Here is a 246,280-nt window from a genome sequence, read left to right on the forward strand (position 1 = left end):
TATTTGCCTAAAATGGCTCTTTTGATAGTAAAGGTTGCCGACCCTGACCTATACTCTCCCAGAAATAAGGCCCACTACCCTGTTGCATGAATAATTCCTATGAAAACTTGGATCGTATAATGAATGATCATGATGGTCACTCTTGCCCTGCCCTGTTGCTGTAACATTACATTTATGTGTTAATGGTATCTTTTATATCTCTATTATTGTTTTTATAATTTTTGTATACCTTAACCTCTACCTGTGTTTCACTCTGTTTGCTGATGTTTGCTGATGTTGCCGCTTTGACACCTGAATTTCACTCCGGGGATTAATAAAGGTTAATTTTTATCTTATCTTATCTTATCTTATCTTAAAGGAGACATTGTTAACCAGCACTCCTATGTGTTTTAGCCACTATACTCAGCCCACCACCCTGTTGCATGTATAAGTCAAATGAAAACTTGGATCACATAATGAATGATCATGATGGTCCCACTGCCCTGTTCGCTGTAACATTACATTTATGTTTTAATGTTTATACCACTATAGTTTTCAGTGTAAAGGGTCTTTCTGTGCACCCTCGGTTAAGTGAAGCCTTCTTGGTCACACCCTTCCCCAGCTTCCCCCTCCCTCTGCCCGCCATGTTCCTGAGGAGGAGGAGGAGATACGTGTAGCCTGTTGGCTTTAGCTGGCTTAGCATTAGCAACACACAGCTAAGAGGCGGAGGAGGCGCAACAAGCAGCTCCTCTGAACGCCCAAATAAGAAGTACCCTTCTCTCTCTGATTTGTTTCCTCCTTGGAGTAACTGGTTTATGGGTTTATTACATCCCTGGACTACCTGTTGAACCGGACGTATCCCTAACAGACGATGGTAAGTTCAGCGTTTGAAGACGAGTGGAGTTGTTTTGTGTCTCCTCCAGGCTTGTGTCCTGTAATCCAGTTCGCTCTGGCGATGTCTCCACCGAGCACCCGTCTCTTAGCCGCTAGCTTCAAGGAATGCTAACTAGCTTAGCACGCTAGCTGGCTTGTCTTAGCACAGAAAGCACAGTTAGGGAGCTGCTATCTAACCGTGAGTGTGAATCCAATAAATGGTGTCGTGTTGTGTTAAGATGATAAAGTGAGCAACAGTTTGATGTATTTAAAGCCGAGCTGCGTTAGAGAGGAGCAGGCTAACCTCACACAAGCTCGGCTAGCTCTCATCCAACTTTTTCTTTCTAAGCCAAGTTTCTGTGTGGTGAACGTTAGTCAGTGTTTCTGTCTGCGAGGGCAACTATTAAAGTCAGTGGCACATAAATGTGCAGTAAAACAAACTTTAGTTGGGTTATACTCTTTATTCAACCACCTGAGTCAAACTAACTGAATAACAAGTTAACGTTAGCTTAGTCTGTTGCTAACGACAACTAGCGTCACTCGCGCAAGTTTGCACTCCGCTAACGTTAGCGCTGAGTGTAGCTCAAACTTTGATATCTGCTGCACCCAGCTTTATGTCGCAACTCAAAACCGGTCACTTGAAATAGCTTATTGTGAAATCTCATTGAACCTTTACTAATGTTAGCTTCTTTAGCTCGTGTGCTATCAATCACATGAGTTCAGTGAATCGCAGTGATTTGTTATTTTTCCCCTTTTTGTTTGTCTTCTTTTTTTTAAGGAGCGGCTTTATTATGTGTATTTCCTCTACTTGATGCACAATACTTCGATAAGAGAGGATGTGCTGAATTAGATCACACTATTTGTGAGTCATCAAGGCAAAAACTTGACGTAATACTTGTTGAGATTTCTAGGGGAGATTCTTCACGGTGTGTTTACTCGCAACGTTTCCAATCCGCCAACCCAGCTGGTAGGTAGGCATACACTCTTTTGCTGAAAGACACTAAACAGTGGCAGGGTTTATTTATTTTATTGGGTATATAGTGGGAGATGCTGGTGTTTAGGATGTGAGCTTTGTATTCCTGAGCTGCACTGAGCCCATATAAACGTGGCCTGAGAGAGAGGGGCAGGGCTTTGTCTATTGTCAGGATGATCAGTCAGTCACAGTGGGTGACAGATGCATCATCACTGTCCTCCTCCTCCTCCTCCCTTCCCCTGACTTGGCTTTGTCTCCCAGCCGGTCAGTGTGGACAAAAGGCGGGGTGACATGCTCGATCAGAAGGTGGCTTCTTCTTCTCAGTCTTTTCCCCACTGCTCATCACAGCTCATATCTTGTTGTGCAGGCATTTCTCGCAAAACCACAAATTTGAACTTCATGGTGCAGCTATAGGAAAAATCAGATGGTCACCAAAGTCATTAGGATTTATTGTCTGGTAACCATGAATGTCTGCACCTAATTTGGTGCCAATCTATCTAGTAGAAGTTGAGATATTTTACACGATAAGTAGTAAAACCTGCTTGAATTACAGCACTACAGGAAATGTCAGGGAATTAGTTACTGCTATTTAGGTTGCTCAAATGGAGCTCTGAAGAAGTAAATGGATGGTGAATGAACTTGGCTGAATAACAAAGATATTGTAACGCTCAGGCACCCGGTTGTGCAAGCCTTCTATCTCCAGATCAGCTTTACTCTTGTTGTGTGGGCCTGGCAAGGTAGACCTGTTCTCAACCCTTAATGCTAATCACAGTTTACCCAGGTTTTGCCAAGACACACCCAGACACTGGCGCATGCGTACGCAGAAACGGTTTGGCTTCATGGGTTCTTGCGTCGGACAGTACAATCACATTTTTTCTGTCCCCTCAGAGTCTTTTGATATTGAGTATTTAGCAACACAGACCCTGATATGAATAGTTTTTGACATTGTCATATCATCAAACTGTTTATGTGCTCTGCAGTTCATGTGTAGGTCATTCATTCACCACGCTGTGAGGTTCCATTGCTTTAACCGAGTACGATCAGGCATTTTTCAGAGCTGACATACTGGTATCACAAACAGAACTGGAAAGTGATCAAACTTTATGTTGTTGATGCCATCAAATATTCAGTGATCAGCTCAATAACGATCCTCCAGATTGGGTCTTGATGTCCCCCGTTGAAAATGCATCTGCCAAAGGACTTGATTTATAGTTCAGCAAATGATTTCACCTGTTGATAAGCACCACCACAACATTAGATAGACAGTCTGTTCCATGATGCATTGATTATATACTCGAAATAAGACTCTTTTATTCACGTTCTGATAGACTATTGCTGCTATAAGGTTTGCACAGGAAATGCCTTTGCTAGATCATCATTCATGTACAGTAACATTTTCCACAGACATATAGCAATGATTGCCCATAAGCTTTTTTCTGCAGCTACTTTTTATATTCCTTTTCTAAAATGTAAACATCACAATCGATAGCAATTATTTTTTGTCACGGTTAAAAGCCATTCCAAGTAAGGCACGGATCTGATAATAATGTTATCAGTATCTTATTTGGTTAGGGGGATAGGGCTTTATTTGAATTTTCTGACTTTGCATGTAACGGTGTACGCTACTGTATAGTCCTAGTCCACTGTAGAGATAATGTGGTTAATGTTTTGCAATGATGTATATCTACGAGGTAGTTTCTCGTCTCTCACCCTTTCAAAAAACTCTGGCTGACTTTAGACTGAGCCCAACTTTTTTGCGTAGTTGCAGCCGAGGCACTGTCAGTTTTCTGCTGATGCTACAGTTGTGTCCATCTCTAAGTTTTGATAGTCAGGCATTTCTACATGAACTTGACAGCTCGGTGGCAGAAGAGACAGCCAAATGTGTCAAAGTCATCATGACTAATATGAGGAAATAAAAAAATGTAATTAGGGGTAGAGGATGTAGAGAGAATCCATAATGTGAAATGAAATCCAATGTAAATCCACTTTTGCCACTAAACAGGCAGTCTGTATTGCAAAATATCGACCAGTATATCCAATCCAGGAGCAGGACCGCCTAATGAATTATAAAGAGTATTATTTTACATGAGTAGATGCTAGTAGCAGTTACCTCATTTTCTTAATTTCTGCTCAAATTTCCTCAACCTCGATGTGTGTTAGTGAGATACAGACGCACAGACAGACAGACAGAGAGAGGAAGGGGAGACCTAAAGGCAGGATCTGAAATTAGAACCCGCCACCCTCCAAATGCGGGTAAATTGTTGGCAGTGGTCGGTCAAATTGTCAGGCCCTCCGCCACTTTGGCAGGCAGGGAAAACGCTAGTGAGGGGAACAGAGAATCGGTTCCGATTGCGAACCGGTTCCTAGTTGTCTGATTCCTTGGCATCTCATGCCTCCGTGACAGTCAGTTCCTTTGTATTGATGCTTTCCGACAGATACGCATGCACAATGTCACAACGGCATGCGCACGCTGTATCATGTTTCGGAGCCATGGCGGAGAGAAAAAAAGCGCTCAAAAGCACAGCGCTAATGCTACTAAACTTGAGGGGAGGCACCCTATTTTTTTCCCCCAGATAATGCAACACTGTGAACAACAAATCCATGTTGAAATCAACAGGAGGAGAGTTAGTAACGTTACCTGTTGGCAGCCGGTGGGCAGCACAGTCCTGCTTGGTTAAATAACGGAGCTACTAATGTTAACGGAGGTTTCAATGAGTTACATTATAGTGTGTTCAAGCTCTCTTCAGTAAAAATTACTATTAGGTGAAGGTAAACTCTAACTTTATCATGATGTGTTCAAATGTAATCTCGTAAAATGTAGTTTTTGGTTAAAATCATTAATAAATCCAGTTGTTTGTAGGAGATGTTTTCACAGCAAATATAAAATTCATAATAGAGAGGGAATTATGACCTGTTTAACTCTAAGCAGCTTATAATACATTATTGAAACTACTGACGCCAAGATTTTTTAAAATCAAAGCAAATATTTAAATAGAAATATAATTATTTCCTAATAATTTGAACTGTTTTTATGCAAATAACCACTACAGATGACAATAACAGTACAATACAGTAATTCTAACACTGTAATTTACCATGCATATTAAGTTTCTTGCGAAAAATATATCGAGCATTGAATGACATCAGATCTAAAAATGTTATTCTTTCATTTAGCGCATAGATATCAAAAGTTGCAGATAACATTTCTGAGTGGCAGACAAAAAAATACTTGCCTGCCGTAGTTGCAGGCAGTGAAAAAAGTAAACTTCAGACCGTGCTTAAAGGGTGGCCGCAGATGTGCAAGTTCACCTGAAGCTGCAAGAAGTAGACCCCGGACTAAATGATTGTTATGGTTATTTTCATATTCTAGCAACAATGAGGCATAATGGCAATTTGACAAGAATGACAGGCTCAGTCATTCAGACATAATGAACCTGCATTGACACATGAATATGTATTTCTACACACACAGTCTTGTGTGCGGTCTCTTGTGGGCCTCGGGGCTCGAGTGATCCAAGCACAGAAGGGCTGAAGGAAGGCGGGCCAGCGGTGTCTTGTGGTGGGGGTTGTTCCGGGGTGTGAAGGAGGTTTTTTGGGGGGGCTGGGATGGACAAGACAGACTCTCCTCTCTTCCCCCTGTCTGCCATGGGTGAATAGGTGATTATAGCAGCAGATGTGTCATTAGGTCTGAGCTGTATTCATGCGGATGCAGGGTGAGGAGGGAACGTTTGGGGGGCACAGGAATCACATTTCACTGGCGTTTAGTAAATTTAGGGGATGTGCCAAGTGGTTTTCTTACCCCCCCAACACATACACTCACACTCCTCGTTTCCTCACCCTCTCGTCCCCGTCCCCCCAGCTGTCTTTCCATGGCATTGCTAGACAGGAAGCTCCCTAAAACAAATGCATACACATACGTACGTAACCCCTTGCTACTTTCTTTTTAAATTGAAAATTTCCAACTGTTGCATTTAACACAGAGTCTGCAGAGACTGCTAATCACTTTTAACAGTCTTGCTCTGTTCAGGTTGTGGGGCATGTCGGTGCACGCTCGGTGCAGGGATCAGATTACTGAATAGGATAAGTCATCATGGGTCTCCCTAGATCGTAGTCAGAGAAATAGTGGGCACGAAAAGTTCTCAGAAGACCCAAGCTGCTATTTATTACAGAGAGAGCAATTATTTAAATAAGATTAGGTAAGTTTGCAGTTGATGTGAATGTGGTGCATGACAGAAGTGGGGGATAAGAGTGTGTGTACGCTCAAGAAATGTTCTCTGGATAAATTAAAAGTCCAGTCTATGTACTAATCTGGCCAAATGATCATGCCAAGGAGATCCTGCTGTGGCGTGTTTGCATCTGAGCTCAGACCGTATTACAATATCGTGTTTCATTGGAATCGACTTTTCTCTGCAAGCAGCTCATATCACATAAACATAAGGACACTACATGGTAAAACAGAAGGCGCATAATCGGTAAATGTGCGTTTGATAACTTAACGTTACATACTAAAGTGACGCTTAAGAGTTTGCATATGGAAATTAGATGTGTAGGTTCCACAGCTGTGAGTTTCCACACACTTTCCATAGTTGTGTGTGTGTCAGGAAGTGATTAGTAGCAGGGCTGCTGATTTGTTAGAAACAGGACAGAGTCAGTCATCAGTCACTCCTGTAGTCATCATCAGACTGGAAATGCTTTATCTCCCCTGCCACCCACCAAAGGGTGGAAACATTGTTGTCACTCATTGTTCTGGCGTCTCTCCTAGCAATATACTGAAAGTTAATACTGTGGTGATGGTGAAAGAGCATAGATAAAGGCTGATTAAGATAGAAATTGTTTGAGAATGATGCTCTGAAATGAAATTAGCAAATCTTTGAATCCAGCTCTGCTAAAATTAGCTATTGCTTTTGTGCTACTTTAGTACTTAACATATCTCTGCAAAATTTGCAAACTGCATTTGCAAAATTTGCTTCACATTTAGGGAAATAAATGCATTAGGAACACCTGCAGACACACTGTGTCTTTCACATGTGAAATAAAACGGCGTTTGCCGACCAATTTTCACACCACTCTCATCCCAGATGGCCATGTCGTTGTGAAAATATTCGTGTATTGGAATGATCAGATGAAGATGAAAAATGAGAAGAGGCTTCTGTGTATGCCCTCGTTGGTTCAGATAGAACAACTTCCGTTTCTCTTCTCGTGCACTGATTTGCTTAAGCTGAACAGCCAATCAGAGTGATTTCTCTCACCGACGGGCTCCGCTGCCGTTTCAACATGCTGAATCGTCCAAAAAGCCTCCAACATGGTGGACTAGTGCCGACGGTGCGGGACACACTGCAAAATCGGTGGCCAATCGATCAGAGCACTCTTGAATTTATGGCATTTATTCACAAAGCAGACAACAAAGAAACATTCTTTGAAGCTAGATATTATTGATTTTTCTCAGTAACTAGACAAAAGCATCATGTAAACTATCTAGGTAGAATATTGTAGACATTTTGATAACAGTGAAACACTGACTAGGATGTTATTATCCTGTGATACACTAGTTGTATCTTCCTAAACTACTTCCCACTAATCTTGTGTTTGCTTTTAATGTCTTGTATTTTCTGCTCCTCCAAGCCCGCCCAATGAGCAACGTTACCGCCACACAGATTGTGCTGAAATTATTAATTTTCAACACCCTGTCTTGTAATTTACAATTGAGTCGGGTTACTGTAAACTCAAGTGAGATTACAGAAGTGAGAACACAATTCTTGGTCATGCCACCCTGACCCCGCATAGTAATAATAAGAAGGAGGAGGAGGCAGGCTCTCTGTGAGTGCAAATTGCCTATCTATGCGTGAAAGTAGGAAACAAATTTGTTTTGTCTCGTTTCAAAAAGGAAGGCACTACAGCTGCTCTTATCAATACAAATTATCTTCACAGTCTTATTGTTTAGGTGTGGAAATCGGGATTACAATGACACATTTTAAGAAAGAAACTCTGATTAAACCCATGACTTTACCAGATGTTTTTGCAGTATGTGTTTTAATTTAAATCTCAAATATTACAGACATCTGTTTTCTTCAGTGTGTCTTTAATGAAAGGTAGGTTGAATATTGTGTGCTTTAAATCTGAAGGAGAATTTGATTAGTTGGGATTGTTGGCATACAATGTGAAGTTTTAGTTTGAGAGAGAGAGAGAGACATGAAGTTAGTGCCAAAACAAATACTAAACAGTTGGCATACTCAGGTGTGGGCAGTCACTCAGAACCGGATAACAACAAGGAAGTGTTGTGATGTTTGCCCTTTTAGTTTGGCTGTACATTTCCATGTTCTCATTCTGTTAGCTTTCCTAAATGTTTTTGTTTTCTTCTCTTCCTTCCACTAACCTGTTGTGTGTCTGTCTGTCCCAGGTGATGGCGTGGTCATGTGTGCAGCCAGCACTGTGTGTGTGGAGATGGTTTTAACAGACGCTGTTCTGGAGGACTCAGGAACACTGCACTGGCCTGGAGAAGCCTCATAAACAAACACAGACGTACACAACACACACACACACGCACGCCTGTACACAAGAAGATTTACACACGCATCACGCCACCGCCGTGCCTTGAGAAAGGACACAGGCGCATGGACACATAACGCAAGCTTCACCTGAAGCACGCACACTCACATTTACACCCTCTGTGTGTGTTAGCCTCTTTACCAGAACATTACTGGATTCCTAGCACCTCTCCTCTGTGAGAGTGTACATTTTATTTCCTTCCCCCGTCTGTCCCATCTCCACCGCCACCATGCCGAGCTCCACCATCCGCCGGCAGATGAAGAACATGGTGAACAACTACTCTGACGCCGAGAAGAAAGTCAGAGAGGCCACCTCCAACGACCCCTGGGGCCCGTCGTCTTCGCTCATGTCCGAGATCGCCGACCTCACCTACAACGTGGTCGCCTTCAGCGAGATCATGAGCATGATCTGGAAACGGCTCAACGACCACGGCAAGAACTGGCGCCACGTCTACAAGGCGCTCACCCTGCTCGACTACCTGATCAAGACGGGCTCGGAGCGCGTGGCGCTGCAGTGCAAAGAGAACATCTTTGCCATCCAGACTCTGAAGGACTTCCAGTACATCGACAGAGACGGCAAAGACCAGGGCATCAACGTCAGGGAGAAGAGCAAGCAGCTAGTGGTCCTATTGAAAGACGAGGAACGCCTCAAAGGAGAGAGGTAAGAGCAGCTTTATGAATCTAATTTGGAACAGATACACAGTCAAAAATCTTTGGGGTCAACTTATGGATGTAATTCAGAATTTACCAAAGCCGAGTTTCCACCAAGAAGTTCTGGGTAATTTTAGTTCCAGGACTATTTTTCAAGGAACTGAAAGGTTGCTTCAGCCCACTCTTATCTGCGTTTCCACCGCTAAAGACCTGCGAAGATTCGTCAAATTAGTCCGCTGACAAAATATGAAAAAGCAAAATGACAACGGATGAGGGCTGCTGGTGGTCACAGCAGTAAACACACTCTGCAGCCTGCAGTTCAGTGTGTCCGCCCATTTCAAACCTAGTATTTACTGTCAGAGTGTGTAATGAATGAAATGCAGTGGAGGGAAAGAGTAGTCTGTCTCCACAGTAAATCATCTATTGAGTGTTTGATGGTTATTTATTTATGCTTTAGAATGTAACCGCTATGAAACAATCGGAAAATAACTTCAAGAGAAATGCTCTCCCCTTGTCCTAAAATGGTCCTAAATCGGTACTAGAGTATTTCCTTCTTTCGTTTATGAATGAAGCGGCACACAAGTTGATTCAGCGGCGTTGTGTGTGTGTGTTTCACCATTCAAGAACGGTCATCCCTGCAAACTCTACCCTGAAAGTTCCTATACTTTCAGAAAGTACTACTCCCTGACCAGGGCCGTTTTTGGGCAGTAAAATGTCCTCAGGAAATGTCCCCGGAACTTTATTTAGGGGGGTTCAAGCCATACCTGATTCAGCAGGGTTAGCTGCTCTCCACTCTGGTGCTGAAAGTTAGCGAGGTTGACGAAACCACTCCCGAACAACACCAGACCCTGGCACTGCTCCTCTGTTAAACAATGACTGGTGCTTTCAATGACTCCAATTTTATTACAGGTGACTGATAAGCTTTAATACAAAGAGTCTCTTTAGTATTTTGGGACTCTGCTCATTAAGTTTCCACACCTGTTGGTTCTAAACAAAGATGGATCCACAGGGGTGTCATGCTACTCCATATCTCTTCTTCTGTTTTGTCATTTACAGTGGATCTTTACTACTAGTAAGAAGTACAAAGTTACCACACATGAAAGATGGCTACAGAGTTGATTATGGGTGTAACCATTCATCTACTACTTCGATGTATCGATTTATATTCATACGATCCAACTACATCGATAGGTACTTGGCAAGTTGTCCTTCACGGGAGACGTAAAATTGATATAAAATCAATTTGAAACTCAAAAATCGATTGTATCGATACTAAGGATTTGCACCTTGTATTTAAGGACGACAAACGTTATATGAAAGTGTTTTTTAGCGCTTTTATCAGTAAAGAAATGTCAAACGTTACTCCGGTTCACTCTCCAGACATGCGCCAGCTCTGCCCTCTGCAGCGCGAGCACACAGGGCGCTATCAATCCACTTGATCGGCTTCACCCACATGCGTTATATCCGTGCGCTGTCGTTTTTTCCATTCAGAGAAAATGACTTTCCTTTCCCCGTCATGATATCTATGTGCAGGCAGCATCAGCCTCACGTATCCATCTGGAGAGCAGATGGTCCGCGAGGCAAGTTATCAAGGGAGTAAAGTAAAAAACAAAACAGAAATTCAACTAACGTTTGTCTAACATAGTTTTAAAATGTTTTTCCAAATGTTTTCATGTATGAAAAAGACCCCAAATGAACACTGTAGGTGGACTACTTGATTACTATAAGCAGACTATTGAACAGCGTTTGTATAGGAATGATTAGTGTCCCAAGCTGTTTGATCACTATCAGCTGTTTGATCTCTGTATTATTGCTCTACCGTTTATATTGAAAATGAGGACAGAAGCAGCAGGTTAAACCACTGTTCATCTAACTTGAATAGAAGTTGGTTTATGATATTTTTTGTTAAATATTGCACTGCCTTGTATCTTGAGAACTGAATCAGCAGGTCCTGCAGTTGCACTTTTTATTATTTTCAAATCAAAGCTGTATGTATTTGCCATTAATCATTGTTTACTTGTTTATATCCAGAATTAATTTATCCATGATTCCCCTTACAAGAAAAGCTTTGAGGAATCCTGACCTGCACTGTCCAGTATTCAGCTATTTATTTCACAGTCACACTGATTGAATTTTTGGCGTATCGTATCGTTGTAAAAACGTATCGTTACACCCCTAGAGTTGATGTCTTTCCCAGCTTAACAGTCTTAAGTAAACACCACTCTGTACATGAGTTGTCTGCTTTGGTGATTCTCTGTGGTTGTACTTGAAAATATCGCTGAATAACTGAATTCATGAAGTGATTAAGATGACACCGGCGCTGGTCTCCTACTTTGATGTCCTTTTTTTTTTTTTTAATTTGTTCATCCATCTGTCTTTTTCTGATCTGATTTTGACAACATTTAGGGCATTGCATCATTTCCCAGAATCATACTAGTTGGATCAAGGGGGTGCTTCATCATTTGTTTGGCAGCGTGTTTAATTCTAATTAATGATTTTGCTGTTGCATTTTCAAATTGGAAAACATTTAAACCCGTGATTCATAGGGTGGTTTTGGCAATACAGTAGACTTCATCTCATTATTTATTTAATAATAATAATGATTATAAGAATCTTGACTTGAGTCAAGATGACTGATCATATGTTTTTTTTTTGTCCTACTAGGTCTCAGGCTCTGAAGACCAAAGAGCGTATGGCCCAGGTGTCCACAGGGAGCAGTCAGATGGGTTTTGGTCGAGGCTCGTCTCAGCCCAACCTCTCCACTTCCTACAGCGAAGAGTACAATAGGTCAGAGGGCTCACCTGCCTCCTACCACGGCTGTGAGTATTAGCTTATAGTTGTCACATAGGCTGTACACCCACCACACACACACACACACACACACACACACACACACACACACAAACACACGGGGCTCATTCCATATGTTTAATACAGAATATTCCATTAAACTGTATTGTGTAACTTTGGCCTACATCCTGAAACCTGCCCCTCCCCCTGTTCTGTCTCTGGCTTGCAGTCCTGCAGTAGGGCCACATTCCTCAGCACACACACACACACACACACACACACACACACACACACACACACACACACACAGACACAGACAGAAGAGGAAGCAGAGTTCACCCCCTCCAGCTTCTATCATCCACATGACAGAGGAATCTGCTTCTCTTTTCAATGATATGCTCACTCCTCCAGAGACACAGTGAGGGAGAGATATAGAAACACACAGCGACAGCAACAAGAGAGGCCTGGATAGATGAGGAGATACATGATGGAAAGAAATAAGTGAATGGAAACCAGACTTGGATAACCTTCGATTAGAAAAAAAGAAAGAAATGTCTGTTTCTTGTTAATGAAGTGTGCAGTGACACTTGTTGGGCTTATTCTGTACAGATGCACATTACTACTGCCCTCAGCAACTAGCATGATATATTGATTAGTCTGATATCTTCACCATGTCATGCTGGGAATAATATCACTTTTATTCCTCTTGAAGTAAACAGTTTAAGGGGTCCTCATACTTTGTGACATATTTGGTGATATGTCATCATTGCTCTTGTGTTTCTGTGCTTGAATTTTTACTAGTACTCATTAGGGATGTCACAAGAACCAATACTTCCATACCAAGTCGATGCCAAAATTCTGAAAATGTGGCGGTACTCATTTACCGCAGGTACCATAGGTACCATCAGGGCTTGAAACTAACAGAGTCCCATCATCCCGGGGACGGTAGAAAATGATTTTGAGACGCAGTAAACTCTCTGTTGAGGCGTCCAGGGGACGAACCCTATTTTTTCCCTGATAATGCTACATTGTGAACAACAGATCCATGTGGAAATCGGCAAGACAGATAGTTAACGTAAGCTGTTAGCAGTGTAGGCCTGCACGGAGCTAACAGCTAACGTTAGCGGGAGGTGCCATTGATTTACATCATGATGTATTCACGTTATATTCAGTAAAAATGTATAGATTTACCTTGGGCGAGGGTAAATTCTAACGTTATCGTGATGTGTTTAAATGTAATCTTGTAAAATCTGGCGAGAAACGTGAATCCAGTTGTTTGAAGAAGATGTTTTCACAGTAATATGAAATAGACAATAGAGAGGGAATTATGACCTGTTTAACTTCCTATCAAAAATCAGCAAACGGTAATAAAGGAGTGTATGTTGAAGTACATGGAATTTATGGTTTTACTATTGTTTTTTACCGAAGTATCGAATTGGTATCGAGACTACTAACTTTCTGGTGTCCTGACATACCTAGTACTCATTTCTTCTAGTTCCATTAGCTCATTCAAACAGAGAATACAAGTTCAAATGGATTGAAAGTGAGTGAGAGAGGGGTAGAGCTGAAAAGAAACAGAAATCCCAGTCAGGAAATGGGGTAACGCGGAGAGGGACAGAGGGGAAAAATGGAGAAGTTGAAATGAAAGAGTTAACCTTGGCCTCTTTTCCTTTCATCCTCTGAACCCCAGTCCTTTGTGCACAGCAGGATGGCGGTGTGTGTGTGTGTGTGTGTGCGCGCCTATTGATGTGTGTTTTTGTCTGTTGCCATGCATGTGGTTTCAGCCCGCGTGGATCATACGTGTTGCATGGAGCGTGCGTTCACCTTTTACTTTGTGGCCCGCATTCCTGCATGTACGTTTATGTTTGAGTGTGTGGCTCAAGAGGCGGAAGCCCCAGCAGCTGAGTCATCAGTTGAGGGAAACTGAAGGAGAGACCGGCCAATAGGAGGAGTGAGCCTGGGCCGTCGCTGTGGGCGTTTCCAGGGGGGATTTTTGGGATTCCAGTCGAACTTTCCGTGTATTGTTGACCAGGCAGGGTGTGAATAAACAGCCTGGCAAGTGTGACTGTTGGTGTTGACCTAGCATATTCCCCATCAGTCCCAAAAGTATCTGAAAGGGTCTGAAATGTGCTTCATCCAAGGAATTAAAATGTTTCCCACCATGTGATTACATTTAGTTATTTGTAAATTGTATGTACCTTGTTATCACACACACACACACACACACACAAACACACACACTTGCGTGTCTATGTGCATTCATTAACGTGCATGTGTGTAAAAGACCCGAAATGTAGTCTTAGGCTGTAGTTTCATTGCTTTTAAAGGTCAGCATGAGTTCATCCAAGTTGACTTGAATGATCAGCAGTTCAGTAACTCCAAATCAACACGTTTAATGCGGTTTTGTGTGTGTGCATGTGTGTGTCTAATCTGAGTCAAGGCTCCAGGTTTTCTCCAAATATTTTCTCTGTTGAACACCAAAGTGTAAATACAGGAGATTTCTCTAGTTTTATTGTCATTCATCGTCTTTGGTTGTCTGTCCTCCTCCTGATGGGTGCTCCCCTGCCTCTCACGCTTCCCACAAAGGTTGGGGGGGAAAATGTACAATGTCTTGAAGGAATAATCTAGAAAACGCATTTAAGGAGCTGCCTCACTCACCAGCTTTCAAACAGCCACTTAATTCCCTTATGTAGAGAGACAAGAGACTGGGTGTCTGCAGATGTTGTGGTAGTTAGTGGTCGACACCCTGGGATAAAAATCCTCTGCACCATTATCACCACATAAATCTGCTACAGCTGACACTAGTGCTCATCAGCCCATTTCACTTTCAACGTTCAGAGAATTGAGTCTTAGCTTTGTTTGAAGGGGTTTGTGATCAAGTTTTTGTTTAATTTCAGTTTTGTTATTTGCGTAGTTATTAAACGTAGCACCACAGAAAATTAAGATGACAAGATAAGAAACAACTGGACACAAACGGTGGTGGCAAACAGTGGAAGAATGAATCTTAGAATTTAAATGCATGTTTCTGCCAGCAGGCAGATCTGTGTCTGTGAGGAATGCCAAGAAATTGTGATTATCCATATATGGTCCATTCCCACAGTGGTGTGGGCAAGAAACTGGTGTGTTTTAGTTGGCTTTGAGTTGTGTTTATTTGTCTTTTCTGACTCGCTACTATCAAGTGTTGTACTGTGTGTTTATTGTGTTGGTAGTGTAGTCTCTCTTTAGGCTTAGTGGTTGAAAATCTGTTGTGTAATCCCTCTTTTGCTTTGCAGTTGATTTTTGGAGAGATTTAAAGAGAGCTCAAGGAAAAATGTCTTTTGATAGAAGAATATAATGCATCTTTCTAACATGTTAATGGAAGATATTGGTGACTGTATCAGAAAGACATCACTTTGTCTCAGGGCTGGCTGATAAAACCATCTTGAAAATGTCCACGATGAAATCTTTCACAGTGACAGTTATTTTCGATAGTTATTTTTTACAAGTTGCCTTCTGGTCAGGGCCGGTTGCCGCCGGCTCGGTGGGTGCAAAAAGTCTTTCTCTGGAGATGAGGGGTTTCTTTGCTGGGTTGTCCTCAGGGCGTGCGCTGGAGGTGTGTATTGTTCGGTGCCCCCGTCAGCCTCTGGCCGCTCTGGCTCACAGCCTTGCCTATCGCTCTTTCCCTTGTGCTTCCATGCGTGGTTTCCCTGAGGCGCGCATGCAGCATCCAACAATCCACCCTGGCAGGTTGGTGGGCCGCCCCTGTGCTGTGGGCACCATCAATATATAAAAAAAAAAAAAAACATATTGTGAAAACATGTCTCTGAGCATCAGTGCATGAATTTACCTTCTGCTGCTAAATGGTACACATTTTGTGCCTTGTGCTAAAGATTAAGGCTTCCGTCTCTTTTTTTGGATTGTTGGATGTCTTCCACAAATTCACACATATTACCATATCATTCCAGCATATTTTTCAGGGTTACTTTGCCTCTGTGTAGGCTTTAGTACCACTGTGTTCACTGTCTATTTAAGGCAGACATGTAGCTGCTGATGTCGAGGCCATGACTCAAGTCCCACCAGCTAACCAAACACACCTTTACCCTCCGGTACTTCTGGTCACTTTCCCCTGAGACACACAGCCTGGAGACAGAGCTTGGGAGAAATGGGTTTGAGGAACAAGTGAGCAAGGAGGGAGGAATGGGTTTGAGGAACAAGTGAGCAAGGAGGGAGGAGAGGAGACAAGGACTCAGATCTGAGGCTGGAGTAGCAAGACAGAACACCGTAACACTGCTATCAACACATAATACGCTTAATATGTTGTCATTTTACGGGAATGTACCCAAATTATTATGAAGTTGGCAAGCCTTTCAAGGAAGGCCAAGCCTTTTAACTGTGAAAGGAAATGTCAGCGCATTCCTTTTATAAAAAATAAATGATTTTTACCATTTCCTCATCATGGAAACATTTGATGTGACAAATTTACTCTGTAATATTTATAGAAAACTGCTGATGTGCAGGCGTCTTGATAGGGCAAGGAGGATGTTTGTCAAAGCGTGAAGTTTCAATGTTAATTGTGTCACATAGTGAAACTAACCATCAGTGTTTCCCCAGATCATATCTGTGTCGGTGTTGTTGTTTTGTCTCTCGAACGAACGCCTTTCACATATCTTTCTGTAACCGTTTGCATTCAGAGAAGCTATCAAAATGATGTAACATCACACAAAAGATCATCATGGTGCGATGAGTATTGAGTGAGTACGTTGTTTTGGGAGTGTCCACATCAGCAGCAGGGCATGTCATGACACGGTCTTGGTTGTTCGGAGCAGCAGAGACGGAGAGCAAAAGATTAGGCAGGCAGAAGGAGAGAGAGAGACGCTGTTCATTATTTAAGTAGGAGAACAAGAACAACATTTAAGTCTGAGAGGAATCATCTGGCCAAAAAATCCCATCAGAACGTTAAGATTTAATTTGCACACCACATTTTGTTCAATACACACTGTTATGAATGGATAAAACAGCTTTGTATGTATAGAATTGCATAGAAAATCCTAAAATAAGCCCAAGAAAACACAGGTTCGGTGTACAAACACCCACAGCATTCACACACACAAACAAACCTACTCTAAACTGGAGAAATGATGACACTGAAATGGTGACATTATATAGAGAGAAAAGTCAAGAATTGCGATTGGTGATGTCACTGTGGCTCGCCATCACCTCCCACGCCATGGTTCCCACGGAAACAGCAAAGCGACTGTTTCCAAACTCAAAGACACATGGTCACACTTTGAACTAAAGAATACACTCCAGGCTACCTTTACTGAACCTCACCTATTGGCATTTGAACTTCTTTCTCCTGGCCTGGTAGTCTCTCTCTCTCTCTCTGTGTGTTTGTGTGTGGGGTGTGTGTGTTGTCACGTGCAGTGTCTGTGTGTTTTTTGGGATGCCACATGGCCTGATCTAATCCAATAAGCTGAATGGAGCTGTCGTCCCTTACAGGCTCACTGAAGGCTGAACATAGAGTTTCCACAGTCCGTTTTCAGTACAGTTATAGCATATACAGTATATGTGATGGAGTCCCGTGTGGCGGTGATGTTAACATGCGTTCTGGATGTGTCTGTTTTAGCCACGTCTCCCAACGCGGGTTCAGAACTGGAGCAGGCCAGACCTCAAACCAGCGGCGAGGAGGAGCTCCAGTTTCAACTGGCTCTGGCCATGAGCAGAGAGGCTGCGGAGCAGGTACATACACAGAAACACATGCTAACATGGCAGAGTATGAACCCAATGCTTGTCATTATCTTTTCTTACTGTGTGGCTCTGTTTGACATTTGCAGATAGTTTACATTACATCTGTGGAAACAAGCTTTTTATTTTAAGAATTCAAGTTGCACATGTGCTGCTTATGCCAACTATGCTCTGGTTGTGTGTGTGTGTGTGTTTAGGAGGATCGCATACGCCGAGGGGATGACCTGAGACTACAGATGGCCTTGGAGGAGAGTAAGAAAGGAGGTCCAGAATCAGCAAAACTGGCCAAGAAGAAGAGAGAGGTAAAATACACACAAACATGGAGACTAGAGTGACTCAGTTATTCTGAGACCTTGACCTTGATCATGAAACAGTCTCGTCTCTCTCCATCATCTTTTTCTGTCCGATACCGTCTGCTGCTTCATGAGCAGTAATGAAACCACTAACAGGCAGCAGACTACCTAGTTTACTCATCATTATTCTGCCTGAATAGCTGGCTGGCTGGAGTTTGAGGTTCACTCGGAGCTAAAGTGAAGAAGCACGGCTTATCTCCGCTTGTAACGACATGACCACCGTTAGTATGTTTGATTAGGATACTGGCTGACCTTCCTAACGTTTATCCTCCTTATCTATTCCCTCTCTATCTAAACTCATCCCATTCTTCTTTTTTCCTCTTTGGTCTGTATTCTTTGTTTATTCTTCCTGTCTCCTGTCTCTTGGTCACTTTCTCTGTCTCTTTCTAGCCACAGTCATCTTTGTTGGATCTGATGGTTGTCCCTGAGCCTGGTGCCTCCGCTGACCCCTGGGGCGCCGGGGCCGGAGCTGGAGCCGTGGCTGGGGCAGCTGCTGCATCAGAAGACCCCTGGCAGTCTTATGGTATGTACACAAAACACCGGAAATTTAGTAGTTAATACCATAACCAGTGAAATCCCTAATTCTATTCCATGGTAAAAAACAAAACAAAACAATACAATAAAGTAGTGCTGTTAAGTTAACGCGATAATAACGCATTCATGTGAATTTGTTTTTATGCCACTCATTTCCTTTAACGCAATCAATCTTTTAGAGGTTGTAGCGGGCTCAGTTTTAAAGCCAGAGTGAAGAGCCTGCTATCATATGAAACTAGAAAACCTCAGGAATCCGCAAAGGAGGCTAAATAATGCTCCAAACTTCTGCTCAATTTTGGCGAGAAGAAACTGTCATGGCCATTTTCAAAGGGGTCCCCTGACCTCTGACCTCAAGATATGTGAATGAAAATGGGTTCTATGGGTACCCACGAGTCTCCCCTTTACAGACATGCCCACTTTATGATAATCACATGCAGTTTGGGGCAAGTCATAGTCAAGTCAGCACACTGACACACTGACAGCTGTTGTTGCCTGTTGGGCTGCAGTTTGCCATGTTATGATTTGAGCATATTGTTTTATGCTAAATGCAGTACCTGTGAGGGTTTCTGGACAATATCTGTCATTGTTTTGTGTTGTTAATTAATTTCCGAAAATAAATATATACATACATTTGCATAAAGCAAGCTTATTCGTCCACTCCCATGTTGATAAGAATATTTAATACTTGACAAATCTCCCTTTAAGGTACATTTTGAACAGATAAAAAATGTTTTATTAATTTGCGATTAATAGTGATTCACTATGGACAATCATGCGATTAAATATTTTAATTGATTGACAGCCCTATTAGGAAGTTAAACAGGTCATGATTCCCTCTCTAATATCTATTTTATATTGCTGTGAAAACATCTCCTTCAAACATCTGGATTTATTCAAGTTTCTCACCAAAAACTACATTTGACAAGATTACATTTGAACACATCAAGATTTCGCCTAATACTTCTTTTTAACCGACTACAGCCTGAATGCATCAAAATAAAACTCAATACAACATCCATTAACGTTAACGCTAACTAGCTCCCCTCCTGCTGATTTCAACACAGATCTGTTGTTCACAATGTAGCATCATCAGGGAAAAAATAGGGTGCGTCCCCTGGATGTGTCGATAGTGAGTTTACTATGTCCTTTCGGATTTTAAACGTCGTCAGTCACGAGCCCTGCAGTACTGTAGGAAAACGAGAACCGTGACATTTTCAGAATTTTGGCATCAACTTGGTACCGAAGAATCGGTTCTCGTGACATCCCTAATACACACTAGTCACTGAATATGGTCACATCAGATGATATCTACACACGGACTGTCGTCGTTGAGAAGTATTTGTGTATAGAGTCAGTTTTTTCTGTGTGTGTCGTCTCTGCTCTCCACCTGCAGCTCGTAGGACTGTGACTCTTTGTTAAATAGGAATGCTGCTCCACTGGCTCGGCAGCATTACTGCACAGAGAGGAGGTGAAAGGGGGAGGATGTTAGCGGAAGATACGATGAAGGAAAGGAGTGTGGAGGAACAGGGAGACGGGGAACGGAGGCTGTGGAGGAGTTTGGATATGTAAATGTTGAAGGGGGGGAATGAAGAAGGATAGATGAACTGTACTTTTAGAATGGGTCAGATCAAATACACGTCTGCTATCAGACGAATGAAACCACTTATCTTATTTCACCTCTTCTCCTGCTCTCTTCCTCTGTCCTTCTTCCTCTTCTCATCCAATTTGCCCCTTACATCTCTCCCCAGGGTCTGCACCTAAGCCAGCAGCCCCAGTGGACCCATGGGGTGTTACTCCTTCTGTCCCACCCATGAAGAGCAGCGATCCCTGGGCATCAAACTCCACTCCTTCCGCTGACCCTTGGAGCTCCGCAGCTACCCGCCCCAAGACTTCCAACACAGGTGACCGTCTGGGGAAAAAAGTAGTGTTTTTCAGTGTTGTCCACAGGCATCAGTTGCTAGGGCATTCACAAAAGTCACCTGTCAACTGTACCTCCAGTTAGTTTGTCTGAAAATTATATATTTGAGTCTAAAAGACATTTTCTAGAATATTTAAGTATTTATAGACGCTTGCATTCTGAGTTCCCTCTATTTTAAGCAATGAAAAAGATGTCTAATATATGGCTGGCTAGTGTCTCCAAACCTTAACAGGTGTGTCAAAAGGGACAGTAACAAATGCTTACGCACATCTGCATGCTTTCACATCCTTATTGTGTTCATTTCTCTCAGTTAATTTACCAAATTATCCATACTCATTCATACTTGTGTTTCCATCTGTCTACGTGTGTGTGTCTGTTTATGTGTGTGTGCTGTTTGTTTATATGATTTCGTCTGTGTGTGTGTTTGTGTGTGTATGTATGCGTTGTCCCCTTTTCAGGTAACTTTGACCTGTTCAATGCATCCAACGGTACGTCTAAAGAGGACTTCTCAGAGTTTGACAGCCTGCGCTCTTCCTCCTCTGTCCCCACTGGTACTCACCCTTGTCTTCGTCTCTCTAATGACACGGAGTCTGTGTTTGTTGTTTTTCCCCTCAGTGTCTGCAGATACACAATGTCTCTGCGGGGCACAGACACACACATGTCTTGTCTTTTTATGTAAATATCACCAGACTGGAGCAAAGACAGCGTTGGCACCACTGGTGTTATGTTTTTTAATCGGTTTCCCCACTGCAAATGCAATCAAATGCTGCAGTAATCGTATCAAATGGTGGAAAAAATAGCTGTTTGCTCTGGTCTGGTCCCATGTCACTGTGGTGTAATGTGATGCAGCTTTTATGTGTTTATGGATAAATGCATTATTAGACCTGGGCCATCCAGTTTATGGGATCCCTTTTAGATCTGCTCCCATTCACAACTCCAGGGCCCCACTGAACAGGTTGGCACAGGTCTTGAGTGTTTTTTTTCCCATGTGGTTTGGCAGTCTCTGAGTGTGGGGAGGGTGACATTGGTGTCTAACTTTTTGCTCCAGCTCAACACAAACACTTCTGATACAGCCAAGGACAAGGTGAGAAGGGAACACAAAAACACCAGGCGTATAAAAGTTACTTTTCCCAGAAGTCACCACACAGCGTGTAGAGGACACAAACTTTCAGTGATGTTAAGGACACAGCCCTCTGTAGGATGAGTTGTAGAAAGGTTACTATTAGAATCAGGCTCTGGCTGAAATCTACAGGATTGATGGGTGTGTTAATACAAGCTAGGCCTGTCTGATCTTATCATGAGCCTTTTTTTTTTTTTTTTGGCTCTGCTGCGTCTCAGTTTCTGTTTCTGAGAAGACAGTTTCCATCTTTGACATTTCCTCTTGCGTATGTTGCTGCTGGCATGCTGCGTTTGTGCGTGTTCATGTGCGAGTGCATTAATGAATGTCTCCACTGCTGCCCGCAAAAAACAACAACAAACAGCCAGACTGTCTGCCTCTGATGTCCTCTCATAAAAGCATCATCTGATCATTTTTATTGCATCAACTCAATTTTTATTTCACGGTAAATGTGAGTGTGCTCAGGTACGTAAGTGGGCGCTGTGTTCGGGTGACAAATGAGAGCAGAAACTGAGGAGTTTATGCACGGCAAGAATAGGCAAAAAATATATTTTTTTAATATCTATTAGACCGTCATAATATAAAATGTGAGCGTACCTATCAGTTCAGTATAAGGGTATATAAACAAGCTTTTCACATGTCAAACTCTTCTTAATTATAGAGTTCTAATGACCTCTGCAGTTCAAGACTAGAAAAGAGATCTTGTCTTAATGATGCCTCAGTGTTATGTGATATATATTTTTGTTTCCTCAAAGAAAAGTTCAGTTTTTCATCAATACATCTGCTCTTTGTTTCCCAGGCGACATGGGCATAGCATCCTCTATCCCCTCCCATTCCAGCCTCGCTAGCAGCGGCAGCATGGACCTCTTCGACCCCCTGCCCACCTCCATGTCCATGTCCTCCGGGAACCCAACTAGAAAGACTCCGGAGTCCTTCCTGGGTCCCAACGCCGCCCTGGTTAACCTGGACTCTCTGGTGACCAAACCAGCCCAGCCTGCGCCAGTCGTCAACCCGTTCTTAGCTTCAACAGGTGGGGAGAAAATATGAGGAAGTTGTTTTCAAAACTTGAAATGTTCTTCTTAACTCTTACCACTTTTTTTAGTGAGCAATGTTAGTTTAGGAAATTCGTGTTTTTTATATGAATGCATGGACAGGCTTTTTTTTTTTTTAAGCAGCTAACTGGTTAATTCAAAGGGATTAGATGACAGAGTGTGCTAGCCAGGAAGTGTAGTCGGTAGGTAAGCCAGGAGACATGGACACGCACGTGCAGGCCTGAACACACACGGGCAGACACACCCATCTGCACATTGAAATGTTGAATCATTGACCCTGCCCTTTCTATACCAGAGAGATGAATCATACCTGGTTGAATTCATAAAATGGCAGTATAGTCGTAGTAATATAGTGTTTAAATAATATGAACAAAATATAAATTATATTAATATAACAAAAATATGAACATTTAGTTCTATTTATCATAATAATATTCACTTAAAGCTGCAGTGGGTAGAAATGGAACAAATATGATTTAAAAAGTTATTTTTATAAAGCGGTCACTATATCCTGACAGTAGTGCATGAGATAGGTAATCTGAAAAATATCATATGCCTCTGTGTCCTCTGGTGCTCCTAATGGCAACTCCAAGATTTCACAGACCGGAGGAAAACAACCAATCAGAGCCGATCTGGAGCCTTGCCGTCTCTGAGCAGCTGTCAATCACTCGTGAACTCCGATCAAACGGTCAAACTAGGCCGCGCTGATCAAATATGAATCAATATTCTGTTACTGTAATGCCTATTTCTCGCCTCAAATGTTGTCAGAATCATCTTGTAGTGTACTGTTTAGCTGTAAAATGAGGAAGTTTGTGACCCGGCAGCCATGTTGAGATCTATTGAGGAAATACCAGCCAGAGCACAGCCAATAGGAACGCTCTCTCTCTGAAATGACCTGTGATTGGTCAAAGTCTTCCGTCAGGGGTTAGATTTTTTTAAAGCCTGAAAACAGAGCCATGAGGAGGAGCAGAAGTCTAGTTATCTCTCAGAACACTTGAATTACAATATGCTGAAAGGTTATTATGGATATTTGCCCAATGATGCTGAAATCTTTCTGCCTACTGAAGCTTTAATTGTGGAGCCCAACTCAACTTGTACTTCTGTCTTTATCCAGGCGGCTCTGCTCCAGGTCTAGGTGGTGCAGCAGCAGCAGCAGCAGCAGCAGCAGCAGCCCATGCTAACCCCTTCCAAGTGAGCCAGCCAGTCCCCCCCACCCTCAACCAGATGCGGGTCAGCCCCATGCCCGCCGGCTTCGGCATGGTCGAGCCCATGGCCATCTCCTCCGGGCTCGTTCAGCCCAACCCCATGGCCCCCATGTCCCGCGGAATGGGGAACACGGGGATCCCGTCCTCCATGTCCATGCCCCAGCCGCTGATGAGCATGCCGCCCCAGGCCGGGTCGCAGCCCGCCGGAACCACCAACCCCTTCCTTTTGTGAGGGGGACAAGTAACCCTTCCTCTCTCCCTCCCTCCCTCCCTCTCTTTCTCTCTCTCTCTCTTCCACTTTGGCTCCTTAAGAAGCTTCAGAATGAACAAGGAGATGTCTTATCCCATTTATCCCTTTATAACCAGCTCCCTAGCCAGGTCGTAGTCCCAGCCCTGGCCTCCTTCCCACCTTAACACACTCCTTTACTCCTCCCTCCTATGTCTCTTTTGTCTCAATGCTACAAGCTGCCTAGTCCTGTGTGTTCCATACTGATCCCACGACGATGATGTTGATGACCACAAAAGAGTTTTGCATCTGTCTACAGACTTTACAGAGTAGCAGCGGTGTTTACAGTTTTTTCCACAGAGGCAAGGACAGTCTCTTCTCCTCTGTCCTCCTCCTCATTCACTCGCCTCCTCTCCCTTGTTCCCCTTAGGACTGCTCTTTTTCTTCTTCTGTGGTGGAGTGACAGGAGAGTCTGACCATACTAACGCCAGGATCTTATCTCTTCACTAGAGCTAATCTTTTATAAGCCCTGTCAGCCGGTGTGTGTGTGTATGTGTGTGAGCGTGTATGTTTGAGCTTGAGTGCACATCTCAGTACTTTTACACTGTGTATATTCCAGTGGGTTTTACTTATACACACTGGAGTACGGATGAGAGATGGTCAGATGTGTTTCTACTCTTGCGTGTGTGTATGTGTGTGTATGTGTGTGTTACTAAGCAGGGATTTTGCACAATTTTTTGTCTTTTTTTTTTTTTTTTTTTCTGTCTGCGACTGTTGGGCTCACCGTTACACCTTAGCTAAGGGAGGGAGGCTAACGGCCGCCGCCGACACACACTGCCTCGGCTTTTCGGTACCACTCAGTCACAACTCTTCGTCTGGTCACTTCCCGTCAACTTGGACCTTTTTTCTCCCCCCAACCCTCCACGTGAACTTTGACCTCCAGGGGTCATGGGATTAACAATGAACACTTATCAAACGGGGGTGAACCCCTTGTCCTAGAGGAGTTGAAAAGATGCGTAAACGCAATTTTTTTTTTTTTTTTTTTTGTCTGTAAGTGTGTGTGCTCACGCGCAGGTGTACTAACAGCCACATGTTGATGTATTTGTCACTAAGCCCCCCCCCCACCCCCCCTCCAGTGTGTGTTTAGAGAAAAAGACTGTGATGGCTTCAGTATTTTGCTATCTGAACATATGGATGCAGCGAGGCATCATGGGACAGTTTTCTTTTTTAGTTTGTTTCTAGGGTCAAAGGGAAGAGGTTGTGTGTGTGTGTGCTCGCGCAGTTTGCATGAGAGATAGCTTCCAAGTGTACTTTAATGAGCAAGTTTTTTTTTTTTCATTTCTCACTCAGTAAAGTGTAAACTGGTTTAGATATAGTTAGTTTCTGAAGTCAAAACGGGGGAGGGGGGGGGGGGTAATGTAGGCATCTGCAGCCCTGAAGTGTCTGTTTGCATGTGTTTGTATGTGTGCAAACCACATATCAAGGAGTGTTACTATGGCGACAGGGTTGCGAAGAAAAAAAAGCTCTGGATTTAAAGAGCACGTCAGCCACTCGAGAAAAAGACCTCCGAGTGGATTTACCGCGGCTAATCTATCTGCAAGAACATTACCCGGTTGACAAACACACACACACACACACACACACACACACTCGCACACACACACACACACTCACACAGGGTTGCTCCAGGATCGGTCTATTGATATATAGCACAGGGAATCCCGCAGCAAACAACAAGCGAGACATGTCATGTAAACAAACAGTTGTTAAGTTTTGTTTTATTTTTGTTGTTATTTGACTCGTTTAGATGTAAATCCATAGCCAAGCCTTTTCAGAGTTTCGGAGCTGTGTACTAGCTAAGCCATGTATCATCTTCATTCTCTTCTTTTTTGTCTATTTTTCTGTCATTGTAGTTTTTTTTTTTTTTCACCCTATGGGTAGGCTATGTAATTCTCTTCTCTTAGAAGCACAACTGTTACCAAAGTCATAGCGACTGTGATTTCTGAGGGTGTCGTACTTTCTTTGAGTAGTTTTGAACAGTAGGGTCACACTTCACTGACTTTTTTTTTTTTTTTTTTTTCTGTTTATGGATCCATTGTTATCATTTTTTTTTTTATATATTTCAGAGCTGTTTTTCAGTTTGTTCAGGAGTTTGTGTAAGAAAGTGTTACTGTTGGCTGAATATCGGCACATTTACTGACAGCAAGCTGAGCGTCTCGGTCTCTTCTATTGGTTGAAAAAAAAAAAAGAAGTGGGTTGATGAAATACAGCTGATGTATTGCGCCCCCGGTGTATAGACCCTTCTTCTTCTCTTTTAGTTCTGTTGATATCACTGCCAACGTTATTACTGTGGAAGGGGTGTTTTTCTTTTTTTTCTTGGTGTGAGTTGGCGCCCTCTCCTGGTCTGCTGTGGTATGATAGCGACACCGCAGGACACTTTGGTATTTCCACTAAACACAGACCTTCATTTCTCTCAGGCAAAAGGAGGGGCAGCTCCAACCGTGTATGATTTTGATGATGATGATGATGAGGGGTGGTGATGATGACTTTTATGCTTGGGGTCCTGAATGAATGGATGTGACACTTAACTTGCAGACCAGCAAACATTTTTAATCTCAACTAAATATATGCAAAAATTTGGAAGTTGGAAAAGTAAAAAAAAAAAAAAAAAAGATAAGACTTGATGTGTTTTTTGCAAAGTTAGATTTGCTAATAAAAAAAGTCTTGTTTATTGAAATGCTACTATGATATTCTAGCTAAGACGTGTCACTTTCTCACTGGCCTTGATTTCACTGCGGCCTGACCTTCAACTTCACTCCAGCGATTGTGAAAAATGTTGTTATGGATGCATTGAAAAAAACACAAACAAAAAAAATACTGTCTTGAGCAAAATTCAGCACTCCCAAACAGTCCGATGTCACTGCAGTTGATGACTTGTTCTTGATCCCTGGCAGCAGTTTCACAGTCGCGGCTACGGTGCAGTGAAAATGTGGCCTGTGTGTAGCGAGCTCCTCTGCGTGTTACTATGTATTCACTATGCTTTTATCAAGAGGACTAACTGACCTGTCTTTATATGCATAAACAGCCTCCTTTAATCTTTTCCACGTCTGTCTATTTACCCTTCTCATAGTACTGGGAGCAGGCTGCTTTTTTTATTGGATACGTGCTCAACCTGTTGGCATTATAACTGTATAATATAATTTATCATTTGTACTATTGTAACATACTGTTCCTCTGTATACCTTATTATTCTGTGTAATGGGTTTTTGTAGGAAAAGTCACCGTGGTATTTTAACGGCATCTAAACAAAACAAAACGAACGCAGCAGGCCGCACCCTGTTGGATGAGGACAACTGTAGCTGCATCGGTTCAAAATAAAATGTGTATCACTTCAGCTCTGTAACTCCAGCGTCTGTGTGTCCTTGTGTTTATTTAACCAAATGTCCAAACTAGGGCTGCAACTAACCATTATTTTCATTGTCGATTACTCTGTTGATTATTTTCTCGATTAGTTGTAGGGTCTATAAAATGTCAAGGTGAAAAATGTCGATCAGTGTTTCCCAAAGCTCAAGATGACGTCCTTAAATGTCTCGTTTTGTCCACAACACAAAATATATTCAGTATACTGTCATAGAGGAGTAAAGAAACCAGAAAATATTCACATTTAAGAAGCTTGAATCAGAGAACGTGGTCTTTTTTTTCTATAAATTACTCAAACCGATTATCAAAATAGTTTTTGATAAATGTAATAGTTGACAACTAATCTATTAATCCTTGCAGCTCTAGTCAAAACACCCACAGTGATGTGACAATATATGCTAAATACATTCAAACACAAACAATTTGAAGGCAAAGTCCATTTATTTAAAAAAGTAAAAAATGTAGTAAAACTGAAAAATTCATCTGAAACTGCTTATATTTGTAAACATCTAATAAAATCATTCATATAATTTCATTTTTACTAAAAAAACATTAGGTATAGGAGTGTTTGTATGTGTGTTCTGATTGATCAGAGTTGTCCCTTGAACTCTTGCAACTTTATTTCTGAAGTGACTGTGGCATTGCAGTATTGTGGATTTAGCACACGAGTCATTTTGTATGTAACCTGAGTCTTGTGATTTTGTTTCGCTGGGGGCCAAACGTCCTTGAGGGCATTCAAATTTTTTTTAAAAATCCACCGATAAGTTCTCTCTAAAACAGTCTCTTATGTTGTCACATGTTGTACGGTTGTTCCTGTGTCGACCAGCCAGATGTGGCAGACGGCGTGTCTGTAGGGCTCGATGGTCCCGTGTCGTAACCCAGTTTCTTCATGTCTTTAGTAATGATGTGAAAGGAGACGGTGACGAAGCCTTGGGAACAAACCCGCGTCACTGTAACACACAAATAAAATAGGACACGTAAAAGAGATGAAAAGATTTTAGACACAATTTTAACCTGAAAATGTACTATTAGAATTAAATGGGGGTTGTGTACCTCATTCAAATTATTCAGGAATTCATTTTAATGACTTATTAATTATTTTCTACCTATGTAGAGGCAATATACATTATTATACATCCACTATACTCATCCACATCTATTTATTGGAGAAAGAACAGCATGTATGTGCTTTCAGACCACCACTCTTCTTCGATCCAGGTAGTTCTGTTATACTGGTCCAGATTGGCTTAAAAGCAACCCACCTACTTATAAGTGACTCATTTTAGAAATGTCATGTTCAAGTAGTTTGCTGTTTTTACACCGTTTTGTTCCACCAAATGTGTTTCAAATGTTTCTGTGAGTAGTGCTGCGTAACTTAACATGTCACTGTTAACAATGTAAAAAGAAATAAAGAAATACAAATGCTCAACAAACCTTCTCTGCCTTCACCCTGGGCCACTACTTTAGGGTCCGTGTACTCAGGCCGCCGTCCCAACAGCCAGCTAAACAAGAGAAGAAAAAAAAAAAATGTTAAAACTACAGAAAATCTTGTCCTGACATTAAAAATGGATTCAACCAATCATAAAATATGATGCTCTTGCTATTTTAAATCATTCCCATGAAAAGTCCTCTCTGGCAGACAGGAAGTGATGCGTTAATGTACGTGTAAGTATAACTAGGAAGAGTGCGTGAGCAAGAAAGCGCCACCTACTTGTACCACTTTCCCAGATCAAGTGGAAAAACAAAATATGCTCCCAATGTCGCTGTCTGAATTGCAAAACCAAAAGGTCCAGATGTGCACCTTTTGCATCTCTGATAGCCTACTGTGAATACCTTTGTGTGCGTGTGAGAGAGTGTGTGTTTGCATACACTGATAACAGCAGCTGGCAAACAATACATACTGATGTGGAGACTGTATCCTCAGTGAGACTCTCAGGAGCAGTAAATATTTGTTAACGCTCAGATATCGGTTGCTTCCCCCCCAGCAGGCACGACTCATCAGCTGCAGCACAGCAGCTGCCGGGACAGAAAACTGAACACAAAAAACAACGACGGTTCACACGTCACGCACCTCGTGAATTTCTGAAGTCTCCACGTGGGCTCGGGAACAAACATGGGGATGGTTCGTGTATGTCTGGGAAATAAAAAAATAAATAACATTATTTTCAAACAGACAATAAACAAGAACTTAAAAATAATAAAATCAATCAAATGATAGGTAGTACTGACTGTCCAGCTGTGAAGGGGATGTGTGTTGCTCCATAGCCTCTGACCACATCGTTGCCAAACACATCTGGACCGTACACGCTCACCACGAGCTGAGGCCCTGGGAAATGAAAATTAAGTCTTCATTTTGTACTTTTCATCGTGTAATTTCTATGTTTTATGATCTCTAAAGGGCCCTTTAGAAGATGAATGAAGGAAACAGCTACCAAACAACATTGTGTGGTATGTATGTATGTATGTATGTGTGTGTGTGTGTAATGCTCACATCCGGAGGGGTTTGTGCTCTTAAATGTTGTCTCCAGTGGGAAGTTCCATATTAATTTGTGTGAAGACTGACTGCCTTTACAGGTTATTTGAGTGATGCCTTCCTCCAACCCCTACAGAGAAACAGAGAAACAGGAAACGGGCACAAAGACTTGCTGGTAAGATCATAACCAGCCACGATTTTAACTGCTCTATACTTTATTTTGCAAAGATTGTGTACATGTGAAAAAGTTCTATATTGTCTGGACAAAAATGGGAAGTATTTAATAGTTTACTTCAATTCCAATTTCTTATAATTCAGAGGTAATAGCTTCTACATGCACACATGTAGATAGTTAATGTAGAGTAGTTCACGTATACCGTAACATTAAAATACTATTTTAACACTGAACATAAGACTGAGATTTTATGTTGATCACAATAACTGCAACTTTTGTGAGACTGAGACTGAAACTACTGATCATCTGTTTTTCCACTGTATATATATTCTGCGGCATACTGGGAAGATTTGCAGGACTGGCTGTCAACCAAAATCCAACTACTTGCTCCTCTCAAAAGAGAAAATATTGTGTTTGGTGTTAACATGAAGGACATTAAGAGTGACTTGATATTAAACAATCTGATATTGCTGGCACATTTTTTTCATCCATGCATTCAAATGGAGGAAAATGAAACCCCTTTTTCCCGTTTTCAAAAGGGACCTTGTGGACAATCATCTCATTGCTTTAAGACTAATGAAAGGACAACATGCAAAGTGTCTCCTCAGAGCTTATGAAGAACTGAACATAGCCTCCTGAGACCCACATGTCCACATGCATATCCTCTTACTCTTTTGACCTACCGTATTAACCCCTGGTGTATTGTAAAGAGGACATCCTAGCCTTTCCAATGATATGGCATGTGTTTTTTTTAAATCAATTTGAATGTATTCTTGGTTTAATATCACTACAGACATGATCTGTTCATTTTTGTAGTCTTTTCACACTGAAATAGTCCTGTAGTCCACTACAGTGGACAATACAATTAAAGTTTAAAAAGCCTAAATTGTTAAGATTTTCTTTTAACCCTAAATAGGAAAAGCTACAATGGAAGAGTGCAGTCTTATTATTTATTTATTTATGTATTTTTTGTTCCTATAATTATTTTCTACCCTCTTTTATTTTTGTTATATTATTTTTTATAATTTAAGTTATCTTTCCTATCCAACTGTGCCTTGTATGTTAGAAGTATTGAGTTTAGATTACAATGCCTTCATGTAATGTAATAATCCTTGCTCATAATAAAGCAGCAGATACTCACCGAGGTGGGAGCCCAGTCGTGGCCGTAGACAAAACAGTATTTGCAGTACAAGTTGTCATACTCTGGAAACTGAAAGACAACACAGATAGATCACCTTTAGACCTAACAGGAGGTAAAGAAACACAAACTCTGAACTGAGACTAATAGGTAATAACGTTAGCTGCTAGGCTAGGCTAGGCTAAAACTCACGTTTGCTCCCTCAATCTGTCCGTTCACCGTGAGCAGAAACACAGACGGGGTGCTTGTAGCCATCACGGCTTCACTTAATAACCTGGGGATTCAAGGCGTCTTTGTTTTATGAGAGATTCAACCCAGTTTAGGAGAATCCTGCTGCTACTCATTGATCCTAACTCTATCCGTTGCTAAGGCGACGTTTCCTCCTCTACGGCTACCTGCTAGGGCCAAACTGAACGGAAAGCGAAGAAGAAGCAGTGCTGGAATACTCCACAGGATGGCGGCAGTGGAGCAAACACAACAACCCACGTGCTTCAAGAGAGTACCTGAAGCAAAGGCTGCAGCCACCTGCGCCCCCGAGGAAGACCAAGAGATGTGGTTGAAAGCAGAGACACAAAGTAAGTGGCCCTTGTGTTGAGATATGTCGTCAAGTAAACGACAAAATGACAGAGAAAATGCTCTGTAGCATGAGTTTCTCCAATTCTAATGTAAATTGTGTTCCAACAATTAGCTAACTTAGCTAACACTGTGAAAAAAGACACATTGTTTACTTTCTTTACCCTCCCTTAAGATAATAACGTCACAGCAAAATAACATACGTATACACGTTGTTGTCACAGTCTCTTTGCTACTTCTGTAACATACAAAATGTATCTGTAAAAGATGAAAATGTATCTGTATGTTATCATATGAAGTTCTTAATTTAAAGGTCCCATATTGTAAAAAGTGAGATTTTCAGGTCTTTTATATTATAAAACAGGTTTAAGTGATATATAAATACTGTGAAAGTATCGTAGCACTCAATATACGGAGAAATACACACAGCCCGTATTCATAAATTGTGCTTTTGAAACAAGACATTAGGATTTCTGTCCATTTGTGATGTCACGAATATTCAATATTTAGACCATTACACGGTTTTACATGTAAACATTCTAAATGTGTCCCAGTTTATTTCCTGTTGCAGTGGATGTAAATTACATCAGCTGACAGGAAGTAAACATGGACCCAAACTGTTGCCTAGCAACGCAATTCTGTTTCAATTCCGTTGAAATGCACTAAAACGGAGCGTTTCAGACATGGGGGTAAATACAGGTATATTCAGGCAGACAGTATGAGAAAAATAAAAGTTTTTTTGAACATTAAAGCATGTAAACATGTTCTAGTAGAAACACAAAATACAAGTATGAACCTGAAAATGAGCATGATATGGGACCTTTAAGCTAACATCCTTTTTTTTGGCGAGTAATATTTGCAAGTGCTCTTGAGCACACCCCAACTAACCAGAGTCGGTTATTAGAGTTACATATTTTTTCCATTAAACACAAACAAAATAGCAACTTTCCAGTAGATAACTGTGTCCTCTGCTGTGTACCACTGAGCATAACCGAGGTTATTGTTCTCAGAAAGATGATTTATATCTCAATATTCTTAAATTTGATTTAAAAGAAATAGTAGGCTTATTACAGTAGTGTTTTATATTTGTTATAGCCACATTATCTGGAATTGCAGAGAAGGCTCTTCGACACAGCTTTTATACCAGTGCTGCAGCAAACAACAATTACAGTCGGCCATCATGATGCATCCCACAAGGCACAACACCAGTGGCCTATTAGAAAGGACTGCTGAAAATAGCATATACTTAAGGGTAATTATGAGGCTACGTATCCATTTGCTGCCTTTGTTCAGATAATTAGCTATGTTTTAGGTTTAGTATGGGAAATCAACTGTTTCTACACACACACACCAATAATGTCCCCCTCTGTCTGTCTCTCTATCTGCCTGCTCCCCCCACCTCTCTGGTTGCTGTGTGTCCTGCTGTCAGACAGCAGAGAGCCCCCCCCCAGTCTATGACCTTTTATTACTGTCCAAACAGCACCTCTCTTTCCATCCTCAATCTTTTTACTACGCAGTCCGTTTGCCGTCCTCAAAGCTTGTGACGTATTTGCCCCGTCTCTCCCATCTAAACCATTCCCTCTCTCTCTCTTTCTCCTTCCACAATAACATCAGGGAAGCAATAACTTTTCATTAGTAAACAGGCCACCATTACACTGTCAGCAGACAGACATCAGCCATTCCTAATGTCTTTCTGAGACAGTCGAGTAAATACTCTGTAATACCCATATGATGTCACTATATGACGCACCTCTCCTCCTCCTATCGTTCCCGCTTTGACTCCCTTGAGTCTCCTCCCTCTGTTTCCTTGCTGTATCCCCTCTCTTCCTCCAATCCTTCTTTTTTTTTCTGCCTGCATATTTCCCCTTAGCCTCCCACTACCACCCTATCGCGTTTCATCTCCTTCCCAGCATCTCCCAATCCCTCCTTCACCTCATCCCAGTGCTTCACTGGCCCTCCTCCCTCTCCACCTGCCAATTTTGTGTCTATTTGTTTCTCCACCTTCTGCAATCCCTCTGTTCCGTTTAAATCTTCAGTCATCTCCCTGGAGCCTTTTCTCCTCTTGCCAACATCTCCCGCCTCTTTCTCCCCAATGTCCAGCCTGTTTTCTCCTTCTTCTTATCCTCTTCCCCACATATGACTCCCCGTCTTTCTCCTCGATTTAATATTGTAACATTCCTCCCTTCTTTGATCTCTTCTGGGGCGGCTGTGGCTCAGAGGGTAGAGCAGGTTGTCCACCAATCGGAAGGTCGGTGGTTCGATCCCTGGCTGCTCCGGGTCACATGTCGATGTGTCCTTGAGCAAGACACTTAACCCCAAATTGCTCCCGAAGGCATAGCCATCGGTGTGTGGATGAGTATCTAGATTAGATCCTGATGGGCAAAGTTGGCACCTTAGTAGCCTCTGCCATCAGTGTATGAATATGTGTGTGAATGGGTGAATGCTGACATGTAGTGTAAAGCGCTTTGAGTGGTTGGAAGACTAGAAAAACGCTATATAAGTCCAAGTCCATTTACCATCCATCTTCTTCTCATTCACCTGTCTCATCTCCTCCTCTCTCCACTTCCTCCCTGTCCCTCTTTTCTCCTCATCCCCCATTTCTCTGACCCCGTTTTGTTCCTCTTCCCATCTCTGTGGTCCTCCTTCTCCCTGCCAAATTCCTGATTTAGAGTCAGACAGCCTCACGACTCACGGCCCATTTACAGTCGCTGTAGAGCGGCCTGTCCAAAGCAGGCGGAAACCTCCGAGTCTGAATAGTGAAGCCAATGCCAAAGTGCCTTAAATTGGCATTCTTTGTAACAGCCAGCAGGGGGCGACTCCTCTGGTTGCAAAAAGAAGTCAGATTGTATGGAAGTCTATGAGAAAATGAGCCTACTTCTCACTTGATTTATTACCTCAGTAAACATTGTAAACATGAGTTTATGGTCTCAATCACTAGTTTCAAGTCTTCATCAATACAGCATGATGTTCATTTAGTAAATTATGGTCCCATTTAGAGTCAAATAGACCATAAAGCAGGGTATACTTTAAGGCGTGGCTACCCTGGGATTGACAGGTTGCTACCACAGCGGTCTGGGAGTTGTCCGTGTTTTCGTCTTACAACTTTAACCCTTTCACAGTGTGTTTTCAGTTCATGAAAGCCAATTTTATTCTTTCTGGTCACCTAAAAATGTCTATATTCAGCGTTCGGTTGTACTTAACTCCAACCTCTTGTGTCACTTCTGGTTGCAAAGAACTAAGAGGCTGAACCTGAGGCTTCAAAACGGCAGTCCACAAACCAAAGGGTGACATCACGGTGAGTACGTCCACTTCTTACACAACTTGCATATGTGCATTTCCAAACACACGCCCACAAATCAGGCTTCATCCTATTGCACTGACTTCACAGCTTAGATGTATTTTTACTGAACATTTGCCTGGAAGCTTCTACAAGAGGCAAGAGCACTTAATGGGACTGTTTTATAATCACTGAACATGAGAACACACACTTCATTGGTCAACTAGCCCTTCACTGGTCCCCCTGTGATTGTAAGAGACACTACATGTTTCCTATATTATGTATTCCTTATGGAGATTCTTTTCCCGTCACAGAGCGCACAATGATCTCATGCCCAGGGGCTGCAGCGTCTTGGAGAAAATGTGTCGCTGAAGTGCCCTTCACAGGTGTCGACCGGGTGAGTGATTCATCAAGAGGAAGCAGGGGTGAAAAATAACTAAATAGATTGAGAGATAGAGAGGTTTACAGAGAAAGACCGCTTTCCTATTTTAGCTTAAACACACATACACTCACCGTACAGAGAGTCTTCACTAACAGACTGTCACAAAGTATTATGTATGACAAGCATAATTCAGTGAGTCATATTTATCTAATTTTCAAACGGCTGCACAGACACACAAGCACACACACACACACACACACACACACACACACACACACACACACACACACACAAGTCTTACAGAATTGAGAGATGCTGATGGAAGTTAATGTTTCAAACTCTGTGTGACTAATGGTCCATGACCACTGGATCACAGACTTTGCTCCGAGGAGGAGGCCCCGGCACTTAACCTGCCTACTAGAGGAGCTGAGGAAGTGATCTGACCAATAAAAGATGGCATTAAGAACACTGAAGAAGTGAGAGAGGATTGATAAAGTATGGAAAGAGTATTTCATGATACTATTAGTCGATTAGTAAACTGGCAGAAAATGTTATAAGACAAGGATTTTGATGATTATTAGGGCGATTTCACAAGCCAACATTTAGTCCGTTTTAATCGAACTCTGGTGCGGTTCAGTTTGGAACGCAGTAATGATACTCGGGTGCTGACAAAAACAACCAAGACCGCTTGTGAGAGGTGTTCTCGGACCGGAGTACGATCACCAAAAAAAGCCCTAGTGCGGTTCAATTGCAGTGAGAACATAATCCGACCCAATTGCAGGAAGTGAACCAAAACGCAGGGGATTACAGGCTGCCTGCGCGAGCATTCATTGAAATGGACACAGATAAACGACTGGTCGACATGAGTGGGAGAGAAGCCAGTGACTTGGACTTCTGCAGAAGTCTGATGTTTGATGTCCAAAGTGAACACACAGAGCCTTAAACAGAGGCGTTTGTTCTAAACGCTTTCCAATTGTGTTTGGTAGGAACGCCAAAGCAGGATTACTACCAGTATCAAACGTATCTGCGGCACGTTCTGCTCCATGTTATGCTCGGTTATGCCTGATTTATACTCCTGCGGCTATAGTGCGCCTATGCGTTCTGTGCCAGCACCTCTCGTGTACGCCAGGCATACATAGTTCTGCGATTTCTGATTTGATTTGGACCTACGGTTTTCAAATCCTTTGTCAGGCAGTCTTTGATTTGTTTGAAAGGCGTGACTCAGTTCTATAACACAACTCCATGACTGGAAAAAAAAATTATAGAAGAGTTGGATGATGAGGAGGAGCTCCTGTGTAAAGAAGTAATAAGGTTGCTGTTGCCGTTGTTGTTGTTGTAGTAACGGATGTGAGGTACTTGTCCGCAGTGCCTGGCGCTTAGTTACATTTTTCAGGAGTTGTGCGGCGCGTCTTTGAGGCTCTCTGTGAGGTCCGAAAGAAGCTCTGTGCAAGCTTTTTCGGCAGAAGAATAAATTAGGCATTAGTGTTTGCTCCGCGCTTGTCGATTTCTGTGTTTACGTTTTCCACCACCACATTTCTAACCAATGAGAAAGACTTCTGCGAGTACATTTCCGGCCCTGCTCCTTTCAGTCAAACAAATCCCACAAATAAAAAACGAACCAAAAAGTATGATTCGGACTAGCCAAACGGACTATGTTTCGTGAAAGCACCCGGCCGAATCAGAGCTCCTCTCAGGACTGTGTGGGCGTGTTCACACTGCCCTTGATTGACATCTTCCTCACTCTCCTGTTAGCTTTGTTGCATCTATTGGGATTGAGACAACTTAATCTTCTATCATTCTTATAGGGCCTTTCTCACAAGACGTTCTGACACGTCGCAGTAGTAAATAGCAAAGGTGTAAATAATAAAATGAATGACGGCTGAATGCCATTTTGCTGCTTCATTTTCATGGTCCTGGTTTTGTGCATGCTGGCTCTCTGTCACACTGGATTACTAAATTGTTTGCAGCCCTAGAAGGAATGAGGGGAAGAAAGAGGGAGGGGACAGATATGGTTTGAAAGGATTAGCAGAAATATTTCCTGAGCATTTCATTGCTACTGATACCAACATGCTGGCATTACAGAGTCATCTTTTTTTTTTCTAGCAGTAGAAATGCAGTTCCTAACTAACCAAACTATATGTCCTCCATACCTAAAGTAACTACCTCCCTAACAAGGCAGAATGTGTTGCGCTATGCCTTTTATTAAAGCTTCATGAGGACAACTGTCTGTGTAATGACACCTGCAACAGTTGAGACATTCAGCCTGTCTAATAAAACCCCACTCAAACTGTCTGTTGCAGCTCTTCACATTCAGTTTAATGAGCTGTTCCTCTGTCTGTCTCCTACTCAGTCGAGCCTCCCCGTCTCTCTGTTTCTGGCTAAACTGTCTGCACTAGTTTCTCGTCCAAGTCGTCTTCTCATCTGCCTAACCTGGACGGCTTTCTAGCTTGGCTCCATTCTACAGTTTGTTTGTGTATGTGTCTGTGTGCTGCATGCATGTAGGTGAGTGTGTGTGTGGTCTTTGGCCCAGTTTGAATCTCTCTATCCCTCTGGGAGAGGCACCAAAACTCCACATCATATTTTTAAACTGCTCGCCTCCACACCGTCCCCCTCCTCTCTCTACCTCTCCCCGAACGTCTTTGTGCCTCAGTCTCAGAGTCCTCTTGGCTCCCAAGGGCCCATCTGTCCAGAATCAGGCTGGTCTTGTTTTGGCCCCGGAGGTTTCTTTTGACTGTTGCGATCATTAGAGCAGGTTTTCCAGTAAAGAACAGACTCAAGTCAACATGTTTTACCCTTAAAGAATTGTGTTCGACATTTGGGAAATTATTACATTACACTTGTTCGCTGTCTCGCTGAGAGTTGTGACACATTGTGGTTTTACAGGGTTATTTCTAACTACCTGTAGAGCTAACTTTGTGTAGTCTGTGTTATTGTTATCACTCCTACCAGCTGCCATTCCTCACAGGAATATGTGTCATGTTCGCTAAGCAGAGCCAGCAGATGTCTATCAGACCGTGGCGTGTGGGGGGAAAAAAGTTTTTAGGAATGCAAGGATGAGTAGGATGATATTTTTTTACTGCAACTTGCTTAGTTTGAAAGTAGGCTGCAGAAAGTCCATATTGTGGTAATTAGTGTCTTACTCTCATCCTTGATTGTTTGTAAACAGGAAACCATCTATAGGCATCATTGCTTTCTGAGTGGATAAAACATGTCCATTTTCTAACCACAAGGCTGCCCCGCTTCGCCACAGATCTCAATATGCATTTAGTTGGCATTAAAATCAGCCATTAAGGGCTCAGTTAGTACACGACTGGTGAGAGAGGCACATCAATTTCCAGGCAGCATCAACCTCATCTTCCTGTTCTCAGAGAGCCTGGTCTGCCCGCAGGCTACCACACCGTTCTGTAACCTCTACCGTCCTTCACCGAGGAGGAGACGAAGAGAGCGAACGGAGGGGGGAGGAAACAAGGTGGTGGGGGAAGTTATGGCGAGCAAAACATGAGGAAGGTTGAAAAGGATAGCTGTTTTATAAATATCATTAGAGTGATAGTTCAGGTGTTTTGAAGTGAGGTTGTATGAGGTACTTATCCGTAGTCAGTGTATTACCTACAGTAGATGATGGTCAGCACGTCCCCAGTTTGGAGAAGAGGACGGCAGTTACTGCACTGGAGCAAAGCAATGTACTGCTGTGGACGGGGACGGCAGTTACATTGATTTGGTTCCGATCGGTTACTCCCGTCTGTTTCTCCAAACTGGGGGCGTGCCGACCGCCATCTACTGTAGGTAATACACTGACTACGGATAAGTACCTCATACAACCCCACTTCAAAACAACCAAACTATCCCTTTTAAGGAGTGGGCGACGGGGATAGAGAAGAAAATCAAGCAGCAGATGAGGGGGAATAGGGAAAGGAGAGATAGATTTGAAGAACTCAAGAGGGGAGGTTATTTAGATATTCATCACTGGAGTGAGTCTTTAAGGTCAGCCTGGCTTACTGAGCTCCCCAGTGGTGGAGTAATAAGTCATGACGCTGTTGGCTATGGTTGGAAAAAAAAAAGGAAAAAACTACCCGTAAGAGCTTTTTATGTATTCAGCTCGTCAGATAGGAGCAGATTTGCTATGCATTATTTTCTTTAATCTACACAATTAAATCTCTCTGACTGATTTGTTTAACCAGCACTGCTCATTTTGTACATCCATACTGTCAAATTAGGTTATTGACCTCTTGTAATGTGGTCAATTTAAGGAATAAAACTTTTTCCTTCAGTGGAAGTATGAGAGAATCAGCTACTGTAAAATACTACTACTAATAATAATAAAGTTTATTTGTATAGCGCTTGTCAAAACCAGCGTTACCAAGTGCTTTACAACATAAGGTCATTAAACTAGATTAATGTGTTCTCCTTTCTTGATTTTTGTTAGGATTCCTGCTGACGCATTTTGCACAACTTGGAGTTTATTAATTGATTTCTGATTCATACCCGTCAAAGACCATTACAATAGTCCAGCCGTGAAGACATAAAAGCATGAATTATAGTTTGAGTTTCATTAAAACTCAGCATTGATCATATCCTAGCAATATTCCTCAGATGGTAGTAGCGTGACTGGATGACCTTGTTACTGTGTTTCTCAAACGTGAAGTTAGTGTCAAAGAGCACGCCCTGGTTCTTGACATTTGGTTTAACAATAATTGCTAATAATAATTGTGACCAAAAGATGACTGGATACTAGGATGCAGATTTTCAGGACCAATGATAAGGATCTCAGATTTATCTGCTAAGAAATTTGCTGAGATATATTTTTAATATCTACAAGACAACTTGTAAGGCTGGAGCGGTCTCGTTGGGCTTAACGGGAGATGCAGCTGAGTATGGTTATTACATCATTAACAATCACTGGAATCACTTTCTAACAAGGGCGTACAATATCCAGCGACTACTGAATTGTCCCTAGCAATAATTTTGATTTAAAAAAGCTGCTCTAATACAGCTGCAAATTAGCAAGAAAATAAGATAAACCAAAAGGCGGAATTCTAGTCTGTCAACTACGAAGGAGTATTAGAGCCACTGTTACGAAAAAATATGAATCAGACATTCAGATAATTAAGTCATAATATTATATGTAATATAATTAGCTATGCTAGCTCAGTCATTATCAGCTTATAGTCATAACTCGAGTATACTTTGGCAGTATTGCATGTATATAAAGATATTCCATAATTGCGTCTTTCATTACTTCAAAACCGCTCAGCAGACCAGAACAATCTTGTAAAGGGGCACATCTAGCCTTTACATTCCTATAGCTACTGTTATTTCAGTTCATTATTTGCAGTAGGAGGGAGAGCTGGAAGGCCAGATAGGTGCTGTGATCTACTAGTATATTTCCACCTGTTAATCTCCCATATCTGCTCCAACACCTGGCTTTTCTCCTGCTAAATTACTGCTTGAACAGTTGTAGACCTGGTAGAGTGGTCAAAAGGAAGAATACTACTTTAACCTGAAAGTAATTAAAGAGCAACACCAGCTTTTGTGGCCCCTTTAGCAGTGATCTAGAAGTGTACCGCAGTGCACTGTGACATCACTGTTGGGTGTGGTCACAGCTGCAGTAGAGTACGGATGTCACAAGAACCGATACTTTGGTATCTAGTCGATGCCCAAATTCTGAAAACGTGACAGTAGTCGTTTTTCTACAGTACCACAGATACCGCCATGGCCCAAGACTAATGGTGTCCCGTCGTCCCGGGGACGATAGAAAATGTGTTTGGGAAGCAGTAAACTCACTATCAACATGTCCAGGGGGCGCACCCCATTGTTTCCCTGATAATGCTACATTGCGAACATCAAATCCACGTTGAAATCGGAAGGACAAGAGCTAGTTAAGGTTAGCTGTTAGCTCCATACAGGACTGAGCTGCATACCGGTATCCTGCCGATTTCAACACGGAAGGTGCCATTGATTATGACGTGTTCAGGCTCTATTCAGTAAAATGAGTGGGGTGAAATTAAATTCTAACGTTATCATGATGTGTTCAATTGTAATCTTGTAAAATGTAGTTTTTGGCGAGAAACCTGAATAAATACGGTTAAAGAGATGTTTTCACAGTAATGTAAAATAGATAATACAGAGGGAATTATGACCTGTTTAACTTACTAACAAAAACCAGTATACAAATGGTAATAAAGGAGTGGATGTTGAAGTAGATGGATTTATTGTTTAACTTTTGTTTTTACCGTGGTATCGCATTGGTATTGAGAATCGTGGAATTTCACTTGTATTGGTATCGATTACTAAATTTCTGGTATCGTGACATCCCTACTTACAACGACATGAGGTTGAATGTCAGATCTCATAAATGACTATTGAATGCTGTAGGCTTCACAATAATTGTATGTCATTGAGGAGCCTTCAGTGTTTAAGCCCAGTGCATACTTTCCTGTGTTTGGCCTCCCAGCCTCCCTCTGACCCTGAACACAGGCAGGTGTGGAAAATGGATGGTGGGATAAATGGCCTGAATGATAATTTTTCACCTTTTCTCCTATATCTGGGCAGATGGAGGAACCCAAAAAATGTCTTCAGCCGTGTGTGTGCTCATCTGTTAGACATGATCTGTAGTTGGTTTGGTGCCATCTTGGGAAACTCATTAGATTACATTATGTTCAGGATAGTTCTGAAACAGCCAAGGACTATAAGAACATTTCACAGTACCAGGTGCAGGTCTGTGCAGGTAAACACAGACTACCTCATGATGGTCCCATATTCTAAGACAATAATTCCATAAAATACACTATTAAACTAATACAAGTGCTTTCAAATGACTGCAGGTGCTTCCCCAGTCACCCGATCTAAACATTATTGGAACTTAATGGGGAATGATGGAGCCTAGAGAGCTGTTGTTGTGTAATTTCTCCATTCCCCTGAACCTCCACTCAGCTCGGGGACTTGGAAGCCCATGTAGGATTTTTAACCTTCATTTAATCAGGCAAGCTGTTTAAAGACCCTTTCTTATTTACAGTAACAGCCTGGAGGGAGTAGTTGTAGAGAGAGGGTGGCTTGCACACATTCAAACACTCATCAGTTACAGTAGCAGTTAAATGCTACAACAGCTTCACAGTTAGAGGTTCAGCAGGCTTTCTCTGAAATGACAGAGATCTGGAGAAGTGCTTGTTTGATATTTTAGGAGACTTTGGTGAGCCAAAGGCTGCGGCGTCTCGCCTGACTATGAATTGAAGACATGATTCTTAAGGCAGATGTATGCTTGAAACAAAGTAGTTTGTACAAGTGGCCACACTGGAAGTCAGGTGAAAAGCCAGACTACACAGAGAGGGGCAGAATGAGATAAAAGCTTCAATGAGGATAACGGCACACACTTTGGAGCAGTTTGTCCTCGTTAAATTTAAAAAAAAAAAAATCACTTTTTGCACTTGTTTCTACATGTGAAACTTGTCAGATGTAGTCACGCGAAGAAAGAAAAAGTAGCGCTTGAAAGAGAAGTTTAAATTCTGCATGCTTTCTCACCTCCGTCCACTTTGCCAATTGCTGTGTGAAGTGAGCGTGATTGTCAGATTTGTCTGTTTCCAAAATTGTTGGATGCTACCCTCCCTATTCCAACACTGGAAAGGTGGGAGTTGGCGGGGGGTTTCAGATGCTGTTTGATGTTCTGACAAAAACTTTGTTTGATATAAGTTTCAACTGTTGGCTTATGCACGTTCATGTCCTAATGGAGTTACCGCAATGACCAGTTTCGGTAATTAGTTTTCATGTCAACATCCGAGTTGTAATTACGAGTATGAAACTCAGGTTTTTCTGAAAGCGATATAGCCAACTTCAATACAGAAGTGCCCGAAAACCTAACAAGTATGGATACTCACCATCCAATAGCATCCATCCTATATAATATGGATGCAACATTAGTTTCTAGTGGAAACCAAGCTATCATCCAATCTGTAACTGTCTGTCACAGCCAGTGGGTAACTCCGGGTCTGAAAAGTGAAGCCAATGAGGAAGTGCCTTAAACTTGCATTCTTTCTAACAGCCAGCAGGGGGCGACTCCTCTGGTTGCAAAAAGAAGTCTGATTGTATAGAAGTCTATGAGAAAATGAGCCTACTTCTTACTTGATTTATTACCTCAGTAAACATTGTAAACATGAGTTCATGGTCTCAATCACTAGTTTCAAGTCTTCTTCAATACAGCATGATGTTCATTTAGTAAATTATGGTCCCATTTAGAGTCAAATAGACCATAAAGCGGGGGATGCTTTAGGGCGTGGCTACCTTGTGATTGACAGGTCGCTACCACGGCGTTGTCCGGTCTGGGAGTTGTCCGTGTTTTTGTCGGCCAGAAACCGAGATGGTGACGGCCAAAATGCTGAACTCGAGGCTTCAAAACAACAGTCCACAAACCAATGGGTGACATCAAGTTGATTACGTTCATTTCTTATATACAGTCTATGGTCACAGTACATATTGAGGTGGTGTACACCTTATCTCAGGGAACTGGTCGGTTGTATATTACAAACAGTATTTAACACTTTTATTCAATCTTTTGGAAGCTTTTTGATGGTGTATTTCTATTTTAATTCAGACATGTGCTGCTGTGTGTTCTTCATTTTCTAGATTGCTGTTCAGGGTCACCAGTATATCACAGACCTAACGCAGTCAAACACATTCACATTAACACATACAGGCAAGTTAGTCTCCTCTTTTTTGAGGGAAGAAACCCCCACACACTGAGACACTACCTGCTGACTAGCTGAACCCATTCACCCACACGCCACATATGAAAAAACACACACATACTCAGCTGCTACATACAGCCAGACAGACTCAAACACAGGCATGTACCCACACTTACAAAAACTTGTACCCGCATACAAGCACAAATATGTGAGCTTGCACCCACACACACACACACACATGCACACCCACACACATGCTGACACTAAATATACAAACACAGTTGCTCTTTACTGTCAGCTTTTTAGCATGCGTCTCTGGTAGCATTTCCCTGACAGACAGAAAATCATGATATGACTGATAATGATTTCCATCTGCTCTGCGTACCGCATGTTTGCCTGTGTGTGTGTGTGTGTGTGTGTGTCACAAATCATCGTCTATTAAAATGACAGACGTCGGCATCTTTTTGTTTACAGATAATAAGTGGCCTCAATGAAACTTTAATCAATAGATGAAATGACTCAGGTAAACAGAGCTGCCGCGTCTGTCTGCGCGATTGTGTCTGAGTGTGCGTCGGCGAAGGAGTAAAAGAAAGGAGGTCAGGTAAAAGTGTCATCGATTTATGGCTGGCGTCTGAGGAATGAGGAAGCCATTTATTATGGAAGTCCATTAGAAATGTATGCATATCTGTATGTGTGTGAGAGGAATAGAAGAGAGAGAGAGAGAGAAAAGGGTGGAGGGACAGCGCATCATCATTTATATGGCTCCTCCATTAGCCTGAGTGCTTCCGTGACAACATAATGGCGGTCGCCCAGACAACAGGGTCACCGTAGTTATGAACACGCCGGGCAACTGCTGATGTCAATGTAGCAAAGTGGGTCCCGAAGTCCCACTTGGCTGTGGCAAACGCTCGTACAGAAACGCACACACATACACTACTCGGCGTGGGCAGGGCATCTCTTTGGGATCTGAGAGGTTTTTGAACTAATCAATAATGAAAGAAGGGATGATGGGAAATGAAAGAAAAGGGCTCAAACGAGTGAGTGAACGAGAAAGACTGGAGGGGAAATGGCGAGTGGTTGAAAACGAGAGAGACGGAGAGCGCTGGAGAGCCCTCCCTTGAGAGTTGTTTTCCAATACAGCGCCGTTACAATGGAGTTATACAGGCCCATTTTCACAAAAAGCATCTCCGTGGTAAGATTATCGGTTCCATTATGAACCGGCGGACTGCGAAGTGCCCAAGATGTGTTTGTGACTTAGCCTGTACTTACTGTAACTCGGGTCAAATGGGTTCTAAAGTAACAGGAACAAGGCGGAAGAGAGGGGGCAGGGACTGACTAACAGATGTAGAAAGAGGAAAAAGTAAAGTAGTGAAGAATTATTGAGTGTTGGAGCACTGAAGTTGTTGTTGTGTATGTAGATGTTCCACACCAACAGCTATCTAGTATGTGGAGAACATGAACACACTCCCTAAAAAAAAAAAAACTAGGTCTTGTTGTTATATTTGATGAAAGATTATGTCTGCCACGAACAATTTTCTGTTTTCTCCCCTCTGCAATTTAAAAATCAGAGAATTTCCAAACCACCATTTGACTAATCAGAAGTAAATGGAGCCTTCCCCAAACCATTATTCCCACTGCTTGAACAGAAGTTGCATCCATCTTGCTCCTTTTGCTGTCTTTTACTGACTGTTCTTGAATTTGTGCTGTCTGTTCGATTGATTCTTGTTGCTCCACTAATTAGCAAAAAGGTCAGTTTTGTTCTTTTTGTTGACAGGTCGAGACATATTGACTTTGGCTTATTGGCAGTGGTCTATAAATGGTCAGAAAGGATTAGCTGTAAATTGGTAGGAGCCCGAAAATGCCTTAGTCACACATTTGTTCTAGGGATGTCAATGTTTGACTGTCGGTCCATCCACCACTTTGGTCCTGACTGAAATATCTCAACAAATATTTGATGGACTGCCATGGAATTTTGTCTGAACAATAAGGGTTCTCAGACCATAAATCAGGGCTCAAACTTAAGGACGTCCGGGAGACGGAAAAAAAAGATCAGGGATGATGAAACATACATTTTGGGACGAAAGGTTTTAGATTTAGCCTAAAAACATTTAAAACTGAGATTAAACCATAACATTAATCTCTGACGAAGTTGTCTATTTAGAATTGTGAGAGAATTCAATTGCTGTCACATATTGTCTGTCACATACACACACACATGCGCACACACAGCAGTCAGGCAGTTACAATGGCGTCCCGAAGTGGTGGTGGGATTTCGCGTTCTCTGGTGTCACTGGCGGCTTAACCGGCAAAACGTATCGCAGAAGAGACAAAGACGGAGACAAACTCCAACCAAGCCCCCTGTCTCTCGCTCTCTTTCTGTCTGTCTGATTTATGAATTGAATGCATGTGATATGAATAAATCAACGAATATACATATGTAACAAATACTTTTTATAAAATCTGATAATAATGTTTAATGTTATAATTTGGACGGCCAGCATTTACTTCGGAGCGTGTTGAATTGGATTTTGGGACGGTTTGGGAAAGTGGTGAAAAAAGTCGTTTTTAGTAGTAAGTTCGAGCTCTGCCATGAATCCTGCTGACTCTGATGATCCATTAGCATTTATCTATAGATCCATCATCAGGTCAACATTTGAATTTGTCTATTAATTTGGCTAATGACCGATATAATGCCTGCAAAACGAATTCCCGTCAACCATAGATGTTTGAAGACGGTAAACATTATACCAAAGTGTATATAAAGAGCAAGCAAAGAGGCGAAACTCTGGTGCCTTTTTTGACAATAGCCGCCATTTTGGACTGAAAACGCCAATGAGTCCATAGCCATTAATGCATAAAGAGACGTCGGTAAATCAGAGTATCGTTTTTTTTTGGGGATAAATCAACTTCCCGATATGAACTCTTAAATAGCCCTCATTTAAATCATTATGTCCTAAACGTTGTAAAATTCACTAATAGCTGAATCTAGAGTTATTTTCCTCAGCATAATAAAGGTGCATCAGACCCACAAGACTGCACCGCCCTGCACGTTCATATGACATATCTGGTTCTGCCAGCTTCCTGCCAGCTGTATACGGGAGTAATAATGGATATATTGGCTGTAATTCATCACTTTTATTATCTTATAATAAACCCATGGGCTGTATGCTGTAAGCCTGTACCGTGGTGGATGTATTAACATCTCTGTTCCCAAACAACCGTCTATCAACCAGTAGCTAGTAGTGCTAGTAGCATGACATAAACAGGATTTAATGTCGTCGTAGGCTATTTACTAACACGCAGGGCAAAAGCATAGCACTTATACATCCATGGACTGTGGTCTATTGGACATCAATTTTGGAGGTCCTTGACATGAAAAAGTTTGAGATTGCTCTCAAAATCTGTGTGCTGGATTTTTCTAACTTCCATATATGTCCATCGCTCACTTTATGCTCCTCTGGGAATCGGCCAAAATAGTTTAATAAATAAATAATTAAATAGTTATGATAGTATGCATATTTATAATATTTGTATTGTTCAACACAGGCCATTTCGATAGAGACATTGAAATTATGACAAAGGAATAGAAATAATTTTGTTATACTTTTGTACGACGGACATTTTACTGGCATCCGGTAGTTGCTTTCAGTCCAAAATGGTGTAAGCGTAGCTCTGCTGCTGGGCGCTGACATTCACTTCATAGCAATTTACATTCTTTGATTATACCTGCTAAACAGTTAGCATGCTGACGTTAGCATTTAGCTCCAAGCACCACTATACCAAAGTGTATCCTCACTGAGCTGCTGACATGGCTGTATAGACTATTATTCTTGTTTGTATTTAGGGAGCCAACAGCTGGTCATCGTGCCGTAGTGTGTAATATAGAGCTCCATATAGAGAAGTGTGGAGGAGGTGAGAAAGATATTAGTAAAGGTTGCAGTTCATTCCTCACTGATCTGATCATAAAGCCCCAACCGCTGCAAGAGTGCAAACTTTATTACAAAAGGACATATGGAGTAACACTGTGAGAGAGTGTGTGCGCAAAAAACGTGCACAGCAACACATACAGCTCTATCACAGTGTGTGTGTTTTTTAGCGGTAGAAATGTACAGAGCAGCAGGCAGGGTCCCACAGGCAATAAAATCTATATTTCAAGAGCTGCAGAGCTGCTGTAGACTCCTGCCTGCCGCTTTGAAGACCAATACTGGAGGGATGGGAGTGAGAGGGGTGAGGGTGGTGGTGGTGGGTGAAGAAGGGGAGGAGGTTGGAAGTAGAGGCCAAGGACTGGAGGGGAAAGAGATGGACTGGGGAATATGACACATTTAATGATGAGAGAAGAAGCATGGGAAAAGAAGGCAGGAAAAAAAATCCGAGCTGATCATAATCACCAGATGCACGCAGCAAGAACAAGTGCTGCTGAAGCAATTCTGCCAGATCCTACGCTGGAGAATAACGCTGCACATGATAGCTCAGCAGTGTTTTTCAAGAGATTAAATGGAAATAATGACTCACCTATCTACCGTCCCTTCTTTGTCATTGTCTACTCGTATACCCCCTCGACACACTTTGAGCATTAGCGAGGGCATAGATTACAGACAGGGGTTACAAAAGATAATTTCCTACATGTCTCTTTGTCCATAACATTGTTTGATACAGTGCTATGAACCCCCTAGTCTCACCATGTGACTCATTCCAAGCAGCACAAATAATCAAATAAGAGCTTATTGAGTTATGAGAACGAACAAACAAACTATTAGGATTAATGTACCCTTTGATGTGGTGTTGTGATTGCTAATTCCTTCCTTTTATGGTTAGTCCTGATGCCTCGTGCCTTAGTCGTTAAATTATACTTCCTACAGTACAGAGGGAGGCTTCTCCATCCTCTGCTTAAAATGCCAGTGTTGATATTTTGAAGCCAACCCTTGACTTCAGTCTGCCAATCAATATGTTGACATAACCTTTTCAAGGACCTACAGTACCTGCCGGAGCAATAATATTGTTTTATGTTTTTGAAATATCTTTTTTTTCTTTGACATATAGTTGATTTTTCTAAATAAAATATTCACTGAAACAATGTTTGCTACAGGTGTTATTGAACTGATACAGTTTTTGGGTGTCTGTGTTCTGTTTTGACAGTATCCGTCTTTGTTAGAATGAGTGTACTTCTAGATTATTTATGAAGAAGTGGTGTTAACCCTTGACAGTCTTTACTGTATTTTAGAGGCCGTTGCAGGTTCAGTTTTAAAGCTAGAGTGAAGGTCAAATGAAACTAGAAAACCTAAGGAATCCATTGGTACCATGTCATGCTAGCTTGTCAGGAAGGAGGCTAAATAACGCTACAAAGTTCCGCAAAATTTTGGCGAGGAAAAACTGGCTTGGCCATTTTCAAAGGGGTTCCTTGACCTCTGACCACAAGATATGTGAATGAAAATGGGTTCTATGGGTACCCACGAGTCTCCCCTTTACAGACATGCCCACTTTATGATAATCACATGCAGCTTTTGAATGCAGTATAATTGTGTTATTTTTGCCTATTCTAAAATGATGTATTGTGACTATTTCTGCATACTGGGGTCCCTAAACAGTCTTGGAATTACATAAATTAGGTATCACTGTAAAGCTGAGACTCTGTTGGATCCAATGAGCCCAACTGTATTCAGGTGTGATGATGTTAGTCCCCATAGGAGCCATTTCATTGTAGTGAGACCATTTTTTTTAACACTTGACATCACTGTATAAAATGACCTGTGGTGACCTCTAGGATAATCACAGCCTCATAAAACTTTACAGCCACAACCTAGAGACCTTGAGGCATTCAGAGGATGGATGGCTTTCCTGGGTAGATTGACAATAAAGGGGTTTCTGGGCAGTTTACACAACAGAAGTGCTCGCCATCCAATCACCACAAAATGCAATTCTTGCAGATATCTCCAAATGTCAAAAGTTTTTGATACCAAATCACAGCATGGCTTTTTCTATGGTGTTCCTCAAGGTCTTGGTGTCTTAATGTGGTATTTTGGAGGGTTTTTTGATCATTTTTATGAATTCCCAAGTAGTAAAAAAATGGTTAAATTTTGTACCAAATCTATGTAACAAATGGTATCAACCGAAAAATTGCTGCAACAACAGAGGTGAAACAGGCTTGAAACTTTTGACCAGAGAGGGCAGCAAAACATTGCTTTGGTGGTGAGCTACTCTTTAAAAGTTTTATAGAGAATTAGTTTTACCCATGTCAATATCAGATTATACATAAGGCTGCGTGTAAAAAGTCCCAGTACAGGATGTGGGAACAGAACTGACCACAAAAACATTCCAAACCCAACTTGATTCGTAGCTTAAAGTTAAACGGTGCGATTCACATCCATGTTGACTAGATGACCTTTTATTTTGTCGGAGTTGAATTTGTTCCATATCGTAGTTCATCTCTGATGTCAAAACATTTCATAGTACCGTATAAATGAATAACTTCATGATGGTAGAACAGGCAGAAACGGCGGCTACAGTAAGTTAGATATGCTAGTGTGGATGTATGAGCTGATGTGCGAGGGCTGTTCAGATGACCTCCCCACTGACAAGGAAACTCTTTGAAACATCTAAATGCAAGGTATTGCAATGCCTGGAAGATAACGCCATGGGACAGTTGTTATAGAAAATGAATAATAAGAGGTATTCATGCATTTGTATGATTTGTCCTGGTGGGTCACAAGAGAGCAGAATGACGCTCTCACTGAATCTACAATATGCTTTAGGTCATTTTATCTGCATAGTTATTCCTGGAGGAAAATTCTATCACGCCAATGAAAGAGTCATTATTCTGAGCGTTTTCAGAAGGGACCCGGTCTCTGAAACCCAATCAGCCAACCAGTCACTGAACGCCGGAACATGCATATGGATTAGAGAGAGAAAGAGAGAGAGAGAGAGAGAAAGAGAGATTCTGACATGACGCGACATGTCAAATATTTTAATGTGTCTGAATGCTCGGTGGGAATCCGCCATGGGAGTGTTTGTGTCTGTCTGTCTGTGCAGATTCCCACCGTTTTCTGCATGTGCGTGGGTGCATGCATGTGTGTGTGTGTGTGTGTGTGCGCAGGCATGCATCAACTCATTGCAGAGTGGATGGTTATGCTCTCAAACGGCACAGTCTGGTTGCATAGCAACAGACTCACTCCACTCCCCTCCGTCTTCTCTTCTTCTTCTTCTTCTTCTTCTTCTTCTCTTCTTCTGTGTGAGCGTTTGAACTACAGAGTAACCCGAAAACATTCTTAAGGCTTTCACACACTCGCCTCAGAGAGCGCGCCGCCTTGCTTAAACGTCACCACATCATGTGTGTGTGTGTGTGTGTGTGTGTGTGTGTGTGTGTGTGTGTGTGTCTGTGTGTGTGTGTGTGTGTTTGTGTGAGTTATTTATGGCTGTTATCTATGGATTCCACAGAGCTGAACACATGAAAGAGGAAGAAGTCCTCCTCCCAGCTCTGCAGTATCACAGTCAGAGAGAGAGACATGGGCAACTCACATCAAGCCTGTAGCCTAATGTGGCTGAATATTGATGTTGTTACTCTGAATATCAGCGAAGGCTTTAAAGTCTGCCCCGCTCTTATACACTAGTTTTTTCATCTTTCTCTTTCATGCTCGCACGCACGTACTCACGAACACACACACACACACACACACACACACACACACACACAGTATCCGCTTGTACAGCAAAGTGGGAATTCTGCGTGTCTTGACAATCACATTACCCCCCCTCCCCAACCGCCCCCTGCTCCCTCCCCACCTTCCCTGTGGCCTAGATAGAGAAATATGCATAACTTCTTCATTTACCCCTGCAGCTAAAGTAGTACACTAGATAATTCACAGTACTAACAGATGCTTCAAAAACGAGTTTTATCATCCACTCGGGTGCTGCAATAGCCTCCTAATGTCGCGCTATCGCCGCGGCTCTCACCGGATAAGCCGCCCGCTCTGATGTATGGATGTGTGTGACACATGCAGCCTCGAGGCATCATCTCCATATTGAACAGTAATCATGACACGGAATATAATCACGGACACCGTTCAGAGCAGCTAACCCACTCGACTACAGCTCCAGATTAGTCTTATCTGCGGTGTAATTGTGTGTTTACAGATGTGGCACTGTGTGTGCAGCTGAAAGTGTGGGAATGCCCCGCGTTTGGCTGTGGCAGTAATGTGAGCAGTTTTTATGCATTCGACAATACGAGAAGATTGGATTTGGATAAGCACGATTGTAATGCGGTATCTAACAGTGCAGCCAGCGGAGAGCTTGTTATGACCCAGTAATCCAAACATTAATAAAAAGTTAAATCCTGCCAGAGGAAGGCAAAACAAAGCAGGATTGGTGAAACGCTAACACTGTCAGCTCTGCATAAAGGCAGGCCATGCACTCTAGATAAAAGGCACTTCACAACATCTATAATAAAATGTTGTTGTTTTAATGACTCAACATATTGCCTGTTGTACGCAAGATGTTGTGTTACGCTTGGGCGCCATGATTATATTTATGATTTATGATATTGAGCCTTTTCCCAACCTGGGAATCATACTGACATTATGATGTTATGTCTCCAAAGTGCTTATTTTGTCTGACAAACTGTCCCAGAGTTCTTCACATGTTCAATCAATGCTGATATAAAATGAAGAAAAGCAAACAGAGCTGCAGATGTTTGGTATTTTTATTAATTTAATGAGTGACTTTGCCATTAAAGCGTCTATAATCTATATTTAAGCAATAGCTCTCGACAGGCCGTGGTATGTTGTGATTATATCACAGCTAAGGGGCGTTGTTCGGCCTGACGCTAACATATCACGGTCTGAAGTGAGCTGTTGCTTTTATAAAATGGTCATCACGTATGGCAATATGAAAGTTATAGATGCATTCCGATTTAAATAGATTTTTATTAATAAATAAAAACGTCAACACTATAATAGGCCCTCCTGCCTGCACACAGCGAGGCGGTTGCTATAGAACGTACACCGGCAGCTAGCATATTTCTTTTTCCATCACAGGCTAGCGTTATATTGATTTCATTATTTGGCTCTTTATTTACATTATTTATATGTTGCCATTTATTGTGCAACCACTGAAAAACTGTCCAGCATCAGTAGGATGACTTTGATAACTGCTTGTACTATAGGCTTGCCTTTTTTTTGTCAGGTGGAGGTGTGTTGCTTGGTGTGGCGAGTTTCGGTTGCCAATCTACTTACGGCCATAATCTCTCTGTGTCGAGACCTGCATGAGATAGTTTCTGAATCGTAGCGCTGTGGAGGCAGCGGTTGTGTGTATTTCTGCCGGGCAACATTGTGGAACTTCCTCTTTGCGTAGCGCTGCATGTCGTTTAGCAGGTGGATTGTTTTCTGGAGATGGGCACTACTCAATCCGCTCCTCAATGGAATAGAAGTTAACCATAAATATTTCCATTTTGTAGCGGGTTTTGGCAGCTGACTTTGCTGTTACTTTGTATCTGTAACCTGGTCTGTGTTGGGAGAAGTGACCCCCCCCCTGTGTCACTAAGCAACTATGACAGCAAATTAGTTTAATATTTTTTTCTCAGACGCAGAGTGATGCAGAAAGTAGAAAGGAATTAGACGTCATAGCAGTAGTGTGTGGGTATTATATCATGACTATGAACCAATCAAATTGCTTGATTTGAGCTTCTCCTTTTATAATTTCATATTAACAAAGGATCACATAACTACTAGCATATGAAAGGTGTCACTCGTAGTGATGAACCCACAGAGATTTTATCACCTGACCCAGTTGCTAAAATTTTACAGAGCTTTATCGTATCTTGTTTGTTTTGGTTTTCTGGCCCACAACTTTACAGTTTTGGTTCACGTACACTGCTGTCATTAAAGCCGTTTCCAGCTGCATCAGGCAGCTGTTTTCAGCAAGAAAGCTCTGAAAACCAACTATACACTACCCGCCCAGCAACAAACAGCAGACAAAGTTGGCAACTAGCTGGTGAACATAGTGGAGCCTTTAGCAGCTAAAGGAGCAGATGTTTTCTTCAGGAGTTGGAAGAGAGCAAAACAGAGCTAAAAGGAGAGATAATATTGTATATAACCTGACTCCAAATGAAGGCTAATGTCGCTCCATATCTGTTGGATGTATACTGTATATAGACAACTTAATAACACGTTTCCCATATCAACTGTATAAGGAGATAATAGTCTTGTGTTTACAGCTTGTTTCCGTTGTCATTGCAGGTTTAATGAATTTTATGTCAATCGATTAATAATTTCGTGCCAAATTTACATTAAATGTAAAATAAATATCCACATATTTAAAATCTTTAAAGCTGCACCATTCATTATTTTTTATAATTAGCTGTGTAACGTGAAAGATGTTGCAAATCCACAGATAATTAACACCCCGCTCTCCAGTTCCCCCCCAGTCCTACGGAGCATTTTAGCATCTTTCAGCTAATTGTTTTGGTTTTAGATCCGCAAATAGGCAACTAATTGGTAACACATTCGCCATATCAACTTTATGAAGTGACGTTATGTCAATGTTGTGTTTACAGCTTCTTTGTGCTCTAAAAATCAATCAATGCAGTTTTAAAGTACTCTACAGTCTTGTTTGTTTTCTGTATATTTTTCAGTATTTGATCAGTTTGGGTTCAATTTGTACAATTACAAACCAACCAGGACTTTGGAGACAAAATTCACATGGACTTCATAGGAGTTCTTACATAATTCTGCTCCAGCGTTAAGACATTTTCACGGTGAGGTTGAGTCAAACTAAATGTGATTCCAGTAGCTTTAAGTGTAGCAAACCATGAAGAAGCTGCCTGTTCACTCCAGTTTTAAACATGGGAAGAAAGCAAATGAGGATCAGTCCAGGTGGAGTTCAGTTTGTTATGCCAGGATTTTGTTTTGGCTTGTAGAAGGCTAACATCTGTCCAAAGCTTGTTTTTGTGGAGGCTGTATACAGAAGGCGGATCAGATCACACTTCCACAGTTAACTAAACTGCATCACAGTGTGATTAGAAGAGGAAGGTGAGAAGGAACCATTCACTAGCCGGGTTAATGACGCTCTACACAACCTCTGTGGAGCTGGAGCTTTATGAGGTGGAGCAGGCCTGTCCGCTGGGATATCAGCACGTTTGATCACATCTAATGTTAGCCTCATATAGTCGACCAGCATTAGCATGAGCACACATCATTTGCTCTCAGTCCCTTCTTGTTCTTCGTTGCTGTAAATCTTTAGATGGCTGTTAAAGTCTCATGTTACTCTTTTATATGAGCAGAGTTTTATCCCCTTCACTGCTGAGGGTGACTTTAAAACACTCCTCGCATCACAAACAGCATCCCTGCTCTGAGGCAGTTCGGTGAAGGAGGGAAGGTGTGGGAAAAGGGGGACAGTGGAAGGAAACAACTATGATGTAACGTGTTAAGGAGGAGGGGAGGGTCACTTCTAAACTTCTCTTAAACGTTGTTGGCCCGGCTGACAGGACAGGGTGTCTCTCGGTGTCCTATCGCTGTCCGCTGTCACAAGAGCCACCTTGCAATCAACCTGCACTTAAGACAGATTCGGGCCTGGAGTGTTTTTCGGCGCTGCACTTTGCAGAGATCATTTGTCAAACGCTGTGTGGAATTGTGACTTGAATCACTGCAGGCAGCAAAGCAAGTTGCTCAATTTGTAATGACACGCTCTGGAGTTGTTGCTGGAAGCTTTTGAGAACAAATTCTAGCAATTAGGTGACCAGTTTTGGCCACAAGGGGGTGTCCCTCTCAGCTGGTGGCACCCCTAGAGAATCAAAGTCCTGATGGAGAGTGGGGCTTGTTCAGATAGAGTGCAGCCAGGTACACATTTACATTCGTGTTAAACTGCAGCTGACTTTCGATGAAAAGTAGAATATAAATGAGCAGATTATGAGAAGATAAAAAGCAAGAGGAGCAGGAAAGGAGAGTCGATGTTGATGACAGGTTTTTATGACGGGTAATAAGTCTGCTGAGTGCAGCGTTGGTGTCTCGCCTACGGCACCACCAAAAAAAAAGTCAGGGAACTGCACTGAACGTTGCTGCCAGAAATAAAAACTGTCTCATTTCCTGGGATGACAGTTTCTCACTGGAACACCCACCTAACACCGGTGAAAAAAAAAAAGAAGGTAAATACTGTCTTGAAAAGTCAATGGGGTAGTTGGTAATACCTGGAGAGTGTAGAAGTGCCTTGATCCATATTCATCAGCTGATCCAGCCACAGTGACGGGGCCTCATGAATTAAACATAACCAAACTGGGGCTCGTTCAAGACAGTTAGCCAGTGTATTAGCTCAGATAATGAACATTAACCACTTCAACTAATTGATATTCAGGCGTCAGGGGTCTTATATTATTATAGGAGTATTTGAAGGATACAAAGAGGATGAGGCTGCACTATTAATGATGACAATGTTTGGCTCAACAGGTGTCAGTTGTCAGTGTCGGATCTGAATATCATGACAACATGAAATCGTTCCATCTCACTCGTCAGCTATAGACAGCGAGGAACAGCTCACTAGTTTCTATCAGTGTCTGCACTGCAGTTTATGGAATTTCCTATTCATTATGTGTTAATATATGAACATATATTTTCAGTTGTGGTCTGTTTTTATAATCAAAACTGTATATGCTCTTACATGTGGCTCATTTTTCGATGACAGAAGCCTATAGCGTCGCAATACTTGTGTACTTGCCGCCAAAAGAAATGTGAGGTCTGGTTATAGAAAACAAGCTGACTAATATTAATATAATGTACTGAGATTAATAGATTCCATTATAATTTTCAATTTGGTGTTTTACTAATAACATACTGTAAGTAAAAAAAAAGAAGCATAACAGCACTTTTATTTAAAACAATACAGGAAACTGTAAACCTGCCACTTGTCTGCTAATGGGTTAATCACCCGGCCTGTCGTATCGATTCTTTCTGCCCTGCAGCTACTTGTTGGTGCAGACACTTATAATCATTCTGCTGTAATGTGTGTGAGTGTGTGTCCCCAATTTATTCAGTTCCAAATTTGAGGCTTACACCTCGTTTTAGTCTTTATTGATTCACCAGTTATTCTTCTAGTTGATTTCATTCAAGATATACGTGTTAAAAAGATTTGAAACCCTATTTTAGAAGTTCGAGTAAACCTGCTTCTGGAATTGGCCGATCTGAAACTCCTGGTGGGGGTATAATGTGACTATATATGTGTCAGGCATCCTGTGCATTATGTGCAAGCGTCTGCATGTTTGCGAGCATGTGTGTGTGTGTGTGTGCTGGGTAAGGAATCATAGCATTCGCAGCTGTTAGACTAAAGAATTCAGGACTGGTCAGAGGGATGGAGATGGGGGGTGACTTAGTATCCATTACTGTGAAAAGCCAAGACAGTTTCACCGCAATGCACTTCTCCTGTGATACGACTGTGTATGTGTGTATTTATATATATATTCAAGGTCCTGTTATAGACATTTTTGCCTGGTTTAAGGTTTAGGTTAAGGGTTAAGAGTAAGATTTAGCTCCGCAGTAGCAAAAGTCTGCATATATTTGACCTCCCATCACGTCTCTGTTCTGTTCAACACTCGAGCAACAGAGCTGCAGAAATAACAAAATATTCATAGAAATAAAGGCAGGTTGTGTATTTGCCTTTAAAACAAACACAAATGACTCCTCGTTTTTCTTTCTCTTTCCCTTCCTCACGCTCTTTACCCCCCTCTCGCATTGTTTTCCCCACCCTCAAAATGATTATTGCATGCAGTATGAATTTCATATAGCCAGCAGCTGGTTATTTACTTTAGGGACATCATCTTTCAGCAAACATATGCTCGCTGTGTGTGTGTATGATTTACAGAGTATAAAAGCAGGAAGGTACGATACACAGAGGATGAGAGGAGTTAATGGATTGATGATCGTAAACAGAGACGTATTGAATGACAATATGTGTATCTAGTGTCCAGAGTATTTTTCATGGGAGACATAATGCTCATCTTTTAGTGCTGCCATATGTAAATGTGGTTATGGTAATTTCTATAAAGTGGCTTAACGCATCCATTCATGTTTTTTCCTAAATCAAGCACAATAGCATGAAATATAATACACACCCTGCTGGGTTTACATGGAGGGATATGCTGACCCGTATTACATATTATTCACTCTCACACACTTGCATAAACACAAACACATTGTTATCTTCACTCTACAGAATGTGCTGTCATTTCAAACCTAAGAGAATGTTCTGTTCCTTTGCGTCCACCTTACACCAACATGTTGTTTCCTCCTCCCTCCCAGCCATTTTGCACCATCACTCACATTTTTTGTTCCTCCCTCCATCACACCCTTCCTCCCTTGCATCTCCACCATTACCTTCCCCCCATCCTCTCTCCCTTCATCGCTCATCTCAGTTCAATTTAGCTCCATTCAGTGCTATAGCACTAAGTACAAATCAGCATGCATTCACCATCGCTGTTGATGATAACATACGTTATAATAATTAACACAAATCAACAATCATAATTCACTTATATATACTCGTGTATGCTCTCTTTGTTTGCTTCCTCATGTGACCACATCTCCTCCCTGCATCAGGTGTTATCTGTTATTAGAGTGAATGTGTGTTCTCCATCATTTTTTCTTTTTTTTAACATCAGCTGTGGTCCCTCTCTCTCACTTCAACTGCAAAACATTGATATTATGCATAACATGAAATGAAAGAAAACTTTTCCACAACACTTGCCATTTAAACTGAATCAGGGAAACAATAAATTGTACGTTATGGTTATGTTTTTGAGCGATAAATTGAGAATGGCAGTGTTTTTCCACATTCAACCCATTATTTCACCGGAGGCAGCTGTCAATCACTCGCAAACTCTGATCAAACCGTCAAACTAGGCAGCGCTGATGAAATATGAATCAATATTCTGTTATTGTAACGCCTATTTCTCTCCTCAAATGTTTTCAGAAACATCTTGTAGTGTACTGTTTAGCTGTAAAATGAGAGAATGTGCTCCGGCTGGTGGGCGGTGCTTAGTATTTCCTCAACTGATCTCAACATGGCTGTCGGGTCACAAACTTTCTCATTTTACAGCTAAACAGTACACTACAAGATGTTTCTGAAAACATTTGAGGCAAGAAATAGGCATTACAGTAACAGAATATTGATTCATATTTGATCAGCACTGTCTAGTTTGACCATTTCTACCTACTTCAGCTTTAAAAGGATAGGTTTCTGATTTTTATCATTTTTCATTTTGCTCTAGCCTCATATTAGCTTTTGCTGGACTTTGAAATACATGTTTCACCAGAATGTGAACTGTGGATTCTGTAGTAGTAGTAATATCATGTAGTATTAAAGGTACAGTGTGTTGGATTTAGTGACATCTAGCGGTGAGGTTGCAGATTGCAACCAACTTAATACCCCTCCCTTTACAAGCATGTCGGAGAACTACCATGGCCTTCAGGTAGCATAAAAACTCAAAAAGCTCTCTCTAGAGCCAGTGTTTGGTTTGTCCGTCCTGTAGGAACATGGTGGAGCAACATGGCGGACTTCGTGAAGAGGACCCGTTCCCTATGTAGGGCTCATTCTAAGCTAACGAAAACACAACGATTCTTAGTTTCACGTGATTATACACTAATGAAAACATAGTTATGAATATTATATTCCATTTCTGCTCATAGATCCCCCGAAATGCTACACTCTGGCTCTTTATCCTGAACTCAGTGTAGTCCTTTAAAGAACGGGATTCTGATTTTATAATTTTTCATTTTGCTCTAGCCTCATATTAGCTTTGGCTGAACTTTAAAATGCATTTTTCACCAGAACGTGAACTGTACATTTTTATAAAAGTTTTGTATCTTGTTAAGATAGACTTTTAAAAAAAAATTAGAACCTAACCTTTAAGTAAAATCAGTAGTGTTTCATTCATATTTGAATGTATGCTAAGCAGAGTAAGGGATCAAGAATGGTCAGCTTGAAACAAGGAAAGAAATATGACCTGAACTGAACCCAGAAGTGAATATTCTGTACCGTTTCCGCATGAACTCCCTGTAAAGCTCTAGTAAAGGATAAAGACAGAGAGAAACAGAGTCTTAAGCCACTCGCACACACAGACATATCCTCATATCCCCTCTTCCTCCTCTCTTCCCCCTGCATCTTTTTGGCTCTGAGGTTAGTAACTGTTCTGTTCCTCAGCTGAGACTTTGTCCCATCACATGAGGCCTTGATGCTCCAGTTAAGATACAAGTAATTTGCATTAACTCTGTTTTCAGTCGGCATGATTGTGCAGAGCAGCCAACGGTCAAAGACGATCCGTTACCTTAACTGACCGAGTGCCCTGATGACATGAATGGGATCCTCGGATCGTGCAACGGAGAAGCGCTACAAATAGAAAATAAGAGGAGATAAGGGGAGTTATCTTTCAGTAAGATATATAGAGGAAGAGATTGACAGTGTGATCAGGACTCACAAATTCACAAATCCCCACTGCGACAGCCCCTCGGAGGGGATTTCTGCTACAGAATTGAGAGTAAGAACTACCAAACCTAACCAAAATGAGAGCAGAGAGCAGATTATTGGGGCTACAGCGACAGATGCTTTTTTTTTCTTTTTCCCCCTGAGAATTGGAACACGCCATTGCAATTTAAGAAACTGTATATAACGGAGGGAATACATTAACTGTATGCGTGCTGAATGTTTTTTTCATATTGTTCAGTTTGAAGTCATTTTTGTACATTAACATATACATTTGCTTTGCCTTGAATTTAATAAATAAGACTCAAAGTTAACCCTGTTCGTCGGGTAAATTCTCCTGAGAGCTCAATTAATGTCATGTGGAAAGAAATGTGAACATTAATATTTGATGTTTGGAGAAAAGATGGTGCAGTAGGCATACAGCGTTTTGCCAGGTCATCTGTTTGAATGAACAGCCTTGCTGTATTCTTACCCTCCTGCCAGGTCGACAGCGTTGTGGCTTTCATTGTAATTGCTACCAGGTTATAGTGTTAGTCACTTTGGGGAGCAGAATGAAATAATTTGACATGAAAATGCAGATTGGCTTGGCCGCACAGTTTTGGCCATGATGTTCTTTGCGCCAGCTGGTCATTTCTAAGCCTTGGCAACGCTGCTGAGAAGTGGCTACTGACTTGTACCGACATGTGGTGTGAAGCTCGCACAATTAGATTTCCTCAGAGGACTATGTAGTCGGCGCTGTCGGTGACCAACAGTATAGAAAATCAGAGCAAATCAGAGTTAAAGAACGGTTTTAATAGGGATCAGCTGATATGTTTTTTTCAGGGCCGATATGAGACCGATTATCACGGAAGCCGATAGTTGTATCTTCACTGCGCTTTATAAACTCTGATAATCAAAAATGCTTTTGTTACTTCAGCCATATCTGGTGCCTTACATTCAACACACCGCTCCGCTCGCTCACCGGAGCAGCTTTGACCGTCTGTGGCACACTATGCTTCAGTGGTGTTGATAGGCTATTACCTGTGATGTGTAATCGATCGGATAGTGACGTGGGTGGGATATTGAAGGAGACTACAGAGTGGTGACTACAGACCACGGATGTATAATAAGACCTGGATACGGTGCTGCCGCTCAGCCTTGCTTCCAGTTCTTTCCAAAAAAGGGAAAAAAATCCCCCTGCATTTGACCCATAAGCCACCATTGTAAAAGGGACATCTGTCAAACTGTTGACAGGACACTTTGAAATGCAAACAAGGTCAATTATGACTCTTTCTGTAATGAATTTTTGATTCACGAGGTTTTATATTTGTAAAACTTTCCTCGAGCCGAGAAAAGCGATATAAAAATCTGTGACGTCATCACAATGTAAAGTCTAGGGGCCGAGCAGGAACTCGCTAGCGGGAGAAACACTACTAGGGTCCGCATACCCTGGAAATAAACCCGGAAGCTAGAAAACTTTTTCTCATTGGAATGAATAGACGCCATCTTAGGGTCCAGTTCTTATTATACATCCATGCCATAGACAGAAAGAGACGACTTCAGAGCCATCGAAGCACATTTTTAAATTAATTAATTATATTTATTTATTATTTATTTTATCTAGGGCTGTCCCGAATATCATTTTTTGGGCTTGGAAGCTTCGGTGAGAAATATTCAAAGGTATTCGAAGCTTTGGGACAGTGCTGCTGCCGCACTACTGTACTCACACGCACCTCTAAACATAACAAACAGTGATATCCATCTGAGAATAACTAATAATAATTAATGTTGAATATGAATAATCAATAATGTTGTGGGATTATTCCTTATCTCATGGGCTATTTGGGGATTTATACATTATTATTACATACTTATATATATATATAAAACAAAACAAAAAAACAAAGCATTCGAATACTGATTTGGAGGTTGATAACCATGGCAACGGTCAAAGCTTCAAAGCTTCTAAGCATTCGGGTCAGCCCTAATCATAAAAATGCTGAGTATTGCAGCCGATGGGGAAAGAAGATATGAAGTTTGATATTCCAATCTTTGAAAATATGATAATTTTGTCTCATAAATGATGTAACCCATTGTATTTTGATAAGTTTGATATGTTTAATTCAATTTTAAATTTGGTCATTATGAATTCAATTCTTCATATAATCTTACGGCATGCATAAAAACACAAACTGACACAAACGTTTCTTTACATTTTTCAAGTTGTAAAGAAGTTTCCCAGCGTTTTATCCCAGTCACATCCAAGTATATTTTGCACAGTGCGGGACATTCTGGCTACAAATAAATAAATAATTGCTGTTTCCGACTGCCGTGCCCTGCTGTGCAAAGATGGTCTCTAGGATTAAAGTATACAAAAGTATCTATGTCAGACCTCTGAATCTAGGCCACCAGGAGTGCATGCCCGATGCTTTTTTAAATGCATTTCAACAGTTTCAACAATTTACTGCTGACAAATGACATTTATGTAAGGGAGGGCCGTGTTATGTAATCACTGTCACAGACAGCAGGAAGAACAAAGAACAGATTTCCTGGGATCCTGTGTTTGGTCCTAATCTGGCTCCTGACAGTTAGATATGGAAGAGTAATGTCATAAAGCTGCTATGTATAGCACTAATGACAGGTCCAACAACAGCTAGAATGCATAGCCACTCAGCTTATAAAACCAATTACCTTACACTTTCTAATAATCGGATCATTGGTTGGATCCTGACCTCAACCAGATGAAGCTCATATGATTCACGCTACAATCTGTGCTAAATACACTCCTGTTATAGTTTACATTTAAGCTCAATGTCATTTCCCTTAGCTGTCCACTTTGATCTTTTTTACTCAAAAGCTTTTCTAAGCAAAATGTCAAACCATTGGGCCATTTGTGTTTTCTGTCAGCATCATCAGCAGAATACAGGCAGGGTCAAATCAGCACTTGCAGCATTGAGAGAATGTCTCCTTCATGCGGTCGTGCACTGATGAGGTTTAGTGAATTGTCAAGGTAACGAGGCCCCTCCTCCATGCTGCAGATTTATGAAGTCATCAATAATCTATACTCAGCCCTGACCTCTCCTTGTGACCCCGCCATGTACACGTAGAGTACACAATACAGTACACAACTGGCAACACCTGCTGTATTGAAGAACTAAGCTCGTCAGCCTGAATAGTTAAGTTGGCAGACATCTCAGCATCTGATACAGTTATTGTTATGGAGGGCAATAATCTGACTCTTGGCCTGATTTTGAATAAGACGATTGGCTGAGTATAAAACTGTACCATTCAAATATACGAGACAGTGCAGAGCTCAAGTAATGACACCCCCATTGGAGTGCATTAAACTGTCACTTTACCTCCAGTCGCGCCAGCAGCTGGTAAACTCAGCTTAGCATAAAGACTGGAAGCAAAGGGGGGAAAGTGCTAGCATGGCTCTGTCCAAAGCACCAATTTACTTGTTCTATCCCATTTGTTCAACCGTGCAAAAACCAAAGTGTTAAAATGACACGTTGCATTGTTAAGAGGCTGGTTGAGTGTCAGACTATTTCTTCAGAGTGCAGGAACTTCCTCGTCATCACCATTTGGTTGACAGGCAACCCAGTGGAGACAATGCAAAGTGTCATTTTTACACTTTTTTTGAACGGATTAATCAAATGAGATAATTTATAACTAGTTAATTAGTCAGCTGTTTCCCTGTTTCCTGCATAGACTGTATATAAGAGGTGGACGTAGTCACCGTGACGTCACCCATTGGTTTGTGGGCTGCCGTTTTGAAGCCTCGAGGTCGACATTTTGTCCGTCGCCATCTTCTTTTTTTGCAACCACAAGTGACACGAGAGGGTGGAGCTACAACCGAACGCGGAATAAGACATTTTTAGGCGACCAAAATGTTGCAATTAACTTTCATGAACTGAAAACACACTGTGAAAGGGTTAAATTTGTAAGACGAAAACACGGATAACTCCCTGTCGAATTATTCCTATGAATATAAAATTAAATGTTGGAATTAAGATGTCTGAAATACTGTTAAATTAATAATAATATAATTATAATTAATGATATTTACTACAACTATGGTCATATTTACTACTTTTATCCCAACTATTGTCCTAATCGCGTTAAATATCGCCATTCCTGTAATCATAGTTATTGAATCAACGTTATTGATCAATGACCCCATCGACCTTTAAGATATATACAGTACAGCGGTATTATCAGTTTATGCTATTGGACAGTAAACACTTCACTGGCCCTATAAGAACAAAATTGTTCCTAGTGAGTACTGACTGCTTGTGCACGCACACACACACATGCGCATAACACTTCCATTAAAGAGATTTAAGTAATCTAGGGAGTGATGTGTGTCGATGAAAGACTTTTCGACGATTTTACAGTCCCACTGTGCTGAGGACTGCTTTACACACGCACAATAAACCTCTCGCTTTAATTACCCCGAGCCTTTAAAACCCACACACACACACACACACACATTTGCACTCACACATACAGCGTCTCCCCCTTCCTGTTGTGCACTTAACTGTATATAACCTGTTTACACACCAACACACACCATTGGTTATAAACTTAATTTATTATTGACAGCTGAGTGACCTCATCTTTCCAGCTCTACTGTAACCAGAGGCCTCGGGGTTCAATGACAGGTCGCCTAGAAACCCTGATGACATCACCCACCTCCGTATCTCGGCGTTGTGTGAAAGTGTGTGTGTGTGTTTTCACAGTCATGCCTGTAGGTGTCTTTACATTGTGTGTGTGTGAGAGAGAGAGAGAGAGAGGGAAGGAGGGAGGAGGAAGGGAGAGCGAGTAAGTGAGTGATTGATTTTATTTGACACTGTGTAAGAAACATAAATAAAAAGACTGCAGGCGGGGAGGCCTGTCAGCGGGAGCAGGGATAGCTGTCAGAACTCCGGTGACTTCACCGTCGCGACTTAAATCCCTTAAATCCTGACGCACAATGCACAACTTTAAAGCTTCACTGTGCTGCTGAGTCTCCCTGTGATGTCATGGTGCTAATTTAATGAAAAGTTAGTGATGGATGTGCCCCACTTTGTAACATAACCTGTTCGTTTTTTAATATCTAAACCAGGTTTCTGTGGGTGTAACAGCACAAGGTATAGTTAGCTCAGACTTTTGCATCACAAATTCTCCAAGTAACCACGACCGCCACCAGTAGATGTCAGTTTGGAGAAACCAGACGATGAAAGATAAAGGAGAAAGTGTCGCTGTAGCACTTGTTTAGTTTACTAGAACGCCATAAACTGTCTGGTCTGTTTCATAACGCTGTCAGTTGTAACTGGAGAGATGCAATGGTCCATTTCAGAGTGATATTTTATTTATATTACCTTATTGCAGTCATTGCCAAACTGGGGAAGTGGGACCTTTAATGGTCCATAGAGCTGTTGTATCCATGACCAGGGGAAAACTATGGAGCCCAAAAGCTTAATGAATCTGATTAATTAGGGAGCTATAAACAAACGAAGGAAGGCTCTGATGCAGGCGAGGCTGCCAAGAGTCAGATTAGCAAGATTTATCAGTAAGCAAAATTGCAAAACATGTACAGTAAAGTATAAAATGGATTAAAAATAGAGAAAAATTGTGGTATATTAAACGCATCAGTTTGGCCTTACAGTGACACGGGTTGAAGCCGTGGGGCTTGTAAGCATCCTGAGTTTGAATCCAGCTGTGACTTCATACCGTCAGTTAAAAGCAAAAATGCCCCCCAAAAATCAATTCATCTTAAAATCTCAAAATGTGATGATGCCCATCTTGCATGACTTCAAATTAACCGCCAGTTTGGGCAACATTTAATGTCCATTCTGTTGAACACGATATCTCAGGAACGCCTGGAGGGAATTTTTTCAAATTTGGCACAAACCGTCCACTTGGACTCAAGGATGAACTGATTAGAATTTGGTGGTCAAAGGTCATTGTGACTTCACAAAACACGTTTTTAGCCATATCTCAAGAATTAAGATACTAATTATGACAATGTCACACAAATGTCTAACTGATGAAGTGATGACATTTTGGACAGACATGAATGTAAACTACAACTTGACTGTTTGGCGGAAGCATACAACTGCGAGGCGGTAATACTAGTTTATTTATTTAACAATTCTTAACAACACTGTATATTAAGTATTAAGATTAAGAGTTGAGAAAGTATCATGAAGTGACAACTGTTTGTTTATTGGCAGGAAACGTGCAACATATTCCACTCTCTCTCTCTCTTAGAGCCCCCTTACAGATATCTGCTGAGAATACTGCTGTAAAGAAGACACCTCATTACAACGGCTCTGCTTTTTTACACGAAACAAACACAGCCGGCATAATGGAGTGCTCCAGAGATGACGTATTTTTGTAGGAGAGCCAGGAAGTTAGCATCGCCCTGGTTCCCTCGACAAAAAGACAATGGGATTTTTCCATTGGATTTTGGATTATTGCAGAAAATAAGCTCTGTGGCAAACAACCGTTCATGGTACGCCGGTACGGTGGCTTACACGTTTTGTTCAGCAAGATAATCTTCACAAATGAACACCACTTTTAGGATTTTTGAAGAGTAAATGCAATCGGCAGAAGTAAAAAGCTTAAGTTAGGCTTTAAACAAACTACACCACAGTCGCATGAACGTGAGTATAAACAACGAGTCTGTAAAGGCGAACAAGTCGGCGTGATGACGTTCAGTAGTCTCATTTAGCAACTTGTTAGCAACTGACACAAAAAGGCTTCAAAATTCATGAGTGGGGTATTTATTGATGTATTTTATGTCGTAGAACAAAATGTTAAAATCTCTTCAGCTTGTGTTAACCACAGACCTTATTTCAGGCATCTAACTAAAAAACCCAAGCTGCCCAAGTTGTGATTTTAGATAGACACAACAGTGTCTAGTGTGTGAGTCCATGTATTCCCATGCTGGCTGACACTTCTACATAGATGGTGGTTCGGCTCTGTGGCTATCTCCGCTGCCGGCTTAGCGGCGGAACAACAATGCCCCCCCCATTTCGTGTCTGTACCTTTTATACAACAGCGAGGTTGAATAACGGCACAACAGTCCCGCCTTGAACAAGCTGTGTAAAAGGGGCTTTAGAGACATGACTCAGAACTCTAGTGAAGCCATTGTAGTGGCGTGTGTTTTGCATGTTCTGCGTCATCTGATCATCTCTTTTGATCGGCCTTTTATAGAGATTCTTATAACGATGTAGAACGAAATTGGCCTATTACGATTGGTGGCCAAACTACCAGAGACACATCAGGTTAGAAGGTCAGAACAAAATGTTTGAGATGTGGTCATAAGCAGGGCGATTAAAGAAAAGACAGTCATTGTGGATAATATATTAAGACTGTAATGATGACTTTATATGGACTAACAACTATGAAAGTCAAAAATGTATCAGATGTAACCATGGCAATGTGCTGCAATCAGCCCCAGTTGATTTTTTTTTCTACATCTCCAGACACAATGGAGTCCACAGGACAAGCAGCAGCCACGCATCACTTTTCTGAATTCTGCTCAGCGGAGCTCGTCACGTCAAAAAAGGCTGATAGTGTCACAGGAGTGGGCCGTTTGAATGGCAGAGATTTGTTTTCCATTGTGGCCGTGTGCAGTGAGGTGTTGCCTCCAGTCTGTCTCCTTTCATTCACTCACACAGTAAATACATTGTGAACACAATAGCGCACACAAACACACCGTGGATAAAAGGAAAACACTCTGGGGCAGGGGATTTACGCGTGAGTATTGAGTTGTGTTTACACATGATTGTGCATTTTTTTACCGTGTGAATGAATTGTGTGTGTGTGTGTGATTTCAAGGAGCATTGTATCAGAGCAGACTGAAGGATACTCCCAGCTGAGAAAGATGCACTTTGCGGATACTAAAGCTGCCGTTAATGCCGCCACCCTTTGCTTAGCACAGCTTGGGGCTTGACTCACCTTCTCACTCACTTTTGTGAAGCGTCTTTAGAGGCTTTCTGTAGTATCACTTGTTATTTTGCTTCATTTTAATGACCTTTTTTTGGTGTCATTGAGTGGAATATAAGGCTCTGAAGGCTCAAGGACCACCAGCAGGCAACATGACTCAGATCCCAGCGGCAGTGCCTCAGGCTTGGATGGGGATCCACTAAACTCAGCTGGTAGTATACAGTGGATGGTTTGAAGGAAGCACGCAATCGTTTCCCTGTTGCTGCACCAGTGATTTGTACTGGTTGGTCAGCGTGTCTGTACAGTGGCGGGGGTGGGATAGAGGGCCTGAGGGAGATAAAGTGTGAACTTGAATATTGTGTCCTGGTTCAACGTACTTGTTGTCCTGAGAAAATACATAATAGAGTTATTATTGCTGCGCTTATTTCTCATAATATATTAAAGTGGCTGCACACCAGAATCTCCTCAGGGCTGAACTGTAGAGGACACTCATGTTTTTATCTCCTGTTTCCATTTTTCCAAGTGTAGACACAATTCATTTTGGAGGGAAATTAATGGGTCTTGAATTTATTAAACGTATACAGCTTTTGCAACCTAAAATGTGGCATTCTCATTTAGAGGAATTAGTATTTTGGGAAAATACGCTTATTCGCTCTCTTGCTGAGAGTCAGATGAGAAGATTGATACCGCTCTGCCAGCGGTCAGTTAGCATAGCTTAGCACAAAGACTGGAAACAGGGGGAACAGCTAGCCTGGCTCTGTCTAAAGATAACAAAATCCGCCTACCAGCACCTCTAATACTCGCTAATTAACACTGCTGGTTGCTTGGCAACCTCACAGAGAGAACCAGACTATAGGAAGTCACTGCACCTAATCAAGAAATAGTCTGGCACATAACCCTCTGCATTTTTACACTTTGGTTTAGGCACAGATTAAACCCACAAGATATAACATTAATTAATGAGCTTTAGAGGTGCTGGTAGAGGATTATGTAATCTTTATTCAGAGCCAGACGGCTGTTTCCCCCTGCTTCCAGACTTTGTGCTAAGCTAAGCTAAGCTAATCAGGTGGTGGGTGTAGCTTCATTACCATTCAGACATGTGTGGTAGCAATATTCTCATCTGTATCTCTCGGCAAGAAAGCAATTACTGTAAGCGCATTTCAAAATGTCAAACTATTCTTTTAAAATACTAAACGGGGAAATTAATCTTTAGCCTCATCTCATACCTCGCCCTATATCCGTCTCCTGACTTCTAAAGTTCATTGTATGTCCCTGTTTTTCAAACATTTTGAGACATTTGACAATTTTAAATAGATTGTTTGCGTCATACCTCAGTGACTACATTTACATGCACTCATTATAAGCTGTTTACATAGCTAGTGAAAATGAATATTCCACTAATATTTATGTTTACATGCAGCCGTGAAACTCTGATTATAATGTTTAAAAGTAGGTGTGTTATTAGGTGTGTCTGCTATAAAGAAATAACAGAACCGTAGAACGACGTGATTGACCAATCAGAATCGAGTATACAACAAAGCCGTGTAATAACGATATATAAAGTATACAAGTTTAACTATTAGGGTTGTCAAAGTTAACGCGATAATAACGCGTTAACGCAAATTCGTTTTAACGCTACTAATTTCTTTAACATATTAATTCAACTTGTGATTTTTAGGTTGTAGAGGGCTCAGTTTTAAAGCAAGAGTGAAGATACTGGTATGATTTGAAACTAGAAAACCTAAAGAATCCACAACCATGTTTCTGGATAATGATTGTTATTGTTTTGTATTAATTGATTTCTAATATAGATATATACATACTTTTGCATAGAGCAAGCATATTTGCCCACTCCCATGTTGATAAGAGTATTATATATTTGACAAATTTCCCTTTAAGGTACATTTTGAACAGATAAAAAATGTGCGATTAATTGCGATTGCCTATGAACAATCATGCGATTAAATATTTTAATTGACAGCCCTGATAACTATATTAGTACACAAGCATGTATGGCGATGGAAATTGCAATTATAAAACAAGAATACTTTTAGTAAATCCGCCACGGTTTGAAATTAGCCAAACAATACTAGCAATGAGTCAAACTGTGTTCATATGAAATGTTTTTAGTAGTAGTTTATAGTAGAAATATTCTTTGAGAAAAACACACCACCACCCTGATTTACATTTTTAATATCGAGTACCACGATGCAATGAGATGTGAACCCAGATGGTTCACGTGAGCGAAAAGCAAATGAACACCAAGACCGTTTGATCCGTGTCTTTCCAGCGCCGCTACATCCCCCCTCTCTGTCGGAGAAATACGATCCTGCGCTGTGCTCTGAATCACAATCACTATATTTAACAGAGTACATTAATATGTTGAAGGAAATTGTGCTAACAGTTTTGGGAGCCAGACAGGAAGAACATGAGCAATAAATTAAAACCACAAGCAATATATGAAAGTACAGTTTCTGCTCTCTGGATGGCAACAACCACCCACCCACCCACACACACACAAACACACACACTCAGTCTCACACACCTGTCAGAGAGCTGTGTTTACCCACAGCGTGGTCTCCCTGAAGGAGTGTTTTTCCTGGTAATTGGACCTGACCGTCAGTTGTCCCGCAGTCCTGCCTCTGTCTGTGTCGCCGCACATGACAGTTTCTGCTTCCCTCGTTTGGTTGCCGTCTCGCACATTACATGACTCACACTCATTTGATGACTTCATCTTATTAGTTCATCTAAATTCGTCTTATTCGCTAAGTATGCCGTCTTTGATATCTTGTTCCTTCTGCTGCACTCTGATAAGAGGTAATTTAAACATGTTCAGACAGTCAAATTGAAATATTTGAGAAGTTACTGTCACAAACTTTACATACTTCACATACTTTTTGATCATTGTCTTAAATAGCATAATGTGATACAGTAAACCCCTCCCCTCAAGTGGTTTAAAATGACTGCCAGGAACTGTTTCCACTCAGTATCTCACCCTGTTGTCTGTAAAACCCTTCCTTCACCCTCCACTACTCTTCACTCCCCACCTCCTCTGACTCATCCTCTTTTCGCTGACCACAAGTCGTCCCACTTCTCGTCTCGACAGTCCTCCTGACACTTGGCACCCGCCTGTTTCCCCCTCATTCCCTCCCTTCCCTCCCCCCTTCTCTTCCCTCTATCCCTCTTTCCAGGATCATCAGTTGTCAAGCGTTGCACTGACACATTCCTATCTGCTCAAATGTTTGTCGCTCTGCTCTGGTGTCTACCCTATCTTGTTTTCTCTACATGATCACTTCCTCGGATATGTTTCAATTCTGTATTACTTCTTTTTTTAATCAGCACATGTGCTCACCCGGGCCCGTCCTCCTCCAGGATTAGTTCCACAAACTGTGCAACTGTTAGGCTTATAATTAAAGCACCATTAACAAAAAGTTGCATGGTGTTAGCTGTTCTTTATCACAATGTAGATGATTTACTTACCAGTTGTAGCCTGGTTGGTAATATGTTTGCTCGAGATTTTACACTGATCATTTTTGTTCCTACTTGTCTTAATTAGCAGTACAAACAATGCGTAGTGGGTGGAGTTGTATTTAGTGTTGTGGGCAAAGTGTTGTATGCGTTAATTGAACTCCTAAACCTACGGTGGCCCTGAGGGTCAAAACACAACATTTCACAAAACACCACAACATTTCTCAAAACAACATTTCACAGAACACATTTCAGAAAACACGACATTTCAAAAAAAGTAAGACATTTCAGTCAACTGAATGCTATCAGCTGACTGTAGTAATGGAGTGGTGTGGAGCAGCTTTGTTCCGAAGTCTCCACGTTGTATCTCATACATCATGAGCAACGGATACAAAGTGACATGAATCTTCAGCTCGATTTGATCGCTGGAGTGGTTTTTCCGTCTTCTGGCCACAAACAGTCAGTGCAGTAGTTCACTGATTGATGTTTGGTGAGGCCACAAGCAGCGACTGTGTGTGACAGCTCAGACAGACTGATAAACCAGACTGCCTGTTTCTCATTTTCCTCCAGACTGACTCCTTTTTTTGTTTTTGTCTCTTTGCATTCATACAACTTGAATTAACCACTGAAGTTGAAACTGTGTTATTGGCCAATTTAACAGCAGGGCCGAGGGGAGAACAGTTGAATGTTAGCCTTTTGTCTAACACTGGCACATTTACAATGATGTTGATCAATGTACATTGTCCCTGAGAATAAATCAATCAAACCGTTTTAACTCAAACAAATATCCTCACATCCATTCACAGCACCTGTGAATGTGCTTCAGTTTGACTCTTTGCCTTTGCTGGCATCATAAAATGCAACTGAACTGCAGCTTTCGACACATTTACTTTGAAAACTGGTATTTTTGGTCGACTAACACCTTCATAACATTTGTTCTATACATTAATAATGACATTCTTATCTTAACATTTTATATTTTTTAGTTTTCATGGAGATAAGGGTGAGCTTGTGATCCAATTTTTATTGATTTGATAGGATATTATTGGCATTTTGCTACAAAAGCTGTTAAAAAACTCTTTTTTAAAAGATTTTTAAGAGTTTTTGTATGGTTTAAAAAAAAAAAAAAGATATTTTTTTGGTCTTAATTGAAAAATTAATTATGAGCTGATTTTAGGATTATTTTCATTGCCGATTTATCTCTCAATGTTGAAAAATGTCCCAGAAGTTTCCCAAAGCCCAAGATGATGTCCTCAAATGTCTTGTTTTGTCAACAACTCAAAGATATTCAAAGAGGAGTAAAGAATCCAGAAAATATTCACATTTAAGAAGCTGGAATCAGAAAATTTTGACTTTTTTTGTTGCAAAATTACTCAAACCGATTAATCGATTATCAAAATAGTTGCAGATTAATTTAATAGTTGACAACTAATCAATTAATCTTTGCTGCTCTAATTGTATTGTTACACCTCAAAAGGCTTGTACATGGTTATACAGTAAGTACACTTTGTTCCATAGCTATTAGCCCAACTGTGAAATAAAGCCGATTTGGATGCTCACACTCAAAGCCACACTCTCTCTGCAGCCCTTTAGAATTAGCCAGAGTGGTTTGGTTATTTTTTTTTATCTCCCTATCAAATAAATGTCAGCTGTCTAGGGAAATAATTTATTTCTGTTCTGGTAAATGTTCCATCTGAAATTATTTACTGTGTATGGGTCAACTCTGGTGTCCCGGGGTGATTTTTACTGCCATCTGGATTGACGTCTGCTGTTTCGCAGAATTAGCGACTGACGCACCAATTGGATTACAAGAGCTGCATAACCAGCAGCAGGGTAGAGCAGCATCAGTCCGTAGATTAGATTAGATCATTAATGATCCTCGTGGAAATAATGGGCTGTTGCAGCGAATATAACTACAAGGAAGGAAAATAACAATAGAATATACAGTCAGTCTATGAGGTACATCTGGCAAAAATAAATACCTGTACATTCTAACAGAACAACACTATTAGAAACTACAGTATATGTCACGCAGGATTGGTTGAAAAAGAGTTCTGCTGTATGATATAAAAAAAAAAAGTTAAATTATCAACTTCCTCTGGCAATACCACTCTAGGGATGGGAATCACCAGGGGGCCCACAATACGATATTATCACGATACTTAAGTCAGGATACGATCTTATTGCAATTTTAAACATTTTGTGATATGAAATGTTGCGATTTATTACCTTTTTTAACTGCAGATTATTCAGTTTGTCAACATCTGTTTTATCTAATAAGATACAGTTGTCACTCTGTTCATCTCAGAGTTTTCATTCACATATCTTGAGGTCAGAGGTCAAGGGACCGCTTTGAAAATGACCATTTTCCTCGCCAAAATTTAGTGTAAGTTTGGAGTGTTATTGGTGATTCCTTAGATTTTCTATGTTTAATATGGTACCAGTATCTTCACTTTAGCTTTAAAACTGAGCCTGCTACAACCTCTGAAAGACAGAATCACGGGCCGTCGGATTGTTAAGAGGTTAATAGTTTATATAATAAAAGATCGATACTTTATGTCCGTATATCGATACAATATTGCCACGCAAAATATTGTGATACTATGTTGTGTTGATTTTTCCCCCCACCCCTAACCAACACAGTCCAGAAGTGGTTGCTGGCCACATTGGCATTTACTAAACCATAAACTATGTTGTCCATAATTATAATATGATAATTTGTCATTAACCTTCATCCAAAGAAATGTATGTTATCACAAGTGCATATTTAACACATTTGTGTGGTCCCAGTGGTTTAACTCTGAGCTGTGACTTTGAGAGCAAGTAGTTGTCACAAACTGATGAGCTAAAGACTGTGAGGTCTGAAGGGTCACTCTCTCGTAGCAGAAACATCTTCTGAGGTTCAGAGACTCAAACCAGCTGACATCAGTGCAGCGAGCTTCATTAAGTTCTCCCCACCCCCACCTCCATCCAGCCTGTCTAGGAATCCCCTTTGATCTGTGGTATGACAGCAGCTGCACCGTGCAGCCTCCCAGAAGCCCGTATATCAACTGACAAGTGCTCTTTCTCTCTCACTAAACACACACACACACACATCTCAAAGGAATGCAGCACGTTTTAGGGAGACCAGCCTGTTGGTCAGTTTACAGCATAAGCGATGAGAACATAAATAACAGTGGAAGTGCATACAAAGTCAGTGGAAAGCTTGGGACGGACATGGATTGGTATTATGTTGAAGAACGGTGATGTCAGGGAGATTTATTACCTGTTTATCCTTGTCCATGTCTAGCTTACACTCCGCGATGCATGGGGCGCCTCTGTGGCTCAGGTGGTAGAGCGGGTTGTGCATTAGTGGTTGGGATGATGCTTTTGAAGTGTCCTTGAGTAAGATGCTGAATCCCAGGAGTGCTTTGTTTTGCTCTCAGGTTAAAAGTGCCATATGAGGACATCCAGTGTGCGAGAGCTGGTTCTGGATGATACTATATCGAAGGTCCTTGTGTAGAAGTTGACGCTTCAGCAACCACACCCTAATCGTTACCCGAGATAACATTACGTTTGCAAAATACATCACTTAGTTGTCATCGTAAAAGCTCCTTTTCTTGCAAGGTTAAACCATAGACTGTATATAAAGATGGATGTACAAAAGTGAAGCCAAAATATCCCAGATACGGGAGCTGCCTTCTTGATATTTTTACCTCATTTGAAGCCGGAGTCTGTGCAGTAGTGATCGGGGAGCTCGAGCCGCGTTTTCGAGGATTGTGACACAATAACTAACCATAATATCTCTATAACTACATTTATGATCAAATTGACACATGTTCTATTACACAAACTCGTGATTCATGTTTCAGAAACGTTATCTGCATGTATGCTGACACTGAGACGAACACATACGACGGTCCGACAGCGCTGTCTAACCTTACGGTCAGTGGTGATGCTGCTAAGCTAGCTGGGAACATGGTCAGTGACTGTATGAAACATAAACTGTATATCAGATCATTATCGGATCATGTTATACAGTTATATAGTAGTTAGTCTGTATATAAAGATCTTTATGTACAGTTTATGTTTGAAACAGAAAATCATGGTTATGGAAAGTTAAAGTTTTATCTCCTCTCGACGTTCCTACTCTACGTATCGTTATACTTCCCGAGTCTCTGGCTGCGTGACTACTTCACTCGAGCAGCTGTCAATCACAGCTGTCAATCATGACGTCTCACCTCCTTTTTATAGCATCAAATAACTCATTAAAACCAAACTTATCAGAAGAATGAACACTTGAACATACATCAGCATGATAAGAACTACTTAAAATTATAGAAACTATCTTTGGGAAACATTTATTTGACGTGTACTTTGCCTTTTTAGTTTAGCCCATGTCCCATACTGGAATTTCTAACTTCAATACAATACCTTGAAAATTATCAATATTCGATACCATTTTTGATACTGCAGAGAAAATTTGACACAACATTGAGGGCATAAAGTTTTTGATTCTTACTAAAAAATAAATAGCGGTGTGTGTGTCAACTCGCTGTCTGAGAGAAGAGAGAGCAGGAAGGGCAGCTGGTACCGGTGTATCAATACTGCAGAAAATGAGTATTGACACCGTTGCTAATATTCATATTAATATATATCGATACTTCAATATTTTTTGACAACACATGGCGGCTAGAAATGACAACCCTGCTTTTGTCAACTGCTGTGTGAAAACAAGGACCCATTAGACTATCAAGTGGTAAATCTGTCCCTGTTATCGTTGTAAACTTTAAGCTGTTGTAAGCTTTACAGGCGTAGCAACAGTAACTAAGGGGAGGCGGGGCTTAGCGAACGTCAGCAAAGCCAGTTGCCTCAAGGGGGTCATGATTACCGCCTTCGATTGTCCACGTTCAGCAAGTTTCTCGTAGTGTTTAAAAATGAATGGCAGCAAATTCCCAAAGACAGCATCCGGAGTCCTGACGTGTCCGTGCATCAGCTACATTTTCTGCAAACGCTCACCCAACAAACATCGTAGATGATTGACACAGATATTCCTTAAGAAAGGCAACATATCAAAGCTCAACATCAAATCATATCCCCAGATTACAGAGTACATGCCATCTGTTCTTGGAAGAAGCGCTCCGATTGGTTAGCTGTACGGGAAGGTGATTATCATTAGGCGATGGTGCGTAGGTCCAGTGACCCAGCACGGTCAACCTCACAACCTCTGTAGGTCAGCAGTGTGTGTGTGTGCATGTGTGTGTGTGTGTGCGCGTGTGTGTGTGTGTGTGTGTGTGTGTGTGTGTGTGTGTGTGTGTGCGTGTGTGTGTGTGTGTGTGTGTGTGTGTGTGTGTGCGTGTGTGCGCGTGTAAAATCACTATCAGCAGGTCATTCTCCATGCAGCGCTTCATTCAGATTAGATCACACCACTGGACAGTAATCCTTCTTTGATGAACATATGTTTAAATCCCCCACCCCACCCCACCACCACCCCTACCACACACACACACTGGATACTGTAAGTGCCAAAACATACTACTTGGACCAAAAAAAAGAACAACAGCAAAGGAAAAAGAATAAAAAAAAGATCAAGCCATCTCTCTAAAAGACGGAGAAAGAGGGAAGTATTTAGAGAGAAATGGATAAAGAGCACTAGGTGCCACAGGGAGAGCGAGAGATGGGGGGGGATTAACCGCGAGAAGCTGCCAGGACATGGACCTTTTGGCCTCACACACTCTCTCTCACACACCACACACTTACAGTCCAGGAAATGGATTAGCGAGTGGGGTTGTTTGGAGACAGATCGGATGAAATGGTGATTCACCGTATCGAGAGTTTCAGAGAGCTGCTCCAGTGTGTGTGGTGTGTGTGTGCGTATGCGTGTGCATGTGCGTGTGCGTGTGCGCGTCACTGTCTCATTAGTGAGAGCAGTCAAGCCAGCTCCATGGAGGCGATGCCGCCACAGACCTCGTTAGAATCCTCTCCTCTAACCTCATGATCCTCCGAGTACACAAACTCGCGTACACACACACATGTGCACGCGCACTCCCTCACGTACACACAAACAACACACCCAAATGCTGTACTTTTGTAACAGAGGGTAATATTTGACTCAGATCTAAAAAGCCGTATTTACTGGATTTTAGGTCCTCCACACGTGTGTGCCTTTGTTTGTGTGTGTGTGTGTGTGTGTGTGTGTGTGTGTGTGTGTGTGTGTGCTCTTCTTCGTGAACAGAAAGTCGGATGATGAAACTTCGCTGAAAGTCTAGTGAAGCAGAAAGATGATAGCAAATTAGAGGGAGCGTTTCCTGTTAGTACACAGTAGCTTCCGACTTTTAGCTCAGTATTGACTTTTTAATTGTCATCTATTATGTGGCTGATAATGTAAAGCTTAAAGCTCGGGTCTGTTATATTTGTTTTTTTTCTGTTTTTTCTATCATTCTGTGGCTTCACAGTGATGTTCCTTATGTTTTCAAATCCGAACATTCAAATTTTGGTCAGCATGTATGTTTTACTTTCAAAATGCTATTTCCCAAGCCCTTCTAAAGACTTTTTCCCATGTGGCCTGACGTAGATGAGAGGTGGGTATGCTCCCTGTTTGAAGAAGCAATGTCCTGCTGTGGACGCCATGTTAGTTTGGGTTCAAAAGCCACACAATAAAACAAAAAAAACGAACCGATCGAGACAGCGGTAGACCAGCAACTCCAGTGTTCTGCAAGGTAAATTTACTGTTTTTGTGAATGGAGTCTGGTCTCGTAGGTTTGAAGACAGCGATATACCTACCAGACCAGACTCCATTCACAAAAACAGTCATTTTACCTCACAGAACGTGGGAGTGAAAATACAACCCACTTTGAAAAATCCAAACTAACCCTTTCAGTTATTTCCAAACTTAACACAGCTAACTTTGGCTCAGCATTCACATTATTCATAACCTTATTGATTAGCTATGATTAGCTCACTTTTCCGTTTTGTTTTTCATCTTTGTTGTAACTGTGGAAGGTAGTCAGAATGGATAGATGGGTGTCACTCTCTCTTTCTCTGTGAGTGGTTTTAATTTTCAGAATTATGTTTTTTGGTTTAGGCCTGCTTGGGGCCGAAAGTTTAATTTTGTTGTCATAATCGTGAAACCTTCAGCAAATATCTATAAAAGTGTTTTTTATCTCTGTGTGGTGCAGAGAATCACGTTTTCAAAAACCTAGTAATCATTTTTATGACCTGCTATTATCACCTATCTTCATCAATCTTAACAGAAAAAGTTACTGCTGCTTTATGCTTATGTTGCTACACACAATACCATGTATAGCTAAAAAAAATTTAACAATTTTGTCCTTGATGTCGCTCTTATCTCAAAAGCTAAAAACAATTGTTGGTGGTGCACTTTTAACATTTTCTCTAAATCTGGTGCTAAACTTTTTTATCAATGCACTTTGGCATTATGCTTTTTCTAAATGCTACCGTAAAAAATATATATTTATCCATCAGTAAAATGCTTTCGAAAACGTGGGGAAAAAATGTTGTTTTAATAGAGGTTTGTTTTGGTTCTAAGTGAAGGTTGAGAGAATATTTGAGGTACATCCTTTAAGTGATATTTTGACTCTGCTTTTTGAAAGTATCGCTCCTACTACCAATTGTATTGTGAATTGACGTCTCAGTCTGTAGCTCATAACCTGTGGGGTAAAGTGTGGCCCAAACAGACAGACACAACAGTAGATTGTATCAGCTGAATGACAGCTACAGCTGCCAGGAGTAGATTTATCCAGTAAACATCTTTTAGTAGATGCTCGGGGCTTTGTGAAGAAAATCCTCTAAAGTGACATCTTAAATCAATAAAAACAATTTTCTCTGCTTTATCATAAAGTGCTATCCTTATTCCTTATCAGCTGTAGGTAGCGGTGGCTGACATAAACCATCTAACTCTTCTTTCTGTGAATCTGAGACACAAGGCTGGAGACAGACCAGTACGCACATGCTGACTGGTAGCAGTGACTGGTCCAGATGGTAGGAAAGCAGAGGGTCTTAGAGGATAACGGTAGGGAGGGGCGAGAGGGTTAAATCTCTCTGATTGGAATGCACAGCTGCACCACTACACACACATAAAATGCACACGCATATCGTTACACAGCTGAGTATGTGAGTCAGCAGTGGAAGTCTGTTTCCTCCTGTCTGTCTGCTCATCTTGTTATTTATCTCTATCCCCCGTTTCACCGTCTCACCTTTATGAGTGCGTCTCTCTTCAGCTCACACTCTCAACACACACACACACACACACACACACACACACTCTTATTTACCGTCTTTGTCTCACGTTATGTCTGTCTCTCCGCAGGAGCTCCTAATGTGACAGACGGTGCAGACTCATCTCACAACTGTTTTCAGACACACTCAATGGAGCGGAAAGTCGAGCCGAAACTCCACAGTGATGGGTTTTAAAAGACAGATGGTGAGTAAGTAAAGGTAAACCCACCTAGAACACATTACCCGCACATCTTTACTTGTTGTTTGATAGTGTTTAATCACCAATTTTAACTGAAATCAACCAACGATCATTTTGAAGCCAAATGACGTAAAAGAAGTAACAGAAAGAAGATAAACGTGTCTAAAATTGACATATAATCAAATCAACTTGTGGTACATTTCTCACGGCATGTTTGCCTATAATATATGTTGGGTTGCTGTGTTTCCCGTTAAAATATAACATTAAGTCCAAAGAGAAAGAGCCATTATTTGCACCAGGTAATTATCTGGACCTAGTGGTTATATTTTTGGCGATAATGACATCAAAACACTTTTACGTAACCATCCCCGTTATGTGTTCTCCTCGGTTTGTTTGTGTCCCCTTATATCACTGAATGTGGTGAAAATGACACATCTTTATCAGGAGTGTTGTGTAAGGACGATGGCGTCATTTCCCAGTTATATAATCCCATTAATACTATAAGTCAGACAGGGAGTTCTGATGTTTAAAGCTGAGGTTGTGACTGATAGAATTTCAATAAACGGACAGTCAGGAAAATGAATTGCTCGCTTGTTGTCCTACGGCGTTGTTCACACCGCAGCTGTCAGAGTCCCAGTTTAGTTTTATTGGCATTGTCGTGAAAAGTAAATCACTGAGCTGATACAGCTGTCATGAAGCTGACACTGTTGTAAACTTGGCTTAGACACCGTTAGCACTGCTAGACAAAACAATGGGAAGGAATTAGAGGTCCTCACGGGTCCATTTGGTTAACCAAGACTCAACTTGGGACATGAGTCGAGACGGGTCCAAATTATTTATTGCATCTATTGCAGAGGGTCTGTGTGTCAATATTTCTAATACCTGCTCCAATCTCATGGGGCATCATATATCCTCAAGGCCCTTTCAGAAGTGGTCTAACTAAGGTTTGTATTTAGGTCGGTTTTCTGAAGGTCTGTTTTACATCAGGTCTAAAATTCTGGGCACATGAAAATCTCTAAAAATAGCTGGCTTGACCGAGATTTAGGGATACTCTTCATTTGAGCCCCAATTTATCAATTGACCCTTCGCAAAGCTCCTCCCTAGAACGGCCACTGTCCTATCCTACGTTAGCAACCATAACTAGTATGGAACCTGCAAGTCCGACAGCAGATATCCTTAAAGATTAGAGGGGAGTGTCGTATTTTTCGCTTTTCCAAAGCCAAAAGCGCAAGAGGGGCAATATCGGCTCTGGGTAATACAGTTTGGAAGACCTCACTCACAGCTGAATCCATAACAGATCAACAAAACTCAAACAAAGACGATTGAATATTAATTATTATTAATTTGTGAGATCCAGTGTTTGGATCAAGCCCACGATGTGCAAGCAATATCATGGTGTGCTTTAAACAAATGGAAAAGCGGGACAGTTTAGTTTTAGATTAGATAATGAAAGCTATAGGGAGTAATAACTAAACGTTAACTTAGCTTAAAAAAACAACATTATATTGACTTACCCTGCTGTGCAGGAACATTGTTGTTCCTGTATGTTTGTCCTTCATGTGAGTTGTCAAGACGTGGGGATTCTGACGCTTGCATTGGGACCGCCGTTGAGCTTTTCCCTCGGTTTTAATGGCCTCTACTCCACCGACAAATTATATTGTGAATGTTGCTTTCAAATGCATATTGTAGTTCTTTCTGTCTACTTCTCTCTGATATTTCAGAACGATTATTCCAGAAATCTGGCATTATTTCCTTTGGAATGTTTCTCACTGATATCGTTGAAAACGCCATATTGACATGCCAGGTGCGAAAGCTTTATAGGCCTAGCAACAGTAACCAAGGGGGGGAGGGGCTTAGCGAAGGGTGAATTAAGTTATTTTGTATAAACACATACCACAATTGAAATATGTTGGGAAAAATTTACATAAATTATGTGATGTTTTGTTATTTTACGATGCATCTGTATGCATCTGTTTTACTTCTAACTGATTTTGCAGTAAAAGTGTAACAGGTTTCATTGCCACTGTGTATTTTCTATGCAGGTATTAGGAGGGTTGATGCGTTGCATCTGATCGTCCATGTGAAAGTGTTAATATAATGTCACGCAGAAGGATGCCAGATGCTGTTGTACAACATCAGATTATAATCCAGATGTTACTTTCATTACTGCTGCTATGACACATCATCAGCTCACTCTCCCTGTGACCGTACAGTACTCTCTCTTTCTCTCCCTCCAGCTCACTTTTCTCTTTGTACTGTATACCTCTCTATTCATTCTCTCCCCTGTTTTGGTCGCAGCCACTCAGTCTCTCTCTCTGAACCGGTTTGAAGTTTACCAGTAGGGGTGTGTGTGGGTGAGGACGCCCTGCAACCTGCAGGTCTTTGTATTGAAAATAAGCTTTATATTTTTCAAGAGGCCAGCAGGCAGTCAGCGCCTGCGTGTGTATATTCCTTTTTTTAAATTGTTTATAGATGAAAGCAGACAGGGTGCAAACACAACAGAATCACACAACAGAGGGCACAGCAGCCAGGAATCAGATGTACATAAAAACATTGATATTCATCACATTCTTAGCTATTCAAATGCCCAGACGCATAAATGATCATGTTCCAATAAACAACCTAAATTATTTATTCATGAGAAAAGTTACTCTCAGCCTGGCAGGATTGCATAAGAGAGATTAATTTCATTTATTTATTTACTTAAGTATTCATTTAACAAGGATAACATAGATAAACATTGTGATGTATATAAGGCGTCTAGCTGATGCTAATTTACAGCCTCTGTCCCTGGTTAGGCGTTTAAATTAAGAATAGAACAACTAAACACATAAATGAGTACAGCAGATTGAGGATAAAAAGAACACATAAAATCGACTGTATGCATGTGCGTATGCATGTGTCTTTGTGTATACGTAGGCGTACATGTGGATCCATTCAAAACTCATTCAACGTTCACATCTTTGTTGTTGTTTAAGCCATTGTTCCAGTTGTGTATTAATAGAGACGGCTCTGGTACAGTTATAGGTATAGACAGCATCATACAGAGGGGATAGTGTATGCACTGCCTCTGTCAGATCTATAGTGTGTATGTTTGTGTTTTCTAAATCTGGGCATGTGTGCACAAGTCCGATTTCCACTCCGAGTATTGTCATGAATGGATGTGCTGCTGATTTTAGGGTTCAGTTCCCTTGTGGCCACCAATTCTTTATGTGTTGCATAATGATCCCCTCTTGAATCAAGCCCATAAGAATTGAAGGTACATGATGTCACCTGCAGACTTCTCTATATTTAGATGCCTCTGCTGTTAATCTCAGTCTCATTTCAAATTTCAAGTGCTGCTATAAACCTACAAAATAAAATCGACCCTTTCACCTGTGGATGGTCTCACACAAGCATTAAAAACAGGAACTTTTTGGAGTGAAATCTATCCATTTCAGTTACCGGATTTGCTCACAATGGCACTTCCGTACAGGAAGTTGTCATATTAGCTGTGTTGCATCATTTTTACTCTGTCTAGGTGTGTCTAGTTGGCAACCAAGTTAGTTTGAAGCTTCTAGGGGTGTTATGACTGGCTAGCACTAACATTCTTCCAGGGTAGATGCTAGAATAAAGTCACTGAACAAACCTGGCATACCGCGCAGGCGTCAACACTTGGGCTTCAACAAGATTCAACAGACGTTTTTTTTAACGCTGCTACAACGCAACGTTGTAGAGAATATATATGAGATCAAATGCAGCAATAATCTACTTTATAATCTATTATACATGCAGACGTGACTCACCTTATAAGAAACAAGATGTAAGATGCAAAATTAGCGAGATCCAAGTTTTTTTTTTTTATTTATAGGCTATACTATTTTAGCCTGGTCTCCTAAAAATTACGTTATCGTTTTCTTAGTTTTTGATGTACACACACATATTTGATCAAAGCCTGCGTATGTTTGTAAAGGGAGGCAGTTTGGGTGGCTGGATGAGTCAAACACGGGACTTTCACCCAGGACACCGGTGCCTGTGTCCCGTGTGACACTAAAAGATGTGAACATACAAATTTGAACCCAAACCACGACCTTTTACTAAAACTAACCAAGTAGTTTTGTTGCCTAAACCTTAATGTAAATTGAGAATACAGTTTAAAAATGACAAAAGCGCCACAAGTGGTTAAAACAGTTTTACGTTGATATGCATATGTTGAAATTAAATGTAGTTTTAGTTCAGAAATGTCGAGATTCAACGTATCCGTGGTTTGCAGAAACGCACAATGCCAACATTTTATTCTGGCGACTGGGTTGACTATTTATACAGGCTACCAACCCAAACACAGCAATAATCTACTTTATAATTCATTATACATGGAGACGTGACTCACCCTTACTGTATAGGTAACGAAATGAAAGGAGCAAAATGTTTTTCTTAGTTATAATCTATACTATTGATACTTTATAATTCATACATGGAGACATCCTCTGAGTTGGCTGCCCCTGCCATATAGTTGTTAGGAAAGAATAATTATATATATTTGTTTCTTTTGAGAGAGAGAATGAAATAACAGTATACCAGTTTTGTTCGGTGACTACATTCTACCATTTACCTGCTCCCGGCTGGCTGGCATGTTACCGTTTAGCTTGCCCTTTAGCCCTTTGGGTAGTCATTATATCACCAAGCCTCCAGCACTGTCCATACGCAGTAGGAACAACAATCATCCAGAGAAATAGGAACTGAACATGACTCAGGATAGACACACACATGCTTAAAGATAACGCATATTTACATGCAAGTGAATGTAGATGAGCCAACAGACGATGCGTGTACACAGGCTGTATGCAGATGAAAGCAGACGTAATGCTCTGTTCTGTTATGCCTCACACTCACACACAGGTGTCTTTCACATGTCAACACGTATAACTGAGCTGCATGGTTGAATGCACTCTGTAGCATGACAGATTTTCATCTAAAGCTGTCTGTGAAGCTCCAAACTGGTGTGTGTGTGTAAAGCGTTTTGCTGGTGTTTGTGTGTGATTATGTAACTGTTTCCTCTGTTACTGTTGTGTTTATGAATGCACAGATATTTTTCCCTCTCCCATACCCCCTAATTAGAATGATTACTTTGCATACAGCGGGGGAGAAGGATTAAAAACACACCATAAAAGTCTCTTTCAACCTCTTCTCTTTTCTCTCTAACCACTCTCTCTTTCACTTTGTTATGTATCTCAGTGTACTTTTCTTAGCTCGATTTCAATAATACATCAAGAATATGCATATTTCAGTGGCTTTGTGCAGCGCACTCACTCGTGAGGCACGCTCGTCCTTGCACATGTATAGTATAGAAGAGCCCGTGCTGCAGCAGAGGGGGAAGCCCTGTGAAAGGGACACTCGCAGGGTCTCCCCCTCCTCACATACGTCAGCCAGGGCTTAATCGGAAGACTCAAGTCCCCAGAGACAGGGGAAGAGAGAAATATGGGTGGGTGGATGGATAGATCCGTCGAGCTGAGATAGATCAGAGGTGCGGTAGAGCGGAGAGAAAAAGAGATAATGCTGAAACCTTTAAGAACCGCTCCTCGACTTTGTTGTTTTTATTCATTACTTTGGAGACGTCGTTTGATGTCTGTTGTGTTTCGGCCCTGCACATCTTGAGAGATCACACGTCAGTCAAACAGTGCATGACATGATTATCCTTGCAGTTTTCCGTCAAAGAAGTTTTTTTTTGTAGGTGCTGTGGTTTTTCTTTGTGTTCAGCCATTTCTGCCCCCGCTGCTCACACTACCCTTTAGCATTATGTAATGCAATATACATTTAATGATGTTAATGAAACTGAAACCCAACGTGATGCACCTAATATAATTAGATAGATTTACTTTTCTGAACTACATAGTGTGCTATATTGAAGATAAAGATTAAGAAAAAGCTGATTTAAATTACTTCTCATCCCGTCAAATTGAACGCGCCTGATTGGATGTCTGGATTTTTTCGATTTATATAGCATTTGAAATGAAAAACCAATCTCTTTGTGTGTGTGTGGGTGTCCAACGGCTATCCTCTGTCCTCCTGTACTTCAAAAATCCCACCTAGTAGGAACGAGTAATGGTCGCTGATGAGAAGGAGATGAAAAAAAGCAGGAAGAAAAAGCTGGATGATGAAAGCGTGGGAGTCAGAGTGGAAGATGGGATGGAGGATGATGGGTTGGGGGGGGATGGGGAAGTGGTTGGGACAGCTAGGGAATGGAAGTCAGAGAGTGCAGGCTGGGGGAGGATTATTGATCATCTGTGGGAAGCACACGCAGTCCTATCGATTTAGACTGGTGGCAATATGTATTGTATAAATGAATTAAATAGGGTGTGTGAAGAGAGATGTTTTCTTCCCTTAAAGATATAACACAGTCTGTTATTTTATCTCCCTTGTGGTATTTGTTACCAAATGTATTGTGTACATAACATTGTCTTGAAATCAGCAGTAAAGTTGCGAGCTCAGGAGGGATTTTGTTGTGTAATAAAAGAGGAGCGAGCAGACAAAATCAGATATTTTGCTTCTCTGAGGCAGAATGTGCCGCTGAGGGTCTGAGCAAATTGAGCAGATTCAAACCAGGCTTTCAGGCTTTTGTACAAACAGCTGAGAGTGATGTGAAACCAGAGCCAACATTATAGCAAAAGCCTCATGGGAGCCATTTTGGGGCCAAGCCTACGGTAATGAGGAGGATATAAGCTCCAACTCTGTATGTGATGGAAAGGTATGGGGGGGAGAGACAGACAGGTGGGAGAGGAAGACAGGTGTCTCGCTTTTGCTCCCAGTTGAGAATAAATGGACACACACACAGATCATTTAACTCCTGTAATGACTTCAGCAGGTCCTCCTGATGGACATTACTTTAGATAATGTAATGTCCCATTCCACACTCAGATAACGGGAAAGCGTGATTCATCGCGGCTGAGGGCTCGTATAAACCCCATCTGTATTAATCACAACACCCCCTTAGGAAGCTCTCGCTTTAGCGATGCTACATGACCGTCAAACTATCCTTCTTTCTAACAACTGCAGATTAAACTTAGTTCACCGCAGAACCCACAAGCGTCTCCTTTTGTCCCTTCAGTTTCACTACTTCAAACGACTCCTTAATTGGCTTTCGGGGACACGGCTCCGCTGCCAAGGGTCTTGAAGGAGAACACCAACCTTTTGGCGAATGATTATTTTTGATCGGCTTAGCCTTGTGCGACGAGAAGGTTGGCAGCGGCCCGGCGTTTGTGTGCCCAGCATTTATTCATTTATTGTTCCAGCGTAGCTGATGCTTTAGAGCGATCTGTGAACTGCATCAGACAGCTCTCGGGCAATGCTGTTCAATAAAAGGCTGAATTACTGGCAGCGTGTTTGCAACAAATCGTATCGCAGCATGTTACATTAATCAAAGAGCACAGTTGCAGACAGGTTGGTTGACTGAACTTTAAACTGCTGAGAGTCCGCCATCCTAAAAATCTTTGTAAACACGACTGCTGCTTTTGTTACGCGGGCTTTCAATGGACTGAGAGTTTTGAGCCATTTGGTGTCTTGACAAGGTGTTTAAGTTCTGGCGTTTCAAATTAGTGAAGATGGATTTGTAGCTTGGGGCGCTAACATTGCTACTTTGCCTTTGTTTTCAGTTGTATACAAGCACTATAAGTTACTGTGTTTGTAGTTTTGCATGTGCCACTGCAGCACACAACTATATAAACTGTATGGGCCTGACTGCTGCATCATTCTGTGGTTCCTTTAGATGGTAAAGCTGAGCTTTCTGATCTCCAGGGGAATGACTTTACTGCAAAACTTCTTTAATTTAGTAATTTACTGCATGTTCAACTTAACATTTTATTTGATTCGTACAATAAAGTTAATCAAAATCACTCACATTATTGACCCAGTTTAATAAATTGCCATAGTTACCAGATAAGATGAGCATCCAAACTAGAAAATACAGTAAGTGGGCCACATACAGACATGAGGGCAAGGACAACAGGATGAGGAACAGTGTGTAGATTATAACTGTAATATCACTCTGTATGTATGCACACAGAGACTAAAGGATTACAGGGACAGACGCTAATATTTTTAAGCACTGGCCCCACGGGCCACCAAGCCCCTATCTGACTCACCGGATGTAGTTTGTGGGTATACAGTAAGTCTGTCATTGACCGCATATCTCACGCGGAATTCTCCTCCTCTTCTTCTATCTGCTCTATTTTGCAAGGTCACTAAAATAAGAATAGCTGGTCCACTTTAAAGGGGACATATCATGAAAAACTCACTTTTTCGGTGCTTGTGCACATACAGTACATAGTAACTGGAGTGCCTACCAACCCACAAACTGTGAAATAAGACAACCCAGTCAGTATTTTGCGCCTAGATCAGAAAACATGTGATTCAACAAGCCATTCAGATTTGGCTCCCCTTCCTATGTCACATGCAGGCTCATCATCGCCCTCAGCTTGGGAATTAGCTTTGCAAAGGTGCACCATATTTTTCTCTCAAGCCAATCAGAGCAGACTGCTAAAATGGAGCGTTTCAGACTGAGAGTGAATACAGGTATATTCAGACAAACAGTATGAGAAAAATAATGTGTTTTTTGAACATTAAAGCAAATAAACAAGTTCTAGTAGAAACCCAAGATACAAGTATGAACCTGAAAATGAGCATGATATGTTCCTTTGAAAGGTCAGTCCGCCTTAAGTGAGCCTGGATCGAAGTTGTTGCAAACTTCAGGGCTAACCCCCTTCACTTTAATCAGCAGGTGGCAGGCAAGACACGGACACTTGGCTTGGGTCTTGAGGAGTTGTAGCATTTATTCACCAACAAATAGCCTAAACTATACACACATTGCACAGCTACTGTACATTCACCGCTATAATGTTACTGCTAACTTCATACTCACTGTCACACACACACACTCTCTTTTTCGACCACGCACTCGCTAACGTTACGCCTTAAAGGGAGTTTGCTACTTGTATAACATATTGTAGTTTAAAAAACATCTTAACAATACATTTTAAACTCTTTTCCCCCGATGCTTAGGCCTGGCAGGGAGTCAATTTAAGCCCGGCGGACCGCTTGGTTTGCAGTACACTGGCGGGTGTTTGTGGAACTGTAACGTTGCGTTGACGAAGGCTCGCAGTGGGGATTTTTTTCATTTTTATTTAACCTTTATTTAGACAGGTAATCTCATTGAGACACGGAGTCTCATTCTCAAGAGAGACCTGGTAACACTTGGTCTCACCTACAGGGGATATTTGGTGGCCACAGAGTAACTTTTTGTGGCCATCGGGCCATGGTTAGTGTCAAACCCTGGATTACGTCAGGCTGTTCGGAGATTGTCTTGCATAACCTTCCCTAAGCATAGTTTATTATGCTAACTATGTCACATGATGTACAGGAATGGGTGAGTAGCATCATCCAAAGTAAAAACGTTAACTTTATAATTAAATTTGTGAGCTGGTTTCAACATACACTACCTCTTAAAACTTGTTGTTTTATATTTTTATTCTTTATTGATACAAATTTAAACAGCTTCTAGCCTTATATAAACTCAGACTAATAGCCATGTTTTCCCACTGTCTGAATGAGTAACTATATAGGTATATATTTGTTCTGTGCAGTGGCTTCTGCTCCCTTTCTTTAGTATCCAGTGGGAACAAAAGAAGCACTGGTAGCTCAAAACACTTTTATTGTTTTTTCTGTGGTGGTATGGAGTGCCGGAGTGAGCGATCCACCAGGTACATCTGCCTTTGTTGCCCTGCCCAAATCTCACCACAAACTCTGTGTGTCTGAACGACATGCCACTTTTTCTGCGACCACGCTTGACTGATGGGATTCCCGTCCAATCAGCTGTCAGATCTAAATGAACCCTGAGGGATTTGATTCCAGAGGAGAGCTTTTGAATCTCTCTCATTCCCTCCATCCAGATATCAATTAGTGTCAAGTTTCTGGCAGGTTCCTCTTATGGGGTTGATGTCAGCAGGGTTTAACAGCATGGGCCCGACAGTGAGGCTGCTCAGGATCCAAATGTACAGCATTAAACTCTGACCCAGCATAAACCTCCGTCCAACACCCTTCTTCTTCGTCTTCTTCACTGCCTCTCTCTCCCTCCATCTCTCCGTTTCGTTTTCTCTCACTAAAACACTCTTCATTAAATATAGTGTATGTATTTGTGATCAATCATCCAGGCAGCATGGGAGTTTAAATTGATTGTCAGGATCAAATTGCCTATAAAGACGTTGACGTGGCACAGAATCAGCAGCAGTTGCCTGATTGAATACAGGTACTGAACCGTGGCGAGTATGCTGAATTAAATATTAAGGATAATGTTGATTATAAGTAAATGCATAAACAAGCACTTTTTAAAAAAGCCAACTTTTCAGTTTCCCAAATGCAAGATTGGGAGCATTTATATTGCCTCCACCCGGCTCTCAACATGGCGACAGCTGAGCCGGCAGTGCTAACAGCGCTAACAGTAAAAACAAAGGCAACACTGCTGTCAGAGCTAACAATGTTAACCTGGGGGGGAACCAGAGGGTGGGTGCTACGCCTCCGCAACAGCGCCGTCGGTCGGGAAGACGTTATCAGTTGTAACCGCCGTATGAGTAAAGTGCAGTGCAGTGGCCATTAGCTAGCCAGTGGGGCATGCTCACATACACGAACATGCACTAAAAGCATGAGCAACTGGCCTGGCAATGTCAACAAAACACGGAGAAGCTCTGATTACAACACACACAGAGGGAGAGCAACTTCATTCTCTGCTCAGGTAGACATTACTCCTCTATATCTTTACATAGCAAATAGTTATAATAATAAATAAGTACATAAACTAAGTAAAACTGGTCTCGAACACAGGCCTTCTGGTTGAAAGTTGATTTTATTCTACGTCACTATCGCTGAGAGTAGCATATTTACACAGATGCATTTACATTGCAGTCAGTACAGACTACATGACGTACAAATGACACGCCAAAAGCAAAAACGGCGTTCTTATTGCATGCAAAATACCTTGTGCATAATTATGTCATTCATACGCCTTTTCGGGCAAACATGTTGTGAGTGTGGCTTTCCTATTTTTTGTTTGTTTGTTGATGTCTGTAAGCCAGCACCTCACTAGAATAGGTGTGCGTTTTCCCTCAGTTTTTTTTTTAGCTTGCTAAAATTAAATTAAATTGTGTAGTTTAACACATGAAGAGTCTCAAGTTGGCTCCCCATTTATGCTGCTCACCGGGCACATATGCCACAAAAAGCTTTTCAGGCTTCTGTGCTTTTTGCACCCATCCAGTACTTTTCTGGCTGAGCCAGGTGACTTCCTGCTGACTCCCCTCACACATTAATCCCAGATAGGATAAACTGACTCTGGACCGGGTCAGCTTCGAAGATATCATAAGCTACTGGAGTCCACTGGCACAGCAGTCTGGCTCCTAAATGGATAAACCCAAATCTGGTGAAATTAAATTAAATGAACTGGATCTCTTTTCAAAGTGGCTCACCCCAATTATATGGATTTATTTGTGTATTTGCATCTGTATATTGTCACTTGTAATGCTTCTGTTTTGGTTACCTGCCTGGGGACTACGGAGGTAAATTAGCATTCTTGCCAACATCTTGTATTTTATACTGATGTTCATTAACATAATCTGTCCCTATCAAACATACAAACAAATGAAATTAATAAAACATATAGCTATATCTCACCAAACTCTAATCAATTCAGCTCAGTCACAATGAAATGATTTACTAATACGGCTCTTTTGAGACTTTTATTTTTATTGCATTGGTAATATAAAGAGTCATTTTGAGCATTTGATTGTATTCTTTTTTTTTGTGTATGGGGGAAAAGTGTTCTGGGGTCAGTGGGCGTCAAGTATCCTGCAGTTACAACTGTGGCCGCCGCTCAAAATCGCCTTTCAGCCCAGTTTGCAGAAATCCTTTTTTAGTTTTTGCCCCTGTCCCCCCCTGAAAAAATCATGTGTCTCTGTGTCCTCCGGTGCTCCTAATGGCATCTGCAAGATTTCACAGACCGGAGGAAAACAACCAATCAGAGCTGATCTGGAGCCTTGCCGTCTCTGAACTCCGATCAAACGGTCAAACCAGGCAGCGCTGATCAAATATTAATCAATATTCTGTTACTGTATTAACTATTTCTCACCTCAAATGTTTTCAGAAACATCTTGTAGTGTACTGTTTAGCTGTAAAATGAGAAAGATTGTGACCCAGGGCAACCATGTTGAGATCTGTTGAGGTAATATATAGCCCCGCCCACCAGCCGGAGCACAGCCAATAGGAACGCTCAATAGAAACGCTCTCTCTGAAATGACCTGTGATCGGCCAAAATCAAACGTCACCGGCTAGATTTTTTAAAGCCTGAAAAACAGAGCCATGAGGAGGTGCAGAAGTCTCTCAGAACACTTGATTTATAATATGCTGAAAGGTTATCATGGAATTTTTGCCCAATGATGCCAAAAATATTCTGCCTACTGAAGCTTTAAGGTGTAGGCGGAAACCCAAAACCATCTATTCAGCCCAACAGTTAAACAATTAACCTCAGGGGGAAATATTTATAATAATACATTTTATTACTCAAAACATAGGAGCTCTAGACGCAATTAATCTCCCTTATTAGCTCCCTATAGTGTTTTCTATACAGAATCCCTTTGTTACTATGGCTACACATTAAAGGAATATAATGGAATAAACTAATAAATGAACTAAAATAATAACAACAATAAGGCTTTCCTTGTGTTTCTCTATTGCTTCCACCCACGGAAGGTATATGATGCTGCCTAATACATTTTTCATCCCATTTCCATTATCTACTGCTGACTGCATGGTGATGCATGAAGCACCGTGTGTGTGTGTGTCTCCCACTGTGTGCGCTACAGTACGTCCCTATTAGCCCGGCATCACGTCACGTGTCAGGACTCCCGAGGTCCTGGGCCAAGTTCCTCCGTGTCAGATCATCCACGGAGCTCCAGCAAACACACACACACACACACACACACGCGCGCACACAGAGCACAGCGACCCTCCTCCTGCGCGCATCTCCGCTCCACGCTGCGTAAAACCAACACCTCGGCGAGGATGGACGGATGGATGGACGCGTGGATGTGGATAGATGGAACCGAATGAAGAATACTTCCAGTGATTTTTTTTCTTTTTTCTTTATTATTATAACGACTCTCTCGGATTAACCTTTTGAATCTGTGAAAAGCAAAAAGAAGTAAAGGATTTGAGGAGAGGGGAAGGAAGAAAGGAAAGGAAAGGAAAGGAAAGCTCCGGGTTGCTGAGGAAAGGCTGGGTGCGTCTGGAAACACGGAAAGTCACGGATCATGCTTATGGGAACTTCCGATTCCGTCTCGATAAGGTATTTTATGAAAAGAATAAAGTTGTTCTGTTTTACTGTGATGTTTTAATTCCCCGTCGAGTCCAGGATGGAGTCCACTTTTTAAATGGCGAGGAAACCAAAACAGGTGACGCTCCATTCTCTCTCGTTTCCTTTGACACCGTTTGAAATGCAGTAAGTGCTTTTTTTTTTTTTAACAACATCTAACCAAGTTAGATCATGTTTTCTATCTTTAATTGTCACACATTCCCTTCATTAACTGTCTGGAGCGTCAGATCAGATGCGCTTTTCTCACATAAGCAGCCAAACGATGGACACACAACAAAGCCCATTAAAAAAAAGCCCTTAAAAGAGAAAAGTCTGTTAGCTGGATTATGATGACTAATGTTTGTTTCTCGATGTTATTGTACTTAAATATAATAATAATCAGGATTAGTGTGGCATTTATTGTGTGTGTTTTTTTTTCTTTCTTTTTGCGCATTCCCTGCCCACCATTGCGTGGTGTGGGCTAAAAAACCTCCAGTATAGACCAGAGACAGAGCAGTCCATCTGTTCAATCACATAGCAACAGGAAGGAAGAGCGAGGGAGAGTACAAAAAAATAAAAAAAATCCCCACTATTTCTCACAATATCACAATATGATTCTGTGGCACTGATTTATAGTTTATTACTTGGATACATATTTGGGTTTATGGTGTCACTGAAACAGCAGATAATTGAAGATAATTGTCTGTCTATGTGTATTGCATTAATTGATCTCTTATATCATAATTCACACAATATGTACTTGATGTTCCAGCAAAGATTTCTTAGTTTTGTGTGATCATTTCCAGTTAATTTTGAACTGGCTAGAGGGACAGAAAGAGGAAATGTTTGATATAAATGCTCATGGACAGCATCAAGCGCTGCCAGGTTAGTAAACGAATATTGATAAACTGTGTCTATAATTGATTGAAAGCAAGTACTTTTGTTGCCGAGGGGATTGTGGAGGAAACCGTCTGAGTGTTTGCTTGGCTCATTATGTGATTTGTCTCCAATTGCTCTTTGCTAAGTTGATCTCTCTCTTCCGCCCTTTTCCTCTCCTCTGTCACCATTTCTCTACATCTTCTTCTCCAAATGTTCTTTCCTCCTCTCCGTCTCTGCATCCTCTTCTCCAAATGTTCTTTTCTCCTCTCCGTCTCTGCCTCTCTCATCGCACCCGTCGTTTCCACACCTCCCACTAACCCGTCTCCCTCTGACCTCCCCCCCCCTAGAGTGGCTCTGCCTGATGCTCTATCATGACTGATGGCGAGGGGAGAGTGCGCTTTCAGTACGCAGAGTGCCCGGAGGGGCAGGAGGAGTCGCGGGAGGAGGTGAGGCTCGCCATACCACCGTCGCCCTACAGGAACAACGCCCCGGGTCACGATGTTGACCCTGGAGGAAGCCATGATGATGAGGAGGAAGAGGAGGAGGAGGAGGTGGAAACAAGGAGAGGGGGGAGTGGTCGGGGCGACGGAGCAGAATGGAGTCCCGAGGTTCAGGAGCACGAAGACCAGGAACCGGAGCTGGAAGTGGAAGTTGGACCGACGTTGGGAGTTCGCATCAGGGCTCCTCTTCGGGATCCAGACTGCGTGTCCGAGGAAGAGGAGCAGCAGCCGTACCCTTTGCTGGCCCCCGTGGCCTTCTTCTGCTTAAAGCAGACGACAAGGCCTCGCAACTGGTGTCTCCGCGTCGTCTGTAACCCATATCCTTTCATATGCTGGAAACCTAAATTCTGTCTGGCGCCTGGTAAGAACCAAATATGTCCTCGCTTCCTGCATGTGTGAGTATTTGCCAAGCTTTACACATGTCTCTTCAATACAAGGTATATGATTCATATGCTTCTAGGTCCAAAACATGATGCTGTTGAGAATGGGTGCAGCTTTCTAAAATGCTATCCATGTAAATGTAGCAACTTGCTGGCTCCTATGAGACTAAAGGAGCACTAGAGGAGCAGGCTCCACACTGTCCAGATTTGACAGGTCATTTGTCCAAACGGTGGGGTTGATTCTCCTCAGGATGCCTTAGTTTGGGCATATGAGACGAGATGAGTAATGAAGTGTATGGCTGTACATGCAGGAATGACCGGTCTTGCTGCAGTTGTCTTGAGCTTGTCTTCATTTGGGGAAAATTTTACTTTTGCTGAGTTTCTCCCTCCTGCGCTGACTTTGAGATTTGGATGGTTTTAAACTTGTGTACTGATCGGTTCTTTTCTGTATGACTATAAAGAGGGTAATAGGCACCAAAATCCAAGTGCAGTAAGTTGCTCATTCTCTTGGCCTAACCACATTGGTGTGACGGGGTTAAAGAGGCAGCGTGACCTCTTTAAGAGCCACTATCAGAGCTTTTTGGCTGCCAAAAGTACACTCACATACACATTAAAGCAAAATTAGCTTTAATTTTACCACTTCAGTGTTTTTTGACAGCATTTTTTAAGACATTTTTCCCGAATGTCTATTCCATTCTGCAGGGAATCCCAACACAGTGGCGCAATGCTCTTTTCTGGTCACATTTAGTAACATCTTTCCACTGATTATGTACCATATGTATCTATTTCAGCTGTCCTACTTTTTACTTGGCATCGTTTCTTTACTTTCATTCTTGTTTTGGTATACTCTACCTGGGTTTATCTTCAGTGTAGATTTGAAGTGCTGGGTAACATCACTCGAGTTTGTTTTTGGATCAAATTCAACTGTAATTCAGAGCTATCTGCTCCGTGTGATTAGAGTTACCCATCATAAATCACACTGTACAGATTAAATACCATCTTTGAGGTGACAGTATCCCTCTGCTTACATTTCCCGGCAGCCATTTTGTGCTAAAAAAATCATTAATTTTAGTGCGGGGATGCCAAATAGTCCAAGCGAAATCAGCTTTTAGCCGCTCACGTCTGTTTTAGCATCTATTATTACCCCTCAGCTGAACATCCTGCCTGGATAATTTTCATCTGTGGGATGTTTTAACACACTGGAGCAAAAAAGAACAGAGTGTGCATCCAAATCCAAACGCCATGAAAAGAATTTGAAGATGAACCACTGCAATATTCTTTCATTCCTGATGCGGTGCAGTGGGGGTGGTGTAAAAACAAAAATCAGGACCTGAGTCGTATTTATTTGCTAAGTGCATTCCTGTGTACCTGGAATCTCCAGGGTAGATATAAAAACAACAACTAAATTATAAAATGCAGACTAGACTTCTTTCATATCTCCCCTTTGTCTTCTAGTGTTGTGGGTAGGTTATCGCTGCTGTAGACTCTGACTGACTGCATCCACACATGATTTTGTAACAGCACTGCATGACAGTTTGGTATCTTGTGTGTGTTTGAACAAGCTTATGGCAGCTTGGAGATGGAAGTGTGTCTTTTGGAGGGGAATCTTGACAAAGTGTTTGATGTTGGAGATAGATGCTGTAGACAGGTAGTTAAACCGTTAGATCCATATTCGCTGTTGTTTCAGGAGTACGTACAGTAGCTGCAGAGCTGCATGTAAACATCTATTTACTTCTGCTCTAGGAAGGGGAGTGTATGATTCATACCCCAATCAGACCGACACTGTGACGCGGGTTTGCCCACGTCGATTGTCTGTCTGAATGGGTCAATGTGCGTTTAGCCAACTCTACTTCAAGACCTTTGAATATGAATATGGATCTGATGCTACAATGCATTGGTGAACTGCTCTTTCTGTCAGGGATGGGAATTGATTTAAAGGTGCTCTATATGATATCCAGAGGATTAATATAGCAGCAAACAACTATTGTCTATGTAAAGATATAGAGGAGTAATGTCTACCTGAGCATAGAATGAAGTCACTCTCCCTCTGTGTGTGATTGTAATCAGAGCTTCTCCGTGCTTTGTTGACATCGACGGGCCGGGTACACTTGTTTTCGGTACATGTTAGTGCATGTGAGCGATCCCGTTGGTTACTGTGCTCATACGGCGGTTACAGCTGATAACCTCGTCCCGACTGACACCATCGTCGCAGAAGCATAGCGCCCACCCTCTTGTTCCCCCTCAGGTAAACACCGTTAGCTCTGTCAGCGCTTTTGCCTTGTTTTCACTGTTAGCGATAGAAAATTACATCATCGCGACTTTCGCGTTATGAGTGAAGGCTCCGCAAGTTGTCGAAGAGCTTGGTCATGTACCTCTGAAGTTTTGCAACTACGCGCCCACTGCGCACACTGCGCCTTTCGTTTCAACATGGACGCCTTCGAGGGGAGACTGGCTGAGCAGACTTCTCTACAACTGTTCATTGAGAGACCACAGGGACAGTCACATGCCATTAAATACTTGGAAATAAACAGGCAACACACTGGAGAAAGAAGTCGCAGGCTGTGAAAGAATACGAGAGATCGTTTTTTGTAAAAGCTAAAAACAGGTCTCATGAAAAGAGCGACGACCCAAGGGGAAGCACCGAGAGACAAAGTAATTTTGACTTGGAGGTAAGCGACAGTAGTAATAACAGTACACAAATGCAATGTTTGGCAGTACGTTCTGTACGTCTGTGTTTAGTGTTTTCTACTGTTGCCAGGCAGCCTGCTTTCCTTTCCGGTAACACTCGTTAACTTCTTGCTTATCCACAGAATATTTTGTTTTTACGCCCCCCCCCCGGCGTTTTGGACCAACGAATAATGCGTTAAGCATAAACGCCTCTGTGTATGTCTGTGTTGCACACGCCATCTACGGAGGCCCGCGCCACAGTGTCTTGTGGGAGTATAAACAAAGCTTTAGTTGTGGCCATGAGAGCTGTGTGGAGGCCAATCTTGCAGTTAGCACTTTTTAATAATACGTGCATCTCCAATATGAAAATAGTATCTGAGTGATCATGTTCTCTCATGGCCTGTGTGAGGTGTTTAAAGGTATAATAATATAATATATAGAATAATAGAGCTTTCATTAGAGCTCCCCTGTCTGTTAAACACCTTTATCTTTCAAACTACATGCCCCCAGTTAATAATGCAGGTTTTCTGTAAAACACTTGAAATCTGTAACTCAAGGTAACCCCGATGACATAATCAGAAACGCTCCCTTCAGAGCCACAGAAGACATTATACGTCTGTTTTCACAGCCTGAATGGAACTCTCCAGGTTGAGTAAATTGGTCTTTATGTGTAAAAATGGTTTAAGGTTTGTTTGGCGTCCTTGAGGAAAGGCCTAGTAATTACACAGACCTTCTTAAAACAGGTGGACCTGGACGCAAAACCGCCTTGTCAACGCGTCATCTCCTCCATCATGCGTCCCTGAGCGATACAAAGCATCTCTACCAGCTCCAAGGTCTCTGTTTTGTGACTAACACCACACTCCCCAACAGGGAATTTCCCTTTTGGGGATTCATATCACAGTGTTACATCTGTACTGCTCACTGTAGACACTGAAGAACCCAGCCATGGAAATGGAAAGACATTTTATATGCTCTCTTGCAGAAACAGAGGTACTTGGTAGAATTAAAATATTGCCCAATTCATGAAGGCTGCTCCTGCAGTATGAGCAGTTTGCATCTCGAGGTTGGTTTGAAAATAATTTAAAGCGAATTGAATTGGCAGGCATTTTGGAAATCATACAAATGCACATCTTGTTGGCTGTTATTAAATGAATACAGCATAAACTGGCAGGGATTCTGGCCAAGTCTATTTCCTTTTTTATGCTGGTGCTTACATGCAAGAACTGAAGGTGTATTTAGATATTTTAAAGCTAAGACCGGCAACTGGCGTTGATGTTTTTTTAAACTTGTTCTGGCATGTTTTATTTGAAGGTATTGTTCCAGAGCAGAGGAACATTAAGGTGCAGACTGTTTGGCAGATGTTAATGTTGCATTACATTATGTCTGTTTTGTTCACAGCACCGTAGCAGGGAATAGTACTGCAGTGTCTGCTGAAGTAGACAGATGCTCCTATGGTCAGCACATGTGCTTTTTTCCCCCCGCTGATGGTATAAGACGCGTTTGTTTTTTAGCAACACGAGGACTGTTTGTACCAAGATTGCGTGGCTAATGAATGAGACACACACCGTCACATGCTTTGGCATTGCATTAGCTGCTCGTTTAAAAGTGGAAGCAGGTTATGTCATAAGAGCCGATCTCACTGGACCGGCTCTCTGTGTTTTATTCCTCAGTGTCTTCGACTGTGTGGGCGTGTGAGTGCAGGACCCACTCTGTAAGCATTGCAGAGTTGGTGGTCCACAGTGGGCTATGTAAATATTATTCACAGCGTAAATGCTCTGCCACTCAACCACACAAAGGCATGCACACTTTGGTTAAAGTGTCTGGAAGGGAGACACAAAGAGATTTTTTTTTACAGCCATACCTTATCTTACATGTTGGATATTGGACAAACCAGAGATCAAACTGCCGTATCGCATAAAATCAACATTCCTAACAGGAATCTAATCCGTATTGGTGAATCTGCTAATCACATGTGACAATAAAAGGTCAAGAGTCGGTCACAATCACCAGAATAGCATTTCAGCTCATTCATCATGTTTATTATGCTCATTATCATTGATCAGCTGACCTGCTCTCTTGCCTGTACTGTAGATAAACATCTTAGGATGTCCAGAAAAAAAAATGCATCTTTGCTCGAGCTGCAATTACAGCAGCGAGCCATTGATTTATTTTATTTACTACTTTGCTCTTGACTCGTCCGCCAAACAATAGAATGAAAAGATGAAACTGCCATAGAGTTTTTATTGGCTCTCACATTAAACAAGACACAAAAACAGATGAGGGAAGACCACTTGACAGTAAGATGAAAGCCACCCTAAAATATTTTCAACAAAGACGTTTTTGTGGGTCCATGTTGAGATACTTTGCTGTTGATGCGTTCGAGCTCTGAGATCATCAGCTGCTGAATAACAAGCTTTTTTTTAGGGTTGGATACATCTTTGCTCCTCTCCCAGATCATAGCATATGTAGTGTTTTTGCATTTTACTGTCAAATATAATTTAACAAAACACAAAAAGGCAGAGAACAAGTGACAACATAACATGGACAACAAAAATAGAGCTGACTTGTTGTTTACTGGAAGGGATTACCTACTTCAAGCAAGTTTTTTTTTGGAACCAGAAGTGACACGAGAGGGTGGAGCTAAGTACAACCGAATGCTGATTAAGACAATTTTTAGGCGACCAAAAAGGTTATAATTAACTTTCATGAACTGAAAACTCACTGTGAAAACGTTAAAGTGTAAGACGAAAACAGGGACAACTCCCAGACTGTGGTAGAGACGCTGTGGTAGCGACCTGTCAAGGTAGCCACGCCCTAAAGCATCCCCTGCTTTATGGTCTATTTGACTCTAAATGGGATCATAATTTACTAAATGAGCATCATGCTGTATTGAAGAAGACTTGAAACTAGCGATTGAGACTATAAACTCATGTTTACAATGTTTACTGAGGTAATAAATCAAGTGAGAAGTAGGCTCATTTTCTCATAGACTTCTATACAATCAGACATCTTATTGCAACCAGAGGAGTCGCCCCCTGCTGGCTGTTAGAAAGAATGAAAGTTTAATGCACTTGGCTTCACTTTTCATAACCGTATGATGCCGCCTGGTTTTGAACTGTTGTTTAGACAAAACAAGCAATTTGAAGACAACACGAACAGCTCTTTGAAGTTGTGATTTTCATTATTTCTTAACATTTTATGTGCGAAACAATGAATTCATTAATAGACAAAGTATTCGGCAGATGCATAAATACTGAAATATTGTTAGTTTACTTCTGACGTCTACTGGAATGATCGATGGCTGCTTGTTTGGCAGTAATGTAAAGCAACTTGAGGTCCACAGGCTGACACCAGCTGTGTGTGGCCCTGACAGAGTATCCCAAGAAGGAATCCATCCAGTAGATAATGTAGTGCAGTCAATTACACCTGAATCGACTTTTTCAGTGCCAATACCTCCTGTGACACTCACCAGACTGAATGTTGAGGCGTCGCTGGTTAGATGGTGGGATAGGATAACAAGCTGATTCAGGCTGATTAGATCACATTCTGGGGGCCAGACAAGGTTAATCCATTACAGATGAGTGGATTCATCATGCTATCTGTCTCCATTAGTCATCCTATACTCTAAACACGTCGAGAGGGCCGCTTGCACTTCCTTCATAAATGAATACAGATGAGGCTGTGCAAAGACACACACACACACACCTCCACAGACACACACCCACACACAGAACAACCTGTTGTGATGGCTCGTTTGAACAATCAGAGGCATTTATTTATGATATTCATCATCGAATACGATTTTTTTAGAATTTTATTTAACCCTTATTTATGCAGGAAAACATTGTAAGGACCATTGGTTAACAATAAAGGTTGTTTCTCACCAGTATAATGCAAAATGCGGTGCGGGAATATGGAAAATGGTTGGAAGTTTTCCACATGGCAACTACACACGGATTGTGGTGTGAATTATCCGCGTTGTCGTGTTCCATTTTCCATCTCAAGTCATATTGTTTTTTATTTGGTAGTTGAGGTAGTTGTGTTTGTCGTACATTATTGGGTGTTGAGAAGGAGATGGAACATTGTTATTACGACAGACCAATAGTCCGAAAATTGTCCCATTGGACCGAAAAAAGCTCATTTGCAGACAGTCTGTTACCCCGAAAACAAATGTTCATTGTTCCGAATGCCTATTGCTCCGAAAACACACACTCTCCATGCAACAAACAGAAGCACGTGGCTAATTATTGTGCAGAATGACGGCAATCAGTTGGAACAACGGATTTCATTGGTCAAACATAGATTTGCGCAGGCAGAAATCTGCTGAAATTGAGGTCCGTCCAAATATTTTTGCCCCTGGCACAAATGTTCCAACAAGCATTCATAAGAACCCACAAAATCAGGTTTTATACATTTTCATGCAAAGTTTTCGTAGGAAAATCTGTGCTTGGTGTGAAACGGCTTTTGATCAAACGCAGGTGATTTCTCTGGCCATTTATGTTTTTTTGACGGATTGAACCAGCTGTGTGAAATTGAAGACAGATTTAAAGCTGTCTGAGACGGGGAGGACAACCAATCGAAGTGAAAATCTTTAAGGATCTCATTAAAATATAGCCTGGGTAAATGTTTAGGATGATAAGAGAGCCTCGCTGGTTTCTGAGGGAGTCGTCTAATGATAAAATGACCGCTAAGCAGCTCTGTCTTCAGGGCAAGAAGTTTGAATTGTCCACTTCCTCTGCAGTAACTCCCTCAGTGATGTCATTTCAAAGGTCTCTTTCTCTGTAGTGTGTGTTTATGTCTTAAAATGACTTCATCGCTGCAGTTTGAGGGATAAAGAGAGTTGGCCTTGATGTCAGCAGGTTGTCCTTCTCTTTCCGCCTGCCACTCAGACAAGCATCCTGAGGTGTGTGTGTGTGTGTTTATACGCACAAAGACAGGCTTCTGTGCATCTCTCCCTCTCCATCAGTTTCAGTGCTCGTCTCGCTGTATTTATATTGAGCAGTGTGTGTATGTGTGTGTATGTGTGTGTGTGTTTGGTGACTCATTATATTTGGCCTATGCTCATGATAACAGCAGATTGGGGTTCATGAGGTGTGCATCGCAGCAGAGACAGAGGGATCCTGTCTCTCTGACGTATAAAGTCCTGGCACACCCTGCACACTCCTCACGATGTGTGTGTGTGTATCTTTGTACTTGTACAGTGTGTAGAGAGTAGTGAGTCTAACTCTGCGTTGTGTTCTAATGAACAAGGAGCAAACTTCCATTTTAGCAAGGCACCAGACATGCCACACTAATGTGGTAAAATACTATGACAGAAACAGCCATCCACAAACCTACATACCTGCATTGGAGAGAAACAAAACATTTCCATGCATGAACACTCATGTGTGCCAGTGTAACACCATGAACAGTCACAAAATGCTCCACGCAACCCAACATGGCGTCAACAGGTCACCAACGGTGCTGGCGTTGCAGAGGTGTGCTGCATGCATGGGTCCACAAACTTCTCTTCTAATTAGCAGATTTATGAATACAAATAAATCTAACTTCAGCTCCAAAACATAAAAAAAATATCTTATATTTTCATTTGCACTTGCTTTAAGTGCGTACCAAAAGTGAATAAAGCGGTAAACATCTGTAACTTCTTAGGGAAAAAATCCACATTGCATAATATGAAGCAAAGCTAGCAGAAGTACAACATATACAGTTCAGTTTTTAAAATAAAAGTATGTGCTAAACATCCTGTTCAGACAGAGTACACATTTTACATCGCAACATATTTTTCTTACATTACATCACCTTAGGACAATATAGAAGAAGTAGAAAATATAACACCTTAAGTGTTATGTGTACCTTTCAAAATAAAAGCATGCACTAAATCCACATTTTACAGGAATTTGTATTTTTATTTACCTTTTTTTAATTTAAATGATTGTTTTACCAATTTCAGACAATCGTGTAAGATCAATTATCGTACACCTGATTGTGTTTGTTAAAGGTACTGTTTGTAACGTCTTACACGTATAAATCGGGTCGGTGTCCCATGCACGCTCGCGTGTGGCTACGCTGTTCCAACACAAACTACACGGAAGCACCAAAACCGCAAAGTTATATCTAGTGAAGCCCGTCTTGCAAAACAGTGTCAACTCTTCCTGCTCCAGCCCCCCGACCGCGGCCAGAAGACACAGGGGAGACCGTAAGTTTCGTCTCCAGGGCCGGAGTCGATGCTGTGTCTGCTCTGCTACCTGCCTGCTTGCCTTAACTCACACACCGCACTCGTTCTAACTCGCTCCACCTCTGTTGTTGAGTCTGAAGCAGGACAACACAGTATCAGCATTGATTCATGGAGACATTTGTCTGGTCAGCTAACATTACGGCCAAGCAGGTGAAATATAGAGTGATATTGTGGTTTTAGCTGACGTGTGTCGCCTCACTGTTTTGAGCGATGCTCGTTCATGTCTATGTAGAGCGAGCGCGAGCAACAGGACGCTGACTTTCGTTGACTTAACAGGTATTAACAGGTGTCGCTGTTAACAACCAATTTCTGATTCTAACATAGAGTCCCTTTAAATGAATCCGGTATCATATTGGCAGTACTACACATACATTTACATTTTGAATGAGTCCCTGCCCTAAGCGCAACATTACTGCTGTTGTTCAGATATGCATTATGTAGCCAAACACAATAAGTACACAAATTACATTTCAGTGTAATACTGTTTGCCGGCCCTCCAGGTGTTTATTAATGTTTATGTCTGTGTGTGCGTCCAAGCCAGTTAATGCATCTTCGTGTTTGTGTGTGTGTGCGTTTTTGTGCACAGGATGTTAAGGTGTGTGTGTGTGTGTGTGTGTTGTGGGATTACTTCCAGTACAGTAGGATCTTTGTTTATCCCCAGGCTCATTGTTTACAGACTGCTTCGCAAAATGATCTGGAACTAATAGCGCTGACTTTCATGTGTGTAAACGCAGGGTGTACACGCGGAGTGTGTATGTCAACTGTGCGTGTGTTTATGTGCATTCACACACACACACACCACGTGTTCAGGCAGTGACCCTCTCCTGCCTCACGCTCTGAGCGTCTGACTCCACGAAGCACTCCAGAGAGTGTGTGTCTCAATTTCAATTTTGGTGACGTGTTTTGTGCTTTCAGCCGGGTGATAGCTGGTGTCTGTGAAATTATGGTCGACATAGTTTGACATTTCGGGAAATATGCTTATTCGCTTTCTTGCTGAGTTAGATGAGAAGATCGATACCACTCATGTCTGTACAGTAAATATATATATATTAGCATAAAGACAGAGTAACAGAGCAACAGGTAAACAGCTAGCCTGTCTGAGGGTAACAGAATCTGCCCTCAACCACCTCTAAAGTTCATTAATTAACACGTTATACCTCGTTTGTTCGACCATACAAAAACAGAATTGTATAAACAACAGTTGTGGTGTTATAGGGGTTATTTGCTGGACTATTTCTTGGCCAGGAGAAGTAACTTCCTTCAAGTTTTCACCATGAGTTTGCCAGGCAACGTGTGGAGGTTATTGGACGATTAAACAAATGATGTATAACGTCTTTATTAATGAGTTTTATATGTTCTTTTTCTCATTGTGTTTCCTTTGGCCAGAGCCAGGCTAGCTATTAGTTTTTTTCTATACTAAACTAACCAGCTACTATGCTGTAGTTACCTACTGTAGGGCCGGACATATGGCCAGAATCTTCTATTACGATATCTCGATAATGATATATATCATGATATAGCACGTTTCTGGTGGGTCAATAAATAAATAGTCTCGATGAAATAATGACATGGTAAAGCCTGTTCTACACCCGTGTGAATTTAATACTTAAAAAATGTAAAGTACTTATAGAGTATTTTCTCATTATAAGAACTTAAAAAAATGAACATACCAGTTTTATTATAGAGAAAAAAATAAATAAATCTAGTCTATATCGCGATATAAACAATATAGAAAAACATGTAAGTTAGACATTTTTATATCGTTTTGACGATATATATCGTCATATTGCCCAGCCCTAATACAGACGTGAGACTAGTATTTATGTACAGTAACTCTCGGCCAGGCAGTCAATAAGCTTATTTCCCTAAACTATTCCTTTAAGGGTAAAAATGTGGTCTCTACTCTTAACTACAGTGGGATGAATAAGAAGACATTGCGTCGACATCAGTGTGTTTCATAGAGCTCTCTGCCAGCAGCCAACAAGGTTGTGGTTTATCAGAGCATACTGATGAGTCTGTTGTCAAAGGTTAGAGATTAAAGGTCAAGCTGAGTGAAGCTGCTGGTGTTCAGGGTCAGAGGGTTAATCTGCTAAGGAGTCTAAAACCGATAAAAGACGTCATTTCTGCCTTGGGGTTTTATTATGTTGTGAAATACCTACTAAATACACGCATTCTGATCTATTAATCTACTCTATTTGTCTCTCAGTTTTGAGCGTCTAATTCCCTACACCCTGCAGGGCTTGTCACTGCTAACTGCCCAGCTGGCCCCGGGGAGAGCTGCAGACAGACATGTGCCACTGCTGTGACACACGGTGCTGCCACACGCTTCTTTTCACCTGCCAGTGTCCTGATACTTTCAGACAATCCAAGAGTAGCCACTTAGCCTTTTTCAGGGTGTATTACTGCTTTTGTCCATAACATTTGATTCCATTAGACAACATTTCTTTAACTGAAAAGCAGTAAAAAAACAAACAGTGAAGACGGGTGGGATTTGATTTATAGTTCCCTTCTGGAGACATGGAGGAGAGGATACATACAGTGTGTCTTTTCACTCAGAGAGCTGTCAGTCAAGTTCCCCGTAGTGGCAGTGCCACGCTGACTGGCGCTCCCTTACAGTGGGAGGGCTCTCTGGCAGCTGTTGCCATGGCTACGCATCGCGTCGATGATGGTCTAGGAGTGTATTCTGCGTTTCCACGGATCAACCCAACATCCAAAACCTGCTCTGTCACTCTCACCATGGAAATCCACACAGAAAATGTGATGCCGTTTTCTCTCACATTAGAGTAGGAATAATGACTGGAAACGAGCGCGAGCGAGTGCAGCAGGTGGTGGGTAGGTGTCAGGCAAAGCTGACACAAGGGGAAGGAATTTAGGAGAGGAGAAAAAGAGACAAAGATGAATGGATGACAGACACTAAAGAAAAAGAAATGGAGGAAGCAAATGAAGCCCGGGGATAGAAAACAGACGGGCGAGGTCAAAGAGAGAGGACAGGAAGTAGAAGAGCAGGATGTTGGAGAAAGGTGGGAGTTAAAAGTTGAGGGAAGGAAAAGCATGACAATCAGGAAAGAGAGAGAGAGGGGTGATGAAAGAGCAGAGCCGCACACGGCGAGCGAGAACACGGCGAGAAGTGAAAAGGGACAGAAATTGGTAATTTAAATCCAATCTATTCTGCATGCCCGTGTGTACTTTACCACGGTGCTCTTGTCTGACAATTGGACACGCCGTTCAGCCAATCACGAGTGTGAGCGATGAGCACGCACCTCTCGAGTGCTTTTTATTGTCTTTCTCTGCCAGTTGACGGTTGCTGCAGTGAAGATGCAGCGACTTTCTCGTCCTCAAGACACAACTACTCTCTCAACCTCCCCCTCCTTCGCCATGTCTCTTTCTCTCTCTCCGAAAAAGCTGCTGCTGAATAATGTGTGCTCTTCCTTTCTTTCTTCCTCCACTCTTTCCTTTGTCTTCTCCTGCTGCTAAAGCATGCGCGTGTCCTGAGTGCAAATGCACTGCAGCACTTGTAGATAGTTTTTTCTCTCTAGTTTAGTGTTTTTTTAGGTTGCTCTATTGGAGATCAGTTATGCACTATAGTATACTGCAGTGTGAAATATGCATTTGCACGCACTCACGCTGGGCAAACGGTTCTTTTTTGATAACGAGACCACTTGCTGGAATTAATTGTCAGGGGTGTTTTTTCTCTCTCTCTCGTCATTCCTCTCAGTGTCTCAGCATTTAACATGGATCGACTACCCAGGCCGTATTGATTTTATAGGAATGAGTGTGTGTTGGCGCGTGGTGTTCTGGCGGTCGAGGGGGTTGATCTGGAGGGGAACAGAGTTCAGAGAAAGTGGATTTATTCAGGCTGAAGGTTATAAAATTGGAGGTTGAGAAGACAGAGAGACGGCATGTGTAATTGAAATACTGAGGCGCCACAGATTCAGAGGGAACCACTGGACCTCATCTCCAAACAACGCACTCGCACACACCCGATAGGATCCTCAAGACGTGTGAAATAACCCGAAAAGGCGATAATGTGTTTCTTTTTCTGGAGGAGGAGCTGGGAGGGGGGGGAGGTCAGCGCGGGGGCTCCCCAGGGACCCCTGCGTCGTGCCGGGGTTGGGATCAGTCAGCGGACCTTCGCGGTCGGCGGGAGTTCCTTCTCTTCATCCCGTCTTCAAATGGCGGTGCTTAGTATTCAGTTATGTTTTTAGGTCATATTGCCTTGTTGCGCTTGCTGTTTAGTAGCTGCACTGCTGTTCGTAATGAGCTTTTTTTTTTTTTGTTCTTGTTGGTGTGTGTTAGCACTGTATGTGTGTGTATGTGAGCGTGTGTTCCCGCTGTTCTTAGCTGTTTCCCCACAGTGGAGCTCCACATGAATAACCCAGCAGTCCTCGTCTTGCCGCTGATCACATTACTGTCTGAAAGATGGGTTGGAATGACAGAAACTCACACACACAGAAAGAGAGAGAGATCATTTGTAATGGCCTACTTTGTATGGACAGCGTTTCATTTCACACGACAATGTTTTTTGCAGGCAACAAAAATCGCTCACCCCCCAATCTGCATAAACACAGACACACATTCCTTCCTGCAGACAGACAACACATTTCTTCTTGCGATACAAACTCTGATGATCAAACCGGCCTGTAAAACGAGGGCTTATGTGTATTAAAAAAGCGGGTGGGAGCGCATGCATGAACGCGCTCATGCGTAAGGATGCACATCTGCGCGTGTGTGTCGTAGTATGAAAGAGTAATGCAGAGATGGATGAATAAATAAAAGATCTGGGAAACCCAACAGCATCTAGCACTGGGTTGTCATGGCAATGCGGACAGCACAGCACAGTGTGTGTGAGTGAGAAAGAGAGATGGAGATCACTGCAATGTTTGAGCCTGTATATGTAACTTTGTGTCAGCCCAGGCCTCCCGTACTACTAACAAAGAAGAGCGATTTTTCTCCCCGTTTTCCGTGTCTGCTGCACACGATGTCGCCCGAATACGCTGCGGAGCAAAGAAAGGGAATATCAAAGAGCAGTTTTGCACTCAGGAAGATAGAAACATACTGAGTGGAATGATTTGGTTGGCATTTTATTTGCATATTTTAGGGCTTTTTATACACAATTTATTTATGAAGTACTCTGTAGTTTGTTTTCACTATTAAATATGAAGAATAAATGTGACCTTGTTTGATTTAAAGCTGCTTTCTTGTGGCAAATGTGTAGCTCCACACTTGTTAGTTGCCCATCTTTGTGTGTATGTGTGTGTGTGTTTGTGTGTGTGTAAGTATGAGAGATGCTTTTACAGCAGCAGCAGCGTATAATGGATATGGCGTGATACTTAACTGCATCTCCGTAGAGACCGGAAAACTGCAGCCTCCTCTCCTCTCCGCTTCTCTTCCTCTCTCGGCTCTGCAGCACGTGTCTCTGCTTTGTCTACGAAAATGGGCCTGTATGCACAGGAGTAAGTGTGTGTGTGTGTGTGTGTGTGTGTGTGTGTGTGTGTGTGTGTGTGTGTGGTCGAGAGAGTGTGTGAGAGACGCTGTGCAGATAAGTGTAGTGTTAGGAATAAGAGTCACAGCAACCTAGTTTTACGGCAGAGTGGTGATTGAAGGTTGATGGCGAAGAAAAGTGCCGTGTGAATTTAAAGTGCATGTGCGGAGTTTAATGAAAGTAGCTTCAAACGGCACGCATGTACGTTGCAACTGTGTGTGAGTGTGTGTGTGTGTGTGAGAGTGGGCGAGAGAGGTAGCGGGAGAAGTCTAGGACAGTGGGATTCTCTCGGCGAAGAGGCTCTTACTAGAAACTCTACCTGGTTACTAGGCAACAGAATGGCACTGCTGCACATTGGAGCATTGGGGAGGGCGATGGTGGTGGGGGGGCGTCGATCTACAATGTGTGTGTGAGTGTCCATGTTTGAGTGCTGAGTCAATAACTACTGTATATTATTTATGAGTATTTTATAGAAAGAGTGTGTTTGTGTGAGACAGAGCTAGGGGGAGGGGAGATGAGGAGTATATTAAGGCAGTGTGTGTGTGTTTTAGTGTGTCTCAGATGTACCATAGAGACTGTATTTGCTGTCATGCAGTGAAGGTAACATTTAAAAAGGATATAGCAGCTTCTGCAGTAGCTAGAAATGCAATAATGATGTTATTGCCTTCAAAGCTTCTGACCGCTGAGGCTGAACTCACTTTGAAACAGTCGCTGTTGGAGATAACAGCGGAGTGATGCAGCACCCGCCCGACCACATAAAACAAAGGAAAAATGAGAGAGGGCTAAGCTGGCCCGGCTCGCGGTCATGCTCAGCGCTGAATTGCTGCTCATATCTGATTTTTTTTGGGTGACTTCATATCCGTCGGAGGATGTAACCCACACCAAATTGAACCGACAGTGAACTCACAAAGAGACGGGCAGACCAGAGAAGACGTCACATCTGCTTGTTTAGCCGCTTGATTGAATTCAGCATCTGAGCAAAGACATGTCAAGTTTGTGTTTCTTTTACTCTGGTCTCGCACTCGCAGCGCGTTGGATCATCCAAGAATGATGTAAGTCGCGGCTCAAAACGCAAGGTGCATGTACGTGCGATGCCTTAAGAAGCATTTTATACTGCCCATTAGTCTCTTCGACACTTTGACAGCTTTTTTTAGCTGCAATGTGAACACAAGGAGAGAGTTTATGAGGGTATGACATCAAAATGTATCACTTTATAATCTTTCAATCGCATTGCAGCTACGCTACCTGCAGTGTCAAAGTTCAACACGCTGACTTGAATATCGATCAGACTGTCATCTGTCATGGGGATTCATACAGCTGTTGTCACAGTGCAGGCCTAAAAAATGTAGCGTTTTCAGTGGTGAACGCAAGTCCGACATGATTCTGTTCTAAATATCATTACTGGAAATTTGAAAAACACAGGACATAATTATCAGCTTCAATTAGATGAGTATTAATATAGATAAATATATGATGTTATTATTCAGCGTTGAAAACAGTTTTCGATTTATTTTGAACTGATATCATTCACATGTTTCAGTGTCTGATGTCACAAACGATGCAGGTAGAAGCTTTCATCTTTAGAGGGGCGGCTGTTGCTCAGAAGTAGAGCGGGTCGTCCACTAATCGGAAGATCGGCGGTTCGATCCCCGGCTCCTCCAGTCTGCATGTCGAAGTGTTCTTGGGCAAGATACTGAAACACAAATTGCTCCTGTGAGTGTGTTTGAATGATTAGATTAGAATCTAAGAGCCTCTGGCATCAGTGTATGTGTGTGTGAATGAGTGAATGTTGACATGTAAAGTGTTTTGAGAGGTCGGAAGTCTAGAAAGACATTATATAAAATGCAAGTCCATTTGCCATTTACCATAGATGTGTCTGAAATCACTCCCTCGTTCACTCGTTCACACTTCACACTTAATAATGAGCAGTACATTGAGATTTCGGACACTAATCAACGCCATTTTACGTCATCACTGACGGGCGTAGAGCCACTAAAAGGCAATTTCTTCATCTATAAAATGCATTGTGCATTGCATTCGGGGATGTTTGCAAAAAGTACATGCCACGGACACTACTTTTTTCGTTCCTTTGTTCCATTTAATTTTTCGGAGGCCTTGTTACACGCTCAGAATTTTGGACACTCAAATAAAATGTCGAACAGTAAGTATGGTGCACTAAATAGGGCAGTAAATAAGGACCCTTTGTTTTAGAGGTAGAATGATAGAGGATTTTAAAAAAACGATATAATAATGATAGTTTGGAGCAGGAAAAAGCTGATAGCTGATTAATCGTCCGATACCCACAGCAGAAAAAAAAATCCACACTGTCTGAAGTGAACAATCTTTGACTTTAATACAAACTATATAACTAACTGACATCTAAGTCAAAGTAATAAATACCTAAACAAATCTGGAACTGAACATCAAACTCAAAGTAATAAAGATCTAAATAAATATGTGATTCAAACAAACAAATATATCAAACCCAAAGTAGGCCTAATTAATAAATAAATCCGGAACTGAAATTCAAACTAACCATAATTCATTTTTTGAAAGAGAAAAGTGAAAGTGAAAGGTTTCCTGACATCACTCAGAGTTTATGACGGGCTTTTCTTACGTCGACTACTTTTTGCATACGTAGTTTATATTAAACCAGCTTTTGTCTGACCTCAGAATTTTAGCATTAGTAAGAGAAGTGTGATTTGGTGGATAACAATGTTGGAATATGTTATGCTATTTTATTTGCAATGGGCGATGCGCTGTTCTGTGGATTATAACTGGCCAGGATTACTTCTGCTGTGCGTCCCGTTACATTATTAAATGACACTCTTATAAACCTTTAATGTTGGTGCATATTCCCGGGGTAAAGAGGATCCTAAAGTGTGCGATTTCATTTCATGAATGGATAGTTACTTGGCTGGATTATCTGGAAGAGTCAATGCCAGATTGGTAAAATAAAGTTGAATGATTTCTTTTCCTCCCTGTCTGCCTGTCTTGTATCTGGGACAAAGAGCTGATAGTGTTGCGTTATATATTCGAGAGATAACTTTTGTGTGGAGAAATGAAGTGAAAACGGGTCAGATATGACATGAATAGCCTACAACTTGTCTGCTCGCTGTAAAGTCAGCTGTTCACCGGGACGGCAAAACCAGCTGTTTCCGGGACGCAACGTTTTTTTTAGAATTGCTTTCAATGCAGATCGTTGTCAGTTCCAATGTCAAATTTCTATTGAAACAAAGGGTTGCATGTGGATGTATTTAGTACACATCTGCTGTGAGGCTAATCCGTGCCGTGACGCTGTCATTGGAGCGCTGAGGGCGAAGAGGCGGGGCTGAGGAACGCTTCATTCAAAGACAGTGGGGATCTGTTGTAAACCAGGAACTAGACTTCTCCCACGTCAGTATGATTAAACCAGAAACAATGAACTGTCCTCCCTGTAAATGATCTATTGTTCTCTGGATCGAACTTTGCATTGTTTGTCTCGACTCATAAAGGTTACACACACACACACACACACACACACACACACTCTCAGAGGCAGTGGGTCAATGCAGGCGGATAAATCTTCCTCAGACAGCTCAGATGATCATTAATTGTCTCTTGGAGGAGAGGCATCCATATCAAAAAGCATTTCTTATTTGCTGCCGTTCGTGTGTGTGTGTGTGTGTGTGTGTATGTGTGTTTGTGTGTGTGAGTGTGTGTGTGAGAGGCTGCTGTTTAATGTCCATTAGGCTGTAATGAAGGAACGCTGCTCTCACTGGCCCTCTTTCTGCCTTCTAATGGGCCTCTATTATCACAGTTCAAAACACACACACATGGATACTGCACCACACATACACAGCATTTTCCTACACACACACACACACACACACCTACACGCACGCACACACACACACACCTACACACACACTGTCTATGTGTGAGATGAAAGGGCATCGTGAAGCAGCTGACCCAGCTGAAGTGCAGGAGGTCTGGTGTGTGTTAAACAGCCTGATTTAAGCTAAAGTGGCTTTATAATGGTGCAGTTATATACTTGTCTGGAGAGGAAAGGGTCGTACGTCGCTGAACAAAACACTGTTACACTGAATATAGAGCCAACAATCAGCCGAGACCTCATAATGCTGCAATTACGACAACAAACTAGAAAATAAGTGTTAACGTTGAGGAACAACACTGCAGAACAGTTTAATGCAAACATATTCAAGTTCTTATCAAACATATGTACAGTATATTTAATGATGCACTGTAGTGGTAAATATCAATGTGGTTGTTTCATAAAGCAAACATCCTCTGATAAAAACACTAATAAGGCACTTCAATTCCATTTCTGCAAAGTGAAACGTGGCGTGACCGTCGTGGCTTTTGCCGTCCTCAATTTACCTACCGATTCTTGTTAACACACGTCTGCAAAATACCAATGAATATATCTGTCACACTTGGCGACACTTTAATTGTGCAGAGAAAAAAAAGATGTAATAAAGGATGATTTCTAAATCAATTTCTGTGCAGAAATATCAAAGGTAGACTTGAGAGTGAGGAAGGATTCTTGGCGACACATCACTTAAAGGTGCAGTGTGTAGGATCTGGCAATATCTAGCGGTGAGGTTGCCAGTTGCAACCAACTGAAACTTTGTGTAACAAGCGTGTAGGAAAACGTGACTGGCCCTATCTAGAGCCAGTGTTTGGTTTGTCCGTTCTTGGCTACTGTAGAAACACGGCGGCCGGCTCCGTGAAGAGGACGCACTCCGTATGCAGATATAAACGGCTCATTCTGAGGTAACAAAAACACAACTGTTCTCATTTTCAGGTGATTACATATACTAAGGAAAATAAGAAAGAAACTAATATTATATTTCATTTCTGCCAATAAATCCCCCTAAATGTTACACACTGTTCCTTTAAAGCTTAATGCTCACAATCTGCTTAGACGGAGCTTAACAACGATTTAAAACTACCTGTGTGTGTGTGAGAGTTTGTCTGCATCTGCACTCTGTACATGTATAGATTATGAATGTGGCGGTGTAATAATTTTTGTATTCACCGCTACTGCCTCTCCGTTCTGTGATAATTGTGCAGGTCAGAGGTCCCTGACATAACAGGGAACAGCATCAGCGATAAAAACTGCACAGCTGGAAGCCTATGGGAAATTAAGCTGTCACACAAAGAACCTGACATGCTCTGTAATATGTTTTAGTACCTTTTTCTTCTTTGTTCACACGTACAGCTCTCTTTTTGTGCTGCTGTAACGACCTAATTCCCTGCTGGGGACCAATAAAGTTAAGGTTACTGTATCATTTTATAATTTAGTGAGTTTTTAAATCATTCTCATGCAAAACGGTGAATATCGAGATTTTACTGTGAACTGTTCTTTTATGTTTGATGCTCTCTGGTGTGCAGGAAAAGTGGGAGGAATCAAGGGGTGGGAATCACCAGAGGCCCGACGATACAATATTATCACGATACTTAAGTCATAATACAGTCTTCTTGCAATTTTAAACATTTTGCGATAGACTGAGTATTGTGATTAGATATATTGCGATATATTACAACTGGTTTACCTTTTCTCAGCTGCAAATTATGCAGTTTGTAAACATCTGTTTTACCTAATAAGATACTGTTTTGTCTTTGCTCATCTCAGAGTTTTCATTCACATATCTTGAGGTGAGAGGTCAAGGGAATAGGGATGTGACGGTGAGGACATTTGCCCACCAGTTAATAAACTTGTGACAACACAGGTGTTACCGATTACACCGGACATTTTACAAGAAAAGATGACGGTCAATATATGTAGAGCTTACTTTGATCTTTAACGTCGGATGGCTGTGTGTCTGGCCTCTCCGGTCCAGATATCACTGCGAGGCCGCAAGTGTGCACACCGGCTGTGACCGCTACGTCCTCTGCACGGCGATTGCCTCATTAATGTCGTGGTTCCCTTATAGCATTGGGTTTAAATCTATCTCCTGCTACTCTGTGCTGAGACTCAGTACGAAGCAATTTTCATGCGTGAAAATTAACTTAATTAATTGTTTATTTCTCTAAAAAAAGCAAAACGACAGTGGGGGCAGTGGGCAAGTTATGTAATCGGTGTATGCCTGTAACACCGACTACCGCGGCAAGCCTACAAGGGACCCTTTTGAAAATGGCCATGCCTAGTTTTGCCTTGCCAAACTTTAACAGAAATTTGGAGCGTTATTGTATGTCCTTACTGACAAGCTAGCATGACAAACCACTACAACCTCTGAAAGACAGAATAGCAGATTGTTAAGAGGTTAGTAGTTTATATAATAAAAGATTGACACTTGACGTCCGTGTATCGATACAATATTGCCACGCAAAATATCGCGATACTATGTATCGATTTTCTTCCCCCACCCTTAGAGGAATCCCACTATGACTGGATTCAGAGCAGGTGATGTGACTAAAAAACAGGCAGACAAAACTCACTGACACTGAATTGGTGCAGTTGCAAAGCACCCCGGTGTATCCATCAAAATGCCTCACTCAACACTGTCGAGCTGTGGGAGCTAAGTGAATGAATGAATGAATATGGTGCGAGTTGTTTCTGCATCCAGGAGGTTCGTTCTTTGCATTCCCCAGGGTAAAAAACTGTCTCACAGTGTGAAGCAGAACGTAGAAACTCTATCTCCAGTGGTAAATGTCTACCGCTTGCAGTCATCTAATTGGGGAATGGCATCATCGGTTTCCCAGCAGCCAGTTAGAGGCACGTCGGACAGACTGAAATGCCAAACTTTCTTGAACAACATCGTTCAGACAGCTTAACCTGCAATTAACCCAGCAAGGAGAACGATTCAGTGTTTCACCTTTTAAGACAAAACCCAAATAAAGATGCAATTAAGAGGCATCAGTCGTACGTCTATGTTGTAATAATGTGTGGTTGTTGGTGTGTGCGTGTACGTCTGTGGGTGTTCATGCATAATGCAGCAGGAAGACGGTTGTCACGAGCCTCCGCGGTGGTTGGCATTTGTGTCCCCATGTGTGTCACCGTGTGTCTGTGGATGTCAATGTGTGTGTCTAACAGCGCTCGTCTAGGAGTTCCAATGGTGTGTATGTGTGTATGTCATAGCGCACTGCAGGCAGAGGAGTGCTAACACGAGTGTGTGCGACGGGCCTCCCACGCACCGAGCCCTGATCTGGTTTGTTCCGGTTGGCGGCCTTGTGTCGGCATGGCGATGGACGCTGGACAGGCCCTCCTTTTGGCTAGCTGAGCGCCAGGGACTTAACGAGATGCTGTGCTAACGAACAGATCAGAGAGCAGCCGACTGAGCGGCGGTGTGTGTGTGTGGGCATGTGTGAGAGAGAGGGTGCTGGTGTGTGTGTGTCTGATGGGAACGTCATCTGTCAGCCCGGCTCAGGACAGCGAAACTGAAGTCCATATTGGCCTGTTATCCTCCACTACATCAGCCGTTGATGCAGAGAAAAAATCTTTCTCAGACCATTCTTTAATTGAAAAGTAAACAAAATGTAGACCCAACATAATATCTCATCCTCAGTGTCCTGAAAAAACACTTCCGTCTCTTTGAAAAAAAAGAACTGGATGACGCACCCGTCGGTGGTGTTATAGGGGCAGTGAAATCAATTTGAGGAAATCAGTGTTTGCTGCGTAGGAGATGGTTAGAGGAACACTGTGTCAGAAATATAAAAAGTCACAGTTTGTTATGCCTTATTGATTTCTCAAAGAGAGTTTTGTCTTTTTGCTATCAGCTACAGATCAGCACCCTTGCAGCTGATGGAAATCAAAGTCTGTAACGGTGGTAAACACGCCAGAAACAGCCCAGTGCAGTGTTTTCACTCATGTGTAACGGAACCTCTTGTTAATACTCCACTTTATGTCCCTGTCTATATCAGTAGGAATTATTTATGAGTTATTCTCTGATGTGGTTCATTGTTTTAAAGAGGACCTATTATGCTTATGTGCTTTTTCCCTTTCCTTTAGTGTGTTATATAGTTTTGTTGTGCATGCAAAAGGTCCGCAAAGTTACAAAGTCCACACCAAAAGGAGTTACTCTCCCCCACAGAATGCACAGACTCTGCTCCTGAACTGCCTGAAACGCCTTGCTTGAAGTCCCGCCTCTTCTTCCATAACGTGGTGATGTCACCAAGTAACAAATTTGATTAATATCTGCCTAGCGGCTAGTTTGGCACTCCCTCAAAGAAAGCTAGTTAGAGACGGGAGCTGGAGCGGAGTCCGAAGAGTTTGGTTCGATTGACCAATCACAACAGAGTGGGCCAGTTGACCAATTAGAGCAGACTGGGCTCAAACAGAGCGTTTCAGACAGAGAGTGAAAAAAGGTATGAGAAACCGGTATGAGAACAATAAACCAAATTTTGAACATTAAAACATGTAAACATGTTCTAGTAGAAACCCAAAATACAAGTATGCACCTGAAAATAAGCATGATAGGTCCTCTTTAAACAAACCGTGCTGAGCTGTCTAGTTCTGTCCCGATTCTGATGCATGTTCCGATAGCCGGCACCATTTCGGATCTGCTTCCTGGGTGGCAGAACACCAGATTCGTTAAGCTGAGAGGCTAACAAATCTGTTATGGACCCTTTTTAATTAGCGAAGGGGAATGTAGAGAACGTCCAGATAGCAGTTCTGTCATTTTTTAGTCTGCCCTCGATTGTCGCTTTTGCCGGTTTCAATGACAAACGCGACAGATTAGATCACGACCTGCTGTAGCCAATTAACGTTTATTCTGTAAAGGCTAAAAACTTTTCTTTTTTTTGGCATGCTGTCTGCAAGCTCAGCTTGCACACATCACACTGTAACACCACAGTACAACTGAGAGTGAACAGTGTTTTCTTTTGTAGTTCAACAAGAGCAACAGAGCGGCAGCTCTTCTCTAGAGAAATGATCAAGGTAATCATGTCAATTTCAGGAGAAAGCTAATTAGTCTTAGACTTGGGATTTGATTCTGTATTGGGATTTGATAAAATGCTATCGAACCATCCTTCCTGAGTCTGCACTCTAACGCTGAACACCTGCTGTAAATACCACCATTTAAAAAAAAGCATCTAATGTAAATGCAAATGATCTACAAATGATTAATTCCGCTCTGCCCAGATTAAATCTTTGTTACACCAGGGGACCCCTAGTATTAGTAGTTTAAGCTGTTTAAGCTGGGAAACACTCACGCCTGATCCTATCATGCTATCGTGCTACCCTTCCTACTCTGTAGAGAGCCACAGTGTGTTATGTAAAACTAGATATGCAGACTGCAGTTGACTAATAAATCAGCTCAGATTTAACAGTTAACTAAATATGTTCGGTATTCTGGAAGCACCAGCCACCTGTATGTGTGTCCCTGTGTGTTTCCCGACAGAGCAGATCATGATGTTTGTGCGACCTTGCATATTATTTCCTAATTTGGTAACTGGAATGGTGAGCTATGTGGTGTGTGTGGGTGTGTGACAGAGAGAGAGAGAGAGAGAATGTGTGTATGCTTACAAGCATCTAATGCTTTTCTGAATGATCGCTATCAGGTAGAGTAGATCCCGTGAATGTGTGTGTGTGCTAACACATCTGAGAGTGTTATTGTTTAGAGGCGACCCTGTTTCCTGTGTTACAGCAGAGAGAGAGAGAGAGAGGTGAAGCAACAAGAAAGCGTAAAAGCCATTTGAGGTTGGGAGAAAGAATCTGGCCCATAAAGAGTCACTCGGTGATATAACTTTAGCGTGCTGGGGATTTTGTGCGAGTAGAAAATGACCTCCAACCTCGAAATGCGTCTGCCTTTGTTCAAGCGTTTGATACTAACCCATTGAGATGGATAAAACAATGTGAGCCGTGGGAGGGAGGGATGTGGCATTAACAGCCCAGTGTGGATAACTGCTAATTTTACACTCATCCTAGCCCACCTAGCTTCGTGTCTGTACTTATTTGAAGTGCACACTTATCTGGAGAGGCAGCTGTCATCCAGGGATCGGACTAGAAGGAGGGATGGATGGACTGAGACATATTTGTGCAGGGACAGATACTTTTACACAAAAAACAAAAAAATGCAGTTAGTGACTATGGAAACATGGTGTTTTTATAGCATAATCACTAGAAATAGCTTAGTATGCACTTGACATGCCATACTCGTACATCAAAGTTAAACTATGTTGCTCAGGGTTACAGTTCAGATGTCTAATGTTTGTTTTGCACACTAAGCGCTATATTTGCATTTGAGAACATTGTTCTGGACTATTTTGTGCGACTCGTGATCCTACTGATTTTGAGGATCCCCTGACTCCTCATCTAACGCCACCAAGAGGTTATGGTTTTGTGATTTTGAGTGAAATGTGTGAATGCGGTACACAGATTCATGCCCCCCTCAAGATACATTTAAATAACTTTGGTGATCCTTTTCCTTAATAATATCCTAATTAGGGATGTCACAATTTTTTGAAATTTAGTCTTCGATACCAACACCAGTTAAATTACAAGATTTACAATACCCAATTTGATACAGAGGGGAAAAAAACAAACAAAAAATCCCATGTACTTCAACATACACTCTTTTTTTAGTGTTTGCATACTGGCTTTAGTAAATTTATTATAAATCCCTAATGATCCGCCTTGCCAAAAACTAAATTTCACAAGACTATAATTGAACACATCATGATAACGTTCTAATTTACCTTCGCCCAATACATATTTTTACTGAATAGAGCTTGAATGCATCATAATGTAACTCAATGCAACGTCCATACGTTAGCCGTTAGCTCCGTTATTTAGCCAAGCAGGACTGTGCTGCCCACTGGCTGCTAACCGCTAACGTTACTAGCTCTCCTACTGCCGATTTCAACACAGATTTGTTGTTCACAACGTAGCATTATCAGGTACATTTTCTGCCGTCCCGGGGACGACTAGGCGCCATTAGTCTCAAGCCCTGATCCCCGGTACCTGTGATACAGCAGGACAAACAAGTACTGTCACATTTTCAGAATTTTGGCATCGACTTGGTGCAGAAGTATCAGTTCTCGTGACATCCTTAATCTTAATATCAGGTGAAAACTTTAATTTTGCCAATACCTTGGTTTATGACCTGAAAAACGAATGATATTCAAATCAGCCTCAGCTGTAATTTGTGTTATTTAGCAATTGTTGGCACATACTAAACTTGTCAACATTATACCTGCTTAACATCAGCGTGTTTGTGAGCATGCTTGCATTAGCAGTTAGCTCAAGCACAGCCTCACAGAGCTGCTAGCGTGGGCGTCTCTTAGTCCTGTTCTGTCATCATCCATCCTGAAGCCAAAGAGACATCAAATGGAGCCATCTTTGAATTTTTAATTAGAATACCTTCAACAAATCGTCACTGGGAGGACTTTTAAAAAAGACCACCGGTGGCAAAGTGCACTTGTAAATGATGCAGCAGTAGAAGAGAGTCACCGAAGAATTTCAAATTGAAATAACCCAATCTCCAAAATTGGCATTTTATTTTAATCTAGGCGGTTGAATAACACATTCTTATTCTATGGGATGTAATCCTCATTAATTAATTAACACAGCTAATAAGAGTTCAGCAGTAGGCGATGCACAGTTGAGGGCAGACCGAGAAGTGTTGTGAAAACAAGAAAGGGGAAAGTGAGAAGAGGAAAAGGACTTCAAACATCACAGGACTTCCGAGTAAACAGCACATACGAAGGGGGAGACGAAGCAGGGAGAAGAAAGAGAATAAAAAAAGGAGGTGACACAAGAGAAAATAGGAGGAAAGAGGTAACAAAAGAAGCGGTAACAAAAGAGAAGCGATTGTGGACACAGAGGAGGAGAGAAGCAATGAAAGGGAAGTAGATGAAAAGAAGATGATAAAACAGGAAGAGTAAAGAGGAAGAGGTCAGGCGGATGGGTGAGAGTTGCCGTAGAGACCGACTGCAATAGAGCACAAAAGCCAAGTTTCACTGTGTGGCTTTAACTGCAAAACAGCTAGGAGATATACTAGTTTTTAAAAATAACTGTGTGTCTCAGCTGTGATGCACCAACAAGCATTGAAACTCATACTTGCATCAGGTGTGTGTGAACCACCAGGGGGGATTCTGCGCGTGTGTTTTTTCTTCTGTCGATGTATCACAGTGGCTATGGTTTCTTGTTCGCGTGTGTTCGGTCGCATAGGTGATTTGCAAAGTGAACAGCTCCTTCCGCTCGGTTTGATCAAGCTGCTAATTGAATCGGAGAGAATGATGAGAGGGTCAGGGAGATTGTTCATTGTTTTTAAAGCCATCTGGAGTCTCGCCTTTGGGGGGGTTACGTGCTCACAGATATACAGAAGCACCCAGGCATGCATAAAGATAAAAATGCCTTCAGCTAATGCAACACAGGCACAGAAAACACAATGTGAAATCAGGGGACAGATATAGAGGAAGGGCGGGGCCAGGCTAGGAATATGAAAGCACAGGACATGAGAAACAATAAAAGACGACTGCAGATAGATGGCTAATAGCCCCTCCAAGCTCTTCTGGATAAAGATAAGATTGCAGAGCGGAATATAAAAGCAGTTCAGGCCCCGGAGTGGGTCACACAGGAGAAGACGACGTACAGTAAAAGTCAGAAATAGGTCGTCGATTTCATCCCCAGGGCGCAGCGCTGCAGGACTGAAGCCATTTGTTATAATGACAAAACACCATCTGTTTTTTTATGTTTAGATGAGAGGTTTACGGTGAAGGCAAAAAAGTGCAACTTGTGTAGCAGCAGCTGCTATCCAGGTTGAGACATTTGTGCCTGCATCCTTTTTACGTCTTCTACTGATTAGGGACGTTTTGCTAATTATTAAGGACACTGGCTGATTCTTAATTGATCCAGTGGCTTCTTTTTAGGGTTAGGATTCACATCAGAACTTGTTGCATTCACCTGTGGGTTATACATAAAGGTTCGAGGAAGCGTGAGTCATGCATGTCACTCAAAACACGGCACATCATGCGTCCGCATTGTATTCTGGTCTCTCCAGGCTACTGTCTGTTCTCATCTGCTTCTTTTGTAGTGGATTTCTGTACGTTGAGTCATCGGTTGTCATCAAAGCTGTGAGTCAAGGAGGAAACTTTTTTTTTCTATTTTTGAAGAGCGCTATAACGTCTTAACCCCCAGATGATCCGCAGGTGGATCAGACATTATACTGTACACTCACACAATGTCGTGCAGCCCAAAGAATGTTCAAAACCCACAGAAAGTTATTTTAAAATTCTAGTTGAGAGCCCACCGTTTCCAAAGATAGCAAATATTTCACAGAGAATTTTGGGGGGGAAATGTGTATAAAATGGTGCATGAGACATTTAGCGTTGTACAACATGTTCTATTTGATAGAGTGGTGCAGCCATAAAAATTGAGTTTGAATAATTCACTCACAGTATGAGCATCATATAGCTTCAATGTAGGGGCTGCCTGGAACAAGTTGATACAGAATATATGATCATGTCAGACAGCGTGGAATAGAATGATTTCTCCAAGCTGCAAGCTACTTCAGAGGAAATAAAAAAGGCAAGTTAAGGAGTCAGAAGCCTTTCTTGTTAGATTATGTGGTAGCCATCATCTTTTTACACTGTACTGTGGTGTGTGTGTGTGTGTATGTGTGTGCACAGTGCCTCTCAGAGTTCAACATCATCAATCACTCATGACCACACCGCAGATCTATATTCCTGTAAACGTAAGCAAGTGTGCACATGCGTGAGCACCAGTCCTATGCATCCTTTGTGTGTGTGTGTGTGTGTGTGTGTGTGTGTGTGTGTGTGTGTGTTCGTGCGTGCATAAGTGCGTGTGTGTGTTCCAGAGAGGGAACGATGCTGATGAGGTTAATGGAATGAAAGAAAGGCCTCTTGCAGCAACTCTCATTAGGAGTAATGGAGGACCTTTGTAAGTGACTCCTGATACACACACACACACACACACACACACACACACACACACACACACACACACACACACACACACACACGAGAGAGAGGAAGCGGGCAGAGTTGTATTTGATAACATTTGATAAAGAGTAAAAGCAGAAATGGACAGATATAAGGGTTAGAAATCCTGCAGGAGAGAAGATGAGTATTAGGGAGAGTCTAGAATAAGCCAATATTTGTAGACTCATTTAAGAGTCTTCCAGCTGGCCTTTAAATCTGTCAGTTTGAACTGAAATACTGTCAGTATAGGATGTAAATCTGGCTCTCTATGGTGCTGTCTGCCCACCTACTGGTATATTATCTTGGCTGATAATTGGCCTTTAAATAAAAATTGAATTCTGTCCAGTCAATTTCATCCGTCTCTAATATAATGGCTGTGATATGCTTTGTATGATTCCATATTTACTGTAATGCTGATCAATGTATGTGTTTGGAAAGTCCCTAATAAGAACTAATCCACTTCTTTAATTGGAGTTGATAGGAATAATTTAGTAGGTTTGTCTTCACCCTTTTAGGTTCAGTCACCAGTTTTAAGTTTCTTTTACTGTGTAATTAGTGGGTAACCTCCGGGGTCTGAGAAGTGAAGCCAATGCTGAAGTGCCTTAAACTTGCATTCTTTCTAACAGCCAGCAGGGGGCGACTCCTCTGGTTGCAAAAAGAAGTCTGATTGTATAGAAGTCTATGAGAAAATTATACTACTTCTCACTTGATTTATTACCTCAGTAAACATTGTAAACATGAGTTTATGATCTCATTCGCTAGTTTCAATCCATCCATCCATCCATCTTCAACCGCTTATCCGGGATCGGGTCGCGGGGGCAACAGCTCCAGCAGGGGACCCCAAACTTCCCTTTCCTGGGCCACATTAACCAGCTCTGACTGGGGGATCCCGAGGCGTTCCCAGGCCAGAGTAGAGATATAATCTCTCCACCTAGTCCTGGGTCTTCCCCGTGGTCTCCTCCCAGCTGGTCGTGCCTGGAACACCTCCCAAGGGAGGCGCCCAGGAGGCATCCGTGCTAGATGCCCGAACCACCTCAACTGGCTCCTTTCGACGCAAAGGAGCAAGGACTCTACTCCGAGTCCCTCACGGATGACTGAGCTTCTTACCCTATCTCTAAGGGAGACGCCAGCCACCCTCCTGAGGAAACCCATTTCGGCCGCTTGCACCCGCGACCTCGTTCTTTCGGTCATGACCCAACCCTCATGACCATAGGTGAGAGTAGGAACGAAGATTGAACGGTAGATCGAGAGCTTTGCCTTCCGGCTCAGCTCTCTTTTCGTCACAACGGTGCGGTAAAGCGAATGCAATACCGCCCCTGCTGCTCCGATTCTCCGACCAATCTCACGTTCCATCGTCCCCTCACTCGCGAACAAGACGCTAGTTTCAAGTCTTCTTCAATACAGCATGATATTCAATTAATAAATTATGGTCCCATTTAGAGTCAAATAGACCATAAAGCAGGGTATGCTTTAGGGCGTGGCTACTTTGTGATTTACAGGTCGCTACCACGCTGTTGTCTTGTCTGGGAGTTGGTTGGGTTTTCGTCTTACAACTTTAACCGTTTCACAGTGTGTTTTCAGTTCATGAAAGTTAATTGTAACATTTTGGTCACATATAAACGTCTTATTCAGCCTTCGGTTGTACTTAACTCCACCCTCTCGTTTCACTTCTGGTTGCCAAAAAACAAGATGGTGACGGCCAAAATGCTGAACTTGAGGCTTCAAAACAGCAGTCCACAAACCAATGGGTGACGTCACGGTGACTACGTCCACTTCTTATATACAGTCTATGGGTATAATGGCTTTTTCACAGACTTTTACAAGGGGGAATCATAAAAAATATCAAGTTGGCATCTATTGGTGGCTGAAATCTTTCTTGTCTTTTGGAAGTTCACCCTTCAGAAGTATCCCAGAACAAGTCAATGACTCCCTACCAGCTACCAGGAGAGAAAGCAAATAAAAAGTGTTTGCCTCCTGGGGTCACTTAAAATATCACAAGACATAAACGTATCAGTATACAGTACAGCGTAAAGGACTGTTTCAGTGTTGCATGTTTCATCCCATTTGCACATTATATCACATATATCTCATATATGTGTTAGCTGGTACAGATTACCAAGCGTCGGGGTTCCATTTCCTATAAGATGATTTTTATACCATACAGACATGAATGGAAACCAGTGGCAGCCTTGATGGTAGGACGGAAGGTTCTTTTAAAGGACTATGTATACTCTGAGACAGTTTTCAATTAACACACTTGCAATTAGTTAGTGCAACACCAATTAATTGCCAGTGTAACGTAGAGCGCCTTTTACTCAAGCTGGTTCTATACCTCTATGTTCCCTATCTTTAGTGCCAAATTACATACTAACTTCCAGGAATTGTCCAAGGACATTTTGAAGAAATTAATGGACCCGTAAAATAACACTTATATAATTAACACTGAAAAACATCAGTGTGCTTTGGAAAATTGTTCAAGGTAATAATTGATAGCCATTAAGATATAACGTTTAAAAGCAGTGGCCCTTTTCGCTATTTCAGTCTAATAACATGAAAAGGAAGGAGAAAGAAGAGAGAAGTGGGGGAAATGGGAAGGAGGAGTCCAGATGTGAAGGAGGAAAGGGAAGCTATAAAAGAGGACAGAAATGAAGGAGAAGAAATAGAAGAAGAGAGAAGCAGAGCAGTTAGGGTGAATACAACAGAGGGAGGGAAGTCATGTTAATTACATCACTGTAAAGGATGAGTTGAGGTTGGGTGAGGAGGACGAGGGAGAGACGACGGAGAGAAAGACGGAGGGAGAGTAGAGAACTAATGGGTTTTGAAGGTTGAATGAGCGCCGCCAGGAGAGAGCATCAATCTGTGCCTCATCTCTTTCTGACCATAAACTACATGTGTGCACATACACACTCACACGCTAATGTAGTGTGGACGCAGCGGGCCATATCTGCTTCTTGTAGTGCTCAGCGAGTCAGAGAGGAGAACATGCTGCCTTCCATTATTCAATCAAAACCACATTAAACCTCTCCATCTCTCTCCGTTTGTCTCTACATATATCTTCGTCTCCTTAACCCTTTTATTCACTCTTTATGGAACGAGGGCGGTATATTGCTGCGACGCTAACCGGCCCCAGTCGGTGCCAAGCGTGTTACGTTTCAAAACGATTCCCCAGCACAAGCTGCAACACAACTTTTAAAGTAATGGGAACGGAGATGATCTTTGGCTCCATAAAACGCAGAGTGTCCTTTATTCTTCACTCTGCGGGGAGAGAGTGATCAACTTTAGAGAGAGAGAGGGAGAGAGGAAAAAAGCAATCCAGTTTATTCAGCAATAAGTGCCTGTGACAGAGAAGATAAATGTGACATTAAAACTCCTTGTACTGCTACAGCTTTAAACAACCAGCTGTGCGAGTGAGTGTGTGTACCTGTGAGCCAGGAAGGTTATGGCGAATGACTCCCTTAATCATGTTCAGTGCGATGTTTCTTGTTTTTATGCTACTCTACAGTGAATGCCACTCCGGTCAAGGTGTGTGTGTGTGTGTGTGTGTGTGTATGTGTGTGTGTGTATGTGTGTGTGTGTGTGTGTGTGTTCTGGTTTAGGAAAAAAAAGATGTACCCACAGTGATGTGATGGGAGCTGATTTATCTCCAAGGCAGAGACAGGTCTGACCTTTAACTTCACTGGGAGGAGAGAAGGAAGGAGGGAAATCGTGGGGAGAGAAACGACAACCTTGCTTCTCTGTCTTTTTATTCTATGCAAAAGGTTGATATTGTTGCTGTAAAACACATCGCTTCCTGTGAAAGAGAGAGAGAGAGAGAGAGAGAGAGAGAGAGAGAGAGAGAGAGAGAGAGAGAGAGAGAGAGAGAGAGAGAGAGAGAGAGCTTGTGGAGAACAGCTTACCTGAGCTGGGTATACACTGATGATATATTAATAATGGAAAGTAGCAAATTATACATGTATTCATGTGGAAATGTCACAAATTACCTTTTTAAACTTCAACTTTGTTATCATACTGAAGTAAATTTGGATGGCAAACAAGTCACAGAAATACACTGAAGCAACTATCAATAGTCAAGGACGTAAAAAAGCAATGTTGAATATATGGTTAAGGACTAGAGCATGGTTGAAATAGTTTGTGCAGTGAACATAAGTGGCACTAATTTGGTGAAGTCACAGTCAAGTGTGCAACAGCCTGGTGCTGTTGGGGCAGGATTCAGTCCAGTAACCACCACGGTGGATGCGACATGCTCGATCGCACCTCGACAATGTGTGCCTCTCAAATTGGAGAGTGCAGATGGAGCAGGTAGACCTGCCGCCTTCAGATGGCTGTAAAGGGAGTTAATCAGCTGAAAATGAAGGCCTTAATACATGCAAGCTGTTGGTGGATGACAGAAGGTGGCAAGAATCAGACGTTAATCTCTGCAACCTGGCTTCCTGGCATCATTATCACAATTAAACTTTGTTCGAAAAATACATAATGAAAGTGAAAGAAACAATGCAAACCTAAATACAATGGTTTTGTTAATGGAAATTACATTTTGAAAAGTGACGACTAGACTAGGGATGTCAAGAGAGCCGATATTTCAGTACCAAGTCGATGCCAAAATTCTGAAAAACGTGACGGTATTTGTTTTCCTAAAGTACTGCAGGTACTATAGTTATCGTCAGGGCTCGAGACTAACAGAGTCCTGTCATCACAGGGGCGATAGAAAATGCGTTTGGGTTGTAGTAAACTCACTATCAAAGCGTCCAGGAGACGCACCCTGTTTTTCCCCTGATAATGCTACATAGTGAACAACAAATCAGTGGATGAGAGCTTGTTAACTTCAGCTGCCGGTTAGCATCACAATCCTGCAGGGGGGGCCAACAGCTATTGTAAACAGGAGGTGCCATTACGATGCATTCAAGCTCTATTCAGTAAAAATGTTTATTGGGTAAGGTAAACTCTACCGTTATCATGATGTGTTCAAATGTAATCATGTAAAATGTAGTTTTTGGTGAGAAATCTAGTTGTTTGAAGATGTTTCCACAGCAATATAAAATAAATGATAGAGAGGGAATTATGACCTGTTTAATTTCCTAACATAAACCAGTATGCAAATGGTAATAAAGGAGTGGATGCTGAAGCACATGGGATTTATTGTTTTACTTTTGTTTTTTTACCGTGGTATGAAATTGGTATCCAGAATCGTTGGATTTCACTGATTTCACTGCTTGACAATTACGTATTCTCAACATCAGATAATCTTTTTGACAGACAGTGTTGCATTGTCGGTTGTTTGTAGCCTTAATGTTGCTATAGGCTAGCGAGTCCGTTTATAGTATGTCTTTTTGTGTTAGTCAGCCCTAAAAGTGTTTGGGAAGCCCAGTTCAACCTGCAGGAGTTTCTGACGGCTCGTGTAATGTGTTCTGTCACCAATTAAAACGAAAACGAATTGAAAACATCTCCAGAACATCTTTACTGCAGAAAATCAGCTACATGATTTATATTTTATTGGACGTTTTTCATGTTTTACGAGCGACAACTCTACAAGGATGAGGATGATCATGTCTTAGGACCAACAGTATCTCGTGGAAAAACAGGAGTCATTTTAATGGGGCTTGGCATGGGAACCGGAGGGTTGGCGGTTCAAGTCCCCGTACGGACCAAATATGGCATGTGGACTGGCACCGAACTTCTTCTTTGCCTTCTCCTTCTTCTTCTTCTTTGGGTTTTGTATAAATTTGGAGAGGTCCATGTGGGTGTGCGTGCGTAGCGAGTTGTTGTCACCAAAACACTGAACAGTCGCTGGCAGAGAAAAACTGCACCCCAGAAAAAAATGCTACTCCTGCATAAAAACAAAGCCAGAGAATTCACTGGTCGCTGCTCCGACTCCTTCAGTGTAGGTTAAATAAAAGAGACTAATTATGTGGATGATGAGTGCTTCAGTTTTTCGACTGTTCGTGTGAGCGAGAGAGTGTGAGGAACAAAGTGAGTGTCTGTGTGTATAAAGGCTTTAGGCTAATCCTGTTGTATTCAACTGGATCAAAGTTGTTTTTTAAGCTCTATTTGTAAAAAGTGTGATCCAGCTAATGGACTCATGTCTCCACACACACACACTCTGCTACTGAAAACACCATATACACACACCTAGAACCACTCTAAATGTTTGTGTGTTTAGGTGTATGTATTCCCATATGACCAAAAAATCGCATAAAGGCATCATGCAGCCTGTGGTTGGAGTGGGGTGGTTGTGTACTGACATGCTCTACTGCACACACCGGCAATAATCTCTCTCTATATACACACACACACACACACACACTTATGCGCATATAGTAGGAGGCTGTCAAGTAGGGCCGTAGCGTTCTGTTCAGTTTCCTCAAGCATGTGACATCTAGACAGGAGGAGGGAGATAAGGAGGGATGGGAGAAAGGAGACGGTGGAGAGGAAGGCTGTCTGGGGAGCAGAGAAAAAGAAAAGAGAACCATAAAAAGGCAAAAAGAGGGGTTAAATAAACAGGAGAGGAAGAGAACAAAGAGTTAAAAGGATGGCTGAAATGTAGAGAATTTGTGTTGTGTTGGCTCCGGCACAATGGACTGGGAGTGAAACCTTGACTGTGAGGTTAAAGGGCTGACTTTCAGCCATAAGGGAGAGAGTGTTCACATCCATGTTGATGTAGCAGAGCAGGATTCCTCTTCTATGCACAGTCCCTCAACTATCAGGCAATGCAGTCGTGCAATGATTCCAAACAGACAGAGAGAGTAAAAATCATATTTTTTTTTTCTCTAGATTTGACACTTCATTCCAAATGAGCATGCGTTTCACTCGCTGAAAACCCAGACTGAAAACAAAAAGACCCTGAAACAATCAAAAAAGTGGAGATGGCCTGGCAGAGGAGCATCACCAGGGAAAATACAGTGTCAGAGTGTCAGCTCATGTTTATCAAACCTCAATACCCATCTGGTACCACGCATAATGCTTCCATAGCAACAACCGAAAACTGATTTACAAAGGATTTTGTAGAAAATACATGTTTATATTATGCAAAGTAGGGTATTGAGAACAGTAGGGCTGGCCGTGACCAAAGAAATTCTTATTTGACCAATGCCTTGTTCAGACTGCACAATATTTCTGTCGGTTACGATGGTCACTATGTCGGATTAGGCGAGTTAGAGTCATAGATTCTTGTCGTGATTTGGCCGAGAGACATCATCGACCCTGACCAATCATCGCTGGTCCTCTTTCATGACATTGGTGATGTCATCAGGAAGGCAGCTGGATGCTAATGGCAGTAGCTTACTCACAGGTTGCTGAAGTGCTATTTCAGGCCAGTTTTTTCCTTTTTTCATTCTGCCGTGGTAGTCCATTCGGGGAAACATCAAAAAGGCTGCGGTGTTGTTGCCATAGCTCCACAAATCTTTCCTCCATTTCACAATTCCACGTCACAGCACCAACATCATTCCTCTTTTGCTTCGCCATCGTTTACAGTTATGCTCGCTTGTGTGGCAAGTCATGACCATCATGGAACACGTCGCAGAAAGCAAAAAAAATCAAACATGCTAGACTTTCTGTCGGGATGTCGTGAGGCGTGGCCAGACGCGGCGTAGGTTGTCCGCTACTATGACACAGGATCAAATTATCTTTTTTTTCGCGCACGACACTCATTGTCGTTCCAACACCCTACGGCGACCGAGTCGGGCTATAATCAGGCTGATATTGTGTAGTGTGAACCAGCCATGATTTGGTCAACTCATAAATTAGTTGATTTAATCGACTGATCTGTAAAACTGAGTTTCTCCATAAAGAATCACACAAAAGCACCACTTTAAATATTGTGTTTATCAGAGATGTGCTCATAACTTTCTAAGATAAGTAATATAAGTATGAAAAAAGCATTAAAAAATGATTAATTGACTAAAGAAATCTTAGTCGACTAAGAACAAAACAACTGATAAGTCGACTAATTGACTAAGAGAGGGCAGCACTAGAAAAAAAATCACTGTTTTGGTAACATTTGTCTCACCACGAAAAGCTCAAATTAGGTGACTATGAATAAAAACGGCTATAATTCCTATATATAGTACAAAGGTTGTTCTGATGTGGATATGAATTCTCAAATTAAAGCTGAAAGTTGGCACTTTAACCTCATAGTGAAGACATTATTTCATATCTAATGTGCCAGAGTACGTAGCCAAAACTGCAGAGAATGTATAACAAAGAAATGTGAGAGAGAGGAGAGAAATACACTGTGGGAGATCTGGAAATGATCTCAAATGTGTCTAAAGTGTCTGTGTGTGTGTGTGTGTGTACTCTCTTACCATATTTATGCCTTTGCAGTGAGTAGAGTTTGTGTGAGGACAGTGAAGCAAAGCAGGGTCAGTTGCATTGGCATTTATTATCTAGTTCGGATTTGAGTTTAAGCAGGAGATCCCAGACTGGATCAAAATTGGCTTAATGTTAATAGGGTGGACTTAAAATCTTGATAGCATGAGGAGGGGGATCACGTATGGGTTAGACTTTTTGAAGACCGCAGCGGAGAGTCGTCACAGTGATGATAAGATAAACACAAGGTGTGTGTGTGCCTGTAAACATCAGGATGACAGGAGAGTGAATCAGTGTTTGAAAAATCATGTCCGCCCACACATTCCCCTGCTGAGCACATCGCAGCGCACAGGTCAAAGATTAATTCAAGTCCTCCGGTCAACACAGCCTTAGTCAAGGGGAGCTTTTATGGTCAATTAGCTTCCCCGAGGGCTGAAATATCCTGCACTGCACCGGGCTGCATACATCTCAGTGTTGGAATAGCACTGTATAGCACTGTATGGCGTCTGGAAGGATTCACATCTTCACACCAACAGTGTGTTTTCTTTTCTTCAACACCGGAGCAGAAGAGTTTACTTTATTGCATTTTGCAGCGGGTTTATTTAGGTTCACGCTGCCAAGCTACAAGCAGGCAAGGTCTCTTCGCCAGAAGTCTCATGGGCTCACAAGTAGCTGGTTTTCTGGAAAACTCGTCATCATGGGGATTTGAATAGTTTATAGATAGATTTATAGATAAGCATGGTGCTACCAATCAGAGAATACATGGAAACATTAGATCACTTACAGCATCACTGCGGTTTGCCCTCGTTTCTTTTTTGTTATGATTCCAAACTGGAGAGCAATTGCTGTCTGTCTGCAGAGTTTCTTGGGAACAGAACCAAGACGTGATTTATTGGTTATATCTGTTCTGCACCACTAGTGTCTATTGAAGGGACTCTTTCTGTTTAAAGAGTTAGTGGAGATGCAGATAAACTTTCTAGAGGCAGCGAGAGGTTCTCCTTTCACTTGAGTGCTGTAAGTGAATCTCTCAATGTCTAATAACCACTTAAAGAAGCATCTCAAGCCAGTGTGCATATGGAAGTTAATGTCATTTAGGCATTGCTGCTTGATTTTAAGTGGCTGATTTTGCTTCTTTAATTAGTCTTTAATAATAATGATAATAATGATAAAAATAAACAATTACATTTTATATCTCCTCAAACAGCAGTGTAATGGTTATAGGAAGCCTTGCTTGGTTCAGACGTAGTTCAGTAGTGAACCCGCCACTACATGTTGTTACTCAGCCCGATCCCACTATGTGGCGTATGACTAACACGGGGATCGCAAGTTATTTCGCGTGCAAGAAGAACGCCATAACTGCGGCCGTGACCGTAGTTTTGATGCGTGAAACGAACGCAGCACGCAAAAAGGCTAAACTGCGACATCACATGACACGCGGAATGTCTTCGTAATGTCGTGCTATTTATACACCCACCCTCCCATGAGATCGGGTTGTGTTACTGAACCAGAGACATAAACATTTAGTCTAAATTAAAGTATGTGACTGGTGTTATTTTATCTTTTTTTTTTATTATTACTTTCAATACATCCCAAAGTAAACAATAACTGTATTCTCCAACTACTAGTAACGACTGATATATATATATATATAACGATCCTAATATATTCGCTCATGCATTTTTAGCTGACCACACAGTACAGGTGCTGTATGTCAGGGGTTCTCAAACTTTTTGGGGCCAGAGACCACTTACAGGGGAGAACATTTTAGGATAGTTACAGTAATCGTAACACCGATTAAGCATATGCTTACTAAAATTTGTACTCTACGGCCGCTGTAGCAAGGACTCATTCTTTAGTACATGTAAATTTGTACTCTTAGATGCCATTGTAACTATTTGTATTTTCAAATTTTTCAACCTAGATACTTCAGACCTGTCTCATAGTAATAAACAGAAATACACGCTCGTTGGGCTCGCTGAGTGAAGTGACTGATTCATGACAGATTGGCGTGATGTGTCATAATCATGTCAGAGTTTCTATTGGCTCAGAGCTAACGTGGGTTGGAGTAATGGACACAATATGCTTGCTGTATTGGCACAAACGGTCCCCATCTGTAGAAATGCACTTTTTAATGATACGGCACCATTTTTGCCAAGGACCCCTGGGGGTACCCGGGCCCCACTTTTAGAATCACTAGTCTATGTGATGTGTCTTTCTGTTGCTGTTGTCTCACATCTACATGAAAAGAGAGTATAGTAACACCAACAGCCTCAGTGAATGACTGAATTGGATCACTCTGTGGAAAGTTAAGAATGTTGTATGATGGTCAAAATGCTGTTTCAATATCCTTTTCCCCCCATTGAAAAGTACAGTATTGTCAGAAAAACACTTCTATTTCTAATCATGAAATAGAAGAACATAAACATACTGAGCGTAGACAGTGAAGGTCTCCTCTCTGCAGCTCGAACCACATACTGAAAAAATAATGTCTTTGGGAAGAATCTGTTCCTGTCGTCTGAAAGCAGCAGGATGCAGACGGAGCTCTGTGCTCCGCTGTGAAAAGACTCCTGCAGTCTGTGGTGCCTGTCCACCCACACCAGTTTGGAGTATTATGGTATGGCTCATTCACACAGATAGAGAGGCTACTGTACATACTTTATCTGTTTCTATGGAAACCTGCAACTTGAGACGCAGTCGGCTACGAAATCAATGACATTTACCTGCCTCTTAGTCACTCTTTCTTTGTCGACCAAACAGCACGTACGTAGATACCGTATGTGTGTGCATGGATGTCAACACATATATAACAGACACAGATATGCATGCAGTAACACTCTCACACTATCAGTGTGTTTCACTGACTGCCAGACAGATTTGGTGCAGCAGTGCAATCTGGTGTTGTCTCCTCTCAGAGGCAGAGCAGTTCACAATATTTAAGCAACCTGCTTCACATGTCTGACATTCATTTGTTTGTATCGGTGCACAAAATTGCCGTAAAAATGAAAGCTTTCATAGACTCTCTATTGTCAAACAAAACAAGCGCGTAGTGAAAACCAAAAAAAAGGTATTTCTTTCAGTTGGTCACCGGGTCATTTCCCACTGACAGCTGAGCGCCATGTCTTCTGCCTTTAATTTAGGGGGAAAACTGCTTTGCTTGTGAATTTCATTTGCATATCTTTTGTTATGCAAAATAGCTCCGTCACTCAACAGCACTTCAGCAGTGCAAGAATCCTTGGTTGCATAACACAGGAGAGAATAAAGAGAGCACCTTTTAAGACTGCCAGAGGAAACACTCATCTGGGGAATTAAGTATAAACTAGAGTCAGATGTGTTTTGGGTCGAATGAGGTCCATGTGAGTCTTTTTTGGTCAAAAAAGTTACATTTACAAATACAGTTTATGAATATGATGCATGTAGATTATATGATGATGTGTTTGCTAATGTCCATTTGGAACCTAAAGACATGGTAGCTGTCAAAACAATGGATGTATAAAGAGGACTGGATACACCGTCGGAGGCGGGTTCCCGTTCATTCCTATGAGAGTTGCTCAGTGGTGCATGAATCAAAAAAACCTTGACTGCCGAGTGATAAAGTACCTGGATCTTCCGGTGATCTTCCGCATCCATTGGGCCCATAGAGCAGGTGCAGTAGCGTTTCCTTTAACTAAGGTCTGGGTCTCATTCACTAGAACTGATTTACAGACGTCTCTTTCCCAATGTAAGTCTATGGGAAAAAGTATATTTGGGCCCAATGGCATCACGTGACGGACACGGAAGCTGTAGTACCGCCGTTTGGCCACTACGAAAATCTGCTTCAATGCCCGGCGCACTTTCTGGGGTCTTGTGGCATGTTGGAAAACACAGGCAGACACTGATTTAGCTCTGCAGTCACACAGTAGTGCAACAAAATAACATTTTGGTGAACCAATCTGGAGTTTGATTGTCCTCCATTTGTTGCCGTGTAGAAGGCTGTCTGTTTGTAAAAGTGGTTTTATGCATAGGCACTCGTGTGATGTCGAAGATTGGTCTTGATTAGGAAACCTGGTAAAATGGTCCACATTTCCCTGCTGCCCTTGATGAAGGAGCTTGTTGACAGTATGTACAAGAGGTGGGCTGTGTGTGTGTCTGTTGGAGCCGGAGTGAGAGGAAAGAAGAGTGTGGGAATAAGTAATGAATGTATTGTCACTTTCTATTTGCCACACCAAAGCTTCACTGCACTCGTCTCTTGCGGGAGGAAACACTATACCTTGCTTGTTTAGCTCTGATGTCGGAGGGGAAGAACTTGGGGACAAAGGGAGAGAAGGGTGAAGAATGGTACAAAGAACGGAGGAAATAGAGTAGAAAAGGAGAGGAAGGAGTCACAAAGGGTTGAGAGATGGACGGAGAAATGCGAGGAGAGGAAGAAAAAAACAGTAGAGAAGAAAATGTTTTCTGACATTTTATTGTCATTGCAGTTTATATCTTTGTGTGTGCAAACCATTTAGGTTTGAACAGTCACCTCTGCTGTTTTTGACCTTTTTTTCCTCAACAATAATTTGTTATTATTGTAGCAAGTGCGTGTGTGTGTGTGTGCACCATGCAGAGTGGCAGAGAACTGCTCTGCTGCTGGAGATGACAGCTTGTACCTTGTAGCTGTTTCCATGGAAATGATTTATGTTTGGGCTAATATTTGATTATGGGTGCAGTGTATGTGCGTGTGCGTGTGCGTGTGTGTGTGTGTGTGTGTGTGTGTGTGTGTGTGTGTGTGTCCACCACTTGGGCCAATGATCAGTTGTTGTACTGTACTGTGGACTAATCATGTTTACACTGCTAATCCTTCTGCTGTGGGCTATTAAACACACGCACACACACGTGCACGATGTATGGTCTTTTTAATACAGTTAGTTAGTTCTTTTATTGACACAAAAAGATAAAACATCTGGGTCCAATATACAATATACAAAACAAAGAAAAAATATAATAAACACAATAAATCTATTGCTAAAACTACAGAGATATTACACATGTATAATGGGAAATAAACATATACAACTAAATGTCTGTGATGTTTGCACGAAAAGACAGGACTAAGTTCCTGCTCTGGTGAATTGTATTTAATTTCATAACACAATTACATGCAGTACACAGCCGGTATTATGGCTTCATCCGAGATACTCCGTTATTCTTGAATTTCCTGAGTCACTGACTATAAACAGGATGTTTTCATAGGAAATATTGTGCATGCATCTTCATTCGTAATAAGCAAAGAAGAACAAATTTGAGGCTCCTGATACTGAAATGTATTTCCCTCCTTTTCTGTTCATTCTTGCGATCCATGCAAGCTCTGTTTCCATGGTAATTGTCAGTAGGCTTATAGTCAGTTTGTTAAACATGTCGGGATGTTTGTAAAGTTGCATTTAAACGTCTCGCTCAGAATGTGAACTCAGACAGTGCACGAGGTATAACGCACTGAATGACACATGAGCACTTTAAACTCTAAATGCTGCCTGCGTAGCGTATTTACACTAGTTAATATTAACCCCTGTACTTCCTGTGAGAACCTGTGCGTCCCCCCTTGTTGCCATGGTTACAGTAAATACAGTTTTACTATTGTTTACTGATCACTGTCGGGCCAACGAGCAATAAGAGATGGTGAGATATGGAATCACTTGTTTTCACTGACCCTGAGTTACTGTTGAGAGTACCGCCCCCCCCTCTTTTATATATATATATATATACAGTATAACAGGATGCTTCAGCTGTTGAAACTTAAGCTGTCACCCGTTAATATGGTAAAATCCATGTTTTGGAGCAGCGACAGATTAAGATATTCGTTCCCTTCTTTGTTTACATTGAGTGTTGTTTTCATGCTGCGAGGAGAGTTTGGATAAAGCTCTCCTTTCTTGGATGAAGTCCCACCAAAGCCAGTCTCCCGTGTCTCTCGCTGTCTCAGCTAATAATAAAACACTGTGAAATATCTCCTGCCCACTCTCCTGTGGCTGTGCTGTGAAAAGGTTGAGGACCTCTGGCCGGGCGTGTTGTCCGTCATGCATGGTTCTGCATCTCCTTCTCTGGTAAAGTGGGTTGAATGTTGGAGGTTACCCCAGTCAGGTTAGAGAGGAGGATCACACACAGGTTCACTATCAATACTATCAACTGATTTTTCTCTTCCGTTTTGAGCTACTTTGTCTCCAAAGTCCAGGGAAATGTATGAATAGATTAAATATGTGCACTTCCAGAGTGCTAATTATTCAAAAGTTTTAATACTGAAAAGTAGAAACCTTAATAATCTACTGGTCAGCTCTTTCAAGAGGAAAAGTCTCCATGTTTTTCTTGCGATGACAGTGAGTCACACAGATACGCACCACTGCCCACGTGGAGCAACGCTGCTCTCATTTGCAGTGCTGCTCTTTCTTTTTGCTAAGAAGATGATTAGATTTGCATTTGAGGCAAGGCGAATAAATGGTGAGAAATAACAGATGCCATCATAGAACTGGCCATACATGATTTTTTTTTTGCAGCAACCTACCATTTTACAGTCTAATTCACTTTGTTGTGTCAGGCTGATCTCATACGCCGTTCGTAGCTATACCTACAAAAGTAATGCACTGTAATTTGTATATATATAGCACAAAATCAATTTGTATGTATTTCATGTAATCGTGAACCAGGAAGTATAAAGAATGGCGACCGTAAAATAGGGAGGAGTTCGGGGTTCGGGGTCATAAAAAACCCCGGACATTCGCCCAGGAGACCGGCGTTCGTACCCCGTGTGAAACCAGAAGTCAACGTTGATTTATTTGTCACGTAACTCTTGTACTTAAGTAACGCCACTTCCGTAGTTATTTTAACCCAAACCACGATCTTTTCCTAAACCTATCCTAAGTAGTTTTTTGTTGCCTAAACCTAACCAAGTTGTTTCCTGTGAAGACTGAAGTTTATTTTGAAAAGACTGTATGTATGTAACGAGCGGAAGTTGACACGTGTTGCTGGACATTCGTAGGAGAACGCACGAAAAAATGAGTAATAACTTTTCGTAACATATCATACGAACCGTTGTATTAAGATACGTTAATTGTGTTTGTTTAATTTGTGACATGTGGGCTTTTGTTTGAATATATTTGCAATAACAAAGTCCTGTTTATAGTCATAATATAGCCTTATATTAAGGCTTAAAGTTAGGCATCATTGAGGGTGTGGCTGCTTTGAGTGCCAGCTGGGTGCCGTCTCAGGTGCTAGCTGCTAGCTGTCTGCTCTGCTACGTCACCTTAGCGGCCTCAGCTCCACCGACGATCCACCTATTTTCCCATTTTATGATTAGTGGGGAGTTTAGGCTGTGTCGTCAATGCAGAGTGGGTGATGGCCGGAGCCACCCACTTTGAGCTTCACACCAGCTCTTCAGAAACCTATAGGTGACGTCACAGAGACTACGTCCATATTTTATACAGTCTATGTTCCAAACCAGCTGTGATGTCACAAAGTCAAGACGATACAAACACGCCTTAAACTCAGATTTAGAGAGGCTTTCCCCCGTCCAGCAGATGGGTGTGAAAACAGCCTCCATAGTCATGTGCACATCCATCATTCTGCACAGGGGAGGTCAAGCATCTAAGTAAAGTAACAAAAAGCAAAACACATTTTTTTTGGGTTAACTTTGCTTCTTCCTTTTACAAAGATTATGATTTGAGTCCTTCTGCTTTGCTCGAGAGAAAGAAAGAAAGAAAATGGTATCGGTTTACAACAACATTAGTTTTCTTCAGTAAATAAATGAAGGCACAGTAATCATACAGCGCTACATCTTGCACTTCCACACCATTGCTCTCAGAGGACGGGTCATTGTAGATCAAAATCAGCGAGCAGTGGAGCCCATGGGGAAACTGGAGCACACTCTTTCTTTAATTGCGGTAATTGCACCTAATAAATTACAATTACAGGAGAAGCCGTGCGCTCTCCTCCACTACCCGCTGACTGTGATCAACACTTTTCTGTGAGCTAACACCCCCTGGCTGGATTGGGGGAGCAAAACCTTGGACTCTGCAGAAAAAAAAGAAGTGTGTGTGTGTGTGTGTGTGTGTGTGTGTGTGTGTGAGGATGTGGTTCCTATGGTAACTCAACCTGAAAATATGGAAACAAATTCAATTACTCTTTCTGTTGATTTTTTTGCCCTTCAACGTTTTCTGATCTCCATTTTGTGTCTCTCTTCGTCGCAGTCCAGTCGCTCTTCCTCACCGCTCTCTGTCTGGCGCTCGGTAATAGAGGTGATTTGGAGCAGACTCCTGGGTAGGAAGTTGCGTCTAAAGCGGCCGCAGATTTAGGCTCTAAATGAAAGAAAGCGGGGAAACGAACACATTCGCCAATCTGTCAGATGTCCGATTTTGGCGGTCTGTGTGTGTGTGTAGGTGTGTGTGTGTGTGTGTTTGTTTGTTTATGTTTTGGGCAAGGTTGGCTGTGCTGAGGATGAGTGCAGTGAAGAGGAGTTATTTTACAGCTCCGAGGCAATAAAGCAGAAAATGTTGTGGAGCGCGCCAAATCATGGTCAGTGTGTGTGTGTGTGTGTGTGTGTGTGTGTGTGTGTGTGTGTGTGTGTGCATTGGAAATATTGCAAGCCTTAAAACAGTTCTTTCTTCTTTTCCTTTCTGTCTTTCTTCCTGTTCCCTTTCACATTGTTATCTCTCTGCAGTCTCTCCTGTTTCCCTGTCAGTCTTTCTATTAATCCACTTTTATTCTCCGTCTCTCTGTCTTTCTTCCCCTTCGGGTCCTCCTGCTCCACTCCACTGATCCTCTCTGTTCCCAAATGAAAAACAAAGGAGCCCGCCTGACACAAAAGTTTTATGGAGGGAAGACAGATGTCATCTTTTAGTGGCCCCGAGTTTTTCCTCAGCTGGAATAATCCTTTCAAATGTGTTGGTGATAAAAGGGATCTCATTAAAGCCGGAGGAGTCGTATCCTCTTCATGGTAAAGGAGAGGTCAAGGTGGAGGAAGCGCACACACACACGCACAGACGTGATCAGTGGTTACATATTGTTTCAGCGGTCTGACACACACGGTCGTGTCAAACTGAGTGTGGGATATTTTCAATTATGACTCAGCTGCCGCACACAGAACAAATGGGAATGACTATCTGAACTAAATATACTGTTCGTGACCGGCATTGTGCTTTTAACGGCCGGAGCAGAGTCCTTTTACAGTGTTCATTGTCCTACTCAGCATTACTGCATTGTCTGATTCTGGCACTTTTTAATAGCTTCTTGTAATTTTGTATTCACTTTCTTTAACTGAATTTGCGTTGCTAATCGATTTACGCCAAACGTCTGCTCGGAATTGGATTTGTGTTTTTACACCATCAGCCTTTTGGAAATCAATTTGTTTTATGTTTGTGCGGTATTCAGCAGGGAATGCTTATTACTGTGATTAAACTGTTTCTAAATGCATAAGTCAGTTAGTTGCGTTGCAGCTGTTGCAGAGGTCCTACCTTATACTACCTTATACCTGCTAAACTACTGTGGAAATGCATCAGGAGTGGAAATGTCTGTTTTTTAGACATTGAAAACTGGTGACTTTCTTCATAAGCGGCATCACAACCAGTGCTTGAACTGGAATAAAGAAGATGCTTGAACTTGAAACCAGCAGCCTGCATAGCACGCACATGCAGCGTTTGGGGGCACAAATTGCATGCAAGAAATAGTACTTTCGGATACAAATTACCAATTCATAATACAAAATACCAATCCTCAGGTGCACAAATTATGAAAACATTTACAAACATTACCTGTCTGGGTGTGAACAGGCCATTTAGCAAAAATGTGTTCTTTAATGTTGCAGTTTTTTGACTGAAGTTGACCACAAATTGTACCTGACACAGCATTTTTGCCTCCTTTTGAAGTAACTGGCTCCATCATGAAAGTGGCAGTATTGAATAATTAAGTACTCTATTACTAACATTCTGTGCCAGTGAGTACTGGTCAGTGGGCTACCCCCGGGTCTGAAAAGTGAATCCAATGCAGAAGTACTTTAAACTTGCATTCTTTCTAACAGCCAGCAGGGGGCGACTCCTCTGGTTGCTAAAAGAAGTCTGATTGTATAGAAGTCTATGAGAAAATGAGCCTACTTCTCACTTGATTTATTACCTCAGTAAACATTGTAAACATGAGTTTATGGTCTCAATCGCTAGTTTCAAGTCTTCTTCAATACAGCATGATGTTCATTTAGTAAATTATGGTCCCGTTTAGAGTCAAATGGACCATAAAGCAGGGGATGCTTTAGGGCAGGGGTCTCAAACTCGCGGCCCGCGGGCCAATTGCGGCCCGCAAGACGATATTTTGTGGCCCCCACCTTGATATGAAAGTTTAATGTTAGTGCGGCCCGCAAATTTTTTTTTTTTTTTATAAAGTTTTTTTTTTGCGGGCATTTTTTTCATTTTTATTGACAGGACAGTGGATAGAGTCTTGGAAAGGGGGGAGAGAGAGAGTGGATGCGGAAAGGGCCACAGGCCGGATTCGAACCCGAGCCGCCGCGGTCAGGACCAAGTCTTGTTACACGGGCGCCCGCTCTACCAACTGAGCTAACCATGCGCCCTCGGCCCGCGAGTTTTATGTGAATGGCAGTTTGCCGTTGAAGGTCCCTTTGTTGCGCGAGCCCGAGCTGAACGAACCTACCAATCACAGCGGGGTATATGGCTCCCGGGGACGGGCAATCGGCCGGGCTTGATGCAAGCAGAGAAACATTTCACAACAACTATGGCGGCGCCCGTGTAACATCGCATAAACTAGATTAAAGCTTGATTTATACTTCTGCGTTGAATCGACGCCGTAGCCTGACGTGCACCTCTCCAGAAATGTAACTACACGTCGCGGCGACGCAGACCGCAACAGCTGTGATTGGTCCAGTCTCTCAGCGATGCTGAGCGGCCAGGACCCCGGACAACCACAGAAAGTTCTACTTCTCTCTGCCTCCATCTTTTCAATGTTTGTTCACACAAATCCACTCAGATATATTGTCTCTTTTCGGCGTTGCAGTAATGTCAGTAAAAGTTCTGTGGTTCAACAGTTATTAGCTCCAACTCCGCTCAGTTTCTGTTTGTAGTACAAGAAGAAGAAGAAACTCATAGAGACGCCGCCGCCAACTAGCGGTTTGGTGGTGTAATTGCAGAGCAACACAAACACAGCAGGCACAACTTTATTGCGGAGTGACACCAAGTGGAATGAATATATATCATGTCTTTTTCAAAGCCTGCAGTGAAGAGAAAGGTTGGTGACGAGCACAGACAATTTCAGGAAAAGTGGGAGACGCAATAGAGGCCATGTTCAGAAGAACCGTTCATGTTCTTCAATGTTCCATTCATGTTCAGGACAGTTCATGTTCAGAAGAACCCATTCAAGTTAAAGAACTGTTAATAATGACGTTTGAGAAGATTGTTTTTTTTTTAACAAAGCTTTTTTTGTGGAATACCTGATGCGGCCCAGCCTCACCCAGACTCTGCCTCCAGCGGCCCCCAGGTAAATTGAGTTTGAGACCACTGCTTTAGGGCATGGCTACCTTGTGATTGACAGGTCGCTACCACGGCGTTATCTGGTCTGGGAGTCGTCTGCGTTTTCGTCTTACAACTTTAACCCTTTCACAGTGTGTTTTCAGTTCATGAAAGTTCATTATAACATTTTGATCGCTTAAAAATGTCTTATTCAGCGTTCGGTTGTACTTAGCTCCACCCTCTCGTGTCACTTCTGGTTGCAAAAAACAAGTTTGAAAGTTTGATTTGCTAGGTTGATTCCCACACTGGCTGAACAGGGAAAGTGAGTTGCCATTTTGGACTGTACACTGTTCTCCCTTCATTATCCATCAGATTTCTGTTTACCAAAGTCTTTTCGATTAATTGACTGAAAATAGACACTTTATACTATCAACCCCAATCAAAATATTACTTTATCAACACTGTGGTTTCTAGATATCTAATGATACATAAGCTCATTTGACTCACTTCGATCTTGAAGGCTGTAGCTGTCTGGTGTAACTGAAAATCAGTGAATGTCCATCTACTAAAATAATAATCCTTTTTTATTTTTTTTATTTCCATTTACCCACTGGGGCTGCATTATATATTTGTCTCTGCAGTCAAACAACAAGCAGAAATGCTTATTGTTTGAAAAATAAAAGCGACATGGCTGGAGACAAAGTAAGGCTCCGCTTGAGCGTGAGCAACACACTGGACTTCCTGCTTGTTGTTAATAATAATAATCTAATCTAATGTCATTTTGCATAAAAGCATTGGCTGAGTGCCAAACATAATACTAATTCGCTGTATAATGTTCCAGTGATTATCTTCAGCACAAATGCAGCGTAGAAGTGAGATTAAAAAAAGCTGAGGGGAGGTTTATATAATATGCAGTTACCCGTGAAGGTAATGTGGCCGGCCATTAGAGGATGCAGCCTGCTAGTGAATCAGGTGAGCTCATAGAGAGAGCTGCCAAGATCCACCACTCACACATGGCTACACACTCACACGCATGGCCACCCACACACTCTCTTGTAGACACGCGCAGGTTCACAGGGAGGGCTCGCGTTGATATACACAAGACGTGCAAACACACACATTCTTGAACACATGCACATTTTCACTCAGACTAATGTGTTTTGCGTGTTTTGGATACATGGCATGTCAGTTTGCATTTACTAATGGCTCCATATGTTGTGCTTTTGTGTGTATAGATGTTAAAAAAATTTGCATGCATGTTCATTTACATATACATGTGTTAGTTTATGTATGTGTGTGTGTGGGCATGTGTGTGTGTGTGTGTGTGTGTGTGTGTGCAGCTCATGCCTTGGTTTGTGTCCAGATGTCCATATGCTGCCAGGCAGGGCAGGGCATATGGCCATCTGGTGGGAGATAGAAATACAACCAATAGGCTTTGACCTTTTGATTTGATTCCTGCAACGGGGCCTGCATGTATAATGCTCATCTGAGGCCGAGCTTCACATCATTGAAACAAGTTTTTTTTTTTTTTTTTTGTTATCTGCATGTCATCCCATCGCTCTATCAAACACAAAAGATATCCTTACTTTCCTCTGTTTCAGATGTGTGATATTGCAATTTGAATGTTATGTTAACACTTCTAAAATAACTGCATTTAAAAGCAGTAATCCAGGACTGATGCAGGATGGGGGGACTCGTGTAATCCAGTGATGTATAGTACTGTAAAAGTCTAGACAGAGCAACATAATAAAAGTCAGGAAGCACTTCTGGCATCACTCTCCAATTTGACAGCCCGGTATTTGTCATAGTGTTTTTAACTGAAAGCAGAACATCCTGCAGAACTAAAGAAAACCCGTACCTTGTTCGGCAGCTGGATTCTCGCGATGTCACGAGATCACAGCGGGATCACGTATCACTCGTCTTGTCAGGCTTCAAGTAACAGGTTTGTGCCTGGCAAGCCAGAGCACGGACCAATGAGAATCCTGTGAGGAGTTATTGACAGCTACGGGCGTAGCTTAGGTGTGTGTGACGACACGGGGAAGCCAAGTCCCCAGGAAGAGCGCCAGGCTTTGAAGCAAATGTTCATAGTGGCCAAACGGTGGTATTACGACTTCTGTGTCCTTCACATGATGCCATTGGGCCCAAAAACACCTTTTCCCATAGACTTACATTGGGAAAGAGACGTCTGTAACTCGTCAAAAACAATGTTTTTGAGGTGAATCAACTTCCCAGTACGAACACTTGAATAGTCCTTAGTTAAATCATTAAAACTTGTAAAATGCACTAATAGCTGAATCCAGAGTTATTTCCCTTTGGACTGAGGGCTGGAGGCGGAGTTAAAGGAAACACTACTGCGCCTGCTCCATGGGGCCCAATGGATGCAGAAGATCGCCGGATGATCCGGGTACTTTCGGCAGTCGAGCCATTTTGGCTTCATTCTCCACTAAGCAACTTTCATGGGAATGAAAGGGCGCCCGCCTCCAAGGCGGTATCCAGTTCTCTTTATACATCCATGGGGGGAGGAGACTGTTTGTTCTAAACAACAATGGCAGCCCCTGAAGAGGTGAGCGTAGATGCTGCGATAGCATCAGTTCTATCAGAGCTGGAGAGTATTTCTTCATTGTAAGAAGAGCAGAGAACGGCATCGAAGGCTTTTCTCGATGGAAAAGATGTTTTTTCGCACTTCTCCCGACTGGCTTCGGCAAGAGTTTGATTGACAGATGGTTCATCCAATCACCTGCCAAGTATTTTTTTTTTTAAAGTGCCTTTCCTTTTCCAAACAGTTTCCCATGACGGCTTCTCAGATGGTTCTGTGTAACAAAACATCTGGCGGGTCAGGTTCAGAAAACCTTACCGCCATGCACATGTAGTGACCCGTGCAATTGTTGCCATTGATTCCTTTATGTACAGTAGGCATGTTTGCAGTTTAATTAAAAAAAGAACTTTGTGATACTCTTGGAAACATTTCCTGGAAAATACCACATATTTCACATATTCCACCTCCACATATTCTTTTTTAATTTCTCTGTCTCTCTCAATCACATCATTCATTTGATTCAGTCTGTTTCTTGTAATTATGCCTTAATCGTTGGTATTTAATGAATAGTAATATAATATATATAATAGCAGCAGTTAGTTTCTCCAGGTTCCTTCACATTTCTAATGTTCCCCGTGCACTAACTCGTTTTGCCACCCGCTGCTTGATTGTGTGCTCATACATGGCTGGTTTAGAATAAATATTCTTGTTATACGTCTTTCCATTTTGCTGCTACAGTATAGCTTGGTTTACATAAATGTTTTTTTTGATTGGGCTTTTTATAAAGTTATGTCTTCAGTTTTGGAAAGCTATACTTTACTGTCACTGGGTTGTTGTGGAGTTTAATATCTAATCCTAAATAACAGTCGTGCTATTTGTCTATTTCTCTCCTTCCCTTCCATCCACTCGCTCAGCTTCTACTACATTTTGTCAGTGTAACCCAGCAAACAGTGAAGCAGTCAGCAGGAATGATCTATAAAACACGCTAAAGCCGTAAAAAATGATCCTGTGGGTACAGCACTACGATCCCCTGAGGAGACCTCCGAAACAAACCCTGAAACACTGCCGCACATTAACTTGACTCATCGCAGCAGCTCGTTTTAAATATATTAAGAAGCGAGCGGCCTTTGTGTAATTTGTTACAGGATAAACAATCCTTGGGAAGTTTAACGTAACAGTTTAACAGGATTAAAGGATGAATACATTTGGAGAGAGGCTTACAATGTTTTCATGAGAGTATGTGAGGAGATAGCTCATATATGTAATGCATTATACTTGGATTATACGACATGTATTTGGTGATGTGTATTTGGCATGCAGAGGCGGGGAGTAAAAGGAGAAAAGAGATGGGAAACGAGAGGGAGGTGATCTTTTTTATCCCCCCTCTCTCCCTTGACAGTATGGAGCGTGAGACTAGCTGAGGGAGAGGAGGAGGAGAGAGTCTGTGAAAATTCAGAGGAAACAATCAAAGAAAAATGTAAACAGCATCGCCAAAAATGCAAGACAAAAGACACAAAACACTCCACCTTCCTGTCCTCAACTCTCCTCTCTCTCTTTCTCTCTGCGGACACTTCTCTGGAATCCTCGGACTGCGGTCGGTTACTAAGCAACCAGGATCCTGTCGAAACTGTGTCAGAGAGAGCGAGAGAGAGAATACCACGCATGATAAAAGTGGCCCTCCTAATCGCTGTAATCAGTCAGGATGTTTATGTCTGACAGTCTTCCACGGTACGCGTGTTGTCAGCATTAATATACACCAACAATTTACTGCACACAGGAATCCTTTCACACTTAGTGTGTGTGACAGGGTCCTTACATTACAGCATGAGGCTGCTGGAATGCTACCGTTTTCTTATTGTCAGTAGTTCCATGAAAAGACTCAAACCAACTAGTCTGCCTCTCAATACTTTCTGACTTCCCTACCATGTCGTGGCGCTAAACTCCAAACCCATTAGTTCTTACTAAAGATGTAAATCTTTACTCAGATGATGTCATAGTGATGTCATCAGGGTTATCTCAGCTTGGGTTTGAGATTTCAAATGAATTACAGAAAGCCTGCGTTACAAAGTGGTGTCTTGAAGGCTCAAAGGTGTGGCCGTTTACCAGGCACGGAGGGTCTAAATAAAGATGCCATTGAGTTGCATTATGGGAATTGTAGGATCCAGTGTTTTTGGAGCTTAAGCCCATAGTAGAGACTAAAAGTCAAGACATCTGAGCTGCTGTCGCTTTAAGTTTGACCATTCAGTTTTTTAATCTGTCTTCCAACTTTATGGATTGTTGGGGTACAGTAGCGCTAAGTAATTTTCTAAAATAGCTGTACTTTTTAACCCTTTAAAAACGGACCTGCTGCTGGCGTCTGCAGGAGATCGTTGTTTACGTGATACTGTTTAAATCGATGACAAATAAAAATCAGAAGAGCTAGAGCATTCATTCTGTTTACAGCAGAAAGCTAAGGCTTCTGTCTTTCACGTAATTGAGTTGTACGCTTGAGATTACGTCATCATCTATCTATCAAAGCGCCTTTACACTCAATTAGCTCATAAATTAGCATATCTCAAAAACTAAAAACCGTGCATAGTTCTAATAACTTATATATATACTAATATTTTGTTTATGTTTGTAAATCTAGAATTCTTTTGGATCAGTACATTTTCTGTGTTTATTTAGTTATAAATTTAGTTATAAATTATTATGGCTTATTGACTTACATAACCTTTTAGCTTAGGTTGTACAGATTTTAGGGATACTAAGTATTTTACGCTACTCCAAGAGATTACATCACAATGAGCAAAAATACCAAAGTAGGCACTGGCGGACCCGTTCTTTTGCCAAAGGGTTAAAAATGAACTACAGTGCCCATGTTTATTGCAATGAGTACATGTCACCCAGTGCAACTACGGTTCATTGATGTGTTTTCAATAGCTTTTGGACAAAAATGGCGCTCTTATGGCACAGATGAGTCAGTAAGGCTTTGGCCTCACAGACATAACTTGTCAGTAGTGTCAAATATTGTTAGTTTTGGTCTTTTGTTCATGATCAGAAAAATATATATCATAAGAGTTATACTTCAAGCAAGAGGTGATATAAACTAGCCAACGTTTGTGTGTGTGAGGGTCTGTGTGGTACCGATTCTAATGCATGTAGAGGAGCCAATAGCTCAAGGTCGAGCTGACGGTTGATCCATTTCAGGCATGTTAGGTAGGTAGCCCCCCCCGGCGTATGTGTGTGTGTGTGTGTGTGAGTCTATACAGGTTTAAGGCCAGGCCCCACCAGATGCAGCTGCTCTATTTAGGGCTCTCTGTATCTCCCTCCTCCCTCTTTCCTCTTTGACACACCATGACACACACACACACACGCTGTACATGCACATGGTGGGACAGATGCCATAGGAAGAGAGAATCTCACCTTGGGATGCCCTGTGTTCAGGTGTGTTGTATGTCAGAGGAATGTTTCAGTCCAGTACATCATGTACACGTTGCAGCGCTGCAGAGAACAAACGCTTTTCTAAAACTGTTCCTGTTCTGTCGCACTGGACTGAAAAAGACTGATCTGATGTGTCTCATTACGCACACAGATATTTGTCACTGTTTTAAAATAGACCTCAGAGAGAAATATAGAATGTAATTTAATCATCATCGATGCTGGTAGTCGATGTGAAGTCGCTCAGAAAACGTTTCACCGTGGAAAAAAAAAGGTGGCATCAACATAGAGGATTAAAAAAGGCAGTGGAATTAAGTGGGAGATGAAAGAGCGCGCAGCAGAGAGACTGTAACGGAGAGAGACAGAGGGAATCCTGGTGTAACTGCGTCACTGCTGCCTCAGCCTCCTCTCGGGGGTGTTGGAGGAGGAGGGATGCAGGGATGGAGAGATGAAAGCGGGAACGAGGAGGAGCGAGTTCAGGGACAGGCTGATTTATGAGTTTCTGTTTCTGAAATCGTGCCGTCTTCAGGGACCTCGCTGAGATGAGCGGATCTGGAGTTCACACACACAGACACACACACACACACTCCGTGACACATGCGGCAACTAGTCATCCTGTTGGCAAAATCCTTAAAGTAGTGATCACAGCAGGGGGGAGGTGGGAGTTTTTTTTATGTTTGAGGTAATGGTAGGGAGTGTGTGACTGTTTTTCTGTGGCAGATGGTGAAATAAATGAACAATCATCCCAATCAAACACGGCTTGGAATCTGGATTGGAAGGACTCCACTGCCACATCGACAATAGTGAGACGGATCACTAGGAGGCGAAGAGGAGGAGAAACAGAGATGGAGTGAACGGAGGAGTTAGGAGAGAGACGAGAGTAAAAAAGAAGAAGGGGAGGAAAAGACAAACATGATGCGGGGGAAGAGCAGATTTTTGGTCGGAGCAGAGAAGTTTTGAGATGAACGGTAGAGGGTAAAAAGGAAGAAAAGGACAGCAGAGGGGGAACAGAGCTCATTAACAGTGTATGGAGTGATGAAGGAAAGAGGACAAACAGCCTCGGATGGTCTGTAGGGCGATGCCAGCAGTTGGAGAAGCTCCCTAACCCAGCAGTACTCTTCATGGCTGCTGCTCGGTTGAAGCAGAAATTAGTACCTCTGAGATTTGCTCGCCAGCGAATCAGTGAGAGGTGTTTGAATAGTGTCTACAAGTGATACAGGATACTACAAATAAGGATGTGTTATATATGAAATCAAGATATGACACATTGTTTGGAGATTCTTCTGAAATTAAATATCGATAAATACTTTAAACCAAAATATTAGAGCATCAAATGTAGCAACATATCTACAAAATAACGTAAGACTCGGAAAATGATAATGTAATCACTTGACGTGCATTCCTAATAGTGTCATTTTATTTTAATTCTTTTCTATCAGGACCAAGAATCTAATGATAATAAAATTGACGTGAATACTACATACAAGCATATACTGTATATAAGAAGTGAACCCATAGGTTTGTGGATTGCTGTTTTGAAGCATCGAGTTCGGCATTTTGGCCATCATCTTCTTGGTTTTTGGCTGTCTCCATCTTCTTGTTGCAACCAGAAATGACATGAAAGGTTGGAGCTAAGTACAACAAAACGCTGAATAAGATATTTTTAGGCACCCAAAAATTTTATAATTGACTTCCATGAAATGAAAACACAGTGTGAAAGGGTTAAAGCTCTACGACGAAAATTCTTGAAACTAGCGATTGAGACCATAAACTCATGTTTACAATGTTTACTGAGGTAATAAATCAAGTGAGAAGTAGGCTCATTTTCTCATAGACTTCTATACAATCAGACTTCTTTGTGTAACCAGAGGAGTCGCCCCCTACTGGCCATTAGAAAGAATGCAAGTTTAAGGCACTTCAGCATTTGCCTCACTTTTCAGACCCACTGTTTACAAGTAGTATGGTGCAGTAGCATTCTCCAAAACCTCAAAAAGTGATGATATATGGAGATTCATAGTGTCATAAGTCATTTATCCAGGAGGTCCGGAACTGAAAATGTTCATATACAACTAATGTGCTTTAGCAATTATGTTTTGCAGGACAAATAACGCCACGACATTATTAGTTATTGATCAACATATTTATATTGAACGCATCTACTCACTGTTCACTGCCAACACAGAATGCTAATATTGAATTTATCTGCAAGGAAAAATGCATTTCCCCTACAATATCCCAACCTGGTCACACTAAAGGGTCATTTCACGTGCAATAAGAATGCTGTTCTTGCTTTAGGCGTGTCATTTGTACTCCATGTAGTCTGTACTGACTGCAATGTAAAGGCATCCGCGTAAGTATGCTACACTCAGAGCTAGCGGCATAGAATGAAAAGTGAGAAAGACTGCTTATTGTGGGTAGTGTCACGCAAAAGAGGCATACGAATAACACGTGAAAAGACAAAAATGCGTTCTCATGACAGATGGAGTGTCCTTGTAATGTCATGCTATTTATACGCCTTCCTGTGAGACCGGGTTGAATATTTGCTCTTAGCAAGTAAAGCATGATTCATGTTTTTATGGTTCAGGCAGATAAAAGCCAGATAAAAGCTCTTGGTTAAGGTTAAGGGAAGATTGTAGATGAATATGGAACAGGTCAATGCTGATTTGGAGCAGGAGACAAGACATGTTGATTCTTTTCATATTTAACAAGGGCCACAATCTTTCCCTAACCTTTACCAAGTGTTGAAGTTGACTAAATCTAACAAGCAGGGCATGAACCCTGACCTCTGTCGTTGAAGTCCTGTGCTTTATTCACCCAACCACTCACCAACCTCCTCCCCATGACTGTTGTGCAGTATTTCGGCCGCTGACAAAGTATATTACGCTGTCAGGCAGGTTTTATAATACCAGCTGGTACTAAGTAATAATATACAAAGCAGATATGGAAAGTGCAAAGGACACTTAAATGGGTATGCTCATCATATCAGGCAAGACAAGTACACACATACACACACACTTGTTTTCATAACGACTGTATGCACACGCACACACACACACTGCTGCCCTGCTGATCGACCCGAGCAGAGAGTGTGATTAGGTTATTACATCTGATGGGATTGAGTTTGCTCTCCTCTAATGAAAGAGGGATGGACCGGTGCATGAAAAACCAGGAGGGGGGGTTCAGAAAAATGGATTTGCAAAAGAGGATGGAAGAAAACGCACATGGAGGGGGAGGCTGAGATGAGGAGAGGGAGGCGAAAGGCTAAGAGGAGTTATGGAGAGCGGATAATGCAGAGAAATGAAGGTGGAAGCAGGAGGATAAAGAGAGGTATAAGGGGTGAAGGGGAGGGTCAAGGATCTGAGGAAGGAGAGAGGGTGTTGAGGAGGGCATAGAGGGAGAGTTAACCTTATTTTCGGTGGTAGGACGTCAATAAGGACGTTTTGACATTAAAATTCCTGCAAATTTTATACTTGATAAATGAAATATGCTATTAGGATTGCAAAGGGTCAGAAAATGTCCAAAGGGAAGTTAAGAATTTGGGGAATTTTTGAATTTCACCATTTTAATAGTGAACTTTTGGGGAAAATACACATACAAAAGTAATGCTATAGGTCTTATGGCATGTTTCGTTTAAAGGTATGCCCATTTAATTGAATTGTAACCACGCACTGCACACTCAGCTGCGCTCTCTTCCATCACATGTACAGATCATTCGCCAGTATTCCATCAAATAGGAAATTCAGAAAAAAAGACAACCCTCTGCATGCTCAGTGCATTCTCCCATCACATGCGCAGCCAGCACTACTGCTCCGTCTGAGCCAAAGGACTGCATGCAAAGTACACACAGTATTTCACTTGTAACATCTTCTGCTAGTTTGTGCTAGCTAGTGTGTGAGATCTAATTTGATTGTGCATGTTAATTGAGGCGTTTTAATGAATCTATTTCCATTCATTACCAGGCCGTGACAGCGACGCTGGTGTTGTTTTCACCTTGTGAGTCTGTGCGTGAGTCATCGTGGCAAAAATGTGCTCCTGGAGACACCTGCTGTAACAGGAACTATACCACAGAGGAGGTTTTGAGTACTTTGCCAGGTGTTTAGTATATTTCTGTGGACAGATTTTGTCACTTTGATAGCGTCACAACCGCGCAAGATGCAGTCACGAAACTTTACAGGTTGTGTAGTCGAGATCAAAACGAAGGTCGAGTTTTAAAAATGGGTGTGGTCTGAGCAAGGGCACAGGAATTAGGGGGGTAGGAAGTGGTGAAGGGGTCATCTCTAGTTCTTTATTGTAAAACATTTCTTTTATAAATTCGTTGTTCACTTTAAACCGTACGTTTGCACACAGCCCGCATTTTTGGCTCAGATTTTACCTTTCCCCATTAGTTAACTACCTAACTCACCATGCAGCCCATTTCACATTGTATTTATTTGACAAATGAATGGATTTTGTTTGGCAAATGAATGGATTATGTCTGTTTATGACATGGTAAATACAGCCTGAGTAGAAAATTTACATCAATTCTTCATAAATTCCAACGGAAAGTTTCCACCTTGAATATTCCTGGAATTTTGCAACCCTATGCACTATTTTTTGTCCCTAAAACTCCAGCAGAGAGTATACAGTAGATGCTTGTATTGGGAGAACAATATGTTTCATACAAGCTGCAGTTATTGCCTCACCCCCTTCTTCTATTTTTTCTTTTCCCACCTTCTCTCCAATCTATCCACAGAGTTACTCTGAGAGCTCCATTAACCCCCAAACCACTTAAAGAACGCACTTCAGTGTTGCAGACAAGTCAGTTTCTTACTCCATCTCTATCGTTATGTGAATGGATGCATAGGTTTGCTTCACCCAAGCATGAAGAGTTAAGTACTGCGCCACTGGTCACTGATCTGAACCTCTCACATTCACACTAATCACCTCTCCTTTAGCTGCAAATTCAGCAGAATGAGGTAAATAAAGCAAAACAGACAGGTTGAAATTTCAGCCGCTTGGCTGAGGAATTTCACCTGACACAGGAGAGCGACAGCCAAATAAAGAGCCACGAGGCTCTGTAAATTGTGACCACTGACTGTGACCAATGCATCTGCACAGAACATTAAAGCTAGACTCCACCAGTAAAGATACTGGTTGTACTGGCTGCCAGGCTTACTGCAAAAAAGAATACAATGAAAGAATGATGCAAAAGTGCAAAGTCATGCCATTAAATGTCATTCAGTTTCTCGGAGCACTTAACTCTTCAAATCAAAAGAAAAATATCGTTGCGTGAACGTGTGGTCAGACAATAAACTTTTTCCTCTTGCCGAAGCAGAGTTTGAGAGCCGCTCGCCAGACGAGACAGGCTAAATATGTAGCTTTATTGCAGAACAAAGAGCGCAGAGCCGCGGAGCAGATAGGGATAAGTTCTGCTTGTGTGCGGAGACTTAACACTGTAGCTCCTCTTTAACACATATGGACAGATAGAGAACCACTGGGAGGATGGAGGAGGGAAGGAGGGAGGATGAAAACAAAGGAGAGGGAGACTTAATTTAATGAAACCAAATTGAGTTTTTGTCATTCTTATTATGCCTGCTGTGGTGGGAGACAACTGGACAATTGTGTCTGCGGTGCCTCGGTGCTCCTTTGTTGTTTACCGTGCCCTCCTTCCTCCCCTTCGCTCGCTCTGCGTGCACCGGCACCGACCTGACAGTTCAACTGGAGTGGGCTTGACACTGTGTGTGCATTGTGGAGTGGGCTTGACACCGTGTGTGTGTGTGTGTGCTGCGGGACCTCTTTCAGTGGGATTCATGCTTGTGTGCATCCGTGTACGCCAAAGGTTGTGTAGGGGAATTGTTGTTGTCTTGCATCAGCAGCCACTTCTGTCTGAATACGCTCGTGTGTGCACACACACAATGGTGCTAAAGCAAAAGGTGCAATGCTGCTGTGCTTTTCACGTCCAATTGGAAAACAAAGGGAACACACACAACCTGCGCAAACCACGCTTCACCCTGAGTGTACTCGTATACAAGCACTATGCATTTTTTTGTATGTGTGTGTGTATGTTCACCGAGTGAATGTGTGTAAGTGTTATCACAGTTCGCTGTAGGTGTGAGACTTTGCTATGACAGAGCGTGGTGCAAATTTAACAGGCTCTCTTACAAATGCTTGATATTGCATTGTGATATTTGTTTACCTTGGGAGGCTGGTATTGTTGCATATTTGCACAGCAGATGCTGAAGATAAACATTAAGTCATTATACAGTCACAAATGTAATTGATGCTCCATATATCTGTCTTTTTTGCAAGCTTTCCATCATCCTCTCCACTCTGTTTCTCCTTAACAGTTTTAATTGCTGCGTGTGCATGACGGTGTATGTCTACTTTTGCTATCTGACGTCTCGATGCAGCATAAAGTAAGTTACTCTTGCCCTTCAGTCAGACACTAAATTGCTCCAGTAGACAGATTTTGTGCCCACTGGTAGAGCACTATGGCTGTACCGGAGGAGCTAAGATATTGATAGATCCATAAACCAAGTCAAGAAAAAGTAGTGTAGGCACTCTGGTCTGGTTGAAGGATGCAAGAAAGGAATGGGAAATGAATTGTCCAACTTTTGCAATTCACTAAAATCTGTGACAAATAAACAAAGGTTGAACTTCCTGCATCTGCTTCACAATTAAGCCAAATGCCAGTAGATGAATAAATAAGTACAACAAATAACTCTGCGGCATGAATATCTTAGTTTCCCAAGAATATAATAACGAACATGTAAAGCATTGCTTATAATGCCAATTTAAAGCTATACTACAAGGAGTTCTGTGTTGATTTTGGCGGCCCCTGTGGACAAAAGCGGTAGTGTTTCCGAGCACCAGAGTCCCTTTAGAAAATTTTACAAGGTGCTCCTGGCCAGAGGAGGAGGAGCAGCTGCTGCAGTCTGTGGAGCTCTCCACCTCACGCCGGAGCTCCGACTGAGGGTTGAAGGTGGCAGCAAAGCCGGATCTGGGTCTATCCGTGGCGGGCTGGTCACAGCTAGAGGCCCCGCTGGAGTCTGAGCTGAAGGAGTTTCTGGTGAATCTGCATGATTTTGTCTCATTTCGCGCTGGATGAATAGCATGAAGAATAACTATATGAAATAGCCAATCTTCTCGCTGATTGTCTCGTTTACTTATGTAGGTCACACAGAGGCATCAGTATTACAATGAGACTGTTTCATAACCAGTTAAAAGTTCCTCACAGTGACTTTAATTGGTGTTTCTAGATTTGGACTGCTGGCCCACCGGTGTTCCTTGACAAAATGTTAGTACACTCTAAAAATCACTGGGTCAAAATTGACCCAAATTTAGTTAATATAGCACCAATGCAACCAGGTTAACTTTACCCTGTACCCATGGTTATAAATCATCCAAGACAATGGGTTGTTTTGACCCTGTGTTAGTGTTATTTTCTATAGAACTGTTGGGCTGGTGGTTGCAAACTGTTCCAATCTACTCTAATCTCTTTTTCAACTCACTGGTTGTTACTGATTTGTCCTTTACATTGTCATATGCACATTGTTTTGTACAACTAGCAAACCATGTTTTACACTGGGTCTAAATAGCCATATTTTAGTTTGGGTAAATAACCCAACAGTAATGTAAAAATATAGCACTAACACTGGGTCAAAACCACCCCTTTGTTCTGGATTAAGTTAACCCAGTATTGCTTCTGACTTACTGGATCAAACATGGTTTTTAGTGAATATGGGGCCCTGTTATATGGACAGGTGATAAATGGTAATATTAAACTCCTCTAGTGCTAGACTTTAATACCCACAATCCCTCACATCCAGGGTGACATGACACAGACCTCATTTGATTTGCTCAGATTGCCGGGGCATAAATCGACCTTAACAAGTGAGACCAGGAGCGTTGTGAGCCGGGCCTGGATGTCTCACTGCCAGAGGAGGAAATCCAACCAAATGTACACTGTATTTGATCGAGCTTATAGCAACATAGGAACAACATAACTGCCCTTATGAGTTTGAGCTTGAGTGTGTGTGAGGCAGAAACCAAACAAAATTTGACAAACGCCAGGATCTTTGTCGCTTTGAGCTCACTTTGAGCTCGCTTTGCAGCGACAGCCCGGCTTGACTTTGAGGACTTACACGTCGATGCTTGTGTGTTTCTACGCACACATACATGTGTGTGTGTGTGTGTGTGTGGGAGAGCTGAAGACAGAAGGGGGCTCAGGAGGTGTTGACTGTGGAGCTTAAAGAGGAATTAGAGAAAGCAGAGCACATGGGGGCACAGAGCAACAAGAGAGAGAGAGAGATATTCTCTGAATATTCAAATCTGTAATGTTAATTCTGCCGCAGATTACTGAATCTTTCATCTCTGAAGGAAGGATCGACCTAACGTCGCTTGACTTAGAGTGTGTGTATGTGTGTGTGTGTATAGTGACAGACTGGCCCAGGGCATTTTCCACCTGATTGAAGATGTGTTTTGTATTAATACTCACAGCAACACGATTGTAACAAAATTATCGACAATGTTTTATTGCCCCCCGAGGGCACAACACATGTTTAACACCGCTGTAATGGCTGAATACACGTCTAACTCATTTGTACCCCGGTTACTTACGACACAAGCAACAGCCGTTTATGCCTCAGAGCTGTTGTTGCTTCTGCAGAATTATTGAATAAAATGCAACGCTCCCTTTGTGGCTGCTGCTGCCCCGTCAACATACCACAAGTCCTCTGTTTTACATCCTGTACCCTCCAAAAATGTTAACGACTCAGATGCCCCCTTGTTTATTTCTCCCTCTCGTTCTTTTTTAAATGTGTCTCCGGAGGATAAGCAGCATTCTTTCTGCCTCCCACAGTAGCCGCGCTGCTTCTGTTGACTTGGATATCCAGCTGCTGCATACCATAGCAGTGGGAGCTGGACGCATTGGCAGAGAGAGACCATCTTTTTCCAGAAATATAGCAGACCCCGCTTCCCTCAGTATCACAATATTAGCACATCAAATTGTGAGAAGCAGGAGATATACATACATATAGGTGGAAGCGGTATTCAGATCCTTTACTTAAAGCTGCAGTGAGTAGAAACGGAGCAAATATGATTTAAAAAAAAGTTATTTTTATAAAATGGTCACTATATCCCGACAAAAAATCACGTATCTCTAAAAAGTGAGCACAGAAAACCAGCTCTGTTTTCAGCTTAGTGGCGGTGCATTTTCCAGCTGAGCCAAGAGGCTTTTTAAAGGGATCTATTGGCAGAAATGGAATATAATATTAGTAAGTATGATTTCTTTACTATAAGATCACTTCAAAATAAGAGTCATCGGATATTCGTTATCTTAGAATGAGCTGTTTATATCTACATAGGGAGCGGATCCTCTTCACGGAGTCCGCCATGTTGCACCGCCATATTTCTACAATAGCCCAGAACGGACAAACCAAACGCAGTTAACTTTTCCTGCTTGGGCCGGAGTCGATAATGTAACTCGCTGCCGCCGCTCTCTCTCTCTCTCTCTTGCTTCACCACTCACTTCCCACGTACACACACACACTCTACGCAGTTGCTCTGCTCCAAATGAACTACGCTACTCTTACAACTGGCTCTAGATAAGATCATTCACGTCGACCACATCTGGAGATACGTGGTTTGCAATGGACAGGAAGCGGATGAAAAACTGTAATGTGTAAAGTAACTAAAGCTGTCAGACAAATGTAGTGGAGTAAAAAGTAGAATAATTGTCTCTGAGATGTAGCGTATTAGAAGTAGAAAGAGCATAAAATGGAAATACTCAAGTAAAGTACCTCAAGTGTGTACTTAAGTACAGTACTTGAGTAGTGTACTTAATTGCATTCCACCACTGCATGTAAGTAGTGTGAGTATATGATATTATGATGGTTTCATGCTCAGATGGGCATTGTAGCCCTGGAAAGACATGGTCTGCATATAAAATACCTTAAATATTGATCTACATATCTCATATTTCAGGAGATCCATATCGGTAACTCTCCTCCCGGTGGACGGAGGGAAGTCCTTTGTCAGCAGGGAGAATAAAGACGTGACATTTTGGCAGAGCACATTGCACACCTGTCAGGTTTGGTTAATTAAGCGGTCTGACATAACCAAAATGTCAGACCGCTTGACTGCGTTGGCAGCCGGGGCTCAGGAAATCCTCTGTCAGACGTGCAAATGGGCCGTTGTACAGATCGTGTGCTGGAGGGAGCAGAGGAAAAGAAAATAGGCTATTTTTATGTTCCATTTTTTTTGTTGTAAAATGCAGAAAACTGCTTTGTCGATCGCCACTGCAGACTGATCGATTGACATTTCTGTTTTTCTTTGGCTGTTTTAAATTCTCTTAAAATGAAAAAGAACATAAACAACAGATGTTGTTCTCTCCAGTTGTCAATAGTTGATATGATAAATAGCCTCAAACCCACTCCATCCATATCCTGAAGGTTGTATCAACATCTGCTGGATGTAGGAAGCCTCATGTATGTATTCAGATGAGAGTCCTCTTTGACATAGCCGTTGTGTCGCACATGAGCACTCATTACCCTGAAATGTGTGTGTGCAATACTTAGTCTTGATTGCCTGATTGCTTTTTGAATTGCTTTTTATTCACATCTTGTGATGTTGTTGCAAAGCTACAGTTACAATACATTTACTGAGATGCATTTTCCTCTACTTTATATGCATGCAATAATGTCATTAACATTTGCTATTCGTTTTTTAACGAATGTCAAATGACAAATTGTAAACTTAAACTTAAATTGGGACTTGTTTATATGACATGTTGCATTGAATTTTCAATGCGGAGTTGCGTAACATTGTACATTTTATGTCCATTACTGATCACAGGGAAGGTAAATTGTTCCCGTCTCGTGGCTTTCTCGTTGTTTTCTTGCCGTAGACATGTTTAGTCTAAAAAGTCCAAGGTGTGCTGTGCATCATTACCTTTTGACATCTACAGTAAGCAAAGTATTCAGCACAGGAGACTGGAAAATCTGTTGTGTAGGATGAATTAAAGGTTATAGCCGCCGCTATAGGAGACCACAATTACTCTTAACAGCCACTGGAGAAAAAAAAAAGTTTACGGTCCAACTTTTTTCGCTGATACAAACTTCTGTCTTGGCCCCCGATCACAGCAGAGAGTCCCGATTGTCCATAATTTGCCTACAATGTACATATTCCTGCTTTTGTGTGTGTTTTGTGAGTTTGTATATACAATATGTCTGTGTGTGAGTAATGTAGAAGACAGTGGTCACCATTTGTTTTTCTGCTTCAACTCCCATTCTAATTAGAACAGTACTTCACCCTGGGAATAATTCAATAACACAACTCGTGTGTGTGTGTGTGTGTGTGTGTGTGTGTGTGTGTGTGTGTGTGTTTGTTTCTGGGACGAAAGCCAAAGTTAAGTAGAATAACAGCAGCATCAGTGACTCTTTTTCTAGTTGAGGAGACATGATTTAAAGTTATTTCCTGCTCATGTTCCATTCTCCAGTCGCTCCGTCTAGCACTCATACTCTCTTACTTGTTTGTTATTTTTTCTCATTATGATAAAGGGATATCTTTATTGCAGCTGCTGACGCTCTGTGATATATTGTCCATATGTATTTTATTATTCAACTTGTGTTTTTATACACTAGGTTTGATTTATGGTATCGCATCATGCCGCAACATGTTGTCGGCGCTGCTACGATGGATTTATGAATTGGTTGAGTCAGTAAGAGCGCAGCTACACACTGATCCACTATGTGTTCATCATGATGAGTGCAAACATGGCTGTACAGGGTAATCTTAATCTTAATCAGATAGACGAAAGTTAGGATTTTAGAGCTAACTAAGGCTGACTTTCAGATTTGTCATCTTTCATTTAGTCGATAAAAACAAGGGTGTAGTTTTAGTTGCCATCCATGTTGCTGCACTCAAAGCACGTCGAATGAATCCTTAAACAAACCCAGACTGATTAAAACTCCCCCCATTCAAATGTCTGTCTACGCAGTGAGGCATCGATGTGGCCACGCTGTTGAGACTCCTTTCCCTATAGATGGATTATATGTTAAGCTCTTTTAACAGAAACTAAACTGAAGTAAAGGAAAGAAAAATCCACCGCTGACGCTGCCCCCTCTGTAACTTACTGCTTTTGTCCTAAATAGATAATCTCACTGGGGAGTCCAAAAAGGATAAAGAAAGGATAACACAAGAAAAAGGAAATCAACAAAAGATTACTCACAAGTGCTATTTTAGTTCCGTCAGGAGGTGACATCTGACATTTTTATACCCTTGCTTCGTCCTTGTGGCGAGAAAGTAGGACTCGGGAGGTTTTTCTCACAAAGCAAATCTTGAGACGTACCTAAGAGTACTTAGTGTCATACTTGTCTTTTCTTTTTAGGTCTGAATTGTGTAGGATTATAAAAATCCCCATTCGCTAGTTGTGATCTTTTCTCCGGGATTTACTTCCCGTCATTGATCAATACTAGCTAATATTGCATCATTTGCACCAGGATGTACAGTAGACATGGAGCCAATAAAATGTTTATTTGTGAGAAAAGGCCTGTAAACAGATGAACAGCCAGTCCCACTGGGTCATCATTAGTCCCATTATGTGCATTAGGCTCGCACAAAACTTCCTACTGGCATCCGGTGTTTGTTTACTCGCATGCTCTTCTGATGCATCATAGTCGATCTTCCTTCTGGGATTTTAGCTCTTCCTATGTATGCTTATACATCTCTCACATATCTCATTATATCATTGGCTTTTTATGGACTCGCAACATCATAGCTCTCCTCACTCTGCAACAGGTCAACAGGCCCATTTGATCCATGTTGCTCCTGTGTGTGGCTTGCACCTGATCACGCCTGTCGTGGATGCACCTGTGGTCAGCAATCTGTCCCCAGCCTCGATGATGCAACATGAACATCATTAAAAAGAGAACATTTTGTTTGCATTTTCAACAGCATCGGATTGTTTTAGTGGTTGTTTTATTCTGTGAAGTTCATTGCATGTATAAGATACATCCAACTGTGTTTTGGCCTTAACCTCTTCCTGCACGTGGTTCGAGCACGTATCCATGCTGGTGATCCTGCTCAACTGCGTGACTCTGGGGATGTTCCAGCCCTGTGAAGACGTCGCCTGTCAGTCAGATTGGTGCCGCATCCTGCAGGTCAGTGTGACGCCCTCGCCCTTATAACCGGGCTCCCATTAGCACATTATCTTACACGGCATGTTTTGTGAGCTTTCTCTCCATGAAAACACATGACTCAGAGCCTCCTATATGAGGCTTGTGTCGGGCCAGGTGCAACGTGGGCACTAAACGTGTTTCCATACGGTAAATAATGGCATGGGAGCAGGTGTTGCTTACCTTGGTGATATAACATAAGCACGTCTCACTGTAAAAGCCCTGTGCCATGTTTTGAATGTGTGGAAAATTCAAAGGCAACATCCCTCATAGGGCCAAATGTAAAGGACGTACACGGCTATTGAATTACAGATAAAATGTTTATTTTACACCAGGGATTGCTTTAAGTTGCTGCGAAGTGACAGTAACAATATTAATAAGTCCGATTTGTAAACGAATGGTAATGAAAACTTCTTCCATTCTGTTTCTTGTCTCATTTGTTTCAACATGCTCTCACTGTAGAGCGATGTTGATTCTTGGCGAGCTGAGTTGTTCTCATTATACTCAAATACAGACGTTCTTTTTTTCTTTTTTTTTTGCTGTGGTAGATGTCTAATTAATAGAGACACAGCCATAACCATGCTAAGCCAGAGCTATTCCCTGCTGGGATGAAACTAACTAATGGAGACAGGAGTGTTCTTCTCAGACAACCTCCACTGGCACTTCCACAGCTTCTTGCCGACTCCATGCTGATGAGGAAACGTAAAACAAGAACCTGATGTCTTTCTGCTGAGAAGAAGTAAATTCCCTCTTGTTCGTGTTGTTGTAATTCTATCTGCGTGTGTTTGTTTTTCTCGCCGTGTTTCTTCAGGTATTGGACGACTGCATCTTCGCTTTCTTCGCTGTGGAAATGGTCATCAAGATGGTGGCCCTGGGAATTTTTGGCCCCAATTGTTACCTTGGCGACAAGTGGAACCAGCTCGACTTCGTCATCGTCATGGCAGGGTCAGTATCCCGCAGTGCTTTTTGCTCATGCCGACAAATTGCTCAATTTTCTCTGTCATCTGCAGCTAGACAATAGCAGCCTGCTTAGAATATAATAACATTTTGCTGAATACGAAATAAAAAGCGATCTCACACAAGGAAGCATGCACACATACGCACAGCCTCCTCACAGTTCACGCTTGATACAGACGCACGTGTTTAATGTCTGTGGGTGTGTTCATGTATCTCTTTGTCTTTATAATATCCTGTTATTATAGAATAGAAGGGTCCCTTATATACTGTAGGTGTGCTGTGTTTTCTGTCTCTGTTCCACCCCATCCATGGGGAATAAGGGTGCAGTGATATGGATTATATATCCACATCAGGCGTTATTACACTAGAATGCTGCAGTCGAACCATTTAGACACAAATTCAGGGAAATACCGGAAGTAAACAAGTCGCCATTACTCCTCTGCTCCCTACAACACGCACACGTTTGAATGCAAGCTGTCCTAGGAAGTGTACATTTTTCTACTTTTACCTTTACTTTCCATGTAACATTACTCTTGACAAGGATGTCAAGGTGTTCGGGAAGAACCTGAACAGTTCTCAGCTGCCTAACGTTAGACTAACATGGTGAATCAAGCAACGTCAGCCAAGTTAACACTGACTCTCAGCCGAATACATCGTGGTTGCTCGCAGCTGTGTCCACGCAAAAGCCTTTAATTTGACTTTAATCCATTTTATTTATGCCGACCATTTACGGAAGTTACTAAGAGCAACCATGGATGCATTCGGCTGAAAGTCACCAGTTAATACTGTCAGCAAACAGTAGAGTCACTACGACTTGTCTCTGCAGTTATGGCGGCGCTGCTAGATCGCAGTCACCGGATTTGTGTATTGTAAATTGTCTTTAATGGCATCATACCATCAGGGTGAAAACACCAGTCAGTTAATCTCTACTTCCTCAGACATGAAAGATATTCAGTTGAATATTTACCAATCTGAGCAGCCTGAAAATGCACCTATCAGTAATCAAGACTTCAGAGACTGCAGGAGTACATGCTGCACTCCCAGACTAGACGCTGCGGCCACTATATAGTCTGAGGCGAGGGCAGGACCCAATCAGCAGCAGACATTCCTTTAGATACTCCCACGCTCCGAGGGCAGAGCCAGTATGTAATTAAATGTCATATGTACAGTAATTATGTGGGTAGCTGCCATTATAAGCATTCATTTATTTTTGGCGTTCTCAGTTTTCTTGTTGTTGCTTTGTGTCTGTATATCTGTGAGTACATAACATGAAGTAAAACTCTCTCTTCCTGCCTTTCACCGTGTCTTCAGGGTGATGGAGTATTCTCTGGATGGCCATAACGCCAGTCTGTCAGCCATCCGTACCGTCCGAGTGCTCAGGCCACTGCGGGCCATCAACAGAGTACCAAGTAAGTCCATGTTTGAACCTTTTGCAGCTTTTTCCATCAGGACTGCCCGGTTGGATTACCTTCCTCGATTAGCGATGAGCACAATTTATCCACTTGCGGTCATATGCTCTTTTGCTAACAGTTTGGCACACCACAGTGATCCACTGAACTTGCTAGCCAATTAGCTGGTAGGACAGAAACTTGTCCATGAAGAGGTTTGAAAAGGAGGATAAAAGCATTTTCATATGTTGTCTATACTCATAAATAGGGACGGGACGATTTTGCGATAAAAAAACACTCACAATAAGTTGATCATGGTGAATTTCCTTTATTGGGATAATTGTGAATATCGTCACGAGTGGCTTGAAAAAGCTGTCGATCTTGCTATTATCAGAGCCTGACTTTAAAGAATACAGGTATTATCATGGAAAAAAGAACAGAATTGTACAATGTTGCTTTTTAATTTATTTGTTCATCCTTTATTTATGCAGGGGGGCCTTATGATTTATGATTACCTTATTTAAGATCATTTGATTTCTTTGTTTTTCACTAAAGATTATGTTCACTAAAAATAGATGAAAATATATATCCTATCTGTGGTGCAATAAAAATATTAGTTTCTGATTATGATTATCGGGTTAATATCATATTTATATCATACCATTTTGGCCAGGATAATAATGAAATTAAATTTGTATTCCTTGTCCCATGCCTACTCATAAATACTAAACATATAAAAATGCTTATATATATATAATTTTTTGAGAGCAACTCTGCATAATTAGTGTTTCTCTTCCCTGTACTGACTATATTTTATTGTAATAAACACAGGCAGTTCAACTTGTGTACATTTTACTAGGGCTGTCAATCGATTAAAATATATATATATATTCTGAATCGCACAATTTTTATCTGTTCAAAAGGTACCTTAAAGGGAGATTTGTCAAGTATTTAATACTCTTATCAACGTGGAAGTGGGCAAATATGCTTGCTTTAAGCAAATGTATGTATATGTCTATTATTTGAAATCAATTAACAACACAAAACAATGACAAATATTGTCCAGAAACCCTCACAGGTATTGCATTTGGCATAAAAAATATGCTCAAATCATAACATGGCAAACTCAAGCCCAACAGGCTAAAAATTTGCAAGTTGCGCTAATGTGGTTAAGAAATTAGTGGCGTTAAAACAAATTAACCCTAACCCAAATTTGCGTTAACGCATTATCGCGTTAACTTTGACAGTACTACATTATACATCATGTTACATTTCTATTTTTCCACCATCCTACACCAAACGCCCTGAGGTGTATGCATTTCACCTGTGATCACTGTGTTGCTGTGCTGTGTAATGTCAGCCACCTGTTATCATTCAACAAGTTTGCTCTGAGCGCTACGAAACCAAAACCACATGGGAAAAAAAAGTAATATTTCGGTGTCTGTATCCTCGCTACTTAACGGCGAGTTGACCGATGATCCAGGACTCGATGTTTGCTTTAGTCTCGCTTCCAGAGGTCCCAGTGCCGAGCGAGAACTTGCACATAGTTTGTCATTTTCCTAAAAGCTCTGTGACAGAGGTGGCCATGAATCTACGGCTAAAGAGGATCGCTAGACAATGGTGTCATAACAACGTACGAGATTATTAACCAGCATACATTAGGCAGGCGGCCAAGGCTGTTTTTCAGGTTGACTCTGCCAGTGTCAGTAGCCATTGTGTTCAATACACCTCTCTTAAACAGGTATATACACTTGGTAGTTTTACAGATTACATTTTATTGTTCATAAAACACAATTTATTAAAAAAAAAATCAATTCTTGCAACTTTGGAGACCTATGAGAGTATTATTGGAGCGCGGTAGGTGTTTGTGCTACATTGACTAAGTATGTTGTCACATTTATACGTAGATGCCTGCGTGCTGTCTGGCTGCAGCAAGCTAAAAGACTTTGTGTGTGCGTGTGCGTATGCGTGTGTGCGTGAGAACGATGACCCCACTTCCCAGAATAAGCCAGTGGTTAGCATGTGACACAGCGTGACCCAAGATTCTCCCACGTAAATGATGACGTTATATGTTTGTACAAGTGTGTGTGTGTGTGTGTTTCAGTGTGTGTGTGTTGGTGCTTTGGGCACCGCATATAACCCAAACACATCATAAAGCATGGCAGGTTGTCTGTTTCTCTCAAGCTATCATCACAAACAGTCTCACAGACAGGGACACGCGCACACATTCGCTTCATTGTTCTACCTCTGCGAGGTTAACATTAACCTTAACCTTATCGCGAAGCTAACAGTAGCCCCGAGAAACGCTCTTTACAGCCACGGAACAAGGTGAAGTGAAACTTATATTATTGTAACAAGTTTCCAGTTGCTCCCTGAAGGGGTCTGACACAGGGAGGTAGATGGAGAGAATTACAATGAGAGGCATCACTCGGGGCTGGAAACCCAAGGTCAGCGTAGACACAAACAAACCCCAGAGCCCACAGACACATGTACTCACAGGTACACACAATCAGAGACACCCTGAAGGATGTTTAACACCAGCTTACTTAATTTTTCCCTTTCTCTTTTTATCTCTTTTATAGACTCCATATCATCTTTTGCTTTCTTTGTCATCTGAATATTGATCAGAGATGGAGTGTTTGTGGGCGCAAGCCAGCCGGGCTAACAGCCAGACTAAAGTTTTTTTCTCTCCCTACTTACCGTCTCTGTTTGTCTCTAACCTTTCTGCGTTCACTCCGTCTCTCTGTTTGTCTTTCTGTCTAAGTGGATGGGAAGTATCCAGATGTTTAATGTGTTTTTGTGATGTAGCCTAGATACAATGTGCAACACTGTCTGGGCCGTCAGCGCTCTGACGTTTAGTATTTTCCTCACCTTGAAATTTGCTCTGCCCATCCGTGTGGTATTTTGGTGCCAAGCACCGGTTCATTCAAATGAGACGGCGCACAGTTAGTTGGTATTTTGGTGGAAAATGTGTCTTAAGCTGGACATACACTGTACGATTTTAGCCCGTTTCTGGCCCGAATTCTGAGTCATTTTAGAGTCGGACTGAATTTCAGCTTTGCCGGGCGTCGTTGTCCGTGCAGTTTACGGGGGAGGGGGGACCAAGGACTGATTAACTCACCCGACCGGCCGTTGGACAGTCAGATGAATTCCTGACATGTCAGAAATTTTGGTCGGCCGTCCACAGGCTCTCGTACAGTTGAAGCAGAGCCACGAGCCAATTCCCCAACGTCGGCGCCTTTTTTCTACTTTTTTTTTTAGAAAGGCAGCACGTTTCTGTCTTGTTAGCGTTGTGACCTGTACAGACCTCTGCTAGCAAACAAACTTTACCTGCCTCTGAGCTTTCAAACAAATCTTTATTGACAACTGTCAACAGCCAGAACGGTCCACAGGGGCCGACGGGCCGTGTTTTTCTTCTATTTTACAGTGTGACCACATAAATCGTGAGCTTTGGCTTTACATCACAAACGATCTACTCGTACAGTAGGAGTAGAAATTACACAACAACATTTCTAAAATACAGTACAGTGTATGCCCAGCTTTAGACGTTGCACTGAGAACAGGCGTCTCAGAACCACGTCTGCTTTCTGTCACTTTGCTGCCAGTCTGCTGATTTTATCAATAAGAGCAAACTAAATACTTGGAGCAAATACATAAATGAAAGGGCAGTATAACCCAGCTAATGCTAAATGTAGTCACCACTCTACTCACACTACATTATATATATTTTGAAGAGACCAGAACCTGACTATTTAAATATTTCTTTATTTCAGTATATTTATATTTCACAGATACCATCACCATTGCACATGTTCTGCTATAACTGGATCGGAAAAAGATTGTGGAAGGCCATTTTTGTTCATCATAGTCGTTTACTTGACTACCAATGAGAATTATATCACATTAACATATTAAATTACTCCCAGAACTAATCTAAGAAGCAATCTTATGACTTTATTACAAGATCGTTTCATAGATTAAGGTCCACAATCATGCCTCTTTCCACAACATGAAAACGGAAAAGAACAAAACTTGCTTTGAGGAAGAAGATTTGAGGAATTTTCCGATATTTAATGTTATATCTTTGTCTCTTCTCAACAACATTACCCCCCCATCACTTCTTACTGGCTAAAACAATGTTTATTGCCTGACTTCCTGTGGCGTGACTTTCTGGATAGGTTGCCCTTCTCTGTTTCAAATGCTCTCATGGAGTCTGTCACTGTGCACCATTAGATTGCATTAGTTTAATTAAACCTACCAGAGTGCATTGTAAACATAGTGTCAGTCTAGTTTTAAATCTCTTTGTATATTCTAACCCCGTCTGTATTGTTCTAAGCAATGCCATTCAGTTCATGGAGAAACCATTAGTATTCTGCTTAGGGGGAGTCGATGCTGTGAGATGTTTGTGTTTCTGAGCAGATTTCACTGCACACAGATGCCTCTATAGTGAGGCATCTGTTTACTGTTTTAGTGTGTGCATGTGTACATTTCCATGTGCTGTATTCACACCAGTAGAAAGCAATACTCTAGTCTCTCAAGTATGCACACAGACATATTCTTATTTTTCAGTTTTATGATGAGAAATATGTACTGTATCATCAGAGTGTGTTAGGTTTTCTCATTTTGCCCGTCTGTATATAACCTCTATTTTGTGAGAAACGCGAAACTGCAAAAGAGAATAGCCTGTTGACAGATAGAGACAGGCCAATATGTTATAAGTGGTCGATCTCAGTCAGAACACAAGATGATATGAGACAGATTGGTGATGAGACAATGATTTAAACCTGGCATTTCATCGATTTACTCGGTTTCTATTCCACCCCAAAGCCATGACCGCATCTCATTAGATCCCTGCTTTGATGGATTGACCCTCACCTGCCCGGCTGTCACATATCTCACAAAAAAACACATTATCTCACATGCAACTCCAGATCTGCAGCTGGTTTGAGATCAGTCAGTCATTAAGGAGGAATGGATGGTTGACTGAATGGATTGATGGTTGAATTTAGATTTAGGATTTGGACTTTTTCTTATTCCATATATACATTGAGAAGGCCAAAGCAAAAAAACATCTTAGGAGGGATAACACACGGATAAACACAAATAAGCCGACACACACATCACGCTGATGAGTCATTCCCTCTGAGCGGGGACCGTTAGTACTTCATAGAGTAACAAATCTCACTGTCAGGACACTTTCTATACTTGTAAACAAGAGGGGGATGTTCAGATCTTATTCATTTTCTTTCCAGTATTGACCTTATTTTCTCCACAGGTCTTCATTATTCCAAATATACTGTAATATATAGGGCCTCTTAGTCGATTAGTCAACTAAATGGTCGTTTTGGTCTTACTCTGCAAAAATGTCTTTTGTCGATTAGTAATTTCTCATGCTGAATGACTTATTTCCAAGAAACACAAGATTTAAAGTGGTGCATTTGTGTGATTCTTTGTGGAGAAACTCAGTTTTACCGATCTGTCGATTAAATCAACTAGACATCGTCGATTAGTCGACAAAATCATACGAGTGTTAGCCGACTAAGAATTTCTTTGGTCGAGGACAGCCCTAGTAATATTGTCTGTCACTCTATTTACATTTAATGAAAGCATTGATCAAGCAGTTAGACAAAAAAGGTTAATACAAAATGGAGAAAGTGTAGTAACGGGTAGTAATCGTCTTTTGTTAATCCGTCAAGATGAAGGAATACAATTATTGCAACATCTGTTAAAGTGAATATAATTATTAAACTAGCCCTAAACTATCTCTACTAAAAATAACCTATAATGTACACATCTGTGCTTCCAAATATGAATGAATAATTAATGATAATCTTCTAGACAATTGTATGACTTTGACTTCACTATGACTAAGTGGAAATGTACAGTATGTATGTATTTAGCTTCTGGCACAAAATGTAATAAGAACTCTGTTGAGTTTAGTGCTGTGTAGGCCCATCCTGATAACTGTAAAACTCCCAAACAAACCAGAGCATTTGTTTTTGTTTTTCACCTGTCAGCAAATGATAATGGATTCAGGGAAACCTTTCTCCTGCAGTGGCACAGCACAAACAGTCTGGAGATTAGATTTTGGAGACTCAAGGAGATTTAAATCTGAATATCATTGCCACCGTCAAAATTAGCAGTGACACTATGGAATTGTCCTACTGTATGTGAGGTCATTGTGACACGGCTGCGGTATATATTGAAAGGGGACGGAACACATTGTGAGGGACCTCAGGGACTAGATCCCTGACTCTGCTGACGCTAAACACATCTGACAACTGGAGATGGATGCTGAACGCGTGTGGTTAGATAATACTAGCCACAGGGAAGCTGTGAGTTCAAATCCCAGAGGATGAAATAATGTCAAGCTGTCACTTTGAGTATTGTCATCACTTGTAATTATATTGGCTGTGGGGATGAAGTCCAGGGTTCCGAGTTCAAAAGATCAATAGAGGTTGTCAAGGTGTGCGGTAACCAGAGGGCTAGCTGATGCAAAACTACTATCTATCATGTACAGTATGTGAACTTTAAACATAGTAAATATGATCATTTCTGATGGTGTCTTTACTTTTTGTGTTCCCACTCTGTAGGTATGCGTATCTTGGTGACGCTGCTGTTGGACACCCTGCCCATGCTGGGGAACGTCCTTCTCCTCTGCTTCTTCGTCTTTTTCATCTTCGGCATTGTGGGAGTCCAGCTGTGGGCGGGGCTACTGCGCAACCGCTGCTTCATGAAAGAGGAAATCAGAACGTAAGGAGCTTGATCTTGTGATACACTATTTGCATTTACTCATTTCCTTCTGGGTTGGAAGTGGCACAAATGGTCTCAGGAAATTGCTTCTTAAAAGACCTAGGTCAAATCTTGATTGAATCTGAGGGAAGAAGCATTTTGGTGAGGACAGGATGAGTTCTATTTCGTCGAGAGATGAGTGAAAAATACAAAATTCCTTCAGTTGACTCAGAAGATGGGATCAATTTTGAATTCCCATCAAAAACAGAAAAAGTCCATCCACCCTGTTTTTCCAAGTGCTGTTCTCCACATCCATATGGTGACCAGCTCTGCCTCCAGCAAGCACACATGGGATCTTCAAGCATGCTCAGATCACTTAACTCAGACATGATCTTTCTTTCTTTCTTTCTTCCCCTTTCCTCTCTCCATCTGTTAACATCCTTCTTCCTTTTTCTCCCTCTGCTTCTCCCTTTTGCTCTCTATTGTTAGAATATGCGTTGTCATATGATGTATCAGTCAGATGTTGCTTGTAGCAAAAATACAGAAATTGTTACTTGTTAGAGTACGCAAACTGCATAGCGCCCTCAGGATGTAAACTACCTTATGGCCTCACACACACACAGGGAGAAGCAAAGAGAGGGATGTAGATGTGGAGTGAGATAAGGCTGTAGTCTCAGCGCCATGTTATTTAATATCTGTACAATAAACTTGCCTATAAATTAGAGCCATCCAATGCACCAGTTCTAAAACTCCTACATGAAGAAATGAAAGTCCTCCTCTTTGCAGATGATGTTGTTCTCGTGCTTTACGATGGTTTAAAGTAAAGCCTGAATATATTACACAAATGTTGTCAGAAGTAGGATAATAAGGATTATTGAAGAGACCAAACACTATAACTACCTTCGATGTAGAATCATAACTCAATCGTTTAAAATGTCCATACTTATTCACGATTAATCGCAAATGAATCGCACATTTTTCATTTGTAATTTTATCAACATAGGAGTGAGCAATATGCTTGCTTTATGCAAATGTTTTTTTATATTTATTATTGGAAATCAATTAACAACACAAAACAATGACACATATTGTCCAGAAACCCTCACAGGTACTGCATTTAGAATAAAAAATATGCTCAAATCAGTGTGTCAGTGTGCTGACTTGACTTTGACTTGCCCCAAACTGCATGTGATTATCATAAAGTGGGCATGTCTGTAAAGGGGAGACTCGTGGGTACCCATAGAACCCATTTTCATTCACACATCTTGTGGTCAAAGGTCAAGGGACCCCTTTGAAAATGGACATGACAGTTTTTCCTTGTCAAAATTTAACATTTAACACAAGTTTGGAGCGTTAATTTGCCTCCTTTGCGACAAGCTAGTATGACGTGGTTGGTAGCAATGGATTACTGAGGTTTTTTATATGATGCCAGAATCTTTACTCTAGCTTTAAAACTGCCCTGTAACAATCTAAAAATCGCAAATTGCATTAATGTGTTAAAGAAATTAGTGGCGTTAACACAAATTTGCGTTAACTTTGACAGCCCTAATCATAACACAAAATTACTAAACAGAAAGACACATTTAAAACTCTCGGTAATGAAGTGATAGAATTCCCAAATAGATTTCAAACCTATCTGGGTTTTACCAGATTGACAAAATAGACAATTACATTGTGACTCACCCAAAATGGAGAAAAACGTTGAAAAGGAAGGTGCAGGCTCGGTAAACATGATTCAGGCCGACACAGACAGACAAAGCTGCATTTTCTTTCTAAACTGCACACATTATGAAAACATTAGATGAACCTGTGCTCCCAGATGTATCTGATCTTGTGATAAATAAGATAATATGCATCTAATAAGAGAAGAGCCACAGACAAACAACCGCTACCTCTCAAACAAGACACAGAGGCAAACATGCACGTACCGCAGACAGATAAAAGATCAGAGTCACCAATTTAGCTGTGGGGATTGAAATTATGCAAAAGAGAAAGAAAAACTGCTTCAGTGTCCACAACCCCAGGAAGCCAGAAATGTCACGTAGACATCCTTGAACTAATTCTGTTTTGATGTAATGGTACAAATTGTACCAGAGCCGATGTTGCTGAATCCTTCCTGTGTGTAAGACAGAAAGACAGAAAGAGAACAGCGGCTTAATATTTCATAGCCGAGGCTGCTGTGTTTTCTCTCACAGAACAAATGCCTGTCTGACCTCCAATACAATATGAATCCTGACTAGCAGTGGTGAAGTACATTTACTCGAGCACTGTACTTAAGTACAATTTTGAGCTACCTGTATTTTATTTAAGTATTTAAATGTTATCCTACTTTACACTTCTGCTCCTCTACATTTCTGGGGGGAATATTGTACTTTTTACTTCACTACATTTATCTGCTATCTTAAGTTACTTAACAGATTCTGATTAATAATACAAACATATTCAACAAATAAATTATGATGTATTATAATCGGCTAAGATAAGACCTGATCCCCAGGGGTAAATTCACAAGCCACCCAGCAGTATAAAGTAATTAAAATGAGCTCCACCCTTACGAGCTACAACATTAAAGTGATGTACACATTAATGCAGTAATTACATTAGATTAGATTAGATTAGATTGACTTTATTGTCCACCTCAGTGAAAATGTGTCTATGGCTTCTCCCAAGGTACATACAGTACAATGCACATAACAACACACCATTACATTCATACAAATATACAGAATCCAATATACAATAGTGCAAATGGGCAGGTAACAGCAAATTAGTTATATAAATAATAAAGGCAAGCACATCTGAGAGAAGCAGCCAAGCCAAGCCCCCAATTGCAATCCAATTATAATCCAATGGAGAGTCTTAAAGAAAGACATAAACAGTACGGAAACAGGGGTTACAGGGGGAAAAGCACAGGAATGGCTGGAACATAACTGGAGTCAATCAGTAGACAGTCGGGCAAAGATCTTTTCTCTAACTGGTCCCTCCCCACTGGTACTTCAGGAGGAGAGGATGTCACTCCACATAAAGGCACACTCACTGTTGTGGGGTCTAAATAAGAAGGTAAACTGTGGTATGCACTCACCACTTTCTACCCTGAGTAGGAAACAGCTGTCACCATGGAGACTGATAGACGTGAAATATCTCAAAATAATAAGTATCTGGTACTAAATAGATGGTGTTTTGTCTTTTGAATTTAAATGTGCAGACTGTTTGTACAACTCAAATTAATTAAGGGACAAAGTGATGGTTTCCCTTTTCTTTTTTTTACCGTACAATAATATTTGTCTAAACCCGACAGACAGTGTAGGGAGAATGTAGCAAAAATTATATTTGATTAAGCAGTGAGAGAGATTTTCTATTTCTCCATTTTTGGCTCAAGCAGTAAACACCAGTGCAGACTCAGTGTTGGAGGGTTTGGTAGTCCACTGATACTCCCCACTGTGGGATAGCTTTGATTTGGCATGTGGAGTGGATAGGATGAGGATGTAGTGGCCAAAATGAGATTGAGCCTAACTTGAGACACCCGTCTATAAAGTAAAACTGAGAAATAAATGGGTAAGGACAGGTTTGACCAAAAAAAAAAGAAGAAGATTAAATTAAAAAGATAGGATGTTAGAGATTTGTTTCCAGATATCAATCCGATAACAGTGTTTAATTAATAAACTGTATGCCTCACCGTGTGGAAGTGACTGGGATCATTATTTTACTGTATGTGTAAGGAAACATCAGGCTTGACTTAAACATTGCTTTCCTGACTTTGTAAAATAAAATGTAACAGATAAATACAAAGATATAAATGTATTGAATTTTTATTTATTATTAAAATAATAAAACGTACACCAACAACTTGGCAAAAAAAATCTTCAAAATTAACAGGAATTACAATTCAAGTGTAAACCTTTTAAATGCAGCAACAAATTGGTCAAAACTTAAAAAGGAATTAAAATTCCAGTATATATTGTGTATAAACATAGAATTGAATTTAATAGATCGGCCCCATTGTCACTGATATCCGATCCAGGTATAGTAGTCAGTATCGGCCCGATATCCGATCCTGTATCGGTATCGGTGCATCCCTACTTCTCACGCTCCTGCAAGATAACAAGCTGCAGTTTGAGCTACTACAATGTCCACAACATTCAGTAATAGTGTTTAACATACTATGCACTAGTGGTTGCAGCTGTAATTTCATGTTCGAGCCACAGAGCAACAGAAGGTTCATCTACCCCATCACTCTGTTGTTCAGAGGATTTCTGATAGGAGGGTAAATCACTGATTGAGATGCTGTGGAAGAAGAGAACACACAGTCTGAGTGTAGATACAGTGTGAAAACAGTGTGGGAGTCGTAGCCGGTCGTTGTCGCTGGAGGTGTTTTGTGGAAAATTCAAAGATACAGTAACATCTGTGATTGGATGTGTGCCTACAGTTAATATGATCAATGATATACCCACTCTCATTGATTGAACTGTTTGCTGACATCTAATCCAGGTTTCCATCTGGGAGCTCACCTTAAATAGCACAAAGGATAGTCTGATCCGGTTTGTTGGTGAATGGCACAATAGGAGCAATACAAAAGAAAAAAGTTTTCTCAATGAAAGAAGTGCAAGCAATGTTTTGTAATTTGTTTGAGTAAGAAAAATGATTATTATCTGTCACAGTCAATGTCCTGGAGAGGATTTGTTTATTTCTCTTTTCTAGACAAGCACTTTTAAACCTTTATACAATGACTTACCCATTCCTGAATGATTTCAAATCAGTATAAGACTTAAATCATTGTCTTGTTTCTAATCACGAATGACATATTCTGTATATTCTATTTTCCTGTAATGGGAAACTGAGTCATTCCTTATGGACATTAGTTCTCAGTATATCTACAGTATTGCTTATATGGCCTACTATAGAACTTCTAGCATAAACAAACAAGCATGCATATAAACAAACAACAACAAAAACAACCTAATGAGTTATCTAAAAGCTAGATATAAGGCCTTTACACACTGGGAGGCATGACGAATTAACGACACAAAAATGTGAAATACTCTTTTTTGCTTTTATTGTGAAAGGTAAGAACAGAAGGAGTGAATCTGGTCTTTGCTGCCTTTGTCAAGGTTGAAAGGAATAATAAAGTTTGCCGTCTTGGTTTCGGAATACGGAGCCTCTGTATTGTCCTTAGAAATACAAGCACAACTCATCCCGTTCCGCACAACATGATTGATTGATGCCTTTATTTGCGGTGCGAAAGCTCAGAAAAATTGCCATAGTTACGGAATTAAAATTACAACGCTTTTTCACCGTGTAATATTCACGTTCTGTGTGAAAGTACTTGTGACAACATAAATTGATGTGCGAATTAATTGGGGAAAAAAACTGCCACTGTTAATGTTTAATGTATTGTAACAACATAGCCATTTGTCTTTGTTATTCTGTCTCCATCCAGAATGTACAACTTGTCCATAAGTCCTTACTACATGTCCGAGGACGGCGTCGACAGCCCATTCATCTGCTCGGCTCCCCGCGAGAACGGGATGCTGCGCTGCACCAGCGTGCCGCCATACGAAGAGGGCGGGGTCGATTGCTCGTTGGACGCTCCCCCCCAAAGTTCAGCTCTGATCGGAATGGGCGGGGCCAGCGTTAACGGCTGCGTTAACTGGAACCAGTACTATAACGTGTGTCGCCCCGGGGACCTCAACCCTCACAAGGGAGCTGTCAACTTTGACAATATCGGCTACGCCTGGATAGCCATATTCCAGGTAAGAAGGGGTGAATGTGGATGTGGAAGCAAAAACACAGAGACCAGACTGTTTATTATTGTTTACGTGAGAGATTTTATTTTAAAGAGCAACTTAACACCAGGCTGAAAAGCAGTGTTTTGGTGCACTCTTGGTTGAAGCCTATTTCACCCAACCACACACAGCAAAAATGTTCTCTGTTGCACCTGTAACCACACCTAATAGTGATGTCATGGCATCCTGGAGTACACCTGTACATCACTGCAGCCAGTTGAGAAGTTAAACACAGCAAATTTTTCCAGTGGTGTTAAGTTGCTCTTGAAGATTTCAGTTTTATATTTTGTTCGTGAGCTTTAATTCATCATTTCCGTCAGCAAAGACACTGTAGCTTGGCAAACCTGAAAAAAAATTGTAACGCTTTTTAGCCAACTATACAGTAAGATAACTAGCAGACTCACTCACGCTAGTTAGTTACAGTGCAACTAATTCTTTTTTTAAAACATAACTTATTAAAATGTTATTTCTCATCTCATTTATAATCATGTATAGTCATCTCACTGAGAAAACAGGAAGCTCACGATATCACTCTCAATTTACTAACTTTTTCAGTACTTTTGTTTGTTTCTTTATTTACACATATAAAAAAAAATTATAATACAATTTGTCAGGGAATGTGAAGGAGAATTACCTAAAATCCCTCCAGGGGCTTTAAAAGTGGCATTATCCAGACTCCATATTACAGGAAATAATTCGTAAAAAACAGAGACGCGGTTTAGCATAGTGCTTGACAACAATGCATCCCATAAACACCCACCTGTTACACAAGTATAATGGATCAATCATAAGACACACAGTCTCGCACACACACACATCAAGAACACTCATTCATAATACACGAGAGTATACACAAACATTATCATTAACAGACTAATAGCATGTGTGATTTGGCTTAGAGATTTCACAAGACAAGGAAATAAAGGAGAAAATAAACACAGCTAATGAATAAAACAGCAACAAAATACATTTGGTTACATTCATGCATAAAGTTGTGCAAAACAAGTCAACTCTAATAAAAAGTATAGTTTGTGACTCCTGTTTTTAGCAGAACAAAATATAGCTGACTAGATTGTGAGCTTGCGGTTAAGAGTTTTCATGGTTCGTGGACACTTCATTGGACTTTAAGCCCAGTGGGAAGCAAGATGAGTTCCTTCTGCATGAATTAACTGCTGTGAATTGAAGGTTTTAACAACAAGACAGTGATGGCAAGTGCTATTCTTTTGCACGCACAAAACCAGCCATCAGTCAAAAACAAACAAACAAAAGTCACCCTTTTAGACATTCCTCTGCTCAGTCCATCAGAGGGCATGCATCATGACCCGAAAACCATTTCCCCTCCACACGCTGGTTGTGAAAATGTCTTTTTTCCCTCTTGCTGATTCCAGCTCCCCAGGGAGACCGTGACAGGCTTTTCCTTATCACAGGCTTTGTGCCAACGCTGTCTGTGCTGTTGTGATATGAATTCCCCTGTAATAGATCTGTCCAGGAACCGCTGATAGATCTGTCTCGGTGTCTAATAGACTTTGACTCGCACAACATGACTTTCTCAGAGAGAGTCTTACCTTCAAATTACCTCAAAACAGCACAAATACTGAGGACACACACAAACACACACAAACACACACAGACAGACGCAGACAGACATACTAATCCTTGGTAAGTACTCACAACTTTCCAGAGTGTGTGGGGTCTCAGCTCACAGTTCGAGGCTTTAAAGATTGAATTTTTTTGATTTTCTTTTTTCTTTTGTGATGGATTAGTAGCATCACTTTGAGTCTTAGTTGAGCTGAGATTAGTTTTTTGAGACAGGTATTTGATGTGTGTGTGTGTATTTCACAATCTGAAGTAAGTGTTTAAGTGGTAGATGCAAATGATGATTGGAAAAGTTGGACGCAGTAGCCGCCACATACTGATCTATCTCTGCAGTCAGGAGGTGCTGCTACCTGCACGCTCGGATGTAGTGGTGTAACATGACAAGAAGGATCTTGGCTCTTATGGCATGTGTGTTTAAAATGTGTAAAATTAGCAAAAAATTGCATGTAAATTATAACGCATACAACATTAAGTGGGAAATTCCTCTACAATTTGAGAAAAGACTGGAAAAACATTTAAATTAGATGTTATTATTTGTCAATAAAGAAAAGATTTAAATTAATAATACAGACTATTTTTGACAAGTGGATGGAAATAAGGATAAAAACACTGGGTAAAATTGAGCGATAATGAGCCAGAAAAATAAGAGTGATTGAGATACCGACACAGCGAGAGAAAGATAGAAAGTATGGTGAAATAAAGGAGAGAAGGCTCTATTGGATACTAAATGAGTTGCTTGGCTTGTTATCCCAGTCTACAGCCTTATTCCCTCAGTGTCTGTAAATATATAGAACATGAATTATACATTTCTCAGCGTACGCTTTTGAAAACATTTCAGCCCATGGTTCCAAATTGAGTTAATTCAGGGTTACCCTGGGACTCCAGCAGAGAACAACAAGCTGTTAACAAGTCACGTTGGATATTACCCATCACAACCAAGCCTGTGGCTGGATTAGGCCCCACTTTAGTGTGTGTTGATAACAATCGATTTTATAGGAGGATGTCAATCAAACACAGACCTGACCCATGGTGTAAGAACCGGGTAATGGACTGACCTCTGTCAACACTGTAAGGAGAAAAAAGTGGGAAATAAGAGGTGGAGTGGAGATGAGGTAGAAAGGATGATGAGGAGAGCGAAAGCAACGTAGGGTTATCAGGCCAATGTTTCTATCAACCTACAGGTTAATGACTATTGACCGGGTACACACATTACTGTAGACACACACACATTTGTTCGGCCAGACTGTAGAGTCCAAGAACAGTGTATTGGTTAAGTCCATCAGCTGAGAACGTGCTCTCTGCTCCCATTGTATGTCATCAGCATGAATTACAGGACTCGATGCTTTGGTAGCTATCTCTGATCTTCACGGTGTGTCAGGGGGAGCGGAGGATTTGGATGACCGGGGAGGTCAGTGTGTGTGATTTGTTAAGGTTATCACGCTCGGCTCCTCTCTTAAATCAAACTAACGTTAGCTGAGAATCTTCTCTTTCCTGCGATGTATATCATGGACTTTTGCAACATGGCTTGACACAAAGAGGAAGATTTATAGTAACATGTTGCTAGAGAGTTGATGGTCCTTTCTTCCATGTTGATAATGGAAGATGTACTTTTATTGCTGATGTCCAATTCTTGATGAATGAGGGACACTCTGTTACGGTCAAATTGGTTTTACATGGCTTGGCTAGACTTGATAGATGGTTGTTTGGTTTTCTTGCTTTCCACTCGTTATGTTAAAGGGGACATATTATGTAAAACTCACTGTTTCAGTGCTTGAGAACATACATTTTGGTGTTCAAAATGTGAAATAAGACAACTCAGTCAGTTTTTTGTGGGCTGTCTAGATCAGAAAACATGTGATTCAACAAGCCATTCAGATTTGGCTCCCCTTCCTATATGTCACATGCAGGCTCATTACAATATATCGCCCACAGCTTGAGAAATACCTTTGCAAAGGTGCAGCATATTTTTCTTGCAAGCCAATCAGAGCAGACTGGGTTTTTTTTGGGAGGGGGGTCTTAAAGAGACACGCGCTAAAACGGGGCGTTTCAGACAGAGGGTGAATAGAGTGCTACAGGACTGAGTCCTAAAACCCGCAAATGAGTTAGCATTTTAGCACTTCCGGTTCCCTCGTCTGGAAGTCAATGGGTTTTTTTAATGGGGTTTTAATTAAATGCCAGAAATAAGGTCTGTGGTTAAAACAAGCTTGAGAGATTTTAACATTTTGTTCTACGATATAAAAATACATCAGTAACTATCCTGTTTTGTGAATTTTGAAGCCTTTATGTGTCTTAAAAAAAACGGTTGCTAACAAGTGGCTAAATGACACTACAAACCATCATCATGCCAACTTGTCCGCCTTTACAGCCTCGTTGTGTATACTCAATTTCATGCGACCGTGGTGTAGTTAGTTTATAGTCTAACGTTAGCTTTTTACTTCTGGCGGTTGCATTCACACTTTAAAAATCATAGAAGTGGTGTTCATTTGTGGAGATTATCTTGCTGAACAAAACATGTAAGCATCATAAATGTTTGTTTGCCACAGAGCTGATTTTCTGTAATAATCCAAAACCAAATGGAAAGAATCCCATTGGGTTTTTGTCGAGTGAACCCAGGGTGATGCTAACTTCCTGGTTGCCCTACAAAAAATGTGTCATCCCTGCACCATTCTATACAGGTATATTCAGACACACAGTATGAGGAAAATAATATGCTTTTTGAACATGTAAACATGTTCCAATAGAAACCCAAAATACAAGTATAAACCTGGAAATGAGCACGATATGTCCCCTTTAACTACCAGATTATTAGTTCGGTTGACTAAATATATGTTTGGTCAGATGTTTGTGTCTCTATAGAATACAACAATACACAGTGATTACATTTTACAGGTGTATTTTAGCTCAGGAATGGGAATCCTCTGCTCTTTTGTTAATCTGCTGCAAGGAGAGCACTCAAGCAGAGAGCGGATTAGTCGCCTCTGGGTCTACGGCTGTGTGTATAATATGCATCGTATGGTGTCTGTTTATGACAGCTTTGTGTATGATTCTTTAGAATACACTGGTATGCACGCACGTCCCTGTTGGCATTATGTGTTTGGACATTTGTCGAGTGTACGTTGGCTCATCCCCGTTGTTGCGTGTGCTCTAGCACTTCGTTCTGTAATGTGTGATGCTAGCTGCTGAGGTGTAAACGTTGAGGTGTGAGTGTATTATCGGCTTGGCTGAGCTGAGTCGCCGCTTTCAGGTCTCAGCACCTCAACTGCTCATTAGCATAGCGGCTACATGAGAGAGCTGCGTCAGTCCCTTGGCACACACACACACACACACACACACACACATAAGAGGTTGTAGGGACACCACAGGCTTTCTTCTGAGGAATAGCCATTAAAACAGAATTGGAAATGCACTGCATCTGACTGCTGTGTACTCTGAGCGTCTGTGTGTGTGTGTGTATGTATGCGTGGGGGGGTGTGTTTGTCATATGTTTTTGAAGAAAAAGCAATGTGAAGGAATGTTTTTCTACTTTCCGTGTTCATTATAAAACAATGTGTGTCTGTCTCTGTGTCTTTTTTTTGTCCCCACTTCCAGGTCATCACACTGGAAGGATGGGTAGATATCATGTACTATGTCATGGACGCTCACTCCTTCTACAATTTTATATATTTTATACTGCTCATTATCGTAAGTATCTCCTCGTATCTATTTCTGTTTTTAGTTAACAACCTTTTTCTGATATTTGAATGTGTTACTAGGACCCGAAATAGCAGCGAAATTAATTAAAAGCGACACTTTTGATTGGGTCCCAAATATCTGGTCCAGATCGAGCCACATGGACCAACATGGGTCTTGATTGAAACTGAACCAAAGCAAAAACCACTCCAAGATTTAATGAGCCCCACTGTGTAATCCTGACTTGCTATAGTTTTCTAAAATAACTTTTGTGGAGTGATCAGCCATCTGTAGAGCCACAGGATCTGTACGCCATTATATATTTAAATCTACTATTTTGCGACAAAGCCACTCGGCACTATCTGAAATGCACATTTCTTTAATCCTGCTCCTCTTTATGCAGCTCCGCACCGTCTGCAGCTCAAAAAAACATGCGTATGTATAACGTGTTGCTGCCGAAAGATATTTTTGTGTACTTGTATTTCAGTCCTGCTTTGGAAAAACTCAAAATAACCTTTCTAAAGCAAAAGCACCAGACTCTGCTGGGAGCACAACTCCCCTCTGTTGAACCTGGCAGACTTCTTATCGTGTTTAATTTCACTTTATCGCGCTGTTGTCGGGGTTTTCAAAGATCTCAGCTTTAGCCGTATTTTACAGTGCTGTATGAGCTCGCTGCCTGCCTGTCGTTTGATGTAAAAGTGCTTATTATTCATTCAGAGAGAGAGAGGGAGGGAAAAAATGTGTGTGAGAGAAGAAGGGCTGAAAGAAAAACAAAAGTCATTCATATAGAAAATAGATGAGACAGAAATTAAGATAAATGAAAATGTCAGAGAAAATAATTAAACAAAAAATAATCGAGAAAGTGCTCATCTAATTTTTTAGTAACATACAGTAATGGCCTGTTAAAAAGACATTACTTTAAAGACATGATAGTTATTTCTAACTTCCTGTCATCAGAGCGTGATTTAAATTACAAGACTTTTAAGCAATGATAAAAAACAAAGGCAGTTTTATCATCTCAGATCCGGCCAAATTTCTGGATCTGAATAATACATAAGCTCTAATCTGGCTTCTTGTTGACACAGTGTTTTATTACACTTTCAACACTTTGAGGAAGGATGCAGTCAACAGTGAAATAAAATATTGATGGAGTAGTTTAACAGCAAGAGGAAATGTTTCACACATACTGTATATAACAGCACTTTTTTCAGTAGCTTTGTGGGATGAACGTTAACACAACTGCTCCTATATCATTATCATCCTCTACCTCCCCGACCAGGTGGGCTCTTTCTTCATGATCAACTTGTGCCTCGTGGTCATCGCCACCCAGTTCTCCGAGACAAAGCAAAGGGAGAACGCCCTGATGAGGGAGCAGCGCGCTCGCTACATGTCCAACGACTCCACGCTCGCCAGCTACAGCGAGCCGGGCTCGTGCTACGAGGAGATGCTACGCTACATCAGCCACCTTTATCGCAAGTTCACACGCAGACTGCAGAGGATATACTCTGGATGGCACAGGTTAGATATTGGCTGGTATTGTTTATTTTCTATGTGCAGGAATATCCAGATTTATTACAAAGGGATGCTGCGATGTCACTTGACAGACATAAAGTTTTAACCCATTTGTGTCCGCAACTGAAATTTTTGATTTCCTTTGGTGGAAGTGTTGTCTGGGCTTGGCTCTGCATAAATGTGAAAACATTTCAAAAATCGGTCAAACCGTTTGGCTGAAAAGTGAGTTTTTCTTATCATACTATATCTAGGATTTGGGCACATGGACTACTGTCAATGCTTTAGACTCCATTATATTTCAGGAAAAATGTTAAGAAAATGTCTGTATCTCAGAAACTACAAGGAGCACAATGAAGTATTTGGTATCTATGAAGTCATAACAAGTTGAATATCAAAGATATGCACACATATGCAGTGTAAAAAATATTTCATATGGAATTGAAAACATTTAATAAACACACTTTTAGCGTATTTCCAAATTTTTCAAAAATTCGGAACTTTGACTAATAATAAAAGTGAGATTTTTTGTATGATCTAAAAATGTCAAACGTGTTACTGTATTGTTAGATACTTGCTCAAAGTATGTCCTTACCAAATATCAAGATTTTTGAGCAATCAAAACAAATGTTGTGGCATTTTTCATTATCATACTAAATATAGTCTTTGGGCACAACTGGGTTAAATTATTTGAAAAGATTAAAGGTAAGTGTTCAGTAATCATCCAGGGGGGGATTAATGTGTCATACAACCAACCCCGTCAGTGCCTAAGACAATAAACGTTAAGAACCTGTGCTGGACTCGTGCATGCATGTAAATTTACTGTGATATTACAGGGATGACTGTCAAAAATATCAGGGGAAAAAATCCCTTCATTGAAATTCTAATCACACTTTTCCCCCAGGTTAAATTAATCACAGCTTTCCCCAGCGGTTCATAGTCGTTGCTGGTCCTCCTGTGTCTATTTGCAACACTCTATGAGTCATTTGGGGCACCTAAAATGTGTTTTGTTACGAGCATTTAATAATTGTGTCCATGAGCTTTGGTAATTTTGCACCTCACAGAATTCCATTATGCATAGCGCCGGAAATTGTTGAGAGCCACGTCCCTAGAGATGCGTTCAGATACAAACACACACACGGAGAATGACTTTCTATAAACCTGTTAATGATACTTTCTCTATCCATGTTCAGTTATTTATTATTATTATTAATGTCTCCTGTCTTTTGACCAGTAAAAGGCGTAAAAAGGTGAATCCTAACGGCGGTGGCGGAGGCAGTAACGGCGGGGGCAACGGACACGGCCACGGCTCCAGCAGGGGCTGCGGAGGCTTGGGCCCGGGTAGCGCGCTGTGGCTGAGACCGATCCACAACCTCCTGCAGCATCATCAGCACCAGCACTGTCGCCTCAGCAACGGGGGGCAGCACGCCACCAGCGTGGCGACAGCCGAGCACACGGACGGAGACGGAGGGGAGGAGCTGGAGATGAAGTCGCTTCCTGTCCGGAGAGGGAGTACAAACGGAAATAGCGGCGGCGACTCGTCCGTGGTCGCCCAGGGCATGGGGGCGTTGCTGGGGCGACTGAACGGGGGGATGAACTATCCGACCATACTGCCGTCGTTCGTGTGCAGCTACAGCAGTAAGACGCCGCCCCCCCACTCCCAGCAGTGTGGCCACAGTCCCGAGCATCACCCAGCAAACCACTCGGCGTCTGAACACGCAGAGACGCTGAACAAGCTCTACCAGCTCATGGGACAGCACAGTAAGAGGACACACACACACACACCAGACACACACAATTTTTACAGGCCATGATGTAGACTGCAACCAAACATGGAAGTAGAATCTGTTACATCACCTGTGGGTTTCTTAAGGGACTTTTCCTAAGTCTAAGTTTGGGTTTACTGGTTACCTTCTTTGACCTGTATAGACCAATTTTTGTCTTTTTTAGGGGGGTACAGGGGGTCTTTAGGGGGAGATAGCAGGTCAGCAGTAGATGTCACATAGAAGTGGTGTACATCATCTGAAAGCTGGGAACCAGAAGATTAATTTAAGATGCAGTTCACCACTATGTGACAAGTTCTTCTAGTCATAAATCAGAAATTAATGAATACATTTATTGAATCAATTGTGAGAGAGTATAAGGGCTTAGAACATTATGACTGAAGTATATGATTCCGGAGAGGGAGCCTGAGAAACGGCTACCACATCCAAGGAAGGCAGCAGGCGCGCAAATTACCCACTCCCGACTCGGGGAGGTAGTGACGAAAAATAACAATACGGGACTCTTTCGAGGCCCTGTAATTGGAATGAGTACACTTTAAATCCTTTGCTGTCTCCGATATGATTCCCATGTTCACTTGATTTTTTAAAATACCTCATTAAGACATCAAGACCTTGAGGAACACCATAGAAAAAGCCATGCTGCGATTTGGAATCAAAAACGTTTGACTTTTTATATTTTTCTGCAAGAATTGCATTGTTCGGCGATTGGATGGCGAGCACTTCTGTTCTGTAAACTGCTCAGAAACCCCCCTTATTGTCAATCTACCTAGGAAAGCCATCCATCCTCGGAATGCTCTAGGTCTCTAGTTTGTGGTTGTAAAGTTTCATGAGGCTGTGATTATCCTAGAGGTCACCACAGGTCATTTTATACAGTGAGGTCAAGTTTCAATACAATGAAATGGCTACTTTGGGGACTAACATCATCACATATGAATACAGTTGGGCTCATTAGATCCACAGGAGTCTCAGCTTTCCAGTGATACCCAATGTATGCAATTCAAGATTGTTTAGGGACCCCAGTATGCAGAAATATTCAAAACAGCATTTTAGAATAGGCAAAAAATAAAACATTTGTACCACATTCAATATACTGCATGTTTTTTTCCCAAAGCTGCATGTGATTATCATAAAGTGGTCATCTCTGTAAAGGGGAGACTCGAGGGTACCCATAGAACACATTTACATTCACATATCTTGCCATGCCGGTCTTTCACCGCAAAAATTTTGCCTACATTTGGAGCTCTAAAACTAACTGAGCCTGCTACAGCCTCTGAAAGACAGTAAAGTCGGTCGGGATCGCTGGCATCTCGTGGGTCTCAGAGGCTTGACATTTTCCTGAGCCAGAAAATCACAATTTAGGTTACCGAGTGGAGCCTTAGTCAGCTTCAGGAAGCAGCAACCACCTTGACTCAGTATAATAACCTGAGTCACATAACAACCTACCAAATACGCCTACCTCGTTTTTCTGAGGCTTAATAAACCTGTTGCTCTTCTTGATGGAACAATCATTTTCATATTTATTTTATTTTATTTATACTTCAATTTTTTCTGTCCTTTAATTCTCCTTCTCAATCTTTACTTGATGCTCTGGATTTCCCTCGGGCTCCATTACACTTTGACATTGCACTGTTTTCCTCCTCACTTCTTGCCCTCTCTTTTAGCAGATACTTCTCTGTCCTCTCCCCAAGTTTGACCGGAGGTAGCCTCTGGCTACATCTGCTGTGCACAGCATGTGTCTCAAGCAGCACTTTAGAGAGTCCTGACAGGAAATCCATGTCTCAAGTGCCACAGTCATCAGTGCAGAGAGGTGGATAAAGGGGAGGATTGAGGGAATCAGCAAACGGTGTGTGGGGAGTGGCAAGAACCAGGAGAAGTAGGCAGTGTGAAGTGTCGTAAAGGAAAAACACAGGTATTGTGTTCAATGCTGTTTTGTTGAAAATGTTGAAGTTGAAAGAAGAAATCGATGGAGTTAAGAAGAGAGGTATAAAGTGTGAAAGATTTAGAAGGAAAGGCGAGGAGGGGAGGACATGTAGAGAGAAATAAATGAGATAAATAAAGAGAAAAGAGAGGAGGGAGAAAAAAGGAGGGTTAGCTGGAAGGGCAGAGAGAGAAAAGGACAGAGAGGAGAATACATAGGAAAACAAAAAGCAGCAGACGTATGAAAGACTTGTCTGTTCTGTCTTAATGAAGGAAGACTGCTAACAAGCACACACACATACTGTAAACATTCACACACATTTACACACTGCTGGCTGCCAACACTCCAAACATAATTAAGCACACGTAAATTAGTTCCTTGCCGTAGCGAAGAGTTACCGCGTGACACGCGATAAATACGGAAAAGACAGTGATGAGGAAGAGTGCTGAAAAAGGTTTAAAACCACCACTAGTGTGTTAAACAGTCAATGCACCTCTAATCTGCACGCAGTCGATACGACTCCTTTGGAGAGTGAGAGTAACACTACTAATGTGTGCTGAAGAACGCACATCTTAAACTGGCTTTAAATGGACGGTGATTTAACGGTTTGCTGAAAGCTAAAATCCAAATGAATTAAGAGTCTCCAGTCACTGTCACTGGACATTTCTGGATGTGTAGTTTCTAAATGTTTGCTTTGTCAGATGATTAAATCTCTGCTAAACCTCGCGATGTAATGGGATTAGAGTTTTGAAAGCTGTTTTGGGTTGAATAGCCCCTTTATACTGTTCTTGTTCTGGAGCGCTCAAATCTAATTTTACTTTTAATGTAATCTAATCTAATGTAATATAAGGTGATGTGGGGTTTCGGGATGAATTTGAACCAGAGAATTTGTCCCTGGAAGGTATTTGCTAAAGGAATTTGTGAGAATAATAAACAATCTGTCAAGAGTTGGAGTCAAAACAATGATAAATAGACATGGCTATTCATTTATAGCAGCGATATTCAAGAGATTATATAAGACAATGAAATCCGATAACAACTCTCACAAGCCTTCTATATAGCTCGAGGTATTAGATAGCGTTGTTAACAACATAGTGTTCTGTTTAAGCTGCTTTATGAAGAGCTGGTGTTTCCAGAAGTCATGTTTAGAGGCGTCGTAGGTCCTTCAGACTGGTTTTAACAGGATGTAGTCAGAGAACAGAGGGTGAGGGGAGTCAGCCAGGAGCTCGTACAGGACAGGACTGTGGGCGAGGGCGAGTTTGCAGCGCCCACTGAGGAAACCAGCTTGTTTTGGCTCTCTACTGAGACAGGACATCCCTTCAGCACTGCATACAACATCTCACTTATAATATAGTCTTACAGCTTTATCATTATACCATAATGTAGGGTTGTCCTCGACCAAATAAATTCTTAGTCGACAAACACTCTATACAATTAATCAATTAGTTGATTTAAATCGACAGATCTGTAAAACCGAGTTTCTCCACAGAGAATCACACAGAAGCACCACATTAAATCTTGTGTTTACCAGAGATGTGCTCAGAGGTTTCTCGGAAATAAGTGATTCAGCATGAATAAAAGCTTAAAAACCGACTAATCAAACAAAGAAATCTTCGTCGACTAAGACCAAAACGTCTGATTAGTCGACTAATCGACTAAAAGGGGGCAGCCCTACCATAATGTCTCACTGCCTTTGTCTCTCTATACAGTTCTGTCTCTCTAAAACACAAAACACTAAAAAACACAACACAAGTGCTTTACCCAGTTGATATAAAACTACATTATGGGAGAAATAAGCTGATGGATACAAATCTAAACTAAGTACGTATACCCAAGTGTGTGATTTCCATCGTTTCAGGTTGATTTTTTTTGCTAAAGTCTCTCTGAATATTGTGTTCTGACTGTCCAGCCTCCATAATTGAAATGAGAGAAGTTGGTAAAAACATGGATACACTCATTTGGGTCAACTTCAATTATCCAGCACAACATTATCCACACAGCAACGAGCTCAACGGGCAGCAGGGAGTGCTTTGTGTATTTTTTTGCCCTCTCAGGCTACATACTTACTGCATCTTGAAGGAGGACTTTTTCAGTAAAAGAACCAGTGTGAATGATTTAGTGGCATCTCGCGGTGATTGCAGATTGCAATTATCTGAATACCCCTCTGCTCTCTCCTCCCTCTCCAAGCGTGCCATAGACTCTACGGTGGGCTTCACGTAACATAAAAACGCCAAAGCCTCTCTCTAGAGTGTTTGGTTTGTCCATTCTGGGCTACTGTAGAAGCATAAAGGTGCAACACGACGAACTCCATGAAGAGGACCCGCTCCCTATGTAGATGTGAAGGGCTCATTCTAAGCTAAAGAAAACACAACGATTATTAGTTTTATGTGATTGTACATTAATGAAAACATAGTTATAAATATTTTATTACATTTCTGCCGATAAATCCCCCGAAATTTTTCACACTGGTCCTTTAATTCACATTATTTACAGTTCATGTTTTCCTAAAAAGACAGTAGGATTGAGCATCAATCAAATACAGTATAATGCAGTAAAGGACAGTTTTGTAGTAAGGATGCAAACATAATCTTGGATGTAATATTGTGATACAATATTAATCTAATAACTGTAGAAATATGAATCAATCGCCACCCAAAAAATAGAACTTCAAAATGTGCACTACTGGCTTGGATGAAGCGTGAATTGACTTTCATCACAAAGCAACTTTTGCATTCAGTTCCTCACAAAAAGTTAAAAAAAGTTAACTTCTAACATGTTTGACATTCTCAGTAAAGCTAAAGAGACAACAGGAAGCACATGAGGACAGCTAAGAGAACCCCCTTTTGCAATGTCTGACCGTCTCCACCCGTCTCCCCCTGCAGGTCGCCAGAGGCTGCTGTACCAGCTGGCAGGCGTGGTGCCCAGCCCTCTGCTCCTGGAGCTGCTCAGCTGCCCCCTGTGTGCCCGCAGTCTGGAGACCTTGGAGCTGGAACTGGGAGACCTGGAGGGAGGCAGGGGAGAGGCTGACGGACTGCACGACTTCCCCCAGGTCAGACTGCACGGGGGTGCACTAATGATGATGGTAAACAGCGAGGACGGAGGTTGTGGAAGTGGTGATTTGGCATTAATGACGGTGGTGATGACAGTGGGTGATGACAGTGTTAAAAACAAGGCAATATATTATATTTAAAGTAGGGCTGTCATTCGATTCAAATATTGAAGTGTGATTAATGTCATGAGTGTCCATAGTTAATCGCGATTAATCGCAAATGAATCGCACATTTTTTATCTGTTCCAAATGTACATTAAAGTTAGATTTGTCAAGTATATAATACTATTATCAACATAGGAGTGGACAAATATGCCTCTTTATGCAAATGTATGTGTATATTTATTAATGGAAATCAATTAACAACACAAAACAATGACGGTACTAGGTACTGCATTTAGCATAAAAAATATGGTGGGCATGTCCGTAAAGGGGAGACTCGTGGGTACCCATAGAGACCCATTTTCATTCACATATCTTGAGGATAGAGGTCGACGGACCCCTTTGAAAATGACCATGACAGGTTTTCCTCGCCAAAATTTAGCATAACTTTTGAGTGTTATTTAGCCTCCTTCGCGACAAACTAGCATGACATGGTCAGTACCAATGGATTACTGAGGTTTTCTAGTTTCATATGATACCAGTATAGTATCTAGCTTTAAAACTGAGCCTCTACAACCTCCGGAAGATGGATTACATAATGTGTTTAAACAATTTTGCGTGAACGCATTTTTATAATGGCGTTTTCTTCGACAGCCCTAATTTAAATAATTTGCATTTGATAGTCTTGACACTTAACACAGTTACCTTTGGTTCCTCACTTTAAATGACTCCCCCCCGTCTCTGCTCTAGGGCGGGGATCTGAGAGGCGTGCGAGGTCGTGGCAGGCGGCGAGGGGCCGGGGAGAACAAAAACGGAGTGGTTCGGGCCTGGGTAGGCTTCAGGGAAAAACTGAAGAGGATCGTGGAAAGTAAATACTTCAACCGAGGGATCATGATCGCTATCCTCGTCAACACTCTCAGCATGGGGATAGAGTACCACCAGCAGGTAAGAACTCTTGAGATGTGTGAACAGTTCAGATCATTGGTTCAAAACTGCTGACCTTCAGAGAGAAACAAGTAGTTTGATGAGAACTGTTGGCATTTGTGTATGTGAAACTGGCATTTGTCTGTCTGAGAGGAAATGTGAGTATAATGGGAGGAGGGAGGAGTGGAGGAGCAGTACCCACTCACTCGCTCTTTCTCACACACACACTCCAGGATTATGTTTTTAGTTTACCCTGTGTGGCCAACATCTGGGAAGTATCGGCTTAATAATAGGACTCCCCTCTTCCCCTCGCTCCGCTGTCACACACTCTCAAATTTGTGTGGTTGTGCAGACACATTCATCTACAGAGTTTTTACCCCCACGTATATGATATATGCACACACACGCTCACAACCTTTTAGTTTCCCAGCAGTTCGGCAAAATGGCTACAAACCCAAAGAGAAGATTCTTGTGCATGCACACGGTCTGTTGCCTCCTCTCCCTTCTCCGACTCTCCTTGCCTCCCTCTCCTCTAATTCCCTCTCCGGGGGATGTGTGTGTGTGTGTGTGTGTGTGTGTGTCTTTGTGGTATAAACATAAGAAGCGACTGGGAGAGCCGTGGCCTTATTGGGCTAATAACACACACACACAGACTTAAAGAGTTATGTAAGAGTTCCTCCTCCCCTCAGTACTCATCATCCCCCTTATGTGACACCTACTATAGCCAAACTTTACGTGAGTATGAGTGTATATGTGTGTGTGTGTGTGTGTGTGTGTGTGTGTGTGTGTGTGTGTGTGTGTGTGTGAAGAGGTGGAAAGATGTAGGAGGCATGGTGTAGACTGTGTGTTTGAACTGATATCAAATACCTTGTCTGGCAACTCAAATCAGATTGTAAACGCTCCTTTACTTCACACACACATTGCAATACACAGACATTGTATCCAGAGCGTCATTAGTTGGACTTGATATTGAAATGTGAACGCAACCACATGTTGTTAATGACTGACTCAAATCCAACTTGATCACTTGCAAATAACAGCATGGACATCAAATCTTTAGGATTACTGTATATTTGAGAAACAAATCAGATTTGGCTGCAAGCTGAACGTAACATTTTTCTTGAAGTTTGTGTATTAAATGCACACAGACAAACGCAGAGAAATGCACCATATATGTAAACTCTAAGGTAATAGTTTATTATGCACAATTGAAAGATCGAAAGGGTCACTTTTCCACTTAACCCTCATAAACCAAACCACAGTTGTTGGACATCTTATAATCTAATATATAAATATAGAGTATCGCACAGTAAAAAACATACTTCAGTTTGAGTTTAATGCTCATTTTGTTGAAGGTATAGGCATTATGTCCCTAATTCTAAATATATACTTAAATATACAGTATTCTAATAAATACTATATCGTATGATTTGGTCCACATTATTACAATATGTGTTTTTCAGGATATTTTTTTATTTATGTCAGTGTCCTGCTCATAGAGTTTATATAAGAAGTGGACGTAGTCACCGTGACGTCACCTATAGATTTGTTGACTACCATTTTGAAGCCTCGAGTTTGGCATTTTGGCCGTCGCCATCTTGGCTTCATATAGGTTATTTGCAACCAGAGGTGACACGAGGGGGTGGAGCCAAGTACAACCGAACACTGAATAAGATATTTTAAGGCGACCAAAATGTTAATATTGACATTAATGGACTGAAAACACACTGTGAAAGGGTTTCAGTTGTAAGACTAAAACATGAACAACGCGGTAGCGACCTGTCAATCACAAGGTAGCCCCGCCCTAAAGCATACCCTACTTTATGGTCTATTTGACTCTAAATGGGACCATAATTTACTAAATGTACATCATGCTGTATTGAAGAAGACTTGAAACTAGCGATTGAGACCATAAACTCATGTTTACAATGTTTACTGAGGTAATAAATCAAGTGAGAAGTAGGATCTTTTTCTCATAGACTTCTATACAATCAGACTTCTTTTTGCAACCAGAGGAGTCGCCCCCTGCTGGCTATTAGAAAGAATGACAGTTTAAGGCACTTCAGCATTGGCTTCACTTTTCAGACCCCGGAGTTACCGACTGGTCCTGCTTTCAATTCAAGGCTATTACTTTAGCGTGCTCTCTCTCGCTCTCTCTCTGTGTGTGTGTGTGTGTGTGTGTGTGTGTGTGTGTGTGTGTGTGTGTGTGTGACTGGGTAGGTGGGATTCCTCATATTTTATAAGGGAAAGGTCATAATCAAAACACACTTGTAATGTCTGACACAGTATTTCATCCTGATTAATCACCCGGTCTGTCAAACATAATGATGATAGTGAAAAGCAGCGTCTAAAGCAACAGTTCAGGATGTTCAATTAGGAGGATAATAGATTACATAAAACATATTGACATATGGTTAAGCTCTTCTAATTATTTTTGAAGCCACTCAGTTACTAATGATCACAGCCATAAAACAGAGTGCATCGTGGGATAAAGCTGACAACTCAAGGGCACCTTGATGGGGTTTTATTAATAGAGAGATGAAGAGAGTTTTCTTTTCATTTCCCCCCACCCACGCGTCTCTCGCCGGCCGCTGGGCTCGAATAGCAAACTGCTTCTTTAACCCTTTAACTTTACCAGCTCCGGAACTTTCTCCTCCTTCCACATGGTCGCCCATAATGTCGCCATCAGCGCAGGACAGGAACCAGACTTCAGTGTGAGTTAATTTAGTTTGACGTCAAACATCAAAGCACAAAACATCAATGTATGATTATTGAACTGAGTCTGTGCGAGCTCCATTGAGTCTTTTAGCGCTGCAAAACCCTTCAGCTCTCAGCTTTTGAGCCCTTCAGCTATTGCTCTGTATTTTATTTAGTATCGTTTTAATCTACTGTGACAGCCATACTGTGCTCTCCCCCTCTTAACGCACTGTTAAGCAGAACGTAAAGATACTTTTGTAGTCCTAGCGGGCATGAAAACTGCTGTGTAGCATATGGAAATGAATGGCCTGCAAGTCAGCACTATGCTCTTTCATTTCTCTGGTGTGAGGGCCACAAAGGTAATGAAAATGCCACTAGTCCACTGTTAAATAATAATGCATGCGAGTCTAGTATTGTGACTGCTTGAGATATAGAATAGCTGACTGAGAGCTCTTTTAAAGCTTCGTTGAAGTGCTTTAAAGTCTTTATGTGCTGGCTGGTCAGTGGAAGACAATATGGACAAACAGCCAGGACAGCAAACAGCTAGTCATCTCTGTTGTCTGCCCAGGTCTTTTTAAAAAAATATGAAAGTATGGCATTGTTTTCCTTACCGTGCAGCACACCAAAAGTCGTACTCAAGTCCCTTGACATTACTTCCGTGTTTTCAAGCATCACGACTGTCCCATTTAACTCAATCAGACCAAAATAGTAACGATACAAAAAGAGAGACGCTGTGTGCTTTAGATTACACAACCCTGCACTGCACTGAAGGTATACTCCATCCACAGTACACCAGCACAGGTCATATTGACAGTGAGGTTTCAACTACCGTGCCGTAATGGAAGTAATCGCTCAGTGGGTTGGCATGACCCCCACACACACACACACACACACACACACTCTGTCATGCGTTTGATAAGGTCAGTAAAGCGATGGATTAATCAGGCTCCGTTTCAGGATGTCTAATACGCTGTGTGTGTGCGTGTCTGTTTTAACAATCATAAAATTGGATCACTTATCAATACACTGAATCAATACAGCGACATATTTCGCCAACAACAAATATCCTTGAAATTGAAAAGGATACAAAAAGCCTTGTGCTTCTTTAGTTTCTCCTGCAGTGAGATCCAGGACGTTGTGCAAGCAAAATTTGACTTCAGTAAAAGTACAGCAGTAGAAGGGGCACTCTGAGAGCGCAGACCTCTGCCAAGGCCATGCCCGTGATTCGGATCTGCTCCAAAATGTAATGGGTTCTTTCTTGGCACCATGCTACAGCCTTCCACCAAGTTTCCTGAAAATCGGGCCAGTAGTTTTTCCGTAATCCTGCTGACAAACAAACAAACAAACAAACTGAAAACATCAGCTCCTTGGCGGAGGTAATAAAGTGTACTTGTAGCACTGAAAGTAAAAGTACTCGTTATGCAGACTTGCCCTTGTCAGTGTTATATTTTTATATGATTTCGCCATGAACTGGTTAAGGTGGAGCTACTTTTAACTGCTTCATGAAACGTAAACGTAATTTATGCATGATTTGTAAGAAAAATCTTAATTTGAAAAGTAACAAGCAGTCAGATAAATGTAGTGGAGTGAAAAATATGTTATTTTCCTCTGAAATGTGGTGAAGTAGAAGTATAAAGTAGCTTAAAATGGAAATAATCAAGTAAAGATTCCCAAACATATACTTAAACCTGCAGTAGGTAGAATGTTTTTGGCATCATTGGCCAAAAAATCCATAATAACCTTTCAGCATATTGTAATTCAAGTGTTCTGAGAGAAAACTAGACTTCTGCACCTCCTCATGGCTCTGTTTTCAGGCTTTAGAAAATCTACCCCGTGACGGAAGACTTTGGCCAATCACAGGTCATTTCCGAGAGAGAGAGAGAGAGAGAGAGAGAGAGAGAGAGAGAGAGAGAGAGAGAGAGAGAGAGAGAGAGTGTTCCTATTGGCTGTTCATTAAACCGAGGCAGCCGTCAAACACTCGCAAACTCCGATCAAACGGTCAAACTATAGGGAGCACTGATCAAATATGAATCAATATTCTGTGACTGTAATGCCTATTTCTCGCGTAAAATGTTTTCAGAAACATCTTGTAGTGTATTGTTTAGCTGTAAAATGCAATATACTTACTTACTTTCCACCACTCATCCTTTTAAAAGGAAACACTCACTCTTTCTTGTCTTGAAATGTGGCTGTAAAAAGTGTGTCTTCTCAGGACGTTTGTGTTTGTCTGTCTGAGTGTGTTTGGGGTGGAGTGAGGTGAGGGGAGGTGTGCTGTGTAGTCTGGCTCCCTCTATCTGTCATCATGATCCTCAGTTGTACTTCAGCATCATCATCATCATCATCATCATCATCATCAGCTTTAATTGGTTGTAAAAGTTGTCTTTTATCAGAATGTACAATTATATATCTGTATTTAGTATCGCAAGTGTTTGATTATGAAGGAATCAACATAAATACGATGTTCAATCATAATCATAAATATGGATGATTTCATTTTCATTAAGAATAATTAAGTGAATGTTTTCACATAATTGACTTGTATGATTGTGCGAAGTGAAACCCCTCATTTATCTCCATGAATCCAGCTTCATCAAACATATTTACATGCATAACGTGTTCTATAATTTCCCACAACAATCAACACAAAGCCAACACTGGGTGTGTTTCTGCAGGGTACTGATAGAGCAGAATAACCCGGGCTGAAGGTTAACCCCTATCTGCTGTTGTAGCAGCAGCGTCTGGGATTTTATATATTAATCGTGTGAGTGTGTTTATTAGTCCAGAAAATGGTCTGCCTGGTTTTTATACGCCCTGGGTTTCGCGACACAAAACAGGCTTTGGGCCTATTGCTTGTTGATCCCCACATGAGAGGAATCACAATTAGTTTTAATGAGTCTGCCATGCGTGACATGAAAATAAAATTCTGGATCACAAGCTGAAGGGCTTAACAAACTGTGAGGCACACTACAAAGTAGAAGAAGTTATGATTTAGAGTGATTCAGTCGTATGGGGATCATGAATATTAATTAAATGTAAGGACTGTACAAAAGCTTGTCAGCCTTGAATCGTGATACAAGGACAGGAACAGTAAAAGTATCCAACCCAGCACATTTAGATCAGTGGTGCAGCTCTAGCAAAACGTTTCTATAAAGGAAAGTGGAGGATGTGGCCCCATGATGCGTTTAGCAGAGCACAAAATTGCTGTGTTCTCCATAAAAAGTCTTGCCTGCATGCTTTATGAGAGGGCCTGGGTAGCGTCCTGCCGGATCACTGACTGTACTGTGAGGTAAGTGGAGTAGATCAGCACTGATGGATCGGTGCTGTTGGTCCCGTTTGATTGATTGGGCGTGACTGCAGCTCTGAACTTGATTGATAATGTCTCAGCTCAGGATTTTACAGCTCAGGGATTATACAGTGAACATAATAACTAACTTGATCTTTCTGTCTTTCTGTCTTTCTTTTCTTGTTTTTCTTGTTTTCTTTCTTTCTTTCTTCCTTGCTTGCTTTCTTTCTTTCTGTCTTTCTTTCTTTCTTTATTTCTTGCATACTTGTTTTCTTTTATTCTTTTTATCTTTTTCCTGCTTTCTTGCTTGATTTCTTTCTTTCTGTCTTTCTTTCCTTGTGTCTTTCCTTCTTTCTTGCATACTTGCTCTTTATCTTTTTTGTCTTTCTTGATTTCTTTCTTGTTTTCCTGCTGTCCTTTATTTCTTTCTTTCTTTCTTGCATACTTGCTTTTCTTTTTATCTTTCTTTCTTGTTTTCTTTCTTTTCTTGTTTGTTTGTTTCTTTCTTTCTTGCATTCTTTCTTTCTTTCTTGTTTTTATCTTTCTTTCTGTCTTTCTTTCTTTCTTGCATACTTGCTTTCTTTCTGTATTCCTTTCTTTCTTTCTTTCTTGCATACTTGCTTTTCTTTTTATCTTTCTTGTTTGCTTTCTTTCTTGCTCTCTTGCATACTTGCTTTCTTTCTGTCTTTCTTTCTTTCTGTCTTTCTTGCATACTTGCTTTCTTGCTTGCTTTTTTTTCTTGCTTGCTCTCTTTCTTTCTTTCTTTCTTGCTTTCTTGTTTCTTTTCTTCCCCATCTCTCTTGTCCCCCCCCCCCCCCCCCCCCCCCTCCCTTCTCTTCTTGTCTCTCGCTTTGTCTCCCTCTTCTCTCCCCCAGCCTGAGGAGTTGACTGACATTTTGGAGATCAGTAACATTGTCTTCACCAGCATGTTCGTCCTGGAGATGGGCTTCATGATGCTGGCTTTTGGCTTGTTTGGATACATCAGGAACCCGTACAACATATTCGACAGCATCATTGTGATCATCAGGTAACAATATATCTTTATCAGAATAATATGTACCATCTTCAAAACTAAAAGCAAAAATGAAAATGCAAAGAAACTTGGCTCCAATCACTGTAGATTTGACAAAACCAGACAACTGAGCTCGGCTTTAGATCCACCCCCTGTTCATATTTCTTCTCCAGCTTGTCAGTCAGTGCGTTTTGTGTGTCAGCTTCACTGCCGTAGCATCCGTCTTTACTATAGCTCAGATTGACACACTCATGATGGATCACACGGGAGCAGGTTTGCTTGCTGCCGCAGCAGATTCTTGATCCCATCGGGAGTCGAGGTTTGCTGCGTGGCTGTCATTTAGTTGGATAGAGCTCATATTGGATCAGTTTTGATATGTGTGGTTGGGTTACTTGTGGTACTGAAGGGGAATTACCTTCATAATTAGCATATTGTAATATTACATGCATGGTTAATTTAGACAAAAGTGACAAAATACAATCTCAAACTTTGAAGTTGTCCATAAGTGTTTTAATACAAATGTGGTTGTTTGTGGTTCTCAGCGTGTGGGAGATAATTGGTCAAGCAGACGGCGGGTTGTCAGTCCTGCGAACGTTCCGTCTGCTGCGGGTTCTGAAGCTGGTCCGCTTCCTGCCCGCCCTGAGGAGACAACTGGTAGTGCTGATGAAGACCATGGACAACGTGGCCACGTTCTGCATGCTGCTGATGCTCTTCATCTTCACTTTCAGGTACGCACACATCCATCTTCCCAAATCTGTCTATTTGACAATGCACATATTCTCTCATTATATCGACACTATAACACACAAAATGATGACTGCTTTTACTTATCTTCTACAGTATACTGGGTATGCATTTGTTTGGCTGTAAATTCAGTCTTCAGACGGAGAACGGAGACACCATCCCTGACCGCAAGAATTTTGACTCTCTGCTCTGGGCCATCGTCACTGTATTCCAGGTTAGTTTTCAATTTATACTTTGATTTAAGCTGCATTCCCACCAGATCCGGCGGTACAAGTCCTCCCATTCATTTTGAAAGGGGATAGTACGTTTGGGCTGTGGCTGCGGTTTTGGCTGCCACAGGGGGTACCGAAAAAAAGGTGGAAAAGTAACAACAGAATCAACTTTTGGTAGAAACGCAACCCCGGATCACGCCGCAGTGGCCAATCACTCAACTGGCGATCCAGAGCTGTACAACCCGGCCATGAGGCAACAAAAGACGCTAATCATTGTGCAGTTAATGGGCCATTAAAGTAACACTCCCACACCGCCGCACAACCCTTCGGCAAATCGCTGCAACGTCTGATCTGGTGTGAATGCAGCCAAAGAATCTGCTGGCTCTAATCCACAGATTGATTCTTGATTTGCTCAGTTTTTTTTTTTTCTTTTTTCATATTGATTTGCCAGAACTGCACTGATACTGACTTAGTGTAAGATTTTTATTCAGCTGTTCTCATGCACTACCAATAATAATTGTTTCATTAATTTCTGTCAGTTCTTGTGTGTTCTAAATGATCATGATGATTATTTGATTCAAAAGTGACTTATTACATGTCACAAAAAATGTTACAGCTGACAACTTCTAAAAATGTTTTGGCAAGTTGAGCTACCAACATATTTGAACTTGCAGCATACAGACCTATACAGCTAAACTGTAGGCTGGCAGTCGTGCATTGCATCGTCTAGAGACATTTCTGCAGCGAGACAGATATGTAACCAGCCTCCCTTCAAAACCGAGAGCTCCGAAGTGCTCCTTACCGGCTCAGAGTGAGCCCCATGTATGACAGTAGGAAGAAAAAATGTCAGCTGTAGTGTCACATCCTTCGTACCGTACAGTGCAGTTGTAAGAGATAAACTGGGCAGTGTGTTAGCGCGAGTGTATTTTTATCCCCACACAGGCCATGTGCGTACTCCTCCTCGGCCATCCCAAATCAAAATGTCAAACCGAGCCTAGAGTGTTTTTGTGTGTGTACGTGTGCATGCCAAATTCAACTGCCAACTTCTGCTCATTAGTCAAAATGCTGTGAAATGAGAATTTCTGCTTATGCTCACCCTCTCTCACTATCAGTTCTAGTTCTTGCTCTCCCTATGCGGAGATATTGTTCAATCGCTCCAGATAGATTGTCCTCTTTTATATACTGGACGCGTCAGCAGAAAGGTGGAACACAGAATGCAGTGGACTGTCTGTGTGTGTGTGTGTGTGTGTGTGTTTGCAGGAGTATAATGCTGAAAAAGCATTTTATCCACAACTATGTGGTCACGTGAAGGCGTTACGCTCGCCGTATACTTACTATATTTTTCTGTGGAGTAGCTACAGTACACACACACGCATACGTACGTTCACACACAGACAGCACAGTGACTTGCCTTCCTGCCACGGCGTTTAATGAGTGGGCAGAGACGGAGCGAGCTTTCATGCTGCATCACGAGCTCCGTCCTAGTTTTAAACGCTTTCATCACTCACATTGATTTAAACACTGGCACACATACGCATACACACGCCCACGTACACTTTGTGGTAATCCCATGTGTATGACGCTGAAGCACTGTGGCATGATGGCAATAAAAATATCTAAGCACTGAATTTTATAAAGCCATTGAAACCCAAGAGAGCTTTATAGGCTAATATTTCCCCCCTATGCCTCTCCATTCTGTGTCCCTTTCTCTCTCTTTCTATGCCTCATTTTCCTTCCTTTTGCACGTCTTTATGTCTGTAGACCCTTTATATATTAGAAATATCTAAACCTGACTTTATGTTTCATTCAATCTACAGATTCTCACCCAGGAGGACTGGAACGTGGTGCTGTATAACGGCATGGCCTCCACCTCTTCATGGGCGGCTCTCTACTTTGTTGCTCTCATGACATTCGGCAACTATGTGCTCTTCAATTTACTCGTGGCCATCTTGGTTGAGGGCTTCCAGGCTGAGGTGAGAAGAAGTGTAATGTATACAATATAGGGCTGTCAATCGATTAAAATATTTAATTGCGATTAATTGCATGATGGTCCATAGTTAATCACGATTAATCGCACATTAATCGCAAATTTTTTTATCTGTTGAAAATGTGCCTTAAAGGGAGATTTGTCAAGTATTTAATACTCTTATCAACATGGAAGTGGGCAAATATGCTTGCTTTATGCAAATGTATGTATATATTCATTATTGGAAATCAATCAACAACACAAAACAATGACAAATATTTTCCAGAAACCCTCACAGGTACTGCATATAGCATAAAAAATATGCTCAAATCATAACATGGCAAACTGCAGCCCAACAGGTAACAACAGCTGTCAGTGTGTCAGTGTGCTGACTTTGACTATGACTGGGCCCAAACTGCATGTGATTATCATAAAGTGGGCATATCTGTAAAGGGGAGACTCGTGGGTACCCATAGAACCCATTTTCATTCACATATCTTGAGGTCAGAGGTCAAGGCACCCCTTTGAAAATGGCCATGACAGTTTTTCCTCGCCAAAATGTATCATAAGTTTGGAGCGTTAATTATCCTCCTTGGCAACAGCCCTATTATAACATGGTTGGTATCAATGGATTTCTTAGGTTTTCTAGTTTCATATGATGCTAGTATTTTCACTCTGGCTTTAAAACTGAGCCCGCTACAACCTCCAAAATGTCGTTAAAGAAATAAGTGGCTTTAAAACGAATTTGCGTTAATGCGTTATTATTGCATTAACTTTGACAGCCCTAATACAATATTTAATTCAGTGTCATTTCATTTAATGAAACGCTTATTTTTCAATATTCAAATTTAAAATGCAATGACTATACAGAATACAATTATGGCACTAATGCCAGGGGAACGGAGTAAAGATGAATGTCTAATTGTTAACGAGCATCTCTCATCCACACTGTGCGAATGCCCTATGAGGGCCTCCTCTCGCTGTTAATTAACTCCCAACGGAGCCATCCGAGGGCCGCGGGTCCGGCTTCTCAATTACCACATTGTCACATCATGTGAGACACCACTGCTTTTATAACCAGTCCCCAACAACACCCACTGATCATTTCACATCATCAGTTCTTCCTCATCCCACACTGTTATCATGTTGTGCCTTCAGCTGCGTCCTCTCCTCCACATCCTCTGAGCGCTGAACGCAGCACACTTCTGTGTGTTTGAAGATTAGCACCTGTTCCCTTCTCCATGATGGTAAACTCAGAGGGAAGTTGCAAAGAAATACAGAAAAATGCTTATTTGAATGGATGTGTGTGTGTCTTATAGGGTGATGCTAATCGGTCGGAGTCGGATGATGAGAAGAAATCAGACAACTTTGAGGAGGACGACAAGGTCGAACAGCTCAGAGACACTGGTAGGTTAAATGACAGAAAAGATATTCAGTTCAATTTAAATTGTGCCTTTTTTTCTTTCTGTTCTGTTCTGTTCCTACAAACTGTATGACAAAATAACTGAGTGAATAAATGACGGTGATGAAAATGACTTTATTTTCCCACAGAGCTAAAAATGTACTCCCTGATGATGACAGCCAACGGTCACGTCGACCCTCGCGGCTCCATGGCTCCTCCAATAATCATGCGCACGGCAGCCACGCCCATGCCCACTCCTAAGAGCTCTCTGGGACCCGAGTCCGTCCTCGGAGACGAGCTCATGCATAGAGAGGGGGTGCCTCAGTATGGCGAGGTGGGACTGGGGTTTTCCGAGGCAGGAAGTGGTCACACGGAGTCTCGCCGTGGCAGCTCCACCTCCATGGAACCCTTAGCCTTTGACCAGCACTCCCTGGTGAGTTATATCCAACTGCATGAGAACGGTTGCCCCCCCCCCGTGGCTTCCTGTCTGTGTGGGTGCAAGTGGTCTGTGTGTGTCTCAGGAGAGGAAATGGTGAGAGTGGGTTAAAAACTAAAAGAAATAAGTTGTTGCTTATTGTGTGACCACAGTCAAGTGAAATGATGACAAACTAATGTTTCATGCATGCTTACTTTCACAAAAACTATAGGCGACTAAGTTGTTTAGTCTTATTTTAATCATATGTATATTTTTTCTTGAATTAATTATTACTAGAGTGACCTTTCATATACTAGAGTTTAAGCATATTTGTGCTATTCCTCATGATTTCTTATGAGGAGCTTCTAAATATAATCATCCGTAGTAACGCTGTAATAAAAAAAAAAAAATGAGTAAAGAAGTATTTCACTGCTGGAACAATGGTCTTTTTTTTTTTATAAAACTAGGCTGTCTGTGCTGCATGATCAGAGAAAATAGAGAAAAAAGGGCTATGGTATTCACTGCACTGGGCTCGTTGCAGCAACTTTATTTATTTCACATAGAAAATAAGTACAGTGACAAACTCAGTACTGTGGCTTACAATTTAAGCAAGGATTCCCGTTCAAACCAAAATCACATCTCCTAAATTGTTTACAATTTATCCATGATGTACAATAAAACATCAATTGCTTATAGGAAATAGTAACAGTCTTGTTATTGTTGCACATATTGTAGAGCAAGGGTCTAGGATAAATGATATTCAGATAGAAGTGTACAGAGATTCCTGGCAGGGACGCTTTTGTCTTTTTTTTTTTACTCGCTTTGAAAACTAAGACGATAACATTACTTAACAGCCAGATTTAAAAGATAGAAGATAGATAGAAGGTATTTAATAGCTTTATAGATAAGTAAAATAACTTTAAAGTGTATTCTAATAGATAGGCTACAGGAAGCCAGTGCAGTGCTTTAAGCAGTGCGGTAATGCATTTCCTTTGTTTTAGTTAAGGCTCAGCATTCTGAACTAGCTATAGTTTTCTTATAGATGTTTTAGGTCATTTAGGGAAAAGGGAATTACAATAGTCGACTAATGATAAAAGCGCGAGTGAGTATTTCAGCATCTTTCTGAGTTAAAAAAGGGTCTGACTTTGTCAAAATGCCTAATATAAAAAAGGGCGTTTTAATGACATTGTTAAATTGAGAATTCAAATTTAAATCACAGTCCAAAATCACTCCAAAGTTCTCACTCAGCTACAAAGAGCTACATCCACGGATTCAAACACAGCATGTCTACCATCTCACTTGGAGACGTGGAATGGGGAGAGATTGTAAAACAGATTACTGAACTATATTAAAATGTTTAATATTTCCCAGCCCTCTGAGGGCGAGGAACGCGGTAATCTTGATCGTCGCTGTACCAATCATTGCTGCTAAAAATATACTTATGATCACAATCAGACAATCAGGGCCATCCTGTTTAATTATTAACCCTTAAAGGACTCAAACATTGGCTGAGTCATCTGTTAGAAAGTTTTTTCCTTGGCTGGAACCAGTTTGATAGCATCATATCTACCAGAGCAATAACATAATGCACAGCATGGCAGGTTGCTTTTTTCTTAAAATATTGTGATTTTATTCTCATTAAGTTATGACTTTATTATCGTAAAGTACACTTAACATATTAGATAAAAAACTGGTTAAAAGAAATGGCTACAAGAACGATGTGAATACAAAGCATGGGTATAACCTAGCGGGCAACTCCGGGGTCTGAAAAGTGAAGCCAACGCTGAAGTGTCTTAAACTTGCATTCTTTCTAACAGCCAGCAGGGGGCGACTCCTCTGGTTGCAAAAAGAAGTCTGATTGTATAGAAGTCTATGAGAAAATGAGCCTACTTCCCACTTGATTTATTACCTCAGTAAACATTGTAAACATGAGTTAATGGTCTCAATCGCTAGTTTCAAGTCTTCTTCAATACATCATGATGTTCATTTAGTAAATTATGGTCCCATTTAGAGTCAAATAGACCATAAAGCAGGGTATGCCTTGGGGCGTGGCTACCTTGTGATTGACAGGTCGCTACCACGGTATTGTCTGTGTTTTTGTCTTTAACCCTTTCACATTTTAATCGCCTGAAAATGTCTTATTCAGCATTCGGTTTTACTTAGCTCAACTCTCTAGCGTGGTTGCAAATAACCAAGATGATGATGGCTAAAAACCAAGATGGGGACGGCCAAAATGCCAAACCTGAGGCTTCAAAACGGCGGTCCACAAACCAATGGGTGAAGTCACGGTGACTACGTCCACCTCTTATATACAGTCTATGGTATAACCCAATTGCTTAGCAGAAGCCAAGGCAAAGAGCAGACAGGCATATGAGTCAAACTTCATATATACAGACCCAATGGTCCCAAATGTAGGACAACAAAGGGCCTGAAGAACCGATGACTCATGTCCCATGAGGTAACACTGGAGTTAATCACAAGCTTTGAATGTTTCAAATCAATTAGATCCACTACCATGAAGGACGTCTTAATTCCCTAAACTCTGCCTAGAGGACTGAGAAGGAGCAAATCTCACATAGTTCTTTTTTTTTACACGAGGAATGTATTACTTTTTATTTATAGATTTTTTAAATTGATATTTTCTGGCATTATTATTAAAACCTTGTATCGCTGCAACCTGCAGAGAGGAGGAGGAGGACTTGGTATGTAGGTATCAGATAAGCCACCGACAGTGGCTTCAAACTTTGCAGGTTCACCAAACCACATTTTTTTTTTCTCCGGTCTACATAACAGTCCTCCGCAGGTCACTGTAACACAGGTAGACAGTTGCTTATTCCACAAGGAAATCATGGATGCCTGAAACTAAATCTGGAAATATATGGAGCCAATAATGACTTGGTGTTGGCTCATAGGGAAGGAAATATCCTATTAAACATATTCAATAAAGTTGTGCATAGAGGCATTAAATCTGATCGAGTAGCCAACCAGCTGCTACATCTACAGTTAGGGACAAAATTCTGAAAAATGCAGCGATCAATCACAGAAATGTTTGCTTATACCTTGTCTACGTATCATTTCTCACTGGACAACATAAAGCCCTGAAGAAAGAAGCTCTTTGCGTCTGAGAGACTGACCAAATATTTGACTGCAGAACAGGCTGAGAATCCTGAAACTTGGAACCAAACTCAAATTGCTGCACTTAAATTATCTTTGCATAATCTAGTTTAATTCATTTCAGTTTGTTATTGCTAAGTTTGGCGTGCAGCTCACGTTTTAGTTGTGACCCGCAAGGCAGGTCATGACAAAGGTCATCAATAACGTTCAAAAATTAATTTAAACTACTGTAACTCTTCCTCAGACACACACACACACACACACACACACACACACACACACACACACACACACGCTGTCATAGCCACACACTATGCTTATCCCCTATTCCCTGTCTCTCCTCCAGAACCTCTCAAGTCCTGGCCGGCGCTCCCCTCTTCCTCCCCGCTCATGGGGAAGCCGTCGCTCCAGCTGGAACAGTCTGGGAAGAGCGCCGAGCCTCAAAAGGCGAGACACCAGCGGCGAGAGGGAGAGCCTGCTGTCCGGGGAGGGAGGAGAGGAGGAGGACGGCGGCGGGGAAGATAAGGGGGAGGCCGGGGGGAACAACCGACTGCGGCCGGAGACCTTGGAGCTGCTGCAGGCGTCCACTCTCTGCCCTTCCATAATAGCGGAGTACGCCGACTGCAACGGGAGGACCCTGACCTATGACCCCACCGTGAACTCCGACCCCAAGGAGGACCTCTCTCCTGAAGACGACATCGATGAAGACGTAAGTTATCGTGGCTTTCCGAAATAACATTTACAAGATCCACAGTGAGACGTTTTTTTAAAAGGTCCCCAGCGTGACAACATCATCAGCTTATTTACACGACGGCTTCTTTTACAATCACACACACAGATCTGAGCATAAAAATGTGTTTTTATAGGCCTGGTGACGAGTTTGGCTGAGCAGTCGCGCCTCTGTGGTTTCGCTCTCTTGTGTAAATTCTTAATCTCTTAATCTGCCCTCTCCGACTCTGTTTACATATTTTATTTCTGTCTTTCTCTACGTACTCAGTTCTTCTTTGTCTTCTTTGCCCTTTTTGTCTCTCTCTTACTTGGAGATATTATTATGTGTGTGTTTTGTGTTCACACTGCAAGGCCTGGGGGAGACGCTAATTGTCATGCTGTAATTGATTGGCTCGGGCAGTAATTGTTTTCTCAGCGGGTACAAAGCCACTTGTGTATGCACAGTCAGTGTGGTTGTACATTTGTGTGTGTGTGTGTTTGAAGGGGAGAAGGGTGTGCTCCCCGATGGTTTTGGATGACCTCTGTTGCGACAGAGTTGATGGATTTATTGGCTCCAAATTGAGTCTATAAAGCCATGAAATCCAGTGAAACAAAAGGCCGCTCCCTGAGCACGCTGAAAACGGGTGGCTTAAAACAGATCCTCTATTGGTGAGTGCACGTACGGGAGTGTGTATGCACGTGCGCGCGCAAAAGCACGCATCGGTGCATGCGCGTGACGTGCCAGCCGAGACGTGTGTACATGCATGCGGTGCTCCGCGTGTGTCCATGTCAGGGATTATGGAATATGTCAGCTACAAGGATATCTGAGCAGCAGGTTTTTTTTCATACAGTTTTACACACACAAAGACGGACACACCCAAATGCACACACACACACACACACACGCACACACACAAGCAGGCAGTCTACCAAATAAGCTGAGAGGCTCGACTTTGGGCTGTTTTTAATTAGAATCCTGCAGTACAGAAGCTGTGCACCCTAAGCTTTCCTCTATTTGTTTTGTTAGAAACTTAAATGAGTTTCACAACACTTTCTATTGAGCTTGCGGGGCCTGCTAAGTTGGGAGTTATGGTCCAGTTATCTCCGTCTCCACTTATGCAAGAAAACATTTGTTTATTGTGCCCCCGTAGATTTAAATGTGGCTAACATCAGCAATACTGCGGAAACTCAAATTAAACTATGCATTGTTTTTTTAATTCTTTCATGGTGTAATTGTTAATTGGGCAAGTAAATTCCTCATACTGTCAGACACACTCTCTGTTCTCTGACTACGCAGTTATACAACATGCATTTAAATAATATATGAAGAAATGTATTTTTTTTTTTGTTCTATTCACAAGATCTATGGGATCATTAGAGGTTCCTCTGTAGGGAAACACAGTTAGTTCACAGCCAGGCGTTTCATACTGTATGCATAATATCTTAGTGGTTTTAAAAGATTCTCTATACAATATCCAGAGCATTAATATAGCAGCAAACAAGTATTTGCTATGTAAAGCTATTTAAGGGATAATGTACAGCAAGCTGGTCATTGTTGTGAAATAAACCCCGACAGGGCGATGCGGCACCTCGAAGGCGTCCATAGCAACGGTCTGTTTACACATAGCAACGGTCTTCTATAAAGAAATAACACCATGATTGACCTATCAGAATCGAGAATTCATCAAAGCTGTGTAATATAGAGGAGCAATGTCTACCTGAGCAGAGAATGAAGTCTCTCTCCCTCTGTGTGTGTTGTAATCCGAGCTTCTCCTCGCTTCGTTGACATAGCTGGCCCGAACGCAGGTGATTTTAGTGCATGTGCAGCTAGGGCAGCCGTCCATCTTTAGAGAGGATTAAAGGTGCATTTCCCCCTTTAGCAACATAGCTTCTACTAATCCCATAAACAATCTCACCAATCTACATAACAGATATGTACGGCAATTAAATACAATTGCCTGGAAACCGTACATTGTTTGGGTATTCAACATTTTCAGAATCAGAATTACTGTGTTTGGCCTTGACTGGTCCACTGAAAGCATGAAAACGATGATAATGATTGTGGCATTGGTGTCGATGGTGTAATAGAAGTATTAATTGCACTGCTGCCAATTAAAATGATGATAATGTCATGTAATGAGGAATTGCAAACTCTGCAGAGTTCATTCTGGTTCTGGATCAGAAGAGAGCTTCTCAACAAGAAGCCCCGCTGGTGCAAAGAGCATGAAGACTGGAACCTGTATCTGTTCTCTCCAGAGAGCAAGTGAGTCTCACACACAACATTACATCATCAGTCTGTATTGTTCTACTACCAGTTGGCTTTCTTTCTCCCCCTTTTCCTCTTTCCTCCTCTTTGCTTCTCATTGCTTTATATTTAATTATCTCGATTCTTCCTCTCTCATTTTTCTCCTCTTCTACTGTTGTCTCACTGCTAATTGTTTGGTCAATAGCTTTAACCGACCATAGACGTTTTATAGATGACTCACTGTGAATGTGTGTGTGTGTGTTTAGATTACGTGGTTGGTGCCAAAGTGTGATCTCTCACAAATTGTTCGACCACATCGTTCTGGTTTTCATCTTCCTCAACTGCATCACCATCGCTCTGGAAAGACCTGATATACATATTCACAGCAAGGTGAGACAATGTTTGTTTAACGGTCCACGCTTTACTCTTAACTGACATGTTTTAAATGTAATTATTTACAGGTTATTTATATTACAGCAAACGTGAAAAACTAAAGGTTCCATAACTTGTTATTCCATACTCACCATTATATATTCAATTGTTTGCTTTTCAACTGAATAACTGAAATTGGGCTCATCATTTTCTAGCATAACACATGTGAAACTGCATGTTTTGGCTTCTTGGAAGATGATTCTGTCCATTTTGCAGACATCTATAGAAATTCTTCACTGATTTTCGCTGGTTACAAAGTGCTACAATGTGTAACATGAGCCGATAGAAACGTCCTGTACATTAACCTGACTGGAGGACTTTGGGGCTGATTTTACTACAGTAGACAAACTGTAGACACAAAATGTATGAAACAACAGCTGGTACTTGCTCCATAAAAAGAGAACATGTGCATGTCTATTCCTCGACATTTTCTTTACTGTCCTTACGTTAATCTCACTCCCTTCTTTAGGAGCGGCTGTTTCTGCGTGTGTCCAACTACGTTTTCACTGTGATCTTCCTGGCAGAGATGCTCACTAAGGTAAACACCACTGTTTTCTTTCCATCAGGGTGGTGAAAAGATGTCGTTTGTGGTATGTGATCAGAATAAGTCTTGATTTCGTTTATCAATGACTTCCTAGTTGTAGCTCTAATTTCAAGTTTAGGAGATGTTTTTAATCATTCCATGATGGTTTCTCCAGGTCTTAGCTCTCGGTTTCTGCTTTGGGAAGCAGACTTACCTCCAGTCCAGCTGGAACGTTCTGGATGGTTTGTTGGTGTTCGTGTCTATGGTCGACATTCTGGTCTCCCTGGCCTATACTGGCGGAAACAGGATCCTGGGCATCCTCAGAGTCCTCCGCCTGCTACGAACACTACGCCCACTGAGGTACACAGGGGATTTGTGTATGTGTGAAGGTGTTGGTTTGCGTGGATATGAGCGCACACACACAGGAAGCATCCTACTTTATTTCATATTTCTATTACTTGTATTTGTGTCTGTAGGTACTGGGCTATATGTGCTACATCTGCATGTCTTTATTTGTGTGTTTCCAGGGTGATCAGCCGGGCCCCGGGATTAAAGCTGGTCGTGGAGACGCTCATCACCTCTCTCAGACCCATCGGGAACATTGTCCTCATCTGCTGCGCCTTCTTCATTGTCTTTGGCATCTTGGGGGTGCAGGTAGTTTGCATTCCCACACAGTAACACACACAAACTGCGTGTTTGCCTCGAACACAGACATGTGTGAGCTAGGTAGAGGTCCAATGTGCACACTGCTGAAACTGCTTTGTCATTTGCTTCTTCTAAGCTCGAGGACAAAACCTTTTACCCTTTGTAGCTTAAATGTCAGTCTCGTTGAGCAGCTGCATGTGTGATTGTGGCTTTAGGGGGGATTGGAAGTGTCTAGAATATCCAATTGTTCTTTAAGAGTGTGAGTTTTGAAAGAATGACAATTAGGTTAAGCGTGAAAAGGGACAACAGGACCCCCAGGCCAGCTTTTAGCCGAGCACTCAGGGAAAACTTCTGATAAAAATGTGCTCTCTGAGACGTTCTTTTATTGCCGGCATTAATAGTTGAACGTTTAAAAAGCCATAAGCTCCGATGCAATTGAGATAATGTGTAAATGGCAGCCAGATAGCCCTGTAGACCTCCCTCTCTCTCTCTCTCTATCTCGCTCTCTAGCTGTTCAAAGGGAAGTTCTACCACTGTGAAGGTCTGGACACGAAAAACATCACCAACAAGTCTGACTGCCTGCAGGCCAACTACCGCTGGATACGGAGGAAGTACAACTTTGACAACCTGATTCAGGTACGAATTCATGGATTGTGGGAGAGAGAGGGGAGGAGAGGAGAGGGAGGAAGAAAGCAGACTAGTGTTCAGACCGATGCAATCTACAAAAACAAATTAACTAACTAAAAACTACTAGTAAAATATAACTTTTTTATCGCTACCTGCAGTGCAACAGTATATACATAGTATTGACTGTGGTAAATAGAGTAGAAGTTTTTCATAGGGATCCATGGTGACAGGAGTATGTTGATATATTTTTAATTTAACATTTGACAAGAGAGCACCCTCTGTCTGAAACGTTCTGTTTGACCACCTGCTCTGATTGTTCAGCTGTTTGAGCGCGTGCCAAACTAGCCCATAGGCAGGTATTATGCAAATGTGTTACTTGGTGACATCACCATGTTACGGAAGAAAAGGCGGAAACTTCAGGCAGTTCGGGAGCAGTGTTTCTGTCGGGGAGAGTAACTCCCTTTGGCGTGGACTTTAGGCTTTGTAACTTTGCAGACCTTTTACATGCACAAAAACCTATATAACACACTAAAGGAAAGGGGAAAACGCACAAAAGCACAATAGGTCCTCTTTAAATATGGTATACCCGTCTACCTTGCTTTGTTGAATGTTAAATTATTATAAATTAAAAATAGAAGTATTATTTTTTTAAACTAATATCAACTCAGCTATCAAGATTGAATATGTATCTTCTACTGACTGACACTAATTGTCATTGGGAGAACAAATGGCATGCTAACTCTGCAGAAGAGACAGTGTTCATACTGTAACTGTGAGTGTCTGGGTGTAATAATCTTAGGACCAGGTCTATGTGTTGACTACTTTCTCTGTGTCTCCTCTCCAGGCTCTGATGTCTTTGTTTGTGCTGTCCTGTAAGGACGGCTGGGTCAACATCATGTATGACGGGTTGGACGCAGTAGGAGTGGACCAACAGGTAATGATGCGAGAAAATGTGCAGAACCATTCAGCAGGACTGGTGTCAAACATTTGTTGATGACTCGGTTTTAGCTACTTGAAGCCTGATCCGTTTCCAATCGAAAACCCATTTGACTCCTCACTGAGGAACCTCACTGACACTCCTCTCTCCTCGGGCATATTACAACACATTATATGTCACTTTACAAAATAACATATATCCAAAACTGCGATTCATGCTGCTTATTTTATTGTACGCCTACTCTCGGCTAAGTGCACTTTGTGCAGTTGTATATAAAGTATCATAAAATCAATAATCACATCTAATTCACTATCATCAGGAGTAAAACTTTACTGTAAAAAGGCTTGATGTATTTGAACTGTAATGCATGTTAGAGTACAGTAGCACCATAGTTTTAATTGGAAGCTTTAACAGCAAGATATGCAATTATCTGCCCTAAAAGCAGCCTAAATACACGTTGGAGTAAAAAGTGAAAAAGAGACAGAGTGGGGATTTCTATTAAAAAAATAAGGGACGTTAAATGGCAGAAGTGTAGTAATAACAGATTCTTAGCAGAAGCAAGGTTCAAAAGGTGAGTTTATAGCCGGCTCTGCAAAGCTTCAATTGATGAGGCTGTCCTCAGATCCAAGACTGCCTGTGGTGTAATGGGCTGGAAGAGCTTAGATAGTCATATTTGCAACAACATAATAAATGGAGCGACTAGAAACTAAAGGATTATTTGTGGTAATCATCAGGAGAAATCTTGAAACTGCTACACTGAATGATCCTTTTGAATCCTGGGAACAAACTCAAGGTTACCCAAGGATTTTCAGATAAGTCACATTGTTCTACTTGCTGTATGTGATAATATACTTTGAGGCTTTGCACTGGCACTGTGGCATTTGGGGAGTTTGTGTCACTCTCCTGCTCAAACCAGGTCAAAGGAACAAAACATAGTTCTGTGCTTTTCTTTGTCTCTTCTAAGCGATACACATATGAACAAACGGTAAACCTTGATTTTACAGTCCCCGAATTACGAAGTATTTACCCGGTAAATATATGGTAAACTATAGTGTATTATTGGGTAATTACCACAGGTAAATAAGTAGGTAAATACAAAGAAACTACAGCTGAAATACTAATGCCTAGTTTTAGCCCTGATTTTCCACTCCCCGACAGTTTTTGGAGCTCCCCGTCAAAAGCAAATCAGAGGCAAATCGGCGTTGGCTCGCCGCTCGCACATCGGTGCTCAAGCGTCATGTGTGAACTGTTCAAAGACGCTCGCCGTTGTTGTTGTTGTTGCAGCTACAGAATTAAAAAGCAAAAAAGAGTGTGGAAACAGGCAATTTTGTAAACACAGGTGCCAACGACAACATCTCGCATATCATGTCTTTTACCGTGTATTTCTCGCTTGTGTTTTCGTGAAAAAACGTAGTTTGGAGACCTCATCGAGGATTCCTCCCGGTGAAAGATCTTGAACCGTGTGACTTCCTGTCGCCGGTCAGTCATGCAATGTGAAAACCACAATGACTTCCAGACTCCAGATTACAAGACAGCAAGTTGTGTAGTGTGAACAATACTGCGATCTGACGACTTTGAAAGTCGTGAGGTGTGAACTTGGCTTAAGAAAAACCTCCACTATTACCCATCAATTCAAGTTCTGTGTAGTTATGACCGGTTTAGGTTGGTAGTAACTCAGATTTAATTTGCGTACTTCCTAGGAAAGTAGGCAACCGCTTCGTTGAAATACCTCCTCTGTTACCTATGTAAAAGAAAAGGTTATCAAACAAGCTATTGAAAAGCTTACTCTCCTCTTCTCTCCTCTTCTCTTCTCAGCCTGTAAGGAACCACAACCCCTGGATGCTGCTCTACTTCATCTCCTTCCTCCTCATCGTCAGCTTCTTCGTCCTCAACATGTTCGTCGGCGTCGTGGTGGAGAACTTCCACAAGTGCCGGCAGGACCAGGAAGAGGAGGAGACCCGCTTACGGGAAGAGAAGAGGCTCAAAATGATAGAGAAAAAGCGCAGGAGTAAGGAGAATGATGGGGCTGGTCGGTAGTCTATTTTTCTGAGCACTGCCTGCTTTCAGAGCCTGAAAAAAAAAGAGAAAGAGAATGACAGAGAGAGAAAAAACAGGGAAATGTGTAAAGACTAAAAAATACTGGAAGACTGGCTAGCTCACGCAAACGGTGATTGATCACTGACAGAAGGCGTTGGCTACGCCAGTCTGACGCATGTAACTGCATGACTGCAACCCTCCCCCAAAACCTCCCCTAACACTGCATGCACAACTTTGGAAACCGGGCCAAACCTAACCCACCTCTCAACTGTGCATTTGTATTAATCCATCTAAAAAATTGTATGCTCATGCTTTAATCAGTCGAACTGCCAAAACAATAGCAACAACGCACTAGCCTCCATTTCATTTCTAAAATGCTTAAATTACATCTTTTAAGACCAAATCCTGCTTTATTACCATTGCTTATAAATAATGAGAACAATTAATGCACGTGAAGCCAATCCAGGTAGTTGCTTTCCTCCATGTGTCTCAGGAAATTTTGCTAGCATCAGTAAAACGCAAACGCCCCCCTTTCCCTTCCTCCTGGCGCATGTGCAATCCTGACCTCGCGGCGTCTCAACACGGGTAGAAGAAGAAGGACATTTCCTCTGAACACGCTTTGATGGGCAGACTCAGAAACATAGCAGATGTTTTTGGCTGCTATACCCGCTAAATACCTTGTGGTAATAGAGCTGTTAGAAGATGTTAAGTTTGTTAGATACGGAGGATTGTTGGTTACACCTCGTAGGTAATACAAGCTGGCAGAAACATCAGAAACACACCACCTATTGCAAAAAAACAAGTCCCAAGTGCTCGCACTACAAAGCAGTATTTTGTGTGTTCTTTGATTATGGTAATATGTTGAGCTGGAGAAAAATAAATTGGCGGAAGCACATGGTTTTATTGGCTGAAACATCAAAAGAGCACCACCGTTTGGCTACGGCACTAAATTATACCCAACTACCAAACACATCAATCACAGAGTTACACTAGGAGGCAGTATATGGTGTGAGCAGAGCGCCACTCTTTTCATCTTGTGTTAGTAACAAGTCTCAATGGTCTAAAACAAATGTAATCTATCTCCAGTGTTTGGCCATACATTCAGTCTACTCATCAATCAAAAGATAAAAAGATTAAAAAAAAGAAGTTTTAGACTTTTGAGATTTTTCTGAGGGGTTAAAAATGACTGTAGTGGTGTCATTGAAGAGCACGGCGGCTCCAGTGTATGTTCAACATCACAGTCGACTTTTTAGTTAGGAACTTGAACACTGAAACAATATGGATAGACCGATTTGAATTTGTTAAACACAATAAATAGATTGGTATTTACTAATTGTGTTGTTGAACGTACCCTGCGCAGCCCCTCTCAACCACAGACATTATCCTTTACATCACAGGCATGTAAGCATGCAGTAGACAGACAGGGCATGGTGTACTTTGGAGGGTAAACATGCACGTACCACAAATATGATCATCAATCATATACGGACATGTGAGTACACAGTCTATCAAAACATAGTTACGTGTGTTTAGAACGATTTTCGGTGCTAGGCTTAATTAACATCACATATTGCTCTGTTTTGTCCACCTCTGAGCTTTCTTCATAATTACAGCTACACTTAGAAGTCTGTTCATTATGCAAAGGCTGTAATGCCGCTTTCTAAGAAGGAGCAACACTCCTCATCAGAGAGTAGAGTCTGTAGTCTGGGTTTTAATGAAGACTTCCCATTTAAGTCAGAATACATAGCGTGACCTCTCTGCCCTGGCAAGAATATAATTATTACAGAGGCCATAGATCTTGCAATAATGCTCCTATTAAAGCGTAAGTTTGTTATTTTTTAACCTTTTGTGTGTAACTGACTAACAGGGAGAACAATTTCTGAAATTGGTCTAGTATTGAGTGCGAGCGCTGTAGACGGCAGCTGCTCACAAGCTGTATTGTAATTCTATAGGGGCAAGCTGGCACCGTTATTTACGTCCACAAAAAGTGCTTGTTTTTTGCCATGACAGGCTCTGATTGGTATTATAAGTGTCTGACATTATGGAAAGAGTCTAGCTCAAGGAGAAGTCTCGTTCTGAAATCTGGCGATGCAACGTGTTGCCGGAAGACAACGGTGAGTATACCGATATTCAGATTTCACAACAAGAGTCCTCCTTGAACGGGACTTGGACACAATAAACAGAAGCGAAATGTAAAGAAAAAGATTTTATTTCTCTGTGGAATCCTTTTATAATGTTGTCAGACACTTATAATAACAATCTGAGCCTCTCAGAGGCAAAAATAAGCTCTTTTAGTGGACGTAACGTTACATTGACGCTGCTCACTTGCCCTCACAGCTCGTTTCGCGGCTGCTGTTTACAGCGCTCTCTCTCAATACTGGACGAATTTAAGAAATTGGTGTCCCCATTAGTCACTTAAACATGGGAAAATATGGTCCAGGTTGAAAAATACCGAAGTTACCCTTTAAAGGAGCTCTCTGAAATATTTAAAAAATACGCCACTTCTTTTAGTCCAATACAGGGTAGGTCAGGGATCTGTTTACCAAAGACTCATAGAAGGGAGGATCATTATATATTAAACTAGCAAAATATCTTAATATCTTAAACTAGCAAAATGCTTTGCAACAGGTGAGGAGAAGCGGTAATATGTATCCAAGAATGAGTCATTTGAGCTAATGAGCAACAGTCTTATCATTTGATCCATTTAAATCCTGTTTTCAAATTATAAAATTAAGAATATAGCCTAGCTGTGACTCTCATGTCCTCTCTTATTTGAACATACCATACAGGCAGTGGTGTGCACAGACTGTGTGAGGGGTGATAATGGAAAAAAAGGGGACACCACCATAGTGAGAATGGTAACCATTAGATAAATACTTGAAATGCCAGATGTGATGTGAAGGCAAACACAGAGGAATGCTGTTAAAGAACCAGCATATCTTCATTAAATAAAAGTATAAGAAGGGAACTTTTGAGCAGAAAGTGGTTCCCCTTCCTTAGCACCCTGCACCTTCCTGTGCACACCACTGGATACATATACTATTTACATTTCAGAGTTCAGTTACTCACAGTTTCACTCTTTTCTGTCCGTCTGCCTTTTGGTGTTCGTCCCTCCTCGTGTCGTCTTTGCATATATTTGTGTGCGTGTGTGTGTGTTTGTGTGCTCCAGAGGCCAAGCAGAGGCCGTACTACGCCGACTACTCTCCCCTGCGTCTAACCATCCACACACTGTGCACCAGCCACTACCTGGACCTCTTCATCACCTTCATCATATGCATCAACGTCTTCACCATGAGCATCGAGCACTACAACCAGCCGAAGGTAATGTTTCTGCACACAGACGCACAAACATTAAAGTCACCTGGAGGTAGAGGTACCAAAAAATAGTCTTAAAGTGGCTAGATCAAGATACCACAGATGTTCCTAAATTCCTTTTAACAACTCTAGACATGGGCATCTTTTACTTTGCCCACTGTAAAATAAACTTTTCCATGCACTTCTAGCCATCCTCTAACAATGACTGAAGTGTCGGTTGGCTTTAGCTTGGTGACAACGTGCCACAAATCTGTAGTGTTTTGGATTTTCTGTGCAAAGCAGCCAGTGCAAGTATGTTGGCAAGTGACTCTGATTCCAAAAATACCCTCACTGTGTTGACCCAGCATCAATTTAACATTCCTTGTCAGATAAAAAACTCCATAGACATAGACTGAGGTTGGCATCACCGCCAGCACTACTGTACACTGTTTTTTTTCTTCCAAAACAGCCAGCATGTTTATTTTCTTAAACCAAAGTTGTTGATGTATTTTTGGAGAGATGCCACAATCTGATACACTTTTTTGCTTCCAAGGAGCTGCTGCCCTGCCATAGTCTCATTGGAATTGACTTTGTTCAAATTGTTGTTTGTATAAATGAACTTGAATTTGATTTGTCCTCAGGCAGCAATACAACTTACAAACATTTATTTTCATTATTTCCACTAAAAGGAAAAAATTGTTAATTGCTTACAGAACATATTAATTATAAATGATATGAATCATCATTGTGATGAGGGAGCTGTAGAGACAGAAACTACAGAAATGTCAACGAGGAATTCTTTGAAATTTGAAAAAGAATTGCCCCGATTTCCGACGCTAAATATATCACTTCCTGCCACAACAAAAGAGACAAAACCAGTAGGATTTACTTGAACTATAATCTGATTACCACCACCATCTCCTTTACTTATATTAACTTTAACATATATTATTTTATTTCAATTACCTATATTATTATATAATATTTAGGGCTGTCAAAGTTAACGTGATAATAAGGCGTTTTTTGTTTTAACGCCACTAATTTCTTTAACGCATTATTACAACATGTGATTTTTAGGTTGTAGCGGGCTCAGAATCCATTGGCACCAACCATTTCATACTAGCTTGTCGCAAAAGAGGTTAAATAACTCTCCAAACTTACGCTAATTTTTGGCAAGGAAAAACTGGCATGGCCATTTTCAAAGAGGTCCCTTGACCTCTGACCTCAAGATATGTGAATGAAAATGGGTTCTATGGGTACCCACGAGTCTCCCCTTTACAGACATGCACACTTTATGATAATCACATGCAGTTTGGGGCAAGTCATAGTCAAGTCAGTACACTGACACACTGACAGCTGTTGTTGCCTGTTGGGCTGCAGTTTGCCATGTTGTGATTTGAGCATATGTTTTATGCTAAATGCAGTACCTGTGAGGGTTTCTGAAATTTTTTTCCATTGTTTAGTGTTGTTAGTTGATTTCCAATAATAATTATATACATACATTTGTATTAAGCAGCATATTTGCCCACTCCCATGTTGATAAGAGTATTAAATACTTGACAAATCTCCCTTTCAGGTACATTTTGAACAGAGAAAAAATGTGTGATTTATTTGTGATTAATCGCGATTTACTATGGACCATCATGAGATTAATCACAATTAAATATTTTAATCGATTGACAGCCCTAATAAAATTGTTATTCACTGTATTTTCTTTGATCTGTTTTGTTTTTGTTTTTGTTTATTTTTCATTATAGTAATCATGCTTTGGCAACACATGACAAATGTCATGCCAAAAATTGATAAAAATTAAATTATTGAGTGTTGCCACAGAAAATGAATAACCATCTAGTCTTAAATAGATGTTATGAACTAATTATCTGCCTGTGTGTGTGTTTGTGTGTTCAGTATTTAGAGGAGGTCCTGAAGTACTGTAACTACGTGTTTACCTGCATCTTCGTCGTCGAGGCTCTGCTCAAACTGGCGGCGTTCGGGATACACAGGTTCTTCAAAGACAGGTAACACAGTGGGATGTGATTAACGCTCAGTGCTGTAAAATGTCATAGTTTTTATTTATATGTGACATTACAATAATACGTGGTGTGAAATAATAATTCCTGCTCCATGAGTACATGTACAGTATAACATCCTAACATTATTCTTAGGTGGCCTCTTGTTCTCAGTACACTGAGTGTATGCATCTGTCTCAGGGTGGCCTGGTGGAGACTAATCAGTGTTTCTCCTACCATAGAGATTAGTGGGTTGGCTACTCATTAATCTAACCAGCATGCCCACTAATCACCACCAACAGCCAGGCAACAACGTTTTTCTACGTGCCTAAAATGTTGAAACTGGTTTCTATTTGTGTTTAGATGGAATCAGTTGGATATAGCGATAGTGGCGCTGTCCATCATGGGCATCACTCTGGAGGAGCTGAAAATGAGCGCAGCACTGCCCATCAATCCTACCATCATCCGAATCATGAGAGTACTCAGAATAGCTCGAGGTACAAACACACACACACACACACACACACACACACACACACACACACACACACACACACACACACACACACACACACACACACACACACACACACACACACACACTATTTATCTTGTGTACAATTGCAGAGCATAATTCGTTGTCGTGTCAGTTTGTGAGTCATCGCTACCGACACTCTTCATTCACTTTATTGATGTTGTGAAGCCCGTTTTATCACCAAATGTTTTATCGTTTCTTCTTGTAAAATTCGGCATTTAAAGTGATATGTCACAGATGCCTCCTGGCTTCCACAAATAAATACAGATCGGAGCGCCTCCCTGCTGCTCCCGGTGTCATGCCGTGACATTGTAAATTCTGCAGCAAATGGGCCAACTGACACCAGCAACAGTTTAAAGACTGCTCTTGTGTCTCTCCGCAGTGCTGAAACTTCTGAAGATGGCCACGGGGATGCGATCTCTGCTGGATACCGTCATGCAAGCGCTGCCGCAGGTAAACACCGACTCTGTGGGGTCTCAAACACAAAAGAGTTTTTTGGTTTATTTATGTTTTTTTAGGGTAAATGTGAAGGTTTTGTTCGGAATAGAGAGCTCTCTGAAAGATTTATGCTTTCTGATGAATATTTAACTCAAGTCACATGAAAATGTTTATTCTGACCCTAAAATGTCTCATTCTGTACGTTCCCTCTCCTACCTTTAGTACAACTGAACTATGGTTTTATTATGAAATGTGCATGATAATAAACACATCTCATAGGATGTAGCTCAGGAAATGAAGTACCATTAAGGAGCAGTGTCTTATGGGCTCAAATGTGTTATGGCACAATAAAAGCAGATGGTGCAGCTGAGTACATGGAGGGTTCAAATAAACCAGTTCAATGAATGATTCAAATCATTTCATATGGTATTTTTGCATGCATTAGACCTGTATAGTTGAGCTAAGCTGTCATTTAAAAAACAACTTTTGGAGTCAGACTGTACAGCCGTCCCCCCCTGATGTTACTCGGTGGGCGTTTTCTGTCAAAACGCTCCTTTTAAAGGATGTTGTGGGAGTATCTCAGGTCTCTCTCTCTCCTGCTGCCTGGCACAGTTCTTTTAGAGGCAAAGAGCAGCTGCACCAAAGATGATGATGCACATGCAGTGACAGACCCCATTGTTCTGCTATTTTCTAAATGTCAAGTGTTCAGATATAACCATCAGGGCACAGAGTGCTCAAGAGACTTTTAAGGAAGTGGATAAACGACAACATGCTGGGGACCTTGTGAGGGTATAATGCAGATGTAGTCACAGGAAGTGCATAAAGTTCACAGGGTTTGCCCAAAAATCCTCCATGATGACTGTTTTTATAGCACTCCAGGTTCACCATCATATTTCTTAGTGTACGGAACTGCGGCCAATAACTCAGCTCAGAGTTTTGATAGAAAAAGCTTTCTCATTGGCAAAAACACAGAATACTATAGAGGACAAACCCTGCCAAAACGCGATAAATAAATATGCCATTAAATGTAAAAAAAATAATATTAAAAATACATGTCGATAAATAAATACATAAATTGAATAATGAAAAATTGAAATTTAATAAAATATATTACAAATTAATGAATTAATTAAAAGGAAAATTAAATAGAAGAGTAGATAAGGGAAATAATACAAAGGTGAATAAATAAAGAAGCAAATTAAAACAAATATAAATTTATGTTCCATTTTATCAATAAATGAATGCCTAAATTTATTTGTATTATTATTGGTACATTCATACATTGGTACATTAAATGGCATATTTATTTATTTGTTGAGTCATTTATTTATTCCTTTTTTTATTATTATTTTGTCAGGTTTCTGTCCTCCATAGAACACATGTCTGCCTGTTAATTTTAAGAATTTTTAGTGTATGTTGTAATCATCCTGTGTGGAAAATAAAACTGAATTCAAGTAGCATGTAAATGAATCCATGCCCTGTTTTCTCTACCTCACTAATGTGATGCACAAATGCGTTAAAGCTTTGAGTACACCTGTCAGCCAGCAAATAATTGCCCCATAACCCTCAGTGTGAGCAATGTACAATCACAAGTTTGAATAGGAGCAATTTGAATGTGTAAACTTGCATGAAACATTACTTTTTATCATTTATTCTTGTTTGATTGCTGTGACTTTGCTCTGCTCATCCGGAAACTGTGAAAACAAACAACTTTTACATTGCAATCACTTGCTGTTTGCTAAAGACTGAAAAAAACAAGTCAGATGGAAATCCGATGCTCTGCTGAATCAACCAATCAGTGTTTTTACATTATTTGATGTGTGTTTGAGTGCACAACGCACCCTAATGTGTGTCAGCATGAACGCAAAAAGTCGACTTCAGTGCAAGACATTTTTGTAAATATGTTATTTCCATTCATAATGCACGGTTAGAACGGAATAAATACAATGATATAAATCTATTCCCTGCTGATTTAAACGAGCAGTATTTACACTGGGGTTTGGTGCGCACAGGGTGGATCTAACATGCGTATTGCTTCCAGGTGGGAAATCTGGGCCTCCTCTTCATGCTGCTCTTCTTCATCTACGCTGCGCTGGGAGTGGAGCTCTTCGGCAAACTGGGTCAGTCACACTACTGTCAAAAAAAAACACACACACACGCATACAACACGGTTTTCAAGCTTCAGCAGCAAAGGGTTTTTGAATCCAGTCATTACTACCACAGTCACGACTTGGAGCGCATTTCCCCGCCTGAGCTGTCTCTGTTGCATCCTCACTCTCTACACCCCATCTGTCTCTCTTTCTCTCCACCGCTCCCACATCAGAGACCGGCTTCTAACAAGAAAAGATCACATTTGCATGATCACATTTATTTACATGTCGCCTCCTCAATAGGCCGTCTCCATCCAACTCATTTTCTCTGAGAGCGCAACAATGTGTGAGGGAAGAGGATTAGCCAAGCAGGCATCTGGGAGGACAAAATGAAAACAACTTGGTGATGAAGAGGTTGCTCTCTGTGAAATGTTATTATGCTTCCGCTCGACGCAAAACGAAAGGATGCCTGTTTCCCAGTTTCGTAGAGTCAAAAGAAAACCTCTCTCCGTTTGTTGCCGTGATTTTTTGCTTTTGTCAAGCTGCTGACAAAAGCTTTTGGATGTGCCGAACGCCTTCTTTTCCCCTACTGTGCCTCACTTTAAATCCCGTTTCAGGGCTTTCAAAGCTGAGGGTGTGAATTATATTTTGGTACAAGCGTTTGCAGCAGTTTGGTGGAACATATTCCAGTACAGGATCAGGGCACTATTACTTTATATTGTGCATACAACGTCATATTGTGTTGAACCAATTTTTGCCCACTCATCACTGCAGATTACAGTATGTTGAGCCTTTCTTCTCTGCCTCCTCACCTCATCTTAAGGGTGTCACAGTGAAGGATTCCCCTGCGGTGATAGTGATTGACTAAACAGCACGATATGTGATATTATTGCCTTTTTTTTTTTAATTACTTCATTCATCCTGATGTTCGTGTTATATAAATAAGCTTTATTATTACTAAGTATATTGTTGCTTTTTGAATGACAAAGATGACACTTTTAAAACTATTTAAATACCTGTTTAATGCTTATTGTTTAATGCAGAACACAGAAGGGTAATGAGACACAGAGTTTTTTTCAGCTGAGACGCTTTGGTTGCGTCTGGTTGCTCTGATACGGAATATCCGCAGAAATAAAAATGTCGGCACACAATAGAGTACTTGCTCTGGATGAAGGGAAGACTGAAACACGTAAAGAGAGAGATAGGATGTGTATTAGTTTCTCCTCCATTGTTGTTTTTGTTCAGCACTTGTAGCTACACGTTAGGATGTGACGGTTGGTCTTTGTGGTATTTGTCCCGCCCCTCCTCCATTGTGATTGGATGGCTGGGTAAAAAGTGAAAGTGACGACTGCAGCATTTTACCCAAAGTTGAACATTTTTTCAACTCTCGGCTGCGCTCAGCGAAGAATACATGCCCATTATTGTAAATATGCGGCGCTCCCATTGCAAAGAATTAAAAAAGAAAAAAAACGTGAACATAGCGGTTGTGGCAGTTGCTTGCCGTTGCTTGCGGTTGGCTTGTCAATAGCACGGTATGGCAATATTGTGGTTATTGCGACCGAATCTTAGACATTTTTACACTACAAAAGGTCTCTGGAAGTTCACCCTGATGACCTATTTTATTTTAAACAACTCTGAAAACACATGTCTTTCCTGCTTTTTATATTTCCCATGTAACATTTTCAATAATTTCACTTTTGCCATCGGAGGGCTGTGATTACGTGTAAGCTGACAGCGAATACAAAGCAAGAAAGTAGTTATGGGCTCCACCTTTATGAGCTTTTTAGAGGTTAGTATGCTTGTGTACTTCAGTATTTTGGTAACATGTTATCCTGCTTCGACTCCACACGGTGTTGTGAAATAACTGGCCACCGAGCTTAATTGGCTCATGGAATGTTTCGCCCTCAGGCAGGAGCAAAGACATTGTAAAGATGTGAAGTTCTTTTGGGAGACCTCAGACACGACTCTGTGACCGCGGTGTCTGCAGAAGGCTCAGCAGATAAGAGCTAAGGTCATAGGGAAGGGAAATACGAGGGGGGAATGTTAATACTCACAGCTTTGGATTCAAGCTTCGGTGCCGATAGCTGGTGTTGAGTAGATTTCAATTTGAATCTGAATCAAAGTACTGATCTCTCGGAACCTAATGCCCAGATGGATCTCCGTCCTCGTTGCCACTGGACCATGACTCAGGCTCGGAGAGAATACGTTATTTCTGCTTCCCGGATAACACATAAATTTTAGCTTTGCATTGGCCATCTGTGGCCTTTTTTAAATTTTATAAAAACCTATGATGGTATTATTGTTTTGTCTCTTTGTTTGTGTATTTCAGTCTTGCACAGGGTTGCCAGGTCTGTGTGACAAAACTAACAAAATGGCCAATAAAACCAGCCCAATACCAGATCTCTAAATAGGCCCCTGCCAAACCATATACACAGCTGATAAAGTCCAACAGCATCGCTATCATTGCCAAATGTATTTTAATATCTACAAAGTAACACCATAAATGTTTAGTGTGCCAGCATTAAGCTGTTTCCATAAACAGTTCTGTAACCTAGGTGCTAAAATGGCCTTGTGTAATTAGATATATCATAAATAAAATATAGCTCTGTGGATTCACTGACGCACAAACTAACCTGTTGCTTTGTCTTTTCACTTTCTCCTCCCTTTCTCCCTCTTCCTCCCTGGCTGGACAACTTGAATGTGCTTTTTTTCAACTTCATATTCATTTACTGTAGTTAATGCAATACCTTATTTCAATTAAAACATCTCATCATGTTGCTTCACTATGTTTTAATCATATTGCCTACTTATTATAAATAGATGTGTAAATAGGTTAGGCCTATGCTTTTTTGTTTACCTTATTTCAACTGGTGCACCTTTATCCTGTTAATTCACATCTGTTTAACTCTAATCAGGGCTGTCAAAGTTAACACGATAATAACGCGTTTACGCAATTTTTGTTTTAATGCCACTAATTTCTTTAACGCATCAACGCGATCGTTCTTTCGGAGGTCGTAGCGGTCTCAGTTTTAAAGCTAGAAGTGAAGATACTGGCATCATATGAAATTAGAAAACCTAAGGAACCCATTGGTACCAACCATGTCACACTAGCTTGTCGCGACGGATGTTAAATAACGCTCCAAACTTGCCTAAACTTTGGCGAGGAAAACTGTCATGGCCATTTTCAAAGGGGTGAAAATGGGTTCTATGGGTACCCACGAGTCTCCCCTTTACAGACATGCCCACTTTATGATAATCACATGCAGTTTGGGGCAAGTCATAGTCAAGTCAGCACACTGACACACTGACAGCTGTTGTTCTCTGTTGGGCTGCAGTTTGCCATATTCTGATTGCAGCATATTTTGTATCTATCTACCTATGAAGCCTAATGGAAGTGATGCACTGAACTGTCTGTTGAACTGTATTATTGACATAAAGCAGTGGCTGTCACAAAATGTCCTTCATTTAAATGAAGGTAAAACTGAATGCATTATGTTTGGTACTTCATGCATGACTAATTTTGCAGTCTCAGGCTTTGGTGCTCTGGCTTCTTATTTCAAACCAACTATAAAAAATCTGGGGGTGACATTTGACAGCTGTTTGAAATCTGATAAACAGATTAACTCTGTTGTTCAAATGAGCTTTTTCCAGCTTTGTCTTCTTTGGCTTTGCCCTTCCTCAATCGGCACGATCTTGAGAAGGCAATTCACGCCTTTATTAGCTCGAGACTTGACTATTGTAATGCACTGTATGTTGGTCTCAACCAGTCTTCCCATGCGCGCCTCCAACTTGTGCAAAATGCTGCTGCTCGCCTTTTAACTAACACTTCCAGATGAGAACACATTACCCCTCTACTTTACTCGCTCCATTGGCTTCCAGTTCACTTTAGAATCGATTTTTAGCTCTTGATGTTTGATTTTAAAGCCATTAACGGCCTCGCCCCGCCTTATTTGTCCGAGATTTTAACTCTCCGTGAGCATAACAGGGCTCTGCGGTCATTGGGTCAACTTTTTTTAGAAGTCCCGAGGTCGAGGTATAAGCTCTGGGGTGATGGTGCTTTTGTTGTCGCTGCTCCTAAACTATGGAACAAGTTACCCCCTGATATACGCACTGTCACTGACCTAGTACTTTTTAAATCTAAGCTCAATACTTTTTTATTTAGATTTGCTTTTAATACCTAGTAGCACTGTGACATTTTCCCTGTGCTTTTTATGTACCTTTTTATGATTTTACGATGTTATGTTTTTATTCCTGTTATTTTTTTATGTTAATGTGAAGCACTTTGGATACCTTTTGGTTATTGTAAAGGGCTATGGGCAAATAAATGTTGATTTGATTTGTTGATATTTTGTATGCTAAATGCAGTTCCTGTGAGGGTTTCTGGACAATATTTGTCATTGTTTTGTGTTGTTGATTTATTAGTATTAAATACTTGACAAATCTCCCTTTAAGGTACATTTTGAACAGATAACAAATGTGTGAATAATTAAATTTTAATCAATTGACAGCCCTAACTCTAATACGTGAGCTATTATTCATGTAATTTGCATGCAAAATAGGTTTACCTAACCAGTGTAACACTTCAAAAGTCGCCCAATTCCGCGGGAAAAGCGCGGACATGGCAACACTGGTCTTGCATGAAAAGATCTTCATGAGTAAAGTTTGATTCCATTTATTAAGATGGAAAGGTAACATCTTCAGTTCCTCTGAGCTACACACTGTGAACACCTCTCCTCTCTTTTCTCCTGCTGGTTGAACCTTAGAATAAGAAACACGGTGCACAATACTCTCAGGACTGTTTCGTGTCTCTCCAGCTTCCTGCTAATGTGACCTGAGGCTCCAAACAAAGGAAGATCTCTTCTGGTGGCTGTTTTGATTCTGTAAACAGGCTCCTGAGGGCTTTCTGTCAGATTGACCCTGAGACCGATGGAGACTTTGTCCTCCTCTCCTCTGCCACGTCCATAGAGACACGCTGCTTAGCAGCTGTTTTATGTGTTCAGTCATCACCGCTGACTAAAAGCATCAGGACTCTCTGAATAGAGCACTTATATGATCATTTATGCTCACTGTTGTTTCTGTTGTCTCTGTCGTGCGACGTAATTTTAATGTCTGTCCATGTCTGTGTGTTGACCAGAGTGCAATGACAACAACCCATGTGAGGGTCTGAGTCGTCACGCCACCTTTGAGAACTTTGGGATGGCCTTCCTCACTCTGTTTCGAGTGTCCACTGGAGATAACTGGAATGGGATTATGAAAGTACGAACACATACACACACACACACACACACACTCACACACACACACACACACACACACACACACTTACACACACTTGCACTCACACAGAAAATGATGACTAGATTATCCCATAACAGCAGACAGAGCAATGACCTCCAAAACCAATTATGAAATAATAAAGTGGCTTAGAGCCGAGCAATGTCAAAACTTTCACATCTTGAGTTTTGCTTTATTAAAAAAAATTATATAATGATACAATTATATAATCATCAAAAATATATTTAAACAGGCCAACTCATAATGAACAAGGGTAATATTGACAATAATGTTTTCTTGTCTGGCTATTATTAATAACATGAGCATACTTTTGTTAATTTTTCATGACCTAATGTTGAATTTCTGTGGAGTTATATCATTTGAGGATAGAATCTTTTCAGAATATGTGTCAATCAGCCAGTAATGTGAAGTGGATATTGATGCAATCCAATCACACTCCTCTTAATTTCCAGTAGAGGGCAGTCACAACTCACCAGTCCGTGCCATGCACTTTATACTGCATACTTTATACCTGTCGCTAAAAAAGGCATCTCCTTAACCTCTCATTCTTCCACTTATTTTTACATTCTTCCTTTTTTTTTTTTACACATTCATATATACTATTATGTAGTATTTTATTATACCCCCGCGACAACTGTTGGGGTATATAGGTCAGTTCCACACATGCTGACTACAGCAGCAAGAAAGTAACAGCAGCTGCAATTTCAACACATGCTCCGCTGCCCTACATCACTCCCGTTGTCCTTAGATTCCTCCAAATGTCCTAAGTCCTAAATGAGGCCTCCATATCATATAACCAAACCGATTTCAAAGCTTTTCATGATATAGCCTCTGGTGTATTGGACAGACAGTTGTTCCATTGTGCATATCCAGCTGTAATAACTGGTGATGTGTGTGATTCTTAACTCTCTGTCATCTCTCTCTCTCTCTCTCTGCATCTTTCTCTGTGTCTTTTAAGGACACGTTAAGGGAGTGTCATCAAGACGACCGCCACTGTCTCTCCTACCTGCCTTTGGTCTCTCCGATTTACTTTGTCACGTTCGTGCTCATGGCCCAGTTTGTGCTGGTCAACGTGGTCGTGGCTGTTTTGATGAAACATCTAGAGGAAAGTAACAAGGTACAGTATCTAGAGAGGCTGAGACTAAGAAAGACAGTATAGTGACACATCTAGTAAATGTGTACCTGTGTGAACAAATACTGTATATATATAATATAGATAGCCAAAGGTATAGTGTACACAACGTACATTTGAGGACATTCATGTATTAGTTAGTCTCATTACCATTTTGACACTTTTATTGATGGCTGTCAACATTTACTGTACATCTTACTTTTGCAGGAGGCTAAAGAGGACGCAGAGATGGACGCAGAGATCGCCTTGGAAATGGCGATGGAGAGGGAACGCAAACTAAGCACAACTTCCAACAACAGTTCAGTGGGAGGAACCTATGTCGGGCCGTGTCCACATTCACCTGGACAGGTAGGGAGGACTTTACCTCACTCACTCAGGAAACTTGACTAACCCTGAAACTACACCAGATGTGTTATTACGGTTGTAATGAAATAAAGTAGCATCGCCTGCATGTGTTGAATGTGTCCTTTCATCTAACCCATTCATTGTAAAACAGTTGCAATAAGCAGCATTACTGCACAAAGACAGTCAGTGTTTTGACTCTGTGGTCTCTGTCTCCCCCCACAGGAGGAAGAGGTGCAGTACGTGGACCAGGACCTGCTGTCGTTAAGGAAGATGTCCGTATCCAGGATGCACTCTCTGCCTAACGACAGCTACATGTTCCGACCTGTGCGGCCCGCCAGCGCCCCCTACCCTCTGGAGGAGGTAGAGCTCAGCCCCCAGCACCAGCATTCAGGTAACTTATCTCAGAGGGAAGAATTATTTAATCTGTTCAGGATCAGACATGAAACCAGCATCTTTTCTTCATATTAGACAGCCTGAACTGATGTTGTTCAGACACAGATGTTAATGATATTCAATAAACTTCACATAGTCTAAGATTGTACTTATGATGCATGTATGTTTGTAGCACCAAACTAAAATCAATGCTTACAAATATGTTATTTCAAAGAATATGGAAATACTTTATAATGTGGTAATCTTTTTTTTTCTTTTTTCTTTTTTCTTTTTGTATATGTGTTACCGGAAGATGTTTTGTGAAATAGTGGGTGTCCTGTAATTCCATGTGTGATGGATCAGATGTCTGGCATGACACAGAAATGAAAGATTAACTAAACTAACCAACTAACTAACTAAACTATAGCCACAGCTGGCTTTGGTTTGTATGGAGTCTTGGGTCTCCCCGTAGTTCTTAAGTCATGCGATACAAATGTGTGTTAAGAGACTCGAGGTTTCCAGTGCTTTTAAAGCCCCAATCCAGAATATTTAGATCATTTTTGATCACTGCCACTTCTTTTTTTCCCCAGGGGAAAACAGCTGTTACACACAATAATCAAAACATAATGCACAGATTGACAGATATGAAAATGGTATCGCAAGTTGTCGGTCCACCGCAGTACACCAACGCCAACCAATCAGTCAAGTCCACAAATCCCCTCTTTAGGATGCTAATTAGGATGCTAATTATTTTAATCAAGGGTTCAAAGCACAGTTAAGTATACCATGCATGGTTTGAAAATGACTATTTCGCTGGCATTCAACTACAATATATTCCACGAGTCTTGAGCGTTTAAGAGCTACATGTTGAATGCTAACAAAATATATATTTTTTCCACCTTTGTTGATATGACAAGGTTCTCACATTTGACTATCCAGTGCAGTAGATAGATATGTGTACAAATGTAGCTTAGAATTTGGACAGAAACCTGAAAAAGAAACTTTAGCAGAGACACAGATTTAAGATGAGACAGAGACAGGTGCAGCTCTCTGGCAGAGAGCCGGGGAGGCTGAAGGAGTGCTTATCAAGTGGGAGGAATTACAAAGAGCGAACTTGGTCCAGAACTGCAGTAGGACAGTTTGTCACACGAAGAGTCAATCCGACAGATTGGAAAGTTTCTTGTATCTTTTTACCGCATTGGTAAATAAGCTTGTCATTGTTTGGTTTGCATTGTTCCTTTGTTTTCATGCTGTACTTTTCTGTAAAAGTATTAACAGATAAACGTCAATTGGACCTTCCAGATACACACTTATTTAACCTAAAATCAGTTGTTACATCTTGAATTATTTACATTTAACTTATTATGCAACAAGTGAGGATATAAGTATGTCATAGTCAAAGGGTGACTACTTATAAATCAATCATTTTATGTTTAATACATGCATTTAACAATGTATGTTGTACATTTAACAACGGTCAACAGTGGCCCTTTGTAAACTCTAACCACTGACGAGCACTGTTTTATCTGCAGTCAGATTCTAATGGCATGTTGTGGCCAGGCTGTGGACAGGCCCAGCTCTGTCCCAAGGTACTGACTGTAGTGGATGAGCCGACACAATGTGAATCTCTGCAACATTTCACACGGGCTCATCTGCTCAGCTGCGGAATGGCTGAATACTCGACGGGAATGACGGTTAACTTGACTGCCAAGCTGCAAAGTCACAAAACTATGTGTGTTAAAAAAACAAAAAACATCACAGCTGTGGTGCTTTATCTTTTGTTCTTTTTTACGAGATTTAAGATTACATTCTGGTAGTTTTATAATCAAGTGGCTTTACAGCTTGGCCTGAAAGAACTCTGATTTTGCCGCAATGTTTTTAACCTGTTTTTACTGTGATTACATCTGAACTCACAGGTGTACTGGACCTGTGCGTGCAGAATGCCTAAGACCCTGGTTACATTATCTCACAGCAGTTATTGTTATTATTATTATTGATCTCAAATTATCATTTTGCAATCACACTTATATTTAGAGTTGTCCACTACGGACACATTAGAATGCTATATGATTGTGTGACTATCTAAATACACACTCACATGGAGCTGTCAATCTAACCAGGGTCTAATGCAGAATATTACTCTACATCTGTAATCAGCTCACTGCTGCTACTTTACTGATAACATTTCTGTTTGGATGAGCAACTTAATGTATGAGGATTTTTTCATTCAGAAAACACTTTATTTTGACAGCAGTATTTGAAGCAATTTTAAAAAATCTTCTTGCTGCCCACATATCCTATCAAAATAAAGTGTTAGTGATATCATACTTTTTGTAATCATCACTCAAATATAATCATTTTAAAATTGCCCAATAGGAAATAGTATGTGTTTGTATATGGGCAAAAACGCATGTGTCTTCTTGCAGCGATGCATGTGTTTTGCATTGAGAGTGTGCACGTGTGATTGTATTATAACACGTGTGATTCAAACACTTTTACATTTGTACCTCCAGGCTCAGTGACGTCAGTCCACTCTCAGCCGGGTGACGGTTGCGCGCTGCTGCAGGTGCCGGACGTTTCCCCCGTTCACCCTCGGTCACCTCCCACCCTCACCCTGCCCCGCATCGCCCCGCCCACGCCCAGCCCCTCCCCTCGGGCCCTGCGCAGACAGGTGAGAGACCCTGTTTCAGCAGACAAACAATACAATGTTAGCGTCCGTGTAGATTTATTGATGAGTGTGTGTTTTACTGTTGCAGGTGGCAGTTAAATTGGATTCTGTGGAGTCCCACAGTTGTGAGCAACAGGAGAGGCCCCACCCCATCCACCTTCCTCCTCTCTCTCCTCACACCCCCACCCTGTCTCCCCTGCCTCCCCCTCCTCCGCCCTCCTCCCCCTCAGCCCTCTCTCTCCCACCCTGCTCGCCTTCAGCCTTCCCACTCCCTCCTCCCTCTCCCTCTCATCTGCATCCTCTACTGTCCTCCCCCTCTCCCCTCTCTCCTCCGCCATCTTCCCCCTCGCTCCTTCCCCCTCCGCCTCCCTCCCCCCGTCTACCCCTGCGCCCTCCCAGCCTACGGCGACCCAGACCGCCCTCCGCCGTCTCCCTCAGCGACCCGGCGGACGAGGAGGTGTATCACATCACCAGTTCGGCCCGCCACAGGTGGAGAGACGAGGAGGGGGGAGGGCAGGAGAGCAGAGGGAAGGTCGGCCGCAGCCACTCCCTCTCCCCCTACACCAGCCCGCACAACTCCAACTCCTCCCCTCTGCCTCCCCCGCTACCGCCCTCCACCTCCAGGAGCACGCTCAGTCTGCTCGCAGCGGGATTGACGGACCTTCAGAAGGGTTCAGGCGCCGACAACCAGGCCTTCCAGGACAAGCCGTCGTCATTGTCTGCTTGTTACCCCGACGACCATCGGCGCCACTCCATCGAGGTCTGCCTCCCGCAGTTTGTCATCCCCGGTGACGACCAACACTCCACACGCGAGGCCCACCGGTCGGAAAAAGGCGGTCAGGCGTTTCCCGTGAGGGTGCAGTCGGTCGGGGGCGGCCACAGAAAGAAGAAGATGAGTCCTCCATGTATATCCATCCACCCGCCCTGTGAGAGGGAGCACCACCAAATCGCATCACCCCCAAAACTGGCCGACTGCAGCATGCTGCTGAGACGCAGGACGCCGTCCTACGACTTGACCCCGCACACAAACACGCAAGACGTCAACACGGAGATGCGCACGCACTCCCCGATGCACACGCCGCTCACACCCATCCACGTACCGCTGCAAGCACACTCGCCGACACGCGCGCTGACGCTCTCGCGGGCGTCTACTCCGACACACACTCCATCCACGCCCACGCTCCCGCACATCCCGATCAGCCCGAACATCTTCATCCAGCCTCACGCGCCTCTCGTCCCGATGCCTTTCTCGCAGACGCGCTCCCTCTCCCCCGCCGCGAGGCACCCCTCGCTCACAGGGGACTACATCCCCCTCCCCCAGTTCACCTTCGACCAACCGCAGTCCAGATACATGAGCGGCCTGTCACCCGGCCTATCAGATGCCGACACGGCCACCTGCTCTTCCCCTTTCGACAACAGACTGGGAAGCGGTGCGGCGTTCAGTGCAAAGAATCGGAGGACCGCCCAGTGAACATCGGGCATTGCCTTCAGGAAGTGATTTAATTGGTCCTAAATCTCTGAATTCGGAGTCGAAGGGCCTCGGCTGACCTCAGCAGAGATTGGTGCTGGGGAGAAAACGAAGAGAAAGAAGTTTCTGGGAGATGTTTTTGTTTAAATGGATACTGAAAAGAGATGAATTATCCTTTCCAGAGAGACGCTGGTACAGTCCCGCCCTAGAATAACAAGACAGTGGATCCATTTTCCTGAACCACTGCGGCTGTACCGGTCAAACAGGACCCACTGTACATGGTGTGTTTGGGACTAATACTAAAAACACACCAGGACTAAAGCCACCTAAACTCCGTAGCCAAAGTTTTTTTTTTGACACACTGTCCCCCACCCACGCGAGCCAATCAGGAAGCAGCGTCTGGCTGACTAACCTCTGACCTTTTCCAAGGAAGCGGTTTGTGAAATGCGAGCGTTGGGGGGGGGGGGAATTGTGGGATATGCAACTTCAGGTTTTCTACAGAAGTTCTGCTTGCCCCTCCGCTGCTCCTCGATCACATTGATCCGAGCAGAAGTGTGCGTGCGCGTGTGAGTGAGCGTGTCTGCGTTTTCCTATGTGCGAGTATTGTCAAAATCTGTTGTCATGGAAGTCGGCCATGTTTATTCTTAACGCCTGCGACGACAGAGAGGGGAAGCAGGGCAGAGCTGTAGTGTATGTTTATTTGTGTATCTGTGCAGTGTAAATAAAGGAAAATACTGTATTTGGTGAGATTTAAAAATAGCTCTATCCATATGCACATATTTTTATAGAGATCTAAACATGTTTTTTGCACACAAATTTGAATTTCAAGTTGCTTGTTTTATCCTCTGTTGTCCTCTTGTGAATGTATGTTTCTTTTCAAAATACCGGAGAGAGAGAGAGCAGCGAGGTAGATGGGCCCTCCACTCGACAGGCTATAGATGAGGTTGAGGAGTGGGGATTTTATTTTTCTATTTTGAAAAAGAGGAAAGAAGAGAACAGGGATGTGATGTGTTTCTGTAGCTTTGTCTCAGATTTCTATGTATTTGGTGTCTAAAATAACAGTCTTAAGAAGCGGGCTCAGTGATGCAAGCCAAATTCATTTTAAGATGTTTTGCAATGTGGCTATTATTACAAAATATACACTTCAATTTATGTATTTGTCCATCTAAATTATACATTTACAACTATAGCAGGCAGCTTAATATCTCTGCGGTTCTGCTGACTGATGGGAATTTACACAATATGGACAAAATCCAGTATTATCCTCGTGGAAAGACGCCATCTCTGAGCCCCCCTTCTGCAGCTGTTTTCAGGCTGGATCAGCTCTGACACCACTTAGTGTTTCTGTACATCTAAAGACAACCAAACTAACTAACTTACTAAATATGTGTAGCCAGAGTGCAATAATAATATATACTTGTGGAAAATATAGTAACATCCACACATTAAAACAACTACACTCTTGTGTTCGTACATACTGTAGAACTACTATATATGATGATATAAACCCATTTTTATAAGATGATGGAGAGTGTTTCTATCTCTAGTGTTCATGCTACTATAAAGGTACTATGGGTGTGGCTGGAAGCAGTGTTAGGTACTGTAGATTTCTCTAAAAGAAGAAGAAGAGTGACATGCATCTCTGCTGAGGACTCAATAACCCATTTATCACCCCTCAATTGAATTTCCCCCTGTAACATTAGATCAGCATTAGATGACATAACCGTATTTGTTAGCTACATATCAGTTATGTCGAATTAACCTGATGGAATCATGCGGGTGTGAATGACAAGCTTCTAGTGAGTGAATGTTTTCTTACCAAGCCATACCTTTATTCTGACACAGCACAATATGTATTTGATTCTGTTTTGTGCACGGTCTGGTTAGGCACAGGTACACAAGAAGCATGCTTGTAAGCTACATAGGTACTACTGGTTCCTCTTTTAAAGGCAGCTGGCTGGGTCGGCGTCTTTATTTCTTTTTCTGATCAGCATGTAACATGCACAACTCCTCAGTGATCTGAGTTGAAACCAAAGTGCTTTGATGCTGCACCATAATCACCACAGACCCAATATTTCATATACTGACATTGCATTCATCTTGATAGACGTGTTGGTCATTGATTAACTGAATGACAAAGGGTCTCTGGAGGTCGGTAAAAACTCTGAAATAGTATGAAACCAGTTCGACAACAAGTAAAGCCTTGAATTTTATTCATATATCAGATATTTTTATGAGCATTAAAGGGGACCTATTATGCTTTTGTATCTTTTTTCCCTTTCCTTTAATTTGTTGTATAGTTTTTTGTTAATGTAAAAGGTCTGCAAAGTCCAGGTCCAAAGAGAGTTACTCTCGCCCACAGAAACACTGCTCCTGAACTGCCTGAAACGCCTCGCTTTAAGTCTTTTCTTCCGTAACGTGGTGATGTCACCGAGTAACACATTTGCATAATGCCTGTCTAGCGGCAAGTTTGGCACGCCCTCGAACAAAACTAGTTAGATCGGCGCTGGAGCGGAGTCCGAAGAGTTTGGTTCGGTTGACCAATCACAATAGACTGGGTCAGCTGAACAATCAGAGCAGACTGGGCTTTTCGGGAGGGGGGGGGCAGGAGCTCAAACAGAGCATATCAGACAGAGGGTGAAAAGAGGTGCCGCAGCACAGCCGGTATGAGAAAAGTAAAGCGTGTTTTTTGAACATTCAAGCATGTAAACATGTTCTAGTAGAAACTTAAAATACAAGTATGAAAATGAGCATAATAGGTCCTCTTTAAATTCAAAATAATAATTAAAAAAAAATCACAGAGGACAGATCCTTTTTATGAAATTTTTTCAGAAACAAAATTGTCCTTACAACACGCTAAAACTAGCATTAAGAGGCTGTAAGAGTTTGCCAATACCTGCAGAAACCCTTCAGTGTCAGTGATGAAAAGAAGCATCAGATCCTCATTCTCCGTCAACCCTCTCATCATCTTTAAATCTCCCGAGCAGCATGCATGTAGAGGGCAAACTAGTGAGATGAGCTTCAGTTTGCCCCGGGTCAACACCTTTGACCTTTATGTACCACAGCGCAGCCCCGTGATTGGTTGTCATCCGTGGATAGAGCCACATTGAGCTGCTGCTGTGAGTTAATAAATAATAATAAGGTTGGCGTGGCGCAAAGACAGAATGAAAAGTTCATGAAAGTTTTAAAATGTTGCTGCTGATGAACGCAGCTCGTTCATCTTTTGATAGCACTCTTCTTCCGGTTCTGACACGCAGAAGCACATCTGATGTCGGATTCTGAGACGTCGTCCTCCCTCCTGTACATGGCACAGTTGGTTTAAAGTAATTTGAATACAGTATGGTCTCGAACACGCTGTTATTGTGCAACCGCTTTGTCCTGTTTCATGTCCTCTTCCTGCACAGATTGTCAGCAACGGGAGGTTTTAAGTAGTCTGACCTTAGACAGCCTCTTTCCGTCTCACTCTTAGTGCAGACGACCCCGATACTACAGCATATCGCCATATTAATCGACACAGTTTGGTAGAGTGACTGCATAATTGTTCTTACGATTTACAGATCTTTGGATCTCAGTATTTAAATCCTGTTTTTGAGGAAACAGTTTTGACTATTGCATGTTCTGATTTAAGAAAAAAAACTCTTTTGGGAAAGAATCATCTGGATGTTTTAGAGATTTTGATATTTGCATTTTCAGATGTTTCCATTTGTAGATTGACTACCTAATTGCACTGGGCTCTGACTAATTGGTATCTGATAAAATACTGATTAAATGACCCTATTCTTTATTGTCCAATGCAATACTGGGTGGTTATTTACTGTATGAGGACAGAGCTCCTCTTTATACAGTTTTATAGAGAGAAATGGAAACCTAGTTGGTTCGATTTTGTTCAGAACCGACGTTATTTAATGTTGAGGTGAGCCTTTTTTTCACTTTTCCTCCTGAAACATGCTAGAACTCTGTTGACGGTGAAACTAATTAACTGATGTATATTTTATGTAGGAGTAGCCTCAGCCCTGATGCTCTGTAACAGTTGTGTTGGTTGACGCTGAGCTGGTCCGGCATCGCAGTGAAGCTGATCACGCTCGTGTCGCCATGACAACAGATTCCAGAAAGTTCAAACTGTGATAGAACTTGACTTTGACGAATCAGAAGCCTTGTGTTTTCTTTCTTTCTTTCTTTTTTTATAACCCTTCGGTGATTAGCCCAGACACCCCCCACCCCCAAACCCCCCAAGCCTTACAAGGAGGGGAGGAGGTGTGTTCTATATCTGTCAGAGGAGAGCCAAGTGTCTGCAATAATAAGCCCTCCGTTATTCCCTGAGACAGAGGGAGAAGGGAGGTGTTTAAAGGCTCGACACACAGTCGGACTCTCTACATTGTATCGTTGCTGATTATTGTGTGATGACCAACCGTTGTCCTGAAGGATGTTTCCCTGTCAATTAAAAAATACAAGATTTTTTTATTCCTCACACATGTCTGTTTTATTTCTTATGTTGGTTTTAAATTACACATTAATGGATAAATGGGACTGTTAGGAAGCCTGAACAAAGTGGCTTGGAAGGTGTAGATGGCAGACTCGGGAAACTTTGTCCAGTTATGAAAAAAAAAGGTGTTTTATTTACAGTGTCACCATGCTACATGTGTAAGAAAAAAACGGCATAAACCTTAAAAGTAGAGATGTTAGGTGCTGTGCCGAGGCTTCGGAGCGTGTGTCGAGTAATCCAGGAAGTTTTCCGCGATGCACGTATCGAGGCTTGTATCGTTTTAGACCAGTTACGTCATTGATGACGTCCGAAGCATCGCTGCCCGGCCATACCGCAGACTGGTTCAGGAAGTGGTTCAGATCTTCACTGGTTGAACCAATGCCACTAACCAGAAGTGACACAGAACACTAATATTACCCCTCCTGCCATTATTATATTATATAACACTACACTACAATACAATTATTGACCAAATGATTGGTTTACACACATAAGATACATTACTCACAAAACAATTACAGCTTATTATACATGTATGTTATATTCTCATAATATACTTACTGGAAAATAGAAAGTATATTATATATTATATAGATATAAATGGATTACATGGTAATATATATTGTTTTCATTGTTTATAGTCATTCCCAGCAGCCTTTACTGGCGCAAAACACAGTATATCACAGATCACATGGTTAAGATCATATATGCCTGTTCTACACTCTTTGGCCACCAGGTGGTTTCGTGTGCACATGAAGCCTCCAGAAATGAACCCTTTTCCGAACCAATTTGCTGGAAAGCTTCAATGCTTCATGAAGCTTCAGCTCGCCATCACTAAATAAAACTAAAAAGTAACTTATATTAACCAAACTTCACGTGCACACAGCTACACGCTGACATCTTTCCCCGTACCAGCCCAAAACAAATGCTTTTATAGACTCTTCAATCACCAAGAGTAAATCAGCAGCAGGTTGTACCATTCTTACAGGAAACCCAGAACCTTCTCTGAAAAGAGATGACTAATAAAGTAGTTAATTCCCACTAAATTAGTACCAAAACACTTTCACACATATCACTGCATAACACACATTAGCAACCATTGCTAAACTGATCACAATACATATACATAACTCCTTTACCCAAATTGACCTCCCCCCCTGTTTGGTCCACTCCAGTGACATCACTAATTAGTGCATAAAGCCAGGAAGTGGTTGGTGCCTCTTCCTTTTGTCTGTGGAGCACATGGTGGGTATGCTGAGTAGGAGAGAAAGAAAAATGATTAACTTATAAAATGCAGAACTAAACCAATAAACAATAACTAAACTTAACAATGCTGGTCCGTGTTTGAATTTAACCAAAAGGTTGTATATGAACTGTAACCAAACGTACTAGAAAACACAATACACAAACAAACCCAGGATAGATGTGTCTGTGAGTTACAAATGATGGAATTATGGCTAAATAAAGACTAAACGAGCATGGTTAAATTAGTATGAAATGTTGCAATGTTGAAAAATGCGGACAAATGACGTTTTCTCACTCACTTTGTCACGGGGACCTATTATGCTTTTGTGCTTTTTCCCTTTCCTTTAGTGTCATATAGTGTTTTGTGCATTTAAAAGGTTTGCAAAGTTACAAAGCTCAAAGTCCAGATTTACTCTGCCCCACAGAAACACTGCTGCTGAACTGCCTGAAACGCCTTGATTCAAGTCCTACCTTTCTTTTGTAACGTGGTGATGTCATCAAGTAACACATTTGCATAATACCTGCCTGTGTAATAGGGATAAACCAGTGGGCAATTTGATATATGAAAAAGGCTGATTTGCAAAAAGTTCAATTTGAATCCCTCATAAGACAAGCCCATTTTTATTTTTTGGATTGTTTAACTCCAGTTCTAACCCAAATAAGACGAGGAAATCACCCATAGCTTTATTGTGATTTACGAACCAGTAAACTACCCTCAAACTTTCAAATTGTGAAGTCACTAAAGGAGGACTTGGATGTGACAAAATGTCCTCCAGTTAAACAAAGATAAAAGAACTAATTGTCTTTGGACCCAAAGAAGAGCGATTTAAAGTCCAATCGCTAATGTTAAAGACCACAAACCAGGCCAGAGATCTTGGTGTAGTCATGGAGTCAGACCTCAATTTTAACACCCACATAAAGACAATTACAAAATCAGCCAACTATCACCTTAAGAATATATCAAGAATTAAGGGACATCTCTCTCAGCAGGACTTCAACTGTAACGTTGTCTTTACAGGCCTCTCTACAAAGTGGATCAGACAGCAGCAGCTGATCCAGAACACTGCTGATAGTCCTCACTAAGACCAGGAAACTGGATCACATCACTCAAGTTCTCAGGTCTGTACAATGACTTCCTGTGTGTCAAAGAATTTTAAAATACTGCAGTTGATTTATAATACACTGAATGGTTAGGTCCAAAATACATTTCTGATGTGCTGCTCCGTTATGAACCGTCCAGACCTCTCAGATGGTCTGGTACAGGTCTGTTTCCTGTCCCCGGAGATAAAACTAAAGATGGAAAAGCAACTAGAACAAAAACAAAGAAAACTTGAGATCTGCTCCAACTCTCAGTTCTTTTAATCAGAGCTTAAAACTTAAGTTAAACTTGGGGCTATGTATTCATCTCATTGCAATGTAGCTGCACTGTAATTCTTATTCTACTATTTAATTTGTCTTATTCTATTTTTGCTTCTTTTTTATCTTCTATTTTATTTTGCTTTACTCTTTTTTTAAAACATCATATTTATGTGTGTCTTTTTATATTGTCTTGTTTATATTGCCTTGTCTTTAATATCTTATTTTTTTTGTCTTATGTAAAGCACTTTCAACATTCTTGTTGTTGCAAGGTGCTCGACAAATAAACTTGCCTTGCCTCTGACTGTAGGGAAGTGTTACGACCACTAGGTGGCAATGTTTGATCGTCAAATAAGGAGTCTGAGAGCTGGTGATGAAGAATGTACAGTCCATCATTTTACATCAGTGAAGATTCTCATCAAAGTACAAGGTATCAAGTCAGGGGCAACTGAATTTACAGTTTTATAGGTTTAAAATGTATTTTATAAGTTTTTTTCTATTTTTCTCCATTTGGTTTCTAGTGTAATGGAATTACAAGATCTTTCACCAAACCATCCATATCAGTTTGGTATTTTTCAAAAGACCAATGAGGTAATACATTGAAATAAAACAGAAGTTATTGGTCATAGAGGAGCACTCCAGCCCTGAAAACTGCAAAATGTATTTTCATCCTGTCAGCTCACATGGTTCTGCTGCACCATCTTGCCTCACGACTTTGAATCCACTCCTACAGTATATTATCCCTTCAATGCAACAATAGATGGTGCTGCTGAACAGATATACAAAATGTGACTGTGCTGAATTGCTTCATGTGCACACCAGAGTGTACATGTCTGTGAGTGCATGTGTGTTTGTTAGTGAAGCGATGTCAGTTGTAATATGTTCCCGTGAGAAGTAAAGGTCAAGATGACGGATTCTCAGAAAAAATAAAAAAGCCTCCCTCCCCTCCTCCTCTGACACACTGCCTGCTGATAGCTTTTCTTTTTAAATGCCAGTATTTATTTAAGCCTTTGTCTGGTTAATGGATTTACTGTTGCAAATTCAATTTTAATTTATCGGCCTGTTTGTAATGAGTCAGTCTCAGGCTTTTTGTTCGCTGCCTTTTGATGTGTCAACAGACACATTCTGGGTTCGAATGCAGCTCTGCGTCTCCACCACTGAAATTAGCCACTCAAAGCTTCATTCAGACACCGACTTTGGCTGTGACCGTTAAAGAAACATCTATCTTTCTGGCTATGCTCTCTCTGAAGCTTGGTTTGAAAAGACAGCCTCCCAGATAGACTTGCACCCATCTCCATATGCCGCTATGCTTATCTGCTCTTCAAACAAGTCAGTCACCTGGTAACAGCCTGCTGTCAGACAGCCAGGTTTTTCTATCTTTATGGTGTCATGAAACACTCGCTATCAGCTTTTAATTGGATATCCACATTTGGCTGTTCAGCAAAACGCCCCACAAGATTGGTCATACCACTCTTCAAAACGTCTCCTCCTTCAGCACCTGCTTAGAGTGCGTGTGAAGCCACTTTGTCAGGTGATATGACAGCTTTGTCAGTTGGGACGGCAGTTATGAAGCCACAAAAGAAACTTGGCATCCAGAATGGCAGCGGGGCAGTGAGCCTCAGCAGGAAAGCCGGGGTTTAAATCCCTGTTAAAGTGAGCAACTATACTGCTGAAGCAGCCCATTAGACTCTTGTCAGGTCATTAAATGGGGCGTTATCAGTGGTTATAAGTATCATAGATGTGGGTCAGTAGGGCCCTGCTACACCCAATAGTAGGTTTTGTCATCTATTCACATGTTCGATGACCAAAAGAAGGAATAAGATGACACAATGACAGCGACTATAGTAATTATGACAGGAGCAGTCAGGCGCTATAATATAGACGGCATGAAACTCCATAAAGGGTCAAGGTTGGGGGTGATGGATGGGACACAAAACACAGGGCTTACACCCAGAAGATCGGATTTGCATCCCGTGTGAAACCGATGACGCGTAGCGTCAACTTTCACTTTTGAAAAGTTTTTATTTTAAAGGGGTCCTATTATGCTTTTGTTCTTTTTCCCTTTCCTTTAGTGTGTTATATATTTTTTTTGTGCATGTAAAAGGTCTGCAAAGTTACAAAGCCTTAAGTCCACGCCAAAGGGAGTTACACACAGAAACACTGCTCCTGAACAGCCTGAAACGCCTTACTTGAAGTCCCGCCTTTTCTTCTGTAACACTGTGATGTCACCAAGTAACACATTTGGATAACAGCTAGTTTGGCATGCCCACAAACAAAGCTAGTTAGAGCGGAGCTTGAGCGGATCCAAAGAGTTTGGTTCGGTTGACCAATCATAACAGAGTGGGCCAGCTGACCAATCAGAGAAGACTGGGTTTTTCGGGGGGGTGGGGAGGGGGCAGCGTTACAGACAGAGGGTGAAAAGAGGTGCTGCAGCACAGCCGGTATGAGAAAAGTAAAGTGTTTTTTGAACATTAAAGCATGTAAACATGTTCTAGTAAAGACCCCAAATACAAATATGCACCTGAAAATAAGCATAATACGTCCTCTTTAAGCTAAAACATGATATTTTTCCCTAAACTTAACTGAGTGTTTTTTGTTGCCTAAACCTAAATAAGCTGTTTTGTATTCAAAATGTAACGTTTCATGCAGTTTTACAATGTGCAGTAGGCGTAGTAGGCCCCTACTGAGCCACATCTATGGTCTGATAACAGTTGAATTGGATGCTGAAGTGTCCTTGAGCAAGACATTGAATCCCTAGCAGCCCCAGGGGTGGTGCTGTGTAGCTGATGCTGACCTCTGACATCCCCTTGAAGGGGAGTAAGGGAAAAGAAAATAAGGGTCAATAAAATATAACAAACTTCTGTTGTGATTTAAGGATAAAGCGACAGCTATGGAGGGCTTTTTTTTTCTTTTTCTTGTCGATGAGGGGCACCCAACTACTGTAATTTAGAAAATTGGAAATTTCCCAAAATTGGGGAAAGCATTGTGTTTTATGGAGGGTAGATGACATGTTATGTTTTATTTTTGATACTGAGGAACATTTAGTCATATCCAAGTACCAGCAGTGCTAATTTGAAACAGAGTTAGGGTTAGAGTACCACATCAATTTTTTCACTTCTGACAACTTGAATTACTGATCACAACTGTGTCCCGCAGTCAATCAGCCCTCACCTCCCTCAGCTGAACAACAATGGGCCATCTGGGCCGTTTTTAAGACTCAGGCGGAAAGGTGCTTTGAATGAAGACTCAGAATCAGCAGAAGTGATAAATCGTTTTTTTCGACAACAGGGTTACAAACATCAAACTATTATGCAGGATCTGAGGCTTGAGACAAGGATGCTTTATTTCCTGAACACTCCTCTGTGACAAAACTAACCAGAACACTTATTTTGTTACCACCTGCAGCCAAGAGTCAAATTCAGTGAAACGACAAATTAAAATATGCCACTGGGACATTACTCAAAGTCATCCCTTATTGCAAGAACGTCTTCGCTCAGCCCCAAGTGATCGGTTTCAGACGGTTTCCCACATTAAAGGAGAAACAATGAATAGCCACTTTCCTGCTCAGAGAGACACTTGGCTTAAGGCTCCCTCAGGAAATCAGAGTTGTGGTCATTGCAATTTTTTTTCATTATGATTATGATTATGTTTCTACAGTCCACGGGTCACATCAAGACAGAGCTATGAGGCGGTGTTGCTGCACCACATGGATTAAAAAATATTGTCTATTCTATTGGTGAGCATCATTTTCTTCTATTCTTTAATCTGGTCCTTGTTTCATCATGATGTGGTCTACAATTTTTTGTATTTCATCCTTTATTAATATATTGTATTGGTGCACCCGATTCAACTGTTATCAGCTCATTAAATGTGTGTTATCAGTTGATATAAGTCTCATAGATGTGGATCAGTAGGGGCCTACTGCGCCTACTAAGCAACACGTTGTAAAACTGAATGAAACATTTCATTCTGAACACAAACAAAACTACTTGTTTAGGTTTAGGCAACAAAACCACTTTCTCTAATTTATGGAAAAAGATTGTGTTTTGACTTAAAATAACAATGTTTGAAAGGTCACTGTCATCTTCTTTTATTCCTTCTTTTGGCAATTGACCATGTGAATAGATGATGAAACCTACTAGTGGGTGTAGCAGGCCCCTTCTGACCCACATCTATGAGGCTGATAGCTACTGATAATGTCCCTTTAATGACCTGATAACAGTCTGACCGGCTGGTATTTAGGTTGTTGAGTGAACTGTCTAAATAATTTATGATTTGGCTCGACCCAACATAGGAAGTGGGTTTGGTAAACTGCTAAAAACTGGCTACAGTAAGAGCTATGCTTCTGTATTGAATTTGACAGAGGTGTTGTGCACACTTTGGTGTGTGCTTTTTGTTTTTTGTTATCAGTCCATGGGTTTGACAAGAAGTAGTCCCAGGAGTCTGATGGGTTCTTGTTTGGTCGTGACACTCAGTGAATGTAACTGTCTGTGTCCTCTGGGTTAGAGGATAACTCATATCTGTTGTGGCTGCTGTATCAGAGGGCAAAGTGTCATCTTCTTCTTGTACCAGTGAGATGA

The 246,280-nt window shown here is 41.6% G+C and overlaps 3 protein-coding genes across 12 annotated transcripts; 2 read left to right on the plus strand and 1 right to left on the minus strand.

Annotated features, from left to right (window-relative positions):
• The first annotated feature begins 638 nt into the window (after positions 1-638).
• On the plus strand, positions 639-26,617 carry epn2 (epsin 2). 4 transcript variants are annotated; one of them, XM_074655227.1, is made up of 10 exons: positions 639-853; positions 8,223-9,031; positions 11,686-11,840; positions 17,417-17,529; positions 17,733-17,837; positions 18,279-18,411; positions 20,171-20,323; positions 20,799-20,891; positions 22,257-22,487; positions 23,624-26,617. In XM_074655227.1, the coding sequence occupies exons 2-10, from the start codon at positions 8,601-8,603 to the stop codon at positions 23,944-23,946; spliced, it is 1,737 nt and encodes a 578-aa protein (XP_074511328.1). In that variant the 5' UTR covers positions 639-853; positions 8,223-8,600; the 3' UTR covers positions 23,947-26,617. The 4 variants fall into 4 exon arrangements, with proteins under 4 accessions (XP_074511328.1, XP_074511330.1, XP_074511331.1 ...); XM_074655229.1 differs by having other exon boundaries at positions 20,799-20,828; XM_074655228.1 differs by lacking the exon at positions 639-853 and adding an exon at positions 912-1,051.
• A 1,165-nt stretch (positions 26,618-27,782) lies between these two features.
• On the minus strand, positions 27,783-31,611 carry b9d1 (B9 protein domain 1). The gene is made up of 7 exons (XM_074655231.1): positions 31,339-31,611; positions 31,150-31,218; positions 29,852-29,963; positions 29,590-29,686; positions 29,432-29,494; positions 28,795-28,862; positions 27,783-28,310 (listed from the first exon to the last, which is right to left on the minus strand). The coding sequence occupies exons 1-7, from the start codon at positions 31,399-31,401 to the stop codon at positions 28,153-28,155; spliced, it is 630 nt and encodes a 209-aa protein (XP_074511332.1). The 5' UTR covers positions 31,402-31,611; the 3' UTR covers positions 27,783-28,152.
• A 48,587-nt stretch (positions 31,612-80,198) lies between these two features.
• On the plus strand, positions 80,199-239,084 carry cacna1ha (calcium channel, voltage-dependent, T type, alpha 1H subunit a). Of its 7 annotated transcripts, none has more exons than XM_074655233.1 (38): positions 80,199-80,312; positions 94,899-95,367; positions 162,433-162,545; positions 163,372-163,505; positions 164,829-164,926; positions 171,499-171,658; positions 177,075-177,387; positions 182,605-182,697; positions 183,965-184,203; positions 185,429-185,955; positions 190,779-190,978; positions 191,798-191,992; positions 198,827-198,978; positions 199,506-199,691; positions 199,804-199,921; positions 201,737-201,892; positions 203,205-203,292; positions 203,437-203,720; positions 207,163-207,525; positions 209,684-209,787; positions 210,036-210,159; positions 210,671-210,739; positions 210,900-211,084; positions 211,252-211,378; positions 211,880-212,005; positions 212,841-212,930; positions 214,749-214,962; positions 218,140-218,291; positions 220,173-220,282; positions 220,637-220,770; positions 221,191-221,261; positions 223,288-223,366; positions 228,471-228,592; positions 229,590-229,748; positions 229,971-230,111; positions 230,331-230,499; positions 232,994-233,151; positions 233,237-239,084. In XM_074655233.1, the coding sequence occupies exons 2-38, from the start codon at positions 94,923-94,925 to the stop codon at positions 234,617-234,619; spliced, it is 7,581 nt and encodes a 2,526-aa protein (XP_074511334.1). In that variant the 5' UTR covers positions 80,199-80,312; positions 94,899-94,922; the 3' UTR covers positions 234,620-239,084. The 7 variants fall into 7 exon arrangements, with proteins under 7 accessions (XP_074511334.1, XP_074511336.1, XP_074511339.1 ...); XM_074655235.1 differs by lacking the exon at positions 80,199-80,312 and adding an exon at positions 93,216-93,666 and having other exon boundaries at positions 229,983-230,111; XM_074655238.1 differs by lacking the exons at positions 80,199-80,312; positions 233,237-239,084 and adding exons at positions 93,217-93,666; positions 230,794-230,808 and having other exon boundaries at positions 232,994-233,118.
• Positions 239,085-246,280: the final 7,196 nt, after the last annotated feature.

The sequence above is a fragment of the Sebastes fasciatus genome, chromosome 13 (assembly GCF_043250625.1).
Source record: "Sebastes fasciatus isolate fSebFas1 chromosome 13, fSebFas1.pri, whole genome shotgun sequence".
In the NCBI taxonomy this organism is placed as follows: domain Eukaryota; kingdom Metazoa; phylum Chordata; class Actinopteri; order Perciformes; family Sebastidae; genus Sebastes; species Sebastes fasciatus.

Bases quoted from the DNA above. Each gene is read 5' to 3' on its own strand.
- epn2 (XM_074655227.1), top strand. From the start codon at position 8,601: ATGCCGAGCTCCACCATCCGCCGGCAGATGAAGAACATGGTGAACAAC. The intron at 11,841-17,416 runs GTGAGTATTAGC...TGTCTGTTTTAG, and splicing joins ACCTGCCTCCTACCACGGCT to CCACGTCTCCCAACGCGGGT. The intron at 17,838-18,278 runs GTAAAATACACA...GTCTCTTTCTAG, and splicing joins TGGCCAAGAAGAAGAGAGAG to CCACAGTCATCTTTGTTGGA.
- b9d1 (XM_074655231.1), bottom strand. From the start codon at position 31,401: ATGGCTACAAGCACCCCGTCTGTGTTTCTGCTCACGGTGAACGGACAG. The intron at 31,219-31,338 runs GTGAGTTTTAGC...GTTGTCTTTCAG, and splicing joins GACAGATTGAGGGAGCAAAC to TTTCCAGAGTATGACAACTT. The intron at 29,964-31,149 runs GTGAGTATCTGC...GTTTCTCTGTAG, and splicing joins ACGACTGGGCTCCCACCTCG to GGGTTGGAGGAAGGCATCAC.
- cacna1ha (XM_074655233.1), top strand. From the start codon at position 94,923: ATGACTGATGGCGAGGGGAGAGTGCGCTTTCAGTACGCAGAGTGCCCG. The intron at 95,368-162,432 runs CATATCCTTTCA...CCTCTTCCTGCA, and splicing joins TCTCCGCGTCGTCTGTAACC to CGTGGTTCGAGCACGTATCC. The intron at 228,593-229,589 runs GTACGAACACAT...GTGTCTTTTAAG, and splicing joins ACTGGAATGGGATTATGAAA to GACACGTTAAGGGAGTGTCA.